This window comes from Crinia signifera, chromosome 1 (genome assembly GCF_055691185.1).
Source record: "Crinia signifera chromosome 1, ASM5569118v1, whole genome shotgun sequence".
Lineage (NCBI taxonomy): Eukaryota > Metazoa > Chordata > Amphibia > Anura > Myobatrachidae > Crinia > Crinia signifera.
Genome location: NC_139217.1, coordinates 260382879 through 260671236, shown reverse-complemented (window position 1 = coordinate 260671236; position 288358 = coordinate 260382879). Strand labels below are relative to the sequence as shown.

At 44.3% G+C, this 288358-nt stretch overlaps 1 protein-coding gene and 1 long non-coding RNA gene across 9 annotated transcripts; both read right to left on the bottom strand.

The window, feature by feature from the left end:
* Positions 1–63953: 63953 nt before the first annotated feature.
* On the bottom strand, positions 63954–69063 carry LOC146028113 (uncharacterized). Its single transcript, XR_014455186.1, has 3 exons — positions 68621–69063; positions 65109–65207; positions 63954–64038 (listed from the first exon to the last, which is right to left on the bottom strand). It is a non-coding gene; the product is annotated as an uncharacterized LOC146028113 (long non-coding RNA).
* Positions 69064–75987: 6924 nt separating this feature from the next.
* FCHO1 (FCH and mu domain containing endocytic adaptor 1) lies at positions 75988–206331 on the bottom strand. 8 transcript variants are annotated; one of them, XM_083181680.1, is made up of 30 exons: positions 206068–206331; positions 205567–205677; positions 204411–204476; positions 199097–199193; positions 191918–192009; positions 151416–151490; positions 151181–151322; positions 148237–148389; positions 147981–148085; positions 142681–142779; positions 136983–137079; positions 136616–136660; positions 132721–132793; positions 132602–132629; positions 131652–131709; positions 110078–110262; positions 109896–109920; positions 109688–109744; positions 109548–109599; positions 101900–101988; positions 98197–98529; positions 95718–95812; positions 95523–95625; positions 95022–95133; positions 94137–94292; positions 93891–94020; positions 93584–93765; positions 92468–92526; positions 85251–85404; positions 75988–77361 (listed from the first exon to the last, which is right to left on the bottom strand). In XM_083181680.1, the coding sequence occupies exons 4-30, from the start codon at positions 199121–199123 to the stop codon at positions 77358–77360; spliced, it is 2730 nt and encodes a 909-aa protein (XP_083037806.1). In that variant the 5' UTR covers positions 199124–199193; positions 204411–204476; positions 205567–205677; positions 206068–206331; the 3' UTR covers positions 75988–77357. The 8 variants fall into 8 exon arrangements, with proteins under 8 accessions (XP_083037806.1, XP_083037778.1, XP_083037787.1 ...); XM_083181652.1 differs by having other exon boundaries at positions 85240–85404; positions 206063–206327; XM_083181661.1 differs by having other exon boundaries at positions 85240–85404; positions 205567–205698; positions 206068–206327.
* Between the last annotated feature and the right edge of the window lie 82027 nt (positions 206332–288358).

The following is a 288358-nucleotide window of genomic DNA, read 5'->3' as shown; positions in this document are numbered from 1 at the left end:
TTGTGACCCTCTGCGACGAGTTTGGAGCAAGCGGGTGAAAACGCCTTACGGGCCTTAGTCTGTTCCATAGAGAAGTCCTGGAAAATCAACAGTTTGTTTCCTTCCCACTGTAAATCCTTAACCCGTCTGGATGCTGACCAAATGAGTTGCTTATGCAAATAATTCATGCACCGAAATAGTGTTACTCTTGGTCTCGGTTTGTTGGGGGACGGAACCGGACCCACCCTATGAGCCCGTTCTATAACCAGATCAGAACATTCTGCTGCAATTCCCAAAATAGTAGGGAGAGTGTTCCTGACAAAGTTAGAGAGGGCAGGGCCCTTAATCAATTCAGAGAGTCCCACTACCCTTATATTGTTTCTCCTGGACCTATTTTCAATTTCGTCCAGCTTATTCTAGATGTGGTATATATCTGTGGTGAGAGCTTTGAAGGATTGAGATAGGCCTGTGCTAACAGTGGGGTCATAGTGCTTTTTATCGCGTCAACAATATCCCCATATGTCACCTGTGAATCCGATATGTGGCGATCCTTATTCAGTGAATCCTGCATGTCTGCCGAGGATTTCTTGCTGGCAGGGGAGAGTTCTGTGGAGCCGCCGTCCGCCGCCATGTTGTGGTCAGAGCACCGTTTCTCCTGGCGTGGTGGGAGCACGGCGCCCGCACCTGCGGGGGTGACAAACCGGTTAATGCTGCTCTCCGATCAACAGGGGGGGTGAAATCGGGCTGTCTTGGAGGCTGTAGCAGCCTTTAGAAGGTATAGGCTGATGGGGTCAGAGGAGCTCCGGCGTGTGCTGCCTCACTCCATGAACCCGGAACCGGAAGTGCCCAGCCGATAATCTTAAATTTGAGAGTCTCTGTAACAGGCGGCCACAGCTCCAATAGTTAAATGCACATGCCCAGCAAATGTTGTTTCACATTTATTTATTTATTCATAGTTTCTTATATAGCGCAACAGATTCCATTGTGCTTCACAATTGTAAACAGAGATAAAACAAACTGGGTAACAACAGACAGACTTGGAGGTAGGAGAACCCTGCTGCAAGCTTACAATCTATAGGGATATAGGAGGGAAACACAAGGACAGGCAGCAGTAAAAACATAGTTTGTAGGTCCACAATGGAAGCTATATAATACATAAGTGCCTCAGAGGGTTATGCATATGGAACTTAAATATGATAGACTTGCCTGAAGAGGTGAGTTTTCAGGGATCGCTTGAAAGTTTGGAGGCTAGTGGAGAGTCTTATTGTGCGTGGAAGGGCATTCCATAGGTTGGGAGCAGCCTGATGAAAGTCCTGTAATAGTGAATGGGAGCTAGTGATCCGTGCAGAAGAGAGACGCAGATCTTGTGCAGAGCGGAGTGGTCGAGATGGGAGATATTTTAGATAAGTAAAGAGATATAAGCTGGTGCAGAATGGTTAATAGCTTTATATGCTAGCATGAGGGTTTTATATTGAATACGGTAAAACACAGATAATAACCAATGTAGAGACTGGCAGAGCGGATCAGCAGACAATGAGCGTCTTGCTAGGAAGATCAGCTTAGCAGCAGCATCTTGTATGGATTGCAGTGGCGAGAGTCTGTTCTTGGGAAGACCATTTTGGAGACTATTGCAATAATCAATGTGGGATTTAATGAGTGCATGAATAAGAGATATATGTGTGAGATAGGGTTGTATTTTGGATATGTGTTTTAGATGCATGTAACATGATTTGGAGACAGATTGAATGTGGCGAAGGACAGTTCAGAGTCGAGGGTGACCCCTAAGAAACGAGCTTATGGGGTAGGGTAGATTGTCGAGTTGTCAACAGTGATGGAGATATCAGGATGGTAACTGTTCTTAGATGGTGGGAATATAAGTAATTCCGTTACGGAAATATTGAGTTTGAGGTGGCGAGAAGACATCCAAGATGAGATGGCAGAGGCGCATTCAGAGACTCGGCCCCAAGACCACTGGTGACAACTCTGGGGTTGATACTGTAGATAGATTTGACATTTGCTGCAAGATTTGAATCTCCTTCCTATAAAACGAGTCTCTAAGCACAGAATAGTGCCAGAGTATAGGCTCCCAAACCTTGATGCAGGACATAGTCTTTTTTAATCTCTGGCCCAAATGTACTAATCTTAAAAAGTGCTAAAATGGCGAGTGATAAACCACCAGCCAATCAGCTCCTATCTGCCATGCCGGAGATGAAAAATGCTGTGTTTGAAAAATGACAATTAGGAGCTGATTGGTTGGTGGTTTATCACTCCCAGTTTATCACTTTTCAAAGCTTAGTACTTCTCACCCTTTGTCTTAATGTGAATTAACGTTCAAAGAATCAGTCTCCATGTATAGTTTCTGATTCTTACATGCGTGCTTTGTACCCAGTTCCTGCTCTGTTTCTGGTACATGATTTACTGTACTCTTTTCCTTGTTCTTGCCAACCAGCTTCATTGCAGTGTGCCGTACCAGTGTCCGCACACCTATCAGCATATTATTAGTGTTGCATACCAGCCTCTGTATCTGGGAAGAGTATGCCACGACCTGCATGTCGGGTGCAGCGAAATCCAAACCCCCTTGCACTGGTCCCTGGTAAGCAATACAATGTATAATGAATAAGGGAATCAACAACTATCTTTATAAATATATATTTTATTGGTCATGGGAAATATTTACCTGAATTAAATATACAGTAAAATAAGCAATAAATAATATCCATAAAAGTATCAGATACAAATATGATAAAAGTTAAAACTACCTTCTAAAAAACAACAAATTTAGAGATGAACAGGTTTAAAAATCCTTCAGTACATCCACAGTAGAAACAAACAAAATAATGGTTCAAATGGAAAAAATAAGGTGATTTAAATATTAGAGTAGAAATAAACATTGATATCCTATTTCATTGGACAATAGCGCCTAAAGCCTATACTTGCCCACCCTTCCGTCCCCCCATAAAGGTGGGTATGCCTCCCACATAGACCCTGCCCCCCATCTACCCCGTTTAAATTGCACTAAATGAGGCACCCTCCTCACACTCTTGTGAATCACAGTATTTTCTGTACCGGGGGCTTGGTAATGTGGATATCAGTCTACTCTCTGGACTTCTCCAAAAGAGAAGAAAGTAAAAGGAGTTAAGTATGCTAAAGCTGGAATAGATATATATATTATGCACGAGAAACTTCCTAAAACAAATGATCAAATCTAGTTTTTCGATTCCCCACGAGATCGAGAAAAGGGTTTCTAAAACATTTTCAAACAACGGACCCATGGATACGTTCCCAAAAAAAGGTTACCAGGTGATGGGGATAAAATCTCAATCATCAATCCAGGGAGCTACTTTGCTACCTGGCTTGCCCCGATGAAGCCGGTCATCCAGCGAAATGCGCATCGGCACCTTTGGCCACATGTGCTGTGTTTGAATCAAACTTTTAGCTCATATACATGTTTATAATTTCGTGTTTGTTTAGTAATTGATGCAGCACAAGTGGCTAGTCTTGCAGCACTAAGGTCGATATGGGAATGTAAAATAAGGAGTGTCTGAAGTGGAGTGGACCCTCACTGAGATCACAGTTAAAACTAGTTGGGGAACTGATAGATAGTAGAGCCGCACCAAAACATCTATTAGAGGCAGACATAAAGATAAGTGGTTCAGCGTCCAGTGCTGAGACCATAGGGAATACCACAGTGGGATTTTACAATGGGGATTTGAATATGTGCAAAATAGTACTACAACTGCATATGGTCACAGCCCCCTATTATCTATAAATATGACACCCTATTGACCAATTTATAAAAGTGATAGAACGCGTAGCACTCAGCCTGCCTCGATGACTGAAGATTACAGCAGGGATTTGAAAATGCACACGTTAGTACTACAATCACATGTAGCTAAAGCCCCCCCATCATCTTTAAAGTATGACACCCCAGTATAGAGCTTCGAAAAATGACAGATCGCACAGCACTCAGCATGCCTGAGTGCTATGAGGATATAAATAAATGACTGAACCACTCCCAGACCACAACTGTTCATATATGTGATAAGCCCTTCATCATTGCTAGAAGGGAAATACCATCCCAATATTCAAGGATTACTAGTTACCCCACACATATTAAAGGGTACAAACACAAAAAATTAAAAGTACATATATAACTGCAAATAAATAATATCAAAGGGAAAACAAAGATTTCAATTTTCCTAATCAATATAATAAGCCTTAGAAAAAACTTATACAGGTTGAGTATCCCTTATCCAAAATGCTCGGGACCAGGAAAATTTTGGATAACGGATTATTCCGTATTTCAGAATATTTTAATATTTCAATGATGCATTTTGAAGTATCTTGCATTTATGCTGTATAAACACATAAAATACACACAAATATATTTTATTACCACATAAAATACACACAAATATATTTTATTTGTTCAAAAAACAAGGTTTCAAAACGTGAAACAAAATGTGTGTACTATCTCCGCACTGAATTTGAATGCCAAGCAGTCATTGTCTTGCACATATATAGTGCTAGTTACATATCATGGCCTCGGTAGTGCTGTTACAAATGTCCCAAGTGAGTTTTTATAAAAAAAAAAAATTCACTTTCTGGAATGTCTGGTTTTCGGAATAATTCGGATAACGGATATTCGGATACGGGATACTCGACCTGTAAAAACTAAAGTGACAAAAACTGTCAAATATGGATGCAGGGAATCTAATCTAAAACTGGCTGAGCGTCAAATAGGCATGAAGCCATATAAGAGCCCTAGGGGGGTAATTTACTAAGATGTGTATTATACTTCACATGTGATGTTGCTATGAGCAACCAATCAGAGCCTGTCTACTATCTTCTAGAGCAGGGCTGGGCAACACCGGCCCTCCAGATGTTGATGAACTACACATACCAGCATGCGTTGCATCAGTTTCAGCATGGCCATATAGCAAAACTAATGCAAAGCATCCTGGGATGTGTAGTTCATCAACATCTGGAGGGCCGGTGTTGCCCAGCCCTGTTCTAGAGGGTGCTATATAAATAAGAAGTAGATTCTGATTGGTTGCCCATAGCAAAATCACATGTGTACTGTACAGTATTGTACATTAGGGGCAGGGCGGCCAATAGGGTGGTGCTGTGGGTACAGCTGTCCCGGGGCCCGGCCACTGGAAGGGCCCGGGCAGCTAACTTTGCCCACAGCAACTCCCCCCCCCCCCAACTGCCTGCGCTGTGCTGCGCTCAGTGCACTGAACAAAGCAGGTCATTTAGCGCAGGCTTTTTCAACCCATGCTGGCGGCCAATTAAAATGCTGCACCGGCTTTTAACCAAATCAGAGCTTGTGTACCGGCAGCCAATCGGAGCAACTGCCTGTACGCAAGCTCTGATTGGCTCCACAACCGGTGCTGCATTTTAATTGTCTGCCAGCCTCCTAAAATGAAGAAGCCTGCGCTTTGGGATCTCCGGGCTGCAGGTCAGTGGAAGAAGAGATGAGGGAGCAGGAGCCGGGTTTCGGTAAGACAAATGAGGAGGAGGGTGGCCTGAAAATGGACTGGAAATGAGTCCCAGGCCCCAAAATTCCTGATGGCAGCCCTAATTATGGGTGTGGTATATTAGGTAAACAATGTCTACGTGGGCAAGGTCTAGATCAACCCCAAAATGTCAACATGCATAAGGTCAACACTGGAAAAATGACAACATAAGCAAAAGGACAACATGGAAAAATTCAACATATGAAAAGGTCAACAAGGTTTTCCATTTTTTGTGTCAATAGTTCACATGGATGAAAACATCCCACAAAAAATTCATATCAAACTTTTCATGTGTCAACCATAACAATGTCATCCTTTGCTTGTGTTGACCTTTTGACCATGTCTACCATAAGTATGTCAACCATATGGTGTCGACTTGTTGACTCTCAACCTAGATAATGTCTGGCAGCCATCTGGATACCGTACATTAAGATATTACAGTGCATCAGGATATTGATGTGAATCAGTTATTACAGTACATTTGGATATTATAGTGTATCAGAATATTACGGTGTAATAGTTAGCAGTACTGCCTCAATGCACTGAGGTCATGGGTGCGATGTACACCATGGCCCTGTGCGAAGTTTGTATATTCTCTCCGTACTTGCGTGGGTTTACTCCGGGTACTCTGGTTTCCTCTCACTCTCCAAAAATATACTGGTAGGTCAATTGGTTTCCAATTGAAAAAAAGAGAGAAGAATGTCCTTTTGTTAGGTGCACCTTATAGAAAAGAATCTAAAATATAACTTTTATTTATTACATTTATAAAAGGCTGCGATAATTTAAAACCATATAACAGACAAGGGTGGGTAAACACACATAAAAAATGGGGTGGCAGGCAGATATATCCGCAGCGGATGTGTATATCCGTTGCCGCGGTAACCCGCCGGGTAGGGGGAGGCACGATCATAGTGCAGAGACGTCGTGACACTACCTGATATTGGTAGACGCCCCAGCCTCAACAGAGGTGTGTCTCAATACACAATATAGATTGGTTTTTGTGCTCCAGCAGCGCGTTTTTGGCGCCAAAATAGTGAGTGCTGTGATTGGCCACACAACTAAACATTGGGTATTTAAACCCTCACAATCCCTTAGGCAGGTTGGCCCTGAGGAAGCTTAACTGCGAAGCGCGCCGGCTAGCGGTGTGCAGGCAGTATTGCTTTGCTGATAGATTTATTATTTTCTTTACAATGCATTTTGATTGATGTGTAGCAGTGTACAGACTTGATAGCCCTTATCAGGGCTTCCAGCCTTTAATGTGCTCAGACTAGGGGTACCCTCGATTGGGACTCTAGTATATAGGGGTACAATTGCTGTTGGGCGATATATTTAACCACAGCAATACCCCCACTTCCTTCCGACTGCACACTGACCCACGTGCGTTTAGGTCTCTCTTATATCCATATAGAGCAGACATATCGGAAGAGCTAAAATTATTATAGCTGCAGTTTTGTCAGTGATGTATTATTGCCTGTGATTAGCATAAACACAGCAACTGTGTTAGTGTAACTGAGCACACAATAAGGTTACAAATAAGTTCTGATAAATAAGGGCAACAAGCCAGACTCTTTAGCAGAGCTGTATAATTTTCTTTATTAGAGTACCAGACACAGAACTGGTCGCATATTAGCCCTATACACTGCCATCCTTGCAGAAATATTTAAATCTGAATACTCCAGCTCTTATCAGCAAACATCTGCCTGCCACCCCATTTTTTATGTGTGTTTACCCACCCTTGTCTGTTATATGGTTTTAAATTATCGCAGCCTTTTATAAATGTAATAAATAAAAGTTATATTTTAGATTCTTTTCTATAAGGTGCACCTAACAAAAGGACATTCTTCTCTCTTTTTTTCAAATGTCCATTTACCTTGTCCTGAAGTAGCACACCCCTACTAACATCTTCATAGATTATTGGTATATAGGGGTCCTCTCCATATTGCAGTCCTGTGCGATTACCCCAAAAAACCCCTCCCCTTTCCAATTGGTTTCCAAGACAAATAAGGAATATAGAATGTAAGCTCCTCTGGGGCAGGAACTCATGTAAATGCTCAAATATTCTCTGTACTGCAGAATACGGGTACGCTATATAAATAACGGTTGATAAATAAATATTACAGTGCATCAGGATATTACAGTACATTCAGATATAACAGTGTATCAGGATGTTACAGTGCATCAGGATATCACAGTAAATTTGGATATTATAGTGTATTAGGATATTACAATGCATCAGGATTTGATGTTATATTAGGATATTATAGTGCATCAGGAAATTGCAGTACATAGATTAGGATATGGCAGTACATAGATTAGGATATGCAGTACAGTACATTTGAATATTGCCGTGCATGATGATATTACTGTACAGTGCATTTGGATATAACAGTACATCTGGAAATTATGGGACATACTATAGTAGTATATTACAGTGCATCAAGATATGTAACACACGTGTAGAAAGTGTAATCAAAATTGCATTAAAGAGAAAGTCAAGTCATGAAAAAGATAAGGCATGTGCATTGCTTCATTTATTCAAAGACATTTTATCCATGGTTTAACTGTTGTACAAGAAATGTACAGTATGCACTGAAAATGTGTCACCCGATTACACAAATGTACTGTATTTCTCACTTACATTTTTTATTTATTTCTGTCTGTGTTCTGTGTTACTTAAAAAATCATGGACTACTATATGGTAAATGTAAAGGCAAGAGATTCTGGTGTGTTTTGACTGAGTTTCAAGTTACAGTACAGTACAGTATGTTATAGAATGCAGCTACCCTTAAACTCACCAGAATATCTGCACAATCATACTCACTTCAATTCAACACCCTACAGTATGTTAAACGTACAACAGCAAGCAGCATCCAAAATGAAAAATCACAGGAAAAGCTCAAAAATAACTTGCCTAATAATAGGCTGACCTCGGGCCAGCTAAATGTATGAAGTCTGACAATGAAGCCCTTTAAACCCATCTATAATTACTTATTTTATTTTTAACACATTTGAACCTGCTGTAATTAATAGTATGCAAGGTTTAACAGTGCTTTTTTGTTTATTAATATCAAATAACTGAAAACTGTAAAAAAAAATATTAGACAAACACTCCTATAAAGCATCGCTGGATGTCAGAGTTACAGTGCTGCAGAGGTAAAATAACAGAACGAATGGGGACAATGCAGTGTAATAGGTGCATACCTCCCAATTTTCTTATTTTCTAATTTGGACCTGGCGCTCCATAATCGCGGCTGTCCTAAATAGGGGACGGAGCTAATGGGAGGGTGTGTGTGGCCTTTGGTAGAAAGAGTGTGGCCTTTTTTATAATTTTGGGGGGTTGTCCAGCGCTATCATGTTGACTGGGCAGCCCCCAGTCACTAACATGCACTCCCTCCCTCCTCTCAGCAATGAAGAGTTGCCACACAGTTGGCAAACGTCAGGGTTGGCTACTTTTGGCAATGATATTTGGGTACTTATGTAATATCTGGGCTACCGTTTTTCTTATGAGACCGCGTCCGCTCGCCACGCTTCGGGCACGGTGGCTCGCTGCGCTCGCCACACTATATAAAATCAGCTCCATGCGTAGTTGGATAGTAGGGGTATGAAAAAATGGGGTGCATTTAACATGGGAGCCCAGATAATACATAAGTACCGATATTTGTTTTGGCCCTGGCAGCTAAAGTTAGACCAACCCCAGACTTCCCTGAGGTTAAAACAGGAGACCTTTCTCACAAACGCTGCTTTTTTGCGGACTAAAGGCCTAATTCAGACCTGATTGCAGAGCACATTTGTTCTCAAAATGGACAATAGCATTCTGCACTGCTGGTGAGGCAAATGTAACATGTGCAGAGAGAGTTGATTTGGTTGAGCTATTTTGTTACATTGCAATTTAGATTCAAGCTTGAACACACCCCACTTAAATCTAATGCTGTGCACACACTGTGAGATTTGACATTAGGGGTGAAATTTAATAGGGTGAGAGATTCAGAAAGTGAGCGATTTGGTAAGAAATCTCCAGTTTTTTTAAAGTGGCAATCATTTACACTGCAATACCAGTTTGATTTTGCAGTGTCAATGATTGCCGTTTTGAATAAAACTGGAGATTTCTTACCAAATCTCTCACTTTCTTAATCTCTCATCCTATTACATTTCACCCTAGATTTTGACTATATAGTCAAAATCGCATCAGGATCGCATACAGATCGCACAGGTTTTTTACCTTGCGATCCCGATGCGCGCTCCCGGGACTGCAGAAATCAAAACCCAGATAGACAGGGCAGCAATGACTATATAGTGCAAATCTAATGTAGATTGTATGAATTGTATGTAAATAGTACAGAGTTAGCAAAGATTGCATAGCAAGTCGAATAGCAAGGTAATCTCACCGTGTGTACACAGCATAACTCTCTCTGCATCTGTAACATCTGCCCCACCTGCAGTGCAACATGGTTTTGCATTTTTTGAGAACTAATATATAACTGGCAGATTACTTCTATTTTTTATTTATTTACAGTTTCTTATATATATAGCGCAGCAGATTCCGTTGCACTTTGCAATTGTAGACAGTGATAGAACAAACTGGGTAACAACAGACATATTTGGAAGTAAGAGGGCCCTGCTGCAAGCTTACAATCTATACTACAACAAAGAAGCCAGCCCTATCCTGCAAATACTTACAAAACTTACAAAATACAAATATCTTCATATTCTACATTCTGGATGAATGTCAATTAGGGAGTCACATATCCCTCCTCTATCGCCACAACAGCATGATTCAGATGCTCATATGTTGGACTGGGAGGCAGAATTGGAGATCATCCAAAAAAAGAGACCAGAGACAGAATTTGCACCTCGATATCTGGTCCTGAAATTCATCTACATCTATTTTCATCCAACCAATGCTGGAGAGATTGTAATCAGATAATAAGTTTTGCACATATTTAATGTTTTTTTTTTCATATAGATTGCTTTTCTAAGGATTAGTATAAAATATATCTCACTTTGTTCTGTCAATTACCAATATGCTTCTTTGCACCTCTTAACTCTCTATACCAGTGTTTTTCAACCACTGTGCCGTGACACCCTAGTGTGCCTTAAGCTGTTCTCAGGGCCGGTGCTAGGGTGTCTGGCGCCCCCTTGCAAACCATAAATTTTGCGCCCTTTCAGATTGCCATTGCAATAAACTGCAGCCCGATTGTGGGAGCGTATGTAACATGCGATCCTATGGAGGATCTCGGGTGCATATACATGTATGCATACACCATCTCAGTGCTGTGTCCGCAAAATGTTGCAGGCACTAAAGGTGCCCATACACGTTGCGAGAATCGCATACGTTATGGGCTAGATCGCATCGCATGGCATGCATGCAATGTGTGTGCGATGCAATCCGAAAGCAGTACAAAAAGTATGTGTAGCACATACTTTTTTGTACTGTGCGATGCAATGCCCACAGGAGCGCACATCGCATCGCACGCAGCGTGTATGACCACCTTTAGGCACATAACCCAGCCCATTATTTAAAAAGTGTCTAAATTAATATAAAAAAAATCTATAATTTAAAAAAAATTTGTTCTAAACATGTATAATAAAAGACTCACTGTTCTTTTGCTGTTTAACTCTTGTGCAGTCCCTCCTCTTCTATCTGCGTAGCCAGTGGCGTAACTATAGCACCGCAGCCCCCGCGGTCGCGGGAGGGCGCTGTGCATATGGGGGCGCCGGGGGGGGCTGCGGTGCTATAGTAATCCCCCCGCCCTCCATCCCCCACATGCTTACCTGTCCGCGCGTCCCGGCTCCCCTCCTGGCTTTAATCAATGCTATGGAGACGGACCACGATAAAATGGCCGCCCCATAAAGCAGACCATTCTCTGAAACTGTCTGCGGTATGGGGGCGGACATTTTATCGTGGTCCGTCTGCATAGAATTTATTGAAGCCAGGAGGGGAGCCGGGACGCGCGGATAGGTAAGCATGCGACAATGGGGGGAGGGGGCACGGGGGGGCGGACGGGCGGGCAGGGGGGGGCACCCCCCATTAACGGCGGGGGGCGCCCCAAACAAAGCTACGCCGCTGTGCATAGCCAGGATGCTGAGGATGCCATTACACCCCTCTCGTGACTGAGGGGGAAAGGAGGGGAGAGAAGGTGGAGATGGAAGAAGAGGGGAGGAGATAAAGGGGGTGGAGTGTTGAGGACTGGCAATGGCACTGGCACAGCACACTGAGAAGAGGGAAGGAAGGGAGGCGCTGCTGCCTGTTAGGTGCAGGGAGCAATGGGTAGGGGGTGGATCCGGACATTACATGTCATCCAGGCATTCACAGACAGGTGTCCGTGAGGAAGAGGGGGCAGGTCGCAGGAGGAGGACAGTGTGTGCAGGGAGCAGCTCTTTCTACTGCCGCCCGCCCGCTGTCAAACAGGCGCTGCGGGCGGCGTGCAGGAGGCAGCGACAGTGAGGACTGAGGCAGCTTTAGCAGAGCAGGGAGGGAGACAGCGCCTTATCAGCATGGCGCCTCCCTGCTTTGCAGGAGCTGCTGAGTAGGTAGCGCTGGCCCTGGCTGTTCTCAAGTGTGCCCCCAGATCTAGAGATGCCCAAACCAGTTTACAGCCACCACCAGTTCAACTGTTATTTACTGGTCTCTTCTTTTCATGTAAAGGGACAATTAATTTAATTTTTTTGTTACCTGTGGGGACCAGTGTGATTGTTTTTTATATGGGGGCCGATAGGTTGTTTTTTTCCTGTGGGGGGCAATGTATTTTGCCCTGTGGGGATCTCATGGTGTGCCTTGGCAATTTGAAGATCTTATTTAGAGTGCCACAAGGTAAAAAAAAAGTTGAAAATCACTGCTACTGTATATACTGACAAATCACTTAAGAAACTTATTATACACATATAACGTGCCGCGTGGTATACAATTGCGTGTTATAGGAAAAAATACAACTGGCACATCAACCAAATTCCACAATGATAAGGTTGTTCACATTCACACATTTTCGGACCTGTGGACTTCTTACTACAATACCCAAATTTCAGGTTTCTTGTGAGCACAGTGCTACCATATTGTGCTGCAATCCTCAAATCTTTCCACTCTGTCCTTCCCGCCGGCCAGGAGTCTCCACACCTTACCTGCTTACCCCCCCCCCCCCCCCAACACACACACACACACACACACACACACAAGCACACAGAATACAAAATAAGGTAATCGCTCATTATAACATCCTTACTAATTTGTTCCACTTTCACCATTGTTCTCTCTAGCCAGTAGTATGGTACTTCTGACTCACAAGGCATGGCTTGGGTCTCAATTAGTATACAGTATAGATTGAGTATACCCATCCAAATCCATTGCTAATACTTGGTTTTTCAACTCCTCTTCTACCTGTAATCCCTGGTTTTTTTTATACATTGAATTATTTACTGTATTCCTAGATGTACATTTCCATATTGTGCAATGTTCTGCTTCCTGATATAAGGTCTGGGCACCAATCCAAATTCAGTAGAATTTCTGTTCTGATGTTCTGCCATTAAGTCTGCAATGTTTGATGTAAAAATAAAAAAGTATGTTTACCTTCATTATTATTTCCCATGAACCCAGATCCTTTTTTTTTTTTTTTATCTTATCACCATACAGCACCTAGTTCTCTTATTGTATGTTATTATCAGGGTATGTTTTATGTTGCCAAGGGAAAAAATTATGTGAAAAGAAAAAAGATTAGAATTATATGTGTGTTCTCACAGATCCTGGAGTACAGTGACAAGTTCAACCCAGTTTAAGCCTGGTTAATTCTCTGCCATGTTATGCCACTCTAGCATACCGGGTTTCAGTTCATAGAAAGTACACTTTTGAATTGCTTGGAGTAAAAGTCACTTTTAAACTATAAACATAAGTATTGAACGATGTGTGTGTTTGTGTGTCAGGGTTGCCTACCCTCCCGAAACTCCCGAGGCCCCCTCCCTGTTCACGGCTACCTTCCCATGTACCGCGCCATTTAAATAACGGGATATGCCGATCTCTAGAGTGGGGGCGGGGCTCAAGTGGCAGAATCGCATCATTTTAGCCCCACCCCCTCTGCAGTGATCGGCAAACCCGGGTAATTTCCATAATGGGCGGGGCTTCATGACATCACACTCAAGCCCTGCCCCCAACCTCCTGCGGCTTCTCCTGGAGAGGAGCTTAAAAAAGTTGGCAACCCTGGTGTGTGTGTGTGTGTGTGTGTGTGTGTCATAGTTGCCTACCCTCCTGCATTCTGCAGGAGACTCCCTGAAATAGCAGCAATCTCCCTCTCTCCATCATTAGTCTAGTAATCTCCCTCATTTCACCTATTTTGGGGGGAAAACAGAATGAGAGACAGATACATTTACATTGAATCATCTGCACCATTTCTCAGCAAGTACAGTAGCTCTTACTAACTGCTTTGGGGCTCAACTACATTTGTATATAGGTACATTCTAAAAGATTCATGTCAGATATAACAGTACACACCCACGCTTCTAGGTGCCACGTTCACAATCTCTTTTCACAATCTCTCCATATATGGAACTAGACAGTCCCTTTGGGTGGAGCATGACACGCCCCCTCAGTGGGGCGCTGTGTAAAATTCTACTACCAACTATAATCTCCCTGAAATTAGTTTTCAAATGTAAGCAAGTATGGTGTGCGTGTGTGTGTGTATGGATATTCCACGATAACTCTCAAACATGACTTCAGGGACAATCTAAATTCGGATCTGGCTTTAATCGGACGAGCCCTTAAGGGTGCTGTCACAAGGATCCATGCTATTTCTGTTGATTTCATGCATTGTTTGTGAGATGTCATTGGAAAGCTTAAGAATACAACACAATAAACAGACTCCCTTAAGTGGACCTCTAAAGGGCTATAAAGGTCCATTAAATTAAAATAATTTTCACTTTACAAAACTTTTGACAAACTGATCGGCAGAATGGTCTGTGAATCGAACACTGCAGATATTGTTGTGAAATCCATGTGAGATCGATCCCCATTCAGTTATTTTTTCTCTTGATTGTTTGCTTAATCATTGAGAGTTTTCAAAATCTTCTGTATCTGCTTCAGCAGCTCCTGCCCTGCTGTGGTTGCGAAGAGAAGGTGAATAGTGGGAGACTTGCTCTGGCTGCAGCAGCAACTTCTGCCCTGCTGTGTTTGGGAAGGGAAGGTGGATAGTTAGAGACCTGCTCTGGCTGCTGCAGCAGCTTCTGACCTGCTGTGGTTGGGAAGGGAAGGTGGGTAGTTAAAGATCTGCTCTGGCTGCTGCAGCAGCTTTTGCCCTGCTGTGGTTGGGAGTCCCCCCTGTCATCCATGAATAGATGCTGGCAGGGGCGAATTTAACGGCCAGGCCGCCCCTAGGCACAAAATATTTGGCCGCCCCCCCCCCCGTATATATGCACATGTGTTTTATATATATATATATATATATATATATATATATATATATATATATAAATATATATATAATGCTGGAATGAGAGGTGCCACTACTGCAAGGACAAGCAGTGCCGGACCCTTGGGAGAGTATATATATAGATCGATAGATCGAACTTATGGAAGTACAATAAATAGCTATGGGACACACATATTAACATGAAATGTATTATCACTTATCACTTACTGTGTGTTTAATAGTAGGGATGCAAACAGTTAAACTGTCTGCTCCAGACACATCCCGCACAGTGCAGCAGCAGCAGTATGAGGAGAGGAAGGAGGGTTCACTGGGTTCACTGACTGCAGGGAGAATAGTTCCATGCCTCAAGTAGTAAGGAACATAAAACACAAGCAGCGTAACTCTTTTGGACAGCTTGTGTGGACGGGACTCCGGAAGGTGCTGGACGGACTCCGGAGTTTCAGAGCTTCAGGCTGTCTGTCAGCGTGTGACATATGCCTGCATGCACTGCTCAGGAGGGAGGGACGGGACTGTCTCTTCATGCTGCCGACGCTGCTGCCCAGAGCGTGACAGGTACAGCGGCGGCAGCAGCGCACAGGCACAGTAGTGGGGAATCGTGGGATGCAGAGAGTAGAGAGCTCCTTCCTGCTGACCATCTTTTATTGAGCGGCGAACGTGTCAGTGTCTGAGTGACAGCAGGTGCCGCCCATGACAGGTGCCGCCCCTAGGCCCGTGCCTCACGGGCCTAGTGACAAATCCGGCCCTGGATGCTGTGCGCATGCGCAGAGCATCTCTTCCTGCAGCCGTTGGGGCTGGGGGCATAACCAGAAGCTCACAGAGCTGCTGGGCATGCCCCCACAGTGCCGAAAATGGTGCGTGGCCTAATGGTAGCGCCGCAAGTGTAGGCCAAGCCCCCTTCCAGTGAGGTCGCGCCCCCAAATTTTGGCATGCACTGTCCCAACCGGCAACCTCTGAATGTTGGGAGGTATGTGGTTGGGAGGCGAAGGTAAATAGTTGGAGATTTGCTCTTGCTGCTGCAGCAACCTGCTGTGGTTGGGAAGAGAAGGTGAACAGTTGGAGACTTGTTGTGGCTGCTGCAACAGCTCCTGCCCTGCTGTGGTTGGGAAGAGAAGGTGAATAGTTGGAGACTTGTTGTGCATGTTGCAGCAGCTTCTGCCCTGCTGTGGTTGGGAAGAGAAGGTGAATAGTTGGAGACTTGTTGTGCATGTTGCAGCAGCTTCTGCCCTGCTGTGGTTGGGTAGGGAAGGTGGAACAAGAATTGCATTAGCATAAACTTTCATCCATCCATCGGACGGGCCTTAAGACTAGTATTACCATATAGTATTCATATAACCCCATGTTTTCCTATCTTTATTCCATATTGTCTTTCTGAGACTGGGAATGTGAAGAAAGAGGAACCGGTAGAACGGATGGAAAGATACAAGCCTGATCTATATATTTTACCTGGTACACAGCTACAATATATTCAATGGTCACTGAAGGCAGCTGCTATTCCCCACTATTAACTTCCTTGGGATCCTTCCTAGAAGCAAGTTACAGTACCGCACATGCAAATGAAACAAAACAGGCAGCACTCCAGGGCTTTAAGTTTAAACAGTGGTGATGGTTAATATATATATATATATATATATATCTATTGGGAAGTGGAGGAAAAACAGCGCTTCATAGTGCATTAAACGGAGTTTTTTAATTAGGACAATAAAATATCCACGGTACAATTCAGAGTAGCCCCGTACCAAGATTATGCACTCTGTGGACTGGATACCACACGGTTTGAAATAAGCACAACACAGGCATATACTGCTCACATGACCATCGATGGACCCGAGTGGACCTCTATCAGTGCGCCGCCATGCTGGATTGCAGGACGGGGGACGAGAAGCCACAGCCGGAGAACACGTCTGGGAGGCAGGTAACAGGAGCGACATAGTTGCCCTGACGCGTTTCGTCACGAGGACTTCGTCAGAGGGCGTGGCTACTACGTCCGCTCCCCAGATCTTTATAGTACCGGCTCTCAATCAGAGCGGCCGTACTCAGCGGGATACTCCCCCTGTGGGTGGTTTAAAACAGCGCCCATAGTCAAAGATATATTCAAATCAAGGCGGCTTATAGCAGCACTTCGTATCTTTATAAACATAAGTTATGATTGTTGACCTCGGTGATCACGGACCATCGATGGATGTGATCACTGAGGTCAACAATCATAACTTATGTTTATAAAGATACGAAGTGCTGCTATAAGCCGCCTTGATTTGAATATATCTTTGACTATGGGCGCTGTTTTAAACCGCCCACAGGGGGAGTATCCCGCTGAGTACGGCCGCTCTGATTGAGAGCCGGTACTATAAAGATCTGGGGAGCGGACGTAGTAGCCACGCCCTCTGACGAAGTCCTCGTGATGAAACACGTCATGGCGTGGCCTACGTCGCTCCTGTTACCTGTTACCTGCCTCCCAGACGTGTTCTCCGGCTGTGGCTTCTCGTCCCCCGTCCTGCAATCCAGCGTGGCGGCGCACTGATAGAGGTCCACTCGGGTCCATCGATGGTCATGTGAGCAGTATATGCCTGTGTTGTGCTTATTTCAAACCGTGTGGTATCCAGTCCACAGAGTGCATAATCTTGGTACGGGGCTACTCTGAATTGTACCGTGGATATTTTATTGTCCTAATTAAAAACTCAGTTTAATGCACTATGAAGCGCTGTTTTTCCTCCACTTCCCAATAGATTTCTATCTCTGTGGGTTCCAGAGATCTTGTCCTCCTGAGATTGAAAAACCAGCTGCGGGTCCTAGAACGGACTCTGGTGCTTCCCCAATCCCTTGTGAGAATATTCCAAAGGACTTAAATACTGGACTGTGTTTATTCTGGTGAATCAGTATAGCGCTCATTGTTGTTTCTTCAGCATATATATATATATATATATATATATATATATATATAGAAACAAGAAGGGGGTACCCCAATCTGCACCTTGATATCTTGGACCCCCTGTTAGACGGGACCTGAATTTTAGAGATGAAGAAAGAGAGGGTACAGAGTGCGCTTATGATATACGAATATGCATATCATATAAAAGATATTTATTTATAACAGGTTTTACCTTTATAATATTTTGTATACAAAAGATAAAAACAAACAAATATAATTCAGTTCGTATCCTGTATGTGGTTTATTCACAGCATGTGATCAAAACATATGAATCTGGCCCAGCGCATTTCGTCAACTAGGTGACTTCATCAGGGGCGAATAGTAGTTTCAAAATGAATGATACTTGTAAGATGTCAATATGGATATAACCATAAGGGTAGGTAGGAGCATCTCCTTCTTAGGAGTTAGTTAAACAAGAATCCGATATAAAATTCAAAATAGATCGATGATCATCAAAACAGTGAATTCCTTCATACAATCAGGAACAGATTAAACAGCCCAGCAGTAGGTTCTTAAAGGTTTAGACAACCACAAGGGGATAATGGTCCCAAGTAGGTGTGTTAGCTCTGAAGTCCAAAGCTGGAATCCAATGTGCTCTTTGAATTCAATCACTCTTTGCGTCTCCTACAGAAAGAGGCACATTTTCATTATCGCAGTTGATTCACGTGTTCTCACCATGCCAGGCAGTTGTGTGCAGTCTTTCGCTTACATCTGTTACATGCCATTGAAATGAGTATATTCAGTTTTTTACCTGCGTGGCCAGTTATGTGCAAGTATCTGTGACAGGCATTCTTGGTGTACAGTATATCATATTATGTTTCACAATTTTTTTGTTTATGGGATCTCCACGGTTACCAGACGTGTTCAATGACGTCATCTGTGGGCGCGCTGATGTGGACTTGGGGAGCCGTGGTTATCCTGCACATGGTGGAGGGCGATATAAGGTATGTGTGTTTTGTTCACTTGTAATCCTGATGACGATGTGAATACATTGAAAACGTTTGATTGCATACTGCATCCTTGTCTTCGTTCCATCCGAGTGCTGCCTTTTCTCACTGTTATATAGATAGATAGATAGATAGATAGATACATAAATAGGACTCCGGAGACCCCAGAAAGGTGACCCCAAGGAACAGGCGGCACTCCAGAGCTTTAAGTGTAAATAGTGGTGATGGTTATAATATATATATATAAACCTTTTTATGGGCAACCATCGATGTGCAATCCCTTTATACGGCTATTCCTCATGATGGAGGAATAGCCGCTGTAAGATCTACTATGAATCATGATGTGTCTATTCCGCCTAATGTTGTGGACTTTGTCTGTTCTTGTTTAAAATTTGTGCTTACGCACAACTATTTCGAGTTTCTTGATGATTGGTTCTTGCAGCTGTGGGGCACAGCGATGGGGTCGATCTGTGCCCCCCAGCTTAGCAAATATATATATGGGGGTCTGGGAGTCCGAGGTCCTTAAAGGGACATGGGCCCCTAAAATCCACCTCTTCCGTCGTTTCATAGACGATATTATAATTATCTGGCATGGTAATGAAGCTGAGTTTGAACAGTTTATGCAGGAAATTAATACTAACCTGTACAACCTTAAATTTACTTCAAACCTACAAAGGAACAAAATTGAATTCCTGGATTTAGCCATTAGTACTGAGAATTTCCCTGAAATTAAATACATCAAGACATCCACTTATTTTAAAAGTGTTGATAGCAATAGCTATCTTGAGTATGAGAGCTGCCACTATAAACCGTGGAAGAATAACATCCCCTTCTCCCAATTCCTGCGTCTTCGCTGGAATTGCACCAGCATGGATACTTTTGAAGACCAGGCAATGGTATATAAACAAAGATTTAGGGAACGAGGGTATCCCGAAAAAGTCGTGGAGCATGCTTGCAATAAAGCAAAAAATTCAGTCCGGGATGAGATTATCCAGTATAAAGACAGAAGTAATAATGAAAAAGGTGCTTATTCATCACAAAATATAATGATGGCGAGAAAAAAATATCGAACATCTTGAAAAAATACTGGCATGTCCTTAAGGGTGACCCTATTCTTGGTCCTCATTTGGAAAATGCCCCTAGATTAGTATTTACCAGAGCAAAAACCATCAGTGCCTGGGTATCTAAAAGCCAACTTCAAATGGTTACTTCTGTTCCCAATACTTCTTCCTTCCTCACGTTGAAAGGTTGTTTTCCGTGTAGTAGATGTAAAATCTGTCCCCACATTATGAAGTGTACGCAGGGCCGGTGCTAGACACCAGAGCGCCCCAGGCGGGGAGGGGGGGTGCCCCGACACTCAATTACTTACCCGCTCCAGGGGGGCAGCCTTCCGGGTCCAGTGATGCGGCGCACGGCGCTGGGACGTTCCGGGGGGGTTGCCATGCGATGCTTTGCTGGCCGCTGGGACTCTCCCCAGGGAGGGGAGGTTGGATGTCCATCGCTGTGACGTTCCAGGAGGGGGGGTGTTGCCGAGCGATGCGGCGCCGCGACTCTCCCCAGTGAGGGGAGGGGGTGTCTGGCGCCGTGGGAGGGGGTGTCTGTGCTGGCGGGGGATGCGGGTCGCTGGGTGATGCAGCACTGGGGGACCAGCTCCAAACTGCCACCCTCCAGCGGCCGGCGCCCTAGGCAAATGCCTAAGGCTGCCTAGTGGTGGCGCCGGCCCAGAGTGTACCTTTGAAATGCCAGATAAAATGGTGTGTAATATCAATCATTTTATCAATTGTAATTCAACATACATTGTCTACTTGTTAATTTGTCCCTGCGGCTCTAAATACGTGGGCAAAACTAAACGCCCATTAAAGATCCGTATTTTAGAGCATCTAAGAAATATAAAACATGGGATCCTTAACCATAGCGTCTCTCGACATTTTAAAAATGTGCACAATTGTAACCCAGCAGGTCTAGAAGTCAGAGGATTAGAATTGGTGCATACCTCCCAACAGTCCCGATTTTATCGGGACAGTCCCGATTGTCAGGGCCTGTCCCGCTGTCCCACCCGCGGGCGGCAGTGTCCCGCGGTGTGGGGGGGGCTGTTGGGAGTCCCCCCGTCAGATGCTAAGCAGCGGGGAATAAACGCTGTGCGAATGCGCACAGCGTCTATTCCCGCAGCCAGGGGGCTGGGTCATGCCCCCATAGCGGCAAAATGGGGGCGTGGCCTCGCGGGGAGCCGCGGGCATAGGCCACGCCCCCAAATTAGGCCACACCCCCGAAAATTTCGGCGCGCCGCTGCTAACCAGCCAAAGTTGGGAGGTATGTTGGTGGCAGCTAATAAGAGGGGTGGCGACCGAGACCGAGCCCTCCTGAGACGCGAAACCTATTGGATATTGTCCTTAAACACACTTACCCCCATAGGTCTAAACGAGGGGTATAAAATTACCCCATTCATAAATCGCTGAATTAGTATTTTTTGTCATCTTGCTGAACATATCATCACACCAAATTCTACCCCTATCTGACTTAGAGACCTGTTCACCTTTCATTTGATACTGTCTATGTCCAAATGGTTAAATATAAAGTGTTTGCGCCATCTGTGTTAATATCAATCTCTGATGGTAATAACATGCCTAAATTTTACCTATTTATAAAGTTTACACCTTTAAGGGTGCTTATATTGCTATGTGTCCAATGCCGGTTATCTCTATGTCATTTTTTTTCTCAAAGTCTGCCTTTTTTCTTATGTCGGCTTTTTCCTTCATGTCGACTTTTTATTCATATTTTTTATGTACTTGTAAAACATAGTATTTGTTGTAAATGTGTTTCTTATTATGATTGTAACTACAATACTGTTTTTATAATGCTCCTTTATTATAGTGTCGCCTGTAAAAAAGAGCACACTGCCCAAAAAAGCTATACAGCGTAAATCACCAAAGCTGGGTTATAAGTGCCAAGTTGTGGCCAAACCCCTTCTATAACATGATTGGTCACTTGTTCTGTTATAAACCTTGAGCGAGAACGTTCACCGGCAACGCCCTCTGATGAAGTTTTAATACGAAACGCGTTAGGGCGGAGCCAGGTGACGATCGCTCTCCTTACCAGGCATCCCCCTACTACCCGCTGTCCCTGTGTTGGGTTCCCGAGACGCCGAGTCCACGTGGAGTGACCAGCGTTCCTTGCTGTGGCTTCCCCCAGAGCTCCGGAGGCAGTAGGAGTGATTGCCTGGATTGTATATATAATATTGGCCCTTATTCTGATCGATGCAGATATTCCCGCTTGCGTACGGGCCGCCGATGTTTATCTTCTGCGCATGTGCAGAGGTCACTCTGCGCATGTGCAGGCGATTTCGCCGCAAGGATTCTCTATACGCCGCACAGGGGGCGTACAGGGGCGTGAGGGGCTACTTATCCTCATTACCCTATGCATACGCCCCGCGTTTCATGGGCGTTCCCATGCAAACGCGGGGCGTATGCATGGTAATGAGGCCGTGACGCGTGGGTACGGGGCGGGCATCTGACATCGCCGGATGTCAGCTGCCCGCCCCCATACAAGATTTCACACGGACAAGTGTCCGTGTGGTCTTGTGTTGCGGGACCTGGTGGAGCGTGCGGCCCTGCATTCGATGTTCGGCGACCATCGAATGCAGGGGCTGCTCCCACCATGGAGGAGGCGTATCCCCGTCCAATTTCATGCGGATCGCCACATATCCGCGTACGGACGGCAGGTGGCAATCCGTATGGAAGGCGGGGATTCGCCTGCACGGTCGTGGCCGCATATTCTGATCGGGCCGCACCGATCAGAATAAGGGCCATTGTGTGGTAGCCAGCCCACAGCAGTGTGTTCTTTGGTACGAGCACTATATTGGCTGTTACCTTGGAGCTTTTTATTGCCCATTAAAATATTGTGGTTTTACACTATGGAGCGCTCCTCCTTTGTTCTATTTTGACATATATACATATATATATATATATATATATATATATATATATATATATATATATATATTAAACCACAAAGCAGAATGGCTACAATTTGGATGGTCACATAAGACACTCACAAATGCAATCTAGTGGTCAATATTTCAGTGCTGTAATGCACTTTTTTCAAGAAAAGCTGAATAACAAAAACAAATATATATATAACGTGTATAATACGACTGCTTTGTAACCCTCCGATGGCGTAACTATTCATATTAGCGGCCGTTTATACGGCCGCTAATACGAATTCGTGCAGGCAGTCTGCATGGATCAGTCAGATCCGTGCAGGCTTCAGTGTGTAAAAAATAGAAAAATAAATAAAACGGTGTGGGGTCTCCCCCACAGCCGTAACCAGCACCAGGCTGAAAGAGCCAGGGCTGGTATTAAAAAATCAGGAAACCAACCAAATAGGGGTTCCGCGGTTTTTTAAAACCAGCCCCAGGCTTCAGGGCCAGGGCTGTTTCCCAAAATACGGGGGACAAAATGAGTAGGGTTCCCCCGTATTTTAAGAACCAGCCCCAGACCCAACCAGCCAGCAGGGTAATGTCACAGCCGGGGGACACTTATTAGTGGGCCCAGGGGAAGTGGGGACCCCCCAATAAAGGGATCCCCCTACAGGACTTACCTGACCAGGCTGAAGCCTGGTGCTGTCCCCGGTGACCCTGGAGCGGTGGTCACCGGGCTGATTCAGTGTAAAAAAATAGAAGATGCTATTGTTTAATACTTTGGAACGACAGTATGAGTCCCAGTAAGCCCCCCCCCCCCCTGCATGCTGGGACTTGGAGAACCACAAGTCACAGCATGCGGGGCATTAAAGGGCCCACTGGCACTTGTAGTTCCACAGTAGTAAAAATAGTCAAATAAACACACTGACACACAAGAAAAATAAAGCTTTATTACATCCAAAGCCCATACATACTGATATTTACCTATCTTGAGCCCGTAGGTAGCCCTCGGTCTTGGTCCGGTGTCCTGGTCCAGGTCCATGTCGGCGTCCGCGGTCCGAAGTAATCCATAAGGGACCTGTGGAATACCGCTGTTGGCCGGCTTGCGGCCTAGCGGTTCCTGATTGGCCTCTAGGTGCCGGCCAATAGTGGTATTCGGGGGACGGAGCCGCACAATGTAAACGAAGACACCATGCGGCTCTGCTCAGTCCGGCTTGGTTCGCGTACTCGGTTAATTTTTTTGCCAAGACCCCTGGACTACTGCTTGGTTGAAGATGACAGATCTTAGACATAGGATGCTTGTAAGTATAATTTCCTTCCACAGCTCGTATACGCCAAAAAAAAATCGTATTTTCATATGAAAATACGTTTTTTTTAATCACAAATTCATCTTAGTAAATTTCCCACTACCTGTCACATTTTCAAACATGCTGCATTCAATCCTACTAGAGATCCACAGGTTGCCTGGAAAACATGCACTGTTGGTAGATCTTGAGGACAGGTTTGGCCACCCCTGCTCTAATGTATTCAAACTCCCTTAGTTACTTCTGTCCTTGAACGCAGAAAAGGTCTTCAACAGGGTTGTCTGTCCTTTGCTAACTCACAACCTGCAAAGGTTTGGTTTTTAAGGATAGTTTTTTTAATAGGCTGTCATAGGGATGTGCACCGGCCATTATTCAGGTTTTGTGTTTTGGTTTTGGATCTGTATCTCCTTCATGTTTCGGATCTGGATTGGTTTTGTCAATTCAGAATATTATTCTGAACACCTCACAGCTCTCAATATTGTTTTTAGACCACACACTTTAACAAACCAATAACTTCTGTGACAGGGACCTCCACACTTGTGGCTGAAATGATTGGTTTGGTTGGGCCTCTACAAACCAAGCTGCCAATGACCTCTCCCTGCACAAACTGTCATTGTCATCCTAATATTCCTCACCCCCATCAGAGTGTACATCCTTTGTTCTTACACTCTACCATCTAGATCAGGGATGGGGAACCTTTATTGTGCCAAGGGCCATTTGTATGGGGAAAAAATCCTTCGGGGGCCATATGTAAAAATTTATTTTACAAATTGTCCTGCTGCAGCCGTCCCACGCTCTGGCGGCTGCCACTGAATAGGACTGACAGTCTCCGGCTGCTGTTGATTAAGAGGAATCTCACGAGAACTACCTACCACTCGTGAGAATTCCCCTGTAGTTGACCACCGGCAAAGCCGCCGGGTGGGTTGGCCGCATACGGCCCCCCGGGCCTGAGGTTCCGCACCCCTGATCTAGATTATTCGGTAGTGGGAACACAGCACCTCAATTAACAGTTTAAAACCCTCTCAATAAACATGTCAATGTTTTAAAAACTGACAAGGACCTTAAAGAGCTCATAGGGGACCGAGTGGACATAAGCTGGAGGCAGAGTAGTAATATCAAAGACCTCCTAGTCCACAGTCACTTAGACAAAAATGTGAAACCCACCATCCACAAAAAAGGATCATTTAAATGCGGCACATGCAAAATCTGCACATACATGAGCCCATGCAAATCCTAAACGGATAGATACAAGAAAAAATGGGAAATACAGAAGTATATCTCATGTTACACCGCAGGGGTTATCTATAATCTAGAGTGCCCCTGCGGCAAGCAGTACATAGGGAAGACACGGAGACCCCTAAAAACAAGACTATCTGAGTATCTCCTCAGCATAAAAAATGCCAGCAGAGATCAGGCGAATTTTAAAACCCTAACCCCTTTAGCCAAGCATTTCATGAGATACCACCAAGGAAATGCCAAAGGCTTGAAAGCATTTGGGATGCTAAAGGTGGAGATGGGGATACGGAAGGGAGACTGGGATAAGGAATTACTCAAACAGGAGACACGTTTGATTTTCCTAATGAACACTATGTCCCCAAACGGCATAAATGAGGAAAACAACTATACGGTTTTTGCTGGCAGTTCCCTCCGCAGCAGAGTTATGGCATGCAGGTGCATCCCACCCATTGAGAGATATACTGTGTTATAATAGAGCACTTGAGATAACTTGGTGCATGAATCCGTTGTGAATGGCGCATGAATCCGTCAAACCAGAACCAACTACAAATACTGATACCCCTTATACAAAGTGAAAAACACTAATTAATATAAAAAGACAAATAGGCAACAGTTAATGTTTGATCATGATATTATATACACTTTTTTTTCTCTTTTATTTCTAACCTTTAGAGCATAGAGTCAGTGTGCTGTCAGGGATACCAATTGTTCATTGTAGTACAGAGCATACATATGCTGTTTATATGGAGGTGTACCTACAGTATCTCGAGATGCATTTAGTCATTTGTAGGCATTATCCCCTTTGTGTTCTTCTGTCTAACTTAAGCTGGCCATACACTAGATGATTTACATGCAATATGGGCTTTTTTCATACGATTGTGGTCCTTACGCATCTCACTGGAGTCTGCAAGTTGTTTGGGCTGCAGAAGCCATCTGTTGAATCATACCTAAGCTGGGCAGGCTTGGCTAGGATCGCATGTGATATAATGTATGCCAAAAGACTGTAAATGATATATATCACATGTGATCCTGCTGCCCGGGAAGGTTCCAGGTGGGTCAAGGGAGTATTGCAGGCAACTTAGTCAGGGACTGGCTGGCAACTTTTAGCCTGGGGGGCAAGTCCAGAGCACTGGCCCATAAGTAACAGCGCATCGTTAAATGGAGTTTTTTTGTTTAAAAAATATGTATTAATAAAAAAAGATTAGGCCTGGAGTTGAATATACCGTAGATACTTGAGTGAGCTCAGCTGTCACTTGCAGCACAACAGCCACACACAAGCAAGTTTCACTGACTATGATACGGCCGCCTATGCACAGCAGCACGGCCGTATCCGTTTGCTTTGTACAGATGTAGCGCCGCTCATCCAGCACCGGGGCTCGCCAGACCACCCCCGTTGGTGAGCGGCGCTACATCTGAGACGCGCGCGTCTCAGTTTTACATCGGCAGGGGGACGGGAACCCTGCCTGTCTCCGCTTCAGGGAGACGGTCAGGGTTAGGGGGTGGAGCAGGGAGGTGGGAGAATGCGGCGGGGACCGGCGGCGAGGTGGCGGGGACCCAGGGGAGCCCGACCCTCCCCAAAAAATTACATATTGCCGTTCGTGGGTGGAGAATAATTCAGTAAGAGGGCAGAGCTAAGATTACGACCCGTGATCAGTCAAAAAAAAAAACTTAAAACATTTGCCCCTTCAGAGGTGAGGTGGGTGGCAGCTGGGGGTTGGGAAAAAACCCTACTCCCCCTATATAATAACAGTAGGACACAAAGGCTGCTCATCCTCTATAATAATACCAGGGCACCACAAGCTGCTCCATCTGCATAAAAAGAACAGGACAGCACAGGCTGCTCCCCCTGCATAAAAAAAGAATAGGACACCTCAAGCTGCTTCTCCTGTATAAAAAGAATAGGACACCACAGGCTGCTCCCTCTGTATAAAAATAACAGGTCACCACAGGCTGCTCCCCCTGTATAATAATAACAACAGGTCACCACAGGCTGCTCCTCCTGTATAATAATAGGACACCACAGGCTGCTCCCCCTGTATTAGGTGCCCATACACGTACCGATTACCTGGTACTTTTTGTGCTAAATCGCATTGCATTGCATGTGTTGTGCATGCAATGCGATGTGATCAAAAGACAGTACAAAAAGTATGTGCAGCACATACTTTTTGTACTGTGCTATGAGATGCCGCGGGAGCACGCATCTCATCGCATAGGATCGCACCGGGAAAATCGGTGTGTGTATGGGTACCTTAACAGTAATAACAGGTCACTACAGGCTGCTCCCCCTGTATAATAATAATAACAGGTCACCACAGGCTGCTCCCTCTGTATAATAATAATTACAGGACACCACAGGCTGCTCCCCCGTATAATAATAATAACAGGTCACCACAGGCTGCTCCCTCTGTATAATAATGAGAATACAGGCAGGGCCGGTGCTAGGGTGTCCGGCGCCCTCCTGCAAACCATAAATTTTGCGCCCTTTCACATTGCCATTGCAGCAAGCTGGAGCCCGATTGTGGAAGCGTATGCAACATGCGCTCCTATAGAGGATGTTGCGTGCATGTACATGCATACACCATCTCAGTTCTGTGTCCGCAAAATGTTGCAGGCACTAAAGGTGCCCATACACGCTGCGAGAATCACATACGTTATGGGCTAGATCGCATCGCACGGCATACATGCAATGTGTGTGCGATGCGATCCAAAAGCAGTACAAAAAGTATGTGCAACCCACGGAAGCACACATCGCATTGCACGTTCCTATCGCACCGTGTATGGGCACCTTTGGGCACATAACCCAGCCCATTATTTTAAAAGTGTCACTGAGAAGAGGGAAGGAAGGGGGAGGCGGTGCTGCTGCCTGTTCATCATTTGATTGACAGCTGACAGGCGCAGGGAGCAATGGGTAGGCGGCGTGCAGGAGGCAGTGACAATTGAGGGCTGAGGCAGCTTTAGCAGAGCAGGGAGGGAGACAGCGCCTTTTCAACATGGCGCCTCCCTGCTTTGCAGGAGCTGCTGAGTGGGTGGCGCCGGCCCTGAATACAGGACACCACAGGCTGCTCCCCCTGTATAATAATGAGAATACAGGACACCACAGACTGCTCCCCACTGTATAATAATGAGAATACAGGACACCACAGGCTGCTTCCCCTGTATAATAATAATAATAACAGGTCACCACAGGCTGCTCCCTCTGTATAATAATGAGAATACAGGACACCACAGGCTGCTCCCCCTGTATAATAATGAGAATACAGGACACCACAGACTGCTCCCCACTGTATAATAATGAGAATACAGGACACCACAGGCTGCTCCCCCCTGTATAATAATGAGAATACAGGACACCACAGGCTGTTCCCCCCTGTATAATAATAACAGGACACCACAGTCTGCTACCCCCTGTATAATAATAACAGGACACCACAGGCTGCTACCCCCTGTATAATAATAACAGGACACCACAGGCTGCTCCCCCTGTATAATAATAGGACACCACAGGCTGCTCCCCCTGTATTAGGTGCCCATACACGTACCGATTACCCGCTACTTTTTGTGCTAAATCGTATTGCATTGCATGTGTTGTGCATGCAATGTGATGCGATGTGATCAAAAGACAGTATAAAAAGTATGTGCAGCACATACTTTTTGTACTGTGCTATGAGATGCCGCAGGAGCACGCATCTCATCGCATAGGATCGCACCGGGAAAATCGGTGTGTGTATGGGTACCTTAACAGTAATAACAGGTCACTACAGGCTGCTCCCCCTGTATAATAATAATAACAGGTCACCACAGGCTGCTCCCTCTGTATAATAATAATTACAGGACACCACAGGCTGCTCCCCCGTATAATAATAATAACAGGTCACCACAGGCTGCTCCCTCTGTATAATAATGAGAATACAGGACACCACAGGCTACTCCCCCTGTATAATAATGAGAATACAGGACACCACAGACTGCTCCCCACTGTATAATAATGAGAATACAGGACACCACAGGCTGCTCCCCCCTGTATAATAATGAGAATACAGGACACCACAGGCTGCTCACCCTGTATAATAATAATAATAATAACAGGTCACCACAGGCTGCTCCCTCTGTATAATAATGAGAATACAGGACACCACAGGCTGCTCCCTCTGTATAATAATGAGAATACAGGACACCACAGACTGCTCCCCACTGTATAATAATGAGAATACAGGACACCACAGGCTGCTCCCCCCTGTATAATAATGAGAATACAGGACACCACAGGCTGCTCCCCCCTGTATAATAATGAGAATACAGGACACCACAGGCTGTTCCCCCCTGTATAATAATAACAGGACACCACAGTCTGCTACCCCCTGTATAATAATGAGAATACAGGACACCACAGACTGCTCCCCACTGTATAATAATGAGAATACAGGACACCACAGGCTGCTCCCCCTGTATAATAATAATAACAGGTCACCACAGGCTGCTCCCTCTGTATAATAATGAGAATACAGGACACCACAGGCTGCTCCCCCTGTATAATAATAAGAATACAGGACACCACAGACTGCTCCCCACTGTATAATAATGAGAATACAGGACACCACAGGCTGCTCCCCCCTGTATAATATTGAGAATACAGGACACCACAGGCTGCTCCCCCCTGTATAATAATGAGAATACAGGACACCACAGGCTGTTCCCCCCTGTATAATAATAACAGGACACCACAGTCTGCTACCCCCTGTATAATAATAACAGGACACCACAGGCTGCTACCCCCTGTATAATAATAACAGGACACCACAGGCTGCTCCCCCTGTATAATAATAGGACACCACATGCTGCTCCACCTGTATAATAATAATAATAATAATAATAATAACAACAGGTCACCACAGGCTGCCCCTCCTGTATAATAATAGCAGGACACCAATCTCACCTCAAATTTTACCAGTCTCCAGGTCTGTGCTGCACTGCTATGGCTCCTGCCTCTCTGCCCTGCTTTCCTGTGTTGCAGCCACATCCTCCGTCCTCCATCCTCTGTCCTCCATCCTGAGCCCCCCATCTTCCGCCCGCCGGCTCTTCCTCCATGTCAGGTCAGACCAGACGCATGGGTAGGCGCTGGCGGCATCATGTTACCCACGCAGCGTCAGTCACTGCGAGGAGGCCCTCCCCTAATTACCCCTGACATGTCCTCAAGCAGGAGGACGGTGGCCATGTTCTGGTAGCCGCGGCCATGTATTGAAGGCCGCGGCCGGCGCCGTTTATAGAAAGGGGGGTGAAAAATATGCTGGAGCAGGAGCTGGACCACCGGGCGGCCCGCAGAAGTATGTGATAGAGCGGCCCGGGGGGCACATGGCACCCTGCCCCCTGGCCCAGCCCGCCCCTGAACTTAGTGTAGTCGGACCGTTAGTGACACAATAAGCTTTATTGTTTTCCTTTCATTTGACACTGGACACCTAGACTAGTTACTCGTTTTGTTTGCTGACCCAACCTTGGGTAGACATGTGGCTTTGCCAGAAAAGGTGACGCACACAGCTATGGACTTTTGGAAATATGGGTGAGGTTTTTACTTCAAACTGATATCTATATTGCAGTGTAAATATAAAGCAACCAGTATGTAACCTGCACATAAACAAAATAACTCACCCAAATCTAATTCTCTCATCTGTTACATCTGCCCCCTGCAGTGCACAGGGTTTTGTTAATCTAAGAAGAATTTAGCCAGAAAGAGTGAACTAGTATAAGGCCCACTGTGCCAGGTAGAGCCCCTTGATACATTGTGCCAGGTGGAGCCCCTTGACACACTGCTCCCGGCAGACCCCCTTGGACACACTGTACTAGGATTACACACACGGTAATGGCCATTAAACCTTGTCATACACTGTACTGCCCATTATACATTATGCCACACACCATAATGCCCATTACACATTATGCACACACCATATTGCCCTTTACACATTATGCCACATATCATAATGCCCATAACTGTAATGTGATAAACCATAATGCCCATTACACATTATGCGACACACTATAATGCTCTTTACACATTATGCAACAAATCATGATGCCCATTACCAGGGGTTAAAGTGAGGGGGAACTGGGGGGAACTGAGTTCCACCACCTCTAATGGTAGGGGGAACTGTGTTCCACCTCTACCACAGCCCTAAACAGTAATTCCAACAGAAAGCCTGTCCCGGGGGTTTCTTCTTCTGACTTGGCATATGTAATGTAAAGTTAAGATGAACAGTTGTGGACATTATGTGTATAAGAGGCATCACTGTGTGATTTAATATGAATCAAGGGCACTACATGCGGTGTAATGTGTATACGATTGTGCTAATAAGTATTGTGGGACCATTATCCCTTTATGGGTGGTAGGGCACAAACTCCCTGGCACTGGTCTAGGCTCTGCCTAATGGAGGGGGGGGGGTGTCGGTGTTAGGGGAACGGAGTTCCACCACCTCTCCATGAGCACTTTAAGCCCTGCCCATTACACATTGTAATACACTGTAATGCCCATTACACATTATGCCACACAAAGTAATGCCCATTACACATTATGCCACACACCATAATGCCCATTACACATTATGCAACATATCATAATGCCCATTACACATTGTGATAAATCTTTATGCCTATTACACATTATGCAGCACATCATAATGCCAAAAGCAGTGACTAATACACATAATGCCCAGAGAAGTACCCCATATGCGTAATTCCCAGAATAGTGCCACTTACACAAAGGGGGAAATTTACTAAGATGAATTCATAGAAATAATTTGTATTTTCATAGGAAAATGCAATTCTTTGGGCGTATTCGTATTTTTGGAATTTACTATGCCAAAAATACAAATTTTCGTATTCATATTGATGGGACATTCGTATTTGTATTTACAAATACAAATGAATACACCATTGATAGAATACGACAGGAACCGACATTCAAAAGAATGGTGATTCCTGTTTTACTAAACGGCCGTTTTGAAAAAATTGGCGTAAAATGGCCGCGAATGGCCGGCCAAATAAAGCAGGAAAATACACTTCATTTTCCTGTCATATTTGGCTTTAGTCTGCATGGATCAGTCAGATCCGTGCAGGCTGCATTGTGTAAAAAAATATGGAAAAATTAATACAGGAGAACAGGAGAAGCGCTGAAGGTTCATCTTCAGCGCTTCTCCTCCGAATGATTCTATTGGCTGCCTAGTGTGGCCAATCAGGAGCCGCAAAATTCGTCTCTTGATTGGCCGCTAGGCGGCCAATAGAATAATTCTGAGGAGAAGCGCTGAAGAGTTTGTATTAGCGGCCGTATATACGGCCACGAATACGAATGGATACGCCATCAGATACCCCATCATTCTGCGCCATGCACGATAAATGAAGAGGTCTCAATGTTTCAAAAATCGGTACAATCGGTACACTCCGAATTAGCCGGTACAGACCATTAAAAAATGGTACTGTACCGGCTAAATCGGTACAGTTGGAGGGTATGGGACAATAATCTAAGGACTTAATAATGCGAACATATTTTTATACTTGTATAATATATAGTTGTATAAGTAAATATGCTAATGTATTATTAAAGTACTTAAGTAACTTACCTAGCTGATAGTTATTACTGTTGATATGTGAGAGTTCCATGTAATTGTCATCACTGAGACCAGGTGATGGACATCTGTATGCATAAAAAAGAGATTCTGTTTTTTCTACAAAAGATGTGCCTGTTATTTTGACGTATACAGTGCTGTGTATCTAGATACATGTTGGTTAATTGTATTATTAATATGTACATTTAAATGGTTTCCCAAGTTAGCCAATGAGGAAATATTGTATATTTCAATAACTTGGGTGTAGGTACTTATTTGTAATCTGTATAACAGGCTTCTTAACCAGCATCACCAGTAAGTTATTTACTGTACATGACATACAGGAAACTGGTTACATCTTAAGCAATAAGGGCGTTTATATATTTCAACTTCAAAGCAACAGAACATAGTGACCCTGTGAAGTCAATTAGTTGATTTCAATCCAATTTGGCTAAAGGTGAGGCTAGGCCACAGAATCAGAGGACATGTTCAGCATGAATAAGATGCAGCAAACCACACACCTCGAACTAAGGCAGTATTAAGATCACATACCCATAATGTGAAAAACAGTAAGAACACTGTGTTTAGCAAGCTGAGAGATCAAAATGTTAAAGCTATTTTAGCTTAGAGATATCACTTCAATATATTACTTCAATGTCATGAATCTGTATCACGAATGCGATTGTAGCTATGCACAAGAGGAAAACCATTGTCTTGACTTACTCAGCGCTGCAATGGCCATTGGGAGAAGGAGGCAGCTAATAATGTCAGCTGGCCCTCCATCTCAATGGGAGGGGAATGCCTGTTTTCCAGGACGGTCGCAGAAAAAGTTGCATTTCCTCCCCCAAACGCCCACAGGGTATCAGTCACCCTTTGTGCAGCCTCCCCCATCCCCCTTCCTTTCCCAGTGTGTCCTGTATTGATCTCCTATCATCTGCTCACAGGTGTTCTGATCACTATAATGTGTACTCTCTGTGGGTGAGATGAAGCAAAGGTAAAAATGTGGCCAAACATCCGAAAATTAATATTTTCTGAGGTTTGGCCGTGGCCGCCATATGACTCGTGCCTGAAATGTGGTACATTCCAGCCTTGGATGCAATGGACATCAAATTAGTGTTGCCCATAAAAGCCTTATTAACTGTAGATGGCTGCCGCACTGCACCCGCAACAAAGTACTTTGGTGCCTCTCAAATATTTGGGGAGGGGGGGCACCTCTTTGCACCCCCCCCCCTTCCCAATCAAGCAATTTAGCATTTATTAAACCAAAATTTGGCTTGTAACCTTACATAAGCCTATAGGTTTCTTTCCACATCAAGCTGTATGAGGGATCCGATTGGATTTCTATCCAAATCCAGACAACTGTCTTGCCATATACAGCATTTGTAAAAAACCCTAGGAACATCCTCCCTTATATGCAGTGCCAGATGTCTGCATGGGCCTGGAGCTGAAATTTATGATGGGCCTATTGGGTGTCCCTGCAAACGGTGTGACCATCATGGTGGGGGTGTTCCACCACCTCTTCAAGACCACTTTAAGTCCTGTCTGTAAGCAACCAGAATCGACTGCTTGTTTATTTAATAGATTAAATCTGGCTAAGTTGTCATGTTTCCTCAATGTTTCAATTGTTCTTCATTTGTATCTCCTTTCTCCCCTTTGTTTATTCACCTGTTTCCACGTGTTTCTTCTTCTTTCCTTTTCATATTTTTTTTTGTCTGACACCTCCTTATGTGCCAATGGGCGGGATGTTCTAACATCCGCAGCCCTGTTTCGCCGGTCACCGCATTCTTAATGATCGCATATGCTCTAACATATGCGATCATTAACGCAAGGGACAGCTCGTGCGATAAGAGCTGTTCCTTGCGATGCGGCGCTGTTGCTGGACTTCCGGGTCTGAAACCCGGGAGTCCATCTGCGCATGTGCAGAGCACGGCGCAGGCCGCACGGCATGCTGGAAGGGATCCGTAGGTATACTCTAATGATGTATCTCCAATATTTTGTAAATAAAGTGCGAGCAGAGTCCTGGGATTGGTGATGTAGTGACTTCTTGCACCTATTCCACCGACGCATTTCGCTGTGATGTACACAGCTTTTTCAAGGTGATCTATCTAGATAGATAGATAAATATATAGATAGATAGATAGATAGATAGATAGTGGTGGCACTCAGGTCTAAAATGTCAGCACAGCAGTTTTCCTACGTTTTGAAATGAGTTTACTGATAATGAAATAAAGGAAATGTTGGAAAAACTGCTGTGCTGACTACATTTTATACCTGAGTGCCGCCAGATTTCAGTATATATATGTATATATTTGGCGCTAGAGGAACAGCAGCCGCCAGTCAGCCAGCACCTTATCTCAGAGTCACTGCAGTCCGGAGGACCATCAGATGCTGGAGCAGCAAAGACACAGACATGCCCTGGCCTAGTGCTGTGTTGTGGGCTCAGAGTATGTGTGCAGTGCTGGAGGGGCAGAATGCAGGACCTCTGTGATGACTTTGATGTCATGCAGAGGGGAGAAATCAGGAAGTCACTGGGTGTGTGCGGCACAGGGCGGCTAGGAGAGCCTTCTACTGTGCCTCCCTCATATGGTATGTAAAACCTTAAACGCTGGCAATGACAACAGAGTTTGATTCTTTACTGGTGCCTCGGAAGTGTGGGGACTCGTAGGAGGGGTGTTGAGACTGGAGGGAGCGGGGCTGCGGACACAACAGGCTGCAGTAGAAGTCATTTTTATCTCCTGTCTACAGCAACACTCAGATGCTTTGGGTCTATTTTGGAGAGTGGGCCTGAAGCTGAAGCTCCATCAGGCCCATTGTTAATCTGGCCCTGCTTATTAACAATGGGCATGGCATGGTTTGGCATGAGCGATTTTTAACAAACCCATGCTGGTTTCCACTGATTATACAATGCATTTCCAAATAGTCCTGAATCTTATCTCTTAAAATGCCCTCAAATAATTTCCCCACGATTTATACCACCTCCGCTAATCTCCATTCCCTTGGCACCATACCAGACAAATATGGTTTGGTAAAAATGTAACGCAGTGGCTTTACTATCTCCTACTTTAGTTCTATCAAAACCCTAGGATGCACCTATCTGGGCCCGGTGATTTATTAGTTTTGATTTTACAAAGTAATTGTTTTGAACTAAATTGTTTTCCAAACCAGGAAATTTTGACCCACGATCATTCATCCCAAGTATTCACACATATTTAAGGATGACTGAGCAGGACTTTGTATTACCCATTAAAAAGTATTTAGGAAACTTGTCTACTGAACACCCACATGCCCTGAAATGATCATAATGTACTAACTCAATTGTCATTCAGACTTGTTCATAACATTTTACTGCCCCAGTTTTTGTGACTAAGCATCTCTGTAAATAGTAGTTACAGTAGTTATGAAGGAATGGTAAAAGCAAGTTCTGTATATAAATGACATACTCTGTGTGAAAATAAAACTAGAAAGAAAAAAAATAGAAGAAAAAGAAAAAAATATTATTAGGAAAAATAAATAAAAAAGCAACCTCTGAACCAGAACAAGCACCCATAATTAGGAGCTGAATGAAACGCATTGGAAAGAAGTAGTGTTTAACCGGAAATTCGCAAGACGTCAGCATTGAAACTGCACAGGAAATGGGACTTAGCTACCTGCACCATCCTACACGGAACCAAATGCTGGAAAACAAGCTACAGCAAGGGAACCTGAAAACCGCTGAAGCTACACATTTTACCTTTTTACCCCTTTAATTTATTTTTTCTGGTACTTATGTAGTATCTGGGCTGCCGATTTTCTGATTGTATGCCTTACCTTAAGGCATACAATCAGAAGCGATTCAACGCGATTTTCGCCAAAATCGCATCGAATCGCATGCGATATCGCATTGGATTCGATGCGATTTTGCATAGGATTCAATGTTAGCAAGGTCCTGTTCATTTCCCCACTATCCAAGTGGGCATAGAGTTGATTTTATAAAGCGTGGCGAGCGCAGCGAGCCCCGCGAGGGGACGCTGAAAACATTTTACGTAATCCGCGGCCCCTCGCTTCGGGCTCGGTGGCTCGCTGCGCTCGCTACGCTTTATAAGATCAACTCTATGCCCACTTGGATAGTGGGGAAATGAACAGGACTATGTTAACATTGAATCCTATGGAAAATTGCATCAGATCGCATGCGATATCGGATGCGATTCGATGCGATTTTTCCGACCCGATTTTAAAATCGGGTGCCCAGATACTACATAAGTACCTTTTTTCTTCTTTTTCATCTCTCATTTTTTTCTGGTTTATTTGTTTTACTTATGGTATTACAACAATCATCAATTGTCATTCACCATGCAAATAAAGGATCAGATGCCAATTTTCTGGCTCAGGGTTCTGTCGATGGCTTCCTACAACAGATGATTACCTTCATCCCCGGTTACTTGCAAGATATGCTTGAAATATTGAGTGATTTACTGGTGAATATATTGTTAGCGTCTTTAGATGTAGCCTCACTTTGGGGGTTATTCTGGTTCATACGCTATTAACGTACGCCGGCGGATCTGGTTTTTTTTTGATCTGCGCATGCATACCTTTCGCAATGCGCAGGTGCGGCAACTTCACAACGCTCATGGACGGGTCTTTCCGTGTGTAAAAAAACCTGTCCGCAAGAGTACGTCATTGTGGGCGGCATAGGGGCGTGTTGAGGGGAGCGGCCGTAAACAAGGGCGTACACGGGGGTGTGCACAAAAAATGTACGGTGCTACTACCGCTCGAACGGCGAAAGCACTGTGCATTTCGGACACAAAACAGGCGGCCGCCACCGACACCTCCAGACCACCCCTACAGATACCGCATGAGAGCGGACGCCTGGGTCTGCTAATTAACGCTGATTACTAGTCAAACACATACACCTGAATGTAATAAGCAATGCTGCAGTCTATTAAGTCGAAACCATTATTTCACTACCTGCAAGCCACACACAGCACTCAAACACATTGGAAGCTTATCTTTCTACACTTCTCAACATGTAAAGGTTTGTTTAATTTAAGGTAAGAATCATTTTAAGACCTGCTTATATATGCCAAGGTAGGTTATTTTGTAACCATTTACACACATTCAGTAAGTGTTTTCATATACTTTAAACAGCAGCACACTCAATCTACACAAGTCGACATGTGTCAATGTTTTCACTGTAAAACAAACATATATTTTTTAATTATGATAAAAATACATAAACCACATCTAACAGCTACAAGGATGTTTCAGCAATGTCCTAAGGCCATGGCCACTATTTTGCACACAATCTTTGTATTGTAACCAAAATACATAACTTTACCACTTTCATATCTGCTATGAATTGTATGTAGCACACTCTGGATGTAAGATGCCACCAATCACATTATTGCAATCACATCTCTCTAACAAAGGATTCCAACATCTGCTTATGACACTGAAAACTCCTATTTGTAACAATATTTTAACATGTTTGTTCACAAGCAATGTTATCATGTTTTGTCGACTCACACATCTTTAACATACCTGTACCAAGACCTGACTGGATTTTTAGGGAGGACACATATGCATTCCTACACAAATGTCACTTTTTCCCCTTGTTTGCCTACCTCACCCACTCCATGAGGAAATCATTGTTCTGGACCTGGTTTTACCTATTAATGTAGGAGTTACCTCACCTGCACAGAAACTGCTTTCTCACCTATAAAGTTCCTCTGCACATGTGCTGACACAAACAAAGTAGCTGGGAAAAGTTGGATATGAACATGTGCATGGAGAGGGTTATACATGCAAGGGTTATACATGGGAAACTTCTACAACACTTCAATAAATGCACCAAAAGACCAAGGTCAGTAAGTACACATAAATGTATTATTTGTTTGACACAAGAAATTACACATACAACAATTGTTTTGTAATTGTGAAATAAAATGTATTTGCTGTTAAGCATCACAGCTTATTTGAAAATGTAATGGCATCAATACAATTAAAACAAAATACATTTGCAAAAATAACAATCAGCCAGAACAAGAGGTTGCATATCTCCAAACATGTGTTACCCAGCAACTGGAAATGTGGACACCAGAATACGACCTGCAACAACCAAGGAGAATACTAAGCACGATACACACCACCAAAAATAAAACCTGCATTCCAAGAGGTCAAAATAAACAATTTACTGCCCTTGGCACGAAAATGGATAGATGTATAATTCAGGAAGTGGATCCCCAGTGCAAATTTAAACATTTGGGGTCCAAACCCAGAGGAAGTGACTCACGTGTCATTATTTAGGCCCTTTTTTCCCCTTCTTGGATGGGGCCTTGGGGACAGGGGTCTTGGGGACTGAAGGCTTGCGCCGTCTTTGGCCAGTGGACAGATGAGGGTCAGCAGAGGTGGAAGGTTGTGGAGCAGCTTGGGGTGGGGCAGCAGATGGGGAGTTGTCCCTTTGGGACCTGGCGGTGGTGAGCAGCTCCGCCAGAATGTCATTGTGGCGGCTGAGTTGTTGGGCAATGCTTTGCATGCCAGCCGCCAGAATGTCATTCTGGCGGTTGAAGGCCTCAAACTGCTGCCTGTTTGTGTCCTTCCAATCCCCCATGAACTCCACAAACTGCTGCTGACGGCCTGCAGCCTCCACCCCTTGCTGCTCGATCCTGTCCAGCATCTCTATCCACCTGGCATCCCATGTGGCCTGTAGCTGGGGGTGGCGTATTGGTGGAGGCTGGACCACTTGCTCCACTTGTGGCTCTGAAGGGAAAGATGCTGCCGGTTCCTCAGGAGTTTCTGCTTCTTCTAGGATACAAATTTAAAACAATGTCACCATCACATACACAAACAATCTCTCTTACCACAAACAATGCATTACTGTGACTTACCATCAAAAGCAGCAGCAAAGACCTCCATCGGGAGCTCACTATCCATATTGGATATCCCCCTGACCTCGCCCACATCAATCACATCCAACGAGTCCTGCTCCAGGGGGGTATATTCCAAACTGGATGGCATAGGCCCCCTCCCAGTGGACATGCTGTGGTTGTACCGGTCAGTCATCTTCCTCTTCAGTCCAGTTTTCTGACCACCTACAAATTTTAAAATAAATATCAACATGAGATATGTGCACCACTGTGCTAGTAAACATCATTACTACGTTACATTTCCTAGTGTGGGTGATATTATTTTTTTTCTGCATACGTTTGCCACACACACATTTATGTCTCCATTATGAGGCATTACAGTGTCTCATCTCATTTTTTAGGCCGCTAAATGCACATACATATCTCACTATGCAGAAATGACAGCAGCCATGGGCAAATTATGCTCCTCCAGCTGTTGTGAAAATACACATCCCACCATAGCTTGACAGTGTTGATATTATGGAGTAATTTAACTATGGGAAGGCATGCTGGGATGTGTAGTTTCTCAACAGCTACATGTGCACAGTTTGGACATCCTTGTTTCAGTATCATCATATGGAACATGTTACTACAACTCTTTTTCAACAACACACTTTCTGTTGTCCCATCACATACTTCACATGAGCAGAACTGTGCCCATAACCTAACATCACACCAATGGTGCATGTTTCATATATAAATGTGGGTTAGTAGACATGGTTGTGTTTACATGTGTCATTGAAGTGTAGCACTATCTACAAACACACCTTTCTATTATTCTAAAAACATACATGTAACATATGCACACACATATGACATTATCAGGGGGAGAAACACACTTGCCTTTACTTCACTGATGTCAAATCCCATTCCACTGTTGACACCTGGTTCACTTCCTCTGTGATCTTCTCCCAAATCTTTCGCCTTGCACTGGCAACCGGCTTCCTGGTAGCTAATTCTATCCATTCTCGTGCTCTGGGCACTAAAATTCTCAATTCTGCCTCTAGAAATGCAGGGTTTCTCTTTTTGGTGGTGGTATCCTGCTCAGTACTCGGCCTAGATGGTGCAGGTCCTTTTCTGGTGGCCTCAGTTTTCTCACCATGCAGCTGCTGGGTCACACATGTTTGGAGAGATGCAACCTCTTGTTCTGGCTGGTTGCTTGGCCCTTGTTCAGCTGGTGGTGTTGTAGCAGTGCCTGTTAGTGAGGGCCCCCCTTGCTCTTGGGCCCTCTTTCTCCACTGCTGTTCCCTCTGCCTCAAAGTTTCAAGCATGGATTCAGCTCTTGCTCTCTGTAGGGCGTCCTCAGCTGCGGAATCATCTGAGCTAGACATGTTTGCCGCAATTATGGCCTGCATTTGACTGGATATTTATAGGCTAAACTCCCACCTTGAACAAGGGGCGTATTTTTTCTCTGCTATGTAGTAGCTAACTTCCGCCGATAATTACCGCGTAAATTATGCAGGTCTCAACGCACCTGAGCAGTCACCTGTACATGAACATACACAGGTTGTTGACCATTGTGTGCTAAATGGTTAAATGTGTGCACATGTCATTCCAATGATGAGTGTTTTCAGGTGGTCTCTATTGCAGTACGTGTATGCTTTCTTAAACTAATTTTAAAACATACCAACGTTACAATGCTTTCCTTACATTTGTTATGTGTATTAATGATTCACACAGCAACATGTATAATTTTTCGCACTCTGTATATAGAGTACGTGTCTCCCTACATTGAATGAATACTGTATGTTGTTGTGTGCATATTGAACTTTCAGCGAATCTTTTCATTCGCATACATATTGTTAATGTAACATGGATTAATAAAGTTAACAATAAAAAAAACTTTGGTGCCCACCAATCAGCAACCAACCAAAGTTACATACATACCTGCAATTAATAACTGCGCTATTGCCAATATGTCTATGACAAGGGCTGCACCATTTGCTACAGAGGAGCTGTTGGCGTTAGTCCAAGTCATGGACCAGCGCCTGGGGCCCAGGGGCCCATATGTTTCTAATGAGGAGAAGCGGCGGGCGTATAACGCTGCCCGCCGCTTAATCTACGCCCGGACCGGCGTCCACAGGAGCCTGGGGCAGGTGGAGCGGCACTGGTCGGACCTGCGGCGGCAGCCAGTGCTGCTAGGCACAATTCGCCGGCATATTATCCGATGTAAGTATATATTTACAAATATGTCTGCGTTTGTTAGCAATGGTTTCTGTAGTTTTTATAAATATGTGCATGAGTATGTGGGTGTATGTGGGGGGTATATGGGGGTATATGGGGGGTATATGGGGGGTATATGTATACGGTCTGTTTTTGTGTGTAGCATATCTATTGATTAGCATGAGAAATGTATTAAATATATCTTAAATGTTCATTTGTAATGTTATGAGCATGACTAATGTGAATTTTTCTTTCCACCATTTTCATGAAACCCAACCTTCAATTTCTATACCATCAACATGAACATTTCAGCACGCGCCAGGGCACGCATGGCAGCCCGACAGGAGGCAGACTGGCAGGAGGCAGCCCGGCAGGAGGCAGACCGGCAGGAGGCAGCCCAACAGGAGGCAGACCTGCAGGAGGCAGCCCAACAGGAGGCAGACCGGCAGGAGGCAGCCCGACAGGAGGCAGACCGGCAGGAGGCAACCCGACAGGAGGCAGACCGGCAGGAGGCAGACCGGCAGGAGGCCGAACTGCACCAGGAAGAGGAGGAGGAGGAGTCGACATTGGGGCCTGCTGGTGCCCACCCCATCTCCACCTCACGTTCCACCAGCCACTCCCCTACCCTCAACCCCTCCCCACCCCATTTCCAACCCCCCTACAACTCCCCACCACCCACCCCCAACCCTTACCAATCCCCACTCCAACCCACTACCTTAATCCCAACTCCCATCCCATCCCCCTTGCTCCTGACCCCCCCCCCCCCCATCCACAACCACAGGACACCCATCCATCGGTGACCAGGATGGCACAAGTAGCCATAAGTAAACAATGAGCCTAATGTTTACATACACATTTCTACACATAAACAATCACAACACCCACATATGTGTATCCAACATCATCATTAGTTGCAACATATCACTGCAGTGCGACCCTGAGGTGTGGCCTGTCCTCCTCCAGGAACAAGGGTCCCCTTGGTGTATTTTTTGAGTGTGGGCACGCCTCACCCCTTGAGTAATTGACATAACAGTACATCCAATGACATATCCTACAGTAGTGGTGTTGAAGTTATGTGGGCCCAGCTGTTGTGTAACTACACTTCCCAGCATGATGTGCCACATTAATTTATAGATTGGTTTGTTAATAGTGTGTGAGGCCATGCGGATGCATGCTTTTCTAACTTAGATGTAGGCCTATAATTTGTACAGCAATGGCCAACATTTTACTAAGTAAGGAGTGGTTAAGCCACAACAATGTCAGTACCCTTAACTAGCACAGGTTAATTGTGAGGTTAGAGGTGATTCCCACACCACAAACCTCCCAATTGTGATAGAGCATACCTTCATCCAATAAGGATGAATTTATTTCATTTTATGTAATATGTACAGTATGTGTGTGAAAACATAATAGTTTTTTGTACCATGTTTACAGCAGAGCCATCTTTAATGTAGTAGAAAAATGTATGTGGCCTTCACACTTAACTCACAACTTCTTATTATGTTAAAATACAGCAAAGATTTGGGTATATTAAATATTAATTATACTGTTTTTTTCCCCCCTCACTACAGACACTGAACAGCACCAGGATGAGGTGGCCCGGATACTGAGGGAAATCTACCTGACCCTCATATATTTGTCCATTCTCTTTGGCCAACTGGAGGCCCTCGTTTAATTATTTTTTTAAGTTTTATATTTTCGTTAAAAAAAATAAAAGTTTATGTACAGTTAGAAGTTGCCTGTGTTGTTAATCATAAATATGTTTGAGGGTTTGTAAGGGCAGGTACATACAGATGTGTAATGTCAGTTATATTTGTAATTTGAGGTGTGAATGTGTGTGTTTTTGAGTTAAAGAACATAGTGAAAATGCATGAATGTTTAATGTTGTTAGATTAAAACATCACACATAACATCAGGGTAGGTATACATGTTAAAAATTCGGATCAAACGAATTATGGACATAATTTAGTAAATACACAGAAACAACAACATAAGTTGATTTAAAAGTAACAGCAATGTGGGGACACATAGATAGAGATTAAAATGCAACATTAGAACATAATAAATATACATGTAAGGAGGGGTAAAATGTATTTTTATTAGGCTGTTCATTAAGGTAGACAATTGAGGTAATAGAAAACAATAATTGATGAACAATTAGAATAATTCATTTAATTGGATTAGTCATAGTTGAAAGGCTAGATTAGCAGGGCCATATATGTGAAGGGTATGCCAGCGTGCACGGACGTACGCTCACTCTCACGATCGGTGACATACGCTGAGTTTTCCATTGAAAACAGGCGAGACCCGTCCGTGCAAGGTGGCGAACGCTCAGATAGCCGGAAGATGTCGGTGTGAAAATGGACGAGACCCGTCCGTATACGGTGGCGTACGCTCTGTTGTACGCCAGTTGTCGGTGTCTAAGAGGAGATCCGTCCGTGTACGGTGGCGTACGCTCAAGTGTACGCCACTCCCCTTTGTCGGTGTTTGTGACCGTCCGTATGCGGATGTTTTGTGGGTGGATTTTCGCTCACAGTCCGCGTACGGTGATGCGGAACATACGTACTTTTGGCCGTCCGAACCAATATAAGGTCCTTTATACTATCATACAACATAAAGGAGGGATATTTTTCTTAAAATTACTGGCGCTGGCATTGAGTATTAATCATTTTATTAAGTTTGTTGGGAGGTTCTGCTCTGCACACTGGGTACTGATGTCCTGAAAATCAGCTAGACACTACAGGGGTACCCAACCATTATAACTGTAGCAATGTGAAACAGTTGGGGATGGGATCCGTGCTAATCGAGGTGTATTTTATTATTTTTGTATTTTATTTTTTTTGTTTATTTTATTTTTTTGCTCAATCGTTTTGTTCATCTGGTACTGTGTTTTCCGTACTACACATATTTATTTATTTATCAGTCAGACAATGCAGATAATATCAGAACATAGGAAATCCATGAGGTACAGTGGGGTCTAAATGGCATATGAATAATACATAAACAGTAACCAGTAAAGGACAATTGTAGAATCATAGATGCATTCAAAAACCCAAGTACTTTAGTAGCAGCAGAGGTAGAACTACCATTGGTGCAAGAGGTGCTTCGGTGCCCCTGAGCTCTAAGGGGCCCACTGCTGCCTAGACCAGCAGATTATACCTTTGTCACCCTGTCTGTCACATAGCGTTTTATAACTATCCGATCAGAACTTATTTAGTTACATACAGTATAAGTATAATTTGGTGGCACCCAAATTATACTTTTGGACCTGGACCCACCACTCACAAGTTCCACCACTGAGTAGTAGGGAAACAATTCCTAATACTGTATGTAACTAAATAAGTTCAGAACGGATAGTTATAATACTCTGCTATGTCTCAATATTTTTGCACTTCAACCAAATCCATGTAAAATAGCTTCTCTGAGAGTGGAGTAGGCAAGATTTTTTTATGGGGTTTTTTTTTTTGCACGACTCCACTAAAAGTACCTCCACCGATAGCTACAGTACCTTAGTTCTTTATGGTAGTATTCTGAATACAGCTCATTCTATTGTTAAAGACAAATAATTAACCAGAAAATCAGTCACGAATTGTCAAACAAAAACACAGAACGTTTTAACCGTTGGACAATTGCAAAATAAGAATATTCTTCCGTTGCTTATTACTGTGTCATTGTCAAGTGGAGCCAAAAAAAATGTTTTTTATTGCAATGATAATCAAACAGGTTCTACTCCCTCCCTTGTTTGCTTTGTAAGCAAAGAATTTACTGTCATTCTTCTCTAAATTTAAAGGATTAGTCATACAGTAATTCCTTTTTTCTTTAGTGATGGAGTAGATAAACTAAAATAAAATGTTTTAATTATAATATGGTTTATAGTATGTTATTACCTAAGTTTATAGCTTTGGGTTAAGTGATCCTTTATGTATACTGTAAGTAAACAAAGCTGAAAGTATATATATATTATATGATTGAGGGAATAGATCAGTCCACTTTCAACACTCTTAATTAAAAATGTATTACATGTTGCAATGTTGTTTGTCAATACAAAACCCATGCCAAACTTTCTGACTCAATTGGAGACATTAATGACAACTATGCAGTTAGCAGTTTAAAGGGCCCATTAACTATTGAATATTTGTGGCTAATTCCAGGCGCGTAACTAGAACTTTGTGAGAGGGACAGAGAGGTGGTCAGGGGGAGAGGGCTTCCTGGAAAATGAGGGAGCCAGAGAAAGAGAGAGCAGAGAGGAGGAGCAAGAGAGATAAAGGAAGGGGTGTGAGTAGGAGGGAGAAAGAATAACAGGGAGGGAGGTAGAGTGTCATGGAGAGAAAGAGTGACAGGGAGAGGGAATGAGAGAGAGGGTGTTGAAGAGAGAGAGAGAGAGCGCCAGGTAGGAAGACCGAGGGAAAGGGAGGAGAAAGAGTTGCAAACGGAGGAAAAAGAGAGTGTGAAGTGTGGGGAAAAATGTGAAAGATAAGGGGGAGAGAGATAACAGGGTCAGAGAGATCAAGAGAGAGACTAGAGACAGTGAGAGAGATAAAGGGGTCAATTCAATATGGTGCACAGTGAGCAGCACAAGGAGGGAGCTTACACAGCTATTCTAATCAGAGTGCCGATAGCTCCACCCATTGTATTTCTGCTCACACCGCTTCTGGGATGCGAGCAGAAATCCAGCAAAACTAGGGTGGCAATTCTGTTCTAAGCCCTAAAGTGGTGCAAACAGGATTGCCTTAAGTAACAAGATCAGATACTTGGGACTACACATCCGCAAATATCAGCTTTCTCTAATTTAGCAGCATGCTGACTAGAATAGCTCCAGCTTCCTCCCGCCCTGCTATTCACTGCGCGCCATAATGAATCAACCAAAGAGACACTAGGGGCAGAGAGATGTTGGGGAAGTGATAGAGAAAAGGGTTGAAATGGCAGGGTTAGAGAGAAAGGGGAGAGAAGCGAGACAGAAAAGGGGGGTAGGAGGTGAGAAGAGATGTGAGGGAGCAGGGGTTTGCAATTGACATAATCTTTTAACTTCTATCCCATTCCCTCCCCAGGTACATTAGGTACCTTGTCATTGTGCTGTCCCCCTCACCCTTCAATGCAAGCCAAGCAGATCTTTGTTTGTACCTGCAATCCTGCAGCAGTGATGGCTGGTGTCCTCCTCAGTGGTGGGTCTCCCACATGTGTGCACATTGGCATCGGGTCCCTTGTCCTCCCGCACATCAGCACCATGTCCCTGTCCCTCCCTCCCATTGGTGCCGGGTCCCTGGTCCTCCTGCACATCGGTGCTGGGTCGCTAGGTCTCATGCACTTAAGTAGCGCCAACCGCATGCTTTTCTGAGATTCTGCCATCCAGCCCAGCAGCTCCAGAAAGGGCAAAGAGAGGTTGGAACTGCTGGTCCTCCTCCACCTCCACTGATGGGAGGGAGGATAGTCACGACGCCGCCTCTGCCCTCGCGGCATTACTTTTAAAAGTAAAATACAAATATTTTAATGGGTGCAGGGGAAGGTGCCTGCTCGGACTCAGACTCCACTAAGCGGCTGCATCCCCATGCACCCTCTATAGTTACGCCACTGTCTAATTTCACAAAATCACCAGTTTTCGGTAGTTAGCTGAAAACATTTAGTACCTCTGGAATGTTTGTAGGAAGGATCGCAGCAGGAATCTCCGAAACCTGCTGCGATCCCTACTGTCCCGAATGCAGTCACGTCCCCCATGCTGCCCAATGTACTAATATCCAGATTTCGGAATTCTGAGATAGGGTTAGCTCATTGTAACCTTTGAAGATTACAACAAAATTTATACAGTGATTGCAGATGGCTCAGATGGCTCAAGATGCTGACCAAAATATATAACTTCAAATAGGTGTAAGTGACACAGAAAACATAAAAGACAAAATAGAAAAGGAGAATACTTTCCAAAGGCGCATAGGTCTATAGTTCATGTAGGGAAACTTTCCTTGTATGGGATGTTTTCAACATATTTTCATTTCAAAAGTTGATACTTTGAAGTGATGACTTCTCAAAATAAATATATTTTCTTTATTTTCTTTATTAACAGTTTCTTATATAGCGCACACATATTCCGCAGCACTTTACAGAGAATGTTTGAACATTCACATCAGTCCCTGTCCCAGTGGAGCTTACAATCTATATTCCCTACCACATGTACACGCACACAAAAACATTCTAGGGTTACTTTGTTGGGAGTCAATTAACCTACCAGTATATTTTTGGGATTGTGGGAGGAAACCGGAGAACCTGGAGGACAACCACACAAATACAGGGAGAATACAAAAACTCTGCACAGTTAGGGCCATGGTGGGAATTGAACCCATGACCTCAGTGCTGTGAGGCAGTAATATTAACCATTACACCATCCTTACTTGTAATATATACAAGTAAGTGCAAAAAAAACTGTTAGGTCTTATATTAATATGTGAAGTTCATAATCTAAACAGTCCATATTGTATCTTCTAGAAGGTGCTAAAATATATATAAGTAGATTCTGATTGGTTGCCCATAGCAACATCCCATGTGAAATAGTACTCCATTAATACGTTTCCCTTGCTATGTGCTAGACCTTGTTTGTTTAATGTACTTGTCATGTTATCTGTTTTCTCTACACATTGACACATAGGGGAACCAACTTCTTAATAGACATAAAACAAATATTCCACTTCCAACAAAAAATATTTCCAAATTCCACCTACCATATGTGGATGCGCCCTCCAAATGGAGAAATCCATATCCAAAATGGAAGCCGCCAACCATACATAAACCCAGAAATGGCAACCATTCGGCACCTGTGCACAGGAAGTAATGCCACACTCAGAGAGACGGCGCAAACCAACACAAGCATCCAAGTATAGTTCCGCCAACCTCCTACAGATGCTGGGTGGAAGTGTGTCACCAGAATTAAGTGCCCAGAACTGGAAGCATCATGCTGTATTCCCAAAACGGTGCTACAAATAATGGAACCAGAGGAGAAGGGGGATGCACTCCATTCGTCTTGAGGAAGCCCATCAGAAGAGCGAAACGTGTCATACCGAGTAGAAGTCTGCCAGCGGACCCCCCCATTCACATGGAACCGGATCCAATTAAACACTGACATATAGAAAACGAGCCCCCCCCCCCTCCGCATCAAGACAATTGTTTCCACCCGAATTGTGCCCCCATACTTACAAATGACATTTCAGCTATTTAAATTTTTTAATGCTGAATATCTTTTATTGTAACATACAGTATATTCATAATAGAGAATGTATGCAATTCACATTACAAAATGAATTCACAATTTATTATACTGGAACGGGAATCTAGCAGGTATCACTCTGTAGTTTCACTTCTGACTTTCCCTAAAAGTAATCAGATTAGATTACAATACCCTTATATTGCTAACAGCAAAACAGGTTAGACTTTAAAATATTTAACAACTCTCTTAAAACAAAGAGTTGTAGAATATCTCAAAACCAGCAATTTACAGGATCCGAAACAGCATGGGTTTACTGGGGTAAGATCATGTCAAACAAATCTTCTTGACTTTTTTGACTAGGTGACTAAAGTAATAGATCAAGGTGGGGCTGTAGATGTAGCTTATCTAGACTTTAGTAAGGCTTTTGACACTGTCCCACATCGCAGACCAGGGCCGGACTGGGACCAGAATTCGGCCCTGGCATTTTGAGCACACAGGCCCAAATGCAGTAGACGGGACCCTTGCACGGCAACAATGGGGCGTGGTCTCATGGAAAGGAGGCGTGGCATCAGGAAAAGGAGGCATTACACATTATGGAACACACCATAATGCCCATTACACATTATGAAACACACCGTAATGCCCATTACAGAATTATTGTCATCTCTTATGCCCATTACATATTATGACATACACACACATTAATGCCCTTACATGTAAGTCTTCACAATTCATTATGCCCATTACACATGTGGCACACAAAGTAAAGCATTGCTTGCCCATTAAACATTATGCCTTTTGAGGAGAGGGAGGGAGGCTTCCCTGGATTCAAAAAGTGCAGGGGAGAGTTAGAAACTTAGGGGGAAGCTTCTATAACACATCCAGGGAGGGACACTCATCATCGGTGTTCTGGGAGCAGAGACCCAGACAGAAACAATTGCAGTCGGACTCACTCAGGACACGAGAGATGCACAGGACACTCACCACCGGCACCTTGCAGCAGGCAGCCCGGGAGGACAGATCCACCACACGTGATGACTGCGACTGGCTCTGCAATGCGGCCCCGCCGGTCGCGTCGTGGTTATGTGGCCGGCCACACAGCTCCCCTCAAATGCGCTGCTCAGAGGAGCAGGACGTCAATATGTAAATGACCTGGACGACCAGCGTTAATCACGCTTCTCTGACTCTACTTCCTCTTCACTACCTCTGTCAGTTGGAGTTCCGCATAGCTCAGTCTTAGGTCTTCTGCTTTTCTTCATCTATACTTCCTCGCTTGGCAAACTAATCAGCTCTTTCGGATTTCAGTATCACTTATATGCGGATGATACTCTAATCTATCTATCAACCCCAGAGTTGTCATCAGTGGTTTTGGGCCGAGTCTCTGAATGTCTCTCTTTCATCTCATTTTGGATGTCTTCTTGCCAACTCAAACTCAATATTTCCAAAACAGAATTACTTATATTCCCACCAACTAAGAACAGTTACCTGTCCTTTCTTCCCCACATTCAATCTGTCTCCAAATCATGTTACATGCATCTAAAAAACATATCCAAAATACGACCGTATCTCACACAAGACACTACTAAATCTCTTATCCATAGACCCATTATATCCTGTATTGATTATTGCAATAGTCTCCTACAGTAACTGGTCTTCCCAAGAACAGACTACAATCCATTTAAAAAAAAAAAACTTTTTATTGAGATTTTTCAATAAACAGTTGTGTAAAATGTAAAGTAGAGTTGACATAGAATATTCAAAACATTCCGCCAATGAGATATGCATGACTTCGAAAAAAAAAATATATCTGAATAAACAGATCTATGCAGATCTCAGTACACTACTACGTATAACAATACTACATCAACAAAGAGGGGAGGGTTGGGTTGGTGGATAAAGGGTGAGGAGATGAAGACTGGGGAGGGAGGGGACGGGGGATCGATCCTGCACATATTCGTCTCCAAGGGAACAATGCCCTTCCATAGAAGATACAGGTTCATCAGGATGTGTGAGGAGGTAGGACCTTTTCAGTTCATTTCTAGTTTAATGAGCTATCAGATCATTTTAATCTGTCAGGGATGATATGAAGAACCTTTTAAATAAGTGTCCTTATATAGTGGACCTGGTTGAATGGGGCGGGGCTATAGAAGTCCAGGTAAGTAAGTCATTAGAGCAAAGAATCTTGTCCCTATAGACCGGGGCCAGCGTCGAGATATAATGATCCCATTTTTTGTGAAATCTGACAGATGAGCCCATCGACAGGGACAGGAGTGACCTTTTATCAAAATATAATTGCTGTAACATCATGATGTGTAGATGTGAGATTGAGGGAGCTGTCTTGACAGTCCAATGTTTCAGGATTAGTTTATTAGCAACTGTAAATAACATGGAGAGCATACTGAATAGAGGTCTAACTGTTATATCTAATTCCCACTCCTTGAATATTAAACAAAGGCTAGCACTTGGGGACAATGGAAGGTTTACAGAGAAATGTGAGTTGACGAATAAATAAACTTTATACCAGAACCTTCGGATCTTGGGGCAATCCCAGAGACAATGAAGCAAGTCGGCCCGAGATCTTCCGCATCTGGAACACTGCGCCTCTACTGAAGAATCAAAATGAGCTCTTGTCGAGGGAGGCATGTAGGCTCTGTGGATGGTTTTGATGTGAACATCTTGTAGGTAGGCTGAGCCCAGTAATTTTAGTGTGGGTTCATAGTTGATTAGTAATAAGTCAGTTGAGATTATGGAAGGTATGTCTCTCCCCCAGGTGCTGGCAAGTGTTTGGAAAGACCGTCTGGCATGGCAATAAAGGAGCGGATTGTATATATGTTTCAATTCATATTGAGATTTTGACCACCTCTGTAAGGTTCTTAGAATTGGGTTGGAGTCTTGAGAAACAGGGTCAGCAAGACGTAATGATAACACGTAATGTCTAGCTTGTAAAAACATAAAAATATGAGTGTTAGGGAGGCCAAACGCCTCTTTTAGTGAGGAGAAAGCAGTTATCGAGCCCCCTGAGTCAAACATCTGATTCCCTGCGCATAGTCCCCTCTCCTTCCAATGGTAAAAGAGAATGTTAGTCAGCGAGGGAGGAAAGGAAGGATTGCCCCACAGAGTGAGAAATGGGGAGGCGGTGTGGTCCTGCCCTAGTTTTTTATGAATAGAAACCCATGCAAAATCTTGAAACAAAGGGTGTTGTAGAAAAGATAATGGAATGAGAGATTTTTTTATTAAGTGAGTAAGGGTAGAATATATCTGAGTCTAAGTTATAGTCTGTATAGGTGCTCTGACCTAGAATCCAGTCCGATGCACAGCAGGATAATATAGCTAGAGAGTATGGAGAAAAATCAGGTGTTCCAGTCCCTCCTTCCTCCCTGTCCAAAACCAACTTGTTGAATGCAATCTTAGGTTTTCTTCCCTTGCCACAAGAATCGAGTGATAGCCCTCCTTAGTCGTTTGACATCTGCTACAGTGATGCTAAAGGGAAGGAGCTGTAATACGTAGAGCAGTGTGGGGAAAAGAATCAATTTGACCACCACAATTCTACCTAGTAGAGATAAAGGTAAATCCATCCAACCCTCCATTTTTGTGATTATTTTGGAGATTGTAGGGTACTTGTTTCCTAGCACGGCGCCAGCGATAAAAATTGTATCCATCGGGACCCCAAAAATCGCGTTGAACGCATCGCATGCAACCAAATCGCATGCGATGCGATCGATGCGATGGAAGCGATTTTTACATTGGAATCAATGTAAAATGGTCCCTGAGACCCGATTTTACATTGGCCCCAATGTTAAATGCCCCCCCACACCCCAATTTTCATTGTTTCCCAACCCTGATGGGTGAAATGCCCCCCCATTGTTAACGCCACCCCACGATGAACACCAACCCGAAGCGTGGCGAGCGCAGTGAGCCCGCGAGGGGCGGCGGTATGCGTCCTCCGACCTTTTCATATCCCCACTATCCACATCGGCGTGGAGCTGATTTTATATAGTGTGGGGAGCGCAGCGAGCCACCGAGCCCGAAGCGTGGCGAGCGCAGCGAGCTCCGCCAGGGGATGCGCATAACTTCACAGATATTACGCGTCCGCTTGCTGCGCTCGCCACACTATATAACATCAACTCCACGCCGACGTGGATAGTGGGGGTATGAAAAGGTCGGAGGACGCGTACCGCTCCCCACGCTTCGGGTTGGTGTTCATCGTGGGGTGGCGTTAACAATGGGGGGGCATTTGTCATGTAAAATACCCATAAGGGTGGGTATACAATGAAAAATCGGGTCCATTGGCCCATTTAACATTGTTCCCTATGTAAAATCGGGTCCATCGCATCAGTCACATTGCATGCCTTAACTTAAGGCAGGGGTGTCCAAACTTTTTGCGACAAGGGCCAGATTTGGTGAAGTGTAAATGTGTGGGGGCCGACCTTTCAGCCTGACATTCTTTGAATCATTAATCACATCAGAATGGTCCCCCACTCTGCCCCCATTCACTCTATGTCCCCCAGCCTGCCCCTCCTTCACTGTATGTTCCCCACTCTGCACCCATTCACTCTGTCCCCCAGCCTGCCCCCCTTCTCTTAATGTCCATCAGTGCCTCCATTCATTGTATGTCCCCAAGCCTGACCCTCCTTCACTGTATGACTCACATTCACTGTATGACCCCCATTCACTATGTTCCCCATTCTGCCCCTATTCACTGTATGTCCCCCAGCCCTGCTCCCCCTTCTCTGAATGGCCATCACTGCCTCCATTTACTGTATGTCCCCCTATCTGCCCCCTCCCTTCTCTGTATGTTATCCAGCCCCTTGTGAGACGGAGAGGCAAAGCAGGAACTGCAAGGACAGGAGATGGTTGGGCTCCCGCTGCCACCCTCCTCCACTATGCATGTTACGGGAGCAAGCTTACCCTTGCTGCCCCTCTCCCCAAACACTGCTGTCACTGTGATTGTGGAGTAGGGTGATATACGATTGCAGCAGCGGTAGGACACCAAACACATCTGACTGTGGCGGCCGGCACCTCCTCACTGCAGCAGACAGCAAGGTAAAGGCGCGCTTGTCGGGGCCCCACCTTTAGTGTCCTGTGCTGTGATTCCCACATCTGATGCTCTGCCCGCTTCCATCTGGAGGCTGTGGACCGCTTGAAATGACCCCCCGGGCCTGACTTTGGACATGCCTGACTTAAGGCATGCGATGGACGCGATTTTTTCATTGTCGGGGAAAAGGCTACAAATAGCCCTAAAATCGCGTCGGTCGCGTCCATCCCATTTCTTAAGTTAAGGTATGCGATCACCTATGACGGGCGCCGTGCTAGGAAACAAGTACCGATTGTAGTTTTAAAATTAAGATTATAAACCTTGTGGGGATCCTCTGGTATTTGTACCCCCAGGTATTTAAAGTGAGAGCTTGTGATTGCAAATGGGGATGAGGCAGTAATCTGAGTAAAGGTGCCCACAGACGCTACAATTGTACTGTGCTATGCGTTTTTGACTGTACAATGGTTCTATACAATTTTTCTTCCAGCTTGCGATGCGATGTGCACTTGGATGCATGTGATGAACCCATGTTTGTAATGTTAAATTTCAGATGTAGTCTAAAAAGTACGTGCAGCACGTACTTTTTTAGACATACAATATTGGGCTCCCGGGAACATAAACACCATCCAATAATTGTACATTAGATGCAATTTGTGCTTAAAAAGTACAAAACGCATTCGATAATTGATGCGTCTGTGGGCACCTTTAGAAGGGAAGGTGAAAATTTTATGGGAAGTAGTTCTGATTTAGTTATATTGATTTTGTATCCTGCTGTCGAGCCAAATTCAGCTATATGTCTTAATATTTCTTGAAAAGATGGGAGTGGGTAATATTAAGCGAAAAGGGAAACTTTAAGTTCCACCTGTCTGGCGAGAATCCTCTTTTATATAAGTGAAGACCTCAGGGCCATCGCCAGAGGCTCCAGGGCAATGGCAAATAGCAGGGGGGACAGCGGGCAGCCCTGTCTGGTCCCCTTCTCGATTACAAATGGGGAAGACAAGAAGCCATTGCAAGAGACCTGTGTATGGGGATGATACAGGACCTTCAGAATATGGGTACAATTTGGGGGGAAGCCGAATCTATGTAGGGTATAGTATAGGTGAGGCCACTCAATAAGGTCAAAAGCTTTCTCCGCGTCCAAAGAGAGAATGGCTCGAGAAGAAGGTGAGGAATTGTGGGGATTTGGAGATATTGCAGCGATGACCTTCCAAACATTCTGATTAGAGTGTCGCCCTGCAATAAATCCAGTTTGATCTAAATGGATAATTGTAGGTACAATTATTTTAAGCCTATCAGCGATAATTTTTGCAAATAAATATATTGCAAATTTTGCAAATAAATATATAGTCCAGGTTCAAAAGGGATATGGGACGATATGAACCTGGCATGGAAAGATCCCTACCCGGTTTAAGTAGAATTTTTAGTATTCCAGCATGGAATTGAGATGGGGGGTTGGGGGTGGAGAGTAAGGTGTTAAATACTGTAAGTAGAACTGGGCCAAGAAGGGGAGCTAAAAGTGTATAGAATTCCCCACTATAACCGTCCGGGCCAGGGACTTTATTAGGTTTCAGATTCTTGATAGCTTTCTCTATTTCCTCTAAAGTGATAGGTGAGACAAGGGAAGCTGACTGTTCGGGGGTTACCGTGGGGAATATCAGGGAATCCCACATGGGGAGGGAGATGTTAAAGAAGTGTGGTCCATGGGTCCTGAGGGGGGAGGGTCAGTTCCTGGATTGGATGGGTTTATGGTGGAGGCATAGAGTTCTTTGTAGAAGGACTGCATAGTCTGAGCGATTTCCTTGTTATTTTTAGTCAGGTCCCCTGAGGGAGTCTTAAGAGGGTGAACAACGGCAGGTTTCTGAGCGCCTTTCAGTAAATTGGATAACAGCTTACCTGACTTATTACTGAAGTGGGGAAATTTATGGGAAACTGCAAAGAATTGTCTATCACCTATTTCTGAAATATAACCTTCAAGTTGGGTTTTAGCCATCAGATAATTCTGCTTAGCCAGGGGGAAGAGATTTAGTTTATAATTGTGGAAGGAGTCTGTGACTGAGGATTGTAGTAATAAATATTTTTGAGTATAATTTTTGTTGGAAGCTGCTGTGAAGGACATTAATGCCCCCCTCAAAACTACCTTTATGGACATCCAGAACAAAATCTGGTTCGAGGTGAGGTGTTCAGCATTGGTGCTAAGAAAGTCCCTCCAAGCCGCCTCCAAGAACTGTTTGAATTTGGTTGATTTAATGAAACGGGAAGGGAATCTCCACATTCTAGAACAACCTTGTTCTGTGGGTAACTGAAGTGTGACTGAAACTAAGGCATGCTTTGATATTATGATAGGGGCTATGTGTGAGTCTTGAACCAGTGGAAAAAGAGAGTGAGATACTGTACAAAAAGAAAATCAATGCGAGAGAGGGAACCATGCGCAGCGGACAAACAAGTGTAGTCCCGATCCACAGGGTGGAGGGCTCTCCATACGTCCACAAGCTTCTAGGATTTAATTAATAAATTTACCCCAATTTTTGGTAGAGGGGGAGGAGTTCCCCTACTATTTGACTTGTTCAGCACCTGAGAGGTAACCATGTTAAAATCCCCGCCAACTATAAGGTTACCGCATCCAAAAAGAGAATGGCTCGAGCAGAAGGTGAGGAATTGTGGGGATTTGGAGATATTGCAGGGATGATCTTCCAAACATTCTGATTAGAGTGTCGCCCTGCAATAAATCCAGTTTGATCTAAATGGATAATTGTAGGTAAAATTATTTTAAGCCTATCAGCGATAATTTTTGCAAATAAATATATTGCAAATTTTGCAAATAAATATATAGTCCAGGTTCAAAAGGGATATGGTACGATATGAACCTGGCATGGAAAGATCCCTACCCGGTTTAAGTAGAATTTTTAGTATTCCAGCATTGAATTGAGATGGAGGGTTGGGGGTGGAGAGTAAGGTGTTAAATACTGTAAGTAGAACTGGGCCAAGAAGGGGAGCTAAAAGTGTATAGAATTCCCCACTATAACCGTCCGGGCCAGGGACTTTATTAGGTTTCAGATTCTTGATAGCTTTCTCTATTTCCTCTAAAGTGATAGGTGAGACAAGGGAAGCTGACTGTTCGGGGGTTACCGTGGGGAATATCAGGGAATCCCACATGGGGAGGGAGATGTTAAAGAAGTGTGGTCCATGGGTCCTGAGGGGGGAGGGTCAGTTCCTGGATTGGATGGGTTTATGGTGGAGGCATAGAGTTCTTTGTAGAAGGACTGCATAGTCTGAGCGATTTCCTTGTTATTTTTAGTCAGGTCCCCTGAGGGAGTCTTAAGAGGGTGAACAACGGCAGGTTTCTGAGCGCCTTTCAGTAAATTGGATAACAGCTTACCTGACTTATTACTGAAGTGGGGAAATTTATGGGAAACTGCAAAGAATTGTCTATCACCTATTTCTGAAATATAACCTTCAAGTTGGGTTTTAGCCATCGGATAATTCTGCTTAGCCAGGGGGGAGAGATTTAGTTTATAATTGTGGAAGGAGTCTGTGACTGAGGATTGTAGTAATAAATATTTTTGAGTATAATTTTTGTTGGAAGCTGCTGTGAAGGACATTAATGCCCCCCTCAAAACTACCTTTATGGACATCCAGAACAAAATCTGGTTCGAGGTGAGGTGTTCAGCATTGGTGCTAAGAAAGTCCCTCCAAGCCGCCTCCAAGAACTGTTTGAATTTGGTTGATTTAATGAAACGGGAAGGGAATCTCCACATTCTAGAACAACCTTGTTCTGTGGGTAACTGAAGTGTGACTGAAACTAAGGCATGCTTTGATATTATGATAGGGGCTATGTGTGAGTCTTGAACCAGTGGAAAAAGAGAGTGAGATACTGTACAGAAAGAAAATCAATGCGAGAGAGGGAACCATGCGCAGCGGACAAACAAGTGTAGTCCCGATCCACAGGGTGGAGGGCTCTCCATACGTCCACCAGCTTCTAGGATTTAATTAATAAATTTACCCCAATTTTTGGTAGAGGGGGAGGAGTTCCCCTACTATTTGACTTGTTCAGCACCTGAGAGGTAACCATGTTAAAATCCCCGCCAACTATAAGGTTACCGACCATAAAGGGGGTGAGAAGAGCTGTTATAGTGCGGAAGAAAGATTTGGAGTATGGTGGGGGGGGGGCATATATGTTAGCCAGAGTAAAGGTTTGACCATTATGTTTTACCGTAACCACCACATATATGCCGTCTGTGTCTGCTTGTGAGCTTACAGTGTCCAGTGCGAGAGCCCGTCGGGCCAGGGTTACTACCCCTCGGGCTCTGGAAGAGAAAGAGGAATGAGCAAGTACACACCAACCCAGCATTTGCAACTTGAGTATTTCCTCAGACATAAGAGGAGTTTCTTGTAAAAAAGCAACATTCACATCATTTTTGCTAAGAGATATCAGGAGTTTCCTCCGTTTCATAGGGGAATTGATCCCACCCACGTTCCAAGTCCCAATTTTTAACTCAGAAGTCATATAGTGTACAAATGGAAGTAAAACCAGATGGGAAGTGAACCAAAACAAAGCCCCCTTGTGTCAATCCTCAAATGCAGGTTATCCACAGTGGGCATTATCCTAGTTGACATCATGAAATCTAAAAGAGCAGGGGTGTGTGCAGCGTTACCGATGGGACAGGGTGAAAGAAGGGAGACAGGGAGAGGGGATGAGTAAGAGAGGAGAAGGAAAACATATGATAGAATAACATAGAATACTCCACAGGTATAAGAACCCGGAGCAGACTTCCTATGATAAACAACATTGTATGCAGATGTAAAAGGGTGATCTACCAGGGCGACATGCAGCACTGTCATCCCACCCCACATCCACGCATCTAAGCAATTATTAGCTAGTCAGAAATATCTTTGAACCCAAGGCTCCAACACTAACCAGATCCCTGTAACGACAGACAAATATATTTAAGAACAAACTACGATAGAAGTCCGCAAGTGGGAAATCCCCCATTCAACTTTACAAATCAATATGTTATTAAGAGCCATTATTAAACAGTAAACAGTTACCCTTGCTCATGGGGAGATAATAAAAGTCAAAAAGAAAAACAATCTGTTATGATCCAAAAACGCCATGGCTTCAGTATCCCCGTCCAAAGACACGAGATCCAGGAAGGGGCAGCCTTCAAAGGAAACTTGGTGTGGCAACATCTGTGATACGAGGCAGATGGAATTGAAAGTTCCCAAGCAAATGTCCAAATAAAAGAAAGTCAAGATTGCCACGGATAGGTAGCTTTGGAAGGTGGCATAACAGAGTTTTACAACAATAGTGGTGAAGATGGAAAGTGATAAGCCCGCTATCAGGAGGGAGAATCAAGCCACATGATATCTCAGGCTGGGTTGTCCAAAATGTCTTCTGGGGAGGCTTTGGATAATTCTTTTAGATATGCTGCAGCATCATTGGAATTTGTAAAATCCTTGAAAGAGGATCCCTCATTTATGCGAAGCTTAGCTGGGTATAGTAGGCCGAACTTCCGGCCCTCTGTGGCCAGAGCAGAGCAGATGGTGGAAAACGCCTTTCTTGCACATGATAACTCTGCAGAAAAGTCTTGGAAAATAAATAACTTATTCCCCTCCCAGGAGAGGTTTTTGACTTTTCTTGATGCAGACCATATTTCGGTTTTATGTAAATAATTGAGACATTTAAAAAGGGTGACCAGGGGTCTAGGTCTGTTGGGGGTTGGTGTCGGTCCCACCCTATGCACCCTCTCAATAACCATGTCAAAGTGCTTCGATTCCCGGTAAAAAAGGCAGGGTGTTTCTCACAAATTGGGCCAGAGCGGGCAGGCCGACCAATCTAACATTATTTCTGCGCGACCTGTTCTCGAGTTCTTCGACCCGTTTCCATAATTGGTCATTATCTTTAGACATTTTAATTATGTACTGCTGAGCGGTAGCCATATCAGGGGCAATAGCCCCAATTTGGTTTTCAGTAGAACACACTCTCTGTGAAAGCTGGTGTAGCTGTGCTGTGATATCCTCAACTTCTCTGTTAAGGAGGGGAGTCATTGTTGCTGTAATAGCCTCTACTACCTCCCTGTAGGTCACAGGAGTATCCAGCCCCTGTCTTATGTGTCCCCCCTGAGCGGTACCTGAGGCTGTGGACTTTTTTAATGCTGGGAGCTGTGACTCGCCGTCGGGTGCCATATTGCCTGCAGCCCTTCTCCGTTTAGCGCGCAGTGGCTGCAGCGTCTGTGTGCTCTGAGGAGCCAGGTAACACTCCATCAATGGACTCCCAATTGTGCGGGAGGGAAGGGTGCCGGGACCGGGGTCCGTGGAAGCTCCAGGAGCCTTTAAAATAGCGTGTATGTGGGTGGGTGGACAGAGCTCAGCGAAGGAGCTGTTTCTCCATCCAACCTGGAAGAGGAAGTCTCCACTACAATCCATTTTAAATGCTGCTGCTAGGCTGATCTTCCTTGCAAGACGCTCAACGTCTTCTGATCCACTCTGCCAGTCCCTCCATTGGTTACCTGTATCTTACCGTATTCAATATAAAACACTTCTACTAGCATATAAAGCTATTAACCATACTGCACCAGCATATATCTCTCTACTTATCACAAAATATCTCCCATCTCGACCACACCGCTCTGCACAAGATCTGCGTCTCTCTTCTGCACGGATCACTAGCTCCCATTCACTATTACAGGACTTTCATCGGGCTGCTCTTATCCTATGGAATGCCCTTCCATGCACAATAAAACTGTTCAACCTCCAAACTTTCAAGCGTTCCCTGAAAACTCACATCTTCAGGCAAGCCTGTCATATTTACATTCTGCATGCATAACCCTCTGAGGCATTTATGTATTATATAGCTTCCCTTCTGGACTTGTAACTTGGTGGGACTGCTAGTAGTAGTAGTAGTACGTTTATTTATAAGGCGCCGCAAAGTGTCCGCAGCGCCATACATAGCAAACAAAAAACAAATGACAAGTTAACGTACAGGGTGTGTTGAAAAATACAGTATAAATAGGGGTATAGCTGGTAGAAATAAAATCAGCATCAGTTCAGAAGTAGGTGTCAAAATTGTCGAGGAGACTGAAGATGAAGTAGAGGAAAGGAAGAACAGGACAGGAGGACAGGTGAGGTAAAGAGCTAGGGTGAGTACGTGAGGCAGGAGGACCCTACTCATAAGAGTTAACATACTAAAAATAGGTGGGTGGACGAACAAAAAACAACAGGATAAGTAGGAACGGAGGCAGGATAGGAGGATCAAAAGAGGTTAGGAGGAGGGATAGGCAAGTCGAAAAAAGTGGGTTTTGAGGGAGCGCTTGAAGGAGGTAAGGGAATCAGAAAGCCTGATGGGTGGCGGGAGGTTGTTCCAGTGCAGGGGGGCAGCGCGAGAGAAGTCTTGGACACGGGAGTGGGAGGAGGTGATTAGGTGAGAGGTCAGTCGGCGGTCAGCGATGGAGCGAAGAGGACGGGAGGGAGTGTGGATAGAGATCAGTGAAGAGAGGTGCTATGCTATTACTGATGCCTGTCCTTGTGTTTCCCTCCTATATCCCTATAGATTTTATGCTTGCAGCAGAGCCCACCCACCTCCAAGTCTGTCTGTTGTTACCCAGTTTGTTTTATCACTGTCTAATATTGTAAAGCCATCTGGCACTTCTGGCAAATGCCAGAAGTGCCGATTTTGTGAATGTTTTCTTCAGTGCTTACAGCACCGGCACCCGGTGCTGTAAGCACTGAAGAAAACATGCACAAAATCGTCCCTTCTGGTATTTGCCGAGTGGTATTTGAGGAGTCAGGACTTTTTTAGTCCTGACTCCTCAAATTAAACAGAAAATTAATTCGCAAATTTTTACATAATTCGATTTTTTTCATTTAAATTGAAAATGTGGGTACATTTTTTTTGGGGTGGGAAATAAAAAACATTACCCAGTTAAGTGGTTAAGAGGCTTATTATTAAAAGTAATTTGTGGGCTATCATCTGAAAACACATTTTCTGGGGATTTTACAGAAAAAGAGCGATTGGATGGACCTTATGGCGCCTCCTTTAACATTATACAAAGTTATTGATTTTCTGATCTGAACAATAAATGTATAAAAAATTATTTTCACAAAGATAAGAAATCATCATTCCTTCCTGGTACACAAGATTCCTTAATTCTCATATGAATCCAACATAAGCGGACAAATAATTATAGATCATAGTATTTTCAAAGCCAGTAGTTACCAGCTAAATGAATAATTGCTCGCTTTGAAAATACCCCCTGATGATTGATGCTTTTTTTAAACTATTTGTTTGAATGTGATTTTTAATGTCTATTACAAACTTACTTCACTACAGTTGGAGTTGATCTCATCAATTCGCCTATTGCCGAATGGGGTGCGTGCACATCGAGAAGCTTGCACTACCCATTCTTTTTTATTTACCATGGTTCTGTACTTTGCTTTGGATTTGTTTTTATTATAAAAGAAAGGGGGGACATGACAGAGACTTTCAAATATATCAAGGGTTTTAACAAGGTACAGGTGGGAGACATTCTTCACAGGAAGAGGAGAAGCAGAACACGAGGACATGCACTGAAACTAGAGGGAGGAAGATTCAGGGGAAATTTGAGGAAGAATTACTTCACAGAAAGATTAGTAGATAAGTGGAATAGCCTCCCATCAGAGGTGGTAGAGACAAATACAGCAGAGCTGAGCAGAGCTGGCCCTAGGCATAGGCACACTAAGTAAATGCCTAGGGCTGGTAGAGGTTTGTGGTTTGTGGTTGAGGCATCTGATTTGATCTCTGCTGCTGTCTGCTGGCTTCTAGCGTTACCGTGCTCCAATTGGGCAGATCATACAGCCGGGAGCCTGCGGCAGCTGGACCACTAGTGGAGCAGTGTAGTGAGGGCACTCATCACCAGAGGGGGGGACTTCCCTTAGAAGGTATGACCCGCAACCTCCCCTGTACATAAACACCCCCCACCTCTACCAGATACATTCAACCGCCCTTCTCCACACCAACCCCGGCAGACATGCTGCTAACTCAGCCCCTACTCCAGCCAGCAGTCCCGCAGCTAATGCGCGTCCTCTCCCCCCAGAAAGCAGTGACCTCCTCCCTGGCCAGCTCTCCAGAATATATGCTGCCCCCCCCCCCTCTTCCCGTACAAGGGCACCACAAATCTGAGTCACCAGAGAGTGACTTACATTAGCGAACCCTTTAGAATTCATTCCATGGTCAGCAACCCTTGGAAAGTGCTTCAACGTAATGTTTAGAGTAAATACCCCAAATAGCCAAGTATTATTTATTATGAAATCAATTTTTAATTGAGTATTAATATAGTCCTGAAGACTAAGCTACAATGATTGAACTTGTGGGCAAGCCCACAAAAAATGGCGTAAGTCTGCGTCTGGTGAACCACATTTATAGCAGTTTGATGTTTTAGCATAACCAATAATACATTTTAGTTTTGTGGTAAAATAGGAACGATAAAAATGTGGGACACTGCGCTAGAAAAAAAATATGTTGGAGCAGCTCATTAAAGGTAACAGTAAAAAGATGAGAGGATGAGTGCTAATTTAAAAAAGGAAAGAGAAGACAAAGATAGAAGAAAAAACACCTGAAAAAAAACAGGGTTAATATAATGTATACAGCTCTTCTGAGCTAGAAGTGAGAAGTCTGTGGGGCTGTGCTTTCCCTACCTCTAACACAAGCTGCCATAGTTAGCCGTGACTGAGGGCTGTAGAAGCGGCTTGCAGAAAAGCTGCTTATCTTCTGTGCTGTCCAGCTCTGTGTTGGTGATGTCACCCGGCAACAGCGATTGCAGCTCCGGCTTCTGTGCTGGATGAAAGCGGGTGCAGGGAGCACGCAGGGCAGATTGCCCACGGAGACAGCCTCTTCAACGCGTTTCGTGCTATAACAGCACTTTTTCAAGAATGGAAATAGGAACGATGCAGTATCTTTTATTGCATTTCTATATATGAGGTAGAGACCAATTGTTTATTTAGTCCTACATAAGCAGTTCACATTTGTTTCATAGCTAAGTGGGGAAAAGAAGTTGACCATTTAAAAAGACCCATTGAACCAGTGTATACATTCAATAAGGGTTTAAAAAAATATATAAGAGAAGTAGAAAACAACCCAGTGGATGAGTAATGTAACCCCATATCTATGTTACAGGTTTTGTCTGCATCCACTCATTTCTGCAGTGTTGTTTGGATATAACTCGAAACCTGTAGAAATGGGAACAAAGGAATCTGTAGAGAGGGGAACTTCTTTTGTAATTGGTTTGGGTGTAGTATGACAGTCCGACAGTTGCGATTCCGACGATCCATATAGCGACAATGGAATCCTGAAAACCGTATTCTATGGAGATCATGGACCCCCGAAGCAGGAGAATAGCCCCTGTAAGTCGAGATCCCAACTGTTGAGCATTTTACAGTCGGGATTCCGATGTCGGAGTACTGATCTTTAGAATCCCGACTGTTAGGCTGTCATCTGGGACCCAATTGGTTTAGATCAGTGGTAGCCAACTTCAGTCCTCAAGAGCTACCAACAGTTCAGAATTTCCAGGTCTCCTCACAGAATCACAAGTGAAATAATTAGCTCCACCTGTGGGTCTGTTAAAATGTGTCATTGAGTAATGAGTGCACCTGTGCAGCAGCTAGGTCGAATGGAAAATATGCACTGTTGGTAGCTCTCGAGGACTGGAGTTGGCTACCACTGATTTAGATAAAGTACAGTAAAGTTTTAATCATTTAAGAACTGATAAACACAATAAAGACCACCCTGATTTAAATACAAGCAACATTCTTTAACCTGCATTTCCAATTGACACAAATGTAAAACTCAAATAACATAAATAAACATGTACACAGCCACCTTATCAAATTTAGACGTGTTTTGGTGTAATAATCTGCTGCAAAAAGTTGGTGGACATTTTTTGTATGTGACTCAAATTAAATTCTACTTCATGTGTGTTTCTTTAAACATTGTTAGTTTACACATACTTTCATTAACCAACAATATAATGATCAATTGTACCTTTTTGGTACTGGTTAGCTGTTCATTTGGTGCTTTTGATTGTATCAGTGGTTGAGAAACTTGCCAGGTTTGTGAGATTTCCGCCCGCTGTCATGTTATCTGTCAGTAAATGGAAAATTACACTATACACTATAATAACAGGATGCATGTATCTGTACATTCTACTGCCTAGTCTCTGCCCCTACAGACTAGCTCAGTGCCCTGCCCATCCTGTGCTTGCAATCAAGCTTATTTTAGCCTCTGTGTTCCCTAGCCATTTGTTGAAGTACTGCAACAAAATGAAAGTACAGCAAGCAAACAAACATAATGGATGCCCATGCTATTGGGTCTTATTCTAGTTCACTCTTTCTGACAAAATCCTTCTTAGATGGACAAAACCATGGGGGCAGATGTAAAATGTGTAGAGAGAATTAGATTTGGGTGAGTTATTTTGTTTCTGTGCAGGGTAAATACTGGCTGCTTTATTCTTACACTGCAATATAGATCTCACTTTGAAGTAAAACCCCACCCAAATCTAATTCTCTCTGCACAAGTTACATCTCCCCCACCTGCAGTGCACATGGTTTTGTCCAACTAAGAAGCATTTTGTCAGAAAGACTGAACTAGAATAGGGCCCATTGTGGTGGTTTTCTAAAAAAAGGCCTGATTCAGGTTTGTAAGCAGCGCAAAAGAGCACACATCTGGGCTAAACCATATTACAGTGCAGTTGGGGAAAATGTAACATATGCAGAGAGAGTAAAACATTTGGGTGGGCTGTGTTGTTGCCTACCGTCCCGGAAGGTGTTTCTGGAAGCCCCCACACCACCCTTCCCCGCAGCGACAGATGCTGGAATTCACAGGTCTACAGGGAGGATCCGCGCTAAAATTATGCAAATCGCTTAATTTTGCATCATTTTAGTCCCACCCCTTTTTGCCAACCCTCGAATCATGGTGTTTTGTGTTACATGGCGGGTCTTACTGATGTCAGCGTCCCCCCTGCACCCCCACCCGCTGTCATTTGGTTCTGCTATCCGGGCTTCTCCCAGAGAGGAAAACGAATATGTAGGCAAGTATGGTCTAAATTGAAATCTAAATTGCAGTGTAAAAATAAAGTTGACAGCATTTACCCTGCACAGAAACAATATAAACCACCCAATTCACTCCACCTGCAGTGCAACATGTGTTTTCCTTGTTGGCTGTTTTTTTCCTTTGCTTACAAACCTAAATCAGGCCCAAATAGCGGAAAACTACTCACTTTTTTCTTTTACTTTTCTTATCAGATCAGACCACGTTTTCTACAGTTTGTCTTTTTTGTTATTATCACTCATAGTTTGCTTGCAGGATTTAACTCAGTTGCATCATGATCCTGCTTTAGCACTGCGTGGCACAGTCACTCATAATACTATTTATCGGAAAATGGACCATAGTCCCCATTTGCTGTCACTCATTGGTCTTGCTCTTCTTGCTGCATACTCTTCAGAATTGTCTATGGCAGCTTGTCCACCATAACATAATAATATCTTTATTTATCATCAAATGGCCACAAAAATATGAACAATTAACGAAATTCATATGTAAACAAAGCAGCATAGACAACAACAGAAAAAACACAGCATCAGGAATGTATGCATACGCCATTGTATGATCGTTTGACATGTTTATGCCAAGAAATTTAAAGGACTCAACTGTCTCAACTTCTTGGCCATTCAAAACTAATGGACAGAATTTATCTCGGTGCCACCTCATTTCCTTGGTCTGATCCACATTTAAGACCAGGCAATAGTCCCTACTCCAAGACTCCAACCTATACTCTGTTTCATTGTTGTTCACAATAAGACCCGCTATAGCAATATCATCTGCAAATTTAATAATTTGAACAGATTTGGAGCTTAAAGAACAATAGTAAGTGAACAACGGGCTCAAAATGCACCCCTTAGGTACCCCCGTGCATACCGTCAGTTTACCAGATACTTGATCTTTTATCCTAACAACTTGTGGCCTATCTGACAGAAAATCCAGAACCATCTGCAGATGTACTTACTCAACCCTAAACTAGTTCATTTGCTCGCCAAAGATGATGGAACTACTGTATTAAAGGCCGAACTATAATCTACATATAAGATTCGTGCAAAGGAACCTTTTGATTCCAGATGCACAAGAACTTGATGTAGTAAAATGAGAGCTGCATCATTTGTTGACCTGTTTGCCTTGTAGGAAAACTAAAAAGGGTCAAAACCAAGTGGGATACATTTCTTAATACCAATTTTTCAAATGCCTTCATAATGAGAGATGGTAAAGCAATCGGGCGGTAATCATTCAGACTATGAGCCATACATTTTCTGGGGACTGGGTAATAATGGATGATTTAAAACATTTCAGCACACAGCACATACTAAAGGACAGGTTAAAAATAAAAGTAAAAATTCCAGCAAGCTGGGCTGCACATTCCTTTAAAACTTTCCCCTGAATTTCATCAGGACCAGGAGCTTTCCCTAGCTTGGACCTAACAAAACACTGTCTTATAGACTCCTCCTCTAAACGGCCCAACGTCCTCAGAGTTTCCTGCCAAAACTGTAACACAGTCGGTCTATCAAAGCAGACATAAAAAGCATTTAAGGTATCTCCTGGGGAGGAATCACATTCATGGTATGTGGTTCTCTTTTACTTTATAGTTGGTGATATTTTGGATGCCGTTTCACAAACTTTTAGCATAATTTTCCTGGGAAAATGTGTTTTCTAATCTTACTGGACAGCCCTTAAGGTGATCAAATCACTAGATCTAAAAGCGTAGTCCCTTTCCACTAGTAGGGAATGAACTTCCTCGTTTATCCAGGGTTTGTCATTGATAAATGAATGAATCTGCTTCTTGACAGTCACACTTTCACTACAACAGTTCAGTGACGTATTGCGTGTGTGGAGCCAGGAGGTCCGATCGACAGTGCACCATAGGAGCCATAGGTGCCGATTTATCATTTTGCTGGTGGGTGCTCAAGCCAAAACTATAGGGGAGTGGCTTCATGGGGAAGGGGCATGGCCACAAAATAAGACCAATTTATATTACGCAGCACAGTTGTCTCCAATATTCAAATTACGGCAGCAGAGTTCCCCTTTTTACACATTAAAGCACAGATGCACATCAGACACATGTGACCTCCTGGTGCCCATGTTATAGGATGATTTAATTTTTCTGCTTAATTTTCCTTTGTTATTAGGCAATGTAATTGGAGAATAGTGCATCCAATTGCGCTTCCTATGTAGGCTATTGAAGCCTAAACAAATTAATAAATCTGCTTGAACATACTGACAGACTAAACAGTGCCAGCGGGGTGCCTGTGACTGTGAACTCCCTCAGGTTGCAGCCCCCAATAATCCTGCGGCCAGTCCATCACTGAGCCACCATAACTTTGGAGCTGAGCATATGCAAGAGTGAGGTGAGTCATATGACACACACACACACACACACCCCCCCCCCCCTCAGGCTCAGCCTCTGCTCATATTTAACGATTGACAGGTCACAGGAGTGGTGGACTCACTTTGATGCTGTTGGGGTCCAGGACGGCCGGGTAAGCTGCCTGCTGCTGCCTCCTCCTCGCACTGGTCTGCAGGTGGCCGGGTGCGCTGTGTTCACGCGTGGAGGAGAGGGAGCCCCGCCAGGCGGCATTTGTGACAGTGAGCGAGTGACTCATGACGCGCGGGGCTTGGACTGCACAGGTGGGGCCAGGCGGAAGAAAAGTAGAGCGGCCGCGGCAGGTTAGGTGGTGCTGGTTTGATTTGATTTGTTTTAGATTCAGCGCTGCAGTCTGCCGTGGCAGTGCACAGCACTAGTACTACCTGCAGCGGCCCAGCAGCGGCAAGCGGGACTCGGGGGGCGGCCAGTGGGTGCTCTTGAATTTATGTGGGTGCTCAAGCCCTTGAGCCCCCACAGAATCAGCGCCTATGCCAGGAGCTGTGCGACTCTGGTGCAGTGTGAGAGGAGATTACCTGTTGTTCCCATTAAATTGCTGGCAAGCTGCATACGCTGAATCTTAATTGTGCGTGAGCTGCTCTATTATATAAAAGTGTTTTTACATATATAGCTCATTGTGTGCCGTTTTCTGTTCTTTGCATGTTTCTTGTGTGATCGGCTACTTGGAGAGGAACTGCACCGTACCCATCTATGAATATATGGATCTTCTGGAAGATAAAAACACCCCTATATGTATATAGGGTCCAGAGTAGAGGTCAGTCCCTTTTCGGAAGGGAAAGTTGGGTGTTAAGCTGCTCATACACAGTCCGTTTAACGGATCCGTTCGGGACTTAATTAGTACACATCGCATCGCATGCCTTGTGCATGCAGTGTGCATGCGATGCGATGTGATACATACCTCCCAACAGTCCCGATTTTATCGGGACAGACCCGATTGTCAGGGCCTGTCCCGCTGTCCCACCCGCGGGCGGCAGTGTCCCGCGGTGTGGGGGGGCTGTTGGGAGTCCCCCGTCAGCTGCTAAGCAGCGGGGAATAAACGCTGTGCGCATGCGCACAGCGTCTATTACCGCAGCCAGGGGGCTGGGGGAATGGCTAGAGGCTCACAGAGCCTCTGGGTCATGCCCCCATAGCGGCAAAATGGGGGCGTGGCCTCACGGGGGAGCTGCAAGTATAGGCCACGCCCCCAAAATTAGGCCACACCCCCGAAAATTTCGGCACGCCTCTGGCGCTCAGCAGCAGCGTCCCGACTGCTGATCTGCGAAAGTTGGGAGGTATGCGATGTGTAGCTAGTACAAAAAGTATGTGCAGCACTTACTTTTTGTACCGTACTATGTAATGCGCGGGAGCGCGCATCGCATAGTACAGAACAAAGCCGGTCCACAACGGACCGTGTATGGGCAGCTTTGGAAGTAGAAGTACAGCCCACCTGCTAAAGATACCCCTATGTGAACATAGGGCCTCTTTGTAAGGTCAATCTGGAGACTTAAGAGAGACAAACATCAGAGGAGGCGTTGGTATTCATCATAACCTCCAATCAATTGTTGACGGGTTGTCCGTCAGTATAAGAGATTGTTCCTACAGAGGGAGGCGCCCAAAGCGGTTCTCCAAAATTGTTATATAAAGTACTTGCGGTGTGGTAAAGCCAGTATAACTGCTTAGGCAGCATCCCTCAGGGCACAAAACCGCATCTATTGAGTTTTTAGCTGCCAGCCCGCATCCTGAGGTGTATTACATATGCGAGCACTGTAGAAATCATTCAATTGCCGGTGACCATCGGATCATTTCCTCGTCGCAAAACATCCATTCGTATGCGTGCGGGGAAACTCGCCGCGCGAGGGGGGGCAGACAGCAATACGGATGGTGGGCAGCATCTGTTTTAATCGCCAAGCTGTGAATTTCACAGCTTTGCGAATCAACCAGTATAACCTCCAAAAGCCATCACTGACAAATCTCCCCAGTCTTTACTAATGTTTTATTTACTTTATGTTACAATATTTATATTCTATTAATCTTTATTAGTTTTTATTGTATTTAAGCTCTTTATTTTACCTAGTATTACATATGTGCCACAGTGGAGGAAGAGTGAAGATATTGTATGATCCAGGTTACTTACAGTGTACATGGGCATTATTTTACATGAGTGACATTTTAATCCTTTTAGCTGATTGCTCAGGGAGACAATAGAAAGATATTTAGGTGTGGTCTAGCATTGCAACAGTACAATTTTACAACTGAACACATAATTAGGAAGTGAATGTAGGAATGCAGATGGCTTATTTCATCATGCTCTCCCTAAAGGCCCCCATACATTAGTCCGACTTGTCCTAAGGACAAGTCGGACCTAATTTCCCCAGCAGCACCCTGGGAGTGGGACACATGATTAGGCACTTGATGTGTCAAGTTTTGCATATGATAAATGTGATTTATCATATGCAACTCCTAGGGAGCCGCAGGTGGAGGGAGCAGAGGGGTGGGGACATGGAGGCAGCGGGTGGGGGACAGGAGCTGGTTACGGAGAGCCGGGCTTGAGGAGTAGGGAGCTGTCTGTGCTGCAAGAAAAAAAAAGCCAATACAAATGAATTGGCAGCCAGTGATTGGCTGAGAGCTCTCTCAACCAATCAGCAATTGGCTGAGAGAGCACTTAGCCAATCACTGGCTGCCCATTCATTTGTATTGCTTTTTCTTTTTTCTTGCAGCTTTCTGATCCTCCTGCCCAGCTCTCCGTTCCCCTTACCGGCGTCCCCCGCCCACCGCTTCTTTGTCCATTGCCCCTGCCCGCCTCACAGCATCCCGTGTCCACTGCTGCTGCACACCGTGCAGCGTCCCCCGCCTCTGTGTCTGGCGCCCCTGCCCGCCTCGCAGCACCCCTCGCCCGGAGGCTGCACATAACATTTAGCAAATCTTATGTGCAGCCGGTCTAACCATCCGACTCTGATCCGATGCGCACGGGACAACGCATCGGGTCAGACGGGATGTCTACACATGCGATTTGACCTATTTTCACTGTCCGATCCATCTGAGTCGGGTGAAATCAGTCCCGTGCTCTTCGGATCGGAGTCGTGAATGCGATTAAATAGCATTTGAGATAATAAACCATTTGAGATAATGGGTGAGATTTAATAGGATGAGAGATTCAGAAAGTGAGAGATTTGGTAAGAAATCTCCAGTTTTTTTAAAGCGGCAATTGTTTACTTTTGCAGTGTAAATGATTGCCACTTTAAAAAAACTGGAGATTTCTTACCAAATCTCTCACTTTCTGAATCTCTCATCCTATTAAATCTCACCCACTAAATCTTCAGTTAAGCTTCGTACACACTCAGCGATATATTAACCAGCTAAATGAACTGGCATATTGGGCAGTGTGTACGTCCAATATTCAGGTACCTGTGGTTGCTATTGGCATGGTCATCAATCCTGACTTGGCAGGATGCAGCAAGCATTGTAAAAATACTTGCAATGCTTTCCACCAGCCTCCACATGCATACCGGTGTTTACTACCACTAGAAATGTCCAAGAATGTGACGGCAGCCGCCCACCCCATGCAGGCTTCAACCCGCCTGAGTTCGCATGTGGGGACACCCAGCATTTTCATTCTGTGGGAATGGCCAAGGAACACTGGGCGTCCCCATGTGGCAGCCCCCTGCCCGCCCCCAAATGTGCCAATGCCTCGTGATTGTGATAGTTGCCGAAGGTGTTTGCACAGCGGCACTGCACATGCATATATTCGTTCATACACATGTGCAGGGCCGCACCATAGGTCCCTGGAGCGAATACGCTGGGGACTGACCCAACATGAATCAGGCCCTAATCACTCTGCTTCTGGCGAATTGTTAATTTACATATGCACATGGTATTGTTTGGATGCGTTGATACATCACAGTTCATGGGGCCTACACGCGTAGAGATTTAGGGACACTAAGCGGTAGGGACCGTGGCAATAGCGATGCATGGATGCGCGTCACTATCGCCTGACAATTAATATCCAGCATGCTGTATATTAATCGGTCAGGGCCAGTGTTCTCAACGGAGAGCATTGGCCCTGACAGATCACTCGGCACACAGCGCTGACACATTGCTGTGTGCTGAGCGATCTTGCTGAAGCGATCTAGCATCACTCAGAATCAGGGCCGGTGCCAGACACCGGAGCGCCCCAGGCGGGTGGGGGTGCTCCGGCGCTCACCTGCTCCCCGGGGGTCCTGTTATTGCGGCAGACCAGCCGCTCCACACAGGGGGGGGGGGGTGCCGGCTCCCTCACCTGCTCCCCCGCTCCCCTGGGGGTTGTGTTGGGGTTCCGGGCATCGCAGCGGCAGAACAGCTGCTTCACACGGGGGGCGGGGTTGCCGGTACCGGGTCCCGGTTGGTTGCTCCACACAGGGGGGGTGCCGGCTCCCTCACCTGCTCCCCTAGGGGTTGAGGTGGGGTTCCGGGCATCGCAGCAGCAGAACTGCCGCTTCACACGGGGGGCAGGGTTGCCGGCACCGGGTCCCGGTTGGTTGCTCCACACAGGGGGGGGTGCCAGCTCCCTCACCTGCTCCCCCGCTCCCCTGGGGGTTGTGGTGGGGTTCCGGGCATCGCAGTGGCAGAACAGCTGCTTCACACGGGGGGCGGGGTTGCCGGCACCGGGTCCCGGTTGGTTGCTCCACACAGGGGGGGTGCCGGCTCCCTCACCTGCTCCCCCGCTCCCCTAGGGGTTGTGGTGGGGTTCCGGGCATCGCAGCGGCAGACCAGCCGCTTCACACGGGGGGGCGGGGTTGCCGGCACCGGGTCCCGGTTGGTTGCTCCACACAGGGGGGGAGGGGGGGTCCAGGTTTTGCGGCAGCAGGCCAGCCGCTCCACAGAGGGGGGTGCCGGGATGCCGCTGCGTCCTTCAACGGGGGGTTGTCAGGGGTGGGGGGTGACGGGTCCACATAGGGGAAGTTGCGGATACTGCCGCCACTCACCTCCATCCGGGGGGGGACCTGCTTCAAATTGCGCCCTCCAGTGGCCGTCGCCCTAGCCAAATGCCTAAGGCTGCCTAGTGGTGGCGCCGGCCCTGCTCAGAATGCTTCAGCATGTGCGTTGGCCCCTAAAGATGATCAGTTTTGCTCGGCTACTACAAATGAACCTATAAAATTATTCGGATTTTCACCGGCCACCTAGTAGTTATAATTACAGACCAAACACCTGCAGCAGAGCCTTTAGTTACAGTACGCACGCAATGCCAATATTACCATAGTTGGGTAGCATATGGGCTACCCTCAGTAGACACACAAATGTTCTATTACGATCAAGGGAGATGATATCAGGAAAAGGGTTGCAAAGTGATAGACTGTCCAGTTCATGTAGGTGCCATGGAAGTGTTACAGGCAGGTCAATGAAAGCAGTGGCATTCCCATACACTCAGCCACTGCTTAAGAGGAGAAACGGCATACACTGGGGTAAGTGTTGATGATGCATACGATGGTGTGCTGATGGTGGCATGTCAGTGTTACAGTGTGAAGAGATGCTGTAAGCAGTTGTCTCAATCCTTGCTCATACATAAGCAGGCATCTACCTCAGGATATTCACCTCTGAATCAGTCCATATCCACAGATGGGCAAATATATTGCAACCCATTTGTCAAATAATGCGGTCATGAAAGGAATGAAAAGAAATGAGTATTTGCTCAACTAATCAAACTGACAAAGTTGTATTTAATATTTATACTTGTTGAGTAAGGATATCATCTGATTTGTATGACTCTTACAAGTTCAGATCTGTTACTTGTAAGCAATGAGGATTACAAAGTGAGTTTCTAGTACATACAATCACAGAATACTACTCCAATATGAAAGGGGAAAGGAGTGAAAGTGTATTTAAAAGCTAAGATAAACATAATAAGTTGCAAGTTTCCAGCAACAATAAAGTCAATGGAACTTTGGTGAACACTTGCTTAATCTTTTACGTTGTCATTGGTAGTACTAAGGTTGACCAGCCAGGGCTAGTGGAATCACAGTGGGGGTACCGGCATTGTGGGGTTCCACCAGTACCATTCTACTAACTTTAGGCCAGTTTAAATTATGGCTGGTTTTCTTAGGTGATTGAGGCTCGCAAAATAAAAGTTTGGGGACCCTCTCTTGGATCGAAATACTATTAGGGTTCTCCATACCCCCGGTGGTGGGAAGTACAGAGGTAATTATTCATATTAATTTTTTTAATATTTTTTTTTTCAGAGATTCTTGTGCCTTAATGACATGTGTACAGTATACCATCACAGTGGCATTGTCTGACGTAATCATTACAGGATTTTCCTTCAACACTAGGGGTGAGATTTAATAGGATGAGATATTCAGAAAGTGAGAGATTTGGGAAGAAATCTCCAGTTTTTTTAAAGCGGCAATCATTTACACTGCAAAACCAGTTTGATTTTGCAGTGTAAATGATTGCCACTTTAAAAAAAACTGGAGATTTCTTCCCAAATCTCTCACTTTCTGAATATCTCATCCTATTAAATCTCACCCTGGCTGTCCATATAGTTTATTGATCAGAAGTGTTGCTTCACTTATAGATCTCACAGTGGCGTAAGTTTGTCCCTGTTGCCTGGAGGCAAGATACATATTGGTGACCCCCCCCCAATACACACAAACCACCTTATATAAATATAGGTATGACCAGCTGTACCTCTAATGACCTAACCTCTCCTGCTCTTCCATGGATAGTAGGTGTCCCCCAACATTTTATTCTTGGCCCTCTTCTTCTCTTTCTCTATACATCCTCTCTGGGTGAGCTTATTTGCTCACTCGACTTCCACTATCACATCTATGCTGATAACACTGAAATCTACCGCTCCTCTCCTGATCTCTCTCCCTCTATCCTCACTCATATCTCCAACTGTCTCTCTGCTGTCTACTCTTGGATGACCCAGCGCTTTTTTAGACTTAAAATATCAAAGACTAAGTGGACCCCTTCCCACTCTCCTGCATAAAACCTGACCATCTCTCATCCTAACCTACTGTTTATGCCCACTTCTTTCCCTTCTGTGTCACCCCTGTCTGTCTAACCCTCCCCTTTAGAATGTAAGCTCTCACGAGCAGGGCCCTCTCTCCTAATGTGCCTTTCTTAGAATATATCCCTTTCTTATATGTGCCTTTCTTAGACACTCCCTTATATTTGCCGTTTATCAGCTTTTTTCAATCAATAATCAAGCATTCATATTGCCCTGCCGTATTGACCTAGTGAAGACAGCAGACTCATATACTGTACTGAAAAAATATGAAAGGAGGTAGGGAAATTACACTACTTTTTTATGCAGAATAAATAATTATATTAAGTAAATTAAAATAGAATAAAAAACACAAGTGATGTGTATAAACATGCAGAATAAAATAAATATTTCCCTCATTGCACTTTTCTTCACCTTTAACAGGCTTTTTGTTGTAAGGGTATATAAGACAAAGAAACAGGGAAAACTGTGCATTAAGTAAATATATTCACAATTTTTATTTTTTCAATCACTTAAAACGTCTGGTTCCTCATATTCCCAGAAAAACAACAACGGAGTAGTATATGGGTGGAGGCTTTACCAGACGTTCCTGGATTACAGGCCCATCAGGTGGTGTCTTTGTGGGGGAGGCTGGTTTTCCTATAAGCACGCTGACTGGCAGAGCATCCACCTTTCACACAATGTTTCTGTATCTGCTACGCATTTCAGGATCAAATTCCCTTCAGCAGTGATAGATAGTGTGGTGACCTGGTTTAAATACCAGTTTGGTACACCAGTCTATCCATCGTGGATGTTGTCCCGCTGTCGCAACCCCAGGTGAAGGGATCTCGTGAAACCGCAACCCTACTCCCTTCCGCCCTTGATATTTATAATTGGAAGGACTACATACGAATATAAATGTGTAAAAAACATTATTTTGAGATTTCAAAGTGAGGGGTATTGGATGAATAAGAAAATCCAAGTATTTAAAGGAAAACAAATCTAATAGAAAAAAAAAATAAGTCTATAGAAGGAGGAGGAAGGAGGAAGGAACATGAGATCCATGTACAGAGGAAATAAAATAATGCCAAAGAAATGCATTCTATGAAGGGGGAATGTATATTAGTAACTCAGGATGCAAAAAGCAGCTTACACTTCGGTTTAGAACCTTACTTCAACAACGTATGTGACAGAAACAAACTTTATTTTATGTACACACAATATAAATATATATTTATAATATATAATCATTCTGCAACCAATACCAAGTCTTTCAGATAGACAGCTAGGAAATAAAGACGTAAACAAAATAAACAGTGCAAATATGTACATACAATGTGTATGTATAATGTACTGTTACATATACAAACTTTCTACGCATAAGCTTCACCAGTCTCACAGACACCATGAGGGCTATTGAATAGAAGAAGAAGTGCTCTAGAAAATGTCCCCATCAGTAACAAGTAACTGACAGTTATAAAGAACTCCTGAACTTTTAAATTATGCGTCTCTTCAGCCGCAAAATGCTGATTAACTCAAGTACTAGATAAACTTTACTCTTTAAAAAAACAGAAGTTCATTGATGTCCCACTTAATTCACTTTGAGTTCTGTGTTTGAATATAAGAATGGTGAGTCCTCCGAACTAGGCAGAAAATATTCAACAATCTTCTCAGAAATGCTAAAGTGCTTGACGTTTTCACAAATGTTCTCAGAGTACCTTTACTATACAGTCCATACATTTTCACTGATTGTGGGAGACAAAACACATACGAGTCTCCAGTCTTTACAGTTGAAAGTCCAGGCTTCAGACCAACAGAAGGTGTGATGCAAGGCAAGGACATCCTCTCTCAGCATACAAGGTATTTACCTAGGATAAGACAATATGATTGAGATAAAATATATTCTCTTACTTTCCTACAAAAAGGCATCATTTATGATTAAAGAGGACTCCATTATGGCATTGGTTATAATGGGGTTAACCCCGCGCTGACCTTCTAAACCACCCTGAGTGAGTGCTCAGAAGATAGCCTGTGTGTAGCCCTATACTTTAACAAGTATGTCGATGTTATGTAAAAGCATAAATTTCCGGGGTGCAATGCAATGAGACATTGTTAAAAGGTATAAAATCCAACAGAAGTGGTTGAAAGGTCTACAGCAGAGGTGGCCGAAGGGGTCCTCGTGATCTACCAACGGTCCACATTTTTCAGACCCCCTAGCTGGTGCACAGCTGTAGTCATTACTAACTGTCACATTTTCAAACATACTGCATTCATTCCTACTAGAGAGCTCTCTGTTGTCTGAAAAAAATGAACTGTTGGTAAATCTTGAGGACAGGTTTGGCCACCCCTGGTCTACAGGTTTTAGATACAGTCCAAAGGTTGACAGACCAAATGTTGACAGACCAAATGTTGACATGCGCTAAATTGGCATGACAAGTAGGGAAGCCAATCCCGGGGCATTTATTCAATTTCGGGATTGAAAAATGCTCAATCCCGGGATTCCCGGGATCGGCTTCCCTAATTTGAAAAAAAAAACGCCCCGGCCACCCTGCACAGTCACAGTACTTACGTGCAGATTTTGCTGGGAGCCAGGTAGGCTGCAGGTATGTCTGCTAGCCGGGTCGCTGGGAGCCGGGTATGTCCGGAGGTCGGGTAGCTGGGCAGCGGGGCGGACGGGCAGTCGGGTAGCTGTGTGGGCGGGTAGCTGTGTGGGCGGGTGGTCGGTCGGGTAGCTGGGCGGGTGGTCGGTCGGTCAGCTGGGCGGGCGGGTGGGCACTGTGCTGGGCTGATAAGGTGATGACTCTGAGCCGGCCGGATTGCTGGGTGTGTGGGCAGCTGTGTGGCCTGCGCAGTGCGCAGCATGACAGCTACCCTCATCACGCTGCGCAGGCCGCACGCCGGGTATGGGAGAAGTAGGGCAGCGTCTGAGCGGGTGCTCAGACGCTGCCCGGCATTTAGAATCTCCAATCCCGGGATTGAAATCCCGGCATTTTCGGGCCAAATCCCGGGATCCCGCCGATCCCGGGATTGGCCACCCTAATGACAAGGGTCGACATTACTTTTTCACAATATTTTCCATTTTTTGGACTTTCGTACATTATCCTCCACATGGACTACAACTGGGAATGGATAAGTCTGTGAGGAAAGTGCCACCAAAGCGAGGCCCCAGGCCTGAATCCTGGTGAGCACATGCACTACATTAATTGGGGATGCACGTCCACATCAACACCAAAAAGTGACCCACGACGGCAGTGGCAGCAGCAAGGATGGTGGAACACCAATTTGACTATCCACGCCCATGAGGGTACACTTTGGGTGTCCTGTTGGGAACGTTCATGCTCCCCCTGTCCTCCCAGCTCATATGGTGTTGTCCAGTCATCTGAAATATCTACTGCTTGAGGTCTATATCCAATCCTAATGTAACAGCTAGTGAGGGATCGATCCCGGCTATTTAGACTCTAGGTTAAATTAGCAACAATTGTAAAGGCATAATCAACTTGGTATTGCATTTTAATTCTTGCCACTTTAACACCTAAAAGGGTAAATCACAGAAAATGCATCAAAGTTCCTGAAACTTTCAGGTAATCACGGTAGGGCCAAAGCATTCTCTGTCTGATCTTCTGACTACATGGTCTCCACTCTGATCAAACCACAATCTATTTTTTTGTCCTCTTAGCTAGCTGTGGTACACTGTGTTGCTCGGGTTTGGTATACCAACTTGACATAAGGCAAAGGTCCTGGCCATTCCAATAGGCATCCCTGGCCATTTGCCATCCATCTCTGAAGCGCTCATTCAAATCCGTCAAGCAGAAGGCCCTGAACAGGCTTTCCATGCCCATGGTGTGGCCGGCATACATAGCTCCTGGATCTGACCACATTATTTTTTCTTAACCCTCATGTCCTCTACCCCCACTATGTTATGTCATATCTTGCTCCCTTGACTCATTTTGTGTAGTGGCCAGGCCCCTTTTTGGTCCCCTGGGAACTCCACAGGGTCACGATTGGGGGTCTTAGTGGCCGTGAAACCTAATATGAACCCAATCAAACCACCTTGTGTCAATTTCATACAAAAATCAGTATGATTTTTTACATTTTCGATTATTTATTTTTACATGTCTGGCCTTTTCCACTGTATATGGACCTTAGGACGAGTACCATAATTATCACCAGAAATACGGAGCGGCACTCGGTAAGTTAAACAAGGTAGATCATATAACTGCAGTTTTATGATCTACCTTGTTTCACTAACCGAGTCCCACTCCATATATGTGGGGGATACATTATATATATATATATATATATATATATATATATATATATATATATATATATATATATATATATATATATATATATATATATATATATATATATATATATATATATATATATATATATATATATATATATACTGAGAGGGCACACTCCAATAGTCAACCATACAATTTTATTGATACATCACCAATCAGGTGCACGCTTAGTCGACATTTCGGACTCCATACAGTCCTTTGTCAAGACAGCATCCAAATAGTACAGCAACTCAGAAGCAATGCAATGGGCAGTGTGGTGTGCACAGCCTAGGGCTCTCCTAATAAAGGTCACTAAAGTGGAAAATAACAGCCACCTGTGTCAAACTTAATTACCTAAACCAACGGAGCCTGCAAGGCTTAATGTGTCACATCTCCCGCAGCGTGTATAACATGGGCATCACAAAGCACAGATACCGGAAGTGCGGTGCCCGGAAGTGACGTCGGTGCGTTCCACCAGACGTCCACTTCCGCATTGTGCATTCCAACAGCCGCTGCAAGGCAGTAATAGCGCTAAAGGCAGTACATAACTATATCTAGCTTCGCCATAATGGCGCACAAATAACTGAGAGGGTTATAACTATAAAGCCACTCACAATATCATAAAAGGTTAATTCAAGGATATCGGGCATACAAAACCCCGGAAGTGACATCACTGCGTTCCACCTATCAGACACTTCTGCATTATGCATTCCAAACAGCAGGCCAAAAGATATAAGCATTAAAGGCACAAACTTGAGATCATGTTATAATAGTTACACAACTGGCGATACCAGTATAAAATGGCCATACATAAAAAATGGTCAAATCAGGTATGTGACAACTTAGGCAGCAATAGAATAACATAGAAGCGTATAGGTACACAAATATCAGGGCTGTACACAAGATTACTAGCCCTATGACCAATAAAGGAGCGCAGACAGGCAACACCAAATGCCTATAACACATAATATAGTGTGCACGGGAAAATAAGCATATAAATCACATGCGTGCTAGTGCACGTCAATCTGTGCTTGATCTTAATGCTGTTGCCATTATGTGGATGTCCTATCACGGTACCACTATTCACAGAATTGCATGTCGTGCATCCAGCAAAGCGAAAATAGCCCCCTCTCATAGTCCTGATGGATGGACTATTCTCTAATGGTGGATACAATGTAGGTCTCATTAACATCTGTTGCAAGTTTTGGCCAGGACCATAAGAATTGATCAGAGGTTTAGATTTTTGAAGTTCCAAGGCTGGATCGCTGGCCAACAGTGGCCAATGTTTTTTATAGAGATCTTGCGTCAGATAGGCTGTATGGTCATAATTGCCCACGTGCATCAACTGAGAGGACATGTTGGTCCTTGTTTCTTGTCAGACTATTGGAGTTGCGTGCCTTTTCCTCGCCTTGCCAAGACATCGTTTAATGGTTGATAAGGAATATCCACGAGCCTGAAAATGATTGCTCATCTCTTGGATCTGTAGTTCGGCTACAGCCCCTGATGAATTGGTGCATAGAACACGTAGGAACTGAGAGATTGGAAGACTCTTTGAGTCGAACCGGATGTTGACTTCAGGCCTCAAGTAGCGTATTGCGATTTAGCGGCACCAGGTGCTGACTCAGCCCAGACACCGATAGCTGTTTACTTCAAAGATGCTAGTGAATGTCTAAAATCTCTAAAGTGCCTAGCCATTAGAGATTTTAGACATTCACTAGCATCTTTGGAGTATAAAATCATAGACCTAACCATAGAGGTGGTGACAGAAACAAAATATTGATACAAAAGGAGACACATGGTGCATCCACTTGGCCTCAACTAAGTGCTTTCTTTTAGGTGACTTCGGTGACCATCTAGATGTTTTGCAGTGCATTAAGTTCTTTTATGTATATTTTTTATATTATTTGTTCAACAAAAAAAAACTTTTGTTGTTTTACTCTTCTTCATATGTTTTTTTGGTACTTATGTACTATCTGGGCGCCCGATTTTTTGATTGTATGCCTTAACTTAAGGCATACAATCAACGCGATGCGACGCGATAATCGCATTGCATCGCATGCGACCAAATCGGATGCGATGCGATGGACCCGATTTTTCCATAGGATTCAATGTTAAAATGGTCTGAGTCCATTTTAACATAGAATTCAATGGGAAAAAGGGGTCCTGTTCCTTGCCCCACTATCCAAGTGGGCATGGAGTTGGATATAAACCTGTGGCGAGCGTAGCGAGCCACCGAGCCCGAAGCGTGGCGAGCGAAGCGAGCCCCGCAAGGGGACACAGATTTTTAAAAAAGTATTCTGTGTCCGCTCGCCACGCTTCGGGCTTGGTGGCTCGCTACGCTCGCCACAGGTTTATATCCAACTCCATGCCCACTTGGATAGTGGGGCAAGGAACAGGACCCCTTTTTCCCATTGAATTCTATGTTAAAATGGACTCCGACCATTTTAACATTGAATCCTATGGAAAAATCGGGTCCATCGCATCGCATCGCATCCGATTTGGTCGCATGCGATGCGATGTGATGTGCCCGATCCGACCCGATTTCTAAATCGGGCGCCCAGATACTACATAAGTACCGTTTTTTTTCCCCCCTTGCTCTAAGTCACACTATTATAAGGCAGTGCCTTTTGGCAATTGATAGAAGAAATGTACTTTTCAGTATGCTACGGTGTACCTGCAAAATTGAATAGGTATCAGAGTCTCAATTCTGTTTTGATTAATTTACTTGTATTTAGCGGTCATAGTATATTGTGTTTACAAACGAGTAGATTAGTTATCAAAACGGGCCATTGGGATATGCATTTTTTGTGATTTAGCATTATATCTATTGATCTGCACGTCACAAATGTTGTTTAATCTCTCTAGCCGCGCCTCCTCGTATGTTGGCTCCGGGGATTGCGATGCATGTCAGATGAATGTCGCAGAGGGATGACGTCATCAAGACCCCCAGGCCGGGGACGTGGGACCGTGAACTTGCGATGGTGGGGAGTCGATTTAAATAGTTTTTTATGCATTATATGTTTGATGACCTGACGAAAGGGGTGAATAAAATACCCCTGAACCGTTGCCCTAAAGAGACCCTGTGTATGGTCGTTTATTCATTATTGGAGAGTGCCAGATCAGTTTAATTTTTTTATATAAAGCTTGTTTGTGGGCTGTTCGTTGCACCCGATAGCTGTTAATCAGCTGGAATACTGGATCCTAAAGGAGGTTGTGAAACACAAGCACGCCCATGCTGGTGTTTCACTTCACTTCATAAAACTGCATTGGACCTTTCAGTTTGAGTGCCGGTTCTTTGATCCTTGCTGGACACAGGAGGGTGAGTGCTACTATTGAATTATATGAATTGTGCACCCAGAGCCGGCCCTAGGCATACTAGGCAATTGCCTAGGACGGCAGCCTATGCCCAGAGGTGGCAGTTTTACCGGCATCCAGAACTAGGAGTTCTGTTCCCAACTTCCTCTGGGGCCCTGGCACTGCAGCCGATGCTGTAACTTCCGCATAGCCAGCCGCCAGCCTATAATCAAGCACCCATGTGACACGGCTCATGCTGGGACACTGTTCCTCCTCCACCAGCCACTGCGGCGCATGCTGGGAGAAGGAGGAGGGACAGCAGTGTGTCATGTTCCCGAATCCCCCTTCTCCAGCGGTGCCGGCGACATTCCTTGACTGATCAGTTTCTTTGCAATTCGGAGCAGCCAGCGGCCTCCAACTTCAGAGGAATACAATCCGGGCACCGAGGCCACCCAGGTTAAGCGAGACATGTTTTCCATAATGCTAAAATCAGAGTCTGTTCTTTTACCAAATCTGCAGAGGATTAAGCTGCCCTGCCACCGCTTTCCCTAAATGTAAAGTATAGATCCGCCCTTGCTTTCATCATTAGGTCACTAAACTCTGTCACCCTGGCACCTCTCTACCTCATAGCATTGAGATGTAGGGAATGTATTACAAGGATTATTTCTAATCTATCAGTTAACAAGTCTGCAGGTCATAAATACTGTTCCGGTCATCCAAGAGTATAAATGTGTCCTTGTGTGTACAATAGCTTATTCATACTTACTGACTCCCCTTTCCCCTATTGTACACATACCCTCTCATCCTACACCCCAAACCCTCCCCATTAGTTTGCAACTCTATTCATCCCCCTGCGGCTTAATCCTACACCCCCCCCCCTTTAGTATCTATCCCTAACTCTCCCCCACCGTCTAATTTTACCCCCCCCCCAAAAAAAAATCTAACTTCCCCCTAGTGCCTAAGCAATCGGGAAATGCAACCATGGTAACCGCATCCCTATAGCTTATAGGATATAGATTAATACTGTATATTATGTAAAATAGTTATGTTACTTGTATACTGTTATTAACATAGTTATCCAGCCTGTGCACTCTGCTGTATTCACAAATTGGACTTTCTATATATTAACAACAGAGTTAATGAATAGGGATAAATTATTACAGTACATACTACTATCTTATATAAATATTATGATACTGAGTTTATTTTAAAGATAAAGTACAGGTGACCATCATATGGTTTGTCCTAATGTTATTGCCTATCCGTCTTGTGTGGTAAATGTTTGCTGACCTGACTTTATTTAGATTTGGTGGTACAGATGCAGAACTAGCAATGGTGCTAGGGGGCATCAAAGAAAATTTTGCCTAGGGCATCAAATTAGTTAGGGCGGGCTCTGTGTGCACCAATGTTTTGTAATGCTGTGTACACACGGTGAGATTTGACATTCGATTTTGACTATATAGACAAAATCGCACGCAGATCGTATGCAGTTCGCACAGGTTTTTTACCTTGCGATCCCAATGCGCGCTCCCGTCACAGCACAAATTGAAACCCAGATAGATAGGGCAGCAATGACTATATAGTGCTGATTGTATAAATTGTATGTTAAAAGTACAGAGATAGCAAAGATTGTATAGCAGTCGAATAGCAAGGGAATCTCACCGTGTGTACACACCATAAACAATAATTATTCCCTTTGGTGTAGGCGCATTAGACCCTGAAACGCCGGACACCGCATTTAATTCATAAATGCTAGGTTGATTTATTCACCAGTCCTCTGAGTGCCGCTGTCCGCTTTTCTACACGAATATCCACATGATCAGGACTCCTTGACAATAGGCCCCGGTGCCCGGAAAGAGATAATGCAAATGTCCAAAAGAACAGCACTCAGGAGGCAACTAAGGTTGTCTGTACCTGATGAAGGGGGCCACACCCCGAAAGCTCGTTCTTTAATACAGACTTGTTTTTTTCATGTTACTAATTGCCTCCTGAGTGCTGTTCTTTTGGACATTTGCATTATCTCTTTCCGGCCACCAGGGCCTATTGTCAAGGAGTCACTAGTGATCACGCTCACTGCAGGAAACATTTTGACATTCCTGCATACACAGAGACATACTATATTATATAAAACATCCACTTATACACATGCGCAGTATAAAATACCTGCCGCAAACCTTTTCTTGACCAGTGACATCCTATATCCAGAGCCCACCAACTCTATGTCCACTCCAGATAAAGTACGACCCTCACATGTAAACTGTGCTGCAGCTGTAGAGGAAGTGCTGCAACTACCAAGTGGCTGCCAACGAGCATACAGCCTCCCGCTAACTGCAACAGGAGATAAAGAGAAGATTACATTGTACAAACTGAGAATACAATGGTTTTTAATAAAAGCAGAAAAAAAGTTACATGAAAATCGTGAATAAATTAGCGCTACTGCATACAGTAACGTTCAGTATAAAGCAAGCAACCTTTTCTGTCAAAAATCTCCAGTTTATTGATAAGCTCTCTCTAAAATTAATTAAAGTTAGTTGGCGACAGGCACAGCTCTGGAGGAAAGATCTCCACCGCTGGGCTCTTTGTTGTGGAATGTCGATGTACAGGAAGAGGCTGCTGCTTTCCTGAGGCTCATCAGAGCTACAGGCATCAGTGCCTACATGCTTCTGCTGGGATGAGAAACAATGTAGAACATTTACTTCTTCACTACCATTTTCATTTTCTAAATAGCATAAATACCTTTAGCAAATATATAGAATAATGTATCATTTATTTTCAGGCACTTACATCTGATGAATAGTTTATTACAGATTTGTGATCATACATATTTGCTGCAGTGCAAATGAAGAAAAGAGAAAGTACTCTCTTTTTTTGGGGGCACGCTTTTTAAAACTTAACGTTTATTTATAAATTTATTATAAAAAGATGTTAAATGACATAACAGGACGAACACACATAAAACATACAAAATAACGAGAGCTCTATTAGTGAGAGTTCTGTACTAATTGTGGATTGGTCAATATTAGTAGGCTTACCAATCTAGAAAATTCTGATTGGGAGCTGCCAATCACACAAAAGAAAGGGGGGGGGAGAGAGGTCCCACAATATGTGGTGGACCGCGAATATTGTTATTAATTTCAATTTTACACCAAATATAAGTGTTTAATAAGGCCTATATTCTCTTGCTATTATTTTTTGAAGAGGTAAAGGAAGGAATTTCTTCTACTTGAGTGGGATTACACAAAGGGATTAGTATGAGAGAGTACTTTCTATGTCGCTAGAAGTTGGTAAAAAAAGAAACAAGGAGAGAAGGAGAGAAAGAGAGAAGAAAAAGAAGAAAGAGAGGGAGAGAGAGATAAAGTTAGTGAGTGTTAGTACATCCCTGCAGTTTGTTTGTTAACACGGTGACTGCTGCTGATTGCTCTTTCCAGACTGGCTCTACCAGTCCTTGCAATTGAGCGGGTCTGTCCGTGTGACAGTTGCAGATTTGGGTGTTGAGGAATTCAGTCGCTCAATGTTAGAGTGGGTGACCCCCTGGTTGGCTGGTGCCCTTGCAGGGAGGTCTATCCACAATCACTTTAGACTCAACAACATACTGATACAATTGTTTAGAGAGAGACAACTAACATTTGCTAGAAATATATTTGTTGGCAGTCATTATATGAATTCATGTAGTAGGAATGTTTTGGTGCATATTTCTTGTAACTCTGCAAAATTATTTTGATCACTGAAAGAATCTCTATTGATCTCTGACATATAACTCACTGTAAACTGCTCCTTCTTTCTTCTTTTTTCTATTTTTTATTCTTGTGTATATTTTTCAGTTGCACTTAAAGGTATAGTACACCGCTCATCGCCCACCAATACTGAAAAGCATGTGGGAGAAAGCAGCGGGTACAGACATCCAATAGTGCAACATATCTGCCCTCTATCTATATACACATTCTGGTTTAATCCTCCTTGATTGTGGATAGACCTCCCTGCAAGGGCACCAGCCAACCAGGGGGTCACCCACTCTAACATTGAGCGACTGAATACCTCAACTGTTTCACACCCAAATCTGCAACTGTCACATGGACAGACCCGCTCAATTGCAAGGACTGGTAGAGCAAGTCCGGAAAGAGCAATCAGCAGCAGTCACTGTGTTAACAAACAAACTGCAGGGATGTACTAACACTCACTAACTTTATCTCTCTCTCCTTCTCTCTCGCTCTCTTTCTTCTTCTCTCTTTCTCTCCTTGTTTCTTTTTGTACCAACTTCTAGCGACATAGAAAGTACTCTCTCATACTAATCCCTTTGTGTAATCCCACTCAAGTAGAAGAAATTCCTTCCTTTACCTCCTCAATATTTGGTGTAAAATTTAAATTAATAACAATATTCGCGGTCCACCACATATTGTGGGACCGCTCTCCCCCCCTTTCTTTTGTGTGATTGGCAGCGCCCAATCAGAATTTTCTAGATTGGTAAGCCTACTAATATTGACCAATCCACAATTAGTACAGAACTCTCACTAATAGAGCTCTCGTTATTTTGTATGTTTTATGTGTGTTCGTCCTGTTATGTCATTTAAAATCTTTTTATAATAAATTTATAAATAAACGTTAAGTTTTAAAAAGCGTGCCCCCAAAAAAAGAGAGAGTACTTTCTCTTTTCTTCTTGTGCACCATATATTACTCTCAGGGGATCACCTCCACAATATTCACTAGTGCAGAGGCACCTGATATACTCAAATCGTGGATCATTACACATCTATATTTGATACCAAATCTAAAACTACATGGTACTAGTGCACAGGATATTTGTCCCAGTATCCCCTTCCCCATGTTTAAATATTTGCTGCAGTCACAACAAACAGCCACCCTTGGAACACCATGGACCAAATGCACTAAGCATCAAAAGTGATACAATGGAAAATGATAAAAAGCCAGCTAATCAGCTCCTACCTGCCATGTTATAGACTGTGTTTGAAAAATATCAGGCAGGAGCTGATTGGTTGGTTGGTTGTCACTCTCCATTTTATCACTTTTGAAATGTATTGCATCTGGCCCCTTGTCTGGGGCCAGATGCTAGTGCCAGGCATTTTTTGGCCAAAATTGGTCTTAATTGCAATGCAGTGAGACTAGGATACACTAGGAGACTGTGCTGATTAATTGGATATGTGAAACTTTTATATCTGTGTGGGACTGATGGGTAGATGTATGAAGCAGTGATAAGGGAGAAGTGATAAAGTGCCTATATCTTTATCACCGGCCAATCAGCTCCTGACTGTTAAGTTACAGGCTGGGTTTAAACAGGGACTATCAGGAGCCAATTGGCGGGTAATAAAGTATATAACCAGACTGATCACTTCTGGGTGGAATACAGCTTCACATGAAAAATGTGCAAAAGAGTTTCTTGTTAAGTTGCATAATATTACACCGTACTTGTGTATTGGCAGGGCGCCCATTAAGCAAATTGCTTAGTGGGCGATTCTGCGTAAAAAAAAAAAAAAAAATCGCATTGCATGCGTTTTTTTACGTGCGATGCGATTTTCATATGTAATTTATTCAGTGCTTTCTACCCTCGGGTGGTGCGATGTGATCGCACCGCACGCAAAATCGCATGCGATTTTGAAGGGTGAGATGACATTTACTTTGCTATACATTTCTCTGAGATGCAATGAGATTTACGCACCCCCCACTATCCACGCCACCCCGAAGCATGGCGTGGCGAGCGCGTCCTCTCGACCTTTTCATACCCCCCACTATCCACTATGTAACGTAATCCGCGTCCCCTCGCCATGCTTTGGGCTCGGTGGCTTGCTGCTCAAATCAACTCCACCCCGACGTGGATAGTGGGGGTATGAAAAGGTCGGGAGGACGCGTTCCGACGCCGCTCGACACACGACGGGGTGGCGTGGATAGTGGGGGGTGCCTAAATGTCATTGCATCTCATAGAAGCGGATAGTAAAAATTGAAAAAATTCTTTGGGAACAATTTTTTAGAAGAAATCTTGGCAGAAAAAATCTCAAAAAAGAGAAATTCAAAACATTTTCACCCAAGTCCCCTAGTACAAGTAATCTTGTACCACGTATGATCAGATATACAAAGAAATTTGTTCCACGTATGATCAGATATACAAAGAAATTTGGAGAGCTAAGTCCTAAAATAAGATTACTCTGCATTGATTGTCAAAGATCAAGATATGTTCTAATGCACTATCCTAAAGGGGTACTTTGGTGAAAATGTTTTGAATTTCTCTTTTTTGAGATTTTTTCTGCCAAGATTTTTTCTAAAAAATTGTTCCCAAAGAATTTTTTCAATTTTTAAAAAACCACCACTCTGCCAGTAGGTTTGCTATAATGTTATAGATATAGACTAAGATACTGATGTGCGTCTGAGGTGGGATAGTGTTTGCCGGCTACCCGATGGACGGGTAACGTTTTTGTTGCCCCCTGCTGGGAGCCGGGTGACACTGTCTCTCCTTTTTATTGTAAAAATATGTATAAGTATTGTTTTAACTATACTGACTTTGTCCCATAAGCCAGTTTATGTGCCATGAAGCCTTACCTAACTAATTAATAATACAGTAGCACTTTATATGCTTATGATCAAATGCCTAAATCCTTATATGACACGCAATCACTATGGTGGAACGCAAAGCGGAAGCTTTAAACCCCGCAGTCCACTAGATATTTCCAGCCATGTAAAAGATACTGAATCAGCCAATAGCGCTACTGCAGTGGAGCGCTCACGTGATCTGACACGGGTCAGTGTGACATCAGCGCGACGGCCGCTTCCTACAGCGTGAAGCGCACACGCAGGACGGCTGGAACGCATTGAGTGCGCCAGCGGAAGATGGCTTATTGGCCACTTCCGGGATTATGGAACGCACGCCGGCTAACATGTTTATCCGCAATGGAAGGACACCCGGCTTTAAAATCTTAAACAGGTGAGTTTGATTTATAGGTGTGAGATGTGATTGGTAGGCTATGCCATTAGAGGAGGTGCTTCATGGTATAATAGGTGGTGAGTGGGACAATGGCAGTTATACTGCTCCAGGGATCCAGGCGTCTGTTTGTCTTGAAAAAGGGTCATGCGGTGACCCGAAACGTCGACCTTGCCTTGAGAATTTTAATGGATCTAATAAAAATTTGAAGTTTTATTCAGTACCAAGTCTGGTGAGTGCGCTCTTTAGCTTTTCGGATATATATATATATATATCTATATCTATAGATAGATAGATAGATAGATAGATAGATAGATAGATATTCTGATTGGTTGTCCATAGCTATATTCCACATGAAATAGAACTCCCATCTTAGTAAATTTCTCCTTATGCCGTGTTCTCACTGCGGGACTGCCGCGCTGGACCCCCGTTCTCACTGCAAGGCAAATTCCCGGGTGAAGAAGTTCTACCCGGGAATTTGCCTTTTAACACAGGTTTTTCGGCAGTGTGACCGTGTCTGAGATCTGGGTATGCGACCCGTTCACACTGCCAAAAATCCCGCGTTAAAAGGAAAATTCCCGGGTCTACATGCTAGACATGGGAATTTGGCTGCAGTGAGAACGGGGTATAAATGGTTATTCGCTCTTTCTTGCGAAAGCAGGACAGAAATTGGCAGATATGTAAAGGCCACTTTCTTTAGGGGTCTCTGGGCTTTCTGTAAAGTTTGAACAACATTAGGAACAATAAATTCAACAAAATAACAAAAAAAAGGCATAAAAATTAATCTGCCAAACCATGTAAACACAAATGGACTATTTGTAGTTTTAAATTAAATCATGCAGCCCAATATGTTTACACTCGGTATCCAAATAAAAAAAGAATAAGCCAAGAGTAATCTGAAGCCTTTACATCATTCAAATTAATGATTTACAATGACACAGTTTTTTCCCCAACCACAATGCCAAGGCTCCTCTCCACAAAGCAATAAAACAAACAAACAAACAAACAAACAAACAGCACAGAGCTCTCCTGTGAAGGTACAAACAGAGGCTCTTGAGTCATTGCTAGTACTAGTTTTTTTCCATGTGAGAGAATGTTGAAATACTGGTCTAATTCTTCTGGCCACCAGGCGAGTCGGTACAAATTAATTTGCTGCTAATCTATTATGAAATATTGGCCCAAAGACAGAAATGTGTACTTTTTATTGTGTTCATTGCCATGCCCTTATCCATCCCTTGATGGAGCAACCCTAGGATGTGACAGAGTGAATTATTACCTAAACTAGCTGTACACCTGAGAGATTTTGCTCATACCATTGCCTTCTAAAGAAGAAAATAAAAGGAAACTGTAGATAACATCCATTGTATATTCAATCCCTGCTGGCATTTCCAAAAGTTAGAAATATGGGCAGTTTTCACCTAGAATAGATAGAATTAGTTTTGGATCATGTTTTTTAATGTCTTCTGACTTTCAGAAACAACCAAAAAAGTCAGAAAAGATGTGGATCCGCGAATCCATGTCCTTTACGTGAAACGGGCGCCAATTCTCAAATTTAGCGTCTGTTTCTGGGAATGCAGAGGTGACTTTTCAAAGAGCCAAATCTGCAGCAGTAGGTCCTGGCCATATCCTATATGTCCTAAAATGGTAAACGGGACATTTTTTAAATGAATTATCGGACAGGAATGTCAGACGGAACCTGTACATACAACAGAATGTGCACTGTATTGGATCTTTGATAAATGTTGTGCGGGTGACAGATGCCCAGTGAATACCCTCTGAGATTCTAGGGGTAAATTAAGAGTTCTTAAAATAAAAAGAATTGATGTTGCCCATAGCAACATATCAGATTCGATCTATCATTTTCTAGGATGCATAAGAAAACTTAGACAGAATCTGATTGGTTTTAATCTAATCTAAAATAAAAAGACTAATAAAGGTGCTGCATTTGGAGAGCTTGCTAGTCCTTTTAGTGCCATTTGGAGGATCTTACTTTTTTGTGTCTAGAATATTCCCTTCTTATCATGCACCTGTGAAGGACCATTAAATTGATTAAGTAACCACCATTTTATATTACTGCATGACTTATAAAAGTAAGAATACAACCAAATACAGGGCTGCATATAGCGGTAAAATATTTATCAAAGTACAAAATGATATAAATAATAAAATAAACTTAATATATAGACATAACTGCAGTGCTCAGATCACATACATCTATACTGCAGGTGCTGCAAGCCACGTTACAGGTAACGGGTGAGCTCTGTGTGGCTCTGAACTAATCGGTCACCTTGCCTGTGCCTTTTCAGCACCATAAATTCCACATCTTACAATGAAATCTGTAGCACAGAAATCTTGAAGCTGCTAAAAGTATGACCAGTATAATTCCCCCGAATGATAATACACTGGCGAAAAAAGCATAACACTTGAAATTTGATATGTCAAGTTTCCAGCATGATTCGCCATTACCTTGTCTTTCTTTCCCAGAGGGTGTGTTGGGGATCTGCCAGAGCAACCTCCTCTCGGAGCTGAGGGAAAATGGGAGCTGGATTAGTGGTGCTGTACATATGGTTTGCTAGCATCAAATTCATGTCTAAAACACACACACACACAAACTCTAAAGTATATCTAACATTACACCCACTAGCTATGAATTTAAAGACACCTACAATCACTTTGCATATAAAACCTCACTACATCTAAGGTACCTTTGCATGCGCAGTGGGACTGTGATGAATGGAGCCTACAGTCAGTATAAAAGTGTTAGATGTTCTGATCAGATACTGACATACATTGACCTCAGAGTTTATCTTGTATTTCTTTGGCTCATTCACACTTCCTACTAACCTCCTGTTTAATCTACAGTTCACTATCCTCTTGCAGCCACGTCCAGGTTGGTTGGCTCCAGTCTACTGGACATTAGGTTTACTGCACTTACAGACATTATTAAGCAGTTTAAACAAAAAAAAAACCTGCCCGGAGATGGTCTTCTAGCCTTTACCTTTAACATGCTTCATTCAGATCTACTCCGACAACTCTGCTTTGTTTTTTCTTGTCCATGTTCAATATGGTGCACACAATGATACCAAACAGACTAACTACTTGTCTCCATTTAAATAGACCAAATAACTGATAAGAAGACTGAAAGGATGTAATGCTAGTTCAAGAAGGTAATTACAGATACCCACAATACGCCACGCAATTTAAGGGAGACGCTAGATTACGTGAGAAACTCTGCTGGCAGGCATTTTTTTCTTTGTCATATATTCAAAGTAACCGGGCTAGGACGCACCAGCCCATCTCCACTTCAGGGAGATGGGCAGGGTTAGGGGAGAGGTGGCGGAGAGCTGCGTCGGAACAAGGTGTGCCAGTATCTTGTGCGCATGTGCCCCCTTCCGGCAGAATGAGTCCCGCTCCATCTGTATTGCTGAAAGCATCCAATCATATTCATGATATTATATTTATTATTTTTATCTATCATAAATTATAGAATATACTACAGAAATTATATCTACAACCTGATTGGATACTATGGGTAAAAGTTCCACAAACATATAGATAGCATGGACACACAGAATTTCTCACCAGCGAGCTGGAGGATCAAACTGCAAGTTTGACAGTGGTTCATCAAGTGGAAGAAGGATGTGTACATCCCCCAATGAGGAAATGTTCTGTTTGTACTCCAGGATAAACTCTGTGGAAGTGGTACTGCATGTCCAGGATGATGATAGATGCAAAGGTGCAGCATCAATGCCAGGCTTAAAGACCTTGAGAAAAAGGAGAATGTGTGTAACAAAAGCAATATATAGGAATTTTAGTGCAAATAGTAAGGGTTCCTATTACACTACTTCATGAAGAATAAAAATATTTGGTCATTATTGAATATTTGCACCTGGTATTTGAGTAGAACGACATTGTAGTAAGGAGCTGGATGCTGTTCTGCCAGGTTCTGCAAGTGACAAGTCAACCGTGGCATGTTTAGCCAAAAATCTTTGCAGCAGGGGTCACTCTGAGATAAGTCACTGTGGAAAGGTACAGTGTGTTCACAGCAGCAGCAATAACAGTTACGATGATCGATTCTGATTAACATTTCAAAAAAGAGAAATAAGACCAATGTTTTACATCTTCCTCATGGTACCTGTACAGGAGGTCACAATTAGGAATGAAGTTTTCAACCTCAGAGGTGTGGAGCAGTCGAAAGCTTAGTACAGGTGGTGGGGTAGATCCAGCAAACACACGAAGTATGCCTCCGGGAAAGGACATTGTGAGCTCTCCTGAGACACGGACTCCTGACCTGGAGACAAGAAAGAGAAACAGATACAGAGACTCAGTTGCAAACAAATATAAAAGTGACAATATTTTTCAATTTTCCTATGCGTCCCTGTCACATTGCATGGAGTGGAAAAACAGTTGCTAGAAGATTCTCATGCGACCTGGCATGCCAAGAGGGTCTGTTTCCTGAGATTGCAGCAAAAACGCATAACAACATATTATAAATAATTACACACACACCTATATTTAATTTACAGTTTCTTATATAGCACAGCATTTTCTGTCGCACTTTACAAATGGAATCAACAGTGATAGGACAAACTGGGTAATTACAGACAGAGGCTGGAAGACCCTGCTCGCTAGACTACATACACATACAGACACACAGACAGTAAAGCCAGCTATACACTGTGTTTTTTGCCTGATTTCACACGATTCTGATGCATTGAGTCGAGAAATTGGATGAAATTCGGTATATCGCATGTGTTTAAGATCCGATGATTGGATCAGAGCCCATAGATCACAAGTGCTGCACGAAGGATCTATTCGATTGGACAGCCTCCGGTAGCACATGCTGGGATTGCATGTAAAAAGGACCACATGCAATATATCGCATGCAACCCTGCCACACGGGAAGCTTCCAGGAGGTTCAAGAGAAAATCTTAAACGACTTCTTCCTCCGAGAAGTCACATGAGTGTACGGACAGTTTAAGAGGAGATTACAATATTTTTTGCTTGCCGCCAAACTCACCCTTCTAGCTCCCCTTCATCAAACACAGCATGCACATATTCTGTGAAGGCAGCAGCCACAGGAAGAGACTCCTGAGATCCTAGAATAACAGGACTGGGTCCACGAGATAATCCTTAGAGAAGTCAAAAGGCACTGTGTTAGAAATAGACTTGGTAGGGAAAAAAAAATAAGTAGAGGAGAATAACTATAAAAAATAAAAAACACACAGGTAAGAAGTGGACTAGCATATGTGCAATGATTATCCATAGAAATCCAAGGACAAATTGAGCACTGTGCTTCTGCAAAAGACCAGAACTACATGGACTTCCACAGCAATAAATGTGTCCCTGGGGTTAAGCAAATGTCCACTATGGACTAAAATTTGAGATGAATAACTCTAAAAAAAAAACGCAAACAAGAAAAAAGTAAGAAATGGAGGGGTTGTGAGATCGAGGCGGGAATAAACTACATAGATTTAATAATACACAATATATTGTGAAATCAGTTTTCAAAAACCCTCACCAACAGACAGTCCAGCATGTAATGGAGGAGAGAAGAAACCACGGTCACTGGTAGTCGATGATGGTGGACCAGGAGTTAGCAATGACAGATTGATAGAGGCTGTCTGGGGAACAATTTGTATATATAGTCAGCATAAACCTCCAATTTGGCTACAAACAGCTATCTGATTAAATATGTATATGGTCCTGTTCTCACCATATTGTTGCATCTTTGTGCCCGGGATCCCATACATGTAGCTTGCGTGCGAGTGGACAGATTGGTATGAAGCCCAGAAGAGGAGTCCCAGGAATCTGTGGTGCACAAGTTTTGAAAAGCTTATGGCACTATATGTTCACCCAAATGTAACAAATATTTGCCAGATGATGATTAGGTACAGTATCCATAAAGCAAAAAATGGGGGAAAAATGCCATCAGTTTTGACTTTAATGCAAACTCAGAGAGGTAAGAAAAATACACCTTGAATAGCTTAAAAAAAACCCCACAAAAACACACCCCGAAATGTGCATAATTTACCTTCTATCTGTAAACTAACATAGATAACTATTAGAACCCACATAAAAAAAAAAAAAGACATGATGCAAACAACTAAAACTATACTATAATAGTAATGTAATCAGAAGGACTTCATTCTCACAGAAGGTTGTGCGCGTCTACCCTTGTAGAATTCCAGTAGGGATTCTCTTTGGTCTGTGCATGTTCTTTGACTAATACCCGAGCAGCAAAAAACATTAACTTGTACATGTCTGACTTTTATTCTAATGAAGGAAATATTAAGACCTTATGGAAAGAACTGTGCACCAACCATGATTTGAGACCTATGCCTTTCATGCACTACCGCAGAGAGAGGATCTGAAGGCTTTTTTTCCACAACTTTTCTATGTCGTGATATTAGTGTTATATTCAATTATTCACGTCTTTTAAAAGTTGTCAGTTTTTTTAACATCTTTCATTTCACAGTAATTTTCAATGGTATTCCTATTCAAATATTTGGTGAGAAGTTTCACACTTTTTAATAGTAGTCTAAACTTGGTAATTTTCTTGTAATTCTATTCGCCTGACTGGCAAAAGCGCAGACACCAGGCCTGGCCTCCGGAAGGAGTAAAGAGCCGACCCAGCCCACAAAGTAATATCCTTCCCCATCCAGACTGCTAACGTGGAAGCACAGCGTCCCATTTCTGTCCACAAAAGGTATGCAGCAAAATTTTACTCTGAAATTCCAAATACATGCCACACACCCTAATGCTAATTATACTGTACACCATAATGCCCCTTACATAATTATGCCACACGCCATAACGCCCATTTAATATACCACATGCCTTAATGCCCATAACACATACCACACATCGCAATGCATATTACATATTCTACCACGGTGTGTGGTATTAAATATAATGCCACATACCTACATGCTTGTTCACAGGGGATTACATGCTCCTTGCCACGTTGTGTTTCTTGCTTGTTGCCATGGGTGGTTACAAGCTCGTTGACACAAGGGATTACATGCTCTTTGTCATGGGGGAAGGGGTTACATGCTCACTGTATGTTCGTTGACATGGGGATTTCATGCTGGTTGCCAAGGGAGATTTCATGCTGGTTGCCACAGACGTGGGGATCTGGCACCTAGCCAGAGATCAGGGGGTTGCCAGAGATCAGGGGGACCATATCTCCACCCCTGATAACCATGAAGCTCCACCTGAGACACATCCACTCCGCTGCAAACAGCCTGTGCCTGGACACTACGCTGTCCACCCTGCAGCCGCTTCCAGCTGATGGCCCGCAGACGCCTCCTGCTGAACACCTAGGGCTGCTGTGCTGTGAAGGAGCTGTCCCCCTCCATCGATGACTCCTAACACCGGCAGCAACCTCCCCTCAGCCGTCTCCTGCTGGATTCCTGCAACCGCTGCCCATCTGCCGGAGTCTCCCACTACCCTACCGCCTCGTCCTCCGCCACAGCATACAACCACAAGAGTGGGGAGATATAGGGCGTGATATTAAGCCTTCCTACCCATGTTTAAGGCACCCAAACGTAAATAAAAAAACATTTGAATAGCACACAGGAATATTTAAGTGTCAGTGCCGGCCATTTGAGATTGCGGAAAAAACAAACACCCAAACATAAATATTTGAATACCCACCATAGTGTGGCTAATACTTCATTCGCACCGCACAAATAACCGGGTAAATACCGGGTTGTTGCCGGGTCAACCTGGGTCGGCATGCAGTGTGAAAGAGCCATAAAGAACGGTTAATCCCAGGTTGGATCCGGGTTGCTGGGTAGTGTGAACGGGTAACCCAGGCCCCATTCACTTCTATTGAGGAGGCAGCATCGTCACCTCAGTGCTGTCTGCTCCCCCAGTCCTCGTCTGACATGCCACAGCTCTGTCCCCCAGATGACGCAGTGACCCAGCAACAAGCTGGATCGTCGAGAACAGCAAATAGCACAAATGTCGGGATGCTCCCAGGACAGACACGTGTCCAAATCCCGAGTGCGACCCAGCATTTGCGATGTGAAAGGGGTAGAACTTAAAGTCTGTGGAATGGTAAACATTGTTATTTGGGGTGACTATGATAGATGTATTTGGATACATCTGCGCAATTCACTGGCTTCAACTGCTAGCAATGCTGCAAAAAAATACTTTACTTTTGTAAATCAATTAAAATGAATACATACCACAGTTGGGAGAGAAAAGCTCTGGAGATCTCTCTATTGTACAACTGGGAACTGGCGGACTTGGCACAATAACTTTTTGGTCTCGAGTATCGTTTTTTTCTGGAAGAGGTTCTGTGGCATTTGTGTTCAGATCTGCTGGTGAGTCACCAAAGGAGGATGTCACCAACGCAGAATCCCCCATGGAAGAGTCATCACGAGGGGTCCATGGCCTGGAATCCGGGGAAGGGCCAGAAAATGGGTGAAAAGGGGAATCCAAACCAGAGTCCTCCACGTTTTCAGGGGAAGAGGAAGAGAACGGAGAAGGGCTAGAGGTAAGAGTGTATGTTCTACAAACTAGGGAGAGAAAAAAAAAAAAGAAAACCAAACAATCAATTTGCAAAGCCTATCTGTTCAGGCTAGTTCACATTATTATCTAATGCTGCTTTCCCACTGCCTAAACTGATAATGACCCGTTATTTTTAAATGGGTCTTTAAACGGGTAAGAGCCATAAAGACCCTTTCACTCCGCGGTAATTTACTGTTTAAAAGCAGTTTTTTGTCACATTCACACTTACCCATTTAAAAACCTGTTTAAACCATAGTAAAGATGATGGGGGGGGGGGTGTTTAAAAACGGCGTGGGGTACCCCCCACTGCCGTAACCAGCACCAGGCTGAAAGAGTCGGGCTGGTATTGAAAGGGCCGGGGCTGGTTCCCAAAATACGGGGGACAAAATTACTAGGGGTTCCCCCCCGTATTTTCGGAACCAACCCCAGGCCCAACCAGCCAGCAGGGTAATGCCACAGCCAGGGGGAGACTTTTTATACAAGTCCCCCGGCCAAAGCATTCAGCCCTGTGAACGGTCAGCTTGGCCAGGGGTCCTGGGGAAGTGAGGACCCCCCAAAAAAGGGGTGTCCCCCCCCCTTCCCCTCCAGGACTTACCTTGCCAGGCTGAAGCCTGGTGCTGTCCCCAGTGACCCTTGAGCGGTGGTCACCAGGCTGATTGAATGGTGTAAAAAAATAGAATAAACTATTGTCTTATAATGTGGAACTAGGAGTCCCAGCAAGCCTCCCCCGCATGCTGGGACTTGGAGAACTACAAGTCCCAGCATGTGGGGCATTAATGGGCCCACTGGCACTTGTAGTTCCACAGTAAAATAAATAGTTAAATAAACACACTGACAACCATGAAAAGTAAAAGTTTAATACATACATTACACACACACATACAGATACTTACCAATCTTGAGCCCGTAGGTAGGTGCAAAACAGAGGGGGTTTGCAGGTGCACTAAGCAATCATTACTGCTAACATATATTCCTTTTATAATTCATTTCTGAGGATGTTAGCATACATTTGGCCAAATACATCTACCTGCTCACCACGTTAAGGTCTCCTCAATAGAGCAGGTCCCTAGCACTATGGGGTTCATGCCTGGGGTGCAGGGCACCCCCAAGACAGCCCAGCAAAACCACCCCAGGGCATCACATAAATAAAATATAGCTGTGAAGTATAATGGAGTGTAAAGTGTCATAGAATGTAGGGTATGTGTAAGCAACTAATAGTGATAAAGGGTGTGTCAAAAAAGAAAAAATGTGAAAAAATGTGAAAGAATACATATAAAAAAAGACATACATAGAAAAATGATATGTTTATGTGAGACTATGTGTAAAGTAGTGATGCCCTGGAGTGGTCCAGCCAGACAAGCTCAAGGGGACCCCGCACCCAGACAACAACCCCAAGAAAACTGACATTTATAGATTATTAGGACTTACTTGGAATTATGCCTTCATCACAGTTGTGCAGTCATTGCTAGTCCCTGCTTAAAAAAAAAGCCCGTAGGTAGGTCCCTGGGTCCGGGGCTCCAGGATCCAAAGAAATCCATAGGGGTACCTGTGGAAGAAAATCCTACTCACAAAGGTCCTCCGGCGAAGATCCCGTCCTCTTTCCGCCATAGTCCAGGTCTTCTTCTTCTTCTTCAAAAAGGGAACCTGGCCGGTACCCGCTCACGGAGAGACGCTGATGTTTCATCTTCAGCGCCTCTCCTTCAAATGATTCGGTACTTATGTAGTAACTGGGCTGCCGATTTTGAAATCGGGTCCATCGCATCGCATCGCACCCGACCAAATCGCATGCGATGCGATGCGATGCGATGGACCCGATTTTTCCATAGGATTCAATGTTAAAATGGACTGAGTCCATTTTAACATGGAATTCAATGGGAAAAAGGGGTCCTTTTCATACCCCTACTATCCAAGTGGGCATGGAGTTGGATATAAACCTGTGGCGAGCGTAGCGAGCCACCGAGCCCGAAGCGTGGCGAGCGTAGCGAGCCCCGCGAGGGGACACAGAATACCGTCCCCTCGCGGGGCTCGCTTCGGGCTCGGTGGCTCGCTACGCTCGCCACAGGTTTATATCCAACTCCATGCCCACTTGGATAGTAGGGGTATGAAAAGGACCCCTTTTTCCCATTGAATTTCATGTTAAAATGGACTCAGTCCATTTTAACATTGAATCCTATGGAAAAATCGGGTCATCGCATCGCATCGCATCTGATTGTATGCTTTAACTTAAGGCATACAATCAAAAAATCGGCAGCCCAGATACTACATAAGTACCAATGATTCTATTGGCCGCCTAGCAATGATTGTCTGAGGAGAGGCGAAGGAGGGCATTTTTTTTTTAAGAAGACCTGGACTACGGTGGAAAGACGGACGGATCTTCGCCGGAGGACCTTGGTGAGTAGGATTTTCTTCCACAAGTACCCCTATGGATTTCTTCGGATCCTGGAGCCACGGACTCTGGAGGCCCGGACCCCGGATCCTGCAGCCCCGGACCCCGGGACCTACCTACGGGCTCAAGATAGGCAAGTATCAGTATGTGTGTGTATTAAACTTTTATTTTTCATGGTTGTCAGTGTGTTTATTTAACTATTTATTTTATTGTGGAACTACAAGTGCCAGCGGGCCCTTTAATGCCCAGCATGCTGGGACTTGTGGTTCTCCAAGTCCCCGCATGTGGGGTGGCTTGCTGGGACTCATAGTTCCAAAGCATAAGACAATAGTTTATTCTATTTTTTTTTACACCATTTAATCAGCCCGGTGACCACCGCTCCAGGGTCACCGGGGACAGCACCAGGCTTCAGCCTGGTCAGGTAAGTCCTGGAGAGGGGGGGGGGGGGCTTTATTGGTGGGGTCCCCATTTCAGTCACAGGGCTGAATGTTTTGGCTGGGGGGACTTGTATAAAAAGTATCTCCCTGGCTGTGGCATTACCCTGCTGGCTGGTTGGGCCTGGGGCAGGTTCTTAGAATAGGGGGAACCCCTAGTCATTTTGTCCCCCATATTTTGGGAACCAGGGGCTGTTTAAAAAAAAAAAAAAGGCCCTATTTGCCGGATTTCCTGATTTTTTTAATACCAGTCCCGGGTCTTTCAGCCTGGTGCTGGTTACGGCAGTGAGGGGGGACCCCATGATGTTTTTTTTTTTTAACGGGTAGAGTGAATACCACTTTCCCACTGCCAAATAACAGCTTTTAAACGGGTAAAACACTGCTTTTTACCCGTTTAACAAATACCGGTATTTTTAAATGGGTAGAGCTGCAGTGGGATTGCTCCAGGTTGCTTTACCCATTTAGCAAAGGCCAAAAAAACTGTAATTTACCATTTAAGAGCTGCAGTGGGAGAGGGGTATTATGCTCACTTAGGAATAAATGAACAAAATACTTTACCTGGAAAATCTTCAGGCTCAAAAACAGACTCCTGAAGAGTTCCAAATGAAGGTGTGGGATAGGTGCGGCATCCAGAATTTGTATCACAGCTGCAAGGAAAGCAATGACAAAATAATTTACAGACCATATCGGAGGATACCAATCAGGAGGAGAGAGAATTAATAAGGTCTGTATGGAAAACATGCTAATAATTCTCCCTCAGCTCCCGATTATTCAAATTTCCATAGATTTCAATTTTTTCCTATTTTATAGAACTTAAATTACGATGCCACATAGGAAGTGGGACAAGGGATCTACAGCAAAAAGGTCGACAACCATTAGTTCGATGAGCAAAAAGGTCGGCAACCATTAGTTCGACATGGGGGTTTTCACTGTTTCTTTTACCTGAATGCCGACACAGTCGACATGGACACAGTTTAATGTGCACCGCATCCACTCGCATCACTCACATTGCTTCGGGCACAGTGCCTAGCTATGCTTGGCATGCTATTTTATTCTCCCACCATGCCCTAGTGGATGGTAGACCAAGAAATAAATATATATATATATATATATATATATATATATATATATATATATATATATATATATATATATATATATTAATAATAATAATAATTTGGCCAGTATTCCGCAGGTCTGTCCAGCAACCACTACACGGCTGGACCATCGCCACGTACACAAAGAGATATGGTTGCTCAGCACCCATATCCTCAGCGATTCTGGCTAGAATTGCTCCATGTGGGTTATGCTGCAATTACTGTAAAATCTTACTTTTGGCATCCCCAATATCAACTTCAGGTCAGTGTTGAAATTAAGATTATACTGTGGGGGGCCGGGACTGCAAATACTAACTAAACATAATATGAGGTGCTACTATGCAGAAACTTGTAGTTCCACACAGAAAAAAAGCAAATGCACACTCTAAATACTTAACACTGCTATTCAATAATTATGCTAATAAATATAGAATCGTAATTGAATCGTAATAGACCAGAGTAAATTTGTATAGCATAAAAAAGGTCGTTTAGCCACGTATTTACAAAGTAATTCATACAAGGAAAACTCCTTTATATGTAAATACACGGTTAAACAACCTTATACGAATTGAATAGTATGCAAATATATGAATAAACATAATTTTTCCTTTTAATTAGATAATTGTAAAATATTAATTTCTATTTTGTTTGTGTATATTCACTTTTTTACTGTTAAAACTGAAAAAATGCTACTCCGTTTCTGTGTTTATGGTGCAGGAAAACAAAAAAACAAAAACATAATTTATGAGGATTCTATCCTGTTTTGTCATAATCCTGAGTGGAACTGTATGAGTGTAAAAATTTAGATAAGTGTATAATATATGTATATATTTTTACTAAAAGTATGGACAATAATTACTTAAAGACTAGCAATTTGTTTTGTCTACAACATTATGAGCGCCTGTTCTTTAGATCCATTGGCTGGTATGGATGATGCAAAAAGGGGCTGCTTTTAACCATTTACAGTTTTTAACCTCAGCGCATTGATGGCTTGTTATGTATACATGCACACAAATACATATAAAAGCACATCTATACATACATACATACCAAATTTAAGTCGAAAGTAATTGATGGCCTGCATAGCAATGTACTATGCACAAATATTCGGGACGGTTTAGTCGTATCAAACAGTAGTGCCCCGTACCCACTACGATATACTGCACCACTGATATTGTTAACAATATCTGCGGTGCCTGAAAGAAATGACCAGACGGGTAAATACTGTACAATATAGTTAACGATATTGTTCAGGGCATCATCAGGACCCCAGCTGAACATGCAGTCACAGATGATATTGTCAGATTTGACTGCATCTTCAGACGCTAGAACATGTATAGCTAATATAGTTAAAAACTGATAGATTTGATAGATTTTACGTGCAGAATATAAGATCTATCGACGCGACATTCAACGGCGTGGCCAGCACCACGTCGAATGGTTCCTTAAAAATGAATACAATCATTCGATTTATAGGCAAGATGTGGTTGCAATCGCTCAATTGCATGGGCAGCATTAGATTTTCAGACACAGTGTGTAGCGTATACAGAATATAGTGTATAAATCTTTGCTTCCGTACATATCAGCTGTATTATACACAGAGACTGGAGGTGCTATTTGTTACCTGTGTGTTTTTTTAATTTTCAGTTACTGTATACCCTGTATTGTTCTATAGCAGGGGTGGGGAACCTTTATTCTACCAAGGGCCATTTGGATATTTATAAAATCCTTCTGGGGCCATATAAAAATTATCAATATATTCATGCGGGTATTATACACACGGGCAGCGGTATATACACATGTGGGCATTATACACACAGGCAGCGGCATATACATGTGGGCATTATACACATAGGCAGCGATATATACATGCGGGCATAATACACATGGGCAGCGGTATATACACATGTGGGCATTATAAACACAGGCAGCGGCATATACATGTGGGCATTATACACACAGACATACAGATAGTGGTAGATGCTCAATTAGTTCAGTAACATTACCCAGGTGAATGAGGGAGGGGTTAAATACTGGGTAAGTAAAACAAGACATTTTTTCCCTCAGCACACTGAGCAATGTTAGTAACCAATCTTGAACACTACATGATAATAGAATTCAGAGATATTGGTTACATATACCTGCGCAGGTGTATGCTATGCCCCCAAGCCGCGTCAAGGCTTCTCTGTATATTGAGGGTCCCTAGCGCTATATCTAGGTGCAGGGTGCGGCACCCCAAAAAACATCATAAGCTGGGAAGCCCAGCGCGGCATGCCAGTGATATACTAAGTGTTAATAATTAGTGATAAGAAGCCGAAGCTATATATAAAGAGAGAGATAAATGAATGTAATTAAAATGGGAGAGAGATAGTATTAGTGAGGGAAAAGTGTTAATAGAATGTAAGGGCATGCCGCACTAAAGCCACCCAGCCCAGGAGCACCGCACCCCACACCACCGTTACCCTAAATTGGGTCTACGATTAACCAGCAAGGAGCCACATGATAATGGTTCCTTCTTGATATATCCAAACTAAGAGCTACCTACTGTACCTTGGAGCAACCCCAGACTACTCCATGTGGCATATCAGGACCCACATCTCCTCCTAATATGGGCTCCCTTCTGCCTCTAACAACATACATACAGATAGTGGTAGATGCTCAATTAGTTCACTAGTATCACTAATTATTAACACTTAGTATATCACTGGCATGCCGCGCTGGGCTTCCCAGCTTATGATGTTTTTTGGGGTGCCGCACCCTGCACCTAGATATAGCGCTAGGGACCCCCAATATACAGAGAAGCCTTGACGCGGCTTGGGGGCATAGCATACACCTGCACAGGTATATGTAACCAATATCTCTGAATTCTATTATCATGTAGTGTTCTAGATTGGTTACTAACATTGCTCAGTGTGCTGAGGGAAAAAATGTCTTGTTTTACTTACCCAGTATTTAACCCCTCCCTCATGCACCTGGGTAATGTTACTGAACTAATTGAGCATCTACCACTATCTGTATGTATGTTGTTAGAGGCAGAAGGGAGCCCATATTAGGAGGAGATGTGGGTCCTGATATGCCACATGGAGTAGTCTGGGGTTGCTCCAAGGTAGGTAGCTCTTAGTTTGGATATATCAAGTAAGGAGCCATTATCATGTGGCTCCTTGCTGGTTAATCGTAGACCCAATTTAGGGTAACGGTGGTGTGGGGTGCGGTGCTCCTGGACTGGATGGGCTGGGTGGCTTTAGTGCGGCATGCCCTTACATTCTATTAACACTTTTCCCTCACTAATACTATCTTTCTCCCATTTTAATTACATTCATTTATCTCTCTCTCTTTATATATAGCTTCGGCTTCTTATCACTAATTATCAACACTTAGTATATCACTGGCATGCCGCGCTGGGCTTCCCAGCTTATGATGTTTTTTGGGGTGCCGCACCCTGCACCTAGATTTAGCGCTAGGGACCCCCAATATACAGAGAAGCCTTGACGCGGCTTGGGGGCATAGCATACACCTGCGCAGGTATATGTAACCAATATCTCTGAATTCTATTATCATGTAGTGTTCAAGATTGGTTACTAACATTGCTCATTATACACACAGGCAGCGATATATACATGTGGGCATTATACACACAGGCAGCGATATATACATGCGGGCATTATACACATGGGCAGCGGTATATACAGGTGGGCATTATACACACGGGCAGCAGTATATACCTGCGGGCATTATACACATTGGCAGTGGCATATACATGTGGGCATTATACACACAGGCAGTGATATATACATGCGGGCATTATACACATGGGCAGCGGCACATACATGCGGGCATTATACACATGGGTAGCGGCACATACATATGGGCATTATACACATGGGCAGCGGCATATACATGTGGGCATTATACATACGGACACACGGGCAGTAGCATATGCATGTGGGCATTATACATATACAGACACACGGGCAGCGGCACATACATGTGGGCATTATACATACGGACACACAGGCAGCGGCATATACATGTGGGCATTATACACACGGACACATGGGCAGCGGCATATACATGTGGGCATTATACGTATGGACACACGGGCAGCGGCATATACATGTGGGCATTATACACACGGACACATGGGCAGCGGCACATACATGTGGGCATTATACATACGGACACACAGGCAGCGGCATATACATGTGGGCATTATACACACGTACAGATGGGCAGCGGCAGTGTGGAGAAAGTGACAGTGTCACCCCCAAACAGGTTTACAGTATGTGATTTTGTCTGATTATGATAATCAGACATAATCACATAAACCTGTTTGGGGGTGAATATCCAGGGGTAAATGACAACCCCTGGATCTCTGAGTCACTGGGGAAGGGAGTAGTTGGGTGAGAGGAGCGGCACAAGAGCAGCAGCATTTACTTTTTTTACCGTTTTGTCTCCGGCAGAGTCCAGCTGATGGAGGCTGCTGCTGGGGCTGATGCTCCCACCCATGCAGTGCATGGCGGGCGCATCACAATAATCGCTTGAGTCCGACTCCATACTGCCCACAGGGATTGGCTGGCGCATCACCTCCCACGGCCGCAGTGATTGGCCGGCCGGCGCGTCTGCTGCATTGCTCTCCTCGTATCCGGGTGGGCGGCCTGCGCATCACCTCCAACTGGAGGGTACTGCATTCATGTTGGCGAGCAGGCAGGCGGGCCGGGCAAACTGGGTGCGGGGGCCGTATCCGGCCCGCGTGCCGGAGGTTCCCCACCCCTGTTCTATAGGTACAGCGCTGCAAACCACTAGTTGCAGTTATAAATAACATATAATAATTATAATAAATCAAAAAGAGCCAGTTTGCAAAAGCTCTGTGGACAACCGTGTCTTGTTAATGTGCAATGCCAGGAAAATGCTTAGACTGGTTCAAGCTAATATTTGTATATAACCTGTGGTCCTCCAGCTGTTGGAGTGTGGAATTACACATCCATGTACGCCCTGCAATACCTTTGATAATAATAATAATAATAAATATATAGCGCACACATATTCCAAGGCGCTTTACAAATAATTTTTGAACATTCACCTTAGTCCTTGCCCTAGTGGAACTTCCAATATATGAATTGATGAAGTGTCATTATGGGGAAGAAGGGCATAGGTGAATCTAGGGGGTGGTCCGGGGGTGCACCGGACCACCCATTAGACAGCCTGGCTGATCATGTCCAGTGCAAGCATCCGCTGGGCACTGCACGCTGCACTGGGTTCCCGCTCATTAGATATGTACAAGTGGTGTCCCGCTCAGGCAGCAGTGAACATATTTAATGAGCGGGGACCCAGCGCTGTGCATATTCACTGCATCCGGCCCCAGTGACAGCCATCACAGCTGCCTGTGTGAAGGAAGCTGGCTCAATATGAGCAGCTGCTGCCTACGCCGGAAGTAGCTGGTGTGCAGGCTGCAGTTAAGAAGACCCAGCCATGGTAGATATACTGCCTTCCCCTCCCTCGCCTGTCAGGAGTCTGCCTGCCCGACGCAAGCCTGCTGCCTGACACCCACCGCACTGCCCGCCAGGGGAAGAAGAGGAACAGGGGAGATGGGTTAACAGAAAGGTGAAAGGGGGAAGGAAAGGTGCATGGGGACAGAGGTTCAGGGGGGACTGAGAGGTACAGAGGGATGGAGTGGTGCAGGGGGATCATAGAGATGCAATGAAGATGGGGGCTCACGCATATATATAGAAATTCATGGCCAGCAGCTCATAGAGCCCTAAGCATGCTCTCACAGGGGCGAAACAAATGGGGTAGTGTCTTGCAGGAGTGTCACCCCGCTAAGCCACACCCCTTCACGGACCACCCATTACCAAATTTCTAGATTTGCCTATGAAGAAGGTGTATCAGCGCACATATACTGCTTCTCCCCCACGTATGAAGGCGTCGGTGTGTGCTAAATGACATTATATAGCAGGCCGATCTGCAGGGGGAATGTCTGCTTCGCCAGCATTAGGGTGGCGAAGCCCTATTTCAACAGCAGGGACATCACTGGCTCTGGGCAGCGCTGGAGATCTCGGGTGAGTAGCAAGATCCCGCACATGCCCAGTCCAACCAGCCGGGGATAAGGAAACAGCGTGTCAGTGTGAACTGATGCGCTGTCTCCTCAAGGGGACATCGCCGGAGTTTGCTACATCTCGTCAGTGTCCCGTCCTGCTTCACCTCGTTAATGAGTACCCAGATGAAACCCACGAAGTACGGGGAGTATATACAAACTCCGCACAGTTAGGGCCATGGTGGGAAATTAGGGATACAGTGCTAAAGGGCTTACCAATACCAAATAGAAGTTTTGCTCTACAAGCAAGGGCAAATAATATAGGCCCTTATTCTGGTTGGTGCGGTAAAATCCGTGTGCGTTCGGGCCGCCGATGTTTTGTGTCTGCACATGTGCAGAGGCGTCTCTGCGCATGTGCGAACAGGGCGTACGGCCAAATCCCGCATGAAATGCTAACACTCCGAACAGGGGGTGGAGAGGGGCGTGAAAGGCTATTTGGGCTTATTACCATATGCATACGCCCCCGCGTTTCATGGGCGTTCCCATGCAAACGCTGGGCGTACGCATGGTAATGCGGCCGTGACGCACGTGTAGGGGGCGGACATATGACATCGCCGGATGTCAGCTGCCCGCCCAGATCCCTGCTTTTACACGGAAACATGTCCGTGTGGTCTGAGGTTGCGGGAGCTGGTGGAGCATTCGGTCCTGCATTCGATGGTCTGCGACCATCGAATGATGGAGGAGGTTCTCTTAGATGGAGGAGGCGTATTCCATGAAAAATACACGTGCGGTCCGTTCGGCCAGCTTCTTACCGCGTACGGACGGAGATGGCGATCCGTATGGAAGGCGGGGTTTCGCACGCACGGTCCTGGCCGCATATTCGGATCCAGCCGCACCGATCAGAATAAGACCCATAGTGACCACTGAGTGCAATGTGATGCTATAATGTATTTTTCCTAATATCACTTGATAATGTTGCTGCTATAAATCAATATTAATAAAGCATTACAATATATACAGTTAGCAAAATGTATAACAAAATAAAAATAGCATTAAAGTACAGAGGTAATAGACGCACCTGCTGGATTCAGAGGACGGAGATGCATTGTGGAAACCCAGAGCGGATTTATCTATACAAAAATATACACAGCATGTATGGTATTATGAAGGGTTCGTGACAAATGAAAGACTGATTAAGACCAGTTTAGTTCGACTTACCTGTCTGACAGAGCATTTGTGTATCTCCTGGTGCAGTACCAGCACCTATCATTGTTCCTTAATTTAATGAAAACGTTTGCATTATTTAAGATAGATTCCAAGGTAAGCATAAGAGAAGATGTGAGGATATAACTAGCTAAAATGGTCAAAATGGATGGATGGATGGATGAATCGTAGTAAGAGAGAAAGTAGTAAGAGATGAACTCACGCATTGTCTGCCGCCGCACAGATACCTGCAAGGCAAAATCATGACACTATTATACTAATTAAATAGTACACAGACCTATTAACTACAGTTTATAGTAATGAAAGATCTAGTTATATTTGCCAAAACTAAAGAATGAGGAATGATGTCCCACTCTTCTAAAGTGGCAGAGAATCTTCCATTACCACTGCTGCAGGGGGCTGTATAAGGCTGCCCACAGTCTCCCGAAGTCTTTTCATTTCAGCTTCCTCATCTTCCCCTCTCTCTCCACTCTGTGGGGGTTTTATCTGAATCCGGAAACGGCGGGGCTCTTCATCATCATCATCAAAATCAGAGTCGCTGGAGGAGCAGCAAGCAACAGAGGGGTCTCCTGTTTTGCCGTTAAGGATTTAGTTATAGCAGATAATTTGTTCAAAATAAACTAGTGAAGTGTACACAAAGGGTGAGATTTAATAGGATGAGAGATTCAGAAAGTGAGACATTTGGTAAGAAATCTCCAGTTTTTTTAAAGCGGCAATCATTTACACTGCTAAACCAGTTTGATTTTGAAGTGTAAATGATTGCCGCTTTTAAAAAAACTGGAGATTTCTCACCAAATCTCTCATTTTCTGAATCTCTCATCCCATTAAATCTCACCCAAAGTGTTGTATCTCCCCCACGCCCTTGCTCGTACTACATATTGGATATACCATTTTTTTATTCAATTAGGCCCAATACCACAAAAAGGAGCTTGTAACCTGACTTTTCCTCACACAACCAACACACATTAACTTATAAATTTCAGGATACAGTAAGTGCTTGGAGTATGCATTAGTGGTGGCTGCAATAAGGGCAAAACAACTTACCTTGGTTTTTTATTCAAGCCTAATGATGCTCAAATAGAAATCCATTATACAGGTAAATACAGCTGGACATCCTGGGCCAATTCTGCAATATAGATATCAGTTTGAAGTACAAACCCCACCCAAATCTAACTCTCTCTGCACATGTTACATCTTCCCCACCTGCAGTTCACATGGTTTTGTTCATAAGAGAGAATTTGCTTTTGCAAGTGAACCAGAATCAGGACTTTTTTTTCGCTCAAACATTTTCAAGGTTGAAGAACCAAAAATCATTTTTCCAGTTGTATGATGTGTTTCTCAGTTATCATTTGACCATGGGATGGTTAACTAAATTATATTTTCTGTGTAATGCATACTTTTATCATCCAGATCTTAAATATACTTGTTTTAGAACGTTTTTTTCTTTAAAGTTGTTGTATTAATGGAATAGTGCTTTTCATATCCTATTTACACTTGCCTACCCAGCATGCTCTGGTGTAGTACACGGCACCCAAAATCATCAAAAAACAGCCCCAAAACAGCCATACCAGCACTGCAAACACATTTTACAGCCCCAGCCAACACATTGGCAAAAACAAGGACAGCACCCCAAAAGACCAGATGGCACCCAAAATCATAAAAAAACACCTATGCAGCCCCAAAAAAGCCTTACCAGCACTGCAAACAGGTTTAAGAGCCCCAGCCTAGACATTGTAATTGGCAGTTTTAAACAACCAACTCTATCTCTCCCCCCCCCCCCCCAATACAAATAAAATATCCCCACCCCAAATTAATAAAAAAAAAAATCTATTAAAATTAACAAAGTTGAAAAAACAATAATAAAAAAAAAAATAGGGGTACCTCAAATTTAAAAATCCATATTCCAAATTTATGCGGTGCTCTTCCCTCGTTTGCCACTCCTTGCACCACATAGACCGCGGTGCTCCGTGTCAATGGATCGTTGAATGAAAAAAAAAAAATTATGGGGGGTGCACAACAGCGCTCCGCGTATTCCCAAAATGGTGGGTAAACTATGCAGTACACTTCCTTATATAGTAAACGGGCGAGCCAGGGAAGCAAAAACGAAACGCCCAGTTTTCACTTCATTGGTTAGTTTGTGCATGTAGGCGTTTCGCTAAAACAAAACTTTGAATACACAAAAGAATCGAAATCAGGACTCACTTTAGTGTCCCGAAAGAAGTGAAAGGGGCGAAAAATCTTTAACAAATGCATTTTCACATTGAATGTGGGCCATAGGCCAAAGTAAGGCCACAAGACATCAGGCAGACTTGTACGGAACTGTAATTCCCAAGCTATCACATGGTATCTAAATTATAGGGCGACCTACTGTATATTACTTAGCCAGTCAATAGGTCAACCCAATATAAAATCGATATGCAATAGGTTAACAGAGACAAAAGGTCGACAGGTTCAAATAGTTGACATGCCAATGATTAACTCGTGCATCCTTTGCCATTCTTGTGGAGTACGAATGGGAAATGTAATCTGTGCCTTGCACAGCAATAGTTAAGTGACGCACCTTGCCCAAAGCATGGTAAGGGAGAACGATGCACCAATCAGGGTCACATGTGGTCAAACACATTTATATCCAAAATAAGATAAAACTTGTGTTGATTATTTACGTCGACTATTTGTTTGCATCAACTGTTTGCATTTAACATGTCTACCTTTTGACTCGGTAAACCATATGGGTTCAACCAAGTGAACGTCTACCCCTAAAAGTTTATTGGTGCAAGGACTGATGTGAATGACTACAGCAACATACAATATGGCTGTTACTAAAAAATAAAAATGTTAGATTACCCTTATGTATAAAGAGATGATCATCATGTATATTGTCATAGCACTCATGCCAATGTAATACAGACCTGCTTTACATGAAACTAGTTTGGTTTGTACTCAAGGTTTTAATAGCATGCACTTGTAATTGCCTCACCTTTGGCATCAGACACTTTATTTTTTGGAAACTACATTTATTACCCTTCCAGCACTATTCAAAAACAAACAAAACATTCACTATACCCATAAAATGTGACTTTAAAACCTCTGCCAGCCACATACAGAACATTTCACTTTGCCAGGCTCCTCTATATACTCAGCACTGGGGGATGCTGAGTAATGCAATAAAACTGCCAGTATTGCTCTGAATACGTAACCATTGTTCCATAAGGGAACACAGTGTACAAAAGAAACATCGCCTAAAAGTACATGTTGCCCACAGCAACTCATTTATTATCAAGGAAAATATTAACCTTTAACAAGGATAATAAAGGAAAACTCCAGCTCGTGCTTACAATGTACGTCAGATTTGGATCCATTCATTTTGTGGTTCTAGAACATCACAAACAGAATATAAGCATAGGTTGATGCAGAGCTGAGCTACGCGTTAACGATGTGCTCTGCAAAGTGTTGTAAAGGCTTTTCACCACAAGAGAATAGAATAGATAATTGGTGCCTGCCCCTGGTCTCAAGAAAGACTCAGTACTAATATACTCATTTTGAAAAGGACTATAGATGTTTCCAGATACATTTATTCTCGGTGCGATACAAGTCACGTTACACAAAAGGCATCAGCTCCATGGTAGTCCTGGGTGTCTTTGCATGCACATTTCCATTAAAATTATTCTCATTAGAATCGTAAAAAACTCATGTTGACCTTTTGACCTTCCCATTGTCAACCTAATGGTCGACCGAACGCATGTCAAACTAGTGACTGCAGAGGCAGAACTCTGGGAGGCAATGGAGTCATCTGCCGCCGGGCTCCTGCTCTCAAGGGGGCACCTCTCCTCCCCTGCCATTTTAAATCCATTAATTGAAAGCCATTGATATCACTTCAGAGTTCTGAAATATGTGTTCTATCTCTCTCTATAGATATACTGTATATATGCCTGTTATATTTCATAATAGACATACAGAATATACAGTATATACTTTATATAAGGTTTTGTGTGTGTATGGGGGGGGAGGGGAATACACATCTTGCCTCCGGGCGACTGGGACGAACTTACGCCACTGAGTGACTGCATCATTTTTTGAAGCTAGATACATCTGGCTGTGAGTCTCTGAATCTGTGCACAAAGTGCTGCAATGTAGCAGCTGCAGCTTTTTTCCAATATACAATATACAAGTGTCATATTAAAATAATCAGAACCGTCTTGTGTGCCTTTGCTGTATTGTGTTGTGACCAAGATGTATTTTCTGCAAAAAAAGGATGCCCGGTGTTAGCAAAATTGCACGGGACTTGGCAGCTCACTCACAACCAGCGCCTCACACTGCATGGCGTATTGCAGCTTGATGTGTGAGGACACATCTGTATGTAAAAAAAATAAAAAAACACACATGTTCTAGTACAGCCTTATTTGTGGCTAACTGAAGCTGCCCCTATATGCCCCATACATTAGTCAGACTATTACTCAGGACAAGTCAGACCCATTTCCCCTTTAGCTCCCCCATCAGCTCACTGACGATTTGGCCCTTGATGTGACATTTTTGCATGTGATAAATCACATGCGAAGAGCTGCAGGCCGGGGACAGGAGAATTACAAATAAAAATTCAAAATAATGGGCTGCTGCTAATTGGCCGAGAGAGCTGCCTGAACGCCACCTGCCAGTGATACAGAGCGGAAGGGGAGCATCTCTGCAGGTAGGCACCGCTGGCAGACACCTAGAACCCATAATGTGCCGCTGAAGGCTGCACGTACGAGTTATTTTTTTTACGTGCAGCCCATCCGATCTCCAACTCTGGTCCGATGCGCGTAGGACCACCCATCGGATCAAACATCATACACATGCGATTGCCCAAACCGTCGGAATCGGTTCAAATTGGGCCCAAATCGCATTGTGTATAGGGGCCTTAAATGTTGACTCCTTTTTAAAAGCAAGAGATACAAAGTTTGAAAACAGGCTGCAATATTTCTGCAATATTTTATTTATACAGACCAAGTGGAGGGAGCACAATGCAAAAGCTCACCACAATATAAATGGAGCACAACAGGAGAAGAACCGCTTTGTGCTGCTGTAACCATCTGCTAAAGATGGTTAAAAAAAAGTACGGATTCTTACCGATTAATATGCTTTCCTCTACTCCACCATGGCAGCTGACCTATGGGTTTCCTCCTCATTAGGTAGATCTGGAAAGGAAAAAAAGACACAACACTGCACCTATATAAGGCCCGCCCCTACAAGGCTCAGTGTCTTAATTATCAAGCAAATTTTTTACAACATAGCATAACATACTTATATTACTTCATATATCCCAAGGGAGGGAATAATGCTGCCATGGTGGAGTAGAGGAAAGCGTATTACCCGGTAAGAATCCGTACTTTCCTCTACCTCCCCATGCCAGCTGACCTATGGGTAATACCACAGCAGTACACAATAATTTTTTGGGTGGGAACAATTTCAAAGCAAAACAGAAAAAAGGAAGATTTTTTTTTTTTTAAAGGATACAGGTTAGTATTCACCTATATATCTTCCAACCTCATTTTGATTGATTTTCTTAAAATCGAAGGGAGAACTAATATATGCATTTTTTTTTTTTTAAATCACTGCACTTAGTATTTTCCTACCCAGTTTTGCATCACTGGAGGATTCAATGTCCAAGCTATAATGCTTCGAGAAAGTGTGTGCTGAGGCCCAGCAAGCTGCTTTGCACAATTCCTCTAGGGACGCTGCCCCTTTCCTTGCCCAGGATGAGCCCACTGCCCTGGTTGAGTGTGCTCAACTCTACCGAGTAGAACTTCATCAGTCTGCCTCCGACCCTATCCTTGGCGTCATTGTGTTTAACGGAATCCGAACCTCCCGTCTCTGCCTCTTTGGCCACGAAAGGAACTTCTTCCTCCAAACCAGGTCTTCTGTACCCTCTGCCTGGTCTATATGTCCTAGCTTCCTTGAAGTCCTGCAACTGGAATCTCTCTGTCCTGCTGAACGGCTTCTTTGAGCCTCTGTCTTGGGGAAGACACACCGACTTCCCTCCTGAGGTTTTTGATATGATGTCATCAAGGTTTTTTCCGAATAAGTATTCCCCTTGGAATGGGAGCGATATTGTTCTTAGATTGCGCATCAGCGGACCAAGATTTTAACCAGAACGCTCTTCTGGTCACAGTAGTGCTTGCATCGCATATAAATTCGACTACTTGCATGTTCTGAATGATCTTGAGCAATTTCGCCCTCTTGACTCCATCTAATAAATCGGACTCCAGGTCCTGGCACCAAGACCTTAACACTCTTGATGTTACCGCTATTGCGGATGAAGCTTTGATAGATGCCTCTAATGTAACATGTTGTTTGCGTAGGCTCATTTCCATTTTCCTCTCCATCGCGTCTTTAAACACATTGGCATCTTCTAAGGGTAAGGTGGTTTTCCTAGACAATCTGGCTATGGCTGAGTCCACTTTTGGAGCCACTTCCCACCTTTTAACCTGTTCCGCATCAAAGGGGTACATCTTATTCACTCTTAGCGGCACTGCTACTTTCTTATCTGGGTTCGCCCATTCTTCCTCTACTATCTCCTGCAGCGTTTTAGATAAAGGAAATGACTTTGTTTTTTTCTTTTTATCCTTAAACAAGAGATCCTGCAGTTTCCCTTCTTCCTGAGGATCCTCAATGTTAAGTGATTTATTAATCAATATACAGTAAGTAGATTATTTAGGAGATCTGGATTAAAGTCCAGCTCCGCTTTTTCCTGGGTTACTTCCCCTTCTTCCAACTCCTCAGGTAGATCAATGGCAGGGCCCTCACCTGGATCAGATTCCTCTGATAGAGTGTCTCTGGGCCTTTTAAGAGATATCTTTTTTTAAGTCTTCTTTGTAACGAAAGTATCAGCTAGCGATGTTCTTAGCATAGATACTAAGTCTGCCATTTGATCTTTCCTCATGATAGGAGATTTTTTACACTTTTCACACACTGCACTTTTCCACTTCTCTGGTAGAGGTGCATCGCACACCGAGCATTTTGCTGCATGCAATTTTTTTTGCTTCGGCTGAACATCCAGTTTCTCTTTACTTGACTCTGATCCTGACTTTGCCTGCTGCTTTCTATCTTCCTCCATTGCTACAGATTCTCTGTTACCAGAAAAATACTGTCAATAATGTATAGGGTAAAAACAAAAAGCTACTTCAGCAGCACAGCTGCCTGTGGAGTCTTACCCGTTTCTCTGTCTGGCACCATGGACCTCCGCAGCGTCTGCCTGTTGCAGAGCTGCCCCTTTTAACTGCTGCCGTCCTCTCTCCCCCGACTGGACGCTTGCATCCTTCCACCCGGCTCCAGCGCCCCCTGATGACCTCGGGACCTGGCGCCTTGGGGGAGATAACAACAGGGATGTCCGCTCGCTTGCACCGTGCCCGGCTATAATCCTTTGCCTTCGGCCAAGCCTCTTTGAAGAGCAGGTACTTAAGCATAGGTCCAATACACTTTTATCCGCTACTGCACTAGGCAGAGGGTTGCCAGATCTTGTATCCCTGCTACACTCGGTAGCGGGAGACCCCTATCTTCAAAGTCTAAACCCCTAATTGCACTAGGCAGTGGGGAAGGCTGCAGCATCCTGCAGGGTAAGCCTCCTCTACCTGGAAAGGAAAAAAAAAATGAGCCTTGTAGGGGCGGGCCTTATATAGGGGCAGTGTTGTGTCTTTTAAAAATAAAAATTCCTTTCCAGATCTACCTAATGAGGAGGAAACCCATAGGTCAGCTGCCATGGGGAGGTAGAGGAAAGACAGTTTCTTGGCACAAGAGCAATACTGGATTTTATACCTTTATAATGTTTTAGCCAGTCAACAGAACAGGGGCGAGATGTGCTAAGCCTTGAAAAATCATGAAGTGGAGCGATAGTGCCAGCCAATCCGCTCCTAACTGAAATGTTCAAACGCAGCCTGTAGCATGACAGTTAGGAGCTGATTGGCCAATTCGATTTTTCCCCACTTTATCATTTTTAGGATTAGCACATCTGGCACCTGACCGTTCAGAAACTATGGACTTGCAATATGGTAGCAGAAAAATAATTGTACATCATTAAGTACATTTAAATGTTGTGTTTTTTAGCATACAATAGTTTTGAATGTCTTTGTAACAGGAATGAATTGTGTTGAATAAACAAATAAGTTAGTAAAAATGAGCTTAGCTGTTTAAATGCTTTTATCAAAATGTGAACCAATACTTCTTTCTAAATATATTCAGATACTGGCAATAAGGGGACGACCATTGTCCTTGCTCAAATTCATTTAGTACATTATGTGTTTTGCATACAGATGAATGGTCAGTACTGTACTTGCTATAAATGTCCAGTGCACAACACTGTTTGCCGAGCTCCCGACCTTGGGACAAAAGCTGTTGTAATTATTAATTAAATAATTTCTCGCTGTGACGGCGTCAATTCTTATTCCAAGGCTATTTTGTTATGGTTTGTGATATGCTTGAAGTTTCCGGGATATCACACATGTATTCTATACCTTTTACAAGTACAGGTTGAGTATCCCTTATCCAAAATGCTCGGGACCAGGAGAATTTTGGATAACGAATTATTCCGTATTTCGGAATATTTTAATATTTCAAATGATGTATTTTGAAGTATCTTGCATTTATGCTGTATAAACACATTATATACACACAAATATATTTTATTACCACATAAAATACACAAATATATTTTATTTGTTCAAAAAACAAGGTTTCAAAACGGGAAACAAAATGTGTGTACTCTCTCAGCACTGAATTTGAATGCCAAGCAATCATTGTCTTGCACATATATAGTGCCAGTTACATATCATGTCCCCAGTGATGCTGTTACAAATGTCCCCAGTGAGTTTTTAGCAAAAAATACAAAAAAAATTCACTTTCTGGAATGTCTGGTTTTCGGAATAATTCGGATAACGGATATTCGGATACGGGATACTCGACCTGTATAATATTGCTTAATGTATGCATTTTTGGAATACAATATGGAAGGAGAAAAAAAAAAGGGGGGAACTTTCCAGAAGTCTTAAAATTTTTAGCTAAAAATCATAAAATGTATTCTAATTTATGCTGTTCTATTCCAGTAAATACAAAGTTATGAAAAAAAGCTTAAAATAATTAAATACCCATGTGATCTGGGCACCAATTAATTTTCAAATATCATCATTAATTACATTTATAAAATATAGAGTCATACCCAAAGACAGTGAAATGCACTGTGTACCACAGATAGAAATGCAGCAAAAAACTTGGGACTGTCACAATTTCTATAAATTCAGTGTGCGTCTCAATTTGCAGGTTCCATTGCTGCATTTCTATCTGTGGTACACAGTGCATTTCACGGTCTTTGGGTATAGGTCTCTGACTGGAGGCAGCTGCGGACAGTGTCCATTGGGACAGATGTCCCTATGTAAGCTGGTTAGCTTTGTCTTATTATTAGTAAGATCTGTGCTGTTATGTTACAGGTTGTGAACTGTATTCTGATGCTGTTCTTTATTTGTGTTGCTGTACGTATATATGTATTACTTTGTACAGTTTGTTGCCTTAGTAACATTTTAACTTGTTGGTGATTGTTTTTTTTGTAGATCATGTGACCGCCTCCGCGTGCCCCTGCGCTGTGTCCAGGCTGGATGACGTCATTGTCCTGCACCTCCCGGCGCCACACTAACGGGTCCTGGCTATATAGGCATGTTCATTTTTGTATGTTACTGTTTCACAAGCACCTTGATAAAGGGACAACAGAGTCCCGAAACGTTGGTATACTGACCTGCTTCCGTGTTATTTGTTTGAGTGCCGCCGCCCCCAAGTCTGCATATACTTCGGGCAGTCCCAGCTGGCTACTCTAACACACATATACATATATATATATATATATATATATATATATATATATATATATATATATATATATATATATATATATATATATATATATATATATATATTTTTTTTTTTTTTTTGAGGAGGTAGGTCGGCACTCTGGTTGACAGGGTCTAGGGACCGTGTTGCCTTCCCTAAGAGGTGATACTCAGACTAGGAAGAAAGAGGGCGGCACTCACGTTTTTTGAGGTGAAGAAACTTTAGTGCAAAAGTGTCACAAGGTCCAACATTTCGTGGCTTCTTGGATGGCAGCGGGCTCAGAGTCAGCGGCGCTACTGCATAAAGTTCTAAGAACTTTCTGCACAAAATTGGCCCACAATGGCCAGTCCAGCCCTGTATACATTTAAAGTTAATGTAGCTAAAAGGTGAAGAGTATACTGACAAATGTCATTTTTTTTATAAATAAATATTATAGCTATCTTATTACAATATAAAGATTGTCCTCACCAGGCCTTGGTATATTGCACACAATTATGTATTCTTTAGGACTCAAACATTATTCAAGGTGAGAATACATTGCTTCTTAGATCAGGGAAGAAATGTAATAGAAATAACAAAGATTTGTCTAGAGCGCTAGGGCAAACAATTATGTGCTATATATCAGCAGCCACCCAAAACCACAATCTAAATACTCAAATCGTGTTGCGCTTAATAATATAGGAAACCATAAGTAAAAACACACAATTTATTAACAAATCATAAACAAAATAAATCGATAAATAATAAACCTCCCAAAGGGTAATAAATTGAAACAAATAAATCAGAATATGCACAAGTATAACAAATCTTGGCTAATAATGAACCATGTGAATGACCTCATGTCAATATGGAACTGCTCTTGGTTAGAGTTCCTTAATTTTAGCCACAATGTAAACTGGTTGGTAGGCAATACTTTATAATATTGAATGCACATATATATCCCTTGGGTGATATTGGGGTTAATATTGCATTATGGTCGTGCGCCAATATGGATGAAGACGTTTGAAAAATATATTTTAGCCTCAATCTCTGTCATCTGAGGTGGCGGTCTGTAGCCCTTTGCTCCTAGAAGCTCGCATGGTTAGCAGAGTGCTGCCGACCGTGATAGGTGCTGCTCTGAGTGGCTATTTGAGCACAGGAATCGAGCGGAACCGCTCTGCTAGCAATGCAAGAACATTCACATGGTTCATTATTAACCAATATTTGTGATAACTTGCATATTATGCTTTATTTGTTTTAATTTATTACCCCCAGGAGGTTTATTATTTAGATTTATTTACTTTGTTTATGATTTGTTAATAAATTGTGAGTTTTTACTTATTGTTTTCTATATTATTAAGCGCCACACAATTTGAGTAGGTGAAATGTAATAGGGTGCGAATTTTTAGAAAGAGTCAGAAATCACTTTGTTAGTAATGGGCATGTGCGATTTTTAGAAAAGGTGACATTTTTAGTAACCGGAATGTGCGCTTTATTACAACAGCTTGGGGTCCCCCCCCTCAGTATAACCAACCCTGGGCTCTTTGAGCCGGTCCTGGTTTCCAAAATATGGCAGAAAAAGTCATGGGGCCAAATATAATAGGGTGAGAGTTTCAGAAAGTGGGAGATTTTGGGAGAGTTTTCCCATGTTTTTTAAAGCAGCAATCAATTACACTGCAAAACCAGTTGATTTTGCCATGTAATTGATTGCTGCTTTAAAAAACATGGGAAAACTCTCCCAAAATCTCTCACTTTCTGAAACTCTCACCCTATTACATTTGGCCCATGGAGTCCCCCGTATTCAAGAAACCAGCACTGAGCTCTTGGTCCAGTCCTGGTTCCAAAAATACAGGGACAAAAAAAAGGGTATGGATCATTGGATAGACAGCAACTAGGTCGACACCACTCGATCGACATGCGTGGTGAAGGATGTCATGACTGAAGGCCGACATGATCATTAGGTCGACAGTCAAAAGGTCCACATGGGGGTTTTTCAGGGGTTTTTTTTCCCGAATGATGACACAGTCAACATGGACACTAAAAAAGTGCACCGGGTCCCCTCGCATGGCTCGCCATGCTTTGGGCACACTATTTTATTCTCCCACCATGCCCTAGAGCAGTGGTTCTTAACCTAGGTCCCCAGGATTCCCCAAGAGTGCACATTTTCCAGGTCACCAGTGCGCTCATTATTTACGGACACATTTTCAAAGATCACAGATGGAGCTAATTACGTCATCTGTGATTCTGTGTGCAGACCTGCAAAACATGCACTGTTAGTGGGTCCTGAGGACGGAGGTTGAGAACCACTGCCTTAGAGGATGGTAGGGCATGAAATACCGCCTGTCAGCACATGTCGAAGTGAAAAACCCCATGTCAACCTTTTGACTGTCGAACTAAAGACCCGGTCAAATTAACCCCATGTCGATGTTGTTGTAGACCTAGCGCCCATATCCCAAAAAGACTCATATTTTGGGACCAACACCGGGCACCAACAGCCAGCGATGTCATGCCACAGCCAAGGGATACTTTTTACGCAAGGTCCCCCAGCCAAAACATGAACACCCTGGCTGTTCAGCCCTGGACAGCGTGCTCAATAAAGGGCTCGCCCCCAGGCATAACCCTTCCAGGGCTGGCGCCTGGGGCAGTCCCAGGCGTCCCTGGGCAGTGGACGCCAGGCTGATAATTTTGTGGTAAAAAAAATAATAATAATTACATTGTTAGTAAAAGATAGCACTCAGAAGGGCGTTTACTATATCCTCTAGTGTGTACACTCAACATTATTAAAGATGAACGAACATCATTAACCACCCCCTCCCTCATCTGAAAAGTTCAGACAAAGGAGGACCTCATTAAAGTGAGCCATGTTGCAGGCCAAAATTGGCAAGTGTGTATGCACTTGTCGATATCGGCACCCCGCCGCCAATACTGCTGTGTATACACATCACCTAGTGTGTGCCCGCGTTAACTCTTTGATTCTATCATGATACCAAACTTGAATCAGTATTCCCCTGGTAAGTGGAAAAAAACCCATAAGAAAAGTGGTATTTATTTCACCCTGTGGCAGGGAGCCGGGACTCACACTTAACCTACCCAGTTCATGTCTGTTCACTATAGTTAAGCTCAACACTACCTTATTTGGTCCCTGCTGAATTTACCAAGCCTGGTACTTTGACTCTACTTTTACTATATAGAAATTAGGAACAGTGAGGGTTGCATTCATCCATTGAAGCTGATCACTAGTGGACTAGGCATTTGGCTACCTTAAGAGAACAATAGTTACCCCATTTACCAGAGTTTCACTGAATTTCTTCACTTTGAGAACTTCAGAACACTGGGTAGATAGATATCTACAGTATCTACACCTTCTGCGTGCTCTTTCAATGCTTTGGGTACTTGTGTATTTACATGGCGCCCGATTTAATCTAAATCGCAATCCGATATCGCATTTGATTTATCGGCCGATTTGCGTCCGATTTGATCTGCGATGCGATTTTGCGTCCGATTTTTTGCAGATTTTCGGCTATTTCCTGCTGATTTGCATGTTATTCCATCCTTGCACACCCCCAGGTACTATGCGATGGTATGCGATGTGATTTTCGGGAAAATGCCCCTGATTGTACAATTAAATATCGCATAGCAACGCATGCCAGCAAGTGGCATGCGATGCGATGTGATTCGCAATGTTAAATGCACCCCCATTGTTAACGCCACCCCCACTATCAACATCAACCCGAAGCGTGGCGAGCGCAGCGAGCCCGCGAGGGGCGGCGGTACGCGTCCTCCGACCTTTTCATACCCCCACTATCCATGTCGGCGTGGAGTTGATTTTAGATAGTGTGGCGAGCGCAGCGAGCCCGAAGCGTGGCGAGCCCCGCGAGGGAAAGCGGATTACATTACATTCCGCGTCCCCTCGCCACGCTTCAGGCTCGGTGGCTCGCTGCGCTCGCCACACTGTCTAAAATCAACTCCACGCCGACGTGGATAGTGGGGGTATGAAAAGGTCGGAGGACGCGTACCGCCGCCCCTCGCGGCCTCACTGCGCTCACCACGCTTCGGGTTGGCGTTGATAGTGGGGGTGGCGTTAACCCATCAGGGTGATTGTACAATTACAAATCGAATCGCTTCACATGCATCGCATGGCATGCATCACATGCCACTATATTGCATGCGATGCACTACGATGGAGATCGGGGGTGTGCAAGGTGTGCAATGATGGAACAGCATGCAAATCGGCCTGAAAAAGTGAAAAATCGGTCGAAAATCGACCGCAAAATCGCATCCGATTTTTCCATGCGATTTACGGCCGATTTCGTGGGCGCCGTGATAATACACAAGTACCATGCTTTGTTTTAATTTAGCAGTTGGATTCCCCGGTTTAGCCTCGCAGTGTCCTGTGGACCAGCCACGAGGTTAGGAAAGGGGGGGGCAGACTACAGGAGCACAGCTAGGGCTATCCACCGGAAGGGTCCAACACGCATCCAGAATTGCTGTCAGCACACACAGTAGCCCCCAAGCCCATCTGCCCCAAGGGAGGTGAAGGAACAGGGAGGTAGCAATCACACAAGGGAAAGAGGGGGACACCTCGTGTGTTCCATATCCATATGTCGCTTTATGACCCAGACCTTCTAGCCGAACCTATTGCAAAGGTACAGATCTGACTTCCTTTACCTACATTGGCTGTTAACACTGGAGACATACTGCAGATATTGCTTACCATGTGATTACACCCTCTCCCCCAGATTTTCAACGGCCAGCAAGAACTTAACAGACGGCGTCAGAACCATGACTTTGTAAGACCAGAGCCATTCTCTCAGGATGAACCCATTTCAGGGCACTCTGCATTTCAGAAAAAAATATATATTTTTACCGGGGCTCCCATCATCAGTATTGGTTAAGAAATTTAACAATTGTGCACTAAGAAAGACTGTACTGCAATGCCGAAAGAAGCTCTCAGGAAGGTTGATAAGATGATGTAGCTAGGCTGTGAAACAATATGGCAACAAAACCATCTAAATGAAACTATTATACTGTATGTTTACATCAAACACTATACATCAGAATGTATTTACAACATATTCACTATTTTAATTCAATCCAAAATCTTCAGCCTTCTAGATAACTCATTATTGTTTGATCATTGTCCATTTGATTTTGCTGTGCAATTACCCTGCCTTTAGGCCACAGGGTGATAGGCTGCAAATTATATCAAATAGTTTAGCCACCTTTTTTAAATACATGCATTTTTGGAGTGAACAGGAGCCCTTTTCTTAAATAAATAAAAAAAAAAGATCCTCATAATTCTGCAAGGGCGATTCTTCCTCCTGACCCACATTCTATAGAGCTTTCACTGCACTCTAAAAAATGAAGTCCTTCTCGCAGTGGCAAGGTGTCCACGAAGTCAGTTTTTAAGTATAAAGAACAAAAATCAAAACTCATCCTAGAAATTCTCCAGGAGACACAATCAGCCGAATACAGCTGATCTGCCGTATGTAAAATGTGTTCAACATTAACCTAAATTTCAACTGTAGTGTTGTAAAAGCACAGCATGATCTTTCATTCAACTAGACATGTGTGGAGTTCTTTCACATCTAAAGAACAATCTTTGCTGAAAATGTTATAAACTAGCCATGCCCCAAAGTATGTAATGTATCAACTCAAACGCTCAGACCTGGGACAATGAGCCAGGGTTTCTGTACTTAACTCTGTTTACAAATGGGTGATGACTCAGGTTGTTCTGGGGCTTTCACTCTCCACACTGGACGCTTGAGGATACAGTCCCCACCAAAGAATTTATTTTAGGCATGACACCAGTCATACCTTTATGGGTAATTTCTTTTAGGGGTAATCTATTCCACCCAGGGTAATTCCTAGGCAGAGCGCCTAAAATGGATGCCGCACCTGGTACCTTGTCATGATGGAGTACACAACCCATGGAAGTTATTATCCAAAATGCTGCACCAACCCTGCATTGTGCTTACTGTGTGCTCAAGGGTTTCTTTTGTCTGACTTGTCTGTTACTGTACTACCTACATCCTCTGTATTGTGTGCATTGTTATAATGGCTGTAAAGAGTCCTGTTGGAGAAAGTGCGCTATATAAATTGAACTTACTTAATCACATTTTGTTGAAACTGTAACCAGGTGTACATTAATTATGGCTGCAGTCGTTAGCAGCCTGTCAAAATGACATAACATCATGACAGTAATGTCAGTTCCAGAGACTGTACGTACCCAAACAATGTGAATGGTGGTACGCCAGCCCACCATTCACAATGGGCATACATTCGCACTGGTTACGAATGGATGTTTTACATAAACATTCATTCAAAGCCTACGGGGTAACACCCACATCATTCGATGGTCGCTGACCATCGAATGATGTGGAATGTGCAGGCAGAGCTAAGGTTGCTCAGAGCACCCTTAGATCTGCGTGCGCATTCGGAGGGAAGTGGGCAGGCAGCGGACATCCGGTGATGTCAGTGGCCCACCCCAAACACCCGCTTCATCAGTCCATTCCCATGACAACGCCCAACTTTTTCACGGGAACGCCCATAAAATGCTGGGCATTTCCATATGGTGTGGACGCACGCACCCAGCGCATGTGCATTCGTAGAAATGCGCAAAGAGAAAATATTGGTCCCGTGCCTATGCACATGGCCTTGTAAACGGACCAGAATAAGGTCTGAAGTCTTTAGTTATATAGGACTAGGTTATTCATCGCGCCCTACGAGCGCTCTTCACACCGTCGTAGGGGGCTGCGCCCCATTAAAATGACACTGACGGAATCTGCTGCGCTATATAAGACACGGTCACGGAATCTGCTGCGCTATATAAGACACTGTAACGGAATCTGCTGCGCTATATAAGACACTGTAACGGAATCTGCTGCGCTATATAAGACACTGACGGAATCTGCTGCGCTATATAAGACACTGACGGAATCTGGTGCGCTATATAAGACACTGTAACGGAATCTGCTGCGCTATATAAGACACTGTAACGGAATCTGCTGAGCTATATAACACTCTGTAACAGAATCTGCTGCGCTATATAAGACACTGTAACGGAATCTGCTGCACTATATAAGACACTGTAACGGAATCTGCTGCGCTATATAAGACACTGTAACGGAATCTGCTGCGCTATATAAGACGCTGTAACGGAATCTGCTGCGCTATATAAGACACTAACGGAATCTGCTGCGCTTTATAAGAAAAAAAAAGGGGAAGCCCAAAGGGCTGTATAGAAGCGCTGGTTTCTATGTGCCTGAAAGATCACACCAATGCACACCGCTGCTGCTCCCTGTCAAAGTTTGTGTAACTCAGGCGAAACAGGAGAAGGACAAGGACAAGGACATGCAGTTTGCACTGTCATGCACTATCAGGGAGCGCAATGGTGTGCAGCACAATAATCCACACTATTCCTTATAACAATGTAAAAAAATTATTTAAAATAAATAAAAAACAACAATATCAATACGTATATGTGCACTTTATAAATCTTTCATTTTGCAATTGCAGGACAAACGGACAAGACTTACAACATTTAACATAAAGAGGCTTTTTGAGGCATAATTCTGCTGGTATGAGGCTGGATTAGAAAGTCATTCAAAGCAACAGTTACTTTGTTTAAGCAAGGCTATTTATAGTTACCAGTCCCGCATAGTTGTAAGAGACAATTCTCAACGGTGGTATGTCCGGCTTAATTAGTGTCCATGCTCTTGGGTACACAATTTACCTCTATATATTGAGAGGAGCTCTCCTATTTGGTATGGAGAGGGAATGAAAGCTCTGCAACACCAGTGAGTATAACAGCTGCTCCAGTCGGTATTAGCAGCAGTAGTCTGCGGTGATTATATCTGGCAATCAGTGGTCAGCAACAAAACGCGTTTCTCCGCCTTAGAGGAAGCCGCTGACCCTAAGGCGGAGAAACGCGTTTTGTTGCTGACCACTGATTGCCAGATATAATCACCGCAGACTACTGCTGCTAATACCGACTGGAGCAGCTGTTATACTCACTGGTGTTGCAGAGCTTTCATTCCCTCTCCATACCAAATAGGAGAGCTCCTCTCAATATATAGAGGTAAATTGTGTACCCAAGAGCATGGACACTAATTAAGCCGGACACACCACCGTTGAGAATTGTCTCTTACAACTATGCGGGACTGGTAACTATAAAAAGCCTTGCTTAAACAAAGTAACTGTTGCTTTAAATGAGTTTCTAATCCAGCCTCATACCAGCAGAATTATGCCTCAAAAAGCCTCTTTATGTTAAATGTTGTAAGTTTTGTCCGTTTGTCCTGCAATTGCAAAATGAAAGATTTATGAAGTGCACATATACGTATTGATATTGTTGTTTTTTATTTATTTTAAATAATTTTTTTACATTGTTATAAGGAATAGTGTGGATTATTGTGCTGCACACCATTGCGCTCCCTGATAGTGCATGACAGTGCAAACTGCATGTCCTTGTCCTTCTCCTGTTGCGCTATATAAGACACTAACGGAATCTGCTGCACTATATAAGACACTGTAACGGAATCTGCTGCGCTATATAAGACACTGTAACGGAATCTGCTGCGCAATATAAGACACTAACGGAATCTGCTGCACTATATAAGACACTGTAACGGAATCTGCTGCGCTATATAAGACACTGTAACGGAATCTGCTGCGCAATATAAGACACTGTAACGGAATCTGCTGCGCTATATAAGATGCTGTAACGGAATCTGCTGCGCTATATAAGACGCTGTAACGGAATCTGCTGCGCTATATAAGACACTGTAACGGAATCTGCTGCGCTTTATAAGACACTAACGGAATCTGCTGCGCTATATAAGACGCTGTAACTGAATCTGCTGCGCTATATAAGATGCTGTAAATAAATACAGCATCCCCGCCCCTCCCCCGGCCCCACCAATCCCCAAAAACCCAAGTTTATAACATCATTAATTAGCTATATAAAAAAAAAAATCCACCTTCACCTTGTAGATAAGGATCAATGATTGCAGCAGGTCCAGGGCAGCACGGGCAGCAGCAGAACACCTTCTCCTCCAGGCTACAGCCAGCGCTTGGGATGGCTGATAACGCTGTTGTAGCCAGGGAGGAGGGTAGCATGGGCAGGTGGGTGACTAAGAGGAGTTATGCTGCGCTGCGCTGCCCGGAAGCCGGCCCGAGCAGCAGCAGCAACAGAGAGCAGTGAATTAGCCGCCCGGCCTCACCGTCCGGTCCGTGACGTTTGGACCGGGTGAGCAGGGCAAGAGGCAGGCGGCGGGCAGGGCAGCCGCCGGCGCACGCTGCCTGTTAAGTTGTATTCTTAAGATCTAGTGCACCCTGCATCAAATGCTTTAAATGCCTCCAGGCTCCGGCTGTCAGCAAGGGGGATTCCAGCTCCACGCTATTCCATCCCCCTGCCGAGTGAGACAATCCTGAGGGTGAGAGGAGTCACACCCTCGGGGTCGTCTCACTCGGCAGGGGGATGGCATAGCGCAAAGTTCCGGTCCACTGCTGCTTGAAACCCCCTTGCTGACAGCCGGAGCCTGGAGGTAATTAACGCATTTACCACTACACTGCGGTGGTGGTGTTGTTATCGGGGCAGGTGGCTTTGGCGGCGGCAGGACGCTTGTTAGGCTGAGCTGAGTGTCCTGACTCCTGAGGCTGCGCAGGCCAGACATTAAGGTGCCCGTGCGCAAGACGTAAAAGCTGGCTGCAGTGCTTAATGCAGCCTAAGCCAGCCTGCCTGCTTTTGGGGAACTGCAATTGTGGCCAGACATGATGGGTGGAAGGAGGCCGAACCGAGTTCCAGCTTCAATAAGAACTTCCGCCCGTTCCGGCCCACTTTAACCCCTGGTTCTCTTCTTCTGTTATATATTTGGCTACGATCTTGCAGGCTGGGTGGTGTGTGACCCCGCCCAGCGTTACAGCCGCAGATGATTGACAGATGTAGCCAAATATATAAGAGATATGTAAAAACAGATGTGAAAGTGTGGATCTTCATTTTCACAAACCTATATAAGTAAATCCATTTAAAGACTAGCTCTAACTTAAATACAGGATATTACATTTAATTATGGCCTAAGAGGATTGCTGTAGTCCAGTGGTTCCCAACCATGGTTCTCAAGTACCCCCAACAGTGCATGTTTTCCAGGTCTCCACACAGAGTCACAAGTGCTATAATTAGCTCCACCTGTTGATCATTTCAAATGTGCCTGAATAATGAGTGCACCTGCTGGGTGACCTGGAAAACATGCTTGCACATACTTTTTGTACTTAGTTTTCATCACATTGCATGCACAACGTGTGCACAGGCATTGCAATGCGATGTGATCCCTGCTAATTTAGCATGGAAAGCACGCCCGTATCGGGGCGTGTATGGGCAGCATAATAGTGATGACTGACATGCTTCATGGCCGATTAGAGCTAAAACTGCTGTACCTACGACTAGATTTTGCCAAAAACTCTGAAAGATATATTGGACACCAAAATAGTGCATACACTCTGAGCTATTTTCCCAAGGAGCAAGAGATGTTCAGGAGGTGAAAGACTTTGCTGAAAATCTTTAATATAAAAGGCTATTTACATAATGGGCTGGGTTTAAATTTAAAGGGTGGGAGCCAGGGGCATTTTATTCAGGGTATTTTCTGTTATTGGGGCCTGATTCAGAACTGATAGCTGGGCTGCAAATATACGGAGCCTAGCAATCAGAAAAATGCTGCCCCGCCAGGCAAAATCCCACCATAGTGTACGGCTACGATATTATTTGCAGCCGTGCACGTAGGGACAAATCTATTCACCTGCGCCAGGCATGTATAGGTTACCGCCAATAAAAAAAATATATATACATTGGTGGCCAGTCGCAACGGTAATGTATACATGGCTTGCTTGCGCCAGCCATGTATATGTTACCTCCATAAAAAATATACATTGGTGGGCAGTGGTGACGGTAACGTATAAATCGATGGCCTGCGTTAGCCATGTATACGTTGCCTCCATAAAACTATACATTGGTAGGCAGTGGTGCCAGCAATATATACATTGCTGGTCTGTGCCAGCAATATATATATTACTGGCTAATAATCATTGGTGTGCAGTGTAGGAGACCTAGCTGTTGGGCTCTGTGCAGGGCACGGGAACAGGGCGGGGCATTCTGACCTGCTGTAGCCTTAGCCGATCATTGCTGTGTGGCTGGACAGGGGATCAGTGGCAGGGGAGCGGGCAGTGCAACACGTTCGGCGTGATGGTAAGTATGCTCCATGTGGAGCAGGCTTGGGGAGCAGGGTGGTCTGCTGGGCTGAAAATTTGTCATCTTTTAGCCCGGCATCCGAACACACCTACTGAGGATGGCTGAAAAAACAGCCACCATAGGTATAACGTGCTTGTAAAACCAGCAGCCGGCCCACTTTGCTAGCGATGATGCGAGAGCACGCATCGTCGCTAGCAGTCCATCGCGGAGGCATACACACTGGTCGATTTTCAGCGCAAAATCGTTCAAAACACCAGTTTCGAGCGATTTTGCTCTGAAAATTGACCAGTGTCTATGGGCCTTAAGAGTCCTCCAAGTTAACGAGAACTTTAAAAAGGTAAGCATTGCTTCTTGGGCAACATAAGAGCTGGAAACTATGTTGTGAACATGAACAACCTTGGCAACATAAGAGCTGGAAACTATGTTGTGAACATGAACAACCTTCTAGAAAAAGTATTATCAATTAGGTCTCAACACGTCACTCAAAATCCAATCTCAGCTTGACTTCTTCCCAGACGACTGCAGTGCAGTGAGTGACAAGTAGCAAACACAGAGAAAGGGCTCACCTGAATAGGCCACTGATTTGAGATAGTTAAAAAATAAATAAAATAAAAAACAGGATTTTAAAAATGCTTTCCACTAAGACTACAGTATATTAGTATATTACTGCAATACATATAGCACAAGTAGTGGAGCTCAAAAAATAGCACTAATAAAAACAAACACTCTGAAGTTATTAGTATTCTTGACCTTTAAATGAAAAACAAATTCCTTTGCTGTACCGAATCATTGGGATGTATGCTATAATAGATTTTCCCATTTCCAAACAAACAGAAAATAAAAGTGGCCATCAAAAATGAAGTTCGGTGAAATTTACTATTTGAAGGATACTGGCCACATTGTCATCAGGGCGAATTGTAAAACCTTCCTCATCAATATCTGGAAGATCCTACAGCAAAAAAAAAAAAAAAAAAAAGTACAGTACAATTACAGAAGTTGTTTTGAGCAGTATACCATTCTCAAATGTGCAAAGCTTTTTTTTTAATGTGTTTGTGCCAAAACCCCCTTATGGAGTAGCTTTAATTTGCCCCTGTGTTCTTTGTGCATGCGCCAGATCCGAACTGCACATGTACTGTATGCACAACGGCATCAGATTGTAAATGATGGACAGCCTGATGCCATTTAGGGAAAAAGAGGTGGAGACAACTGCCTCTGTCACTTAAAATGGAGGTGTTGCAGGGGAAGGAGGAGGGCGGTAGAAGCCAGGATCTCCGTCAGAGGATGGAAATTTCAGGCCACTGTCGTTTTTGCGGTGGCTGGCTTGCGCAACCCCATGGGTCATGCAGCTGGCTGCTGCTGTTAGAGATGCTTCATCCAAGGACACAGCTTAGATAAGTTATGTATGACACCGCCTGCTGCATCACCATATTCTAGCTATCACTGCTGCTTCTAAGTAAACAGCAGTGATAGCAAATCCAACAAAAATCTGACTAAGGGCCAGAAACAGAGCAAGACAGATGCTGCAGAAAAGAGATTGGAAGATCTCTCTCCTGTGAGTAACATCCATAGGCATACATGGTTTTACACCATCTTAAAATGGTGTAAACTAACAGGTCCAATCTTTTCTGAGTTTGGTACACAGGGGTCAGATCATAGCACCATGGATAAACAAGGGACTGCAATGCTAATGAATTTTCTGCAGTGGATTTCTGTTAAATCTCCTGCATTAGGCTGTTCGTCCATGAATTGATACAGTTTCTAAAAAAAAAAAAATCCCACCCAAAAAAAAAAAAACCTTTGATTAACAGACCACTAAGCCTGATCACACTACATGTTCTTACCACACAATTATTTGGCTCAGTAGATTCCCTGCAAATAAAAAAGAAAATGGAATAAAAACATTGGTCTTTCAAGAGAACATTAAATAGAACAGAAATCCTAGATGGGTTCATCGTCTTACACTTGCTGTGTGTCCTTTTCCTTTTTGCTCAGTCCTCGAATACGAAAAGGTTTGGACCATGTACGCTTTACACCTGTGAGAGTTAAATCCCCATGAGAACTTGCAAATGAAACAAAAAAAAAAAAAAGGGGGACAGAAAGACATTTAACCTGAAATAAGAAAACCATTATGGTATGTTTGCCATTCTAAAATGACTTCGCTATATTCATGATTTGTTTTGTAATTTGATCATGTCAAACATCTCCACATAAAATCCAGCTTGGTTACACCATGTGATGGTGTGACTCCGTGATGCAATATAACAATATATCACATCAACAGTACATATATCGGTTGTACGATGGCGCTATGTATTACATACAACTACACTCACATCAGCCCTGGAATGTTCCCCATTGGACATGCAGTACATCCAATGGGATGATTCATGAAGAACAGCATGACGGATCTGTATGATGCTCATGTTGGAACGATATATTGTACCATATATCGTATAGTGTGAATAAGACTTGTCAGCAGAATTGCTCATAATAATTATGAGCCCCAAACAAGTACAGATTCTGGGCCTACCCTCCAGAGAAAAATTGTAAACAAATGCAACCAAATATAAAGTGCTAAACTATGGTGGTTTCTGAACCGCTGGAGATAAGCATGCAAATGTATTGGAAAAGGTTCTGGGTACTAGAACACTCAGTGCCTCATTTAGTATTGCAGTTTTATAAAAACACAGGGTCAAAAAGAGGATTAAAAATGAACAATCTACCCAGACACAAAACAGGTGATTGCTACAGCACAGCTAAAAATACCATCCAAAAGCATAGAAACTAACGTCACCTTTATACAGGTTTCATCAAGTAGTACAGTATACAGCACATACTGTAACTTAGCGTGATAAGCTTAGGTAAAGACTTGCCCAAATGTATATTTGCATAGAGCACTCTGTAAAAGCTGCAGAGCAGGAGATGCTTCCTTTCCTGGGCATACCATGTCCTCCCACATACAATCTGTGTATATGAGTCAGATGCCAAGGCAAATTAGTAACTCAATGCCAACTGCCTGCAAGAATAATCCTAGCATCCAAATGCAAAGCTATTTATTGCCTTGACATTGTAACAGCTAATACAAAAGCCTGAAGCTTGTCAACAGTAATGAGTAATAGCAGGTTTGGTTTATTTGACAACATATTAGTCTTGGATTTTGTATGTTATTGACCTTTTAATACTATTAGCTGCTCCAGTTTCCCTTTGTGGCCTGGACAATGGAGTATATTCTGGTTTTCATCTAAGCCTTTATCAACATATTGGCATATATTTGGGGCAGCAGGGATGATGTAATGGTAAACCTCACAGCACTGAGGTTGTGGGTTAGATTCCAACCATGACCCTAACTGTGTAGTTTGTATATTCTGCTTGCGTGGGTTTCCTCCGGGTGCTCCGGTTTTCACCCACAACCCAAAAATATACTTGTAGGTTAATTGGCTGCCAACAAAATTAACCCAAGAGCAAACGTGTGTATGTGTACATGCGGTAAGGAATATATATTGCAAGCTAAACTAGGGTAGGGACTAAGGTGAATGTACAAATAGAGATGGGGCCCCTCTCATCTAGACTACCGCCATCCGCCAGAATGCGCTGTCCACCAGAATGGGTGCACATTCTCGCCAATGAATGCACGAGCATGTGAGACGCTTGCGGTGCCAAGTCACGTCCGCCAGATAGTCATCCGCCAGAAACCTGCGGGTGTGGTGATCTGGCAGCAAGGATGAGAGCAGCCCCATCTGTATTCTCTGTAAAGGGCTCCGGAATATGTGTGCTCTATATATGAAACCGTTCATACACAATAATCTCACGGATACACAGTGCAAAAAGGCGGCACTCTTAGACAGTAATAGGTGAAAAAAAAAACAAATGTGGACGGGGGATTTGCTGCCTCCACAGCATCCAATGCACAGACAATTGCCGACAAGCGGCAGAACGGCACTCTGAGGACTTCAATAAAGCAGAAGACCGGGTGTACAGCAAACGATCGTTTGCTGTACACCTGGTTTTATGCTTTATTGAAGTCCTCAGAGTGCCGCTCGTCTGCAAATATATATATATATATATAAGGGGGGTAATAAGCGGCACTCTCGCGGATTTCCCAAGTCAAAGAACTGACAGACAGGTAAGTTCAGCAGTCGACGTTTCGGACGTCACTCCTTTATCAAGACAAGAACTTGATAAAGGAGTGACGTCCGAAACGTCGACTGCTGAACTTACCTGTCTGTCAGTTCTTTGACTTGGGAAATCCGCGAGAGTGCCGCTTATTACCCCCCTTGTATTTGATTTGCTGCTGTGCACCCCGGTTGCTGGTGACCTTAATTGACGGAGTGCCGATCCATCCCCCATATATATATATATATCAGACAGTGAAATGTGGAGGGCGCTGATGTGATTTCCACCACCTTGTCAAGTGCTCAAAATTTAGGCAGATAGACAATCAAACGTTCTTATAGACATTTATTAAAAATATGCATAAAAACATTGGCACATTATGATCTTTGAGACCGCATGGATAGACCCGATGCGTTTCGTCTCCGAAGAGACTTCCTCAGGGGTACACGGGAGTGGCCGGTATGCTAGGTTTAAGAACAGAAACAGATTTCCTTTTTATTTTAAAAAATCGGAAAGATCCGATGGTGAAGAACCTTTAATGGAGGCCCTTATAAAAACGGCTGGGCACTCATGAAGGAGTGAAAGATATGATACCAGAATAGGGTAGGATAAAAGGTGCTGAAGGATTCATACGTGCTTACCCTATTCTGGTATCATATCTTTCACTCCTTCATGAGTGCCCAGCCGTTTTTATAAGGGCCTCCATTAAAGGTTCTTCACCATCGGATCTTTCCGATTTTTTAAAATAAAAAGGAAATCTGTTTCTGTTCTTAAACCTAGCATACCGCCCACTCCCGTGTACCCCTGAGGAAGTCTCTTCGGAGACGAAACGCGTCGGGTCTATCCATGCGGTCTCAAAGATCATAATGTGCCAATGTTTTTATGCATATTTTTAATAAATGTCTATAAGAACGTTTGATTGTCTATCTGCCTAAATTTTGAGCACTTGACAAGGTGGTGGAAATCACATCAGCGCCCTCCACATTTCACTGTCTGGTTTCTGTTTTCATCTCCCACTAACAGGGGAGATTTTGTGGAGGTAGTCGCTTTGCATAATTGGAAGCGCATTCAGGGTCAAACCCCCACTGTGTATATATATATATATATATATATATATATATATATATATATATATATATATATATTATATATACACACACACATACATACATACATACACACATATATATATATATATATATATATATATATATATATATATATATATATATATATATATATATATATATATATATATATATATATATATATATATATATATATATATATAACACACAGGATAAGAGATGCAACCAGGATACCGCTCAACTGATCACAGTGAGCGGGCACGTGTGGCCTCTTCTGCGCAAGACGCAGTGGCGTTTCTTCATGGTCTGATCCATTCGGCCGGCTCTGTGGCAACGGAGCCTGCCGGGTGGACCCGCTGCCTCCCCTGCCGGTCCCCCTCGCAGCCCAGACCCCCCCTCCCCCTCCCGAACTGGGCAGCATCTCCCTGAGACGAGCATGGAGATGCTGCCCAACCGCCGTGATACTGGGCCGCGCGTGCGTCCAAGTCCGTTCACCGGCGCTCGCCAGAGAGAAGTCTCTGGCGAACGCCGGGCAAAGTTAAAGCTGGCTCCATCTGGATAGATAGATTTATTTATTTATCATTTCTTGTGCAGAACACAACAGTACTATGCTTACACAGATTAAAGAAAAACAGCACAGAATCACTTACTAACCTTCTAAAGATGTCGGGAAACGGAAACCTTCAAATTCCACTGCCTCTGAAATTAAGGGAACAAAAGGAAAAATAAGCATATAAAGATATACAGTAGAGACTTTTCTGTATAGTCCTTTTTAATCCTATAATGCAGTGTTTCCCAAACTCGGCCCTCAAGGCATGCTAATTAGTGATTAATTAGTACTGCAGTTAATTTTAATAACTAAGTGACCTGTGATCAATTATGTAGATAGCCTTAAAACTGGGCTGTTTATGTGCCCTGAGGACTGGGGTTTATAGGTAATCCATTTTGTACATTTTCAGGGGCCTATTTAGCACTGATTTGTATTAAACCACTGTCACCTCAATTAACATGGCGTTCTTACCAGGCCGCTCAGTTCCTGTCCCGTTACTCTCTGCAAATTTCCTGATCAGCTTCTCTATGGCCACATTTTCCATGTTATGTTTGAACTCTTCCTGAACCTGAGAAAATGCAGAAACCTTGTATGAGGGAAATCGTTCACAACACCAGGGGAAAAACAGACTTAATACTGTATCTATTTTGCAAGAGGTCTCACTGTGGTAAGATCAGCCAATTTGTCAGGGCTTCCAACAGCAAATCAAAATGAATGAGAAAGCTAAAAGAGCAGTGTAGTCCCTCATTAAAAAGTCAGGCAGTGCAGTCTTGTAGATCAAGATAGATGAAATGTTGAATTTTATTTATTTATCTCATATTAGGATGAGTCATAAACATTTCATGGCTACCTTCATATTAGTAAAATTATTGTCCTTACCTGGAAAATCCTTATTTCTGAATCCTTTGGTGGACACTGGGACAGTGGGAAGGGGTGGAGCCATGGCGGCGGGCACCAAGTAGCAAAAACTTCACTAGTGCAGCCCAGGCCACTCCTTCCCCACACTCCGCCTTAGGTCAGTTTAGGCTACAATAAGGCTTAGGAGCACAGGAAAAAAGGAGAGGGAAAAAACATAGACGTGAAACAAGAGCTTCCCCTAACACCAACCCTCCAGCCGATCAGGGGCGTAAGGGCGGGCTCCCCGTGTCCACCAAAGGATTCAGAAATAAGGATTTTCCAGGTAAGGAAAAAATCCCCTTATTTCCTTCATACCATTGGTGGACACTGGGACAGCGGGACGTCCCACAGCTGTCCCCTCACCGGAGTGAACACTCCTGAGCTGCAGTGAAGACGCCACGGCCGAAGGCAGAGTCGACCTCGGTGAAAGTATCAAACTGATAGTGGTGAATACAAGTGTGCATGGAAGACCATGTGGCTGTGTGGTACAGCTGCTCTGCGGAGACTCCGGAGGCAGCAGCCCACGATGAACCTACCGAGCGAGTAGAATGGGCCTTAAGACCGGCCAGTACCGGCCTCTTGGCCAAGAGATAAGCCTGCTGAACAGTAAGCCGCAGCCATCTAGCCAGGGACTGTTTGGATGCAGGCCAACCGCGCTTGTAAAGATCGTAAAGGACGAATAAGGCCTCCGTCTATTTAACGTCCTTGGTCCTGTCAATGTAAATGCGAAGAGCACGAACCACATTGAGGGTCTGTCCTCCACTGGAGTCCTGGAAGGAAGGGACCACGATCTCTTGATTAACATGGAACAGAGAGACAACCTTTGGCAAAGAACCCAACCTGGTATGGAGAACTGCTCGATCCTGGTGGAAAGTCAGGAAAGGTGGTTTGCAAGATAGGGCGGATAGATCGGAAACCCGCCTAGCTGATGCAATTGTCAGGAGGAAACCGGTTTTCCACGTAAGCCAGCGGAGATCTACGGAATCCAAGGGCTCGAAAGGTGAAGTTCGTAGCGCACTAAGGATCAAGGGTAAATCCCAGGGAACAAACGGAATACAGAATGGAGGAGTCAAGTGCATGACACCTTGGAGGAAAGTACAAACCTCCTGGCGAGTTGCCAGACGCTTTTGAAACAAACTGAAAAGGGCCGAAACCTGAAAGTTTAAAGTGGAATGTTGAAGGCCCAAATCCATTCCAGACTGAAGGAAGGCCAGAACCTTGGGTAAGGTAAAAATCCTAGGGCTCTTTCTGCGGTCCTCACACCAACAGAAAAAGGACCTCCATACTCTATATTCAATCCTAGCTGAAGAGAGCTTTCTGGCAGATATCATGGTCTGAATTACTGAATGCGAAAAACCCTTGTTCCTCAAGACCTCCCTCTCAATAGCCAGCCCGTCAAAGCGAAGCAAGCTAGATCGGGGTGCTGACAGGGACAGAAGGCCTGGACGAAGTGGGAGTAGTCACTGAGGGTCCACCACCATTTGTAGAAGATCGGTGTACCATGCCCTGCGTGGCAAATTGGGAGCCACCAGAATCACAGTCACCTGTTCCTCCTTGAGCCAATGAAGAAATCATGGAAGAGCTACTGGTGGAAACGCGTATACAAGGTCAAACGGCCAAGGTGCCGATAGAGCGTCGACCATAAAGGCGTTTGGATCCCGCATCCTGGACCCGTAGCAAGGCAACTTGTGGTTCCACCAGGAGGCCAATAGGTCGATCTGAGGCTTGCCCCAAGGGCGGGTCAAAGAACGAAACACCTCTGGGTGGAGAGACCATTCCCCGGAGTGAATGTCTTGGTGACTTAGAAAATCCGCCTCCCAGTTTTCCAATCCTGGGATGTATACAACCGACAGCGCCAGAAGGTGACATTCTGCCCACTGGAGGATTGGGCATACCTCCTGAAAGGCCGCCCTGCTCCGGGTTCCTCCCTGGTGGTTGATTTAAGCCACTGCCGTGGCATTGTCCGTCTGAACCTTGACTGCTCGAGAGCAGAGGAGAGGGGCGGCCTGAAGAAGGGCCCAGTAGATTGCCCTGAGCTCTAGGACATTGATCGGGAGCTGTGACTCCTGAAGTGACCAAAGACCCTGACAGGACCGATTCTCCACCACTGCTGCCCAGCCGCGGAGGCTGGCATCCGTTATTAGGAAGATCCAATCGGTGACCAGAAATGGTCGGCCCATTGAAAGATGGCGAGGCTTGAGCCACCAGAGGAGAGAGACGAACTTCTCTGGAGAGAGTTATCGTCTGCGTCTTTAGAGCCTGCGGCGATCGCTTCCAGTTTCGCAGGATCTGGAGTTGTAAAGGACGAGAGTGGAATTGAGCAAATTCCACCATCTCGAAACATGAGACCAACTTTCCAAAGATCTTCTTGCAGAGATGAAGAGAGACCCTGTTGCGCTTGAGAAATTGACGCAAGAGTAGCTTTAATGCCTGCAGCTTGTCATCCAGAAGATAGACCCATTGGGCTCGGGAATCCAGTTGCCAGATGAATCATTGATTGGGAGGGTTCCAGGCTGGACTTGCGCCAGTTCACCAGCCAACCTTGAGCCTGTAGCAATTCCAGAGTTATCCTGAGATCCTGAAGCAGGAGATCCTGGGACTGGCCGAGGATAAGGAGGTCGTCCAGGTAAAGTAGAATCCGAATTCCCTGGAGACGAAGGACTGCCGCCATCACCGCCATGACCTTGGTGAAAACCCTTGGCGCCGGGGAGAGGCCAAAGGGCAAGGTCCGAAATTGGACATGAAGATCCTTGGTCGCAAAGCGGAGGTACCTGCGGTGGTCCAGATGGATTGGGATATGCATCCCGAATGTTGAGGGACACCATGAAGTCCCCCATCTCCAGGGCTTATAGAATGGACCTCAAGGATTCCATTCGGAAAGGAGGAACCTTCAGGTGCACATTGAGATCCTTGAGTTTTAGGATTGGTCGGAAAGTTCCATCAGGCTTTCCGACTAGGAACAGGCTGGAATAATAGCCCTGATCCTTCTGATCAGGAGGGACCTGTTCAGTGCTGCTGCTGGAGCGGGAGCACTGTCAGGCCCCGGCGGGAACTCAGAACAAAGCTTCCTGCCGGGACCTGGGCGGGGAGAAAGTGAGGGGAACTACCCTCCCCATACTGGAACCAAGCCCAGGTATGTTAAAAAAATAAAATAAAATGGCGGCCCCCACTGCTATTGAAATAGTGGTCTAGTAGCCTCGGTCTCCCTCACAAGGTACCGGGTGCCGCTGCCAGGAAACCACCGGAGCGCACCAACTCCCGGTGGCATAGTGCGCTAGGCTCCCTCCCCCTTTGTGGCTTCCTGCACCGCATCACAAACCTTTCAGGTCTGTGGTCTCCCCCAGCCACGACACCGCTGCATGCTTTGGGGAGGAGGAGGGGGGGGGGGGGGGGGGGGAGTGCGGCATACCTGCTCCTCGGCGCACGTTCCCAAAAAGTGTCAAATTTATTCAAAGCAGATGCCGGTGTGCTGGGTAGTGCAATAGATAAGTCGTATAGGATTTATTCGGTATTTAAAATAAAATTAATAATAAAAAAAAAACACTCCATACATCAGGACTCAAAAGGAGGCAATCCGTTATATTGCAGGTAAATGTAGATCAGGCCTGTTCAATCTGTGGCACTACAGCTGTTGTGAAACTACATATCCCAGCATGCCTTGCCACACTATCACTGTTAGAAAATGCTAAAATTGTGGCAGAGCATGCTGGGATGTGTAGTTTAACAGCTAGAGGGGCGCAGGTTGGACAGGGATGATTTAGACGTTCCACCTTTTCGTAAAATGTAGAATAGGATCTTGTGATCTACTGCTTACATTCTGCAATTCTTTAAAAAAAAAATCAACAACAACAACAACAACAGCAGCAGCAGCAGCAACAACAACAACATAACAAGGGAACCCTTGATTGCAGACCTTATATTTTCTGCTCATGAATGTTTCCTTTAGTTATACTGCCACCATGTGGATTCAGTTACTTCAAACACCATGGTAAATAGAGAATGTTTACTGTATATCTTGGTGTCTATCTTTATAAAATAGGTGGTGACTGAAATGTTCATGTGTTCACAGCAAATGATGGTACATAATGCAGGTTTTAGCTAAACCTGTTGGGAATAAAAAATCTCCCATATTAAAAGTGATATTTAATGTAGGAAGCAATACATGTGGACACTGCTTTCTCAAGCAGGATTTCAAAACTGGTAAAAGAAAAGCGCTATATTGTCTGGTTTTATCAAAGGTTATTAACAAAGCTAAAGTATTTTAGAAAATATACTGTATGTTCAACACCATCATAATACAGAACCCTGAACAACAGTGGAGTAACTATAAATTTTGCACCCCTTGCCATCTCCCCATTCACTAATTATAATTTAACCTACACGCTCATTGCTGTGGGTTTCATGCGTGGGTAACGCTGTGCTCCCCTGACAGAAGCTATAGACCTAAACAGAACTTATTTACCTAATATTTTTTTCTGAAGCTTTCCAGCCTAGTGGTGCAGTGATGAAAAAATATCAATACTCAGAAGAGTTGTGATGCAAAAAAGTTTGGGAACCTCTGACATAGGTCCAACCCAGGTGTGACCCGGCAAAGACCCCTTTCAGCTTATAGCCAGGTTGGCGACATCATTGCACACAGGTGGAGAGGAGGAGATCTTCTCCTAGCCCCAACTGTTCCTATGTCGTAAATGGGTTACCGGTGCCAGGTTTAACTCTGGTCGCTACCATGGCAGAATGCCCATTTTAAATTTTTATTAAAGGACCCTTTCAGACTAAGTGAAATCTCAGGATATTTTCGCTAGTCTTAAAGAGTTAGACCATCTAGCTTTCAGGCACACACAAATTATACTGCTTGGGTGAGGGTCAGCACGAGATTAAAGCATGTTACAGGTGGCCTTTCAGACTCAAGTGTGGAAGGGACAATTTGAACTATTTTCTGTAATAAACTACTACGCCTCATACAATCTACCCAGGTTGTCAATCAACAAAATGCACTACATTACTTTGCTGGTGTCTGACTGTATCTGGTTCAATAATGAAAGGAAGATCGGAATCTTCTGTACCCCGTGTCCTTTTCCTTTTCACCCCTCCCCAAAAAGGTTCATGTTAATAGGACCATGTTAATTTTGAGTAGTAGGTTCCTGCCATTTGAACCATCATTAGAATTGTTTACTGTTTTACAATGTTTGGTTTCATATGTAAAAAAAAAACAAAAAATCTGAATAAAACAATAATAATAATAAAAAAAAAATAATGAGAACAATTTACTTACCTGTCCTATCTGTACATGTGTATCCTCAATGGAATGTGAATACGCTGTAACAAGCCGCTTCATGTGGGTGAGGTGAGCTGCCTCTGTGTCTTCAAATAACTGGAACAAGGAAAAAAAACAAAAACATACAGCAGCTTTATATAAGATATAACCATTAAATAAACTTAAACCGAATAATGGGTCAATTTTAGATCCCTGCTAGTGCGTTCAAATCGGCCCCTACAGCCACCCCATACTAGGAGCAACAGATACAAGTGAAACAGGCATCCCCTATATGCACAAATAGTGTAATTCTGGCTAAACACCCACAAGGCTGTTCTCTTCTATGTGCAGGCCTAATTACCGCAAATAAACGGTCATTTCAGACAGAGGAAATGTATGAAATCCATCCTACTGAGATATACAGTACAAAGATGCAAAGGTTTGTTATGGTGCCTGCACGACTGTGAGAACTACCTAGATGTAGCAGCAGCTGGAACTGTATTTAATAAGTCAGATCAAAGCTAAACTTTTTAAATCTTTTTACATAAAAAAAAATTAATACTGTAGTTCTTTAGTTTTGGATTCCTGAAAATATAGGATACACACTAGTCATTACAAAACATACACAGAGAGTGGGTGACTGTTCCATCTATGGACCTCTGTATATCATATTGTATTGGCCAAAGGCCTTATTTCTATTGATGTGCAAACCGTACAGCTGGTGTACAAATATGAGGTTTGTGGGGTCTTCGCAGATGCAAGGCTCATGTGCAGAATGGTTCTTGAGCTATTGCTTGCAGCCATGTCATTAAGTGGGTGGAGTGGTGGTGGCACGCAGCACCTTTCTTAAACACGTGACAGGACCAGGGTCTGTTTGGTCAGAATTTGTATTTTTAGTATGATGTATTATCTCTATGAGTATGTACTTATTGCATGTGTATTAAATTGTGAAGTTTATGCGGTCAAAAGTATTCTCTTTTTTTTAGTTATAAGCTGCGCTGGTTTATTTTATTTGCATTTTTTGGTTTGCAAAATGAGCTTGAGTTGCTTTTATAAGTACAATAGCTATAAGCTGGTTCTATACAACCAGTGTATTGTAAACAGTCAGCAGGGTAGTTTCCAGGAAGTGGCTTGTGGTTCATGCCAGAATGCATGCTCTACATCCACAGGAAGTAGATGCAGACTTCCTGTACTTGGCTGGCATCACGTGTGAATAAAAATGTAAAATATAGTCTCATGCGCTACCAAAATAATTCAGATAGAGTCTGAGGTTTCACCTCTGGAGGACTCAGACTCTCTGAATTATTTCGGTAGCGCATGAGAGACTATATTTTACATTTTAATAGTTTTGAGCAGTCCGGTGACCAATTCACAGTCTTTTTTTGGAGCCGTTTGAATTACAGCGCCAGTGGTAGGATATATTTTTCGGTACTTGTGTACAATCACGGCTCCCACGATGTCCATCGCATGGTAAAAAAATCGCATCGCATGCAATCGCATCAATGGCCCCCAAATATCATTTTTGAGGCTGTACCACCCCCACTATCAACGCGAACCCGAAGCGCAGCGAGCCCGCGAGGGGCGGTGGTACGCGTCCTACGACCTTTTCATACCCCCACTATCCACGTCGGCGTGGAGTTGAGAATAGAAAGTGTGGCGAGCGCAGCGAGCCACCGAGCCCGAAGCGTGGCGAGCGCAGCGAGCCCCGCGAGGGGACACTGATACCTTCACAGGTATACGCGTCCCCTCGCGGGCTTTACAGGTGTCAGCGTCCGCTCGCCTCGCTGCGCTCGCCACACTTTCTATTCTCAACTCCACGCCGACGTGGATAGTGGGGGTATGAAAAGGTCGTAGGACGCGTACCGCTGCGCTCGCCACGCTTCGGGTTTGCGTTGATAGTGGGGGTGGCACAGCCTCAAAAATTACATTTGGGGGCCATTGAACATGTTTGATACTAATTTCAATGCATTTGGATGCATTTCTGTTAAAAATCGCATGCGATTTAAAAAAAAAAATGCTTCAAAACCAGCAAAAATCGCATCCCATCGCATGCCACTACATATGGCATGCGATGGTATGCGATGGGAGCCGTGAAAGTACACAAGTACCTATTTTTCCAATACATCACGCGTAATTGCTGCAGTATATACTTTATATAGGCATATATATAGAAAGTCCGTTAGCAATATGGATTAGTAGTAGTAGTAGTAATATATTTTTGGAGCTGTAGGGCACTAGATAGCATAAAACCCACAACAAACATGGGATACATTTTGACAGAAGCCAATTACCATGACAGAAAAAAATGTAATCATTAAATTACATAATAATCACAGACAATTAGATATTAATTCAGATTTGTGCTTATGATGGTCCAATAAAAATTTTTGTGAAACTTTAATACTGGTCTTTACTATGTAAGAATTATTTGTGTAATCAGCAGATTTATGTAGACCAGTGGTTCCCAAACTGGGGTGCCTCAGGACACTTGTAGGGGTGCCCTGGGTTGGTGCCCCAGGAGGATTCAAATTATTGATGGTCAATGTAATGATTAATAAAATAAATAAAATAAAAAACAGACCTTGCAGCTTCCAATCATAAAATATGTGGGCAAACAGAAGCCACGCTTGTCCCTCACCACATAATTAAGCCGAATGATTACATATAAATACAACCAACTTAATAAAAAATAAAAAAATATTTGGTCTTAAGGTGCCCACACACTAGAAAGATCTGCGATCGTAAGATGTGCGCATAAATTAGCCTTGAAATCTTTTGTCCGTCCTGGACAAAAGATTTCAGGCAAGCGCACATTTTTACCAAATATTTTTCTAAGATCCCGTGTGCGTTCCTATGGATCTTTGTTAAATCTTCTGATCTTTCGTGCAGCACGTAAGATCAGAAGATTCAGCTAAAGATCCACGGGAGCGCGCATCGGACCGATATTGGCCGATTTTCGACCGATTATCGGTAAACATCAGATGATATATCGGCCGATTTATCGAAAATCTGCCAATCTGACCAAAAATAGTTCTAGTGTGTGGGCACCTTAATAGTGCCGCAAAAGAAAATTCCGATACTCTAGGGAGACATCATTCAAAAAGGTTTGGGAACCACTGATGTAGACATTTAAAATATATAATCCTTCGGGGGGCGTGGCTTGGCCTGGTGGGTGAGAGGACGTGGATTTCCAGGGCTCCGCAACTATCCTGATAGAATCTCCTGATCCCGGGGCCACGGCTCTCTCTCCCTTATCCCTCTCCTTTATGAACTTCTCCTGCACGTCTCCTGTGGTGACAGCCTGGGCCTTCCGAATGTGGGACTCCCGGGCGCCATCTTGAAACCTCCGACATCCTCACACGGAGCAATGATCTTCTGTGCTCCAGGCGCTTGAGCTCCTGCACTGATCTGCCCAGCGTTTGGCAGCGGTGATCTCCTGCAATACCGCCCTGCACGCCCCGGCCGGAATTAAAGGGTATATCCGCCGAGTGGCACTGTGGCGGAAGGGAAGCAACGGCCATCCTGATTGTTGGAGACAGTGGGCCTCATTCCGAGATTTTGACCTGCACAGCCCTGTGTGGACGCCTTCATATCTGGCGCCAAGGTGGGAGAACAACTCTGTTTATTTTGGCATACAAGGTACTGCCTTTACATACTGACACCATGATCCTACTGCTGACCAGTTGCTGCCTCTCTTCCTACCAGACACCCTCCACTATTTACTAGAAACCCTATACGTATAGCTGCAGCCATTCTCCTTTGGGGTCCCTCTGTAGCTGCAGTATTGTGTACACATACTATTGTGACACCATGGACGTCCCCGCTTCACAAATCCTGCATGCAATCTATGCCTTTACCAACAGGCTTATTGCCCAGCTGAATGACATACAGGGAAATGTTCATTCTTCCTCCTATGTCCCAGAGAAGTGTGTTGATGTTCCTGAGGGAGTTATATCTCAGTGTACCGACCCTGTGGCCCTCGCAGCTCCTGTTTATCTTCATACTCTGGATATATATTCTCAAGTGGACATGACCAAATTTAAATCATTTTGGCGTTCCAAACATAATCCTTCTGATCATGCTGGGTTCCCCATAAAGGTCTCTCTCCCCACTCCTGGTGGAAATTCCACGATCCTGGACTTCTTTGTTTCATTAACTTGGATGTTCTAGTGCCTATCCTCAAGTGACTTGCACACAGACATAACTGTGTTTTTTCAGCTGATCGAGAGAGAGTTGGCCGGACTAATGTTATATACAGTATGCTATTTTAGTTTATGATGCCCATTATGACCTTTTCTTGTGTCATTTTCAGTTTTGTTGTACTCGCTATTGGTATGTAACATGACACAGACGACGAAGAGACTTAATTATTTGGTGGTTGTAGGGGTGAGCCTGGTCGGACTGGTGTTCTGGTTATAATTATGTCTATGATAGTTATTAAGATATTCTGTTATCGATGGAAGAGACAAGCTCCCACCAAATGATTATATTTTATAACTATTACCAAGCCATTGCCTCAGTCAATCCATCCACCTAGTATCCATCCACTATACTGGGGGGAGGGGTAGGTGGTCGCTAGATATATGTTGGATGGGTGGGCGGGATGGGTGTGAGGGGGTGAGTTAGGTTTTTTTAGGTGTAGGTTAGCTAAGCTAGTAATGTCATATCCTATTTTTGATGCAGACTCAATTTAGATATAGCTAGATGCCACTAATCTACTCCCTCTTATAGATATACAGTAGCTTTAGTGGGATTAAGGTTTAGGGTTTAGGGATCCAGGTATATCCTAACTTGGGGTTAGGTTATACAGGGTGGGGCGTTTTGAGGAGGTTTAATTTGGGCATTTTGTGGGGGGGGGGGGGGGTCGATTTGCTTTTAGGGTATGTTTTTTTGTTTTTATTGTTGATAGACTGTAGTAGTCCGTGATTTATGCAAAGTTAATATGTCTATCCTTACCATCTATAGTTTATGTACATTTCATTGTATAGTCCTCTTTTTATACCTCTGCATATATATATATATATATATATATATATATATATATATATATATATATATATATATATATATATATGCCTGTTTGACCTGGATGGCGCCTCCAAGTCGATAGCTTGTTATTTCCCTGTTGTCGAGGTATTGTATAGGTATCCATATCTGCACTCCTAAGTTACATTTTGTATGTGCATAATATGACGAAAGGCTTCGCACTGCTCAAATATGATATGTCTATCTTGCACTTTGTAGGTTTCTGCAAAAAATTTAATAAAAATTACTTAATTAAAAAAAAGATATAATCCTTCAATAAAGCACTTCCGAACCTGTGCAGACTGCAGCATCTTTTCCTCAAATTCTTTGCGTACAGCATTGTATTTTTCCACGGACCCACGGAGAGACTCTGCTGCTTTCCTAGTCTTCAGTTTTGCCTGCCAAGTTAGAAGTAGAACATCCATAAATTGTACCACATATCACATGTAGGTGTGGCTTGATAACAGGTTTCACTACACAGACACATTTGTGCTAATGTGATTTAAAAACTTTTCAAATAATGCTCAATTTTGCACACATTAACCTCACCTTATCCATTTCCTTCTGTGGGGCACCTTCCCTCCTGAGACGCTCCTGTTCAGCGAATCTGCTACAATAATTGTCGCGGGACTTCTGCAGAAACTGAGAGCTGCACTGCAGCAACTGAATGACCTCTAAAGTGCCGGACATCTCCTCTTTAGCCTATTCAAGACAAAACGTGCTGGGTCAGATTTTTGCATGACACAATTTTCATTAAATACTACATACTTGGGGAACATATGTTCAACTTGCGCTCTCTGCTCTGCACAAGTTCTGCGTCTCTTTCCTGCACAGATCACTAGCTCCCATTCACTGTTACAGGACTTTCATAGAGCTGCACCCCCCCCTGTGGAATGCCCTTCCACGCACAATAAGACTCTCTACTAGCCTCCAAACTTTCAAGCGTTCCCTGAAAACTCACCTCATCAGGCAAGCCTATCATATTTAGGTATCACCCACCTAACACTCAAAGGCACTCATGTATTATATAGCTTCCCTTCTGGACTTGCAACTTGGTGGGACTGCTATGCTATTACTGGTGCTGGTCCTTGTGTTTCCCTCCTATTTCCCTATAGATTGTAAGCTTGCCGCAGGGACCTCGAACCTCTAGGTCTGTCTGTTTTACCCAATTTGTTCTTTCAGTGTTGTCAACATTTGTAAAGCGCAACGGATTCTGCTGTGCTATATAAGAAACTATAAATAAATAAATAAATAAACTAGCAACAATGTACGGCTTGTAATTGGGCCTCACACTCTCACCCAGTTTTAAACTAGTACTGTAATGGGCCCTACACACATGCCGATGTGTGCAGGGCTACCTAGCTATGCTAGGTCGGGCTGTGCTTCGCCGCTATCGCCTAGCACACAGAGCTGACAGCCCACACACAGAGCGAGCTGTCAGCTCTGTGTGCTAAGCGAGCGGACAGCGCCAGTGTTCTCCGGTGGGAGAACACTGCCGATGCCGAGATTGATGGACACTGTCCATCAATCTCGGCCACCGATAAAGACGCGCGGGGACGCGCACGGATGCCGATACAGCCCCCACACATACACCGATGTGAGGGCATTTGCTAAGCGACTTTGCAAAACTAAGCAAAATCGCTTTGAAAATGCCTTAATATCGGCATGTGTGTAGGCCGTATAAGAACAGCATATGAACCAAGGTGAAAGATGGGTTCACAGAGAATACCCTATGGATAGGATAATGTAAAAATTATTGGTTAAGGTTGGACCACTTGTCCTAGTACAGGGATGAACACTGCAAGAATCCCAAGTACAGCATAGATATGGGTTATTTGAGGAGGCAGATTCTAACCAGGATTCCTCTCAAAGAAGCGTAATAAGGAATAGTAAAGACTGCTGCCGCATGGACCACAAAAAAAGAAAATCCGCCCTTGAATGTATATATCAATGCTAGAATAAGTTGTCCCATGTCTGCTAAAATGGCTACCAAATGGAACGCACGGAAGTTGGAGGCACATTTGTATATTAAATACTGTACCTCACTATAAATGTACTATGGTGTCTACCTAAATCATAATCAGGGGTAATTCTTTCACCTAAACTTTGTTGAGGATATTTATATTTCACATCCATTTTTGGTCACTGCGCCAATTCCACATAATATTGGTTGTTTTATAGCGCCTATGCATGTGGTAATGGTGGTGGGGTGGATATACCCATGATGGGGATTAGTTTTCTTTAATGCATTTTGGCAAAAAAACAGGGTAGCCTTTAAAAAATGTTCACGAGTAGATCTTGGTGTGTGATTCAATTACCACAAACTGCTACTGGAGGGGGGATACGGTCACTAGGTAGACAAGCATTAGGTCAAACACTGAAGGTCGATGGTCAAAAGGTCGACATGGGGTTTTTCCCTTTTTTTTGAGCAGACAGGCGGTATTTCATGCCCTACCATCCACTACGGTGTGGCGGGAGAATAAAATAGTGTGCAAAGCATATGTAGCAAGGCACCGTCCCCGAAGCATGGCGAGTGTAGCAAGCCATGCGAGGGGACCCGCTGCACTTTTTTAGTGTCAATGTCGACAGCGTCAACATTCGGGACAAAAAAAAAAGTGAAAAGCCCAATTTCGACCTTCCTCATGTCGACCTATTGCTTGTGTTGACCTAGTGACCCTGTCAACTTAACTCGTGTAAACATGTGTCGACATTCTTTCATGTCGACTTAATGTCTGTCTATCCCATGATTCAGAACCACTGGAGGTTACATGTAATATTATCAGCTTCAAGATTCAAGGTGACCTCTAAAGATCTACACCTGATTTTAAAGGTCTTAGATACCAACAGTAAATTGTTGAAACTTCTACACTGAACCACAGTATGCACAGTAAGCAGAGGACATTTGGCAGGGCAACAGCTAGCCGTTAATTGTATACCATAACTAGAAATGTATTGATGGCATACCTTTTGCTTAAAGTGATAGTCAAAACTACAAACGTGTCCGCATACACACCTATCCTCCAACTGCAACAAATAGCCTTGTTTATCAAGCCACTGACTTTGCCACTTAGCTGTACCAAATCACGAATTCTAATTCTAGCAATCGAAGATGTGATCTTGAGCAAAAAAAGTAACACAATGAAGGAAAATGTAGCAGGAAAAAGTGCACATGGGAATCACGCCATCTCTCATCACATTGCACAAAACCAATAGGTGTAAAGGTGCATACACACTGTACAATTTTTTTGACCTGTCCAGCTTCTCCCATCAAAGCAAGCAAAAATGTGACACTCAAAGTCTTTGCCATTTTTACGTTATAAAAAGGCATGTATATGTAAGTATAATCCGGAGTAACAGTGCAAAAATAGGTATCGGATGTTACATGAAATACCATCAGAAGCTCTATAAATTACATTTAATGTGCCCTTCATATTGTTTTTACTTGGTTTTTATTCTGTTTGTGTTTATTTTATTTTTTTAAACCAAAACTTACTTTTTTATGCACTTTGACCTGTTCATCTCCATATCGGTGAATATCTTTTATTAAATCATGCAGTTTCTTACTTAGTTCCAGGTGACAGAGAGCCAACTTGTCTGAAGACACCCGAAACATTTCCCACATTGGAGCAAATGTCCTGCAAGAAGAGCACAATTAGAGCCAATGCTACCAATAAAAAAACAACAACAACAAAAAAAAAAAAAACTCGAGTGCAGATTTCAACACCTACCCCAGGTGGCTTCCACAGTTGACCATCTTGGACAATTTCTGCATAGATTTTGAATATGCTTCCTCCACAGCTGCCCTGAATATTAAATAGAGAAAGCAACATCAGCTACAGCTCAGTTACTGCTCCATGTATGGCCAGCACACATCTCCTATAATCAGACAGAGTCTTAAAAATAACATTCATGAGATAATTATGATGGGACAGCGAACACTTTTGTGCAAGTATGGGCAGTCGTACAGAGAAGCTATTGCCACACTGATTTGGCTGGTCGAAGGATCCTCTCGTAACTTAATTCTAATAAAAGTATTAAAATACTGGTATAGTGAACAATATTTATAAGAGATTGATTGCGAAGCCAAACTCTTGAAATGAGAGAAAAAGAAGAAAGTAACTAAAGTAAATAAAACAAAAAAAAACATGCTGTAAGGGGCATATTTAGAAAAATAGGTTTCTAATATCTAGTGTTTTCACACCCTTTTCAAATAAATGGAACCTTTTCTAAGATAAATGTGTATTAAAAAAATTAAATAATCATATCTGCATTTACCACACATCTTATGGAAGATTTGGCCAGCCCAGGTCAAATTAACCTCAAAAATTACATTTTGTTTTTCAGACCACACAACACTTAAAAACGATCTGGGGGTAGATCAGTCCAGATCGTAGGAACGCAAACTCACACAGCGGCTGATTCTGACACTGCGCCTACGTAGTATGCATGCGCAAGGCCGTCCTGCGATAAAATCCTGACACTTTTTTTGCAAGCCGTTTGCAAGGTAACAGACATGAAGTAGGCACCTGGGGGTGGAAAGCGGCCATTCACACAGCTAGCACATTAATTTGCAAGATGGAATGTCACTCTAGTTAAGCCGCCACCCACTATACACTGGCCACTGCAAATTTGTGGCCATACGAGCAGGTCTGATGTACCACCTTGGTCAGTTTCCCCTAGTCCTGCTCTGCCTTTCTTGACATTAGACAGTCAGAGCAGAGCCCCGAGTGCAGCATCTGTAATCAGCCGGTCTAAGAATGAGGCATGCATCCTTTCAAAGAAAAAAAAAATAGGTATCAGAAAAAAAAAAAAATGACTTGCTCCCAGGGTTCTCAGATCAGTGGGCTGCGTCTGTTACCCGATCAGCTGAGTGGAGGTGAAAGTCTTCTCCGACAGCTCAGCTGATCAGGTTACCAGAAGAATCTCATTAATCTGTGGTAACTTTTTCTTATATTTGCTATGATAACCATTTTGTTTTCTGTATGCATGCAGCTTCTGTCCAATCAGACAACAGGCTGCATGCTCCATCTGTACTGCCTTACTGGGCATGAGCAGAACATGCACCGGCAAGCGAAGGATTTCACCATTGCAAAAGACCAATGGGACATATCATGACAGATTTCTTGTATGCTCTGTCCTGACACCTTTATGATAAATCTATTTAATACCATATTTATCAATATCAAAATTGTATTTAAAATGCAAATGTTGATAAATATGGCCCAAAGTGATGTACCATGAAAACTATTTGTTTAGCATATTAAAAGGAGTCAAAATGCACTGAATGATTTGTTTGACAGGTTAAGAGAGGAGAGTAGAGAGGAGAGTACTCCTATTGATCACATGACAGCAAAGACGCCATGAGTTTGCTTTCTAGCACTTCACTGTCTATGTACAGTGTCCATGGTCTAGCCCTTGTGTGCCAGTTTCATCCCAGCGCTCCAGATACCTCCCACAGTACAAAAAACATATTGTACAGTTAATTGGCTTCTGAGGAAGCTGGCATGTGGTCATAACTACAGACTAAGCTCCAATGAGCAGAGACTGAAGTGAATGATTAATTATAATCTGTAAATCATTGCCCAATACATCATTCTTCTAGAAAGAAGAAATCTAGTTCTGAATATGTAAATGCAGGAGCTCAAAATGCTATTTAACCTCTTTATGACTGGAGGCATTACATTGTAAATAACCTCGTTTACTCATTATGTGCAACATGAAATTTTTTTTTTTTTTAAAAAAGGCATTTCCAAATATACAGTAGGTAGGAAGAAATAAATGGTCATGAGGTAGATATGTTCCTTTTCACCATACTTTGTTGAACGACCCCTATACATTACTAATTTTACCAATTTTACACCAAATCTGCAGGGTCGCACCCGGGACTTTGCTCCAACCCCCTTCCTACTAGATTGTAAGCTCCTCCGAGTAGGGCCCTCTTCCCTCCTGTTGTCAAAGCCCTCTTCTCTTCACATTTCACTCACAGCTCTCCTATACTCCAACACTCAGTGACCATCTTCATACTCATCTCCATCATTGGCCTCAAGCCTCTAGTTGTATGTTGATTGGGTCCTCACTACTTACATTTAAGCTGTAATGTGTATTGAACTGTGGTGCTCTTTATTTGTACTGTATTTTTGTTATTTATTTAATGTTATGCCAAGTTTTGTCTCCCTGTATTGTTCCTTTGTACGGCGCTGCGAAACACTTGTGGCGCCTTATAAATAAAATTATAATAATAATAACCCGGATTCGACCTGGCAGTTGTCCCTTTTTATACTGGCGTCCCCACGGCGAGGTGACGCCGGCGAAGGTGGGCTCTGAGCCAGCACTTGGAGATTACATAATCTCCAAGCGCCAGGAAATCCACCAGATGGGACCACCTTTGATGGCACCCGACATGCTGGAGGAAAGCCCAGCACCCAGGAAAGCTGCTGGGCTGCCCTCAGCTTCGTTCTGTATGTGGACTCTGCTGCTATCCAGGTTATCAGCTGCTTACTGGCATGCATGTGCAGCTTCTACCTCCCCACCTCCCTAAGCATTATCATGCAATAACAATGCCTGTGTCTCTTCCACAGTGAACAACCTGGTCGGTTGTATCTAAATAAACACACACCCCCCCCCCCCCCCCCCATTCACTGCTTATCAAGTTAGACACCCTTTTTGTTTTGCTCTACTGTACAAAAGATTCCTTTTTTGTTTTTAAAAAAGCCGCATGTTAGGGCAGCAGGAGGATCCTGCGTACCAGCATCATCATCCAGCAGTCCCTTTCTATGACACTCAGAGGCTCAGTGTGCACTGTAGGAGTGGGGCCAAGCTGACAGACAGCAGCAGCGCTAGACTCTTCAGGATGTAGATGATGTCCTGCCATCAGGGGCATAGTGCATTAGTGGGAGTTGGGCCTCTAAGGCTCAAGGTATCCTGCTCTCACCGCCTTACTTTCGGGGAGCCACCGTCGCAGGACACCTTGACCTGCCGTATCCCCGGTAAACAAGGCACTCGGGCAGCAGCGCCACACAAGGATCCAAGTGGCTAGCGGTTCAGCACACAGGAAGGCCGCATCACGTATCTCCCTCTGACCGCAGCTAGAGAGTCTTCTTATAAGGCAATGGAAAGTCAGGTCCGTCGGGCAGGATGTCCAGTGGCTGAGGTAGGAATCACAGGTCAAAGGATAGGTGAAACAGGATGGAAAAATAGGATAACCGTAGGGAGCACAAAGATATTGCGACCTACTCCATGTTTAGCCAGGCCACGCCCCCCCATGATCATATATACTTGACTATTTTTATGGTTTGAAATTCCATTGGTTGTAATGATTTTTTCATACGTCGTTTGTCATTTGCATGCAAAAACCCAATAAATATAAGTAAAAATAAATAAATAATAATTTATGTGTATAAGACATGTATGTAAAATAAATACAGTAGATGTTTAGATTGTGTCCTATTCCCAAGATAATTCATTATGGTATACAAGTATTTAAAAATACTTCTGGTCCCAAGCATTTGAATATGGGAGACTTCGGGGGGTATTCAATGTCAGGGGTACGACTGTCAAGCAAGCTCGAAAGCCGTGCCCCTGTCCCGTTCTCGCTTTGCTCGACTTGAGCTCGGCGGTCGGGATTCAATGTCCCGGCTGCCGAGCGGCGATAAAGGGGTGTGGCCGCGAGCTGAGGACGGAAATAGACGAGGTCCGGCCGGGAGCTTGCCTATTTCCGGCTTTTCTCGACAGAACGAGCCCGACAGCTTGTGCAATGCAGTCGGGAAAGACAGCATTGAATAGGGCCCTGCAGCCATCTCCTCCGTCAGGAGAGATGGCTGCGGGAGAACGACTAACATTGAATACCCCCCCTTAACCTGTAGTATACCAAAATGTATTAAAATATTATTTTAAAGCAACAGTGAAAAAAAAAGGGGGGAAAATGCTGGTTTTAAGTTTTTAAATAGTTATGATTACAGTTTTACGATGACCGATTCCTCACAAATAAAACTAATACTGAACAAGTATATAAGAAAGCCTGCCACAAGATGTAAAAGGGTGCAGATTTACTGTACAAAGCAGTGAAAATAAAGTTCTCTGTTAAAGTCAAACTGAAAAAAAGCTCCTACGTCAGTCTTCAAACTCATAATCTGTTTAACAAGGCCTATTTGTGGTTTATATGACAATAAAGGAGTGTAATAAAAGGGTTATCCAAATAAACCAGCTACTTATGACAGCACAAATGGCAATTATGATCATGAACTGCATTGTCAGAAAATCACAGCCTCTCGAGCCAATCCAAGGTGGGGCATAATAAAATGACACGTGATCGCAGCCAAAATCCAATACAGGTATACAGTAGGATCTTACACGTTTTTATTGAATGCTCACATCATTTCAACAAAATAAAAGGCTCTGACTGAACATTGATTGCTATTTACAGGTTTACTATATAAAAACAGAGCATTATGGAGTTGCAATGAATTCATATCTACAATGGGACCACCCACTCAAATTTTATTACATTCTGACAACAGTGCCTGTTAAAGAAAAAGAAAGGGGACAGGTTCCTGTTTATATTCCTAAAAAAGGCTTTTCTGATATATATATTATTCTATTATCTTATTTGTGGTAATAAATCAGCTAGAGTTGCCAACAAAATGTTTTAAGAAGTGCACACAGGGCCACTGAGCATCTGTGCTTCGTTCTGATTCATAGCCCTCTTCTCTATCTCTATACGTCCTCTCTGGGTGAGCTTATTTGCTCACTCGACTTCCACTATAACATCTATGCTGATAATACTGAAATCTACCGCTCCTTTCCTGATCGCTCTCCCTCCATCCTCACTCATATCTCCAACTGTCTCTCTGCTGTCTACTCTTGGATGACCCAGTGCTTTTTTAGACTTAAAATATCAAATACTTAATTAATGTGTATTAATGTGTGAAACTACATCTTTTCTGTCAATAAAAACTATTTAGAAAAATAAAATAAAAAAATTAATAATAATAATAAAAAAGACTAAGCTGACCTCTTCCCACCCTCCTGCATAAAACCTGACCATCTCTCATCCTAACCTACTGTTTATGCCCACTTCTTTCCCTTCTGTGTCACCCCTGTCTGTCTAACGCTCTCCTTTTAAAATGTAAGCTCTCACGAGCAGGGCCCTCTCTCCTCATGTGCCTTTCTTAGAATATATAAACCACTGCCACCCTGATGATTGCTTCAGTGTCCTGTCCCCTGATGCAACTATCCATATTAACCATGTACTTGTCCTAAACTGTCTTGTACTGTAATTCGTTATGTGTTTTTGCTCATAACTATGCTTTGTAAAACGCTGCTTAATATGTATGCGCTATATAAGAAACGGTTGTTAATAAATAAATAAACTACAGGCATCGCATTTATGCTATATAAAGCCGTTTTCGGACACCTCTAGCTGCACATTTATGCTGGTTAGCATCTTTATTTCAAACCAGCAGCCAATTTAATGTATTTATAACACCTTGTGACACATTTATTTTAATCTTAGCAACCCATTTTAGCACTACAAAATGCCAAGTGAGACATTCTATATTATTCTTGCAGAATTTCAATAGCAGTAAGGTAAAGAAAGTAGCACTAAACAATGATCTATAATAAAAAGACATCATGTTTAATATTAACCCCTTCCTGACACAGCCAGTTTTTGCCTTCCTGACAGAGCCCTTTTTTTCAAATCTGACATGTATCACTTAAGTGGGGATAACTTTTTTTTGCTTTTACTTATCCCAGTGATTTTGAGACTGTTTTCTCGTGACACATTGTACTTCAAGTTAGTGGTAAATTTGGGTCGATACAGTCTGTGTTTTTTTGTGAAAAATACCAAAATGTCGAAAAAAAATGGAAAATTTAGCAATTTGCAAAATGTAAAATTTTCTGCTTGTGAGACAAATAATCATACCACTCAAAATAGTTAATAACTAACATAGACCATATGTCTACTTTATGTTTCCATCATTATTTCAACTTCCTTTTAATTTTTTTGGACACTAGGAGGCTTACAATATGAATAGCAAATTCTCAAATTTTCAAGAAAATTTCAAACACTGATTTTTTTAGGGACCAGTTCAGTTCTGATGTGACTTTGAGGGACTTGTATGTGAGACACCCCCATAAATGATGCCATTTCAAAAACTGCACCCCTCCCAGTATTCAAAACAGCATTTTGGAAGTTTGTTAACCCTTTAGGTGTTTCACAGGAATTAAAACAAAGTGTAGGTGAAATTTCAAAATTTATTTCTTTTTGCAGATTTGCAATTTTAATACATTTTTCTAAGGAACACAGTAGATTTTACTAGAGAAATGTGACTAAAAATTGATTCCCCCAATTCTTTTGTTTTCATAAATATCCTATATGTGGCCCTAGTGTGCACGTTGACCAAACCACAGGCTTCATAATAGAAGGAGCACCTACTTGATTTTGGAGCCTCCTTTTTATGAGATTATTTTTTAGGCACCATGTAGGTTTCTAGGCACCATAAGATGCTAAAATTTAGGAACCCCCCCACAAGTGACCCCATTTTGCAAACTACACCCCTCAGGGAATTCATCTAGGGGTATAGTGTACATTTCAAACCCCCAGGGGTTTCACCAATTGTGGTACAACTGGGCAGTGAAAATGAAAAATTAAATTTTTTACACAAAAATGCAGTTCTGGCTCAAAATTTTTCATTTTCACAAGGAATGAAGGAGACAAAGCACCCCAAAATCTGTGCCCCAATTTCTCCTGAGTACGGCAATGCCTCACATGTGACCAAAAAATACCAGTTGGGTGCATGGCAGGACTCAGAAAGGAAGGAGTGATTTTTGGATTTTGCAGCTCAGATTCTGGTGGAATGTTGGTGGGTGCTATGTCGCATTAGCAAGACCCCCCAAGCACCAATACAGTGGAACCCCCCCAGAAGTGACCCCATTTTGCAAACTACACCCCTCAGGGAATTCATCTAGGGGTATAGTGTACATTTCAAACCCCCAGGGGTTTCACCAATTGTGGTACAACTGGGCAGTGAAAATGAAAAATTACATTTTTTACACAAAAATGCAGTTCGGGCTCAAAATTTTTCATTTTCACAAGGAATGAAGGAGACAAAGCACCCCAAAATCTGTGCCCCAATTTCTCCCGAGTACGGCAATGCCTCACATGTGACCAAAAAATACCAGTTGGGTGCATGGCAGGACTCAGAAAGGAAGGAGTGATTTTTGGATTTTGCAGCTCAGATTCTGGTGGAATGTTGGTGGGTGCTATGTCGCATTAGCAAGACCCCCCAAGCACCAATACAGTGGAACCCCCCCCAGAAGTGACCCCATTTTGCAAACTACACCCCTCAGGGAATTCATCTAGGGGTATAGTGTACATTTCAAACCCCCAGGGGTTTCACCAATTTTGATACAACTGGGCTGTGCAAATGAAAAATTACATTTTTTACACAAAAATGCAGTTCTGGCTCAAAATTTTTCATTTTCACAAGGAATGAAGGAGACAAAGCACCCCAAAATCTGTGCCCCAATTTCTCCCCAGTACGGCAATGCCTCACATGTGACCAAAAAATACCATTTGGGTGCATGGCAGGACTCAGAAAGGAAGGAGTGATTTTTGGATTTTGCAGCTCAGATTCTGGTGGAATGTTGGTGGGTGCTATGTCGCATTAGCAAGACCCCCCAAGCACCAATACAGTGGAACCCCCCCACAAGTGACCTCATTTTGCAAACTACACCCCTCAGGGAATTCATCTAGGGGTATAGTGTACATTTCAAACCCCCAGGGGTTTCACCAATTTTGATACAACTGGGCTGTGCAAATGAAAAATTACATTTTTTACACAAAAATGCAGTTCTGGCTCAAATTTTTTAATTTTCACAAGGAATGAAGGAGACAAAGCACCCCAAAATCTGTGCCCCAATTTCTCCCCAGTACGGCAATGCCTCACATGTGACCAAAAAATACCATTTGGGTGCATGGCAGGACTCAGAAGGGAAGGAGTGATTTTTGGATTTTGCAGCTCAGATTCTGGTGGAATGTTGGTGGGTGCTATGTCGCATTAGCAAGACCCCCCAAGCACCAATACAGTGGAACCCCCCCACAAGTGACCCCATTTTGCAAACTACACCCCTCAGGGAATTCATCTAGGGGTATAGTGTACATTTCAAACCCCCAGGGGTTTCACCAATTTTGATACAACTGGGCAGTGAAAATGAAAAATTACATTTTTTTACACAAAAATGCAGTTCTGGCTCAAAATTTTTCATTTTCAGAAGGTATGAAGGAGAAAAAGCACCCCAAAATCTGTGCCCCAATTTCTCCCGAGTACGGCAATGCCTCATGTGTGACCAAAAAGTGGCAGGACTCAGAAGGGAAGGAGTGATATTTGGATTTTGCAGCACAAATTCTGGTGGAATGTTGGTGGGTGCTATGTCACATTAGCAAGACCCCCAAAGCACCAATACAGTGGAACCCCCCCACAAGTGACCCCATTTTGCAAACTACACCCCTCAGGGAATTCATCTAGGGGTATAGTGTACATTTCAAACCCCCAGGGGTTTCACCAATTTTGATACAACTGGGCTGTGCAAATGAAAAATTACATTTTTTACACAAAAATGCAGTTCTGGCTCAAAATTTTTCATTTTCACAAGGAATGAAGGAGACAAAGCACCCCAAAATCTGTGCCCCAATTTCTCCCCAGTACGGCAATGCCTCACATGTGACCAAAAAATACCAGTTGGGTGCATGGCAGGACTCAGAAGGGAAGGAGTGATTTTTGGATTTTGCGGCTCAGATTCTGGTGGAATGAATGGTGGGTGCTATGTGGCATTAGCAAGACCCCCGAAGCACGGTGAAATGATGAACCTAATAATCCATAGATGTGTGGTATATTTTAAAACACTCCTTTATACATAGGCCGGGTTTGTCGGGGCAAGTGTCACACTGGAAAATAGTTTGCTTTCTTATTCCCTTTTTATAGCAAACTTTGCACCTTTTTTGTGTCCTGCCCTTTTTTCCAGTGGAGGGGATTTCATCAGGAAAATGCTGCCCTGGTACAATACGGGGGCCAGTACTAGAAGTACTGGGGCCCTCTGCCTGCTGGTTCCCAAATATTAGGCCCTTTATGACTTCCTCTTGAAAGTGCATAAATGTCCCCCTCTGGCCGGTAGAACGGAATAGCACGTAAGCGTTATACAGTGCCATCTGGATGATATACACGGCCAGCTTCTTGTACCAGATTTTTGTTTTCCGCAGGGCACTGTACGGCTTCAGTACCTGATCTGAAAGATCCACTCCGCCCATGTACCTATTGTAATCCAGGATACAATTAGGTTTTGAGGTGTGGGTACTGGTACCTCGTACAGGGACGGAGGTGGTACTGTCTCCGTGAATTGTTGTCAGTATAAGGACATCCCTCTTGTCCTTATATTTGACCAACAACATATTTTCGGTGCATATTCCCCTGCTTTCACCCCTTCTCATTACTTGGGCAATGTGCGTTTTTGGGAGGCCTCTTTGGTTCTTGCGCACAGTACCGCAAGCTGCTGTACCTCTTGAACCAAGGGCCTTAAACAGGGGGATGCTAGTGTAAAAGTTATCCACATAGAGGTGATAACCTTTATCCAGGAAGGAGTGCACTAAATCCCAGACAATTTTTCCACTAACACCTACGAGGGAGGGGGGGGCATTCTGGCGGTTCAATTCTTGAATCCTTCCCTTCATATACCCTAAACATGTGGGTGTACCCTGAGGTGCTTTCACACAGCTTATACATTTTTATGCCATACCTTGCCCTCTTACTGGGAAGGTACTGGCGGAATTTAACCCTTCCTTTAAAATGTATAAGGGACTCGTCAATACAAATACATTTTTCAGGGATGTACATCTCTGCAAATTTGGCACTGAAATGATCAATGACCGGCCTGACTTTGAATAGCCGGTCAAAGGTGGGATCATCTCTGGGTGGGCACTGTGCATTATCGTTGTAATGCAAAAATTTAAGGATCATCTCAAAACGAGCCCGAGTCATAGCCATACGGTAAAATGGGGTGCTGTACAGAACATCTGTACTCCAATATTGCCTAATTTCTGGCTTTTTTACTATGCCCATATGAAACACCAGACCCCAAAACGTCATCATCTCTACTGCATCTACAGGGGTCCACCTAGCAAATGATGACGTGGGGTTTTGAGCAATAAACTGCTGGGCATATAAATTAGTTTGGTCCACCATTAAATTTATAAAATCAGAGAAAAATAATTTGAAAAAGTCAATTTCTCTGAGACCTGTGGAATCAAATTGGATTCCTGGCATGGCCAAAAACTCAGGAACCTGGGGCTCAAAATTGTCTGGTGGTGGGGTCCATACGAGATCAATTATTGGGGGGGGGGGTCTCAGCTGCTCTACGGGGGCGTCTTTGAGGGGGTCCCTCATCACTAGAGGAGGAAGAGGAGCTTAAGATGAATCCTTCAAATTCCCCGCTTGCCTCACTGGCTGTGTCAGAGTCAGAGGCAAGCATGGCATATGCCTCCTCCGCTGAATACATTCTTCTGGATGACTGGGATGACATTTGGGATGACATTTGGGATGCCATTTTTATTTTTGTGTTTCTGGTAGTGAAATGTTTCAACACGTGTATAGTGTAGGGGGGGTACAAACTTTATTTCAACCAGGGGGGTATGTAGTGTGTAGTGTGTATGTAGTGCAGAAAAAAAAAATTGATGGGGTTAAAAAAAAAAAAAAAAAATTGAAGGGGTTAAAAAAAAAAAAAAAAGGTCCTGCGCCAAAAATTGAGCACAGATGTTGGTCAGTAACGTCCGTCACTGAACAGCGCTCAAAGGCAACAGGAATTTGATCAAAAAAAAAAAAAAAAAAAATAGATCAACCCTGTGCCGAAAAAGCTGATCAGTGATGTACGTCACTGATCAGCGCACAGTGGCCACAGGACACCCACAAAATCACAGTGTGTGTAAAAAAAAAATAAAAAAAAAGACCCCACAGCACCCTCAAAAAAAAAAAAAAAGGTGATCACTGATGCGACACTGATTACCAGTGAGGGGCAGCAGGTGCACAACCTTTGGTGCAACTGACAGTGCAACTGGCAGCAACTGACAGGTATATATATAAAAAAAAAAAACCTCTGCACCCCCAAAAAGTTGCTGATCACCTCAGATATAGTGATCAGCACAAAAGGCGGGGGCAGCAGACACAAAATATAGCACTCTCTATCACTCTCTGTCACTATCTCTCTCTATCTCTCTATCTCTCACTATCTATCACTCTATGACACTGCAGCAGCAGCACTGACAGGTATATATATATTAAAAAAAAAACCTGCGCCCCCAAAAAGTTGCTGATCAGTTAATTTATACTGATCAGCACAAAAGGGGGGGCAGCAGTCAGTTATATAAAAAATATATAGCACAATCTGTCACTATCTCTCTATCTCTCTCTATCTCTATATCTATAACTCTATCACACTGCAGCAGCACAAAATATAGCACTCTCTGTCACTATCTCTCTCTATCTCTCTCTATCTCTAACGCTATCACACTGCAGCAGCACAACACAGGAAGTCACAAGTAGTAACAGGATCCAGGAAGCATCCAGCACGCTACAAGCAGTGATCAGGTAAGTATTTGCAAGGATCAGGTCAGTATACTACGGCAGATAGGCACGGTGACCGCACTGCACGCAATTCCAGACCGGAATGGCGTCTGCAGTGCAGTCACCGTTAGTTTAAATCCCCCTCCATGGCTGTGATTGGTTCGTCGGTCCGACGAACCAAATCACGGCCTTTGGGGGCGGGCGGGGTGAGGTGGGGTGACACCAGTGTCACCCTTACACCCCGTGGTGATTGGTGCTGTACTTTACAGCACCAATCACCTCCGATCCCTGTGTCACCGGCGAACGTTATTCGCCGGTGACACAGAAAACGCTGTAATTGGCTGTTCACACTGAACAGCCAATCACAGGGATCGCCGACGGGGGGGCGGCATCGCAGCCCCCCTGGGCATGCAGGGACATGTCTGCTGTCAGGGACAGCAGACATGTTTAAACTGTCACCGCGTCTATAGACGCGGTGACAGTTTAAAGCCATGACGTACATTTACGCCATGTGTCGGGAAGTACTTCCCGACCATGACGTAAATGTACGTCAAATGTCGGGAAGGGGTTAAACAAACACAATGAAAACATTATAAAGAGCACAAGGCACCTTTGGCAATTCACTAAATGAATTAAAGGACTGAAACAATACGTTCTCATGTGTACCGCCAAAATAGTCCACATAAACATGTCTCCAAAGGAAAAGTCTCTCAAAATTAGATGGTATGGATATATTTACCAAAACTGAGGTCTATTTGGGGAATGAATCCAGTTCGGACTGCATAGTAGCAGTATACTCCATATTGGTGGTGTGGAAAGAGATTGTATTCCTCTACAGTGACAATGGCTGTGGATTGTGGACCTTGATGGTGGCTGGTCCGGACCCAATGTGGATGCAAAAAGGCAGGGGAGTGTCCAGATACTCTGTACCACCGCGTTTCGCTGTAACCAGGTACACCTTTATTAAAAAAGGTGTATTACAGTGAAAAGTGTTAGTCCACGGGTAACCGAGAACTCAGTGATGGGCGTCAGCTGGAAGAGCCGACAGCCGCTGTCAAAACAGAGAGTACAACATCATTTCAGAGTAGCAGGGAAAGCTGGACGCTAGGAAAAGGATGGCTATTTGAAATGTGGCCCACTCCTTGTTCCACTGTCTGTGTATAGTAGCAGGAAGGGTGACAGTACTTGCGGGAGGGCTGTGTATAGTAGTGGGCAGGTGGGCCGTACGAGCAGGAGGGCTGTGTAGTAGATGGTACAGATGGAGCCATTCTTATCGGGCACGCAATCACATCAAACATTTCTAGTGCTGAGTGGGGGTGTCTAGAAAAGACAAGTGGTTTGAGACCATGCTCGAATTACACACTATCATAATTAAACCCCTGACAATTAAACCCAGCATACCCGGAACTTCCGGGCAATACTATATTCGCAGTGGTGGAACTACAAATTTTGCATCCACATGCCCTCCATGGCATTTTAATGCCATTTACACACAGAATGCCCCCAGTAGTGCCATTTACACACAAAATGTCCCCCATAGTGCTACATGCATATTGTCTGCCCTGTAGCACCACAAGCATAATGCCCCCCGCCCCCGGACTGCCACATGCAAAATGACACCCCCCCCCCCCAGTAGCGCCCCTTGCATGGTGCCCCCCCCCCCCCGTAGCGCCCCTTGCATAGTGCCCATCTGTAGCATCACTTGCATAGTGCCCCCTGTAGCGCCACATACATAATGCCTCCCCCCCCCCTGTGCCTTATACACAGCGGCAGATTTATATTTTTTGTTATAACCATTGCATATATGAGGCTGTAGGCTGACAGCCTGTCAGTGCTGCAGCCTATACTGCAGCCGGGGGCACAGGAAGCAGAGAGGGGACAGAACTAGGAATGGCCATTGATGGCAATTCTGCAACTGGCCATCGATAGTGCTAAACAATGCAATGGATGACCATCAATATTTTTACATATCGATGGTCATCCATTGTGTTTGATTGATTGGCCTGTGGGCCAATCAAAACATGGGGGCGGGGCTACGCAGGTGCCCCGCAAAACAACGCTTGCTGTTCCATCGATGGAGGGAAACCATCTGGTTCTCCCCCATCGATGGCAAAAGTATTTGACATGCGCCTTGAACCATCAATGATTTTGAATCATCAATGGTCGATGGCCGTCCCTAGAAAGAACTGGCAGGACCCCATTGAGGGAGAGTGGGAGACCTAGCTGCTGGGACCCGGGAAGACTGAGGCGGAGCTGCTGGCGGTAACAGTGACCCGCCCCCCGTGCAGTCGGAGTGGCTGGGACCAGGACATTACACCTGGCTGCAGTGAATATTAATGAGCGGGTCTCCACTCATTAGTTTTGCGGCTGTTAGTGCCGCTATCCCCAACAGCACCTGAGTGGGGACCCACTCATTAATATTCATTGCAAGACGGGTCCCATTGTGTAACCGCAAAGTGTGACTATCGAGGCGGTCTTAACGCCAGGAGGTGGTGTTCTGCCCAGAATTTATGCTGAATAGACGGAACACCAACCTAGCGGAAGAAAGCCGCATGTCGATCTGACTGAGAGAGGACAAACTGACGGAACTTGATCCGCCTACGCCTGATACTGAATATGCCCCAGTGTGGTAAAGCAGATGAAAAGATTCCTGACCAGTAACTTATATGATTTGTAATAGTGGGTGTTTCTCATAGGGAATGAAATCTAAGCAAGGATGATGTTGTGCCCTCACAAAAAAAACAATGTATTTTAAAATAAAAAAAGGGTCTGTGTGAGCACCTTATCCTGTGTAGAACGCTCTGCTAACAAAATTCGCAGATTCATTAATAGAGCCCTTCAACTATTCCTTAAAACACAAAATCAGCTCTTTAAATCCTGCAGTAATTATGAAGAACCAAGGATCGCTGCAATAAGAATGGAGCAAAGAAGAACCTATACCATTCTGAGAACTCACAGAGATCCTTTAAATGCTCTCTGCTGCTTTTTTTTTGGGGGGGGGGGGGGAGGGGGGGAATTCAATCCTTGCGGATATGTCAGACAGTAAAGGTTGTGGTATACCTGCGCACCAAGTGTTACTGTTGTGGACTAGCTGCAAAACACTAGAAGGTCTGACTGTGCCTTCCTGTTAAATGGTACATAGAAAAAGGATTTTTTTGTGTTGAGCTTGGTCCCTATGCGTATTTAAATGGATCACAAAGTTATAGTTGGGTAATTTTACTTGGTGATAACGTATATATACAGTGCAAAGTAAGACATCATGATGCCAAACAGATATACATTATGAAAAGAATGCAAAAAATAATAAAAAACAAAGAATAAAACAATCCAGAGTGATACAGTAGCGAGTGCTAGTGTATGTTCATAAACAGTTGTTTTATTCTTTGTTTTTTATTATTTTTTGCATTCTTTTCATAGTGGATATGTCAGACAGTCGAAAATATCAGCCATCAGTATTCAATATTTGCAGATTCAACTTTATTAAATGGACTAAAACTCCCCTTGGATTTTTGAATCCGCCGTAATTTTTGACCATCTAGAATTTGACGGCAGATAAGAACCACTTGGACCATCTAGTCTGCCCCTTTTTTTAAACATGTTACCTCAAACCATATTTGATCCTTATTTTTTTGTAAGGATATCAATATGCTTATCCCAAGCATGTTTAAATTGTACTACTGTATTTGCGTCTACCACCACTGATGGGAGGCTATTCCAATTATCTACTACTCTTTCTGTGAAAAAATTCTTCCTCACATTTCCCCTGAATCTTCCTCCTCTAGTTTCATCTGCAGCGGTTTTTGGCAATCCACGGCCGTCCTGACTATTGGAACGGTTCAGACAGTCATATGAAAATCAGACAGTCGAATCGACATCGGAAACAGCCAACGTTCAGACAGCCGGAATAAAGATTGAATACCCCCTTAGTTTTGGACTTCACATTTCTAGCCTTTTTCTGTGTATTTAATGATATATACGTTATTAATTGTTGTAGAACACACATGTTGTAGACCTCTGATCTCAATCTAGTGAAGCTTCAGAGACGCTAATCCTGGAGGGGCCCTGAAGCTACTTTATTTTTTTTACAAATATCTTGAAAAATTCACTCATTTAAAAAAATAATTCATGTGCATGTTATTAAAATAAAGTGATTTTAGTGTTAGAGTCATCCCTGGTTTCGCTTTAGACCAAAAACCAGATTGCCACCTCTTTTTTTTTTTTTAAATACAGTATGGTTATAGCTCGTCACCAATAACACCATGACAACCAGGCTTCTATTACAGCATAAAAAGCGATTATAACTTGGAAGCGCATCACTTAGTGCAGGGCTGGGCAATTGCGGCCCTCCAGTTGTTGATGAACTACACATCCCAGGATGCTTTGCATTAGTTTTGCTATGTGGCCATGCTGAAACTGATGCAAGGCATGCTGGGATGTGTAGTTCCTCAACATCTGGAGGGCCGCAATTGCCCAGCCCTGGCTTAGTGGGTATGGATCATAGGATAGACAGCAATTAGGTCGATAAGCATTAGGTCAACACCACTAGGTCGACACAAGCATTAGGTCGCCATGGGGAAGGCAGACATTGGGTTTTTCCCTTTTTGTCCAAAATGTCAACACAGTCAACATGGACAGTGAAATGTAGCACCACGTCCCCAAGCATGGCACTATTTTATTCTTCTCCCACCATGCCCTAGTGGATGGTAGGGCATGAAATATGTCTCACGTCAGCTCAAAAAAAAAAATAAAGTTAAAAAAAAAATATGTCGACCTAATACTTGTGTTGACCTAATGATCCTGTCGACCTAACCCATGTCAACAGTCATGCATGTCGGCATAATGATTGTCGACCTAGTGACCGTATCCCCGATTAGTACAGCAGATGCCAGTAGTTCAGGTCTGGGATTGGCGCTCTGTAAAAACGCTGAAATATGTATCCGTTTAAATCTACAATTCCCGACAGCCTGCAGAACTTCTATGTGACGTTCCCAGGAATTGCAGACCAATAAAAGGTGGAAGGAGCCCAAGACAAGAAGGATAAGCTTAATACGGTCATTTTTTGGCACTGAGCTACTTGTGCAGTCAGGTGCCACTTGAAAGGGGGTCGGGGGGATAAAGAGCACTGTACAGTGATTACTGAAGTGCTTGAAAAGGTAGACAGTTGGACCTTGTTGTATGTTGCGGACTGCAAAGGGGTCCCAATAACAGTTCAAGTTTCAGGGCCACAAAAATGAAAGTCCACCATTAACAGTCCTAAATTTGTAGATACCCTTTTCCAATCAATTCATGCCATTTTAATCCTGCTTGTCAATATCTAGCTATTTGAATTACATTAAAAACATACAGCATGACAGTCAAGTAGCACTAAAATCATGAGATCGCAATAAAATGTTTGGAAATTCTTGCTCATATCAACTAAAAAAAAAAAGATCTAGTCTATTCTGGGCTATTACCGGCATCATCATTACTTTGACACAGATGGTATTCATGTTTGTTTGCAAGAGGCTTAACAGCTGCACCTGAAATGAGTTGAGTTAACGCCAGCCACTGACAGCACGATAGTATGAGAAAAAAAATACCCCATGAAGAACAAAATTAGTCAGAACAGTTACTTATCAGTCATATAGATTAGATCTTATAAATGATACCATTTAAAATGTTTTGATTTACATCTAATAGATTTATTTTTTGGGAACTATTGAGCTCTTGCTTAGAAATGTAAATAGCCATTATTTCTAGTGATGAGGAGCCGCTCAGGAGGTCACAAACTACCTGGACAGCAACCAAATGAGAACCCAGATATGGAGGTTATCTGTCAAGCTTACACTATGGCTTACATTCTATTGAGTGTTTATTTGGAGTAGGGCCAACACCTTTTAACAACTGAATAGAAGTTTGGAGTCCGAGTTCAGATGTCCCTAGACCTACAACATAAATGCATCTCCTCCTTACAACAGCCAAGTGTCACGACCACCATCTCAGCCCCCTGTGCTGTCCCGGTCCTACAGACCTCTGATATGCTGCCCTCTGTCTTGGTGCTCACCTCCGCTGCTGATACCCATGCTGGCTGTCTGCGTTCCGACACTGTCACCACCAGGTGACAGCTGTGGTGTGCAGTCTCCTGCTGTGCAGGCTCTGGGTGGCGTGAGGCTTGAGCAGCCATGATGGTGTCCGTGTCAGGTTAGGACTCTGGCTGGGAAGCGCCGGCTGCAGCGCCTCCGCATATATTCTCCGCCGGCTGATTTCTGTCGCCGCATCTTGGCGGTGGCCATCTTCTTGGTTGCTACAGCCTATGCTACACGGCTCCAAAGTGTGAGGTCACACGCGCAGCCAATCACCGCTCAGCTCTACCCTTAAAGTCTGACTAGCCGGGCCAGACCGGCAGTCAGTACAATGAGGTCTACCCGCTAACATCATTGGTCACTCCTGGCTATCCCTGTAGTATCCACTACAGCTCTCCTTCGCATGCTGGTGAAAGTCTTCACTGATCTCCCTGCTGATCGTCCACTGCTCCACCATATCATCACGGAACCCTCTGCCGCCTATTAGGATAGGACAAGGTTAACCCCCAAAGGGTGTCATCTTCTTCCTTCATTCCTGCTGGTTATTATCCGTGGTCGCACCCCTGGTCCTGCAGCTACGATCTCACTCAGCACAGATTCAACTGAACTTCATCTTCTTCTCTTTCATCCAATCCTTCAACCATCCAATTCTTCATCCAATCATCCAATCTTTCTTCAATCATCCAACTTCCCAATCATCTTCAAGCTCTCCAATAAGTACTGTTTATTATTGCCTTCTTTCAGTTTATCAATATCTACAGTTATTCTTTATACCATCATTCATATGTTGTACCGCAGTATCTTTATTAAAAATCCAATTGCTTCACTCCAATCTGTCTTTCATGCAACAACCCTACATTAAAGCATCCAGCCTCCGTTACACTCCAGCTGGTGCTTCACGAAACGTGACACCAAGCACCAGAGACGTTCCTGAAGCCACCTAAAAACGATGGAATCACAATCCGAGTAATATCAAACCTGGAGACCATCTTTGGAAGAAAAGACCGGACAGTCCGGGTGAAAAATCAGAAACTGAGACCTAGGTGTAAGAAAAATAAATAAATAAAAAAATAAAAACCTGAAACCAGACAGACCCAAGAAATAGCAAAAAAAAAAAAAGCCATCTGAGACTCCAACACCAAGGGGTTCGAACATTGAAGACCGAGATTTACTGAAGAACAAATCCCAGAGCACAATTGGGAGGTGCAAACGCATGAAGAGCCCAGTGGAGAAAAAAAAAATCCACTACCTGGACCACAAGATATCTGGAAAAAGGGATTTTTGTAAGAACTTACCGTTCGAATCCCTTTCTCTGATATGGTCCTGGTGACACAGCTCAACATTGGGATGTAGGAGGGTCCGTAGGAGCCAGGCACCTATCCTAAAGCTTTTGGAGGGTAGGCTCCTCCCTTCTGCATCCCAGACTCCCCAGTTCATGTTAGGTGCCCACTGGAGTGGGTGCTATTCTAAAGGGCTGCTGGAGCAGCCGAAGGATTAGAGTTAGTTAGGAGTTTTTTTTATTTTATTAACTTTTACACTAGCTAGGTAGGCACAGTGTGAGCCAGGCACCTATCCTAAAGCTTTTGGAGGGTAGGCTCCTCCCTTCTGCATCCCAGACTCCTCAGTTCAATCTTTCAAAGCCACTGGAATACATTAACTCAGTACAAACGCCTGCACATATTATATGCACAATTTAAAAAATAACTTTTCAACCATATATAACATGAAACATCATGAACACTGGCATACTTACTGAGCGTAAGGGAGGGATTGCTGTGTCACCAGGACCATATCAGAGAAGGATTCGAACGGTAAGTTCTTACAAAAATCCCTTTTTCTCTTTCAATGGTCCTGGTGACACAGCTCAACATTGGGACGTTCCAGAGCCGGTCCTTTGGGTGGGTACGCTCAGGTCTGCAGCTCTCATCACTGCTCGCCCGAATGATGCGTCCTCCGACGCGAACTCATGGAACCTATAGAATTTGGCAAAAGTGTGAACAGATGACCAAGTGGCGGCCCTGCAAACCTGCTCAGCTGTGGCCCCATGTCGAACCGCCCAAGAGGTGGCGACCGACCTGGTGGTATGCGCATTAATCCTGGCCGACACAGGCCTACCAACCTTAGTATTTGCAAAGGCAATGACAGAACGCAACCACCTAGCAATGGTCTGCTTAGAGGCAGGCCAACCAATCTTGTGCACATCATACAAGACTAGCAAAGTCTTCCTGACACCCTTCACCCTGTCCACATAAATGCGCAAGGCGCGCACAACATCCAAATTCCTCAATTTGTCCCTTTTTCTTGAACCCTCTGGGGGTTGAAACACAGGCAGAACTATCTCCTGATTCAGATGAAAAGCAGAGACTACTTTTGGCAAAAATTGGGGTACTGTTCGAAGAACAGCCCTGTCATCATGAAAAATAAGAAAAGGAGACTTGCATGACAATGCTCCAAACTCTGATACTCTCTTTGCTGACGCAACAGCCAACAAAAATACAAGCTTCCATGTAAGGAACTTATGGTCAGCCGACCTCAGCGGCTCAAAGGGCGCCTTTTGAAGACACTCCAGTACCAGCGATAAATCCCATGGAGCCACTGGTTGCTTGTAGGGAGGTTTCAATCGTGAAACCCCTTGCAGGGAAAGTTTGCACCTCCGGTAGCAAAGCTAACCTTTTCTGGAAATAAATCGACAAGGCCGATATCTGTACCTTGAGTGATTGAAGGCTTAACCCGGACGAAAAACCATCCTGCAAAAACCTTCTGCCTTTCACACCACCTAATATAGGTCTTCCAGACCCTATAAGTTTGCTGAAGACACTGACTTCCTAGCTTTTACCATGGTGTTAACCACAGCCTCCAAGAAACCCTTGTTCTTCAAGATGGCGGTTTCAATAGCCAAGCCGTCAAATTTAGCCGAGCTGAATCCATGTGTAAGAACGGCTCTTGGTTTAACAGATCTGACCTCAGAGGTAGACGCCACGAGTCCACAGACAATCTCTGAAGCCTCGAGTACCAGGACCTCCTTGGCCAATCCGGGGCTACTAGAATCACCGGAATTCCTTGGGACTGGATTCTTTTCAATACTCTCGCCAGCATTGGAAACGGCGGCAAGGCATAAAGCAGATTCCCCTCCCAGGGAATAGTCATTGCATCCACTGCTTCGGCCAGTGGATCTCTTGTCCTGGCATATAACCTGGGCACCTGATGATTTAACCTCGATGCCATCAGGTTCACCTCCGGAGTTCCCCACTTCAGTGTAATCTGATGAAACACCTGTGGGTTCAGGCTCCATTCCCCTTCTAGCAGCTCCTCCCTGCTCAGGAAATCGGCCTCGATATTCTCCACCCCCGGGATGAATATCGCTGACAACGCTGGAACATTCTGTTCCGCCCACAAGAAGATCTGGGAAACCTCCCACATGGCCAGCTTGCTGCGTGTGCCTCCCTGATGATTCAGGTACGCCACCGCCGTGGTGTTGTCCGTCTGAATCCTTAAAGGAAGACCCTGCAATCTTTCTCCTGCCAGAGATATCACTTTCCACACAGCCCGCAGTTCCAGGACATTGATCGGCAAGGCAGACTCCTCCGAGGTCCATAAGCCCTGGAGGCGCAGGTCCAAAACCACTGCCCCCAAGCCCCTGAGACTGGCGTCGGTAGTGACTACCAGCCAGTCCCAGGACTGCAGAGACCGACCCCACTGAAGGGAATCCACCTCCATCCACCAATGCAGGGAAGACTGTGTCTCTGGAGACAACACTATGTGCTCTGACTTCATGGTCTGAGTATTCCGTGACCAAGATGTCAGGATGTTCCACTGGAACACTCGAGAGTGGAACCTGGCGAACTGTAGTGTCTCGAAAGTCGCCACCATTTTCCCCAACAGTTTGAGACACCTCCAAACCAATGGGCTCTGAGACGCCAGGATCTCCCGCACCAAGGAGGCCAGGTCCCTGGCCTTTGTCTCTGGTAGGAATACCCGATGTAGATAAGTATCCAGGACAACTCCCAGGAACTGGAGTCTCTGTGATGGCACCAACTGACACTTTTGTCAATTTAAAAGCCAACCGTGAGCCTGCAAAAACCTGATGGCTTCTGCCAAGTGACTCTGCAACTTTTCCGCCGACTCTGCTTTGAACAGCAGGTCTTCCAAATACGGAATCACAGTGATTCCCCTCAGTCGGAGGGCCGCCACCATTACTGACATTATTTTGGTGAATACCCTTGGTGCTGTGGCCAGACCAAAGGGCAACGCCTGGAATTGCAAATGCGGGTCTCCTATCATAAACCTCAAGAGAGCCTGATGTTCCAGATGGATTGGCACATGAAGATATGCGTCCTGGACATCCACGGACGCCAAAAATTCTCCCTGGTCCAGGCTTAGCAGCACAGACCGTAGAGATTCCATCTTGAAATGGTCTACCCACAGATGGAGATTCAAGGACTTTAGATTGGTCTGAAAAACCCATCTGGCTTGGGCACCAAAAACAGAGTGGAATAAAAGCCTTTCTTCCACTCCGCTCGAGGGACCGGGATAACCACCCCTTTCTCTAAGAGAGATTGAGCCGTCGCCAAAAGAGCAACACGGAGCCGCGACTCCTTTGGCAGTGGTGTAGGAATGAATCTGTTCGGAGGAAGACCTTTGAAGGGAATTCTGTAACCCTGGGATACAATGTCTAGCACCCAGGAATCGCAGTCCAACAATGCCCACGCAGCCCTGAACCATCTCAGACGCCCCTCCACCTTGACCACCGCTGGGGTATTCCCCAGGTAGTCATGCGGAGGGCTTGTCCTCTCCTTTGGTGCTTGGTTTCTTATGAAAGGAACCGAACTTTGACTTTGGGGCCTTGCCCCTGGAGGACTGAAACTTTCCCCTAAAAGACTGTCCTCGAAAGGACGCACCCCCTCTAGGGGAGGGCCGAAAGGACGGCCTAAAAGCAGAAAACCTTGAGTCCTGCTTAGCTGCAGGAGCCGGGAGGAAGGTACTTTTGCCTCCCGTGGCCTGCTTAATAATTTCTTCCAGCTCTGAACCAAACAACAGCTTTCCTTTAAAAGCTAATGCCTCTAAGGCCTTTTTTGATTCATTATCCGCCTCCCAGGCTTTAAGCCAAAGCACTCTCCTGGCATTGATGGACACTGTGGAAACTCCGGAAGCCTTTTTGAGAGCTTCCTCCTCAGCCTCAAGCACATACTCCGCAGCTGCTTTAAGCTTCTCAGCAAGCAGCAACACACATGGATCAGCATGTAAAATTGTACACAGGTCATTGGCCCACACAATCATGGCCTTAGAGACCCAGGCTGATGCTATAAGAGGGCGTAAAGTGTAGCCTACCCCCTCAAATATTGCCTTGAGGTTACCTTCCAGCTTCTTGTCTACGGGGTCCTTAAAGGCTGCATGAGCCTCAGGCATGGGGTATAGACTTAAAAAATCTCTTAGGCATCTGCAGCCTTTTATCGGGCATTTTCCAAGCCCCTTCCAATAAATCCTGTAGACCTTCATCCGCAGGAAAGGTAACAGTTTCCTTACGCTGCCTTTTAAAAACACCTTTTGCAGGAGTTTTATCCTCCACAGACAAGTTCAAAGCCTGTTTAACAGCAGTAATCAAATCCTTCACCCCTGAGGCCGAGGAATCCTCAGTCATCACCCTGATCCCAGGGGATGTCTGTGTACTCTCCCTCCTCTTCAGCAACAAGCAATGGCACCAATAAGACCTTTTAGGGGTCCCCACAGTATCACCATCAAATTTGTCTAACAAATCATTAAACCTTCTGATCCCCTTAGCAGTATCCTGCATGACCTGTAAGAAGCCAGGATCTGCCTGGGTCAGAGGCAAGGAGCCAGAGGACTGCTGAGATGACATAGGTCTCGGGGAAGCTACCAACACATCTCTCTGCCTGTCCAGCAATTGCACTAAGGCATTAACAGACCTGCCCAGGGCACTGGCCTACGCAGGTTCCGATTGCTCTACCCTCTGGGGTTCACTCCCCATGGGTCTCACAGCAGCGCAAGTAATACACAAGCCCCCCTTGGCCATCTGCTCAGGGACAAAATTCAGTGTACAAACACTGCAGGCGCTCAATGCATTAAGGGCTCCCTCCCCCAAAGCCACAGACTGTTGCTCAGACATGATGTAAAATGAACACAGTCACAGCGCAAAATGTACAGGAGTTTTATACAGAGCCAATGTACTCAGTCACTTATCTGTCTGAAGCATTCACAGTGGGGAAAACGATGCCCAGGAAATCCAATCACTCTGCCAGGATCTGTCAGCCAGCTCAGGTCCGCTGCAAGCGTTCCAAATGGCGCCAAAACAGAGTGAGGGAAGAGACCAAGTCCCTGCTGCTGCGGGGTCAGTGGCTTTTGGCGCCAACCACCCCCAGACAGCCGCGCCCACTGCAGGATCTCCAAGTTCCAGTGTCTACCCCTCTGCTGGGGACCACTTGGAACATGCCTGTAACACACTGCTGTCCTCTAATATAGGAGCTCAGTGTGTAAGCTCCGCAGAAAATGGCCGCCGCCATCACGGAGTGCCTGTCCCCCATGATCCCCACCTAGAGTGAAGCCGGTTTCAGAGCACTCCGGAGCCCAGGCAGCTTCTTAATAGAAGCTGTAAGCGCTGCACAGGGAGACCAGACAGCGTCTCCCCCGTGCACAGTGAGCTGACAGGACGCTCTTCTGTCAGCTCCTGCTGCGCTGTCAGTGTGAGGATTCAGTGAGAATCCTCACACTGTGCCTACCTAGCTAGTGTAAAAGTTAATAAAATAAAAAAAACTCCTAACTAACTCTAATCCTTCGGCTGCTCCAGCAGCCCTTTAGAATAGCACCCACTCCAGTGGGCACCTAACATGAACTGGGGAGTCTGGGATGCAGAAGGGAGGAGCCTACTCTCCAAAAGCTTTAGGATAGGTGCCTGGCTCCTACAGACCCTCCTACATCCCAATGTTGAGCTGTGTCACCAGGACCATTGAAAGAGAAATAAACTGGGGAAAAAAATTCCACTACAGTTTTAGAAACCTGAAAACATTTGGTGATCACACTAGGTGATGTAGACTATAAACCAGTTTCCTAGTACTAAGCATTTTAAAGCCCATGGAATCCAAAAATACCCTGACTTCAAGAAAGCCGTCTCAAAAACCACCCCAGACATTCAGAATCCGGAAAGGCCCCTGAAGGTTCTGTCTGAAACTGGGGTCTACAAAACCCAGGGACCATGTTGCCATGGCGACCAGATTCTGCTTCCTGGCAACCACATTTGCCAGGAAGCAGATAACACAGGGCAGGGTGGTGGTTTGCGTTAAATGGCAACAGCAGGGCAGTGCGGGAGACAACCCACCCGGCTCCATCAGAGCAGGTTCGCGGCTCAGCTATTTCAAAACACAAGCCAGTTCGGGAGCCAATCAGAGTTCGCTGTTCCGCAGCCAATCAGGAGCAGCAGTGGTAGCTCGTTACTGCAGGCATTCCCAACCACGGTCCTCAAGGCACACCAACAGTGCAGGTTTTAGTGATATCCAGGCTTCAGCACAAATGGATTCATCAGAATCACTCAGGTACTAATTAAGTCACCTGTGCTTAAGCCTGGATCTCACTAAAAGCTGTACTGTTGGTGTGCCTTGAGGACCGTGGTTGGGAATGCCTGCCTTACTGGCTCGCAAACTGCCACAAGATTTTAAATATCTGCGCCACGGACCTGATCTGATACAGCCAGGTGAGTTATCCACCGCTCTGCCCGGCTGTTGCCGTTACCACACATAGTAACAATGGGAAAGCAGAGGGAGGGAAGAGGAGGAGGGGTAATCCCTGTGACAACAAGCATGCAACTCCTGGTAGGGCATGCAACCCCTGGCAAAGAGAAAGAAACCCCCGGCATCGAGCATGTAGGTAAGCGGCACTTATGTGACATAACATGTAATGGGCATTCCAGTGTGTGGTATAATATGGAATAGGTATTACGGCATGTGGTATAATGGGCATTACAGTGTGTGGCATAACGTGTAATGGGCATTATGGCATGTTGTATAGTATGAAATGGGTGTTTGACATATGTAATAGGCATCATGGTGTACATTTTTGGGTACTTGTGTATTATCTGGGCGCCCGATTTTTTTCATCGCATGCCACTAAAGGCATGCGATGCAAAGCGATTTTTCATTGTAAAGACCCGATTTTTAATTGTATAGTCACCCATGGGTGATTTCATACCCCCACTATCCAACTACGCATGGAGTTGATTTTATATAGTGTGGCGAGTGCAGCGAGCCACCGAGCCCGAAGCACGGCGAGCCCCGCGAGGGGACGCGGATTACTTTACATGTATTCTGCGTCCGCTCGCCACGCTTCGGGCTCGTTGGCTCGCCACACAATATAAATTCAACTCCATGCGCAGTTAGATAGTGGGGGTATGAAATCACCCATGGGTGACTATCCAATTAAAAAAATCGGGTCTTTACAATGAAAAATCCCATCGCCTGAATTGTATGCCACTATATTGCATGCGATGCAATGCAATCTAAAAAATCGGGCGCCCAGATATTACACAAGTATCCATTTTTGGTGCACAATGCCCCTATTTTTAGTTTGTCTGGCTCCTCCACTTTCATCCTGGCTCCTAGATTTAAAAAAAAAAAAAATGGTTGAGCCTTGGTCTGAAATCAGCATACCATGCCATGTGTTAACAATCTTGAGCAACTCCATCTTGTTATAGCTTGTGATTCATCCATGGCAAGTCTATAGATTGGTGATCGCAATGGTTTCCCTGCTGTGTTAACACTGGGAGAATAGGCCACTCCCTAGGGATGGACAGTGGATCTAGGCTTTCCAATTTGCTATTCTTGGTATGTAAACTGCCAACATGGTAGGAAGAAACTGTTCCGTCCACTGTTGGATTTTGCTTACTTCATTGCCTTGCAACTCTATGTGCAGCCTTGATGATTTATTTAACCCCTTCATGACAGAGCCAGTTTGTGCCTTCATGACAGAGCCCTTTTTTTCAAATCTGACATGTCTCACTTAAGTGGGGATAACTTTTTTTTGCTTTTACTTATCCCAGTGATTTTGAGATTGTTTTCTCGTGACACATTGTACTTCAAGTTAGTGGTAAATTTTGGTCGATACAGTCTGTGTTTTTTTTGAAAAATACCAAAATATCGTAAAAAAATGGAAAATTTAGCAATTTTCAAAATGTTAAATTTTCTGCTTGTGAGACAAATAATCTTACCACTCAAAATAGTTAATAACTAACATAGACCATATGTATACTTTATGTTGCCATCATTATTTCAACCTCCTTTTCATTTTTTTGGACACTAGGAGGCTTAAAATATGAATAGCAAATTCTCAAATTTTCAAGAAAATTTCAAACTCTGATTTTTTTAGGGACCAGGTCAGTTTTGATGTGACTTTGAGGGACTTGTATGTGAGACACCCCCATAAATGATGCCATTTCAAAAACTGCACCCCTCACAGTATTCAAAACAGCATTTTGGAAGTTTGTTAACCCTTTAGGTGTTTCACAGGAATTAAAACAAAGTGTAGGTGAAATTTCAAAATTTCTTTTTTTTTGCAGATTTGCAATTTTAATACATTTTTCTAAGGAACACAGTACATTTTACTAGAGAAATGTGACTAAAAATTGATTCCCCCAATTCTTTGGTTTTCATAAATATCCTATATGTGGCCCTAGTGTGCACGGTGACCAAACCACAGGCTTCATAATAGAAGGAGCACCTACTTGATTTTGGAGCCTCCTTTTTATGAGATTATTTTTTAGGCACCATGTAGGTTTCTAGGCACCATAAGATGCTAAAAGTTAGGAACCCCCCCACAAGTGACCCCATTTTGCAAACTACACCCCTCAGGGAATTCATCTAGGGGTATAGAGTACATTTCAAACCCCCAGGGGTTTCACCAATTGTGGTACAACTGGGCAGTGAAAATGAAAAAAAAAAATTTTTCATTTTCACAGCTCAGTTGTATCAAAATTGGTGAAACCTCGGGGGGTTTGAAATGTACTCTATACCCCTAGATGAATTCCCTGAGGGGTGTAGTTTGCAAAATGGGGTCACTTGTGGGGGGGTTCCACTGTATGGGTGTTTCGGGGGTCATTCAACCAGAATCTGTGCTGCAAAATCCAAAAATCACTCCTTCCCTTCTGAGTCCTGCCATGCACCCAACTGGTATTTTTTGGTCACATGTGAGGCATTGCCGTACCCGGGAGAAATTGGGGCACAGATTTTGGGGTGCTTTGTCTCCTTCATTCCTTGTGAAAATGAAAAATTTTGAGCCAGATCTGCATTTTTGTGTAAAAAAATTTAATTTTTTACACAAAAATGCAGTTCTGGCTCAAAATTTTTAATTTTCACAAGGAATGAAGGAGACAAAGCACCCCAAAATCTGTGCCCCAATTTCTCCCGAGTACGGCAATGCCTCACATGTGACCAAAAATTACCAGTTGGGTGCATGGCAGGACTCAGAAGGGAAGGAGTGATTTTTGGTGGTGGAATGAATGGTGGGTGCTATGTCGCATTAGCAAGACCCCCGAAGCACCAATACAGTGGAACCCCCCCACAAGTGACCCCATTTTGGTCACCAGCTTTGGGAGGGGGGCTGGCGCTGCGGCTGGCGGGGGGGTGGGAGGGGTGCTGGCGCTGCGGCAGCCGGGTGGGTGGGAGGGAGGGGGGCTGCCGGGTGGGAGGGGGGGGGGGCTGGCGATCGTTGGTGATCGGTGCGGTATACACACACACACACATACATACATACATACATACATACATACATACATACATACATACATACATACATACATACATACATACATACATACACATATATATATATATATATATATATATATATATATATACAGATAGCGCAGGCCTTATGCTTGCTGGCGAATCGCCAGCAGCATGCTGCTGGCGATCCGCCAGCAACACGGCGCGCCATCTGACTGAGACGCGCGTGCGTCCCCCACGCACGCGCGTCTCAGTATCCGGGCGGCCGGGCGGCGAGGCGGACACAATACTGTCCGCCTCCCGCTCGAGGGGGGCTGGGGGGACCCGAGGAGGCTGTGGGGGGGTGCGGGCACCGGGCGACCGAGGGCAGCACCGTCGGAAGGGGACGCGCGCGCACCTCGTGCACGCGCGTCCCCTTCCGACACACAGATGGCGCGGGAGCAGGGAATGGCGATGGCGACGCCATCGCCATCCCCTGCAAAGATGAGCCCGGCCCCATCTGTATATATATATATATATATATATATATATATATATATATATATATATATACATACATACATACATACATACATACATACATACATACATACATACATACATACATACACACACACACATATATATATATACACACACACACATATATATACATACACATACATATACATTTGCAATACTTATTTTTTATTTTATTTTAACTTTTCTAGCGGCATGATGCTGCTGCTGCTGCTGCTGCTGCGGGAGGGAGGGGGGAGGAGGGCAGCGCTGCGTGCGCACCGGGGGAGCCGGGGGAGCTGCTGCTGCTGCTGCCGGGTGAGTGCCCGGCGGGTGGGAGGGGGGGGCTGCACATCGGTGGTGATCGGTGCTGCACCGATCACCACCGTTTTCTGTGTTACCGAGCGGCTTAGCCGCCGGTAACACAGGAAACGCTGTGATTGACTGTTCAGATTTGAACAGCCAATCACAGCGATCGCCGACCGGGGGGGGCACCCCTGCCCCCCCTGGGCGACGAGGGGGGATGTCTGCTGTCAGGGACAGCAGACATCACCTAACTGTCACTGCGTCTCTAGACGCAGTGACAGTTAGAAGTCATGACGTATATATACGTCAACGGTCAGGAAGTACTTCCCGACCATGACGTATATATACGTCAAATGTCGTGAAGGGGTTAAGAGACAGCAGTAGCATTATCCGAGTGGTAATTGACCTGCAAGCCCTGGGAAAGATGATCAAAAGTTGTACTAAAAGCTGTACTTCAGACATCAAAACGCATTAGAAACCAGTCCTTTGCCCTTAACACCATCAATTGCCATATACCCAAACCAGCCGACCTCACATACCACCTCTTTTGGATTACAATTGTGCCTGGCTCCGGCACCCTCACCACATCTACTGAGGATGAATGCTGCAAATGCCATCCTATATCGATTACAAGCCTCTAGCGGTCACTTGTCAAAGTCGTAACTAATATTTAGACCAATTTTATTAACAAAAATGCGGCACGGCCATGGTGACTATTTTTGCCCAACCTTTTTATTGGAAACTGGGAGAATAGGTTAATTTACAATAATCATAATGTTAAAGATAATATCATATTTTACAGAAGATATATTGATGATATTTTAATTCTCTCGGAAGGCAGCGATAAATTCTATGACTTTATCAAATACATAGAAACAAAATTATATGAACCTCCAGTTCACAGCCAACAAAAGGAACTAGTGTTCATTCTGGCACCCGCTATCTTTGAAAACCTACGCAGTTCCTCTTCCCTGGCTGGGGTGTCCCTGTCTGCTGTAGTGCTTCTAGCACAGTGTGGTCTGTACATCAGCACTGATATGCAAACCAGACCTGGGGCGAAATGTTATGGGAGGCGATTCTTTTTTTTTAGCGTTTTTTTGCGCAAAATATGCAATTTTCGGGCATTTCCCAAAAATCGCATATTTTATAGGGTGCGATTTTTAGTTCGACTAAAAATCGCATCCAGATGTTTTCCCATTAAAAAGTATAGAACTCGCATATTTAATTGGTTGCGATTTTTAGTATAGAAAAAAATAGACCAGGTTCTGACTGGCGATTTTATCAGAAACATGCACAGATCATTGAGATTTGTGCATGGTTCTGTTGTAAAAAAAATAGTTAAAAAAAAAAACGGCGTGCGGTCCCCCTCCTAAGCATAACCAGCCCCGGGCTCAAAAAGCCGGTGCTGGTATCATAAAATCAGAGGGACAAACAAATAGGGGTTCCCTTGATTTAATGAAATGATTTAATGAAACCAGCACCAGGCTCAAGGTCCAGCGCTGGTTCCTAAAATACGGGGGACAAAATGACTAGGGGTCCCCCGTATTTTAAGAACCAGCACCAGACCCAACCAGCCAGCAGGGTAATGCCACAGCCGGGGGACACTTATTATATAAGATCCCGCGGCCAAAGCATTATCCCGGTGGCTGGTCAGCATGGATCCTGGGTCCGGGGCTCCTGGGCTGAAGAGTCCGGTTCCGGGGCCTTGGTCCTGGCTCCGGGGCTGGTCCAGGGTCCTGGGCTCCAGGGCTGATGTCTCCGGGGTCCAGGATCCGAAGTAATCCAAAAGGGGTACCTGAGGAAGGAAATCTTACTCACCTGGTCCCCGGCGACGACCCCGACATCTTCTCCGGCAGCGCACAGCTCCCGGTTGGTACCCGCTCACGGACTGGAGAGACGCAGAGATTTTCATCTTCCGCGCCTTTCCTCCGGATGATTCTATTGGCCGCCTAGCGGCCAATCAGGAGCCGACTTTCTCGGCTCCTGATTGGCCGCTAGGCGCGGAAGATGAAACATCTCTGCGCCTCTCCAGTCCGTGAGCAGCGCGTCTGCCGGAGAAGATGTCGGGGTCGTCGCCGGGGACCAGGTGAGTAGGATTTCCTTCCTAAGAGTAGGATTTCCTTCCTCAGGTACCCCTTTCGCATCTCATTACATATGCGTATTCGCGGCAAAAAAACGCGATTTTTAAAAGGTGCGATTTTTTTTCGCCCCTGATATGCAAACCACAGCAGACAGCAACAGCCCGAGCAGGGAACAGGAACTGCATGGGTTTTCATAGATAGCGGGTACTAGAATGAACACTAAGGAGGGACTCCATTGAATTCCTAGGTTTTTTCTCAACAGGAGAAACCCCGGTGGTATCCACCAAAAATTACATCAAACAAGTGGATAGGAACAGTTACTTACACCCTAAGAGTAATCACCTGAGAAGATGGAAAGAAAAAAATCCCTTACTCTCATCTCAATTCCACCGCATCAAAAGAAATAGCATCCAAAAAAAAAAAAGACTGGGAAGAAAAAATAAAAATATGCTGAGAGAGAGAGTTCAAGAAAAAGAATATCCCATGGATATCATACAGAAAGCAATGCCTAAAACAAAAGCATAGTACCAGGGCCTGCATAGTACCAGGGAAGGAGACTACCTGAGAAACACAGGTTCTGTAGGGTTAAGTTCTATTGACAAAGGGACTCCATGGGCAGCGAATCCGGTTTAGGATTCGCTGCACATTCACCACAATCCGGAGGGCTGGAGCATTTGCTGCCAGCCCTCCTTGTCGGCCTATTCAACGCAGCAGGGGCTCGCTGCCCCTGATGGCAAATTTTAACCCCTGGGGTGAATGCCGCAGGAAGCCGGCAACAGGCAGGCAGGGAGATGGATGTCTCCCTGCCTGCACCGGAATGTGTGGGGAGGGAAGGAGGGCTCCCCAGGACACAGGCAGCACAATCTGCCCCCCGGGAGAGCTGGCAGGGGACACTGGTAGGGAGCCGCTGCACTGTGCCCTCTCGTGCATATATGAATCCGTAATGAGTGGCTCTTGGCTGGCTGTTACGTGTAAAAATATATATATATATATATATATATATAGATATATATATATATATATATATATATATATATATATAGATATATAGAGGTCGACTGTAGACAGAGGCGGCACTCAGCGGGCTTAGTGAAAAAACTTTATCGGTACTTGTTTCCTAGCACGGCCACAATCGTATGGATCGTGTACCTTTAAGTTAAGGTACACGATCCATACGATGGACCCGATTTCCTTTGAAATCAGGTCCATTTTGCCGGCTAGGAGACAATATCGGGGACATCGCGTCGGTCGGGACCATTAACAATGGTCCCGACGCGACCGACGCGATGCCCCCGATTTCCCCATAGGCTTCAATGTTAAAAAAATATTTTAACATTGAAATCTTGTCGGGAAAGGTAAAATATCGGGGGCATCGCGTCGGTCGGGACCATTAACATTGGTCCCGACGCGATGCCCCCGATTTTTCCATAGGCTTCAATGTTAAAATATTTTTTAACATTGAAATCTTGAAAAAATGTGAAATGGGCCAATATGACCCATTTCACATTATAGATGTCCCCGTCGTCACCCCACGATAGACGCCAACCCGAAGCGTGGCGAGCGCAGTGAGCCCGCGAGGGGCGGCGGTGCGCGTCCTCCGACCTTTTCATTCCCCTACTATCCACGTCGGCGTGGAGTTGAGAATAGAATAGTGTGGCGAGCGCAGCGAGCCACCGAGCCCGAAGCGTGGCGAGCGCAGCGAGCCCCGCGGGGGGGCGCGTATACCTGTGAAGTTATACGCGCCCCCTTTGCGGGGCTCGCTGCGCTCGCCACGCTTCGGGCTCGGTGGCTCGCCACACTATTCTATTCTCAACTCCACGCCGACGTGGATAGTAGGGGAATGAAAAGGTCGGAGGACGCGCACCGCCGCCCCTCGCGGGCTCGCTGCGCTCGCCACGCTTCGGGTTGGCGTCTATCGTGGGGTGGGGTGTACACCGTGACATTTGGGGGGGTTGGGAATATTTTACATTGAATTCAATGTAAAATCGGGTCCCAGGGACCCGATTTACATTTCATTCAAAAAAAAAAATCGGGTCCAAAATCGGTCGGTCGCGTCGATCGCATCGCATGCGACCAAATCGCATGCGATGCGATCGACCCGATTTTTCCGACACGACCACCCCGATGTAAATCGGTGTGGCCGTGCTAGGAAACAAGTACCACTTTATCTAGAAAACTCCAACGTTTCGGAGCAAACGTGCTCCTTTTTCGTTTGCTCCGAAACGTTGGAGTTTTCTAGATAAAGTTTTCTCACTAAGCCCGCTGAGTGCCGCCTCTGTCTACAGTCGACCTCTATCCATCCCTCCGGGAAGGCACCAACGGCAGATGCTCCAAGAGGGACGAGTGCCAGGCTGACCCCGCTTGCTATATATAGATAGATATATAGAATTGCACGGAGGAGGCACTCTTGGGCAATCAGGATACAAACAGTAGAAAAATAACGCAGCTGGTGCCTTCCATAAGTAGGTGTCACCTACGTATACACAGTTCCTGGCGGCGGCACCCAGACAGTTAAATAACCACACCAAAGGCAAGTTGTTCAAACAGAACTCTCAAAATTCACCCCAACTCGCTGGGGTGCAGAGGGAAAGCTCAGGCTACACAAAGGTCCCCCAATATGTGCCAAATATATCCAACAGAATGTCTTTTGCAAAACAGAGCGCACTCACCAGACTTCTTCCTCAGTTAAAAAGCAATACTTTAATTAATCCATTTAAAATGCAGGCATGGTCGACGTTTCAGGTCCACAACTGACCCTTTGTAAAGACAGCTTTACTGTGTCAACTCCAGCTAGGCAGCAGCAAAAACGGTCGTGTCAAGATCACCCTAAAATACCCATAGACTCCTCCCTCACAGCCGGAGTCACAAATGCATCGCCAATCACAAACCATATTGTCTCATAAAGGTAATAAAATCACCTGCACTCAATATGCAGAGTGTTAGACTTACCACAGAGGGACTTGTACTAATCAGCGCTAACCGCCGCCATGCCGCCAAGCACTCATGGCCTGCGTGTGTTCCAGACAGCCGGAAGACAAATCACTTCCGGCTTGCGTGTCACCACTACAGCCGTTATATACTTCCTATTGCTGCCGGAAGTGGTATCGCATCATCACCTCCGTGTTACGCTGGAAGCGCCCACCAATACGCAAATGCTTCTCTTTAGATATATTTTCATATATATTTTTTGTTCCCCCCCCCCCCCCCATATATATTTTTCTCATTTTCCTTCCATTCATTTTTGACTCATTTTGTTCTCTTCTGTATAAAGTACAGAAGCTGTTAGCTGCATCGGAGGAAGCCGGTTCAGCCCACTGTCAAGTGTGGGCTGTCCGGCTCTGCTGCAGAGAGACCAGCGCTGGATCCTGGATCGGTATGTATAGCGGTGCAAAAGTGAGGTGTGTGTGTGTGTGTGTGTGTGTGTGTGTGTGTGTGTGTGTGTAATGAAGTTGTACTTTTCTGTGTGTGTGTTTTCTTTTAACATTCTTTTTACAGGTGGACTACTAGTCCCAGTGGGCCCATTAATGCCCTGCATGCTGGGACTTGTGGTTCTCCAAGTCCCAGCATGCGGGGGAGGTCTGCTGGCACTTGCAGTTCTCCTGTATTAAGCAATGTTAGGAATGAGAATTTAACCATATCAGGCCGACGTCCAATGGCCAGGGACGCCGGTGACAGCCCCGGGCTTCAGCCCTGGACGGGTGAAGCCTGGGGGGGGACCCCTTTATTGGGGGGTCCCCACTCCTCCAGGTACCCCGTCCAAGGCTGACCAGCCACGGTGCTCATGGTGCGGCCGGGGAACCTTGTGTAAAAAGTGTCCCCCGGCTGTGGCATGACACTGGGGGCTGTTGGAGCCCGGTGCTGGTTTCAAAATACGGGGGACCACCAGATTTTTTGTCCCCCGTATTTTTGGAACCAGGACCGGTCCAAGAGTCCGGGGCTGGTTTCAGAAATACGGGGGACCCCTACGCTTTTTGTCCCCCGTATTTTTGGAACCAGGTCCGGCTCAATGATCCCGGGGCTGGTTATGTACAGGAGGGGGGACCTCACGACAATTTTTATTTTATTTTTTTTCATCACAAAATCGCACATTTTAAAAAAAAAAATCGCACTTTTCATCCCGAAAATCGCCCTTTCTCGCACTTTTCATGCCGGAATACACACCTCATTAAATATTCGATTTCTGGAAAAAAATGCGATTTTAAAAAACGGCGATGCAGGGCGATTTGAGCAAAAATCGCATTTTCGGAAAAACGGTAAACACAATAAATCTCGCCCTTTGTGTCAAGAATAAAGGTCTACAATAAAAAGGCCACCGCACTTTGACAACAATTAGAGAAACCACTTCCAAAATGGCCACTGAGAACAAATTTATGATAGAAACAGCTCAGGCTCCACAACAGACAGACATACGCAGTGGGCACCAGACGACATACGCAGAAGTGTGTCACCGACAGATTCCGGCCAAGTGTGGCAAAAACAAGAGATGGACATCAACGTGCACATGCGCACAAGGATGAGGAGGATGCCCGAAAGGATGCGGAAGGGCACCCGATAATAGCACTATTTAGTGCTCATACTGCACACAAAAAAAAAAAAAACTTTTAAACATTTCTATTATATTATAGCACATTGTGCCTATTCAGGCTAATACATACCATCTTCTTTTGAATAATCTTTAAGAGTATAGCAATAATGCAAACCTGAAACAGGATGTGAGGTCATAAACAATTAAATTTAAGTTTAACTTTGTATATAAATACGCAGCCCAGTCCCTCTCCTCCTCACCCCTTGAAGAACTGTACAGGATGAAACGCGTTGGTTGCTACCCCAATATTCATGCTAACTCATCTTTTATGCTAGACTTTTTAAGTAATTTTTTTTTTCTTATTTAAATGACAATTTATGTACTCTCATACCCTTTTTATGATCATGCAATAGATGCCCCCCCCCCCCCCTTTATGAATTTTCACTAATTGTATATTAATACATTTTCAATTTATATGGACATACCTGTCTGATTCGTAGCATATAGCAATTTCAGTCGCTGAACCCCTATTGACTATTAGAGTACTTGTTTCCTAGCACGGCGCCACCGATTTTGATTGTATCCATCGGGTCGATCGCATGCCAACCAAATCGCATGCGATGGACTCGATTTTTACATAGGAATCAATGTAAAATGGTCCCCGAGACCCGATTTTACATTGATTTCAATGTAAAAAGCCCCAAAACCCCCCATTTTAATACCAACCCCCCCCCCCCCCTCATGTTTCAAATGCCCCCCCCATTGTTAATGCAACCCCACTATTGACGCCAACCCGAAGCGTGGCGAACGCAGCGAGCCCGCGAGGGGCGGCGGTACGCGTCCTCCGACCATTTCATACCCCTACTATCCACGTCGGCGTGAAGTTGATTTTATAAAGTGTGGCGAGCGCAGCGAGCCCGAAGCATGGGGAGCGCAGCGAGCCCCGTGAGGGGACGCGGATACCTTCACATGTATTTGCGTCCCCTCGCGGGCTTCACAGGTATCCGCTGCGCTCGCCACGCTTCGGGCTCGGTGACTCTCCGCACTCGCCACACTATATAAAATCAACTCCACGCCGACGTGGATAGGAGGGGTATGAAAAGGTCGGAGGACATGTACCGCTGCGCTCGCCACGCTTCGGGTTGGCGTCAATAGTGGGGTGGCCTTAACAATGGGGAGTGGGGCATTAAACATACTTTTTTACCATATTCAATGTGAAATGGGCCATATTGGCCCATTTCACATTGTCACCTATGTTAAATCGGGTTGATCGCATCGCGGCCCATTATAATGGCCCGCGACCGACGCAATCAACCCGATTTTCACTTTAAAAATAATTTTACATTGTTCCCTATGGGAAAATCGCGTCGGTCGCATCGCGGCCCCTATTAGGATAAGGGGCCACGATGGACGCGATTCACCGGCAAATTAGCTGGCGATTAACACAAAATCGGGTCCATCGCGTTGATTGTATGCCTTAACTTTAAGGCACTTAAGGCATACAATCAACGAGATGGGCGCCGTGCTAGAAAACAACTACCAATAGTAATAAACAATGCATTTAAGCCTGCACTCATAAATACATTAACTAAATCTCCAGTGTTTATCAATATTAGTTAGTGTGTGTGTGTGTGTGTGTGTGTGTGTGTGTGTGTGTGTGTGTGTGTGTGTGTGTGTGTGTGTGTGTGTGTGTGTGTGTGTGTGTAATAATAACACACACATATTAGATAGTTAGATAGATTACAGCTTACAGACAAGCAGTGGCACTCGACAGGAGTTTTCAATGGTGTCAAAACAATGGTTTATTGATCCAACATTTAGGGGCTCCAAACTGCCCCTTTTTCAAGGTGTACAGTTTGGAGCCCCAAAACGTTGGATCAATAAACCACTGTTTTGACACCATTGAAAACTCCTGTCGAGTGCCACTGCTTGTCTGTAAGCTGTACCCTGCAATTAACCCCGGAGGGCACCCAGGTAGCTGCGTCCAGTGAGGAAGAGTGCCAGGCTGAACGGCATCATTATATATATATGCCTGGGGTGTCGCTGTCAGCTGTGGTGTTTCTAGCACAGATCTGGATTGCATATCAGTGCTGATATACAGATCACACTGTGCTAGACGCACTACAGCAGACAGGCAGGGAAGAGGAACTGCATGGGTTTTCAAAGGTGGCGGGTGCTAGAATGAACACACATACAGCAGTCCAGGATGAAGGTGCTCTGTACACCGAAACGGTATCGTTGACTTTTATGCTGTTTGTCCCCACTTATACAAGGGGAATTGTTTGATGGATACTTCTGGCTGATGTTGCATTAAAAAGCCACAAGAAACTAACTTGGTGTTGCTGGCCCACTTGCTTTGTGACTTTGCTGTTTACGGCTTTGCTACATAGAAATATATATATATATATATATATATATATATATATATATATATATATATATATATATATATATATATATATATATATATATATATATATACATATATACACATACATACACACACATATACATACATACATACACACACACACACACACACACAATTATTAAAACCTGCATTGCAGAAAATAATATAGTAGATTATCAACAAATGGTATCTTTATGCAAATAAAGCCCTGCAAAATGTCCATACTGGTACTTGGCACTAACTAAAGAAAAGAGCTTGTATGCTCCAAATATTGCTATACTCGCTTGAAAAGGAATCTAAAAAAAATTGCTTATAACTGTCTTAACAGAGCATCAAATAGCATGAAGCATGCTATAAAAATAAGCCTGTCAGAACAGATGAAAATAATTTCTGAATGTTCATCGATTACATTTGTATTTTTGTAAGAAAATAAAATCAAAATGAATGTAAAGACAACAGGTGGCATCTGTCACCTGCAAATCTAAAAAAAAACTAGAACTGGGATCCATAAATACATTTTGCACAGTTAAAATCACAAATAACCAACTCAAACCACCAGACAAATATTAGGACAGTATGAAACTGGAAATAACTAGGCAGCTTCTCCAACATATATTCCTTAGCAAAGTGCCAGGGTCTTTGCCTTGTAAGCAGCAACTCCACATGTGTGGCCACATTACATAGAGTCAAAACATGGTCTCTCTCTTCTAATATACTCTTTATACTGTAGCACAATTATATTTAAATTATGATCAAACATAGATCACTGATGTAGCAGGAAAGATTTAAAAAAAACCTGCATTTTGCATACCATCTTACAGAGAAATGTATAAAAGGTACTCTTTACCTAGCACGGCGCCCGCGATTACAATCGCGGGCGTCGGGGGTAAAAAATCGCGGGCATCGCGGGTAAATCAAAAACGGGTGCGACGCGATGCCCGCGATTTTCCCATAGGGATCAATGTTAAAAGTCAGATTGGTCGCGATTTTAGCGTTAATTGGCTCAATGCCCGCGATTTTTACATAGGAATCAATGTTAAATGGGCCACAGAGCCCTAATAGTCCCCCTGAAGTGTGAAATGGCCCCCACAATTTTTAACGCCACCCCACGATCAATGTGAACCCGAAGCGTGGCGAGCGCAGCGAGCCCGCGAGGGGCGGCGGTACGCGTCCTCCGACCTTTTCATACCCCCACTATCCACGTCGGCGTGGAGTTGAGAATAGAATAGTGTGGCGAGCGCAGCGAGCCCGAAGCGTGGCGAGCGCAGCGAGCCCCGCGAGGGGACGCGGATACCTTCACAGTTATACGCGTCCCCTCACGGGCTTCACAGGTGTCCGTGGCGACGCGGACACCTGTGAAGCCCGCGAGGGGACGCGTTTACCTGTGAAGGTATCCGCGTCCCCTCGCGGGGCTCGCTGCGCTCGCCACGCTTCGGGCTCGGTGGCTCGCCACACTATTCTATTCTCAACTCCACGCCGACATGGATAGTGGGGGTATGAAAAGGTCGGAGGACGCGTACCGCCGCCCCTCGCGGGCTCGCTGCGCTCGCCACGCTTCGGGTTCACGTTGATCGTGGGGTGGCGTCAAAAATTGTGGGGGCCATTTCACACTTCAGGGGGACTATTAGGGCTCTGTGGCCCATTTAACATTGATTCCTATGTAAAAATCGCGACCAATCTGATTTTTAACATTGGTCCCTATGGGAAATCGCGGCCATCGCATCGCACCCGTTTTTTAGTGCATGCGATGGTCGCGATGGTCGCCGTGCTAGGTAAAGAGTACCGTATAAAAATATAATGAGAGATAGAGATAGAGATAGTCTTTATTTATGCTGAGTGCCGCCGAATATCTGCTTGTGTGTGGAGGGTCAGACGGATGCCTCTTACTACGGATGGCAACAGCAGCAGTTGCACATGTTATAGTGAGTGCCTTTCTACAAATATATATCTATATCCTCAGAAGGATGGATTTGTATATGCAAAGCGGACAGAGAATCATATTAGAATTCTTACCTTTCTCGCACAAATTCTGCCAATTCCTTGATAGACAGCTGACCATGTTTCATATTGTGGTATAACACAGCAAACCCAGAGTTTTTATCACCCTACAAATAAAATTAATAATTCACAGTATGCCATGTTTGATTCAAATAAAAAAAGAAAAGTCACACACAACCACCAACAAGAGCAAATGGGACTTGGCAAATAGTACATAAACTATCACTAGTCTGCCAGGTAACACAAGTATCACATTATTATACAGGTCAAAAAAAAAAAAAAGTGTACAATGGAATTTAAACCTGAATCACTGAACAACACAGAAGACAAAACATTCTGATAGAGACAGTACTGTATGCTGTATGTAGAGACCAAAAGAAAACACAAGCAAAGTTGAACCACCCCCCGAAACATGGAAAGCAGAACTGAAAACTGAGAAGTATCACATAACGAAAAGAGTAAAAAAAAAAAAAATCTGTAATAGCCTGTACTGTACATCCATCTCACAGTCCGCCAGTCTTCATATAGAGAAAGTGGACAAAAATCCCTGAGCATAGAACTTATAAGCAGGACCAAACCACAGATGTGCACACATGCATGGGACACCTGCAGAGTCACAATATGGAAGGATGTCAGATGACAGAGTTGGCCTCTGGCAGGGACAATACCAGTCTGTGTGTAGCTCTGTAGCACAGAATGGGCCTGTGTGCCAGGCTGAGGGCCTTGTTGCCAAGGGAAACCAGTTGTTCATGGCTACTAGAGCTTCTCTATGCACGTCAACAAGGACATAGCAAACACCCACATTACCCCAAAATAACCCCTTTTAACAAAGCCAGCAATTACTAACATTACAGCACAAATAAAATATTCACAATATTTATATATATATATATATATATATATATATATATATATATATATATATATATATATATATATATATATATATATATATATATATATATATATATATATATATATATATATATATATATATATATATATATTAGGTTTTTTTTATTCTTGTTTGGGACCACATACAGGCAGTAATTCCCACCAGCAGCTTTTACAATTTAATTCTAACAACTTTTGACTAGATTTGATTCTGCTAAGTGAAGGAGACTTATCCACTTCAATATAATGGTTTACAACCTATGTACAAATTATATATTAATGTACAAAAATCTGCAGGAAGTCCAAATACTGCAAAACACTGTTACACAAAATAAAAGCGATAATTCTGTATAGGGTCTGTAACGTGAATTTCTCTTCACCTACTCTGAACAGGTGAAAAGTTGGAGACAATCCCTATTTTTTAATAAATAAGGTGGAACTTGGTTTAGAACCCATTTACCACCCCCCCTCAATGACTATTTGGCTATAAAAAAAACAACAATAAGAAGATGGGGCGAAAAGGTTCAAAGTGATGGAAATAGGGGTACAAGGTATAGAACAGGTATATGGGGGGTGCTTTATGAGTTGTACAAGTGCATTTAGGTTTGCAGGTGTGAGCAATCAGTTGTTTTTGAAAGTGCCTTTAACCCTTTCCCGACGGGGCGTTTTTTGTTAACTTTTTTTTTTTTTTTCCTCGCGTTCAAATAAGCGTAACTTTTTAAATTTTCCGGCTATATAGACACATGAGGGCTTTTTTTTTGCGGGACAAGTTGTACTTTTTAATGGTACCATTTACTATACCGTATAATATTCTGGGGAATCAGGAAATAATTCAATGTGGGGTAAAAAGGAAAAAAAACGCAATTCCACAATTTTGCGCTGGTTACGGTTTTTTTGGAGTTCATAGTTCGTTTAAAATGATGGGTTATCTTTATTCTATGGGTCGTTACGATTCCGGTGATACCAAACTTATATAGTTTTCGTTACGTTTTACCACTAAAAAAAAAAATAGAAAATTTTACGGTTTTTCTAATTTGCGGCGCGTTGCCATGTTCTGCGGCTTATAACTTTTTTATTTTTCCACCTACGGACCTGGGTGAGGGCTCATTTTTTGCGGGCTGAAGTGTACTTTTTAATTAATACCATTATGGGATATGTGCGACTTTCTGATCTCTTTTATTTACATTTTTTTGGGTAGGCGATGCGACCAAAAAACGTAGTTTTGGCGTTGGGAATTTTTTTCCGTTTACGCCTTTAACCGTGCGGGATAACTAATGTTATATTTTAATAGATCGGACTTTTAGGAACGCGGCGATACCAAATATGTTTATTTTTTTATTTTTTATTTGTGAAATGGGGAAAGGGGGGTGATTTGAACTTTTAATATATTTTTTTTTTTAACTTTTACTACAAGGCCCCCTAGTGTACTTGACCACTAGGGGGCGCGATCGCCTGTACTAGGTTCAGCCATATGGCTGAACATAGTGATTTTCAGCACTTCCTATTACATCCTGCCTCAGGCAGGATGTAATAGGAATGCTGACATGGCCAGCACAGGGGTCTACATTAGACCCCTGGCTGCCATGGCAACCGATCGGCACCCTCCGATCTCGCCGCGGGGGGCCCCGATCGGCGCCGGAGGGGGGCGCCCCCCCCTCCGATCAGCTATTTAAGCACTGCGGGCGCTTTGCCCGCGGTGCTTAAAGGGTTAAATGGCCATGATCGGCGAACTCGCCGCTCGTGGCCGTGAGAGCAGGTACCTGGCTGTAATATACAGCTATTACCTGCTCTCTTTCAAGCCAGCTCACTCCGTGAGCTGGCTTGATTCCCCCGCAACCGACATATGACGTAAATGTACGTCATATGTCGGGAAGGGGTTAATTGACCCGAATTTATACATATACCCATATTCATGTACCACACATTTTAGAGCATTTACTTTACACAAAAAAAGCGTAAAAAAAAATAAAAAAATCTTTTTTCAGCGTGTAACCCTTTGAGTGCCAACGTTGCTGTGAGATCCTCAAAATATCCTCTAGAAATGCCAGCGTTGCTCACAACGACTGTTCTTTTAGTATAAATAAATACAAACACATACAATGAGGTTTTTCTAAATGAAAAGAGAGTCACTTTTAAACAAACTGCATCCTTGAAAAAGTACCGGACATCACGAAATGCGTTGGAGCAGAGGAAGAAGACTCCCGCCACCAGCAGCAGCCGCAAATCGAGACTTCACGCCGAGACGCTGCCCCCCTCCGCACACAGAGGAATCAGCAGCTAAAGAGAACATCAAAGCTGCGGAGCTGCACCACAGGCCTCCAGAAGGCGCTCTCCATACACAGACATAAAGACCGGAAGCTGCATCTAAAGGTAACATCACAGCCGCTGAGCTGCGCAGCATTTTAACTGGGGACTCCACCACTCTAAAGAAGTGTAAACATTGGTTTTAATTAATTTTACTGGTGTATACTCTTATAAATAATTATTGTCTACAGCGCTCCTTACACCAATCACAATTTACTATTATACTGGAGCTGCTATACAGCCAAGTCTATAAATTGAAGTTTAGTTCAATATTGTCCCCCCAAAAAACAGGTACTTTGAGAGATGCTGGCATTTTCAGTGGATATTTTGAGGAGGTCTCACAGCAACGTGGCACACAAAGGGTACAGCAGCTATTGAATGCATCTCAATTTTTTTTATTATATCCTCTAATATACCTTTATACTGATATCCAATGCTACTTTGTCGTTTTTGAGGTTATAGGCTGATTTACCCATTTTCACTGGTTAACACATCACAAGTCACTTTTTTTTTAGCAATTTTCTCATAGGATAGGTCGAAAATCGGGAGTGTGCATACCCGCAATAAGCATTTTTCACCCCCCCCGGTTGATAGGAGCGGTAATGCGATCCGCAATCACAGCTAATAGGATACCCCCAGTGTCATAATTAGGTCGCTAAGAGAGAAACATCTACAGAACACAAAGTTGAGGCATAAACAAAGGGGTGGGGGGGTGAGAATACGGCAAAAATGCAACTAGCAGTGTAATCATTTAGAAACTCCCATGCTCCTATGTATCCCATCCAGACAAAATGAAAATGTTTTCCCCTGTGAAAGCAAGCATATGTGACTATAGCTGTACTGCCAATTTGTTATTTTGGTACTTGTTTCCTAGCACGGCCACAGTCGCGGGCATCGGGTGTAATTTTTAGTGGTCTGCGACGCCCCCGATTTTCCCATTGAAATGCATTGAAAAAAGTCAAAATCGCGTCGGTCGCGTCGCATGCGGCTAAAAAAGGCTTAAATGGTCCAGACGCGATGCCCCCGATTTCCCATAGGAAACAATGTTAAATGCCTCAATTTCACCAAATCATCATAGGGAACAATGGTAAATGGGCCAGAAACCCCCAAAAACACCCCTGAACAGTGAAATGTCCCCCCAAAAGTAGTTTACGCCACCCCACGATCAACGCGAACCCGAAGCGTGGCGAGCGCAGCGAGCCTGCGAGGGGCGGCGGTACGCGTCCTCCGACCTTTTCATACCCCCACTATCCACGTCGGCGTGGAGTTGAGAATAGAATAGTGTGGCGAGCGCAGCGAGCCATCGAGCCCGAAGCGTGGCGAGCGCAGCGAGCCCCGCGAGGGGACGCGGATACCTTCACAGGTAAACGCATCCCTTCGCGGGCTTCACAGGTATCCGCGTGCGCTCGCCACGCTTCGGGCTCGCCACACTATTCTATTCTCAACTCCACGCCGACGTGGATAGTGGGGGTATGAAAAGGTCGGAGGACGCGTACCGCTGCGCTCGCCACGCTTCGGGTTCGCGTTGATCGTGGGGTGGCATTTCACTGTTCAGGGGTGTTTTGGGGGGTTTCTGGCCCATTTACCATTGTTCCCTATGATGATTTGGGTAAATTGAGCCATTTAACATTGTTTCCTATGGGAAATCGGGGGCATCGCGGGTAAATTGAGGCATTTAACATTGTTCCCTATGGGAAATCGCGGGCATCGCGTCGGTACCATCGCACCCGATTTTTTAGTGCATGCGATGGCCCCGATTTTTACTCACGATGCCCATGATCATGATCGTTGTGGCCGTGCTAGGAAACAAGTACCGTTATTTTTAATACATTTTAATAAAGTGAGACTATATAGGCCATATTCAATGCTATTTTGCGAGCTGTGACAGCGGGCAGTGCTGATTGCTCACCATCACACAACTGACCCCCCCTACACACGCCACTTCCACCTCGCTGGGTTTTTACAGAGAGGTGGAAACAGCTTGTGCGGCCACCAAAATAGCGAGGCTTGCAACTAAATGCAGTGGGCTCCCTGCATTAGCCATGGGTGTATTCCCCTGGAGCGCTGAATAGGATGAGCAGCCGACGCAGGGGTTTAATGGCGAGGGTGACTTGTTTTCAACGATCCTTGCTGGTTAACCCCTTCGCTGTCCGCAATGAATATGGCCCTAGATTTACAAATTCTTCTATCCTGGTGTCATTATTTTATATCCTATTCATAAGCACATTTATTACAACTAAACTTTTTTTTAAATCGAATAGTAACTATACAAATATATTGCCTTTCAAATGTTGGGGGTAAAAATAGTGCAGCACGACTGCCAAGGAGTACCCAGGTCGAAAAGGAGTGAGAACACCTGCTGCAGATGGATACGGTAACATGCCAGAGCCATGACCATTTTTTATATATTTTTTTTAAAAACAAGCTAAAGAACGGCCGGGAAGTGAAGAGCTGCCGGCTGCAGCTCGCCTCTTACCGGCGGCAGCTCATGGCCACGCCCCCTACTCGCTCCCCGGGAGGTGGGACATTGAATCCCGTCTGCATGTTCTCAGTCGAGCTGACCGAGAACGGGACTGGGTCACGGCGTTCGAGCAAGCTTGACCCCCACATTGAATACCTACCATAATGTCTTCTCCTACTAGTTACATGCCAATGTCTAAATAAATCCACAGCTTACATAGTCTCACAGGCAAAGCTAAAGCTGCTATCACTAGCATTCTATAATATACTGTAGGCCTCTAATGTAGGTTTTAAACTTCAATAGCTTGTCCATAAAAAGAACACCAGGTGGAACAAGTGGTTACTATACAATAAAAAAGGGTTAACCATTCAGCATAATGATGAACTATGGTCATGGGTGTAGGAGGGTTCTGGAATTAGGTTCTGTGCATGGCTATCATTAAGTTCCGGAGACATCTGGATACACAGGAAGTAGGAAATCAAATTAACAGAGGTCTGGCACGTTATGTAAAAGAATGGGTGACATTCAATGCCACCGATACAAAAGAACAAAAACTGCAATAGTATCCTGGTCTAGTATAACTATTAGAGAAAACATACACGTATACACAGTATTAACTATTAAGATTCATGTAATACAATAAATTCCACTAGTACTATTATGTTTGCACGTGCATTGTATATTTAATTAAGCTGTCCATACTGTATATTTGGGGGATGTGCTTAGTTGAACAATTTAAATTATTGTCGATGAAGGTAGATTCATGGGGTTTGGGAAAAAAGCCCTACACCCAAGTATTCCCAGTATTATATATTAATGATATGGTTTACTAAAATGTTTGTAGTACAAAGAAACAGCTTGCTGCCTCCACCCTCGCCCCACTCACCCCCACTAGTTTCAGTACTTGACAAGAGATTACCACAGCATCTGAGGGAGGTGTACAAATAACAGACACACATCTCTGAGTAAGCAAGTGGGAAAGAATACATAAATACACATAAAAGCTGCAGCATTTAAAAATACTCCAAGCACAAAAAGGCACACACGCTGTATGTAGCAAAACCTTGAAGAGGCGGTTTAAAATATATATATATACATACATACATACATACATACATACATACACACACACACAGACATTATTTTAGTTGATTAACCCATTAAGTGCCAACACCTGTGGGCGATGTGCAAAATATCCCCTAACAAATGCCAGAGTCACTCACATTTGTTATATAAAGTTACATTTAAAAAAAAAAAACCTTGTGTTAAAAAATATATTTTCTAGATAGGGTAAACATTACAGGTCATTATGAAGGATAAAACCAATTGTGAGGCAAATTTCACACCTATTTTGACAAATTCACTTGGCACTCAAAAAGTTAAGGGTTATAACTACTAGCATCACCATTAGAACAACAATAACACAAATGAAAGGAGGGTGCAAAGTTTTTTTAAGTAAATGCAGGTAAAATAAAATAGAAATATGGAACGCAGTCAGGAAAATAGAACAGTCACATACTAAAATCAATTCATACCCAAAAATGGTCCCCAAAAGAAGACATGTTGAATGCTGGAGATTGAGGTAAGCTAGTGGCCTCCACAGTCAGCACAGGTTAATCAGCAGCCTCTGAGCTGAAAGGACATCAGAATGAGTAGTGACAACAGAAGAACTGTATGTGTATTCATATACAAGAGAAAGGAGGGGGAGACAGGAAGAGAAGAATGAAAAGGAGATCATTTTGGTGGATGCAGAGTAGATATTAAGGAGACAGGGCAGATAGTAAATGAGAGGGAGGACATTAAAGAAGTAAAAGCATACAAGGCAAGTGAGAGACAAAGAATCGCTTTGTATGGATCAGAGGAACAGTCTGTGCATACATCTGTAGAAATACCAGAGTAGGCAACACCGGCATGTTAAAATTTAGGCTTTGGTGACAGTATGTAGACAAAATGTAAAAATCACAAAAAATGAGTCTCTCATAGCTCCAGTGAAAATTATTAATCCTTGCTACAAATATGATACCCACAAGGGGTACGCAATAAAGTAAAACATTAATGATGGGAAGTTTTGAATGGCACAGGTATTACATTGGTGATTAAAGGTGTTTTGCACATGATTCAGACCTGATCGGATTGCCGCCATCCTGCCACAGTGAAATCCTGCCCCGTGTTAAGCTGGGTACACATCTATACAATCCTTGTTCTCTTGCGACCGTTCAACCGACCATAGACGCGACCGACCGTCCAGAAACACCAGCCGATACGCGCGTACACACCTGTACAATTTTACTTGCGACGTCCGATGTACTCCCGTCCAAAAAGTCGAAAGAAAAAGATTGTACCACTGTACACACTCTCTCGATTGTCATTGCATGATGGTTAACACCCCTGTTGCACAGGTACTTGTAGTGCCACGTAAAAAGATGTAGTCAACAGGCAGGGTGACTAGAGACAGACATACGGAAAATAGCCGGGGTGCGCATCTAGATGTAGTCAGCCGGCAGGGTGACTAGAGACAGATATACGGAAAATAGCTGGGGTGCGCGTCTAGATGTAGACAGCGGGTGTTTACATCTAGACGCGCACCTCGGCTATTTGCCGTATGCGTGTCTCTAGTCACCCTGCCGTGTCTCTAGTCACCCTGCCAACTGTCTACATCTAGGACGGCCAGATACACCGCTCTTCAGAGCGGTTTGCCAGACTTAACGTTTTACATGGCACTACAGTACCTGTGCAGCAGGGGTGTTAACCATCATGCAATGACAATCGAGAGAGTGACTACATGCTGTGCTGTAGGAAAGATCATGCAGCTATGGAACGCCAACATGGGCGTTCCAGCTTTGGCAGTATAGTCGCAAGAACGGCCAGCATATCGATCGAACGTGCGTACACACTCCACTTTTGTTCCGATATGGGCCCGTCCTGTCAGATGAAAATTAAACAGCACTGAACCTTCGACCGACCGAGTATTGACAGACAAGACCTTTTTTTGGCCACACCTATACAATTGAATGGCCATCCGATCCAGAACAGAAGAACAGCCCGACAATTGTATATATGTGTACCCAGCTTTAGCCTGCAAAAATATTGCAACCCCTGCAAATAGCTACAATACATTCACAATCACTCACCTTCTAATGATTTTTCCTGTGTGTGCTGTCTGTGCGTAGCCCAAGACCTACACCGCGACTACGATAAAACACACCATTTGGCATAGGAGCCAACATCAGAGGCCCTCCCAGTAACTAGAAAATTTACATCCCCTTGTCTAAAGAAAAAAAAAAATTCTGCCACCCACCCTTCCAGACATTTATTATATATTTTCTTTTACCTAAATGCTCGTTGCCAGGGGTTACATGCTCATTGCGCCCTTTAGCAAATATGTCTCCTCCACGTTGGTAGACATTTTTGCAGGGACATTGTCAGCAGATTCCATATGGACGACCTGATCCATTAGAATCTGCAGAGACCATACGTCCCCATAACACCGGCTCCCCCAAGCCACTGCTTGGGCTGCAGTACCATGGTTATGCCACTGGGCTCTCCATGAAAACATCTGACCATGCCTGCATTTTCTCTGACACTCCCATCAAACAGCCAGGTGACCCCACAAAGCTTGTCAGCTGGCAATCCGCTTGCTTATGGCCAGTGATAAATAAAGATGGTGGATTTTTTCACAGAAAGCGCCTGCTCACTATGATGCGTGCACAGTAATTTGATACTCTGACATCCTGAAAAATTGCAGCCATCAAAACAGGTCTGAATAGGGCCCATAGTGACCAATTTTTTCTTTAAATAACATTTTGTTTTGCACCAGTTAGCAGAAATAGCCTTAGTGCTATGAGCTCATAGAAGAAAATCTTTGATCGACAGCATTTAAGCATTCCATTTGTGTGCCACCTACCTGCCTTATTACGCATATATCCTGTAACCCCGATTGAGCAAAAGGCAGCAATATGTGCATTTCTTAAAATGGACAAAACCATGTGCACCTTAAGAAGGTCGACAGTCATTAGGTCGACACACTGCAAGGTCAACAGGGGTCTAGGTCACCATGGTTCAAGGTCGACAGCTCATTAGGTCGACACAAGCATTAGGTCAACATGGTCTATGTCGACATGTGGTTGTGCATGTTTTTTTTTTTTACCCAAATGTCGACACAAAATCGACAGACACAGGAGTAAGTGCACCGCGTCCCCTCACATGGGTTGATGCGTTCGCCATGCTTCGGGCACGGTGCCTCGCTGCGCTCAACACACTTCTTTATTGTCCCACCATGTCCTAGTGGATGGTAGGGCATGAAATACCGCCTGTTGGCACATGTCGGCTCAAAAAAACCCTGAAAAACCCATGTAGATCTTTTGAATGTCGACCTTCCCAATGTCGACCTAATGCTTGTGTCAACCTTAATGCCGACCTAACGACCGTATACCGATTAGTGAGATGATTTTGGATGGAAAGGAATTATTAGAACTAAGCAATCAGTCAGAATTCTACACTGTAAACATAAAGCCCCATTCACACTACAGGCCAGATGCACTAAGCTTCAAAAAGAGATAAAATGGAGAGTGATAAAGAGCCAGCCAATAAGCTCCTTACAGCCATGCATTAACGAGAACCATGCCACAGCTGCAGCATGGCCCTCATTAACATGGTCCTCCCTTGCCTGAACATGCAGGATGACGGTGGGGTCATTAACGATGTGCAGGAATGCACAGGGTGGCAGCTCCAGCATTGTTATGATATGCTCCCTCATCTGTACATTCACAGATGATGAAGGGGTTTGTTAACTGGGCAACATAATGAATGATATGGCTCAGAAGGGCATAGTGATGGCCCATTCACACAGGGGGCCAATATTTTTGCTTTGTGCACTTCTGTGCTGGGTGCTTGCGTCCACGGCAGACGAAACGCAACGATTCCTTGCAAATGGGGGGGGGGGGGGGAGGATTTATGTGTGTTCCCATTAGAACACTGGGCGTTCTCATGCTAATGGGCCGATGACGCAGGTGTGGTGGGTGGGCAGTTGACATCACCGGACGTCAGTTTCCCACCCTCTTCCCTCCAAATGTGCCCGTAGATCTAAAGTTGCTCTGAGTAACCTTAAGCAGCCCATACACGCTGCTTTGTGGGCGTGCTTTCCGTGCTGTACTAGCACGGATCAAATCGCATTGCATGTGCACACGTTGTGCGATGCGATTTGATGAGAACTAGGTACAAAAAGTATGTGCAAGCACATACTTTTTGTACTGTGCGATGAGGTGCGCGGGAGCGCGCACCTCAAAGCACACATAGGGTCAGCTCTCATAGCAGCGTGTATGGGCTGCTTAAGATCTGCGTGCATGTTCCACATCATTCGATGGTAGGTGACTCAAATGATGCAAGTGTTACCCTGAAGGCTGCGAATGGATGTTTATGTAAAACATCCATTCTCAACCAGTGCAAATGTACGCAAATTGCGAATGGTGGACCGGCGTACCACCATTTGCAAAGCGGGATCTGGTTCACTTGCAAGGGTGCAAATTCACATTCGAGCGAATGAAACAGATTAAGGTCCAGCATGTATTAGGCTTTAGCACTCCCGTGTCACTTGGTCAGCACATCTTTTTTCCTTGAAAAGGTCTTAAGGCCTCCATACATTATGCAATTCACCTGTAATTTTGGGCTTTTTTCCAGCGATTATGGTGATCAAATGCAGGAAAAGAGCGCAAATTGCAGGTGAATTACAGCAAATCTGATGCAATGCGTGATCCCATGAGCATCGCACCTAAACTTTGCTGATGAAAATTAGATGTAGCATGCCTCCATTATGTGTGTAACATTACAGGGATTCCCGGGAAACTGTAACAACGCATGGTATATGGTCATTAGGTCGACATGCATTTGTTTAACCACTGAAGGTCAACAGGCCTTAGATCAACACACTCAAAAGGTCAACATACTTTTTTTTTTTTAAGCCGACAGGCGGTATTTCATGCCCTACCATCCACTAGGCATGGAGGGAAAATAGAATAATGTGCCTGAAGCATGGCAAGCACAGCGAGCCATATGAAGGTACACGGTGCACCGATAAGGTGTCCATGTCGACTGTTACAACATTCAAAACTCCATGTCAACCTTTTGATTGTCGACCTTCCCAATGTTGACCTAACAAGCCTGTCAACATTTTGAGTGTCAACCATCAGTGGTCGACCAAATGATCCACACCCCATTTCATTGCGTATGCAGATACAGCTGCAGTCGCACACAGAATATGGGCATGCAGCATTTCATTGTAATCAGCAAAGTTTGCTAGTGTGGGTCTTTTTCGATAGGCATTAGTAAACGCTCTTATGACTAGAAGGGACGTTTATAACCTGACTGCAGCAGTGATGAGGGAGGACGCATCTGTACATACACTATGATACACTTTAGGCCCATGCAAACAGATGCAAGGTAATCAGCAGAGAGCAGGATGTGGTTTAGGGGACATACTGTAACACATGAAAGACTACCCATAATTAGCATATTGAAATATTACAGAGAATTGAAACTGCATCTATATAGAATGCAAGAGAAAGATGGTTGAGGGGCATGTAAAAAAAATATAACTAAAGTATGGTGCAAGAGGAAAGTGCAGGGGAAATGCTAATCTGGAACTTGGATATGGGAGAGTGGTGCAGTCAAACTTAAAACAAACCCTTTCAAAATTCAGTAGGAAAAGTAAACCGCAAAAGAAGTACATTTAATGAGTGTGATACTGGAAGAGAAGCATTTTAAAATATTGTTCGCATCAGATGTGGAGGAAATATCTTTCACTCTACTTCCAGTTGGAAGTTCAAAGCAACGGGCTTATTAGCAACTACTCACATTGTGCTCGTGTCTACGTTGCTCCTTCGTCAACATCCTCCACTGAGATGAGTCTAAGGATGCTCGCTGCAAGAAGACACCGTAGGGTTAGGTTTCACTCCCTGAACACTGCCATGTGAAACCGTTGTTACGGGCATATAGGAGTGGTAACAACTTTTAGGTTTGATAAAGCACCATTATATCATCAAATATATTTAATGCCATGTACTTGAACAGTTTTGTTTTTACATGTGTAACTGAGGTTATCTGTTGTCATACAGGCTTCATAAGGCAGCAACCACAGCCAACTGAAACATACAGTACTGGGTGGTGCCCTATTCAAATAACAAGCACAAAAGCACCCCAAGTCTTATATCTTGTGCTGTTACAGTAACTGGCACCAACAAAATATTGAAATATATTAACAAAGAAAAAAATATTCAATAGTAGGGGGGGAAAAGAACATTTAGAATGGTTTCAAGTGTTTTAGTAAAATATATCCAAAGTGTAATAATCATTCTGTAAAACAGGGTACAAATGTTGTCATCACTCGCTTTTCTCGCCATGTCTGGAAGTGGTAACACACCCTGCATCAGATGGCTGTTTCTGTTAAACTTCAATGTGTAGAGTGCGGATTTAACCCATGGTCAGCAAGTTTTCTTCAGTCAACAATTCACAATTTAGTGCTTTTTGCATCATCTACCTAGCAATAGGTCTATTCTCACCAAATTCCTTTCAGCCACACCATTCATGGGGCAATACAGATGGTGTAATGGTTAGCATTACTGCCTCACAGCACTGAGGTCATGGGTTCAATTCTTACCATGGCTCTAACTGTGCGGAGTTGGTATATTCTCCCCATACTTGCGTGGGTTTCCTCCGGGCACTCAGATTTGGCTCCAAACAAAATTAACCCTAGAATGTCTGTGTATGCGATTACATGTAGTTGGAAGCTCCACTGGGGCAGGGACTAATGTGAATGTTCAAATATTCTCTGTAAAGCGTTGCCGAATATGTGTGCGCTATATAAGAAACTGTTAATAAATGTTACATTATGCACTCCTGTTCCTAGGTGACACCTCTAACCTATATATAGTTCTGTTCCAGAAGAATCCTAGCACACAGTCAGCAACCAAAAGTGTTGGAAAAAATAAAGCAGACATCTTTTATTACTCACCTGAAGAGACTGTGCAGACAAATATGGGGATATGGAACCTTCTCCTCTGTGCTTGTAGTGTGGCTTTTGAGGGGGAGGTTGGCATGAACGCTGCCTACACTCTGCTGATTGCTGTGCGAGTAAGTCACATGGCTAAGTGAACATTATTAGATAACATACCAGATACATCTGACGGGTGAAAGTTAATACAGCATCATGAAGCCTATCTGTAACATGCAAACACATAACAATGCATGGTGTAATATAAGCTTTGCCCTGTACAGACACACAATACATGCAGCACTGACACAGGGCACATATGCTACTATCTGACAGATCCCCCACAAAACAGAATGGTTTCTTCTCAACAACACACTGCATTCCTGCACTAGCAAATAAAGACTAGTTGATGTCTTGATATCCCACCAAGCAACACGCTCTGTGCCTCCGCTACACCACAATACCGTGTCCTCCCCAAATACCTCTCACCCATGTTCAGCCACAAAGCAATACCCACGTCACCTGGCTGCAACCGCAGGCCTCTCGACTCCTGTGCCCCCTTCAGGTGCCGCATCGCCTCCCCCTCCTCTCAGCCTGGGTATCCGGCTATCCGCCACCCGAGCCGCTATTCCCGGACACCTCTCACATTTGTCTCCTGTCTCCGCTGGCCACGCCCCTCCTTACCCCCGTCACCAATAACCCAGAGTCCTGATACTGGCATCGCGCAGATAAGAAAAACCACGCCCACTTCACGGTTGATTGGACACTACTCTTGTCTATCTTGCTACAGGTCTGTGAGAGGGCGTAAAACGATGCTTTTGCGTCTGTTTTATTCCAGCAGACGTGACCCCTATGAGTATGAAAGCCTTGGCAGTAGCTGTACGAAGCAGTGATATGGGAGACGTAAGCCAGTGGAGAAGTTGCTCATGGCAACCAATCAGCTGCTCTTTATCATTTTATATTACGCAAATTATAGATGATAAGCCTCATACACAGCTGCTGATGGGGGGCAGGTATTGGCAGGTGCACAGACGCTTGCTGATGCCGGCTCCGTGGTGAACGACAGTGAAAGCCCTTTCTGAGCGATATTGCCTAGTGTGTACAGGGCTTTACTCTGTAGAGTTAGCGCAACTACAATATGTGCGCCCCCCTGCCACTAAAATTTGTGCGCCCCCCTCACCGCTGCATCTGCCACCGCCGGCCTGTTATGCTGCCCATACACTTGTGCGATCGGATTCGATGCGACATCGCAGTGCGATGTCCAGCGAACCCTGGAAGAGGGCAGGCAGAGGACGGCGTTATGTAGCCAGTGACGTAACTATAAATCCCCCCCCCCCTGCCAAAAACTTTGTGGCCCCCCCTCCCCCCCCCCCCCCCCCCCCCCCACATGCATAACGGAGAAGCTGCAACAGGATAGAGGAAGACTCGCAGTGGCGTGCGGTGGGGTGAGGCAGGTGAGGCACAGCCTTTCCTGTCATACTAGCGTATATGCTGGCGTTTTAAATTGATAAAGTATGTCAAATATACAAAGAATTTATAAAAACAATCTTATTTTTATTATTCTAATCATTTTTATAGTCAAAACTCTGAAGTAAAAAGTCTATGGCAGGTGAGGCAGTGCCTCACCTGGCTACCTTTTCTGCATATCTCTTATCAAAACTCAGTGAATCTCAAGCAATTTATACTGCTGCACATGTGTATAATGCTGGCATGTACCCCATGGCTCATCTATTGTGTTCATATCTGGCTCTGGTACTTGCCAGGAACTCTTGAGCCATTTAATTCACTGCAGGTCCCTGAGGAAGAGAGACCAGCAGACACTGCTCCTTCCCTTGGCTCCGACGCATCCCAGGCCACTCTAGCACACCCATCTGCCCACCCATCCTGTATACAGTAGCCAGTCAATTTAATCAGTGGGGGGATTTGTCGTTTCTGCCATAGCCGCACCCGCGCTGCGGCTGACTCGCCTTCGGTGCTCAGCCAGTGCTGGCGCCCACATAGGCCCCGCTGCATCTTGCTCTCCCAAGTGGCAGCTAGGGCTGCATTACAGTAGTTACGCCACTGTATGTAGCGCAAGAAGCGCTATCGCTAACGGGCGGCGGGGGTCCGTCAGCGTTGGCAGCAGAATTGTTTAAACACTGGGCAACCCTCTGATTGGCTGAGATAGCTCAGCCAATCAAAGGGCTGCCCAGTGTTTTAAACACTTCTGCCGCCACTGCTGACAAAAGCCCAGCTACCCGCTAGCGCTACTTCTTGCGCTACATAACGCTGCCCGCCGCCACCCATGCCACCAGCGGTCCCTCCGGTCCCCTCTCCCCATCCCCACGCCGATGAAAAAGCGTTCCCTCCGCCCCCCACCTGCGGATTGTATTCGAGCATCGCATGTTGTTAAAAACTCTGATCCTCCTGTTCCCTGGTGTAGGCGGTCCCTTTTCCCCTGCGTGCTGAGTCAGTTAGTCAGCTTGACAGCATGCCCTGTGTGTCCACGCACCCAGTGTGTGAGGAGAGAGGGTGCGCTCACTATAACTGCCGGAGGGTCTGTCAATCACCACTGGGAGAGTTCCCTGTATAGCGCCTGCAGCGCTTACCCAGTTAGGGCCATCACAGGCCAGCTTTAAGTCTTCTTCATTATTGCCAGAGAGATTACACTTCAGCTCAAGCTAAAGGAAACGATAAGTACCTGCACCATACACCTGTGTACATCTGCCTGTGATAGGATACGGTCATTGGGTCTACAGCAATTAGGTCGACAAGCATTGGGTCGACACCACTAGGTCAACAGGCAGCAAGGTCAACATGGGTCTAGGTCGACATGGGACAATGTCGACATGAGTCTAGGTTGACACAAGCATTAGGTGGACATGGGCAATATCCACAGTCAACTGTGGTAGCACAAAAAGAGTTTGTGCTGAAAAAGAAGTTACGCTGTTTGAGTGCACACTATATATTTTGATAATTTATACTGTATTGTAATGATGAGTACGAGATAAAATTTAACTTTTAATAAATTTATTTTTAAAAGGATTTCCTCTTTATTTTTGTTCCTTTATATTCTTAGGAACAAAAGAGGATTTGGTTATCTAGGTGAAATATAAGGTTAAAATCATATACATTTAGACATGGTGCTCATACAAAGAAATGAAATAAGAAAGTGTAAAGAAGTAAAGTATTTAAAAATGTCAGAGCCCGTAGTCTGCTGCACTTAATTTGATATTTTTGATAATATTACTGTAGGTCTCCCCTGGGTCTTATCGTGTCTGTACACTCTTGCCTATGTTTGGCTTGCGCCCGGTTACCTATTCAGATATATTACGTATGGGGATATATGCTGATTATTACTGTTGCCTAATTTTGTTGGCGTTTAGTTCAGCATATTCCTGTTATCCAAGAAAAAAAAAGGGGGGGGGGGGATTTTGTGCGTGGGGTTTATTATATCTCCTCAGAGTTTGAGGTTATGCCACTCCCTCCAAGTCTGGGGGTTGTGTTTGCCCCAGCTAGTAATAATATTGTTGGGATTTTCGGTTTCCAAAAGGTTTTTGGGAAAAGAAGGTTTTCTGTGTATAGTTTGTATGTGCACATATCGCCTTTGGATTATATTTTAATATTTATAGAGTAGCATGGTTTCCTAGTTGGTCCATCACTGTTCACCTCAATATGTATTCCTATGCTGCCGTAAGGGTCCCTGTCTGGACCGACAGTTGGAGCCCTGTTGCAGTTTTTGATTGAATATTTATTTGGGATTTATTCACAGTGATTCTCCAACTAAAGATGCACATGCATTTGTTCTCTCTTTATTTGCACATAACGTCCTACCCGTCCTCTCCCCATCATTTTCTCAATATCCACAGTCAAAAGGTCGACATGGGGTTTTTCACTGTTCTTTGAGCTGACGTGCCGACATGCGGTATTTCATGCCCTACTATCCACTAGGGCGTGGTGAGAGAATAAAATAGTGTGCCCGAAGCATAGCGAGCGATGCGAGGGGATGCGGTGCAATTCAAACTGTGTCCATGTCAACAGTGTCGCCATTCGGGTAAAAAAAACTGTGAAAACCCCCATGTTGACCTATTGACTGTCGACCTTGCCCATGTCAAATTAATTGAGTCCACAACTAATTGAGTCCACAACTGCAAAAACGGACCACTGCTGCTTTGTGCGCTCTGTTGTAATGTCTGTGCGCACGCTTGTCGAGGTGTCTGCGCGCGCACACGCGCACAGCTTAGAGGGAACACTGATCCCAACCCCCTTTGATTGATTGATATGTGTATATATATATATATATATATATATATATATATATAATACTCCAAATGGACAAAGGCACTCAGAGGCTTGATGCTGGTGAAGAAACTGGAGGAATTTTTATTCCATAGCCTGGAATAGAATCCATATTTTTTATTCCAAAGAATAAAAATTCCTCCAGTTTCTTCACCAGCATCAAGCCTCTGAGTGCCTTTGTCCATTTGGAGTATTGTGTATGGATGTCTGTGTGTCGACACAGGTCATCGAATCCGGGAGGGTTGCCCACCCTTCCGGGGGGCCGGGAGGGGGCCCTGATTTTCGGGAGATTCCCGGAAATTCCGGGAGGGTCGGCAACCCTGGGTTAGAGTTGTCAGGGGGGTGTTTTTGTCACATTTGTTAGCATGAGGATAATAGGAGTGTGTCAGTGTTTTAAATTGGGGGAGGTGGAGCACCAAGGCACGTGCCTCCCCTGTCAATTTCAGGCATTTTTTCTTCTCCTGCACTGCTGCGGCGCAGGCCCTCTTTGAAAAAGTATTTGATGCAGCTGCAGCAGCATAACCGTAAACTGAGGAATTCAGCCCCTTCACCCTCCTTCCTCATTCCCCAAGCATGTCTGCTGTTTCTCCACAGAGACCGGCACTTCGTGGCTAGCGGGGGCATATGTGTATCTAGCACTGCTCTATTGGGGAATATGTGTATCATGCCCCCGCTTTCATTGGATGCATCCCATCCTTTATAATAGTCTGCTGTGAATGGGAGGCCATTTTGTGAAGGGTACTTATAATGGAAATGAGGAGCGCCGGGACTGCAAACAGGAAGTTCTGCTGGTTCCAGCGGGCCAGCAGCAACATGTCCGGGGACAGCCCATCAGCCTTCCACCGGTCAGCAATAGCTTCCGCAGACCCCGTGGCATCCAAATTTACCTAGAACCTTCAAACCACCACGGGGTCGGCAGAGCTATTGTTATGCCACTGGCTTTACATCAGTGCTGATTGGTTGCCATGGGCAACTTATCTACTGGCTCGCTTCTCCTCCCTTATCACTGTATAACACATCTGCCTTGGGGGCCCATTTATCATTTAATATTTGTGTCTATTTTTAGACCCGTCTTAGGGGGTTAGCCGCAAATACTGCCCCCCGAATGTATCAGGAGGGACTGCAGCAAGAATCTGTTGCGATCCCTCCTACAACATCAATGGCGCATCCCCCATAGGTTACTATGGGGATGAGAAGCTGCCCAATGTACAAACATCGGGCAGCATTGCTTCGGGTCCCTGGGCTACCACCATCTTAGAATGTATGGCTACAGATTGCGCTGCTGTGGGGGTCAACACTGACCGCGCATGCGCAGACCTCCTGAAACCCGGTGAAAAAGAGTGCAGGGATGGGCTCCTTTCAGAGCCCTTTTTCCTGCAAGTGCAGGGTAATACATCCCCATGATAGGATCATATTTTACAATGCGATCCTTTGCGGGAATATTCCGTCCACATCGCATTGCCCCTTGGAGAGCAACACAGTGGATTGGCTCCTAACTGTCATTTTTCAAACCAAGCAAGTAACATGGCATTTAGAAGTTGATTGGCTGCTGCGTTATCACCTTTAACTCTCTTCGAGGGGCCCATTATATATAGGATCGCATATGCAATGCGATCCTATATCCCTGCGATATGGGCAGCATTTACCACCAGGATGACATTGCAATATGCAATCTTTTCTCCCCAATGTATGTCACTGCAGATGTAAGGACAAGAGCTCCAAAAGGAACCCATCTCTATGGCATGTTTTGCCATGTGCCGAGCGGTCTGTGCATGCCCCTCCAGCAGTGTGGTCTGCATTCCACGTGCTACCACCATCTCAGAATGGCGGCAGCCAAGGGACCCACTGTGATGCTGCTGGATATTGATACAACATAGGTTTCTATGGGGGATGCAGCGGGGCAGGAGGGATCGTAGCAGGGATCAGAGATTCCTGCTCCTGTCCCTCCATGATACATGCAGGGGATACTTAATTGGGGAATTAGCCACAAATATTTAATAGTAAATGGGCCCCCAGGGCATAGTCATACTTACCTACCCTATTGCAATGGCCAGGAGTCTACCAAAAATCAGGTGCCACTCCCAATTCCTCCCTTCCCCAGGACATATCAGCTGTCAGTATATCAGCTGTCTGGTTACTGCCGGAGATTTGCAGCACTGTGTGTATTGAGAGGCTGTACGGTACCTGGCAGTCAACAGCATTATACCTATTTACACCAAACAAATATCCTGGGTTATTGCCGGGTAATGATGCCATTATTGTGATCACCATTGATGGTTGCCATCAAAGACGATAGTATAAATGGTCATCGATGGCAGCATAATATGCACTGGATGATAACTATTAATGGTCATCCATTTTCTTTGACTGACTAGCCTGTGGATCAATCAGAGCCTGGAGGTGGGTTTTTATTGGTGTCAGAGGAGGAGCTATGCTCAGTGTCTCAGAGAAAAGGAGTGGGTGTAAATGGTGCATTTTCAAATTGTATATCAGTATTAGGTGGTATAACGCAGGGTTCGGTTCTAGTACCTCTTCTATTCAACATATATTTTTTAATACATATACACTTAAAGGAAAACACTACATTAAAAGAAAATACACATAAAAAAAAAGAAATGAAAAACAAAAAGGCAATAACATTGTAAGTCATAAACCTAATATATATACAGGGCATGGTGAGATGTCTTCATGTCCCGCATGCAGTAAGGTTACTCCTAGCCCTTTTTCCCTTGTTATCCTCTCTTCCCTTGCCTTGGCCGTCTCTTAAACATGAATACAATTATCCAAAGATGTCATTATGAAATGATCTCATCCACTCTGGTTTCCATTTTATTAAAGAAAAGCATAGCTTGATCTTCTCTTGGATTTGGGGTGATAAGGTTTCTATGAACATACCCAAGTTCTCAAGAAATTTATTTTGGAGGTTTGCTTTTTGTGAAGATGCCTCCACCCAGTCCATTAAGAATATATAGCATAATTTGTCCAGGAACATTTTCATAATGGGGGGATGTGGCTGTATCCACATCTGCAAAATATTTATTTTTTTGCTGCAGCCGATACAGCCAACATCACTTTCTCTTTACCCCTTCCTTCAACCCCTCACTCTGCTGCCAGGGGGTTTTATACAAAAGACTGCCCATTCTGCTGTTATTTGGAAGTTGCTCTGTATATAGTTTTTAATAAACCGCTCAATATTCTTTCAAAAATGAAAAACCTCTGGGCAACCCCATAGGCAATGGACCAAGTCTGCTCCACTGCTCCCACACTTCAGGCATTTGCTGTTATTAGATAACCCAGTCTTATTCCTCCTATTTTGGGAGAGATATGCTCTATAATATATTTTCAAAAATAGCTCTGTATAAGTCGGCATAGGTAACATCCTACGTATCTTGTCCAGCTCACCATGTAGATCATTCTCCGTCACCCCTGGGAACAACTCCATCTCATACCCGTTTTTACTTTGCTGCCTTCAGACATAGTTTTAAGAAATGTATAATAAAAAGAGAGGGCTTTTTTTGTAGAGTGGGGTTGAAGCAGAAGCCTATCTAAATCATTAACCCAATCTATTTCTTTGAAGAACTGGGTTATATTTAACCTGGAGAAAAAGAAGACTCATGTGTGGGGGCACTCATAAATTATATACAAATATACCTGTATTGTATCTCAAGTGTAAAGGAAAATATGCTGAAAAGGTGGTATTCATTTAAAACTTCACTTTTAATAATACATTTTTTTTTATAAGAAATGGTATATAACACAAATATGAAAAAATATATAATTGAAAATAGACATAAAGATAAAACCGCACTGCAAAGGAATGTCACACCCCTGTATTGTGACAAATAATCTCTTTCAAACAAATGTCAACAAATAAAGAATTACCTTATGCCGTAAGGTGTCTATTTCACTATATCACCAGGCAAATTAGCCTTTAATTAACTGTATATTAAGTGATTTAATGGACAGCTTTTCTACTTTCCTAAAACTCAGAACTTTTATTTGCTAAATGTATTGTTAAGTTTAAATAGGTATAGGAATTCATCAATTAAGGCTGCTTTCATCACTGCTATTTAAACAACCTCATATATGTTTGAATAGTGTTCCAATTGATGGATTCAGTATGAAATCCCGGCGGTCGGTATCCCGGCGTTCAAAATCCCGCCGCCGGAATCCCGACCACCGAAATCCCAACAAGGGGGGGGACGTGGATCGCCACCCCCTTGCGGGCTCGCTGCGCTCGCCACGCAGCGGGCCCAGTGCCTCACTACGCTCGGCACACTAATTTATTCTCCCTCCGAGGGTGTCGTGGACACCCACGGAGGGAGAAAGTGTCGGGATTTCGGCGGTCGGGATTCCAGCGTCGGGATTCTGAACGCCGGGATCCCGACCGCCGGGATTTAAACTGCATCCCCCAATTGATGTATAACTAGTTTGCACGGCTAAATTATATCTGAATCATTATAGAAGATAATAAGTATATTTAAACTGGAGAAAAAGAAGACTCATGTGTGGGGGCACTCATAAATTATATACAAATATACCTGTAAAGTGTAAAGGAAAATATGATGAAAAGGTGGTATTAATTTAAAACTTAACTTGTAATAATCCCATTTTTTATAAGAAATGGTATATAACACAAATATGAAAAAATATAATTGAAAATAGACATAAAGTTAAAACCGCATTGCAAAGGAATGTCACACCCCTGTATTGTGACAAATAATCTCTTTCAAACAAATTTCAACAAATGCATTTTTGCGTTAATGATTTGATTCCTTATTTATATGGCATCAATATTAAACGTTTGAGAGAGAGTAAGTACAAGCATAAACCACCATGTACTGGTTAATTAAGCATAATTGCCAAAAAAAATTCAACATATCATAACCTTGAGTTTTTAGCAAAGTGTGTAGAATTATTGATAGAACTGACACAGTTCAGTGTGACAATTATGATGTGCTTCTAGTAGTACATATTGCAACAGTAGCAGTCATAAGCTAGATGTAACAATGTATGTTGCATATTAGATAGCAAGCATAGCAAGTACATTTAAAGATATGCAACCTTAAAACATTTCTGACTCTGGGGAGCACCTTCAGCCTATTAACTGGAAAATTGTACTACTTAAGAATAAATACAGGATCTGGTTCTAATTTAATTATTCCAATTATTAACTCCACTCTATTATCGATACACAAAAATCATCTTAGTGGAGAATCCTGTGCGGGATCCAAACAAAAAAATGTAAAGAACTGGGTTATCCCATGCACATAATGTTGGGCTTGGATGATTGCAAGGTCTAATGGAAAATCCACCTCCTATTTCTTGACAAACTGACTTTAAGTTATACAGTATGTAGGCTTTGTGCTCAACATATTTATTAATTATATAAGGCATGGAGTAGTAAACAAAGTGTCCATCTTTGCAGGTGATACTTGACTGTGTAGGGAAGGGGTTCCCAATCTTTTTTGAATCACCCTAGAGCACCCCAGAGTATCAGAAGTTTTCCACAGCCTAGGCTAAAAATAAAATGCTGAAAAATAAATGTAAAATTAAGTAGATTGTGTATATATGTGCTTCTTCGATCAGTTATGTGTTAAATAGCAGGATTTGCTGCTGTTTTTACACATTTTTATGATTGGCAGCCACCAGCACTGGTTTTGTCCATAAATAATTTATCATAAATAATTTGAATTGATCCTGGACCACCAACCCGAGGCACTCCTGCAAGTGTTCTGAGGCATCCCAGGGAGCCTAGGCACACACTTTTGGAACCACTAGTGTAGGGTAATTAAAACGCTTCAGTATGTCTCCATTTTGCAGAGGGACTTTAACAAACTATGGCCCTTATTCTGCTCTGTGCGGATTTTTCCGCATGCGGTCGGACCGCCGATGGTTTCCGACTGCGCATGTGCAGAGGTCACTCTGCGCATGTGCAGGCGATTTCGCCACACGGATTCTTTATACGCCGCACAGGGGGCGTAGAGGGGCGTGAGGGGCTACTTAGCCTCATTACCCTATGCATACGCCCCCCGTTTCATGGGCGTTCCCATGCAAACGCGGGGCGTATGCATGGTAATGAGGCCGTGACGCGTGGGTACGGGGCGGGCATCTGACATCGCCGGATGTCAGCTGCCCGCCCCCATACATGTTTTCACACGGACAAGTGTCCGTGTGGTCTTGTGTTGCGGGACCTGGTGGAGCGTGCGGCCCTGCATTCGATGTTCGGCGACCATCGAATGCAGGGGCAGCTCCCAAGACGGAGGAGGCGTATCCCCGTCCAATTTCATGCGGATCGCCACATATCCGCGTACGGACGGCAGGTGGCGATCCGTATGGAAGGCGGGGATTCGCCTGCACGGTCGCGGCCGCATATTCTGATCGGGCCGCACCGATCAGAATAAGGCCCTATATGAGATAAATGGAAAATGCGGTTCACTGTTGACAAATGTAAGGTTTTGCATCTGGGGAGACATAACCAGTGTACTATAGAGAAAAAAATTAATTCTACCACAGGCGCTGCAATTCCATTCGAATGAGTGATAATGGAAAGAGTTAGTCACACATGCGCTACAGGAATGTCCAGATAGGGTATACTTCCTCCCAATGTGTTTTCACTCTCATATATGTCTGCCCGCTTCTTCAGTAGAGTGGACCAGTTGCTGTGCCATCTCAGCAGGTATACCCATCTCTACTCTAGGGAAAAAAGTTGCCTGGATGTCACATTATCAATGGCTATACAACACACAGCCTGGCATCCATTTGATGATGATGATGATTACCGTGTATGGCTGTGTGTGGTAGACATTTTGTACCACACACAGCCAAACATGGTAATCATCATCATCATTATCAATTGCTGCAAGGCTGTGTACCACACTAGCAATTGCTAGTGGGTACAGTGTGTTTTACAATTATATGATTTCCTTCCTTTCAAATCAAAGGGGTAATGTCAGCATATCTAAATATTTTTGGGGGTAAAAGGTAAAAAAGTTCCCTGACCCCTGATCTACATAGTTGATTTAGACTATATATACAATCTCTTTTTCATATTGGAAGGTGAAGAAGAAACTATTTAACAATTCATAACCCATATGAATGCAAATGAAATAGGACTGGAGTTCACATCAACTTTCACAAGTAGAACTTGAAAGAAATAACATGATATCTTCAACCAAGACCATCCTAGAAAAACATTGGCACATACTTATACATGACAGCCATCTGTCCCCCAAAACCTAAAATAATACAAGTTGAGTATCCCTTATCCAAAATGCTTGGGACCAGAAGCATTTTGGATAACGGATTATTCCGTATTTCAGAATATTTTAATGTTTCAATTATGTATCTTGAGGTATCTTGCATTTATGTTGTACAAACACATGAAACAAGGGGTGAGATTTAATAGGATGAGAGATTCAGAAAGTGAGAGATTTTGTGAGAAATATTACTTACATTGCAAGACCAGTTTGATTTTGAAGTGTAAATGATTGCCGCTTTAAAAAAACCTGGAGATTTCTCACAAAATCTCTCACTTTCTGAATCTCTCATCCTATTAAATCTCACCCAAGGTTTCAAAACATGAAACAAAGTTTGTGTACTATCACAGGTACTGAATGTGAATGCCAAGCAAACATATTGCACATATTTAGTGCCAGTAACATATCATGTCCCCAGTAGTGCTTTTGGCAAGAACATTTTTTTTTCACTTTCTGGAATGTATGTGATCAGAGAGAGGGAAGGGAGTGTTAGTAAAATCAGAGACTGAGCATAGCCTGGTGAATACAAGATCGAGGCAGTGGCCTTCTCATGAGTAGAGGAGTTAGACCACTGGGAGAGGCTGAGAGGAGGTTAGAGAGAGGAGTTTGGAAGCATGCAGAGATTGTGGACTGTCAATAGTGATATTGAAGTCACCCAGAATGATAATGGAGATGTCAGAGGATATGAAATGGGGGGATGCAGTCAATTTGCCGGCGGTCGGGATCCCGGCGGTCAGAATCCCGACACTGGAATCCCGACCGCCGAAATCCCGAAACTTTCTCCCTCCGTGGGTGTCCACGACACCCATAGAGGGAGAATAAAATAGCGTGCCGAGCGTAGCGAGGCACCGGGCCCGCTGCGTGGCGAGCGCAGCGAGCCCGCAAGGGGGGGCGCTCCACGTCCCCCCCATGTCGGGATTTCAGCGGTCGGGATTCCAGTGTCGGGATTCCGACCGCCGGGATTCCGACCGCCGGCATTACATATTGGATCCGAAATGGGGGAGTCAGGCAGAGAAATCTTCCAGAAATTGAGGTTTTGGAAGCCCAGGTGGCCAATAGATAGCTGCAACACACACAGAGAAAATCCTAAAAGAGTGAACTTCAAATGATGTGAATGTCAGTGAAGGAACTGGTGGTAGAACTGTCAATCTGTTTAATTTTAAATTGATTCTAGTTTTATTTCAAGATTAATATAAATGTATGTATATTGTTTATTTTTTATTTGATATTCATTGAAAAAATAGTTTTTTTTTTATTGACAGGAATTTTAATTAAATACAATATATTGCATGTATAAAAAATAATAAAACTGGTTGGTCAAGACAACTAATATTCATTTTTATTTTTTAAGTTGTATCATTAATTTTGTATCTCTATTTTTCTATTCTTATCTATTCTAGAATTAAAAAAAAAATGGTACTTATTATCACGGCGCCCGATTTAATCTAAATCGCATACGATATCACATACGATATTGCATACGATTTAGCGGCCGGTTTGCGTCCGATTCGATCTGCAATGCGATTTAGCGGCCGATTTTCAGCCGATTTGCATGCACGCGTCCTCCCGACCTGTTCATACCCCACTTATCCTCGTTGGCGTGGAGTTGATTTTATAAAGCATGGTAAGTGCAGCGAGACACCGAGCCCAAAGCGTGGCGAGCGCAGCGAGCCCCGCGAGGGTATGCGTAAAACGATCCCGAAGCGTGGCGAGCGCAGTGAGCCTTGTGAGGGGATGCGGAATAGACGTCAAGTAACCTGTGTCTGCTCGCCACGCTTTATAAAATCAACTACATGCCGACGTGGATAGTGGGTGTATGAACAGGTCGGGAGGACCGCTTTGGACTAACTTGGACAGTGGGGGTGTGCAAGGATGGAATAGCATGCAAATCAGCAGAAAATGGCGGAAAATTGGCCAAAATCGGCCGCTAAATCGCATCCGATTTTTGCATGAGACTTGCAGCCGATTTCTCTTTGGGCGCAGTGATAATACACAAGTTCCAAAATAATTCTTTACATATTTATTTATTTATTATTTATTTACATACTTGTTCCCTTCTTCAGACTCCATTCTACCTATCCTTGTAACTTGCCCACCCTTCTTCCTTTTCATTTCCAATAATGAAAAGAACATTTGGAACACTAAAATCCTAGCAAATATAAAATGGGAATCAACAGGCAAATTTGCCTCCATAAGATTATTGATTTTTAACCACAACCTGCAATGATAATATCACAGATCGCCACCGAAGGGCATGGCGGGTCCATCACTTACCCGTCAGCAAACTGCAATGTGTCTCTGTTCTGGCAGCTGTGCGCTGATGGTGAGGGATGACACTGCAGAAGTCTGGGTGGATGTCACACAGAGATTGGGGGTCTCTGGAGGGGCAGTCCAGTGGAGTCGGCGCTGGAAAATGGTTGCCGCCATCTTGGAAGTGGCCACATGTTTCTGGACAGCCAATTTGAAGGAAAGTTCAGCCCACCTGTTAGCAGAAGCCTATTGCAATTGTCATCTAGAAATCAGGGGTGCATCCCTGCTGATAGTGCAATGTTTTCCACAGCCTGCTCTGTTCCTGTGTTCTGAGCTCTCTTGATATTCTGCTGCATCTGTAGTGGATGTTCTGAAATCCTGCTCCAGTATTGTTCTAGCTACTCTATTGGTGACAAACGGCTGTCTACTTACCTCTCAGTAATTTTTTTCAACACTGAAATAAGTGAAATCAAAACACAGACACACATGTGAGACAATTACTGCCAGTTGTTTCGTATACAAGCCAGAATTTTTTTTTAAAATGATTGAAAACAAGGATTGCCAAAGTCCCACTAATAAAAAATTGACAGCAAAGTGGAAAGGTAATAACGTTTTTTATACTGGGAACATTATGTAAATTGTTCATTTTCATTTTCAATGTGCTTGTCTCAACCCAAACCTAACAAATAACACAAGGTCATGCTCCTACAAATGTCATTCCAAAGGCATGAGCACAAAAATGGGGCATGGTCATATGGGAGCTAGGTCACGCCCATTTTGTGCATGGTATCAGCTCTTTGTCTTACTATACCATATTTATTGGCTCATTGCCTCGGATCGGTTGCCCCCCCCCCCTCACCCTAGAATATATTACTCTCTTCTTTACCTTTGATTTTTTTGTGTATATAAAACTGTACTAAGGGCCTTATTCTGCTTGGTGCGGTCCGTTACGAATTCTTTTGGAGGGCGCTTTTGAGCAGTCTGCGCATGCGTAGGCAACACTATGCGCATGTGCAACGTAGTGTCTCTGCACTTGTTCTCGCCAATACCGTCCAGAAATGTGCACCGAAGTGGCTTGGGAAATATGGGCATAACATGGGCGTCATTTGGGCGTACACAAGGGCGCGGTTCCAAAGTGGGCAAAACTGGGCGTAAATCTGGGCGTACACGTGGGAGTGCACGAACTGTGGTAGGTGTCCATTCGGACAGGACACTCACTGCAAGCGAACAAACACTCATGAAATATGCAGTGTCCATAAGCAAGTTTCAGTTTGCGGAGAGCACTTGTTCATGCGCTAGGCATTCGGTTCGCCCAATTAGTACGCCCGCACCTGAAGCACTCTCAGCTGACCACAATACAATCCACTCCTCTACTCATTAGTGATTAATTACACTCTTTTCACAGGTTCAATTGGAAGCATTGCTGCCTAATTGGCCCATTACAACACTTAACATGATGTAAGGGTTAATCTAAAGTGCTAGTAATGTGTTTAAGTATCAATTATGAATTAATTGATTACATTTAAAAATAATGAATTTGTTATGAGGTTGGCTAATTGCATAAGTGTGTCATGTTGCAGAAGCATGAGATCCGAATACAGTAGTGAGGTTTGCGGAAATACACCAACTCGGTGTGTACGGCCAGCTTCCCGTTCGTTCGGACGCTGTAAGACCGTGCAGAATCTTTGTGTTCCCACCGCACACGCACGTTTGGATGTAGTCCGAAGACACTCCCTCTTCTTAGAGAGTCCGTCCGAAGGGATGCGGACGACCTGTGGGCGTGTATTCTTAGAATGTCCGCACGGCGTGGCGTTCTGTCATTTCCGAAAGAATTCGGAACGGACCACAATAACCAGAATAAGGCCCTATATGCACTTTATATCGTGTTTTTCTGAGTACTACTAAATTAACGTACATGTGGCCTTAGCGAATGGGGAAACTTTTATGAATGTGATGTACAGGATGTATCTACCATACAGCGCTGGTTAAGATAATACTATCTTTATATACAGTACATATTCTTATTGAAATGTATCCACACATGCTTAACCCCTTACCGACGCAGCATGTTTTTGCCTTCCTGACAGAGCCCTTTTTTTCAAATCTGACATGTATCACTTAAGTGGGGATAACTTTTTTTTGCTTTTACTTATCCCAGTGATTTTGAGATTGTTTTCTCGTGACACATTGTACTTTAAATTAGTGGTAAATTTTGGTCGATACAGTTTTTTTTTTTTGTGAAAAATACCAAAATGTCGTAAAAAAATTGAACATTTTGCTATTTGCAAAATGTAAAATTTTCTGCTTGTGAGACAAATAATCATACCACTCAAAATAGTTAATAACTAACATAGACCATATCTAAACTTAATTATTACATCATTATTTCAACTTTCTTTTATTTTTTTTGGACACTAGGGGGCAGCAGAGTCTAAATTTTACACATCACACAGTAAACGCTGCTTTTGGCTGTTCACGTTTGAACAGCCAATCGCAGCGATCGCCCATGGCGGGGGGCATCGCTGCCCCCCCTGGGCAATGAGGGAAGATGTCTGCTGTCAGGGACAGCAGACATCGTCCCTCTGTCACCGCGTCTCTAGACGCGGTGACACTTTGAAGTCATGACGTACATTTACGTCATGTGTCGGGAAGTACATCCCGACCATGACGTAAATGTACGTCAAATGTCGGGAAGGGGTTAAAGCTGTATTTACAGCAACATTATACAAAGAGCATTTTTCAGTTTTAATATTTTTTTCCAAAATGTATTATTTTAAAGAATCACACATCATTGGTGTATACCTGTATAAGCAATTTATTTATTTATAATTTATTTATTAACAGTTTCTTATATAGCGCAGCAGCTTCCGTTGGGCGTTACAATTGTAAACAGAGATAAAACAAACTGGGTAACAACAGACAGACTAGGAGGTAGGAGAGCCCTACTGCAAGCTTACAATCTATAGAAATATATCTATAGCAATAACAAAGACCTTTTTTTTAAACAGGGTCAATATCAGCAACTACACCCGGTAATTCACATTCCAGTCCATACAGTACAGGTGCCAGATGGCTGACAGACAGTCAGGAGTCTGACAGTCATTACATCGACATCGGAATCCAGACTGCTAAAACCCCGACACTCGGGATCCCGTCGATCACCGGCTATTCTCCCTTGTGGGGGTCCACGACCCCCATAGAGGGAGAATAGAATAGGTGGTGAGCGTAATGAGCCACTGTGCCCACAATGTGGTGAGCACAATGAGACCGCAAGGGACTTCGTTGCACTCCTCCCGCTGTCTGAGTCCGGGCAGTCAGATCCCGATGTCGGGCTCCTATACCACACCCAAACGGTACTTATAAAAAGAAAAGAAATGTCTATAAGAATTTAGAAACTTTGCTTCTATAACAGCAATGCAGAAAAACAGTCATTATTCATATAAACATGTTAGTCAAACAAATGACGCATACCGCCGCTGCCAATTCCGTTTTTTTTTTTTTAAATCTTAAAGCAGCGTGGGTGTGCGGGCCCGCGGCCGGGAGATACGCACCCGACAGGATGCCGCCAGGCAGGCGACGGACAGCTGACAGGCATAGATGCAGTCCTGGCATCTGCATCCATGCTGGGGGTGACGGTCCTTCTGCCTCCTGTCAGTGTCAGCAGCTGCAGCCATAGGCGAATCTAAGGGGTGGTCCGGGGGTGCACCGGACCACCCATTAGACCGCCGGCCGCCGTCGCAAGCACAATTTAGATAAATGACAGCCAGGCAGATTCGTAACAATAATGCCGCAGACCCCGGGGCAGCTTGGAGGAGCCAGCGCCAGCGGGGTCTGTGGCGGGCACCGGCTCAGATACTATGCTGAGTTTAGTGGCATTGGCAGCCAGTCCAGGAGCTGCCTGGCCGCGCCAACAGCGCGATGCTGCGCTGCCTCTCGCATGGCCCTGTTTCCCATTGTTGACAATTACTGTACACAGCGCCTATTGGCTGCTGTGTACAGGATAGGTGGGCGGGGGCGGGCTTGGATGGGAGGGGAGCAAATGCCGCAGCAGCCTTACCAGTGCTGGTCTCTGCCTCCCTCCGTCCCTCCTGGCTCTTCATAATACGTGTGATGTTATCACGTCACGCAGACAGGGCAGAGAGACGCCGGAGCTGACAGCTCGGAAGCACGGTGCAGTATGACACCCACACCACGTGACACGCTGGAGACTGCGATACTGCCTCTGGAGGCTGAGACCACAGGCAAGGCAATACTTCCCCTGTTGAAGGCTGTTTGATGTCCCGTCTGAGTACTCAGTGTCTGCTGTTCAGATTACTTGATTTAAAGTAAGTCCCAACAGGGTGGTCATAGTCAGGACCAAGGGGGGCACACGTGGTGAGAAGGGGCGAGGATGGCAAATAGTGTAAGGGGCATTATGGTATGTGGCATGTAGTGTAAGGGGCATTACGGTGTGTGATGTATAGTATAGGGACATTACAGTATGTGGCATGTGGCGTATAGTGTAAGGGGCATTACGGTGTGTGGTGTATAGTGTAAGGGGCATTACGGTGTGTGGCGTATAGTGTAAGGGGCATTATGGTGTGTGGCGTATAGTGTAAGGGGCATTACGGTGTGTGGTGTATAGTGTAAGGGGCATTACGGTGTGTGGTGTATAGTGTAATGCCCCTTTCAGACCGCACTTTGGAAACGGTATATTGCCGTTTTTTTACGGTAATCTGTGCGGTCTGAAAGGTGCAGATCCAATTAACCGGTTTGAAAATACCGTTTTTTCAAACCGGTTAAAATGCAGGGTCCTACCCGTTTCAGACCCGGTATTTTGGGATCAAAATCGGGTCTGAAACGGTATTTAGGACCCAGCCAATGAGCTGGGTCCTAAATTCAGCGCAGTGAATATTTAATGAGCGCTCATTAAATATTCACAGCACTGGAGCCGCCCCGCGCGCGTGTCGACCCCCCCGCGCGTGTGTCGACCCCCGCGCGCGTGTCGACCCACCCCACGCCTGTCGACCCACCCCCCCCCGCGCGTGTCGACCCACCCCCTGTGCAGCCGGTACCTCCGTTGTGGATCCCGGCAGTGCAGTATGGTCGGAAGCACTCGTAAAAAAAGTGTCTTTCAGAAAATGGCTGCCCCATAGGAAAACCCGTTTAAAAAAACTGTCTTTCGTATGGGGGCAGCCATTTTCCAAAAGTCACTTTTCTTATAAGAAAAATGACTTTCGGAAAATGGCTACCCCCATACGAAAGACAGTTTTTTAAAACTGGTTTTCCTATGGGGCAGCCATTTTCTGAAAGACACTTTTTTTCATAAGTGCTTCCGACCATACTGCAGTGCCGGGATCTGCAACCGAACTCAGGTACCGGCTGCACGGAGGGGAGGGGGGGGCTGTACGGAGGGGAGGGGGAGGGGAGGGAGGGAGGCGGCGCTGAAGGCTGTACTGGCTTTGACCCTGTATTTGGAAAGTTTCCAAAAATGGGTCTGCCAGTGTCAAAAAATCGGCACTTAAACGGTAATATACCGTTTAAGAGGTGCGGTGTGAAAGGGGTTTTACCTGGCAGACCTGTTTTTGAAAACGTTTTCAAATACAGGGTCAAAGCCAGTTATGCGGTCTGAAAGCAGCATAAGGTGCATTACGGTGTGTGGTGTATAGTGTAAGGTGCATTACGGTGTGTGGTGTATAGTGTAAGGGGCATTACGGTGTGGGGTATAGTGTGTGGTGTATAGTGTAAGGGGCATTATGGGGGGCGCCTACAAATATTTTAGCTTGAGGGAGCAAAATTTATAGTTACGCCACTGGGGCAGAAAGAGCTGTGCGCTCCCCGGCTGTATAACTGTCTAAGCAAAGCAGCAGGTCCGCCGATATCTTCAATGCTCCTGCTGGACCATGAGCCAATAGGAGCTTGCGGTCCGGCAGCCAATCAGGAGCGGCCACCAATACCACCAATGCTGCTCCTGATTGGCTGCTGGTCGCCAGAGGGAGCATTGAAGATATCGGCGGACCTGCTGCTTTGCTTAGACAGTTATACAGCCGGGCAGCGCACAGCTCTTTCTGCCCGGCTGTCATTTATTTAAATTGTGTGCGCCCGGTGTCAACAAGCAATTCCCTCCTACCCTTGACAACGAGCAATTTCACTCCCCTCTGGCAACGAGTAATCCCCCTTGGCAATTCCCCCCCCCCCATGAGCAAATTCACTCCCCCTTTGCAACGAACATTTATCTCCCACTTGGCTACGAACAATCCCCCTCTCTTGGCAACAAGCAATTTCACTCCCACTTTGCAATGAGCATTTAACAACTCCCTCTTGGCAGCAAGCATAAATTTCCCCTTGGCAATGAGCATGAAGCCCCCTTGGCATCGATCATGAAGCCCCTGGCATTAAGCAAGAGCCCCCTAGCAATAAGCATGTAGGTAAGCGGCACTTATGTGTCAAATATGTAATGGGCATTACGGTTTGTTATATAGTATGTAATGGGCATCATGATGTGTGGCACAATGTGTAATGGGCATTATGGTGTATGGTCCTTATGTGTAATTGGCATTACGGCGTGTGGCTTTATGTGTAATGGGTATTATGGAGTTTGCTAAAATGTGTAATGGGCATTACTGTGTATGGTCTAATGTGTAATACCATGCCTCTTTTTGTGATGACACGCCTCCTCTCCATGAGGCCACGCCCCTTTTTGCAGTGCGGCTTTGCCGTGCAAAGGTCCAGCCTGCTTTAGGATTTGGATCTGGGACCACCCATTACCATATTTCTAGATTCGCCTATGGCTGCAGCATAGCAACAGGCAGCCAATCGTGAGGCTGCCTGTTGCTGAATGGGAGCCCAGAACACACTGCACTCAGTCAGACAGGAAGTTTATTTATCAACCTTGCATGTTAGCAAAACAAAAAAAACACAGCTTTTTTCTGTGGGGGTGGGGGGCCCAAAACATATTTTTGCACCTGGGCCCACAACTCACTTGTTCCGCCACTGCTATTATGAATGGCTGTAAGAGAAGGTGATTGTTTGACTATTCAGTTTCTCAAAAGCATTTGTTTGGCCACCATCACCAGCACTGTCAGAAAGGGTATCAGGTGACAGGTTTCTGACATATTAAGCCAAGAAGAAAAGTTAGCCAATACAATGCTGCTGTATCCATTTGAGCTTGGGGCAATACATACGATTTTAAATAGGGTAGTATTTTATACCAGTAACGTATTTCCAATAATTATGATAGAATGTGGCAGATGCATGAGAGGATTAAGACAACTACCAGTTTCTTCCAGTGTTTTTTTTTGAGCCTCGGATATACTGTATATGCTCTATGAAGTGGTGAATCTCCTGTAAAGAGGAGGACTGTAAGATTCTCATAATTATATGGATGGGTATGGTAGTAGAATAAAACAGGCGCTTCACTTTTGTTTGGTGTTGAGAAAAAAAATAAATGAAAAAATAAATAAAATAAAAATAGGAAAAAAATATGAAAAATAAAAATAAAAAAATGAATTCCCTGTGTGGTTTTCTTTCATATGTCGACTGTGTGTTGATGAATCAGACTTCTGCTCACTTGGGAGGTTATTCTGGTTGGTGCGGCCAAACGTGCGTACGTTCCATATCAACGTACGCTTTCCGTACGCGGCCGTTAAGGTAAAGTCCACCCACAAAACAGCCGCATACGTACGGGCACAAACACCGACAAAGGGGAGTGGCGTACAATTGAGCGTACGCCAACGTACACGGACGGATCAACCCTTAGACACCGACAACTGGCGTACAACAGAGCGTACGCCATCGTTTACGGGCGTCTCTCGTCCATCTTCCCACCGACTTCTCGCGGCAATCTGAGCGTACGCCAGCTTGCACGGACGGGTCGCTATTGTTTTCAATGGAAAACTCAGCTTATGTCACCGCTCGTGAGAGTGAGCGTACGTCCGTGCACGCTGGCATACCCTTCACATATATGGACCTGCAAATCTTGCCTTTCAACTATAATTAAGGCAATTAATTAATTATTAAAATTGTTATTTAATTATTGTTTTCTATTAACTCAATTGTCTATCTTAATAAAGACCCTAATAACACAACATTTTAACCCTCATTACAGGTATATTTGTTATGTTCTAATGTGGCATTTTAATCACTATCTATGTGTCCCCACATTGCTTTTAATTTTAAATAAATTTATGTTGTTGTTTGTGTGTATGTACTAAATTATGTCCATAATTAGTTTGTCCAAAATGTGTAACATGTATACCTACCCTAATGTTATGTGTGATGTTTTAATCTAACAACGTTAAACATTCATGCATTTTCACTATGTGTTATTTAAATTAAAAAACACACACATTCACACAGCAATCGTTACCCCTCACCTCAAATTACAAATATAAGTTAAATTACACATCTGTATGTACCTGCCCTTACAAACCCTCTAACATTTTTATAATTAAAAACACAGGCAACTTCTAACTGAATATAAACTTTTATTTTTTAGAAACATAAAAACAAAAAGAATCAAAAAATTAAAGGAGGGCCTCCAGGCGCAAAAAAAGAATGTTCAAATAAAGCAGGGTTAAAAATATTTCCTGCAAAATCTGGCCCACATCTTCCTGGTGCTGTTCAGTGTCTGTAGTGAAGGGAAAAAAAACATTATATTGAATATATAATATACACAAATGTTTGTTGTATTTGTACATAATAAGAAGTTGTGAGTTAGGTGTGAAGGCCACATACATTTTTCAACTACATTGAAGAAGGGTATGCTGTAAACACTGTACTAAAAAATAATATGTTAACACACACATACTGTACATAGTAAATAACATTAATTAAATTACTCCTTCTTGGATGAATGTATGCTGTATCCCAATTGGTAGTTTTGTTTTGGGGGACTCACCTCTAACCTCACAATTAGGCTGAGCTATTTAAGGGTTATGACATTGTTGCGGCTTAAGCACTCCTTACTATTTTAAATTTAGGACATTGCTGTACAAATTATAGGCCTAAAGCTATGTTTGTAAAGCATGCATCCGCATGGCCTCACACACTATTAACAAAACAATCTCTAAATTAATGTTGCACATCATGCTGTGAAGTGGAGTTACACAACACCTGGACCCACATAACTACAACACCACTAATGTCGGATATGTCATTGGATGTACTGTTATGTCAATTATTCAAGGGGTGAGGCATGGCCACACTCCAAAAAACCACCAAGGGGACCCTTGTTCCTGGAGAAGGACAGGCCACACCTCATGGTCGCCCTGCAGTGATATGTTGCAACTAATGTTGATGTTGGATACACATATGTGGTTGTTGTGATTGTTTATGTGTAGAAATGTGTAGGTAAACATTAGCCACATTATTTACTTACGGCTAGTTGAGCCATCCTGCTCGCCGCTGGTTGGGTGTCCGGTGGTTGGGGGGGTCAGGAGCAAGGGGGATGGGATAGGACTTGGGATAGAGGTAGTGGGTTGGAGTGGGGATTGGAGAGGTTTGGGGGTGGGGGTGGGGAGGTGTAGGGGGGTTGGAAATGGGGTGGGGAGGGGGTGTGGGTGGGGGTAGGGCTGTGGGTGGAGGTAGGGGTGTGGGTGGGGGTAGGGGTGTGGGTGGGGGTAGGGGAGTGGCTAGTGGAAGGGGATGTTGATATGGGGTGTGCTCCAGCAGGCCCCAATGTGTCCTCCTCCTCCTCCTCTTCCTCCTCACGACCTTGCTCCTCCTCCTCTTCCTCCTCACGGCCTTCCTCTTCCTCCTCTTCCTCCTCACAGCCTTCCTCTTCCTCCTCTTCCTCCTCACGGCCTTCCTCTTCCTCCTCACGGCCTTCCTCTTCCTCCTCCCGGGCTGCCTCCTCCCGGGCTGCCTCCTCCCGGGCTGCCTCCTCCCGGGCTTCCATGCGTGCCCTGGCGCGTGCTGAAATGTTCATGTTGATGGCATAGAAATCGAAGGTTGGGTTCCATAAAAATGGGGGAATGAAAAATTCACATTAGTCATGCTCATAACCTTACAAATTATAATTTCTGTTATATTTCATACATTTATCATGCTAACTAATTGATATGCTACACCCAAAAACAGAGCGACTACATATACCCCCCCTATACACCCCATATACACCCCATATACACCCCTATACACCCCTTATACACCCCCTATACACCCCTTATACACCCATATACACCCCTTATACACCCCATATACACCCTTTATACACCCCATATACACCCCATATACACCCCATATACACCCATATACACCCCTTATACACCCCCTATACACCCCCTATACACCCCTTATACACCCATATACACCCCTTATACACCCCCTATACACCCCTTATACACCCCATATACACCCCATATACACCCCATATACACCCATATACACCCCTTATACACCCCCTATACACCCCTTATACACCCCATATACACCCCTTATACACCCCCTATACACCCACATACTCACGAACATATTTATAAAAAGTACAGAAATCATTGCTAAAAAACGCAGACATATTAGTAAATATATACTTACATCGGGCAATATGGCGGCGAATTGAGCAGAGCCACACTGGCTGCCGCCGGCGCAGGTCAGACCAGCGCCGCTCCACTTGGGCCAGGCTTCTGCGGACGCCGGTCCGTGCGTAGATTAGCCGGCGGGCAGCATTATATGCCCGCCGCTTGTCCATGTTGGACACATATGGGTCCCTGGGCCCCAGGCGCCGGTCCATCACCTCAACCAAGGCCACCAGCTCCTGGTTAGAAAAGGCGTTAGCCCTGGTTGAAGTCATATTGGCAATGGCGCAGTTATTAATTGCAGGTACATATATAACTTTTGGTGGTTGCTGATTGGTCTAAAAACTTGTTTGTTTAGTATTAACTTTATTAATCCTTCTTACATTGACAAAAATGTATGCGAATAGAAACTTACGCGGACCGTTCAGATATATACACACACCATAACCAACAGTATGCTTTCAATTTATAGAGAAACGTACTGTATATACAGTGTGCTGAAAATAATACACGCAACCATCTACTAATACATACGCTGATAACAAGGCACAATACAACGTTTTCAATGTAGAGACGTACTGTATATACAGTGTCCTGAAAATAATACACGCAACCATCTACTAATACATACGCTGATAACAAGGCACAATACAACATGTTGGTGTATGACAATTTCATCCTCATAACATATGTAGGGAAAGCATTACAGGTCGAGTATCCCGTATCCAAATATCCGTTATCCGAATTATTCCGAAAACCAGACATTCCAGAAAGTGAAAAAAAATATTTTTTTTGCTAAAAACTCACTGGGGACATTTGTAACAGCATCACTAGGGGCATGATATGTAACTGGCACTATATATGTGCAAGACAATGATTGCTTGGCATTCAAATTCAGTGCTGAGATAGTACACACATTTTGTTTCACGTTTTGAAACCTTGTTTTTTGAACAAATAAAATATATTTGTGTGTATTTTATGTGGTAATAAAATATATTTGTGTGTATATTATGTGTTTATACAGCATAAATGCAAGATACTTCAAAATACATCATTGAAATATTAAAATATTCCAAAATACGGAATAATCCGTTATCCAAAAATCTCCTGGTCCCGAGCATTTTGGATAAGGGATACTCAACCTGTATAACGTTGTTATGTTTTTAAATGTGATTCAGAAAGCATACACGAACTCCAACAGATACCACCTGAAAACACTCATCATTGGAATGACAGGTGCACACATTTAACCATGTAGCACACAATGGTCAACAACCTGTGTATGTGCATGTACAGGTGAATGTTCAGGTGCGTTTAGACCTGCGTAATTATCGGCGGGAAATATCGGCGTAAATTAGCTACTACATTGTGGGGAAAAGTATACGCCCCCTTGTTCATGGCGGGAGTTTACCATATAAATATTCAGTCAGATGCAGGCCAGAATTGCTGCAAACATGTCTAGCTCAGATGATTCCGCAGCTGAGGACGCTCTACAGAGAGCAAGAGCAGAATCCTTGCTTGAAAGGTTGAGGCAGAGGGAGCAGGAGAGGACAAGGAGGACCCAAGAGCAAGGGGGCCCCTCACTAACAGCCACTACTGCAATGCCACCAGCTCCACAAGGGCCAAGCAACCAGCCAGAACAAGAGGTTGCATCTCTCCAAACAGGTGTGACCCAGCAGGTGCATGGTGAGAGAACTGGGGCCACCAGAAAACGAGCTGCAACATCTAGGACGAGGACTGAGCAGGATACCACCACCAAAAAGAGAAACCCTGCATTTCTAGAGGCAGAATTGAGAATTTTAGTGCCCAGGGCACGAGAATGGATCGAATTGGCTACCAGGAAGCCGAGTGCCAGTGCAAAGAGAAACCTTTGGGAGAAGATCACAGAGGAAGTGAACCAGGTGTCACCAGTGGTCAGAGATTGGCTATCAGTGAAGAAAAGGCAAGTGTGTTTGTCCCCCTGATAATGTCATATGTGTGTACATATGTTACATGTATGTTTTGAGAATAATAGAAAGGTGTGTTTGTAGATAGTGCTACACTTCAATGTGACATGTGAACACAACCATGTCTAATAACTCACATTTATATATGAAACATGCACCATTGGTGTGATGTGAGGTTATGGGCACAGTTCTGCTCATGTGAAGTATGTGATGGGACAACAGAAAGTGTGTTGTTGAAAAAGAGTTGTTGTAACATGTTCCATATGATGCTACTGAAACAAGAATGTCAAAACTGTGCACATGTAGCTGGTGAGAAACTACACATCCCAGTATGCCTTCCCATAGTTAAATTACTCCATAATAACAACACTGTCAAGCTATGGTGGAATGTGTAGTTTCACACCAGGTGGAGGTGCATAATTTGGCCATGGATGATGTCATTTCTGCATAGTGATCTATGTATGTGCATTTAGTGGCCTAATGAATGAGATGAGACACTGAAATGCCTCATAATGGAGACATTAATGTGTGTGTGGGAAACATATGCCTAAAAAACATAACATCACCCACACTAGGAAATGTAACATAGTCATGATGTTCACTAGCACAGTGGTGCACATATCTCATGGTGATATTTGTATTTTTGAACTTGTAGGTGGTCAGACTTCAAAACTACACTGAAGAGGAAGATGACTGACCGGTACAACCACAGCATGTCCACCGGGAGGGGGCCTATGCCAGATAATTTGGAATATACCCCCCTGGAGCAGGACGCCTTGGATGTTATTGATGTGGCCGATGTCAGGGGGATATCCAATATGGATAGTGAGCTCCCGGTGGAGGTCTTTAATGCTGCTTTTGATGGTAAGTCACAGTAATGCATTGTATTTGGAAAGATATTTTTTTGTGTGTATGTGATGGTGACATTGTTTTCAATTATTATCCTAGAAGAAGCAGAAACACAGGATGAACCGGCAGCATCTTCCTCTGCAGAGCCACAGGTGGAGCAAGTGGTCCAGCCTCCACCAACACGACACCCCCAGCCACAGGACACATGGGATGCCAGGTGGATGGTGATGCTGGAGAGGATTGAGCAGCAAGGGGAGGAGTCTGCGGTCTGTCAGCAGCAGGTTATGGAATTTCTGGCAGATTGGAAGGCCACAAAGAGGCAGCAGTGTGAGGCCTTAAACCGCATGAATGACACTCTGGCGGCTGGCATGCAAAGCATTGTCCAGCAATTCAGCCGCCAGAATGACATTCTGGTGGAGCTGCTCACCACCGCCAGGTCCCTAAGGGACAATCCCCCATCTGCTGGCCCACCCCAAGCTGCTCCCCAACCTTCCACCTCTGCTGACCCTCCTGTGTCCAGTAGGGGAAGACGGCGCAAGCCATCAGAGCCAAAGGCCCCTGTCCCCAAGGCCCCATCTAAAAAGGGGAAAAAAGGGCCAAAATAATGACACCTGGTTCACTTCCTCTGTGGTTGGACCCCAAATGTTTAAATTGCACTGTACATCCACTTCCTGAGTTGGCCATCGATCCATTTTCGTGCCATGGGCATTAAAGTTCTTATTTTGACCTCTAGAAATGCAGGATAAATTTTTGGTGGTGTGTATCATGCTTAGTATTCACCCTGGTTGTTGCAGTTCGTATTCTGGGGTCCACATTTCTTTCACCATTGCATTTGCAGGGTAACACATGTTTGGAGATATGCAACCTCTTGTTCTGGCTGATTTTTATTTTTGTGTATATTTTATATTTTATTTATGACATTAAAGTGGCAAATAAGCTGTGATGCTGAACAGCAAATAAATTTATTTTCCCAATTACAACACAATTGTTGTATGTGTAATTTCTTGTGTGAAACAAATAATACATTTATGTGTACTTACTGACCAGGGTATTTTTGAGCATTTCTTGAAGTGTGGTAGAAGTTTCCCATGTGTAACCCTCTCCATGGCCATTCACATGTTCATATCCAACTTTTCCCTGCTAATTAGTTTGTGTCAGCACATGTGCAGAGCAACTTAATAGGTGAGAAAGCAGTTTGTGTGCAGGTGAGGTAGCTCCTACATTAGTAGGTAAAAGCAGGTCCAGAACAATGATTTCCTCATGGAGTGGGTGAGGTAGACAAAAAAGGGGCAAAAGGGATGTTTGTGTAGGAATGCATATGTGTCCTCCCTAAAAAACCAGTCATGTCTTGGTACAGGGATGTTAAAGATGTGTAAATCGGCCAAACATGATAAAATTGCTTGTGAACAAACATGTTTAACTATTTAAATATATATGAGTTTACAGTGTCATAAGCAGATGTAGGAATCCTTTGTTAGAGAGATGTGAGTGCAATAATGTGATTGGTGGCATCTTACATCCAGAGTGTAGTAAAATCCAATTTTATAGCAGATCAGAAAGTGGTACAGTTCTGTATTTTGGGTACTATACAAAGATTGTGCGCAAAATAGTGGGCATGGGCTTAAAACATTGCTGAAACATCCTTTGTAGGTGTTAGATGTGGTTTATGTTATTGTATCATAAATACAAAACCTATGTTTGTATTAGAGTGAACACGTTGACACATGTCGACTTGTGTAGATTGAGTGTGCTACTGTGTAAAGTCTATGAAAGCACGTAGTGAATGTGTATAAATGTTTTACAAATACCTACCTTAGCATATATAAGCAGGTCTTAAAAAGATTCTTACCTTAAATTAAACAAACCTTTAAATGTCGAGAAGTATAGAAAAATAAGCTTCCAAGGTGTTTCAGTGCTGTGTGTGGCTTGCAGGTAGTGAAAAAATGGTTTGGACTTAATAGACTGCAGCATTGCTTATTACATTCAGGTGTATGTGTTTGAGTAGTAATCAGCGTAAATTAGCAAACCCAGGCGTCCGCTGTCATGCGGTATCTGTAGGGGTGGTCTGAGGTGGCGGTTGGCGGCCGCCTGTTTTGTGTCCGAAATGAACGGTGCTTTAGCCGATCGAGCGGTAGTAGCACCGTTCATTTTTGGTGCACACCCCCGTGTACGCCCATGTTTACGCCAATTTTCCCTCATTATGTTGGCCGCTCCCCTCAACACGCCCCTATGCCGCCCCCAATGACCGTACTCTCGCGTACAGGTTTTTTTGCACGGAGAGACCCGTCCGTAAGCATTGTGGAGTGGTTGCGCCTGCGCATTGGAGATGGTACGCATGCGCAGATCAATAAAAACCCCGGAACGTACGCGTACGGCCCAGCCGCACGAACCAGAATAAGGCCCTTGGTGCTCCACTCCACAATATTTTACATAAAAAATGGAAAAAACAGATAAGATGTGTGAGAACTGTGGATCACTTACAATAGTATTCAGTCAGTCGGGCACGTCTACTTCACGGCGTACCTAACTTACAAGTTAACACTTGATAGAACACATATATTGGTATCTTTAATCGGAAGTTCAAGGGGTGTACCCGTACTCACGATGAATATGGTGGATATCCTCATATAAAGGTATCTTTCTTTAGGCTTTCTTAATTCCAAAGACGGACAATTTGTGGTATAATAAACTTTTATTAATATACAAATGATTTATAAAAAGTATATAAAACAAGTATATAAAACAAGGTGAGGGCCTTGAAAAAGTCCTCACAGAGGAAGAAATGCGTTGGTGGACTGCACTTTAGCCAGAAAGGAGACAGTGGAACCGGAGGACATCTATACAAAGAGCCCAGCAAAGTTTGCACCTGTGGAGGGACATTTATGCTCACTTGGAACTGCTTTGCTGTCAGTTCCTTGATATCCGATAATTGCAAGTCTCTATTCATTAAGGGATTTATGCACTGGAACCTTAGTGCTTGTCATTTTTTAACTGTTTTTATTTGTATTTTAAATGTTTGTTTTATGATGTCATTAAATTGATTGGTGTTTGGAAAGACGTACTTCACCATCATATGTCATTCTTTCATTCATTTATATGACCTGCTATAAGGGAGGAATCCTGGTATCCTTCAAGATCCCAAGCGCCTGATAAGTTGTATTCCAATCTTTGTTTTTTTGTTATATATAATAAATAGGTGGCATCCTGGAGCGCACAAAGTGAACCAAAAAATTCCTCTATGTAAGATTCTATGTAAGTTTTTTTTAAATGGTATAATAACCGATGGGCAGTATTTTTTTTTTTTTTTTAAATAACGTTTTTTATTAGGCAAAGGTGATGGTACAGAGATGATCACAGTCCAGCTGTTATACAAGATTATCTAGATATCGAGTATCACAATTTGCCAAATTTTACAATGTAGTCAGACTATAGAGAAGAAAGAACAATAAGAAGAGAACAGAGCACTGAGTGAAGAGAGAAAGAGAGAAGAAGGGGAAAGTTTCTAGCAGAACGGGAGGTCTCCACGTCTCTATGTATTATTGCGTGGTATTCTTATGAAGACCCCGCAGTAGCTTTTTGTAGGAGGGGAGAACGTTCGTAAAAGAAGAAGAAAAGAAGGGGGAGAAGAAGGGAGAGTCTGGGGGGGAGCTGAGGTGGGGATAGGGAGGGTGGAGGGATGTGGGGCGGTCTCCATCATGGGGGATCGAATGGGGGTGACGAGTTCTGTTGGGACAGCCAAGGGGACCAGACCTTGTGAAAAGATTTGAGTGAGTGACGTATGTTCGCAGTGATAAACTCCATCTTGTAGACGTACCATATCCGTGAGAGCATTGCCTGCAGAGGGGCCAAAGTGGGTTTCCTCCAATCGGCTGCGATTTGACAAGTTACAGCCGAGGAGATATGTCTTAATAACTTGTGTTGGTGTAAGTTAAGTACCGGGGGTTTTAGTGGGAGTAAAAAATACTTAGGGTCGGCTGGCACGGCAACTCCCAGCAGGGTTGTCAGCAGGTCCACCACTTCCCTCCACACTCCAGCAATTTTCGGGCAAGTCCACCAAATGTGGAGAAAGTTACCTTCCGCAGGGCACCCTCGCCAACATCTGTCGGACACATCAGGGAACATCTTATGTAGTCTAGAGGGAACGTAATACCAGCGATATAAAAGTTTGTATGTGTTTTCTTTGATTTTAACACAGATCGAGCTAGAGGCCGCGTTGTCGCGTATTTCCTCCCAGTCTTCATCGTCCAGGGATGAGCCAAGGTCTCTTTCCCAAGCTAGTTCGTGTTGGGCCCTAGACGAGGAAGTGTGAGTGTCCAACAAGGAGTAAATCGCGGAAATTAGTCCCCTAGATGTATTGCGTTTCCAACAGATGTATTCGAATGACGTCAGAGGCCTGGCTGTTAGGGTGGATAGGATTTTAGAGTGGAAGTGGCGGATCTGAAGGTAGCGAAAGAAATCTGTGTTAGGAATCGCCGAGCCCCCCCGAATATCAGAGAACTGAGGAAAAGTTGTGGTATCTGTTATATCGTTTAAGTAGAAGATGCCCTCTTTCAACCAGTTGGACAGGGTGGAGCGACCCAAGCCGGGAGGGAAAACCGGGTTATGACAGAGTGGTATCAGTGGGGAAGGGAGCGGGGCTAAATTGTGCGTTTTGTTCACTCTATCCCAGACCATAAGGGCACGAGAAATTACCGGGTGTGAGACAACTGAGCGTGGGCGTTTCGGTCTAGGTAGCCAGAGAAGGGATGACATTGTGGACAGACCTATGTCCTCGAATTCAATGTTCACCCAGACCTTACATGTACCCCATGGATTGCACCACTGCACCGACTGGGACAGGCTCGAGGCGTAATAGTATCGCCTGAAATCTGGGATCCCCAGTCCACCCCGGCAGGAGGGTTTTTGCAGTAATTTTAGTCGTATGCGTGGGCGCTTTTTGTCCCATATAAAGAGGCGAATTATACTTACCGATAATTCCTTTTTCTTCATAGAGATCCCATGGCAGCCTTAACACTGGGATATTCCCATCCCCCATAGATTCAGACAGGACATTTTTCTCTAGGACCGCCCACCTTGGGTATAATAGCCCCCTCCTTGCTCTCCTCTGTGTCTTTTGATGTCTCCGTAACACTGGTCCTGGAGAAAAACACAACATAGCATAATACACAGGGAGGGTAACCAATGGCTGCCATGGGATCTCTATGAAGAAAAAGGAATTATCGGTAAGTATAATTCGCCTCTTTCTTCTACGATCCCCATGGCAGCCTTAACACTGGGACATACCCAAGTAAACACACGGGAGGGCTGAATTCATGCATGTAATATTTATTTATATATATGTAGGCTTTTACACAGCCGAAGTAGCCTCTTGTAAGACATGCTTCCCAAAGTGGGCAGTCGATACATTAAGTGCGTAGTGATTCGCAAAGGTATGAACTGACGACCAAGTAGCTGCTCTGCAGATCTCTGCCACCGACGCCTTCGCCTTATTTGCCCAGGAAGTGGAAACTGCCCGGGTAGAGTGTGCCTGAACAATAGGAGGAGCTGTTCTACCGGCCTTCTTGTATGCAAACAGGATGGTTTCTCTGATCCATCTGGATATTGTCTGCTTCACTGGTGCCTTCCCTCTTTTTACTCCTTCTGGAATGACAAACAAGTGATTAGAAGTTCTGAAAGGCTTAGTTCTTTCCAGATAAATGGATATAGCTCTGACCAAGTCTAGAGTATGCCAGGCTTCTTCCTGCTCGTTTTGCGGATTAGTACAAAACTGAGGTAATGTTATCTCTTGGTTCAAGTGGAAAGAAGAGACGACCTTAGGGACAAATTCTGGGTGCGTACGTAGAACTACCCTGTCTGGATATATTACCAGGTATGGTTCCTCTATCCACAGGGCCTGCAGCTCACTGACCCGTCTAGCAGAAGTGACTGCAACCAGAAACACCACCTTCCAGGTGAGGAATTTTAATGCGCGTTCGGCTAGAGGTTCAAACGGATCCTTAGTTAAGACCGCCAGTAAAAGATTCAAGTCCCAAGGTGCTACAATGGCTTTGATTGGTGGTCTGATTCTCTTCATCGCCCTACCAAATCTTTTGACCATCTTGTCCTCCGCCAGAGGCCTGTCCAATAGAACACTCAGAGCTGAAGTCTGTGCTTTGATCGTGGCCGTGGCTAGGCCCATTTGAAATCCTTTAAACAGGAACTGTAACACCTTGTCTGTGGGAATACACGCAAAGTCTCCTTTGAATTCACCCCAGGTAATAAACTTATTCCAAGTTTTATAATAGGCTGCTGAAGAAACTGTCTTCCTAGCCTTCATCATCATCTCCGTGACTTGTGGCGATAGATTATGTTTCTTCAGAATCTGCCGCTCAATTTCCATGCCTCTAGACACAATGCTGCTGGGTCTTGATACCACAGTGGCCCTTGGCTCAACAGATCTGGTATGTTCGGCAATCTCCAAGGTTGCTGTATTGACATTCTCAGGGCATTGGTATACCAGGCCCTCCTCGGCCAATGCGGTAGAATTACTATCACCTGCACCTGGTCTTCCCGTATCTTCTTCAGTATCTTGGTTATTACTGGGAAAGGGGAAAAGACGTAACCCAGGTTGAACGACCACTTGATCGCGAAAGTGTCCAGTGCTTCTGCCTGAGGATGCCAAAACTTTGAGCAGAATCTGCTCACCTTTCTGTTGGTGGCTGTGGCCATCAGGTCCACTTCTGGCACCCCAAACTTCTTCACGATCTCTCGGAACACCTCCTGGTTCAGTTCCCACTCTCCAGGCAGTATCGCCCTGCGGCTCAGGAAATCCGCAACTATGTTCTCTTTCCCTGGAATGTAAACCGCTGAAATCGACAGCAGATTCGCCTCTGCCCAGTTCATGATCTTTTCCGACAATCTCATCAACTTCTGACTTCTGGTTCCCCCTTGGTGATTTACGTGGGACACCACTGTCACGTTGTCGGTCATAATTCGGAGATGAGAGCCTCGAATTTTCGTTTTGAGCATAGACATTGCTTCCCAAACAGCCTGCAGTTCTCTTGCGTTTGAGGAATTCTTTGCCTCTTCCTGAGACCAGTTTCCCTGAACCGACGATTCGCCCATGTGGGCTCCCCATCCCGACAAACTGGCGTCTGTTGTCAGTATCCGGAAACTTGGATTCTCTAAGCTGGAGGATCTGCTCTCCAGATCTTCTATCCACCATCTCAGGGATCTTCTTACTGGTTGTGGCAGCTGTATCATATGATGGTCTTTGTACCCTCTTTTCAACAGTGGAAGCAGATGCCACTGTAACTGTCTTGAGTTCCACTGTGCTCAAGGTACAATCTTTATACACGACACCATCATCCCCAGCAATTGAACTGCTTTTAGAAGTGGGATTCTTCTCCTCAGTAGTATCCATTCCGTCAGCTCTTTTATTTTCGTACCTCTTTCCACCGACAAGGCCACTGAGTACTTTCCCGTGTCTATTCTGACACCCAGGAATTGTATTATCTTGGTAGGATTGAATTGACTCTTCTCGTCGTTTATTATCCACCCCAGTCTTGTCAGTGTTTCTAGAGTAAGCGATAGGCTCAGCTTTACTTCTTCCGCTGAGTCCCCAGCAATTAGCAAATTGTCTAAGTATGGCCAGATCTGGACTTTACTTTTTCTCAGCTCCGCCATTACTGTGATCAGAACCTTCGTGAAGACTCTCGGTGAACTTTTCAGTCCGAACGGTAGGCATGTAAACTGAAAGTGCTGACCTGCCACGTAGAACCTTAGAAACTTCCTGTGATCTCTGCATACTGGAATGTGGTAGTACGCGTCTCTTAGGTCCACTGAGGCTAGGAACTCGTTCCTCCTTATGCCTGATAGTATTAAAGTTTGACACTCCATCCTGAACTTTATCTTCCTTATGAAGTAATTCAACTCTAGGTCCAGGATGGTCCTGAACCCACCTTTGGCTTTTTCCACTAAGAAGAGATTGGAGTAAAAGCCTTCCTTGTGTTGGGTCTGCGGCACCTTCTCTATTGCTTTCAGCTTCAATAGTTGCTCTATCTTCTCCCAGAGTGCTGATCTCTTCTGCCGATCTTCTGGTACCCTTGACTTCATGAATCTGCTGTGAGCTGGGAACTTCGCAAATTCTATGTGATAACCTTCTTGAATTATCCCCAACACCCACTTGTCTGTTATGGTGTCTCTCCATTCCTCTAAAAAAGTGACAGTCTGGCTCCTACCTCCAACTCCCGAGGATAGTCATGATCTTCCTCCTCTATCCGTCTGGAATCGCCCACGAAAGGACTGACGAAAGGACTGCCTTGAAGTGCTGGAGCCTCTTCTATAGTACGGCCTGCCCGGTCTGTACGTCTTAGCCTCCTTGTACGACTGTTTGGATGAAGTCGGGTAAGGGAAACGATTTCTTCTATCTTGAGGAAGCCGAATCGATTTTCCTCCAGACAACCTCTGGATCATTGTGTCTAATTTAGACCCGAATAAGAACTTCCCCTCGAAGGGCAGCGTTGCTAATTTATTCTTAGAGTTGGCGTCCGCACTCCATGGTCTAAGCCATAGCGCTCTTCTGGCTGTGACCCCAGCGGCCATAGTTTTCGCTGAGAATGATACTGAGTCTAATGAAGCCTCACATAGGTAGTCTATTGACTTCTGCATAACTTCAAGGCTCTTCAGTAAGTAATGTTAAGATATTTTTTTTCAACATCCGTATGGAGGTTAGACGCCCATAGCCTTAAAGCCCTTGCCACAGATGCCACTGCCACCGTGGACTTCAGTGCCCCTGCAGAGGCCGAATGGACCTTACGTAAGGCGTTCTCAGTTTTCCTATCCATGGAATCTTTAAAGGCCGCCGAATCCTCCACTGGGATGGTGGACCTTGATGTAAGTTCTGCCACCGCGGCATCCACCTTGGGCAGTGAACACCAGCCTAGGAACTCATCGTCCTTGTATGGGTACATCTTGTCGACCCGATTACCCAATGTTAATTTCTTGTCCATGTTCGTCCATTCCTTGGCGATCATATCTCTCACCATGGCGTGGACCGGAAATGTTCTCCCCTTTTTCGGTTTTTCATCATATAAGGGGTTCTTCACTCCCGACGTACTAGGCTCTTCCTTGTAATTCATTGCCTTGTATATATTCTTCAGTATACCTTCAACCAAATCCAGATTAAAGGTTCTGGCTTCCTCTAACTCCCCTTCATCCGTGGAGTTTTTCTCTGGCTCCTGCTCTATTTCATCAGCTGAGCCCTCTTCACCACTGAATCCCGCCTGAGCTCTAGATCTCTTTGGTGTTTTTGCCTGCAAATATTCATCTTTGGAGACAAATGAGTCCTTCATCCACGCCATCAAGTCTTTGAGAATCTCCGATTGCTCAGCCTTTCTCTCCACTCTTCTCTGTCCAGCCTCACATTCGTCACATAGTGATTCATTTTGAGCTGAAGCAAATAGTTTATCACAAGACATGCATCTGGTCTCCACAAACTTCTTTTTTGCCGTTTTCTTTTTGGGAACTGTATCCGCAACAGGCACACTACAAGAAAAGACTACACTAAGTATCTTGTAAAATAAAGAAAACTAATGCCCAAAACCAAAGGGCTTACCTCACTGGGGCATCAACCGGCTTGTGGGGAGAAGGTGTATCCATAATGCTCTCTAGCTTCAGTGCTACAAGGTCCAGAATCCTAGAATAGCTGCACATGCTATTCATCCTGGCGTTTCTTTAAATAGGGCGCCTTAACCCTATGATAGCCGCTTTCCCTATTCAGGATGGCCAAGCGGAACAAAAAATGCTCCGGCGCTTGTGGGCGGAAGTGACACGCACCGCACACTTCCGCCCCTTCTGCCTGTACTCCGGAGCACACAGACGCGGCTTGCAGCTCGGTCTGATGGCTCCCTTCTCCTGCTACTGCCAGCGCCATAACGCTCTCTGCTTCTCAGCGCCTGTGACAGACACCGCGTGATTCTCCCACAGCCTGCAGCTTCTCCCGCTGGGTATGTACAATTTCTTCTCCCAGCGCATATCTGGGCTTAATCAGCGTTTCTCATAGGGACAAACTGTACGAGGTAGTGTCCCTGTAACAGGCAGGAATTTATGCATAAGGGCAGTATACTGACCTTAGCATCCTCTTCTCCCCGGGGAGCCACCCCATCACTGTATAGAGGTAACCCTGTTTAAACAAAATCAAACAACCTACTCTGTCCTACTCTTAACGGAGACAGGAAAAAAGACACAGAGGAGAGCAAGGAGGGGGCTATTATACCCAAGGTGGGCGGTCCTAGAGAAAAATGTCCTGTCTGAATCTATGGGGGATGGGAATATCCCAGTGTTAAGGCTGCCATGGGGATCGTAGAAGAAATTGGGATGATTGATATTGTAATGTTTTGAATAGGTAGGGGGGAATGTATATAGGGAGGGTCTGAAAGAGGTAAAGCAGGCGCGGGAGAATGTTCATTTTAATTGAATTTATTCTGCCTATCCACGAGATGAAATAAGAGGACCAGGTAGAGAGGTCTGTTTTTATTGAGTCCAACAGCCTTGGGAAGTAAGCCTGAAATAGTTGGTGATAATGGTGAGTTAGATATATGCCTAGGTACTTGACCTTTTTTTTGTTCCAGTTGCATGGTAATAGGGTCACTAAGTCCGTTTTCAGGGGTCCAGGAACATGGAAGTCGAGAACCTCAGTTTTCTGTACGTTTATTTTGTAACCTGAATGTTGGGAATATTGTTGTATTTCGGATAGTAGGGAGGGGACAGAATTCTTTGGGTCAGAGAGGGTCAAAAGTACGTCATCTGCATATAGTGCTATTTTGTGCTCTGAGGAGCCAATTTTAATGCCGTGGATGGTTGGATTATTGCGTATCCTTGCCGCCAAAGGCTCCATAACAAGGGCGAAGATCAGTGGGGATAGGGGGCATCCCTGTCCGGTGCCATTGGTTATATTAAAGCGGTCGGAGCTTGTCCCGTTGACTACAACCCGGGCGGTCGGTGTGCGGTATAGGGCCTTGATCCCTTCTAAGAAGGGTCCCTTGATGCCTACCCTTTCCAAAACTGCGAAGGCAAACGACCACGATATACGGTCGAATGCCTTTTCTGCGTCTAGGGATAGCAGCAGGGCGGGATTTTTCTGTTTTTGGATGACATGGATGAGATCAATCGCCCGTCTCGTGTTATCCGATGCCTGGCGTCCGGGAATGAAGCCTACTTGGTCTGGATGGACGAGGGATGGGAGTAACATCGCCAGGCGCCCGGCTAGAACTTTTGCATAAAGTTTTAAGTCAACGTTTAGCAGCGAGATCGGTCTATAGTTCGCGCAGTTAGTTGGGTCTTTGCCCGCTTTGGGGATCACCACTATGTCCGCCAGGGTTGTCTCAAGGGGAAAGGACGCGCCTTCAAGTATGTTATTAAATAGGGTCGCGAGATGTGGGGACAGTTCTTTTGCGAAGCGTTTGTAGTAAGTGGCCGTAAAGCCGTCCGGGCCCGGGGCTGCATGAGATCGCATAGAGCGAATTGCAGTGATAACTTCTTCTTCTGTTATTTTTCCATTCAGGGATTCGAGTTGCGCCTCTGACAGGGACAGGAGGGGGGTGTCTGTAAGATACGTGGGTAGCTTGTCTCGGTCGGGGGTGTGTGTAGAGGGGGGGTCTTCAAATTGTAGAGGGAATCATAAAAAATTCGGAATTCCTTTGCTATTTCCTTGGGGTCATATGTATGAGTTCCTAGTGTTGTGGAATGTATCTTTTCAATCATCCTGGCAGCCTGTTGACGCCTAAGTTTATTAGCTAATAGCGAGTCGATTTTATCCGCTTTATCATAAAAACGTTGCCTGAGTTTTACGAGGATATTAGCCACTCGTTGGGACAGGAGTGTGTTTAATTGGCCTCTAACGGCTTCAATCTGGGACAAAAGGTCGGGGGAAGGGGTGCTTTTGTGTTGGTCCAGTAAAGTAGTCAGCTGTAGTTCTAACACTTGTATCTGTGAGGCCCATTTCTTCCGAATGGAAGACACCTTAGAGATTGTCACGCCTCTGATCGTCGCTTTATGGGCCTCCCAGACAATGCCCACAGGGGTCTCTGGAGTGGAGTTTTCTTTAAAGTAATTGGTGATGGCTAATTTGACCTCCTTCAGGGAGGAGGGGTGGGTTAATAAGGAATCGTCAAGTCTCCATCTATGTGCACCTGGGGGGCGGTCGTAAAGGGTAAGCTCGAAGTGGGTACCTGCATGATCTGTCCAAGAGAACGGTACTATACCTGCTTCTCTAGCCTGTGGTATAAGAGAGGAGGAAATGAGGAGCATGTCAATTCTGGAGTACTGTTGGTGGGGGGCTGAGAAGTGGGTGAAATCTTTAGTGTGTGGGTGCGATAGTCGCCAGGAGTCACGTAACCCATAGTGTTTCAAAGCGGCAGTGAGGGTGCGTGTGGACCTGGTGACCTCAGCTGTTTGGGTGCGGGAGAAGGAGTGGGTTTTGTCTAGCAATGGGTCTATGACGGTATTGAAATCCCCTCCAATAATGATGTGGCCTTGAGCTACCTTGTTCAATCTTTTAAAGAAGGTATCAAAAAACTGGGATTGATCCTGATTGGGGGCATAGAGTGAGACCAAGGTCACCGTCAACGACCTGATGTTTCCTATGAGGATGAGAAACCTGCCTTCTGGGTCAGTAATTGTTTTAATCAGGGTGAAGGGTACATCATTGCGTAATAGGATGGCGACTCCACGTTTTTTGCAATCCGCTGATGCAAAAAAGGTGTTAGAGAAGGAACGACCCCTTAGCTGAGAGTGGTTACCTGTAAGGTGTGTTTCTTGCAGAAAAACAACAGATGCTTTCTCCCTTCTGCAAGCTCCCAGGAGAGTCGTTCGTTTTCTAGGGGAGTTCAATCCATTAACATTTATGGATAGAAATTTAAGGGCCATTGTTAAGTATGTTGGTATTCTATAAAGATGAGCCCGTCAGAGGGTGGAGGCCACCCCAGGGGAAAGGGGAGGGCAGGGGGGGAGAGGCGAGAGGGGGGGAAAGACACAGAGAGAGTGGGCAAGAAAGCAAAAAGGAGAGTTCAAAAGAAAGGGAAATTAGAGAGCCCAAAGGGGCAAAGTCCCTGAAAAGAAGGGTCCCAATCAGGGGCCGCTATATCAAAGCATAATTTAACATACATAGTGAACTTTTATGTAAGGGAGTATGGGGGGTGGTGGAACAACAAGAGAATGGCAGTCCTGGGCCTAGGACCACCTGGGCCAATCATGTCCCGTTCTCAGGTAACTTATAAAGATGAAGTCAGTCTTTGTATATAGATGAACGTCCGTAAAACTTATATCAATACTGAAGAAAAAAAAAAAAAAAACAACATATAGTATTGAATTAAACAACAGTAAGGGTAGATCTCACCCATGACGGGTCCACTTCGTGAGCCTGAAAGCGGTGTTATCAGCGCAGTCGGTTCAATTCGGTTCGCTGTTCTCTGCTCGTCTATGGGCAACTTTCGTCCATTCTGGTAGGGGAGGAGACTGTCGCTGGGATCTTGGGGAGGAGTTGCTCGCCTCAGCTTCTTCTAGCGGGTTCGGGGTGAGATTCAGTTTGGACAGCAGTTCTTGACCTTGAGCCAGGTTCTTGATGTTATGCGTTGAATTGTTGGCTGATACCAGAAGCATGAAGGGATAGCCCCATCTGTATCGGACATTGTGCTGACGGAGAATTCTCGTGATCGGTTGTAGGTCTCTCCGTTTCTGGATAGTTGATGGGGCCAGATCTTGAAAGAGTTGTAGTTGCATCCCCTGGAATAGTATGGTAGGGGTGTCTCGGGTGGCAGCAAGAATTCTCTCTTTCGTCTGATAGTAATGAAAGCGAACGATGACATCTCTTGGGGGTTGGGAAGTAGGAGGTTTTGGCCGGAGGGCTCTGTGGGCCCGGTCCAGTAGGCAATCTACATCTGTTAAGGATGGAAGGATTTTTTGGAACAGGTCTTTGAGAAGGGATGGTAGGGAGGGCCCCATGACAGATTCCGCGACGTTGCGGATGCGCAGGTTGTTACGTCGGGACCGATTTTCTTGGTCTTCCTGGCGTTCTTTGAGGGCCTTCAACTCATCATGGAGCCTGGCGAGTTTCTTATCCATACGCCCCTGGGAGCGGCACATGTCGTCCACCTTTGTCTCTAGGGTGTCAGTTCTGTTGCCCAGGGCAGTAAGATCTGAGCGGAACTCTGAAACAGCTTTGGCGAGTTCTTGTTTGAATGCATTTTGCACGCCCTCCAGAAGCCCCGTCATAACCGCTCGGATCTGTGGGTCTATGACAGCGTCCGTTGCGTCAGGGCGGGTGGGGGAGTCTGAAAGTTGCGACGTGCTTAGGGTGGATTTGGATTTGGAGCCGAAGAAATTCCCTGTTGCCTGAGCGGCCTTCTTGCTTTTTTGAGACATCATCAACTGAAGGCTACAAGGTCAAGAGTTGTGGCTAACACGGCTATAGAGCGTTCATCTTGTGGAGATTAGCCAAGCGGAGACTGAAGACAGATCACTCTTGAGGGACAATCATGGCCCAGGCGGGTCCCCGGGAGTGCTCAGGCGGGCATGCAGATAGGCATCAAGGCCCTGATGTATGAGAGGTGTAGCTGACACAGCAACATATAGCGCCAGCTGCGTAGCCGGTATTTGAGGTCAGGAAGCAGGGGCTGTTGGGGAGTGTTTTGTCCAGGGGGTCTTGTGTGGAGCTCCCGTCAATATGAATAGGTGATGTATGCTGGTTTTGAGTCCCCTGGGTGCCTGCACCAAGATGGCCGCTGCTGCCCAATCTGGGAGGGGGAGCTGGTATGTTGGTCGGGAAGCAGGGTCTGCTAGGGTATGTTTTGCCCAGGGAGTCCTGTGTGGGGGGTCCAGCAGTAAGAGCAGGTGAGATATGCTGACTTTGAGTCTCCTGGGTGCCTGCACCGAGATGGCCGCCGCCGCCCAGCTGGAGAGGGAGAGATGCACTTTTATCTCCCTAACTTGGGTTTTTCTCTGTGCCAGGCCAGGGGGTAGGTTCTGGGGGGTGTGCAGGGGCACTCTGTACTTACTGGTGGTTGGGAGCGTTGCTGTACTGGGGGGGAGGTCACAGATAGGGATGCTGTGAGGGGGATCAGTGAGACGCAGGGCGGGTTGTATGTTTGATATGCCCAGCAGCAGCCCTCAAGATGGCGCCGGCAGGTCAGTGGGGACTGATGTGGCCTTTAATCTGAGTATTGGGGGGAGCTTTTATGTGGGCTCTTAGTGAGGGCTCACCAGCGGGCTGTCTTCTGGCTGGCGTGCTCTCCCGGCTGCGGCAGCTGTTACTCACTGCTTCTTCCGTCTTTCAGCTGTAGCTCCGGTCCCGGCAGCTGCTCGTATTAGCGGTCGGCGGCGGGCGTCCGGGGCAGGCTCTGGTAGGGCAGCGGGCTTGTAGGGGGTCGCCGCTGCTGCGCTGTCCCCGATCCTCTTCTCTTTCTCGGCGGGTGTCGCGAGTTCCGGGCACCCCGCCGATCGTAGCGTCGCCTCCTGCTGGTACTTGAGGTCCCGGCTCCGGCCTCCCGACTAGGCCGCAACCCGCGGGAGCGCTTAAAAGCACTCCCCGGCTCCGCGGTAGGGGTCGGAGGCTGGCTGGGCACAGGGGGGACTGGGTAGGAGGTAAGAGGCGGTTTGGGATGGGGTGTAGAGCGGGTAGGATGAGGTTAAAAGGCTGGTGCAGTAGGAGCTATGCTAAAGCGTGGCTGCTCAGGACGCTCGCCAAGCCACGCCCCCCACCGATGGGCAGTATTAGTATGTAACATATCTTGGATCCATTTACCAGCTAAACTTATTTGATTATTCTCTAGGACCTCGACATATAGAGATCTTTTCTATACACACTGCTCTGTGCCTGTGTGCAGGGCCGCCGAGAGGCAGGGGGAGAGGGTACAGTACCTGGGCCCGGGGGGCCCGGACACACACATACCCTGTTTTATTTTGCGGTGGGGGCACAGGCGGGGTAGCCGAGTCTGACGGAGAGCGGTGTCAGCTTACCATAGAGGCGACGGCACTGCGTGACAGTTATCAGGACGGGAGTTCGGGACACAGCCAGCAGTCCTCCACCGCTGCGGAGCTGTGCTGACCCTCTTGCGAGTCTGTGTTTGCAGCTGCAGCAGCGTGTGTCCCGACTCCTGTCCAGACAACTGTGTCACGCAGTGCCGCTGCTAAGCGGCCCGGGTGACTGACTGAATGCACACAAGGGGGGGGGGGGTGCGGGACGGGTGCGCAGGCGAGTCTGTAGGTCTGCCAGGGGCGGATTGGCCATTTTAATCACCGGGAACTTTCCCGGGAGGCCGGCCGCATGTGAGGCCGAAATTTGCATTTACCCACCCCCAAACATGAGAGAGGTGACTGCCTGTGTTTAGCTGTGTGGCGTGTGCTGCTGGCTGCCTGCCTGGGCAGGCTGCAGCAGCGCTGGCAGCAGGATCCCTTTACCTGCTCGTTCCCTCTCTCATGCACTTGGCTGCCCCTGTCACTGTCAGCTAGCTACAGTCAGGCAGTGTCCCGACCCTCACTCCCTGTGTGTCTCCGGCTTCCTGAGCTAAACAGGAAGTCACATGATGCACACGATGTGCACTGGAGGAGCCCTGCTGCTCAGCCAGCCTCATCCCAGCAGTAAGAAGAAGAGCTGCAGCAGCCACCCATAAGAGCAGAGACCAGGCAAGTTCTGCTCAATATAATCGGGGGTGGGGGGTGCCACATTAAGGATTGGGGAGGGGGGAGAGTGACATTAAGGTTTGGGGGGGAGAGTGTCACACTAAGGTTTAGAGTGTGTGTGTGGGGGGGGGGGGAGAGTGCACATTAAGGTTTGGGGGGAGTGGGGCACATTAAGGTTTGTGAGGAAAGAGTCACAGTAATATATGGGGGGGGGGGGGAGTGTCAAAGTAATGTGCCCCATATATATACTATAGCCCTGTCCTCAGCACCACTGGTAACCCTGCTCTAGCACCATATATATATATACTATAGCCCGGGGCTCGACAAATTTCTTTGAAATCTAGGAGCCAGGATGAAAATGTAGGAGCCAGATATACTAATAACAGGGACAGTGCACGCACCAAAAATTTGCACACACCATAATGTCCATTACATTACATGTACACATGCCATAATGGCCATTACATATACCACATGTTGTAATGTCCATTACACAATATGTATGTATATATGAGAGTGGCAGGGTGTATGTATGTGTGAGAGCGGCAGGGTGTATGTATGTATGTATGTATGTATGTATGAGAGCTGCAGGGTGTATATGTATGTATGTATGTATGTATGAGAGCGTCAGGGTGTATGTATGTATGTATGGAGCTGCAGGGTGTATGTATGTATGTATGTATGTATGTATGTATGAAAAGCTGCAGGGTGTATGTATGTATGAGAGCGGCAGTGTATAAGTATGAATGAGAGTGGCAGGGTATATGTATGTATAAGAGCGACAGGGTGTATGTATGTATGTCGGCAGGGACCATGAATGTATGAGAGTGGCAGGGACCGGGTGTATGTATGTATGAGAGCGGCAGGGTGTATGTACTGTATGAGAACGGCAGGGACCATGAATGTATGAGAGTGGCACGGACCGGGTGTATGTATGTATGAGAGCGGCAGGGTGTATGTACTGTATGAGAGCGGCAGGGACCATGAATGTATGAGAGTGGCAGGGACCGGGTGTATGTATGTATGAGAGCGGCAGGGTGTATGTACTGTATGAGAACGGCAGGGACCATGAATGTATGAGAGTGGCAGGGACCGGGTGTATGTATGTATGAGAGCGGCAGGGTGTATGTACTGTATGAGAGCGGCAGGGACCATGAATGTATGAGAGTGGCACGGACCGGGTGTATGTATGTATGTATGTATGTATGTATGAGAGTGGCAGGGTGTGTGTATGTATGTATGTATGAGAGCGGCAGGGTTTATGTATGTATGTATGTATGCATGTATGTATGAGAGCGGCAGGGTGTATGTATGAGAGCGGCAGGGACCATGTACATATGTATGAGAGCGGCAGGGACCATGTATGTATGTATGTATGTATGAGAGCGTCAGGGACTGGGTGTATGTATGTATGTATGAGAGCGGCAGGGTGTATGTATGTATGTAAGAGGACTAGCCGTTCCCCTGCTGTCCCTTGCAGCCAGTATGACCTGCACGGTGCTAACACATCCACAACCCCCACTGGCATGCTCCCCGACCCAGACTCCCCACAGCTACCATCCCCCATGCCCCCGGATTCCCAGACTCTGCTGCCACGACAACAAGCAGTGCTCAGGGGCCCACTCCAGCGCGACTCCGCACAGCTCCCCCCCCCCATCCCCCGAGTGTCCTGGTGGAAACACCTGTGGCTAAGCTATGCCACCCGGCCTCCTCACATCTCCCTCACCGACAGTCCGGCCTCCACAATCAAGCCAAGCTTCTGTACTCCCTTTGGACTCGGGAGTAAACATACATATCAGCGCTACAGTGAGTAGGTGAGAGTCTGGACTGGACAATTGTTTTTTTGTGGGGAGTTTTTGATAATTCTATTTCTTGCCCAGTCCCCTAGGTTTGCCTTGGTATAATTATAAGGAACCATGTGGGACTACATATCCTAGCATGGACCAACCCCCCCCCCTGTGATTTATAGCTCCACGACAGCTGGGGCGGGGCACAGGTTACCTCATTTGGTGTGGTATGATGGTCAGTATACAGACCAGTACTCCGACAGGGGTGGAGTGGAAAAAAGCCCCCTTGCCCTGTTGGTTGGGATCCTGACTGTTGGAGCTGTTGAACAGTTGGGATTTCGGCGTCAGTAAATTGAGTCACCCAGCTCCGACTTTTCAAAAAAGGTTGATGCAAATACACTTGTGGTCCTGCCCACCTCCTTCTATTGAGGTGGTACTATCCAATCCATGGTCTCAGGCCTGTTAAGGCAAATGTCTGAGACCGTTTAGGCTCAATTTAACTCTCCTCCATGAGGGGGACTAATGAATTAAGTGAATTTTCTCTCTGTGTGGTTTAGATTACTTCCCTCTGTGAGGGGTAACAGCCAACAAATACATTATTGCATTTTAAGCATATTTATTATTACAACAGCATGTTGTAAATCAATTATAACTCTTTGATGGTATCACATAATCCCTGGCAATGAGCATATAGGTACGTGGCACTTGTGTGGTATAATATGTAATTTGCATTACGGTGTGTGGTATAATGTATAATAGGCATTACGGCATGTGGAATATGTAATCGGTATTATTATGGCATGTGGCATAATTATAAAAAAAGACATTACGGTGTCTGGTATGTGTAACAGGCATTATGGTGTGTGGTACAATGTGTAATGTGCAGTACGGTGTGTCGTAAAATGTGTAATAGGCCTTATGGTGTAATAGTAATTGACATTATGGTGTGTGGTATAATGTGTAATAGGCATTACGGTGTGTGGCATAATTTGAAATGGCCATTGCGGTGTAAATTTTTGCTATGTGACTTTGGAAGACAGAGACTGGACTATGGAACCTAATCTGGTTGATTCGCAACCAGAATACGTTTGCTACCCGGGTGAGGTTTAGTGGACTCACAACGCTGTGAATTTGCAGCCTTACGAGTCAACCAGAATAACCCCCTATGTATGTGGTGTGCATGTGCTGAAAGCATACACCATCCATACTCTCAGGAATTAGGTGGCACTCTCCAGATTTTTTACAAATTTTATTATTGCTATACAAACATAGGTGGGCCGATGTTTCAGCACCACGTAGGGCATTTGACTCTTTGTGAACATAGAGCATTGAGAAAAACGCCCTAGAGTCTTGAGAAAAACGCCCTCCAGGGGGGCCCCGGGAAATGGTTGTACCGGGGCCCAGGTTTTCTCTTGGCAGCCCTGCCTGTGTGATTAATGATCCTGTGTTCCTACTGTAGACATATCTATGGATATACTGCCTACATAATGCCTCCTTTGTAGGTAAACATAAAAATATTGATGGGTTTACCCAAATTTCTCCTGCAATTCTTGAAATGTGAGGACTGAGCCACCATGATCAAATGGAATACGGTCATACGGTCGACATGGGGATAGGTCAACATGGTTCTAGGTCGACAATGCTTTAGGTTGACATGTATAAGTCGGCACAACCATTCGGTCGACATGGTGTAGGTTGACAGTCATTAGGTTGGCATGGGGTTTGGACTGTTTTTGGACCCGACATGTGCTGACAGGCGTTATTTCCTGCCCTACCATCCACTGGGGCAGGGCTGGGCAACACCGGCCCTCCAGATGTTATTGAACTACACATCCCAGGATGCTTTGCATTAGTTTTGCTATGTGGCCATGCTGAAACTGATGCAAGGCATGCTGGGATGTGTAGTTCATAAACATCTGGAGGGCCAGTGTTGCCCAGCCCTGCACTAGGGCGTGGTGGGAGAATAAAATAGTGTGCCGAGTGTAGCGAGACACCGTGCCCGAAGCGCTAGGGGACACGGTAACCAGTGTCAATGTCGACTGTGTTGACATTCGGGTCAAAAAAATTGAAAAAACCCATGTCAACCTATTGACTGTTGACCTAGACCATGTCGACCTAATGCGTGTGTCGACCTAATGACCTGTCGACCCAAAGTCATGTCAACCCTGACCCATGTCGACCTATCCCAAGGTCGACCGAATGACTGTCGACCAACTTGCTGTAGACCAAATGATCCCATTCAGATCAAATACATCTTTGATTGTGCTTATCCCTTTATTCCATATTGTGGGAATATTGCATTTTCCAAACCAGATTGGAAAACAGGATTACCCCAAAAGGATTCCTGTTTCATTTTTTGTACATAGACCGCCATGCAAAATGTGTATCCTTACCAAATATGTTCTAAAAAATCATGGGAGGAATATGCTTTTTTAGTGCGTGTAAAAGTGCTGCTGTTGAGAATGTTACAATCTAAAGCACAGTTAGTTAGTGTAATTGTTTCTCACCAACATCCAGTCCAGTATATATCTAAAGAAGACTGCATGAGTAAGTTTCAGTATGTCTGGCAATCCCAAACCTCCATTTTTATGTGTGGCTTGTAGTGTAGATTTACCGTTCCTCCATACAAATCCGATGAATAGTCTTTTTGTGCAAATAATATATTTTCCAGTGAGTTTGATTAGAAGAATCTGAATGATATATGAAAGTTTCAGGAAAATAACTGATTTTAAGAGTGCAACTCTATCAATCATAGACAGAGGGCAGTAAATGCCATCCTTCCAATTTATAAGAAATAACCGACGGGACTTCAGTAAAACTCACTTAATTAAGGTTATAAGGATTAGTATTTCCAAATAGTTTATAAGGAAAGTCACTACTTTAATGGTGCTAAGGGGTCAAGTGGTAGGTATACAGTTCACTAAGTTGGTAAGCAGTAACAATTCAGATTTATTTATATTAATCGGTAATTGTTTCCTAGCACGGCACCCGTCGCAGGTGATCGCATACCTTAACTTAAGGTATGCGATGGACGCGACCAGCGCGATTTCAGGGCTATTTTTAGCCTTTTCCCCGACAATTCAAAAATAAGTTAAGGCATGCGATGCGATGGACGCGATTTTACATAGGGAACAATGTTAAATGGGCCAATGGACCCGATTTTTCATTGTATAGCCACCCTTATGGGTATTTTACATGTGAAATGCCCCCCCCATTGTTGACGCCACCCCACAATGAACGCCATCCCGAAGCGTGGCGAGCGCAGCGTGCCCACGAGGGGCGGCGGTACACGTCCTCCGACCTTTTCATACCCCCACTATCCACGTCGGTGTGGAGTTGATTTTATATAGTGTGGTGAGCGCAGCATGCCCGCGAGGGGCGGCAGTACACGTCCTCCGACCTTTTCATACCCCCACTATCCACTTCGGTGTGGAGTTGATTTTATATAGTGTGGTGAGCGCAGCGAGCCACCGAGCCCGAAGCATGGCGAGCGGACGTGTAATACCTGTGAAGTAATGCACGTCCCCACGTGGGGCTCGCTGCGCTCGCCACGCTTTGGGCACTATATAAAGTCAACTCCATGCCGACGTGGATAGTGGGGGTATGAAAAGGTCGGAGGACGTGTACCGCCGCCCCTCTGGGCTCGCTGCGCTCGCCACACTTCGGGTTGGCATTCATCGTGGGGTGGCGTTAACAATGGGGGGGCATTTGACCCATCAGGGTGGGTATACACTGAAAATTGGGGTCTGGGGGGCATTTAACATTGGGCCCAATGTAAAATCGGGTGTCAGGGACCATTTTACATTGGTTCCGATGTAAAAATCGTATCGATCGCAATTTTTTAGGACCCGATGGATACAATCAAAATCGCAGGCACTGTGCCAGGAAACAAGTACCTATTAATCTTATAAGACTAATTGGCTCCCAACAAAATTAACCCTAGTACGTCTGTGTGCATGTACTTGTAGTAGGGAATATAGATTTTAAGCTCCACTGCGGCAGGGACTGATTGTTCAGATATTCTCTGTAAAGTGCTGCGTAATATGTATGCGCTATATAAGAAACTGCTAATAAATAAAAGATGAAAATTCTCCAAATTTATATATAGTATATAATATTAAATACAATCTGGATCAGGATAGAAGGGTGGGACATAACAACATGTCTGCAAAAAGTAAAGACAAAGAGCTCTCCCTCCTATATTTATTCCCTTATATTGGGCATATTGCCTAATTCTATGGACCATGTTTCAAGGTGGCTGCAAAGAGCAATGAGGATAAGGGACATTTCTGTCTCATGCCCCTTCCCAATACATATGGTTCTAAAAGCATACCATTACATAGTATTTGGGTCTTAGGGTTAGAGTACAAAGTCTAGTTAAAGTGTCATACAGGTGATACCATGTTGAATGCTTTCTCTGCATTCAATGATAGTATAGCTCCTGGAGATTCAGACACAGCACACTGGGCATCCTGACGTACTGATGTTAACAACTGAAGCCCGACCCATTACAAATCTTGTCTGATCCTGATGCAACACCAGTTGATAAAACATGTTTTAACCGGTTGCTAATATTTTAGTTAACATTTTCTAATCGCCTTTCAAGAGAGAAATAGGGCAGTAGGAACCAGGGTCAGAAAGGTCTCTTCCAGGTTTATGGAGAACCTTAAGGATGGCCGAATTGAAATGGGTTGGCATAATCCTTAATTGCAATACTGTATATTATTAAAGACCAGGGTGGCTCCTACCTCATTGTAGAGGGGATGCTGCTTTCCATGATGCCGGCACCTCCCAACCTATGCCGCGGTCCTGGTGCCTGTATAATATAGGTGACAGGCACAGGGATTGACGCATGCACAGTATCGGCCTCGGTACTGCACATGCGCATACCCCCAGCTTCCATAGGCTGCTTTGGCTGCAGCCCATAAAAGCCAAATCATGGTCCCGGCACCTGTACAATGCAGGTGATAGGCACCGGGACAGGCACTTGCGCAGTATTGGCCTCAGTACTGCGCATATGCATACCCCAGGTTCTATGAGATGCTTCAGGCTGTAGCCCATAGAGCCAGAGAGGCAGCCCCAGAGGGAGGGAACACTTCTTAATTGGACTGCTTTAGGTGACTGGCTGGTCTGACTTCCAATAGGAAGTCACTGCCAGTCACAATGAAGCCAGTGTAGTCTCACACTGGACAGTGACGAAATTTATCTGTATCTGTTATATGTAGGGAGAACAACAGGCACCTAAAAGAGAGGTTCCTAGAACACAGGAGAAATTTTCTCAAGCGCTTTCTAGCACATGGGCCCTTATTCTGATAGGTGCGTACTTTCCCGAATTCTTACGGAGCAGGCCGCACGCCACGCTGTGCGGACATCGTCCGTAGAAACGCCCACCGAGCCTCCGCATTCGGACGGACTCACTGTTTAAGTAGAGGGCGTGTGTACGGACGTCATACAAACCTTGCGTGTGCGGTGGACACGCACAGATTCGGCACGGTCTTACAGCGTAAGCACGGTCTTACCGCGTCAGAACGTACGGGAACCTGGCCGTACGCACCGATGCGGTGTATTTACGCACAAACCACTATTATCAGAACACCCAAATCTGTAACATGACCCACTTATGCAATTGGGCAACCTCATTAAAAAGTGCTTGTTTTCTATTGGAATCAATTAAATCCTAATACATACTGAAACACATTAGTACTACATTCATTGCACACATTAACCCTTACATAATGTGAACATAACATACATCTATATACAGTATGTACATTTTGCTAATTTAAAAGAGTATAAACAATTTACACATATACTGTTTAATGTAAACAAAACACACAGACAACTTCGAACTGTAATAAACTATTTATTCAAAATAGAACATAATTTTTGGATGAAAAAATAAAAAAATTAAAAATTATAAAATCAGGTCGGTCAGGTCTTGTAAATCGGCCATGACCAGCCGCATGTGGTCCCTCATTCTCAAGAGGGCCCCACGTATACCCTCTTCTGCTTGGGCTGGCTCATCTGTGGACATGTTAAAAAGGGTCAAATTACTAAAGGCCCATACACACTTGACGATTTTCAGCTGAAAATCGCCTAGTGTGTATGGGCCAGAGATCCCCGACTAGCAATGATGCGCGCTCCCGCATCATCGATAGCGAGGTGGGAAGTCTGCTGGTTTTACCAGCACATCTAGCGATGATGGCTGTTTTTTTAGCCATCATCGCTAAATGTGTACGGCAGCCGGGCTGAAAGATCACAGACTTTCAGCCCAGCTGACCGCCCGCTCCCTCCCCCTGCTTATACTCACCCCTCCTCGATCCCACGCTGTCCGGTCACAGGCTGCCGCTGCAGATATGCACGCAGCGCAGCCTCCTCCCCCCCTCCTCCCGGCTACACAGCAGCACGTCGGAGCGCCCCGCCCCCCCCCAGCTGAACGCCCCACCCCCAGCCCACTGGCCGCATCCTCCCTGCTCCAGATAGTGTGTGTATAGTTTACACACGCAGCCGCTGACCACCAATGTTAAAGGCAGTAATATATACATTGCTGGCACATGCCAGCAATGTATATATTTCTGCCACCACTGGCCACCAATGATATTTATAATGCAGTAATATATACATTGCTGGCACAGGTCAGCAATGTATATATTACTGGCACCACTGGGCACCAATGTTATTAATAATCCATCAATATACACATTGCTGGCACATGCCAGCAATGTGTATATTGATGGCACCACTGGCCACCAATAATGTTTATAATGCAGTAATATATACATTGATGGCACATGCCAGCAATGTATATATTACTGGCACCACTGTATATATTATTGGTGCCACAGGGCACCAATGATTACGTATTAGCAAGTAATATATACATTGCTGGCACAGGCCAGCAATGTATATATTCAGGGACATCTTAATGCAAGGGCTTGATGGGCAGTTGCCCTAGGGCCCCATAATCCTAGGAGCCCAAGTTCCAGTAGCGGACTGTGTCGGGTGGCAGGGTGGCATGTGCCCCCCCAGCCAGTACACTATCCGTCACCATCACCGGCCACCCTTACGCTGCCGTCACCCACAATCCGTCACCATCACCCACTGCCCATCACCCTCACGCTGCTGTCACGCACTGCCCGTGACCCTCATCCACCACCCTTATGCTGCTGTCACCCACTATCCATTACTATCACTCACTGCTCGTCACCCTCACACCGATGTCGCCCTTATGCTGCCGTCACCCACTATCCATCGCTATCACCCACTGCCCATCACCCTCATGCTGCTGTCACCCACTATCTGTCACTATCACCCACTGCCCGTCACCCTCATCCACCACCCTTACACTGCTGTCACCCGCTATCCATCACTATCACCCACTGCCCATCACCCAATGGTGTGTGGCATATTGTGTAATGGGCGTTCTAGTATGTGGTATAATGTGTAATGGACATGATGGTGTGAATGAATTTCTCCCTATGTGCACGGCTACAAATAAAATATTTGCCGTGCATAATGGGCGGGATTTTGCCAGCAATCAGTTCTGAATCAGGCACCAAGAACAGGAATGCACTGATTAAAATGGACCCTGCTCCCACCCTTGGAATTCAAACCCAGCCCATTATGTAAATAGCCTTGTATATGAAAGATTTTCAGCAAAGTCTTTCGCCTCCTGAAAATCTCTCGCTCTTTGAGGAAAATAGTCTAGTGCGTACGCACTACTTTGGTGAAAGATATATCTATCAAAGATTTTGGCAAAGTCTTTTGAAATGAAAGTCTACTAGTGTGTGTGGGCCTTAATGATATTCATGCATACATTTAACATAGTCATACATAAATTAAATAAATGCAAGGTGACAGGTGTGTGTGTATATATATATATATATATATATATATATATATATATATATATATATAGACATATATAACATCTATACATACATGCATACATCCTAGATGGAAAGCCTTTTTTTTTTCCCTCTACCCTTTACTCTGTAGAACACCTCACAGTCATAGTGCTCCTTCTGAATCCAAACCCACCCATGACTAAGCTCTGAGAAGCATGTCATGAGCTCCACCAATACCAACTCATCAAAAAGCGCTCAGTGTCTGTTATATGATGGAGCGTGGCATGGGACTTAAGGCCCATACACACTTGAAGATTTTCATTTTAAAAGACTTTGCCAAAATCTTTGATAGATATATCTTTCACCAAAGTAGTGCGTACACACTGAGCTATTTTCCCCAAAGAGCAAGAGATTTTCAGAAGGCGAAAGACTTTGCTGAAAATCTTTCATTATAAATGGGCTGGGTTTAAATTCCAAGGGTTCCGACGCGGCAGTCCTCATCGCATCACCTGCCAGCCTCCCCCCGTGGAGCCATGCAGCGCCGGCCGCATCACCCGCCAGCCCCTTCCCTTCCTCAGAGCGATACCTCGTGGAGCAACGCGGCGCCCGCATCACACCCCCTTCCCCAGTGAAGAAAGTGGGGCGCTACCTGGCCATATAATATATATATATATATATATATATATTATAATATACTAGTGGATATATATTCTATATTATAATATATATATATATATATATATTATATATTATAATATATATATATTATATATTATAATATATATATTATATATTATAATATATATATATTATATATTATAATATATATATATCCAGGGAATGGGACGACACTCACTATTAAAGTTCATAAATGCTGGGGTGCACACTCAAAAATAAGCTTCCATGGAGGAAGTATTTGATATAATTGTGGGTACAGAAGGAGGAGACTCGCCAGACTGGAGTTAAAAATGATTCCTTTTATTTCATTTAATTTTATTTACGCTGCCATCACATATGGTCAACGTTTCGACCCGAATTAGGGCCTTTTTCAAGACGTGTAAGACAGCCATATCAGATAATACATCCAGTAATAAAAGACACCATGGAGTGTCCAGAACGCTGCACCACGAGCTGTTAACGCATGTCAGCGTCGTGTGACACACACGACGCTGACATGCGTTAACAGCTCGTGGTGCAGCGTTCTGGACACTCCATGGTGTCTTTTATTACTGGATGTATTATCTGATATGGCTGTCTTACACGTCTTGAAAAAGGCCCTAATTCGGGTCGAAACGTTGACCATATGTGATGGCAGCGTAAATAAAATGAAATGAAATAAAAGGAATCATTTTTAACTCCAGTCTGGCGAGTGTCCTCCTTCTGTACCCACAATAATATATATATATATATATATATATATATATATATATATATATATATATATATATATATATATATATATATAACATTAATAATAATAATATTTGCTGCATTTAAATACATTGGTGGCAGTGGGTAGAAATATCTAAACATTGGTGGTCAGTGTGTTTAGCTGGGCAGACAGCACTTCTGTGCTGTCTGCTCCGTGTTGTGCAGGGAGGGGGCGGGGCCAGCCGGGTGTTTAACCTGGCCGGGGAGCAGCAGCAGCAGCAGCAGCAGCAGCCGGGCGGCCAGAGGGAGAGCGCAGGGTGCCGTGAGTATGACAGGCGGGGGGGGGGGGGGGGCGGGGGGCAGCGGGGCGGTCCGCCGGGCTGAAAGTGGTTAATCTTTCAGCCCGGCAGGCGTACACACATGGCGATGATGGATGAAAAACCATCCATCATCGCCTCATCTGCTGGTAAAACCAGCAGATGAACCACTTTCCTAGCGATGATGCGGGAGCGCGCATCATCGCTAGTCGGCAATCTCTGGGCCATACACACTAGGCGATTTTGAGCCGAAAATCGCTCAAAACGGCTGTTTTGAACGATTTTCGGCTGAAAATCGTCAAGTGTGTATGGACCTTTAGTCAGCTCTCAGAAATGCACAGTACATTTGTGCAATCAAGCATGGCTTGCCTGCTGATGGTCTGCTCCATAAATCATTGTCATAATGCCAGTTAGGTGAAGCTGCAGCACTAACCCACTCCCATGCACAAAATCATTACTAAGACCAAATCAACACACAATTATGGTGCCAACAATACATGCAGACCGCAGGGGGTGGTTAGCTAGAGGAGGGCCCAGGGGCACTGACCACTTGTGACTCCATTCTAAGCCACGCCTGTCCATACTCCATTTATGCCATACTTAATCTAGTTTAGAAATATCAATCACCTGTAAACTCTATTCACCTATATGAGGCTACAGATTGTATGCTTGCAGCAGGGACATGTAACCCTTACATGAGCACGTCATCCCTTTCTTCCAGGATACAGATTAACTACACAGGTTCAGTGGCACTTAAAATCGACCTGAAAGCCATCCCCACAACCTGTGTCATTAATATGTGTAATAGTAGATGAGAAAAGGAATAATGATTCTTTATGTATACATACCACTTTCGGCCGCCTGCAACACCTCACAGGCCTCCTCATCCTCCTCTTCCTCCCGGGCCTCCTCCACTGGCACCACCTCCTCCTCCACTGCCACCACCTCCTCCTCCACTTCCTCCGGCACCTCCTCCGCCTCCACTTCCTCCGCCTCCCCTTCCTCCAACACCACCTCCTCGGCCATCTCATCTGTGCCCTCCTCCTGGGCCTGGGCCGCCTCTGCCTCCTCCCGGGCCTGTCGTGCTCGATCCCGTGCTGTGTTGGAGAAAAAAAAACATTAGTGCCAATTAGGGGTCATTGGGACAGATGTATTAAGCCTTAACAAGCAATAAATGCAAAGGTGATAAGTAGAGATAAATGTACAGCCAATCAGCTCCTTACTGGCTTTTATCAAACACAGCCTGTAACATGGCAGTTATGATGTGACATTTGGGCCATTGTAAGCATCACAAACAATAATCCTACACAATTACATATTTTATCACCATTACAGGGTGTCAAACAGGAAGTAGCACATATATAGTGTATGCCATGTTTAACTCATGATCAGCCAGGTTACCTTATTGGCTTAAAAACGGTCATGTAAGCAATAATGTACAAATGGCCATTTAATGTGTAAACACTCACATCGCGCAATCCTGGCCCTGATTTGCTGGAGCAAATCTGGCTGTCGACGCCTCAGGTCTGACCATCGCCGCTCCAGCTGAGCGATGGTCCGCCGCACCTGAGTGCGTGCGAATATGCGGCGGCTTCTGGCGGTTGGTGATAAATGGGCCCGCCCGCCCCAGCCTGGTCTCCATAACGGAGACCAGTGCCCTCAGCTCCGCTGGAGAGAATGGGGCTGCTCTCCCATAGGCCGCCATCTTAGCAATGGCACAATTCAAGCAATCATGTCCTGTAATTGGTTGTTCAGAGTGATATTTGGTATTAACTTTATTGTTCATTTTGTCATTAACCCCTTCCCGACGGGGCGTTTTTTGTTAACTTTTCTTTTTTTTTCCTCCTCGCGTTCAAATAAGCGTAACTTTTTAAATTTTCCGGCTATATAGACACATGAGGGCTTTTTTTTTGCGGGACAAGTTGTACTTTTTAATGGTACCATTTACTATACCGTATAATATTCTGGGGAATCAGGAAATAATTCAATGTGGGGTAAAAAGGAAAAAAAAACGCAATTCCACAATTTTGCGCTGGTTACGGTTTTTTTGGAGTTCATAGTTCGTTTAAAATGATGGGTTATCTTTATTCTATGGGTCGTTACGATTCCGGTGATACCAAACTTATATAGTTTTCGTTACGTTTTACCACTAAAAAAAAAATAGAAAATTTTACGGTTTTTCTAATTTGCGTCGTGTCGCCATGTTCTGCGGCTTATAACTTTTTTATTTTTCCACCTACGAACCTGGGTGAGGGCTCATTTTTTGCGGGCTGAAGTGTCCTTTTTAATTAATACCATTATGGGATATGTGCGACTTTCTGATCTCTTTTATTTACATTTTTTTGGGTAGGCGATGCGACCAAAAAACGTAGTTTTGGCGTTGGGAATTTTTTTCCGTTTACGCCTTTAACCGTGCGGGATAACTAATGTTATATTTTAATAGATCGGACTTTTAGGAACGCGGCGATACCAAATATGTTTATTTTTTTTATTTTTTATTTATTTTTATTTGTGAAATGGGGAAAGGGGGGTGATTTGAACTTTTAATATATTTTTTTTTTTTTTTTTACTTTTACTACAAGGCCCCCTAGTGTACTTGACCACTAGGGGGCGCGATCGCCTGTACTAGGTTCAGCCATAGAGCTCTATGGCTGAACATAGTGATTTTCAGCACTTCCTATTACATTCTGCCTCAGGCAGGATGTAATAGGAATGCTGACATGGCCAGCACAGGGGTCTACATTAGACCCCTGGCTGCCATGGCAACCGATCGGCACCCTCCGATCTCGCCGCGGGGGGCCCCGATCGGCGCCGGAGGGGGGCGCCCCCCCTCCGATCAGCTATTAAAGCACTGCGGGCGCTTTGCCCGCGGTGCTTAAAGGGTTAAACGGCCACGATCGGCGAACTCGCCGCTCGTGGCCGTGAGAGCAGGTACCTGGCTGTAATATACAGCCATTACCTGCTCTCTTTCAAGCCAGCTCACTCCGTGAGCTGGCTTGATTCCCCCGCAACCGTCATATGACGTACATGTACGTCATATGTCGGGAAGGGGTTAACAGCGTGTATGCGCCACAACAGACGGCTAACCAATTGCATCGCCAAACCACACTTGCTGTACCTTTGCATAGTTGAGCAGACCATGCCATTACTTAGTATCTCCTAAACAGACAGGGTGAAAGAAGTTTGCAACCCATTATATATAATCTATTACATTCACCAAACATGGGTGAAAGCAACAGGTGAAAAAGTCTGCATCACTAGCCATTTACACCTAACTCTCCAAGGTACTAAACAGCTTTATTATAGTAAAAGCTATACAGCAGAAACATAGCAAATAGTGCAAGACCTTTTCCCAATATTAGGCCATGGTGCCATGTGTACACTTACCTTCTACTGGCCCACACTAGAGATGTGGAATGCAATGCAGCTAGCATTAAGCCAGTATTTGGACACCTTTCCCATGTGATTTGGAGTGGTGGACTGGATTTACATATGGAATGGTTAGTGTCATTTGCAGTACATACCAAACAAGTGCACAGTACAAATGTACATTCACATTTACATTTCATGTGTGACCACAGTTTTAGTTGGTCATTGGAGTTCAAATCTGCAAATAGCTACTAAATCAGACTTCCTAAGTTTGCCAGGTTTTTTATTTTTATATTTATTTTCCGCAGGTAGGGGCGTGGCCTATGCGCCGCACGGTCTACGCTGCCGTACGGAACGCAGGGTGTCGCTGATGTACGCCAATTACAGAAATATGATATAAAGGTGTGCTAGAAAAATGCAATGTTGTTGCAAACATGGCTGGCTCACAATCTGAGGAAGAGCAGATGTGCCAGGACCTGTTTGCCCGCATGGACTCAAACACCAGCTATGTCCCCCTCAACCCAGACCAGCCAGTGGGAGAAGAGCAGCCAGATGGGCCATCTACATCAGGCCAATCGGCAGCTGGCCCATCTTCAGCCTCAGCAGAATCATTGGGAACACAGCAGGTGGCTTCCCAACAGAGTAGCCTGGCCAGCACTTCAAGTACAGCGACAGGTGGCCGTGGCCGTGGGCGTGGCCGAAAGAGGCCAACAGAGGAACCAAGCAGCAGAAACATAGCATTCGAAGCGCAGGAGCTTGCCATCCTGGTACTCCGCGCACGGGATTGGATCGAGTGTCCACAGGACAGGTTGACACACACAAGGAGATGGAAGATTTGGGAGGACATAACGGCAGAGATTAATGCGGTGGCTCCACAAGTTCGTGAGACGGAGCACGTTAAGAAGAGGCAAGTTCATGTGTGTTACATTTGATCAGTACAAGACCAGTAATGTTTACATTAGATGTTAGATGCAGTTGGTCAATGGCCGGTCACGTTGCTTGAAGCCACAGACATGTTTGCCATGTCATTTAATCGATAGTTATTGTTGGGTGAGTGTGAATGTATCTTCTAAGGGTTGGTTTTATATTTTAATATAATGTAAGTTGTGTTTAATGAAGCACATGTTGTAATCTGTTGCAGATTGCAATGGGTGCTACAGCAAACATGAGGAGTGACATGTATTAATATGTAAACTTTGATTGCAGGTGGCACGACTTCAAAACCAACCTCAAGAAGAAATTGACCCAGCGGTGGGAACACAGCCACACCTCTGGGGCTGGCCCCATGCCAGGCCGGCTGAAGCTCACCCCCCTGGAGGAGATGGCAGAATGCTGCATTGCAGTAGAGGAGGTCCGGGGGGTGAGCACCATCGATAGCGAGGCCCCAGCGGAAGTCTTTGCTGCTTTTCTTGAAGGTAATTTTTTGCCATGCCATAAGTAGTTGGTCCTAATTTTGCATGGAATGTGTTGTAATTGTAATTTTCTCTTTCACCAGCATCCCCACCGCTTGGTCCAGAATCTCTTGAGGTTGAGGAGTCTGTGCCACCTGCCACCAGTGCCAGGCACGTGCAGCAGCAACAGCCACCGGCCGAGGTCGAATACGACAGGTGGGTGTAGGTGCTTGGCCATATTCAGCAGCAGGGAGACTTGGCATCAGAGCGGATGCGTAGGACCGAGGAGGTCATGCAGGGTTTGGTCACCACCCAGCAGACAATAGCTGGAAGCCTGCAGGCTATGGCTGATGCCCATCAGGCCATGGCTGCAAGCCTGCAGGTGCTGACAGATCAAGCCCTGCGGCAAAATGACCTCCTCCTCCACCATAATGAGCTTATGGTGGAGCTAGTTTCCAGCAATAGGGTCCTAATGTCATCCGTTTCTGGTGCATTCCCACCAGCAGCACTCCCTGCTGGCAGAGGGGGAACACCAACCCCCCCCTCACCAGCATCTGCTCCACCTGGGCCACCATCCCAACGTGGCCGAGGCCAAAGAGCTGCTGCACGTGGAAATGAACTTGTGTCCGCTTTAATCTCCACCCTTATGTCTTCCCAAATCTTTTATTGAGCTGTGTGTGTCAGCTTCCTGTGTCCAATCCCGTGCAGAGGGTCCCCACATTTGCCCCCGTTTCGAATGTCATGTTTGGTTCCCCTGTTGGCCTCTTTCGGCTAGCATTACTGTCTGCTGTACTTGAAGTGTTGGTGCTATACTTTTGTTGTGAAGCCACCTGATGTTTTCCTAATGATTCTGCTGTGGCTATGTATGTCACAAATTCATGTATTTAATATATATTATTTTTTATATTCATGCCATGGTACCTTTTCATTTGTTACAGTTTCCATTTTATTTAATAAGTTCTTGTAATAAATGTTTTTTTTTTGCCCCCAAATGTGTGGTTTAATTGATACATGTAGAAGTGACATGTCTATTTCTATTATTAATAGTAAGTTGTGTCCATTATTTGCAGTGTAAAAGTGTGTGAAAAGTGCAGCATATATGTGTGTGTTTAGTTAAGTCCATTTAAGCTGCAATGGTTCCAATTGAAGCAGTGACAAGCGTGTAATTAATGAGTAATGAGTAAAGGAGTGGATTGTATTGTGTTCAGCTGACATTGGTTGTACTGATTAATCGTAGCGATTGCCTAGACCATGAACGAGTGGTGTCCGCAAAGCAATACTTGCTTATGGACACCGCATATTTCTAGCCTTTTTGTTCGTGTGCATTCGGTGTGCTGTCCGAATGCACGCCTACCAAAATGAGTGCACTCCCCCGTGTCCGCCCATGTTTCCGCCCAGTTTAGCCCACTTTGAAAGTACGCCCCTGTGTAGTTCCGAATGACGCCCATAATACGCCTATATTTCCCGAGTGATTGCGGTGCACATTTCTGTACGGTATTAGTGAGTACAAATACGGAGACCATGCGTGGCACATGCGCATAGCGTTCCCCACGCATGCGCAGACGGCTAAAAAACGCCATCCGAAAGTATTCGGAAATATACGCACCAACCAGAATAAGGCCCATGGAGTCTCATGTCACTTTGCAGAAATGTATCTTCAGAATACACTTGGATTGGAGGATTGAAGAGAATTAGTAGGATTGAAGAGAATTTTACCAACCCCAATAGGTGACAGATATAGAAAACTGTATGAGGGCAAATTGCTATAAACATAGATTGGGGACCCTCATTCCCCAGGGACTCAATGAATCCATTGAATTTGACCCCTAAAAAAGTACCACTGATTCATACCCAGATGATATATACCAGTGTTTTGAGTATATCCTTGACCAATATGTGTCATTGCACCCCTTGTTTTTGTTATCTACTGTACAGCCAATGCTGTATCAATGAATAAAATCTTTTCTGATAATCTCCCTTTGGGCGAGATTCACTCAACTAAAAATGCCGTAAAAACCCAGTTTTCAGGGTTTTTACCGAATTTTCATATGCAACAAAGCCCCACCGCCAGTTCTATATGGCGTAACCCCATGGAAGCCTATGGACTTCCCTTCACGTCCCCCGCCGCCCTGCGAACCCCCGCCGATCTGCGACGCATCCCCCTCACCTGTGTCCGGGCAGCCTCCTGCTGTGCTGCCCAGACCAGTGGCCTCCTCCTCCCTGCACCTCTTCCGAGTGCAGGGAGGAGGAAACTGAGCCCTTACAGCTAGGTAAGGGTGCTGGGAGGAAGGGGGGAACCCGCTGCACATCGCCGGCCATCGCCTTTGAGTTAATAATCACATATGTTATTGCATATGCGATTATTAACAATGCGAATGCAGGCGATGTGCACCTGGGGTTATTAGAGAACCCCGCCCTTTGTATGTATCCTCTATATCAGGCTTTCCCAACCATGGTCCTCAAGGCACACCAACAGTGCAGGTTTTAGTGATATCCAGGCTTCAGCACAGATGGTTTAATCAGAATCCCCCAGATACTAATTACAGTAAGTCACCTGTGCTCAAGCCTGGATATCTACAAAAACTGCACTGTTGGTGTGCCTTGAGGACTGTGGTTGGGAAAGCCTGCTCTATATATTAGCATCACCTAACAAATCAATCAGATTCTGACTCTGTTCTCTAAAAACATCATATCTCAACCGGGATTTCCTCATTATAGATGGGCCCTTTATGCATATATACTTGTGTCCTTTCATACATACATATGTATTGTGGCAGAGACAGCATCTCCCTTCATTAAAATAATGTGGAGGATCCAGACCAGGTTTTGGAAGCAGTAGCAGAATCCCAGGTGTGTAATCAGCAGCATCTGTGATTTCCTGACATAAGGGTTCCCAGGGCAGAGTCATTTTTCTCTTGAGGGTGGAATAGCTACCAAAGTGATATGCCTGGGGTGTTTTATCATAGGGACCATTGGAGCCTTTCAAGAGTCTGCTATTCTGAGAATGCATGTATGCAACTCCCTTTAATACCAACTGCATATGAATTTAACCTGCTATGGTGTGACCTGCTGTTAAAAATAAACTCCGCCTCCGGGCTGCGCATGAGATCTCGAGAAAAAAAGTGAGATCTCGTGCATGTGCAGTGAGCCTGGGGGGAGAGAGGGACTTTTTATTAAAATGTGCAAGCGCAGGGCTCCCTGCCCATCTCCCTGAAGTGGAGATGGGCAGGGAGTCCACCGATCGCTACTCCCCGTGCGTCCCAGTCAACCAGTCCGTTGTCCGCCAGCCTGGGCCAGCACATGCAACCTGGCGATCCGGTAGGCTGGATGATGGCGGCTCCATCTGTAGTTCATAAGGTGATTTTGGACTGTATTTTAATTGTGTTTGTGTATTATTGTATACCTGATATGTTTGTGTGTGTGTGTCCCCCATGTCTGTATTATTTTCTGAACCCCCTTTGTATTTTAAATTAGTTTTTTGTTTTTGTAAAACTTCCCTACGTAAGCAGCTAACAAAATACTGAGTCAATATACAGTATACCAAGATATTATTAAACAAGAAAAGTATTTGGACCTTGCAGACATGTGGATGTGATCACCATATGCTGTATCTATTATAAGCTGTTAAACCATTAACATTGTTAAAAAAATGCGATAAGGAAAGAAACATCCTGGAGTTTTTTATTTGAAAAGTGATAAGAACTGATGAACAGGATCAAATAAACTTTTATAGTTAATGTTAAACAATATACATTTGCTTTTCATTTAATTTAAACAGTTAATCATTACAAAGTTTAAACAACCTGAGAAAACAATTAAGTTTTGTTCGCTAGCAAAAACTAATCTCTAGTGATAGAGAAACAGAGAGAAAGAGCAGAAAGAGAGAGAGAGAGAGAGAGAGAGAGAGAGAGAGAGCTAGGGAATAAGACAAAGGGAGGCAGAGGCATACTGGTATACTGTAATATAAGAACAGACTAGTTCTCTCTTTATAGACATTTGAAATACATTTTATTATTAATAAGTGCTCAGTGTACTTATTCAGCTCTGCTTTTTTGACCCGTTGATCCCTTCCCAATTGCCCCATGGGTACTAGCACATTGCCTGTATAATTACTGGCCCTCATTTTGGAAACACTACCGAGGAGGAAAGGGATCTATACTATATCAAGTGACTTAAAGACAGGAAAGCAATGCAACAAAATCAATGAAGGAAGGCAAGTCAGATGCTTGGTTGTATAGGTAGACTAATCAGTAGCAGGAAAAAAAGAATAATGCAACTGTATAAGTCACTGGTACAGCCTCGTCTGGAATACTGTGTCCCGTTTCAGAGGCCATATTATTAGGCTATAAATAAATTAGAGAGCATACAAAGTAGGGAATATTAAATAATGCAAGAAAAGACACAGAATGACTAAATGATTTTAACATGTATAGTTGTGGGGACATGATATAAACTTTTAAATATACCAGGGGTTTAAAGAAGGTCCAGCAGGGAGACATTTCTCAAAGGAAGAAAAAGTATTAGAACTCAATGACATAGACTGAAACAGGAGGGGGTAGGTTCAGGGGAAATTGACTGAAAATTTACTTTACAGAAAGGGTAGTGGAATAGCCTCTCATCAGTGGTGGTATAGGCTAAAACAATAAAACTATTTATATATGCTTGGGATAGGCATATGAATATCCTTACAAAGAACGAAGCATAAAAAGGGTTGAGATTATACCTAAAGGATAAAAAAGGGGGCAAACTAGAATAGCCTTCAGTAGTTTCTAGTACTGCTACTACGAATACTAGGACTACTACTGCTACTGTTGTGACTACTACTAATATTACTGCTACTACTACAGTACTACTACTGACACTGCAACAAATAATACTTCTACTATTACTAGTACTACAACTATTGCTAATGCTGCAGCTGCTGCTACAACTACTACCTCTGCTACTGCTGCTGCTGCTACTACTACAACAGCTATTGATACTACTTCTATGACTACTACTACTGTACTACTTCTACTACTTATGCTACTACTACTGCTACTACTAGTACTATTACTGCTGTTACTGATAATATTACTACCATTTCTGTTGCTTCTACTACTATTATTGCAAGTACTACTACTGCTATTACTACTACTACTGCTGCTGCTGCTACTACTACTAATACTAAAACTGCTGTTACTATTACTGCTGCTGCTACTACTACTAAAACAATTGCTACTACTGCTGCTGCTGCTATTACCAATAATATTAAAACTGCTGTTGCTATTGCTGCTGCTGCTACTACTATTTTACTACTACTACTACTGCTACTACGACAATTGCTACTGCTGCTGCTACTACCACTAATACTAAAACTGCTGTTATTATAACTGCTGCTAGTACTACAGTTGCTACTATTGCTGCTGCTAATACTAGTGCCATTACTGCTACTACTATTATTGCTGTTACTACCACTACTGCTACTACTTTTGTTAATACTGCTACTACTCAAACTGCTATGACTACTATTACCACTACTGCTGCTGCTACTACTAACACTACTCCTGTTAGGCGTGATCACCTCCCACGAAGAGGGAGGTGGTATGGGGGGGTGGTGATCGGACCAGGGCCCCTGCCGGGCCCCTCCAGCAAGCCTGGGCCTGGGTAATTAATAGCCACTCCCCCCCTCTTGGCAGCCCTGACTGCTGCTGCTACTACTACTACTACTGCTGCTGCTGCTGGCTGCTACTACCACCACTACCAGTAGCTGCTACTATAACTACTACTGTTTCTATAACTGCTACTACTGCTTCTGCTGATGCTACTACTACTGTTACTACTACTACTACTACTACTACTACTACTACTACTACTACTACTAATAATAATAATAATAATAATATTTTCTATCTATATAATGCCTCTTTTTTTTTTAGAAAGATTGGAACATACCTAATATTGAACATGAATGTAAGACTTATGGTAGCTTTCACGCTTTGGATAAATCTTCAGATGCTTATTATAGTTATGAAGCAAAAGTCTGTTTTTCTTAGCGCAACAATCAAAAGTTCTGTAGGCAGCTGTGAGAAGACACCTGGAGCCTCCACCAAAAACTCCAAACAAATTCACATGCAAAAGAAAGCGCCACCAGATGTTAACATCCACCAGAAATGTAAATATAACTTTCCTTTCTCCTTCCAGTGAAAGGCTTTCAAAATATGATTCTCGAGGTTCATATACTGGGTCTGTAAACTTCAAAAAATAATGATAGTGCAATATCGTCTATACACCATAGTTGTAGTTACTGGTTTAACCCCTTCCCGACATTTGACGTACATTTACGTCATGGTCGGGATGTACTTCCCGACACATGGCATAAATGTACGTCATGAATGTAAACTGTCACCGCGTATATAGACGCGGTGACAGAGGGACGATGGCTGCTGTCCCTGACAGCAGACATCTTCCCTCGTGGCCCAGGGGGGGCAGCGATGCCCCCCCCATCGGCGATCGCTGTGATTGGCTGTTCAAATGTGAACAGCCAATTACAGCATTTTCTGTGTACCGGCGAATAACGTTGCTCGGTAACACAGGGATCGGTGGTGATTGGTGCTGTTAAGTACAGCACCAATCACCACCGGGTGTAAAGGGCTCACTGGTGGTCACCCCACCTCACCCCACCTGCCCCCAAGGCTGTGATTGGTCCGTCGGCCCGACGGACAAATCACAGCCATTACACCTCACAGAAAATAACGGAGACAGCCCTGCAGCCGCCATTCCGGTCAGGAACAGCGTGCAGAGCGGTCTCCGTGCCCATCTGTCCTCTAAACTGACCTGATCTGCGTTGGTGGCATCCGTGCTGCCAGCTGCTGGTGCTTCCTGGTTGCTGTGGTTGCTGTTGCTTCCTGTTGCTTCCTGGTGCTTGTGCTGCTGCTGCAGCGTCATTGTGTCAGATAATATAATATTGTGTGATATAATTTTGTCTCTGCTGCCCCCTGCTGCCCCCCTTTTGTGCTGATCAGTATAAATTAACTGATCAGCAACTTTTTTGGGGTGCAGGTTTTTTTTTTATATATACCCTGTCAGGTTGCACCAAAAGTTGTGTGCCTGCTGCCCCTCACTGCTAATCAGTGTTGCATCACTGATCAGCAGTTTATTTTTTTTTGAGGGTGCTGTGGGGTTTTTTTTTTAATTTTTTTTTACACCCACGGTGATTTTGTGGGTGTCCTGTGGCCGCTGAGCGCTGATCAGTGACGTACATCACTGATCAGCATTTTTGGCACAGGGTTGATCTAATTTTTTTTTTGGGATCAAATTCCTGTTGCCTTTGACTCATCAGCAGTTTTTTTTAATTTTTTTTTTGGAGGGTGCTGTGGGGTCTATTTTTTAAAATTTTTTTACACCCACGGTGATTTTGTGGGTGTCCTGTGGCCGCTGAGCGCTGATCAGTGACGTACATCACTGATCAGCATTTTTGGCACAGGGTTGATCTAATTTTTTTTTTGGGGGATCAAATTCCTGTTGCCTTTGACTCATCAGCAGTTTTTTTTTATTTATTTTTTTTGGAGGGTGCTGTGGGGTCTATTTTTTAATTTTTTTTTACACCCACGGTGATTTTGTGGGTGTCCTGTGGCCGCTGAGCGCTGATCAGTGACGGACGTTACTGACCAACATCTGTGCTCAATTTTTGGCGCAGGAGCTTTTTTTTTTTCTTTTAACTTACACGTGTTAAAGCACTACATACACACTACATACCCCCGTGTTGAAATAAAGTTTGTACCCCCCCTACACTATACACGTGTTGAAACACTACACTTACACAAACACAAAAATAATAAAAATGTCCCAATCATCGCAAAGACTGTTTTCAGCGGAGGAGGCATATGCCCTTATTGCCTCTGACACTGACACAGCCAGTGAAGAAAGCAATGAATTTGCATTCGTCTTAAGCTCCTCTTCCTCCTCTAGTGATGAGGGACCCCCTCAAAGACGCCCCCGTAGAGCAGCTGAGACCCCCCCCCCCAATGATTGATCTCGTATGGACCCCACCACCAGACAATTTTGAGCCCCAGGTTCCTGAGTTTTTGGCCAACCCAGGAATCCAATTTCATACTACAGGCCTCAAAGAAATTGACTTTTTCAAAGTCTTTTTCTCTGATGATTTTATAAATTTAATGGTGGACCAAAGTAATTTATATGCCCAGCAGTTTATTGCCCAAAACCCCACGTCATCATTTGCTAGGTGGACCCCTGTAGATGCAGTAGAGATGATGACGTTTTGGGGTCTGGTGTTACATATGGGCATAGTTAAAAAGCCAGAAATTAGACAATATTGGAGTACAGATGTTCTGTACAGCACCCCACTTCATCGTATGGCCATGACCCGGACTCGTTTTGAGACGATCCTTAAATTTTTGCATTACAACGATAATGCACAGTGCCCACCCAGAGATGATCCCACCTTTGACCGGCTATTCAAAGTCAGGCCGGTCATTGATTATTTCAGCGCCAAATTTGCTGAGATGTACATCCCCGAAAAATTCATTTGTGTAGACGAGTCACTGATACATTTTAAAGGAAGGGTTAAATTCCGCCAGTACCTTCCCAATAAGAGGGCAAGGTATGGCATAAAAATGTATAAGCTGTGCGAAAGTACCTCAGGGTACACCCACAGGTTTAGGGTATATGAAGGGAAGGACACAAGAATTGAACCGCTAGAATGCCCCCCCTCCCTCGTAGGTGTTAGTGGAAAGATTGTCTGGGATTTAGTGCACCCCTTCCTGGATAAGGATTATTACCTCTATGTGGATAACTTTTACACCAGCATCCCCCTGTTTAAGGCCCTTGGTTCAAGAGGTACAGCAGCTTGCGGTACTGTGCGCAAGAACCAAAGAGACCTCCCAAAAACGCACGTTGCCCAATTACTGAGAAAGGGTGAAAGCAGGGCACAATCCACCGAAAATATGTTGTTGGTCAAATATAAGGACAAGAGGGATGTCCTTATACTGACAACAATTCACGGAGACAGTACCACCTCCGTACCTGTACGAGGTACCAGTACCCACACCTCAAAACCTATTTGTATCCTAGATTACAATAAGTACATGGGCGGAGTGGATCTTTCAGATCAGGTAGTGAAGCCGTACAGTGCCCTGCGGAAAACAAAAATATGGTATAAGAAGCTGGCCGTGTATATCATCCAGATGGCACTGTATAACGCTTACGTACTATTCCGTTCTACCAGCCAGACGGGGACATTTATGCACTTTCAAGAGGAAGTCATAAAGGGCCTAATATTTGGGAACCAGCAGGCAGAGGGCCCCAGTACTTCTAGTACTGGCCCCCGTATTGTATCAGGGCAGCATTTTCCTAACGAAATCCCCTCCACTGGAAAAAAGGGCAGGACACAAAAAAGGTGCAAAGTTTGCTATAAAAAGGGAATAAGAAAGCAAACTATTTTCCACTGTGAAACTTGCCCCGACAAACCCGGCCTATGTATGAAGGAGTGTTTTAAAATATACCACACATCTATGGATTATTAGGTTCATCATTTCACCGTGCTTCGGGGGTCTTGCTAATGCGACATAGCACCCACCATTCATTCCACCAGAATGTGTGCTGCAAAATCCAAATATCACTCCTTCCCTTCTGAGTCCTGCCATGCACCCAAATGGTATTTTTTGGTCACATATGAGGCATTGCCGTACTCTGGAGAAATTGCGGCACAGATTTTGGGGTGCTTTGTCTCCTTCATTCCTTGTGAAAATGAAAAATTTTGAGCCAGAACTGCATTTTTGTGTAAAAAAATGTAATTTTTCATTTTCACAGCCCAGTTGTACCAAAATGCGACATAGCACCCACCATTCATTCCACCAGAATCTGTGCTGCAAAATCCAAATATCACTCCTTCCCTTCTGAGTCCTGCATTTTTTGGTCACATATGAGGCATTGCCGTACTCGGGAGAAATTGCGGCACAGATTTTGGGGTGCTTTGTCTCCTTCATTCCTTGTGAAAATGAAAAATTTTGAGCCAGAACTGCATTTTTGTGTAAAAAAATGTAATTTTTCATTTTCACAGCCCAGTTGTACCAAAATTGGTGAAACCCCTGGGGGTTTGAAATGTACACTATACCCCTAGATGAATTCCCGGAGGGGTGTAGTTTGCAAAATGGGGTCACTTGTGGGGGGGTTCCACTGTATTGGTGCTTCGGGGGTCTTGCTAATGCGACATAGCACCCACCATTCATTCCACCAGAATCTGTGCTGCAAAATCCAAATATCACTCCTTCCCTTCTGAGTCCTGCCATGCACCCAAATGGTATTTTTTGGTCACATATGAGGCATTGCCGTACTCGGGAGAAATTGCGGCACAGATTTTGGGGTGCTTTGTCTCCTTCATTCCTTGTGAAAATGAAAAATTTTGAGCCAGAACTGCATTTTTGTGTAAAAAAATTTAATTTTTCATTTTCACAGCCCAGTTGTACCAAAATTGGTGAAACCCCTGGGGGTTTGAAATGTACACTATACCCCTAGATGAATTCCCTGAGGGGTGTAGTTTGCAAAATGGGGTCACTTGTGGGGGGGTTCTACTGTATTGGTGCTTCGGGGGTCTTGCTAATGCGACATAGCACCCACCATTCATTCCACCAGAATCTGTGCTGCAAAATCCAAATATCACTCCTTCCCTTCTGAGTCCTGCCATGCACCCAAATGGTATTTTTTGGTCACATATGAGGCATTGCCGTACTCGGGAGAAATTGCGGCACAGATTTTGGGGTGCTTTGTCTCCTTCATTCCTTGTGAAAATGAAAAATTTTGAGCCAGAACTGCATTTTTGTGTAAAAAAATGTAATTTTTCATTTTCACAGCCCAGTTGTACCAAAATTGGTGAAACCCCTGGGGGTTTGAAATGTACACTATACCCCTAGATGAATTCCCTGAGGGGTGTAGTTTGCAAAATGGGGTCACTTGTGGGGGGGTTCCACTGTATTGGTGCTTCGGGGGTCTTGCTAATGCGACATAGCACCCACCATTCATTCCACCAGAATCTGTGCTGCAAAATCCAAATATCACTCCTTCCCTTCTGAGTCCTGCCATGCACCCAAATGGTATTTTTTGGTCACATATGAGGCATTGCCGTACTCGGGAGAAATTGCGGCACAGATTTTGGGGTGCTTTGTCTCCTTCATTCCTTGTGAAAATGAAAAATTTTGAGCCAAAACTGCATTTTTGTGTAAAAAAATTTAATTTTTCATTTTCACAGCCCAGTTGTACCAAAATTGGTGAAACCCCTGGGGGTTTGAAATGTACACTATACCCCTAGATGAATTCCCTGAGGGGTGTAGTTTGCAAAATGGGGTCACTTGTGGGGGGGTTCCACTGTATTGGTGCTTCGGGGGTCTTGCTAATGCGACATAGCACCCACCATTCATTCCACCAGAATCTGTGCTGCAAAATCCAAATATCACTCCTTCCCTTCTGAGTCCTGCCATGCACCCAAATGGTATTTTTTGGTCACATATGAGGCATTGCCGTACTCGGGAGAAATTGCGGCACAGATTTTGGGGTGCTTTGTCTCCTTCATTCCTTGTGAAAATGAAAAATTTTGAGCCAGAACTGCATTTTTGTGTAAAAAAATGTAATTTTTCATTTTCACAGCCCAGTTGTACCAAAATTGGTGAAACCCCTGGGGGTTTGAAATGTACACTATACCCCTAGATGAATTCCCTGAGGGGTGTAGTTTGCAAAATGGGGTCACTTGTGGGGGGGTTCCTAACTTTTAGCATCTTATGGTGCCTAGAAACCTACATGGTGCCTAAAAAATAATCTCATAAAAAGGAGGCTCCAAAATCAAGTAGGTGCTCCTTCTATTATGAAGCCTGTGGTTTGGTCAACGTGCACACTAGGGCCACATATAGGATATTTATGAAAACAAAAGAATTGGGGGAATCAATTTTTAGTCACATTTCTCTAGTAAAATCTACTGTGTTCCTTAGAAAAATGTATTAAAATTGAAAATCTGCAAAAAAAATGAAATTTTGAAATTTCACCTACACTTTGTTTTAATTCCTGTGAAACACCTAAAGGGTTAACAAACTTCCAAAATGCTGTTTTGAATACTGTGAGGGGTGCAGTTTTTGAAATGGCATCATTTATGGGGGTGTCTCACATACAAGTCCCTCAAAGTCACATCAGAACTGAACTGGTCCCTAAAAAAATCAGTGTTTGAAATTTTCTTGAAAATTTTAGAATTTGCTATTCATATTTTAAGCCTCCTAGTGTCCAAAAAAATTAAAAGGAGGTTGAAATAATGATGGCAACATAAAGGGCATTCCATAGGCTGCTCCCATCCTATGGAATGCCCTTCCACGCACATTAAGACTCTCCACCAGTCTCCAAACTTTCAAGCGTTCCCTGAAAACTCACCTCTTCAGGCAAGCCTATCATATTTAAGTTCTACATGCATAACCCTCCGAGGCACTTATGTATTATATAGCATCCCTTCTGGACTTGTAACTGCTATGCTATTACTGGTGCCTGTCCTTATGTTTCCCCCCTATATCCCTATAGATTGTAAGCTTGCAGCAGGGCCCTCCTACCTCCGAGTCTGTCTGTTGTTACCCAGTTTGTCTTATCACTGTCTACTATTGTAAAGCACAACGGAATCTGCTGCGCTATATAAGAAACTGTAAATAAATAAATAAATAAATAAAGTAGACATATGGTCTTTGTTAGTTATTAACTATTTTGAGTGGTATGATTATTTGTCTCACAAGCAGAAAATTTAACATTTTTCAAATTGCTAAATTTTCAAATTTTTTACGACATTTTGGTATTTTTCACAAAAAAGCACAGACTGTATCGACCAAAATTTACCACTAACTTTAAATACAATGTGTCACGAGAAAACAATCTCAAAATCACTGGGATAAGTAAAAGCAAAAAAAAGTTATCCCCACATAAAGTGATACATGTCAGATTTGAAAAAAAGGGCTCTGTCAGGAAGGCAAAAACAGGCTGCGGCGGTAAGGGGTTAATTTTACACTCACAATTTCAGATTTTTAAGATCGCATATAGGTCCACCATATGTGGATATTGCAGAGTGTAGCTTCCTTCCGTATAGACACTGTAAGATATTTCATATATAAAAAAATCGCATATCACCATATATATAGTTAGAGCCCATCTGCGGAGTCCCCTGTCAGGATGTCCAAGTGTTGGTATAAGGAGACAGCCTGGTTACAGTCCCGGTCACTGATAGTCCAAGCTGTGACTCCTTACTTGTAGTCCTAGACGGTACCTTCGTTCCTCAGATGTGGGTCAAGTGACTTGTAGCCTTAGCGCTTTCGGACGTGTTGTCCTTCATCAGAGGCATAAGTCACTAATGCCAGACTTGCTATTTATCCCCTCCTTAATCTCATGAATTACCCATCATACCTTTCCTAAATTCCCACCCTTATGGTTGCCTGGGAGATCGCGTCTAGATACGCGACTCCCGGAAGTTATGCTCCGTCTCCTAGGAGATCACGGCAAGACTGTAATCCTGGTGACGTATCTGCCGGAAATGACGTTACGTTCTTTTGCTTTCCGATATTCTACCGGATGTGACGTTTCGTCTTTCTTGATGTTATACTGCAGTTCTCATGGCAACTATCCCGGGTGTGACGTGTTTTCTGTAGTTCACTCCGGTTCTCATGGCAACCTTCCCGGATCATGTGTATCTTTCTCGGAAGTTGCACTGTGCTTTTAATGATATGCGTTCCATTTATCACTTCCTGCGTTCCATATACCAGGAAGTGCTTATCCGATCAGGTATATATATACACCAATATATGGGAATCCATCGTAAAGTGCATGTGAGAATAAATACAAATAATAACAGGGTTACCATACATTTAAAAAACATATACACACATTTTAAGGACTTTTTTTAAAAAGGGTATCACTTAATAACATACATTAAAAAGATTGAAAAGATTATTTTTATAAAAACATCATAAGAACCACTTGAGCTCATAGTCAGAGTTCAGGCCGAGTGGAATAAGTGTCTTAAGTTTGAAGATCCATTTCATTTCTGTTTTTGCCAGTCTTATGTCTACATCTTTGGTCTTCCAAGTTGGTATAATCTGTTCCAATGCCCAAAATCTTTTAATACAATTTGGGTTGGAATTATGTTTTTGTTTAAAGTGAGATGAGACTGGATGGATTTTTAATCCCCGTTTAATATTTCTTATATGTTCGGCTAGTCTGACCTTGAGACTCCTAGTGGTCTTACCGATATATATCAGATTGCAATCACATTCAAAAGCATATATGACATTTTTTGTGTTACAAGTGATAAATTGTTTTATCGGATATGTAGTATCTTTCACTTTAAACTCCTTGATTTTACTGGGCCCCTTTGTATGTTTGCACATCATACATAGGCCACATCTATGGAAGCCTTGGCTTCGAATGTTGTTTCTTTTTACTGTGTCTAAAGTGCTTTTTACCAATTTATCTTTAATGGAGGGTTAGGCTTATTATAGTTATCTTGAAATGATTATATGGATTTTTAAGAATTGAAAATGATACTAAAAAAGGCAATGACAGTGAGTTTCAGCAGCACAGCGAGAGATATGGATTTATATGTTAAAAAGATGCTATGAAAGCATTCCAGGTCCTTGGAATTAACAGTAGAGAATTATCAAGGATGATGCCACAATTTAAGATGGAACCTTAATTACCCCCCAATAATGAAAATATAATATACTGTTATGTGAAATTCATTATACAGTATACAGTAGTGTGAACACATTAAGAGCAGAAATAAGCTAACACATAGACATATCGCCTGTGCTAGAATGTGTGGGGACCAATTTCTGCAAGACAAACATCAAGTAACAACAGAATAGAAAAGCAATCACTATGGCAACCTCAAAATGAGTATTCATGAACTACAGTATACAAAATGTATCACTTACTGTAACAAGTAAAATGTATATAAAGCGAAATTAACTTCTGCTGTGCCAAAAAGGTGCAGGCTCTTCAAGGTTTAAAACATCACGTCAAATGATGCCATATAAATATATATTGAGATAAAATATATAGAGATAAAATCCACCTTGCGCTAACTATGTAAACCTCTCCATGTCAATGCTCTTCCAAATATACCTGCAATAAAATACAGTACAACAACTAGTACATTGCACAGGAGATGCTAGTGTAATAGAAAATAAATACTGTTTATATACAAAAAAAATGGTCTTCTTATGCTCGTAGATAGTATAATACAGTGGTTCCCACTCTAGGGTGCCGTGATTCGTAAAAGATTGGAAACCCCTGGTATAATAAGTAAAAGTTGAAAAATATGGAAAGTTAAAGCAGATTAGTCTTGGTGCTAAATCATAAGCACTACAACAGGAAGGACAAGAGGGCGGCTCGCCCAAATATTTGAGAGTCACCAGCCAAAGTACTGGGTGGTGGAGAGGAGTGCGACTGCCATCTATAGTTAATATGGGCAATGTACTTTAAGGAGGGAGATCATAACCTTTCCAGGCTGCTCCACCCAGGGCTGGCTCAACCATAAGTCAGCTAACTTTAGGTAGCTGCCTAGTTCTCCAGCATCTGGGGGGCGCCACTGTGTCTACCAATCACAAAATTAAGGATGCCTATGAGAAATTGTTGTGGAATATCTAAGACACCAACTCCACAATTTCACTTGAGGGGCAAGATACAGTGGGCTGTCCCTTGTCTGGGCCCAGCATTGCACCCTTCTGACCTCATACTTTTTATGTTCCTCAACTAATTTCCCTCCCACCTTTGTCAGCTCAACTTTGTCCTCCAACCCATTTGCTGGTAAGCTAATGTGGGCCACATCTGTAGAGAGATAGATAGATAGACATCTCTGTCATTAGGTAGGTGGTGTAGTGGGTATGTCCAAGTGGCCCATAATAATAAGAAAGTATGCAAATAAATGTAATTTTAAAGCATCCAGGCAACACTTTTCAATGAAACACAATACAATAACCAATCTGTGATGTTGCAAATGTGTGATATATTTAGACACAAGATGCAAATCACAGATAGGACAAAATCAGGCACGCAATAACCCGCGGTTAGTGACACTCTCAATATTCCACAGGGGAATAAATTAAATTAAATTAAAATTTATAACAATATTAATGTTTCTAAGAGTGATTCTGTATCACTCAAGTTTAAAGAACAGGTATTTCTTGATAAGAAAAGGAGCGCAAATGTCATAAAAATCAATAAATGTATTAATACAGTAATAAAATATAAAAAAACTATAAATTTCTGAATAGAAAAAGAAGGTGATCACAATGACATCTGTGGGACACTTATGCAAATTCATACATTATTAATTCCAACAGTAGTTACATCCATAAATTGCAATACTATCAATATGCACATATATGGGGTTGGAATTTCCGATTGCGTATGAGTAGGCTCAGATTTAGAAAAGCATGGATATACAGAGTCCCAGTATAATAATAAGCAGCCAGCAGTACCAGGTGGTTGATGTTATTATCAGTACTTCAAAACAAATGGGAGTTGATGTTGATGTCAACACTCCATGTCGACAGAAATTTTATCCAGGTTAATGTCACGGCACTGTGGCCAAATAATTGCTGGAGTAGAATATGTGCTCACCAATTGTTGAAACCCTCTGTCTCTGGAGGGAATTTCCAATCTCCAGGGGTTATAGGGGACCACACTGCAGCAGTTTTTCAGGTTCTTACCCCGCAGTAGAGCTCCAGGACCTGAAGCGTGCACACACCTTACGCTGTGTGTGGAGGGGTGTCTGAAGAAATTGCACAGGTGCAAGGACCGCTTTCAATCAGCTTCCAGATGGCAGCGCCGCTTCCGCTTGTACACACTCGAGCTGGGAGCAGAGAAATAGCCACACAAATACGGCGTCACCCTGGGTGGCAGGTGAACTGGCTGTAACATTATCCAACGTATGCGCAAAGTGTCCCACAATCGTCAAATGGAACACCAGGGGTCTTGACGCGTTTCTCCGGTATAAACCAGTTTCCTCAACACTTCTCAATGCACAACATTTTGAACAAGAACATGAGAGAGAATATGGTAGAGAATGTGGCAAAGGTGGGAGTATAGGAAGGGGAGGAGGAAATGCACACAAAGGGGGCAGAGACACACATGGGAAAGGGAGGAAAGGGTTGGCAAAGACACACGTGGGTTGGGGGAGCAGAGACACATATGGGGAGGGTTGGAGCAGAGGCACAGCTGTGGAACTTTTCCTGACTGCCTCTGTCTAGCACAAGCAAGTAGAGGAGACAGAAGGAGCTGTTCATTCATGAGTGCATCAACCTATTAGATTTCAAATAGTTTTCAATATACTACTAATATCACTAGATAAAACTATGTGAACAAGAAACTCTTTCGGACTCAACCAAACTTATATACAGGTTGAGAATGCCTCATCTGTAAAATTATTTAAAAAATTATAAAGAAAACCATAGTTTCCAGAATGTACTGTTTTTGCTCAAAGCACTACTGAATAACTGGCACTACTGGGGACATCTGCAACTGGCACTAACGAGGACATGATATGTAACTGGCACTACTGGGGACATGATATGTAACTGACACTACTGGGGAAATGATATGTAACTGACACTACTGGGGAAATCTGTAACTGACACTACTGGGGAAATGATCTGTAACTGGCACTACTGGGGAATTGAAATGTAACTGGCACTACTGGGGACATGATATGTAACTGGCACTACTGGGGACATGATATGTAACTAACACTAAATACTGTATGTGCAAGAAAATTATTGCTTAGCATTCAAAGTCAGTACCTGAGATACCGTGTTTCCCCGATAATAAGACACTGTCTTATTTTTTTTTTACCAACAAAAAAGACCATAGGTCTTATTTTCGGGGGAGGGCTTATTTTAATAGACATTGAATATCTTAAATATGCCCACAGTCCTCCATCTTCCACATGCCCCAGTTCCCCTTGTGTAAACATGCCCCAATTCTCCTTGATAACATTCCCCAGTCCTCCTTTCAAACATGCCCCCACATTCCCCATTCCTTTTATTTATGCCCCCAAACTTCCGTTATAGAGAGGTCATGTTTACCGTTTATTGACTTGTCCCTCGATGCTACAGCGCTCCGTGCTGTTCAGCAGCCAGCCGCGTGATGTGCGCGGCATGACGTCACGCTGCGCCTACCGCAATGCATCCCTGGGAATGGGAGAAGTAGCCGCTTCTGTGCTCAGAGTACAACACAGAGGAGCGCAGCTGAGCGGCGGTAGATTTTAATGGCTTTAAGTAAATTTAATGGGAAATTTCATAGGTCTTAATTTCGGGGGAGGGCTTATTTTGGACAAATGTTCAAAATCTGGGGTAGGTCTTATTTTCGGGGTAGGTCTAATTATTGGGGAAACACGGTAGTACACAAACTTCATGTTTTAAAACCTTGTTTTATGCACATATAAAATATATTTGTGTATATTCTATGTGTTTATACAACATAAATGCATTTTGTGTTCACACATGGGTCCCATCCTCAAGATACCTCATTGAAATATAAAAATATCTAAAATATGAAATAATCGGTTATCCAAAATGTTTTTGGTCCCAAACATTTTGGATCGAGTATACTCAACCTGTATTTAAAAAAAATTAACAACAAAGGGGTACATTTACTAAAGGTTCCAAAAATGAAAAAAGTGATGTTGTCCATAGCAACTGATCAGATTCTGTCTATCATTTTTTAGAATGCAATAGAGAAAAGATAGACCAGATATGGCCGATTGCTATGGGCTTTTCATTTTTAGAACCTTTATTAAATGTATTCCATACTGTCTGTTTTAGTTTTTTTGCTGCAGTTTATCTTTACTTTGAGGGCAATACAGGATCGCTCGTAGCGAACCAGAATTCGGCCCAAACCCTGATGGTCGGTGTTTGCGCATGTGCAAACCCTGGCACCAAACAGCTTTGGTGGGTTACACACTCGCTGGGCTGTCCGTTGCGGGGAGGGAGGGCCGAGGGTGGATGGGGGTGGAAACAATTCTGCAATTGCTGCTGTATTTGACTCCCATGCACATGTACATTCTTAAACATTTTAGCCATATCAGTCCCCTGAATGTTTTTCTTATTTTCTACAGCACTCTTGCAGAACATTTTGATCTTGTAAGATGAAGAAATGTACCATCAGCTAGTCTAGATTGAGTTTGTTCGGTTGCATAATTTCAGTGCAATGCATAGGAACTAAACCACACGATTTCTGCTTTGTACTTGATAAGCTGTTGTTCAGATAACACTAGGCAACATCCAAAAAAGATTCTACATAGAAACAACCAATTCTTCCTGATTTCAATATGCTGAACACAGATATGATGTTTACAACAGGGTTGCCTACCCTCCCGGATTGGCCAGGAGGATCTCGAAAACCGGGTCCCCCTCCCGGCGCCCGGAAAGGTGGGCAACCCTCTCGGATTCTCCCTCACCCTCCGCATCTGCCTGGCCGCCTCCTTGAATTACCACGATTTGCGGCTTTTCACGGGGAGGGGCGGGACTAAAAATGCAAATTGTGCCATGTAGCCCTGCCCTCTCTTCGAGATCCCGCAAATTGGGGGGATTTTCAGTGCTGGGGGCGAGGCTTGATGACGTCTACATCAGAAGTGATACTGTCAGTCTCCTCTCCGGGCTTCTCCCGGAGAGGTGCCCGCCGACGGCTCTCCTGTTGTGCAGCGGGTCCCGGGCGGCAGGCTGGTGGCAGCAGGGTGGGGGTTGGAAGGCTCAGTGGGAGCCACAGGTCCTGGCAGGAGAAGTGACTCTGGCACTGGTGTGAGGCCGGTGCCGCCATCTTGGAAAAGGGCAAAACCCACATTGGGCCAGCCAGGTCAGGTTCCGCCTTACTGAGCTGGTCAGCCAATGGCAGCTGCTCTCTAGGGATTTAGGGAGGCTGTCTAGGGCAAACCAGCGTCAGTGCAAAAAATCTTCCTTACTATCCGCAGCTGGAGACTCCTGGCTCACTTCGGCTCATTCCTGCCTCCTTTACTTGAGGTCACTGCCGGTCCTGGGATCCTCAACTATATATCACAGCCTCTCCAGCCCTAACCTATCCGCATTTCCGGTCTAGTCAGTACACCCGCTGGGTGTCACGCCAGTACCTTCTAGTGGTCCGGCACCATCCACAACTCGCTGTGTCCAATCCGAGTTTGGTTCCATTCCTGTCACCTCTTCGCAGACTCATCACTCCAGTCATACATCACGTCTTTCAGTTATTCAAGTTCAGACGCCTTAGTACTCCAACTACTGCATCTCTTTAACAGTAACCAAATCCATTCATCAGCAAGTAACTTCTTTCCAGTATCTACTGTATCATCCGTCATCATTCCCATTATCCAGCAGAGATTGTCTCCTCATTCCCACGCAAGTGCGTGGTTTTACGTTGAGGACTTTTCTTCACAGACTTTAGTTTGAGTCCATGCCCTCTGTTCTGGCCTTGCTCAAAGACGTATTTTGAGTCCCTTAGTTTTTAGACTCCCCAAAGAGACGTTATCTTATTTGTGTATCCTTGAAACCTTCCGTTATTAAACCTACCTCTGCTAGTCCTAGTACGGTCCCTAGTGACCTCTAGTGAAAAGCTTGCAGACAAGAATAGAGGGAATGAAAATGTGTTTGTAAATAAATAATAAATGAATAAATTGCAACATCACCTTAAACTTGCACCCTTTCAATCTGTGTATCTGCCTGTAACAAATCTGATGGGGAATATATCCACTAAAGCAGTGGTTCCCAAACTGTGTGCCGTGGCTCCCTGGGGTGCCTTGGAGCACATGCAGGGGTGCCTCAGGTTGGTGGTCCAGAACCAATTCAAATTGTTTATGGTCAATGTAATGGGCAAAATCAGTGCTTGTGGCTTTCAGTTATAAAATATGTGGATAAACAGAAGTGAATCATGTTCCTCACCACATAACTGGACCTAAGGATAACATTTAAGCACAACTTATTTAATTTAATTATTATTATTTTTTATTCTTGGTAACAAACTTTTGGCCTAGGGGTGCCCTGAAAAATACTCTGATACTCTAGGGTGCCGTGATTCAAAAAAGTTTGGGAACCACTGCACTAAAGTATTGACTATGGTACCACCTTCCATCAAGTGTTTCACATTTTGTCTGTAAAATTGGTGATGAAGGACATTTTCCAGAATAAGCGGTGGCTTCTCCTTCCACAGTAGAGGTAAAAGGCCACACAGGGTTGGTTTAATAAAGGAGAGGTACCCTCCTCTCTATTAGACTCTGGCACAATGACTCTGGGGGGCCTGTGTGCACTACACACACTCCACCTATTATACATATGCCAATGATGCCACTTAAAATCTTTTATCCAGAAGATCTTATATGCACATAAATCCCACAGTAGCAGTGCCGCTTATATACATAATGCCCACAGTAGTTTACATATAATGATGTTAGTATAAGTGCAGCTTATACATAATGCCCATAGTATTAGTGCAGCTTACATATTATACCCACAGTAATAGTGTTGCTTACATATAATGCTTACAGTAGTATCTCTGCCTTTCACTCAGCTCTCAGCTCTTTTTATACCTCACACAGCTCTTGATACTGCTTAGGCAGTAGGGGGGGGGTACTGTGGGCCCTTCAATCTCTCTAAAAGAGGCCAGAGGCCAGGCCCAGGACAGCTGTACCCACAACCCCCCCCCCCCCCCCTAATGGCGGCCCTGTCCATTATAACCTTTATACATTTGTCATTTTGGTTGCAATTATATTTAAAAAAAAAAACCATGATAGTGCAACCACTATAATAGACATAAGTATGTGCATAGAGTTATACAATTGGAGCGCATGGACGGTGTAATGGTTAGCATTACTGCCTCACAGCGCTGAGGTCATGGATTTGAATCCCCACCATGGCCCTGACTATGTGGAGTTTGTATATTCTCCCCGTGCCTGTGCGGGTTTCACCCGGGTACTCCTCCAACAATCCAAAAATATACTGGTATATTTAACCCTGAATTTCTGAATGTGCGTGTACATGTGGTAGGGAATATAGATGGTAAGCTCCACTGGGGCAGGGACTGATGTGAAAGCGCTGCGGATGTGTTCGCTATATAAGAGACTGTTAATAAATAAAAAATACAATTAACACCATAGAGCCTGCACAGAATGGATTAGTATTGTATATATCATTTATACAACATCATAAACAAAATAGGAAAGGGGGAGGGAAAAGAAAATGGAATAAAAACCAAAAAATGACAAATACAAATAGTATTACACATACTAGTATAAGGGGAATGTGCAGACTTTTGCTCATCCAGCTATTTGCATATTTCTTAACCTGGCTATTTCTTAACCTTTCAAGTCTCTCATCACCAACTTTAGGATGACATCATGAACAAACAGAGCCCTTCCCTGCCAACCTACTCTAAGTGCACAGTAATTCTAAGCAAATCATCAGAAGCAAAGTATCACTGAAGACCGATGCACAGTAGAGGCAAGTACATATTATTTATTCTTATTTATCATAGTATAATTATACAGGATACTGCAGTGTAATAAAAGTACTGTCAGCAATATTTCTAGTTAAATTGCCATATTGTTATAATTTCTGGGAGCACAAATTAAGAGATAGGCATTTTAATCGACTTACAAGTGACTTTGGACATTTTAGGATTACTCATTCTATGCTAGACATTTCTTTTATTTTATAGATTGTAATTTTATCAAATAATGGGCCTAATTCTGGTTCACTTGAAAAAGCATATTCTCTCTCTAATGGACAAAACCATGTGCACTGCAGGTGGGGCAGATGTAACATGTGCAGAGAGAGTTAGATTTGGGGGAGTTATTTTGTTTCTGTGCAGGGTAAATACCGGCTGCTTTATTTTTACACGGCAATATATATATATCTGTTTGAATTACAAACCCCAAAAAAGAAACAGAGATAAAAAATGCGCCAGAACAAATTAATTAAACATCAATTAGATCAATTTAATCA

Bases quoted from the DNA above. Each gene is read 5' to 3' on its own strand.
- FCHO1 (XM_083181652.1), bottom strand. From the start codon at position 199,123: ATGTCTTCTTTTGGGGACCATTTTTGG. The intron at 101,989-109,547 runs GTGCGTCTATTA...CTTTCCTTGCAG, and splicing joins CCGTCCTCTGAATCCAGCAG to CTGTGATACAAATTCTGGAT. The intron at 95,813-98,196 runs GTATGTATTCAT...TGTGCACCACAG, and splicing joins GCTTTTCTCTCCCAACTGTG to ATTCCTGGGACTCCTCTTCT.